Source organism: Lemur catta, chromosome 3 (assembly GCF_020740605.2).
Source record: "Lemur catta isolate mLemCat1 chromosome 3, mLemCat1.pri, whole genome shotgun sequence".
Taxonomy (NCBI): domain Eukaryota; kingdom Metazoa; phylum Chordata; class Mammalia; order Primates; family Lemuridae; genus Lemur; species Lemur catta.
Genome location: NC_059130.1, coordinates 103,192,413 through 103,408,472, shown reverse-complemented (window position 1 = coordinate 103,408,472; position 216,060 = coordinate 103,192,413). Strand labels below are relative to the sequence as shown.

The following is a 216,060-nucleotide window of genomic DNA, read 5'->3' as shown; positions in this document are numbered from 1 at the left end:
TCTATGACGTACCTTTTCATCTCTTTGCCTCAGTGCCCAACACTGGGCTGGCAGAGTTAAGTTTCAGTGACTGTGTTAAGGGACAAGTGATGAAGTCAGCCAAGGAGCACTGAGGCTCTATTGAAGGCCATGGCTGTGCAGTGGGGCCTGTGATTCCTGTGTCCTTGTCCAGGGCTCTCCGGGATCCCGTCATCTGAACCTCCCTGCTTCCGTGCCTGTGGACTTGGATGCCACACATGGGTCTAACTTCTCTGTGTCCTGGGGATGCCAGGGGCACTTAGGGCTCTCTGGTGCCAGCCCAGACTCAGGGGTGTAAACACACAGCCTCTCTGCCTGCAGGTCTGACTGTGTATCCCTGACCCTGGACCTCTCAGCCTCTCTGCCTCCTTCTCCACTGCCTGGCTGTCCTTCTGTTTCCGGCCTTCTTGGGTGGCCTTGCCTGACCCTAGCCTGGCCTGAGAGGTGGGGTGGGGGTGAGAGGAGTACGCACAGTGCAGCTCTTGTTCAGGGATCAGGGTGGGGCCGATGCCTGCTCTCTGTTCCAGCCCATGGCTTGAGTCTTGGCAGGCCAGAGGGTAAGTTGCCGCTCTGCCTGCAGCATCATCTCAACATCCTTCCGCTGACATCTCGGGCCCAGAGCCACTGTGGAAGCTGCCCAAGAGAGCCCTTAGCTGTGCTCTCCTTCCAGGCTGTTATTGATCCCTTTGCCTCTGGCTCTTCCATCTCACAGCCTGTGCCCTGGGCCATGACAAAGACAAGGATGGGGCTGGAATGGCTATGGCCAGAGACCGGGTGAACAAAACACTGGCCCAGGGCTGCAGTTCGAAATGCTTCATCTGGGAACTGGAGGTTGATATTAACAAGGCTTGATGATGGAGATAGGATATCAGTGAGGGATGGGGCTCAGTGAGGGGACAGGGCTCAGGGAAGGGGATGGGGCTCAGGGAAGGGAGATGAGGCTCAGTGAGGGGACGGAGCTCAGGGAAGGCTTGAAGTTAGAGAAATGGGTACACAAGGCTATGGGGCACATTAACTTAATGGTCCCTTCCTACCCCAGCTCGGGTCCCAGAACCTATCCCTGGTCTACTCTCAGTTTAACTGTGAGGGGCATGGCTGGGCACCTTGGCATCAGGCAACCTGTGTCTGCTGGAGAGGGACTCAGACAGGCAACACCAAACAGTCCTGAGTCGCACACTGGGAGGCCTTAGGGGATAGGGGGCCAGGGCTGGGACTGAGCAGCTAGAAGCCAGTGACAGGTAGGCCTGGCTTGGGCCCTGGAGGGCAGGAGACCCATTATTTCCCCCAGAGGTTCCTGGAGGCTTTCTGGAGGCTGGAGGTAGCTTCGAGAAAGGCATTTGGAATCCTAGGAAAAGAGGTGGCCCTATCCAGGGACACCAGGGATGCCCCTTCCCCTCCTTATCACTAAGCCCCCATTTCTTTTACCAATGACCTCCCCCTTGACTGAGCCCACTCTCAATCCTCGAGTCCCAGCTCTCTCTGAGTCTCTGTCCCCTTACTGAGCCCAGGTCCCCCTTGCAGAGCCCTCCCACCAGTACTGGGGCCATCTTTCAGTTGAATTGTTCAGCACCTCCCTGTCTCACCTGTGATGAGGGGTGTCTTAACACAGGTCCCATCCACTCTGGCTGGGCTGAGGCCCTATTGTCCAAAGAACTGTTCATTTTCATTCATTTACATATGATATTTAATATTCAAATGTCCAAGGCTGGGCTGGTGAGGAATGGCTGCATGTATGCATGCTATTTGCATACTTTCCTTTTAGTGAGAAAATACCCAATCCTTTCTCCTCCCCACTCTTCAAGGTCACCCTGTTCTGACTCTGACTTGAAGAGAGCCTTGGTTGGGCTCTGCAAAGAAGGTCCAACAATGCGGAATGCTAAATAGGAACTAGTTTGGGTACCAGATCCTGGAAGTATGCTGAGAACACAGCGGCTACACAGCATATACATACTACCACTACTCATTTCTGCCTCCACGGCCAATGTGATTAACTGATCATGGCACTCTCTCCCTTGGAGCTCAGAGCCACTTCATTTGGGGCATCAGTTGGTATATGAGATTAAATCTTTGTCTTCCCCAATTAGCTAAACCCTTTCCTTTCCAGATAGGGAAACTGAGGCCCAGAGAGAGTGCAGAAAATGAAGATTATATCCACGAGGAACACCACCTCCCCAGCCTGGAAGCACATGGGCCATTCCCTTGGAGGGTGGAGGAGGGCAGTTCCACCCTATGTAAGAAAATCATCAGAAAAAGGTACTTCTGGGTGGAATTACAGGTGATTTTTATTCCAACTGTGCTTTTCTGCATTTCCCAAATATTCTTTGAGCATAAATTCATTTTGTAATTAGAAATCCCTCAATAAATGGCTGGAAAAAATAAAAAAATAAAAATAAATGGCTGGGTGTGGTGGCTCATGCCTGTAATCCCAGCACTTTGGGAGGCTGAGGCAGGAGGATCGCTTGACCCCAGGAGTTTGAGGTTGCTGCGAGTGTGATTGTGCCACTGCACTCCAGCCTGGGTGACAGTGAGACCCTGTCTCCCATAAAAAGAAATCCTTCAATAACAATACTAGCTATCTTTTATTTTTTTTCTCTCTCTCTTTTTTTTCTTCCTACAAGCAGTAAGGTGAAAATATTAGCTATCTTTTAAAACACCACCACCACTGTGTGGTACCTGCTTTAGGCATTATCTGATCAACCCTGACAACCACTCTGGGAGGGAAGTATTATTGTTATTTCCATTTTATCTTTTTTATTTTTGTTATTTATTTTTTACTAACCTCCAGAAACAATGTTATTTCTATTTTAAAGAAGAACTCAAGACTCAGGGAATTCTAAAAAATTTGTCTCAAGGTCACAAAGCAAGTGGCACAGCTGTGATTTTAGCCACATTCTATACAATGAAATCAGTCAAAAGTTAATATCAGGAACTGGGCGTGGAAGCCAAAGTGGGAAGATAGCTTGAGGCCAGGAGTTCGAGCCCAGCTAAGGCAGCACAGTGAGACCCTGTCTCTAAAATACATAAATAAAGTTAATATCAGGGATGGTCGGGTCTGTGGAAGGATGCTGATTTGCATGCTCTTCTCTATGATATTTGTGGATGCCGGCCAGGTGCGGTGGCTCACCCCTGTAATCCTAGCACTCTGGGAGGCTGAGGCAGGAGGATCGCTTGAGGTCAGCAGTTTGAGACCAGCCTGAGCAAGAGTGAGACCCAGTCTCTACTAAAAATAGAAAGAAATGATCAGGACAGCTAAAAAACTATATATATGGAAAAAATTAGCTGGGCATGGTGGCGCATGCCTAAAGTCCCAGCTACTCAGGAGGCTGAGGCAGTAGGATTGCTTGAGCCCAGGAGTTTGAGGTTGCTGTGAGCTAGGCAGATGCCACGGCACTATGGCCGGGAAAACACAGTGAGACTCTGTCTCAAAAATAAATAAATAAATAAATAAATAAATAAAAATAAAATAAGATATTTGTGGATGCCCCATTCTGGGGGCAGTGAAGCGACTTGCCCAATGTCACCCTGCACATTGTGTGAAAAAGGCAGCCTGGGTCCCAGGGAAGGCTGCTGAGCAGCCTAGGGAGAGATCAGAAGCCCAGGCATGATCTGATCTGCGCCCCCAGGACCTGGACACCTCTCTGGGCTCAGGACAATGAGAATACTATGCTGTAGCAGAGTACAGGTGGCAGAAGGGCCTGCTAAGGCCCCAGCTATTCCTCTCAGCAGGGAGGGGTGGGGAGAGGCTGAAGGATGCTGAGGAATGGGGCGGGGGATTCAGAGCACAGCCAGCGACAGAGGGGCAGTGGGTGCTGGCGGAAGAATAGCCTCCCTCCACTGGGACTTTGGGAAGGGGCCATGCTGGCAGGAGCATGGGCCTGTCCTCCCACCACCCAGCTTTGGCAATCATTGCCCACTGGTATGCCTGAGCCCCTGGGCACCTTCATTCACTGTCTTTATACACCACTCCCTCCTGTGTGCCCAGAGCAAGGGATGGGGACACTGTGGACCAGCTCTCCAAATCTGTGTGAACTTGCATAAGCCACTTAATCTCCCTGAGTTTCCTCACCTGTGAAATGAGGTGATCAATCATATTTCCCAGGGCTGTTTGAGCATTAAAGGCAGTCACAGAAGTAAAGGACCCCAGCCGGAGTGGGTGAGGCAGCCTGGCAAAGGCTGGCTGTTAATGACAAAGGCTCTCCTCCCCTAGCCTGCCCCAACAGCTGGCAATGGCAGGACAGGCCCGGAGAGCCAGTGGGGGAGGAGCCCTCTTCCTTCCTGCCCCTTCCAGCTGGGTATCAAGATCTGAGACCAGATGTGCTGCTGAGTGACTCAGCGCTTTCCTGCCTGGAAACTCCTCCCTGCCTGCCTCGCCAGGCTGGGCCAGGCAGGGTGAGACAGCAGATCGCTGGTGGGGGCAGCGGGTCCTGAACAACCCCAGAGGAGCCATGGGAGAGTGGGAGAGGGAGGGAGGAATGAGGATAGTGTGTCTCAGCCTGCAAAGATGGGGATGGGATGGAGGAGGTGGGACATTTCCAAGGCTGTCAAGGAAGAGGTTGAGGGTGTCCTTGTTGGCCTAGTCAACCTAAAATGCCCAAATGCTCACCCATTCCTCCTCCCCCCAGCTCACATCCCATCCCCAGTATTTCCAGGCCAGCCCAAACCCGTTCTTCCCGCCCCCCTGGGCCCGCACACCTACAGGACGCCTCCTTCCTTCCCTTTTCTCTCTTCCTCTTCCCAGCCAACCACCTCCACTTCCTCACCTCCCACTCTGCAGGCCCGGTTACTAGCATGTGCAGACAGGTCTCTGGAAAGTTGCCTTCTAACTGCCAACCCCCTCACCCAACCTAGCTTCATCTCTCAGGGGCAGTGGGCACTGCTGACCTGGCCCTTCTTGGAGCTCTTTTCTTGGCCTAAAATGTCACCCTGCTGGTTTCCCTTCTATCTCTTGAACAGTTCCTCCTCTAATCTCTTCCCACTGTCTACTCTTAAAGGTGTGTGTTCTCTAAGTTTGGTCCTTTCTTGTCTACTATATGGAGGAGGGATTAAGTGCATGGACTTTGGCATCATATGGAGCTGGGTTCAAATCCTGGCTCTGCCTTTTACCAGCTGTGTAACCTTGGGTGAGTTAGTTTGCTTCTCTGAGCCTCAGCTTCCTCTTCCATCAAATGGGTTGATATTACTCACTTCCTGGGATCTAATGGGATAATGCACATAAAGTATTCAGCACTGGGTCTGGCCCATGGTAAGGATTCAGTTAATGGCACTTGCAGTTAATATCCTTTCTTCTTGGTCAGTTTCCACCCCCAACTCCTACCTGCTAGGCATGTCATGTTTAGCTGGATGTCCTAGTGGCACTTCGGATTCCAAATGGTGGAAAACAAAATGCCATCCCTTCTTTTTCATCCCCCAGACACCAGCTTCTCTTCCTGTCCCGACTTCTGTTAATGCCCCACCATCTTTCACCAGGCCCAGCCCCCAGGGATGTTGTACATTCATTCAACAAGTACCAAAGCTATGTGCACTGAAGACAGACTTGAAAAATCATTGTCTTTGCCCTTAAGAAGCTCACAGTCTGGTGAGAGAGACAGACAGACAAACAATTAAATATAGTAAGATACCAGCCTGGGCAATATAGCAAGACCCCCATCTCTGCAAAAAATAAAAAAATTGGCCAAGTGTGGTGTTGTGCACCTGTAGTCCCAGGTACTCAGGAGGGCTTGAGCCAGGAGTTTGAGGTTACAGTGAGCTATGATGGTACTGCACTCCAGCCTGGATGACACAGTGAGAGGAAATCTCTAAAAAAACAAAAATAAATAAATAAATATAATAAGATAATTGCTCTAAGATAGGTTTGTATGGGGGACATTGTGTGGTTAGGAGTGCTTAAGTCTGGCTGCATAAATCCAGGAAGCCTTCCTGGAAATGGTAGCATTTGGGTTGGCACCTGTAGGCTAAGTAGGAGCTTGAAAGGTGGAGAAGTCAGGGACAGCTGAAAAATTAACCATAGGCAAAAGGGTGGCAGAGTGAGGTATGAGAAGGCTGGGACTGGATGGTCACATCTATGTTTCAGAGAGCTCCTTTGGGGCGGCATGGAGGATGCTGGAGGAGATGGAATGGAGACAGCAGAGAGTCCCAGGAGGAAGATTTAGGATGTGAAAGTTTACTCTTGCTCTGCTGCGCATGGGCTGTGCACCCTTGGGAAAGTTACTTGAGCTCGCTGAGCCTCCATCCCTCCTCTGTCAAATGGAGATAATAATAGGCACCATGGGGAGGCTGGGGAGGGCTGAATGAGCTAATGGAAGGGAAAGTGCTGGATGAAGGCGAGCTGTTGTTATTGCAGAGAAGCCACCAGGGCCAGCGGTGTTCCAGCCACAGCCCCACCTCAAAAATGGCCTCCCTGAGCCGCCTCTGAGCTGGGCCCATGTGCTCCCCGACTGGGGGGTGGGGTGCAGGATGCAGGGAAGGATATGCACATACCTGCCTCTGGATCCTGGCTTACTGGCTATGTGACCTGGGACCAGTGTCTTCCTGTCTGAGCCTCATTTCACAGAGCTGAGAACCTAACCTTTAGGGTTTCTGTGAATTCCATGGCACGTGGTAAGTGATCATTAACTATAGACAGTTCCCTGTCCCCTACTCTCCAGAACCCTCCTCCAGGGCCTAGCACCAAGCTAAGCAGAGTGGGAAACAGTAAATATTTAATAACAGATGGGCTGAGAGCTCCTAGCTGAAGGGGGATGTGAAGGAGCCAGAGGACACCTGCTTTCCCAGCAGGGACCGCTGTGCAGACAGGCCATCCTTGGGCTCCAGGAGCAGCGACAGCCAGATCCTGAGGGAATTCTTGCTTTCAGTGACTTCCTGGGGGAGTCCCAGCTAGCAGGGCCCTCCCAGGGTACCCCAGCCCCCCAATTGTCTCCCTATCCTCTCTCACTCTACCCCTCAGAGACACAGCAAATGGATGGGGACCCACTCCACAACCATTCACTGAGCGCCTCCCCACTGTGCCAGGCCTGTGCTGGCACCGGCGGAGTCAGGGAGGAAGGAGACCAGCCCTTGCTCTTCAGGGCTTCCCGCCTAGCTGGGAGAGCGATGGAAAACATGTTTGCTTAAATGGGATTGCATGTGGCTCGGCCAAGGACTGACTGTATTTTGAGGGACTTAAAGTCTTCGGGCCTTCACTTAGCCACCTGTAAAATGGGAACAGTAGTTCTTGCCTCCTTCAGGCTGTTGTGAAGATTAAGGGAGGTGATTATGTAATGTACTTTGTGCAGGAGTCAGTTCCTCAGTGGGTATGCTGTGATGGTGACTGTAAGTCCTGTGGTGACCACTGCTGTGCAGACTCGGGCCAGGGAGGGCAGGGAGGATGCTGCATGGGGAAGCCAGTCGGGGAAGTTAGTTGCCAAGAGGGACATTTGAGGCCGGGCCCGGTGGCTCATGCCTGTAATCCTAGCACTCTGGGAGGCCGAGGTGGGAGGATTGCTCGAGGTCAGGAGTTCGACACCAGCCTGAGCAAGAACAAGACCCCGTCTCTACTAAAAATAGAAAGAAATGATCTGGACAGCTAAAATTATATATAGAGAAAAAAATTAGCCAGGCATGGTGACACATGCCTGTAGTCCCAGCTACTCGGGAGGCTGAGGCAGAAGGATTTCTTGAGCCCAGGAGTTTGAGGTTGATGTGAGCTTGATGCTATGGCACTCTAGCCAGGGCAACAGAGTGAGACTCTGTCTCAAAAAAATAAAAAAATAAAAAAAAAAAAGAGGGGCATTTGAGCTGGGTCCTAAAGGATGAGCAATGCTTTGCCAATGACAACATTGGGAGAGGCAGATGGGGAAGGACCCTGCAGGCCCAAGAGATTGGGATTTACCTAGAGACACAGAGGCGGGTTACGCAGTGGAGGGACAAGGTCCAGATTTAGCCTTAGGAAAGGTCCCTCTGGGGCAGTGTGGAGAATGGAGAGGAAGGCAGAGAGCAGGCAGGAGACTGGGGCAAGCTGGTGTGATGGTCCTGGGGCTTGGAACTGTGCATGTCATCACTTAGTCACCTGCCTGGTATCACGTACGAGTCAATGATTCAAAGGTTTCTGTCCTAGGAATACGCCTGCCCCTTAACAGGAATTTACGAGGACAGCCAACGCCTCTGACCAGAGGAGCCACACAAGGGACTGAGAATTGGGCCCCAGAGCGACCAGGCAGAGAGACTGTCCTTTCCTTTCCTTCCCAGCCCAGAGGTGCTGCCCCTCGTGTGGCCTTGGGCCTCCCCTTTGTGCCTTTGTGTCTCATTGGTTGTCTGTGGCTGAGGCAGCAGCAAGAGGATTTAGGAGTGAGCCAGGGCTAAATCCAAACCCTGGTTCTACTACTAACTAGCTGTGTGACCTTGGTCCGATTTCTTCTCCTCTCTGAGTTAGTTTTGCGGGAAATGTTCACATTGGCAGTGTTTTTATATTCTTGTATGTAAATGCACAGAAAAAGGCCGGAAGGGTATATCCTGCCCACTCGCGTTAACAGGGGTTGGGTGGGGCGAGGCAGGTGTGGGTGAAGGGGAATGTTCACATTTTACCCTGTTTACTTCTGTATCATTGGGGCCTTTTATAAGCACGTACATTTTACATTATTGCATTTGTAAAATGTGGAGATGATCCCAACAACTTCACATATTATTGGAAGGATTTTAAAAAGATCCCATAGATAAAACTCCTTTCATGCTGCCTGCTGCAGAATTGGCTCTCACCCAGTCTTAGTTCCCTTTTCTTCTTTCTCTTGTCTGGATCTGTGTTTCTACTTGTAACTGTTTGTCCCTTTGTATCTGTGTGTAACAGGCCTGTGTATATCTCTGTCTGCGGTTTATGCGCTGCTCTGTTTTCATATGGGTGAGTGTCTGTGCACGTGGGAATGTGTGCGTGTGTCTGCGCAGCAGTGTGTCTCGGTGCAAGTGGGTATGTAGGTGGCCGTGTTAGCAGTGTGTATGTGTGGGGGTGTATCTGTGTATCTGAGCTTGTGCTTCTGTGTCTGTTTATATGTGTTTAGATGTCAGTCTGCCTTAGCATACCTGAGCGTTTACTGGTATCTAGATGGATCAGTGTGTATCTACGCATCTGGATATGCTAATGTGAATTGGTGCATATATGGGTGTGTCAAGCTGTGTGTGTCTCAGTGTGTTTGTGTTTGCCCCTGTGTAGATGGGGGATGAGGGCATGGGTCTCTGACAGTCCACATCCAGTTGTTCCCCTCTCTTCGTTGGCAGGCAGCTCTGCCCACACATCTCAATCCCTCCCCCAGCTTCCAGAAGGCCCCGAGTGTGGGTGTTTCCCTCCTAGCCCTGCCCTTGGGCACGGGGCCAGGCTTGCTGCCCAGGACTGGTGGAGTGGGTGTCTGCAAACACCAAGAGAGGGGCCCCAGCCAGCAGCCCCCTGCATGAAGCCTTACCAGCCGACAGGGCGGGCTGGTCATCTTCCTATTTCAGAGAAGAACTGTGCTCCTGTCCTTGGAGAGCAGTGAGCCCTCCGAATCTCAGGGTCAGGAAATCCCTGTTCTCTCAGCCTAGGTCAGTGTCCATCTGGCTGAGCTGAGCTTTTTGTGTTTGTCAGATGCAGCCAGACAGTTGGGGAAACAAAGCATGTCTCCATGGCAACCCACCTCTGCCTTCGGACTCGGGCAGTTCAGTGGTTTTACGGGGCCCTCTTTGGGCCCAGAACTGGGATGGGGGTGGGTGGTAAGGATGAGTCAATAAGGCTTCTGCAAATGTGCACAGCATCCTCAAACCCCAACATACTGAAATATCTCCACACACACTCCTTTCTAAGTAAAGCTGGATGTTTAGGTTGGAGGAACTGGTGCCCAGAGAGGGCAAGCATCTTTCCCAAGAACACCCAGCAAGTTAGTGGCAGGACTGAGATAAGAACAAGGTTAGCTGCAGGGCTCCTTTTTACACCACATGGTTTTCTCATTCTAGGATTCAATAATCATTTATAATGTATATTTATCTATAAAACTTTTTTCTTTTTAGAGACAGGGTCTCACTCTGTTGCCCAGGCTGGAGTACAGTGGCCTGATCAGAGTTCACTGCAACCTCTAACTCCTGGGCTCAAGTGATCCTCCCACCTCAGCCTCCTGAGTAGCTAGGACTTACAGGCACTAGCCACCATGGCTGGCTGATTTTTTTTTTTTTCTTTTGAGACAGTCTCACTTTGTTGCCCGGGCTAGAGTGAGTGCCATGGCGTCAGCCTAGCTCATAGCAACCTCAAACTCCTGGGCTTAAGCGATCCCACTGCTTCAGCCTCTCGAATAGCTGGGACTACAGGCATGTGCCACCATGCCCGGCTAATTTTTCTATATATATTTTTAGTTGTCCAGATAATTTATTTCTATTTTTAGTAGAGACGGGGTCTCGCTCAGGCTGGTCTCGAACTCCTGACCTCGAGCGATCCACCCGCCTCGGCCTCCCAGAGTGCTAGGATTACAGGCGTGAGCCACCATGCCCGGCCTAATTTTTAAATTTTTTGTAAGGGGCAGTGTCTCGCAATGTTGCCTAGACTGTTCTCAAACTCCTGGCCTCAAGCGATCCTCCTGTCTCAGCTTCCCAAAGCATTGAGATTACGGGTGTGAGCTTTCTCGCCTGGCCTACAGACAATGTAAAGTAATGAAAAACACATATATAGGTACGCATGTGCATTTGGGTTGTGTGCTAACTTTCGACAGACCATTAAGCTGGGCTGGCTGGATAACTTGTTTCTGTGCAGACCTCAGAATACACCTTCCCCTGACATTTCTGCCAAGTTGTTAAAACTCTTACCATTTTGCCCCTGCTTACCTACGAAACTCAGTATTTTTTACTTACCCACTAACTAAAACAGACTGCTGCAGGAATAAACTGAATGCTGGCACTCAGATAAAACCATAACCATCCCCTGTACCTCAGGGTTTTGAATTCATAGTCCATCAAAACGTCATCATGGTTCCCACTGATTTACTTTAAGGTAAGTAAAGGTTATGTTTTCATTTATAAAATAAACTTATAAAATATTACTTTAATCTATTTTATCCATCTGAATTTGGGGTAGATTTTGTTTGAGGGAGAAAAAGGTTCTATTACTAAAAGAAAAAGTTTGAAACCATTTTTTTTCCTTGAGACAGCGTCTCACTCTGTTGCCCCCGGTAGAGTGCAGTGGCATCATCACAGCTCACAGCAACCTCAAACTCCTGGGCTCCAGCAATCCTCCTGCCTCAGCCTCCTAGAGCATTAGTATTACAGGCGTGAGCCCCTGTGCCCAGTGAAAACCACTTTTCTACACTGTGTGTACAGCTAAGAGAGTGAAAATCTGATCACTGAATATCTGTGGTCAATCTCTGGAAGCTAGAACAGAGCTGGTGCCTGGGAGGTGTTTGTTGAAAGAATGAAGGGAAACAAGGCATTGTACACTGGAGACAGGATAGTGGCCACAAGCACCTCTCTGCTCCCTCCTTTCTCCCTTCTCTCCTCCCCTGGCTCCCTCTCCTCTTCCCCCTCCTCTTTCCTTCTGTCCCACAGCCTCCCAGGAGCTGGCACCAACTCAAGAGCTGGGGGCCCATAAGACTGCGCGATCCGGCCACAGCCACGCAGCCACATACCACTAACACCTTGAGTTATTTCTCCTCTCAACCCAGTGAGGGGGAAAATGGGTCGAATTAGGCTTGGGGCCTGACTCTAAGAGAAGCTGGGAGGATCAAAGAAGACCTCAGCGGGGAGGTTGTTTGAAATGTTAACACCGCTGCCCAGAGCCCTGGATTAGGGGACACAGGAATGCTGGCTGGGACCTGCAAACTCGCCCACCAAACCTGAGGGTCTTCAACTTTGCAGGATTGCTTTGCCCTCTGCTCTAATTCTGGCCTCTCCAATTGGTCTAAGAACTGAGAGGAGCCACAGGTGCTGCCACCTCCAGAGTCTCTGTCCCTTCCTGGTCTTCCTTGTAAAAAGAAGGAGGCTCAGCCACACCTTGGCCAGGCTGCCCAGGCTGAAATGAGGCGTCTGTGCAGGAAGAAGCCAGGCCCCGCAGGGGACAAAGCTGGCTCCTGTGGAAGCAGGTCTCCCAAGTGGGAGGGGGATTGGGGATTGTGTGAGGGCGACATTCAGGTGGTCCTGGGCTTTCCAAAAACAGACTGGCAAAGCTGGAGGGCCTTTGGGCTGCTGCCTCAAGTCTGGTTATTGCTGGTTCCTCCCTGGGGACAGGTTGGCAGTTTCCTGCCTGGTCAGGTGACAGCCTGGCTCCAGGTTGGACTTTGGGCCCTGTCAATAGTGACTGCTGGGAAGTCAGCTCCCTCAGCTGCCTGCAAGGCCAGCGAAGAAATGTGGCTGAGCTGAGCAATCATTAATCCAGGGGCCGGATTCAGCTGCAGCTGGGACGCAGGGTGGCCCTTCCCCGGCTAGCCAGCCCTTCCCAGGTGTCTCAGGAGCATTAGGTCAGGGGACAAGAGGGAAGGCTGGGGCTGCCAGTCTGAGGGTGGTACAGGCTGGGGGGTGAGAATCTCTGAGTGCTGGAGTTAGGAGCAGTGAAGGGAATACAGCCCTGACTTCCTCATTCTCCTCCTGCCTCTCCCTACCCCTAAATCAGGGGATCCAATGTGCCGGTTGACTGCTGGGGAGTCTAGTTTGAGGGGAGCCTTCCCTGAGGAATTAGGAGCCACTGGCAGGGCCAACTTCTTCACAGGCATGTGCACTGTACAGCCCCACATGGCCCTGTGCTCAGAAAGGCCCTGTGCTTGATTGAATGCTTGGCTGTTGCCTCTTGAAATTCTTACTACTTTTTAAACAAAGCGCCCTGCATTTGCATTTTGCAATGGGCCCTGCAAATTATTTAGCCAGTCCTGGCCACTGGGAAAAAGGAGGTGGTACAAGGGTTGATGGGGGCTGAGATTAACCAACATCCCTCTCCTGACCACCCCTTCCAAAGGCCAAAGTATGTTTGTCTTTCTCCCTTCTCCACGCATCCAGACTTACCCAACAGGCCAAGGCCCAGGTATCGCTCTCTCTGCAAGTCTCAGCCCTGCCTGTAACACCTTTCCTTCAATACTTACCAACTAACAGAGGAAGAGGTGGGTCCTTCTCTCTAACCATCCTACAGTGTGATAGTGAGTGCCGTCTACAGTGTGTCAGGGCGGGCTGGGCTGGGAGCCCCAGACAAGTGGGCCCTACCCTCATGGAGACCAGGGCCAGAAGAAAGCTGTGTGACCAGGATCAGGTTGGGTGACAAACTATAACTGATGGGATAATCACAAGGCCCTTCTGGGGACAGAGGGTATGAAGGGAGAGGGTCCAAGGGTGCTGACCCCACAGCTGGCCCCCAGGGAAATGTCTAACCCCTGGGGCTTGAAGCTTTGGACCAGAGACAAAACCCAGATGCTCCTCTTGGCTAGTCTGCTACTGACCACCTCTGTGCTCTTGGGCAACCCCTGTCCCCTCCTGGCCTCAATTTCCCTCCTGTACTAGTGGTAAGGCTCCCTGCTCTGCCTCCATCTTAGCTTGTTGTGGGATCAGGTGATGTGGAAGGGCTTGGTCAGCTATAATAAAGAGCCAGAGGCCTGGAGGAAATGAGCACAGCATTTTCAGGATTCCTGAAGGCTTCCTTTCCCACCAGCCTCCCCACTGACACTTCTCACCTGCCCAGAGATCTGCCCTCATAAGGGTCCGGAAGCATCTCGGTGGGAAATCCTGGCCCAGGCAGGGGTGCCGTGGGGCCTCAAAGCCTAGCCTAAGGGTAAACTGAGGAAGGACTATCCCCAGCCACCAAAGGGTGAAGCGGGGACTCCAGCAGTACACGGAGGCTTGTTGGAGACTGGGGGAAGGCTTGGTAAAGAGCCAGGGGGCGACTTCCAGTCCCAGAACCGAGGGAGATGCCCCCAGTAGGTCACAGGTCCTATCTGAGGCCTCTGTTCTTCCAGTGCGCTCCCCAGTGCTGTCCGGGTCCTGGAAGGAATTCTCCGAATTCCCTTATTCCAGCAGAATTCCAGAATCCCCCATCTCTTCCCCCAGCTCTCCTGGGGTCCCACCCCAGCCTTTCTCTTTCCCTTCGCTGAGCCCCTCCCCTTGCCATCCCCACCCCCGTACCACCCTCTTCCGAACCCCACTCTCCGTGGTGCCCCCTCGGGGACCGGCCCCGCGACCCCGCCCCCTCGGGACCCGGCCGGCGCACGACCCCGCCCCGGGCTCCCGGGACCCCCGACTCCCGGGACCCGACCTCGCCCTCCCCGGGCCCGGGGAGGCGGGGAGGGCCAGCAGGCAGCGCCGCTCCCGCCCCGCGGCCGCTCCCGCCCCGGCTCCTTCCCTCCGGGCCGGCCTCCGCGCCCCGCCCGCCCGGCCCCTCCCGCGCCGCTCCCGCCGCGCTCGCTCGGCCTCCGCCGCCCAAACTTTTCTCCCCGCGCGTCTCCCCGCGGCGGCCGCCCCCGGGCATGGGCGCCGCGCCGCAGGGGGCCTGACCCCGCGCCCGGTCCGCCCGCCGCGCCATGGCGGCCCGCGCGCCCCCAGCCGCACCTGCGGCCGAGGAGCCGGGGGGCCCGGGCGGCCCCCCGCGCAGGAAGAAGTCCCGTTCCGGCCTCCGCCGCGCCTTCAGCTGGCTGCGGGGCAAGCGGCGCAAGAAGAAGGCGGCGGGGGCCGAGGGCGCCGAATCGGCCGCCCCCCGCGCCAAGAAGGCGGACGACAAGGCCAAGAGGGCCAAGGGCAAAGGCCGAGGTAAGGCGCCCGGGCACCTGGGCTGAGCGCCGGGCGGCACCGGGGGTGCGGCCGGGGTGGCTACGCCGGGGGTCCACGGCATGTTGGAGAGGGGTGACCCCCTAGGCGCCGGTGCTGCGGGAGCGAAGAGCCCTGGACTCAGCCCGAGCACCCCCATTGTGCACCGCCCCCTTGCACTCAGCCCGGGCCCACTCTGAGGGGAGGAGACCCCCGGCTAGGGCAGAGATCCCCTGGCTTAGGCAGGAAGTGCTGGCAGTCTGGCTCTGGAGCAGAGGCAGATTCCCCCTCCCCCAAGCTCACCCTGGTTCTGCCCTCTGCTGAGTCAGGGGGTGAGAGACTCGACTTTGGCCTGGGGCCAATGGGAGAGGCAGGTGGCCTTGGGTGGGGGGGGTCCCTCTGGGTCTGGAAGGTCAACTGCACTCCAAAGGAGTTTCAGCCCTTTAGGTGGCTCTGAGTTTCCAGCTCCACAAAGGACCCAGCACGGAGCATAGCATGCCTTAGGTTCTTAGCAGTGTTAGCTTTTCCCACCTGGCCCCCCTCACCGTTCACCTGGGCCAAACCACAAACATCCACCTCCTGGGGTGGTGAGCTCACCATGGTGAACCAACCACCGTCCCCATCACTCCTTTCCTCAGCCCTGGTAGAGGGGACATGTCAGTGTCAGGAGTGTGCTTACAGATGGGGGAAACTGAGGCCCAAGCTAAATGGAGAAACTGTACCTGAGCTGTGGTGGGTACTTAAAACACAACAGTTAATTCCCAGTCTGTCTGAGTTTTGAGCCCCTGGGCTTCCCCTGATAGATGGGCAGCCTGAAAGGAGGGGACGGTGACCTGGCCTATCCCTGCTGGGGTCACTTGCTTGGGTCTTCCTCATTTCCCCATTTCTGTCTTCCTTTTGGTGGAGAGGGCGTGAGTTTCTGCAAGAGGGTGGGGCTCAGAAGTCTACCTTTCCTATACTCCTGCTGCAGTGCTGGAGGTGAGGAAATGGCGGGGTGTGTGGGCCCATCCCATTCCGCCTGTGTTTATCCTCCCAGTGTCCTTTAACCACCTCCTCTGGAGGAGAATTAGAAGGAACACTTTAAGGGTCAGGAAGAGAGTGGAAAGCCTCTTGTCTGATTGCATCCGGCCTGATCTTCCTTTTGGATAAGGGCCCTGCTCCCCTGCGGCCCAGCCACAAATAGAAGTCAGGGCGCTGGGGTTGGGATGGCTGGGCCAAGCCCTGAGGGAAGGTTTGGGTGAGGGGTGTTTCCAAGGGCTTTGCAGTCCTAGCAGGACACGGAGCCTGTCGCAGGGCCGCCCCACTGGGATTCAGTCTGAAGTCATCTCCATCTCTCTCAAGTAGACATGGGTCAGAATTGCAGCAGGCTGGATTGTGGTCAGACTGTCAGGATTGGCAGGCAGAAGGCTAGTGGACTAGTGTTGTACCCCAGGGCAGATTGGTCTGGAGGCAGGGAGCTGGAAAAGCTGAGCCTGTAGGTCCCTGCTACAACAGCCTGGCTTTGGGGTCATTGGGTCATTGGCCAGGCCTCCCCTGGCCTTGTGTTTGGTATTGGGTGGCACTGGGCTTTCTGGGCAGCCGGTCGGCCTTATGTGAGCCCACGTGCGTGGGCAACACCTCCCTGCCCCTGGCTGTTGTTTCCCCAGGGCTGGAGGTGGCCCCAGGTACCACTGTAGGAAGTCCTGTTCCCTTTTGCTCCAGTCTCCTATTATTGCAATTGTTTCCTTGTCACCTGCCTGGCCCACCTTCTTTTCTGTTTATTAAGAGAAATAAATCTGATCCTTCTAATCTCCACTGGCACTGCTGGCAAGGAAGGAGAAGCCTGAAGAAGGCTTAACTCTTTCAGGGAGACTGTTCGGAATAGAGACTGGGAGGTGGGGAGGAAGACTACATGTCTACACGGGAAATTCCTGGGGGCTCAGGGTCTTTATCTCTTCTATTCCAATCTCTGAACCAAAGACATAAGAGATGCTGTCTTGACTGCTCTAATCTGACTCTCCTACTATGAGATGGGAAAACTGAGCTAGTAATAGAATTTTGAGCACCAATCTTCTGGGATTCCCTGTTGCCCTCACTGCCCTGCACAGTCTTAGAAGAAGAGAGGAAATCTGACATTTATTAATTATTCTGAATGTGTCAGGAGGCCTGTATCCATTGCCTCATTTGATCTCGTTTGCAGATGTAAAATATTGAGGCTCAGGAACAGTGAGTGATTGATTTGACCAAACTGAGATTTACACTCAAATCACCTGCCTCCAAAACTGGTACTGTTTTCATGACTCTCCCAAGGACATAGAGCAGGGGGTAAGGCTTAAAGATCTTCTCATCCAACCCACTTTACAGATGGGAAATGGCCCAGAGAGATGTGAGGGAGCTTGATAGATGGGGGAGAGTATCAGAGTCAGGCAAATGAGAGTTTACATCCTGGCTCGGCTACTAGCAAGCCCTGTGACATTGGGCAGTAACTTCTCTGGGGGCTCACTGATTCCATTATTGTCTCAAGGGGAAGAAAGGGTGTCACAGGGGTGATCCTCTGGCTGGACATTGCCTTGATGGGTCTGTGACCTTTGTGTTTCACCAAGATTGTCACAAGAGAGGATATGAAAATTTTTATTTTATTTTATTTTATTTTTTTGGGACAGAGTCTTGCTCTGTTGCCCGGGCTAGAGAGCTGTGGCGGCAGCTTAGCTCACAGCAGCCTCAAACTCCTGGGCTCAAGCGAGCCTTCTGCCTCAGCCTCCCGGGTAGCTGGGACTACAGGCATGTGCCACCATGCCTGGCTAATTTTTTCTATATATTTTTAGTTGTCCAGCTAATTTCTTTCTATTTTTAGTAGAGATGGGGTCTCGCTCTTGCTCAGGCTGGTCTCGAACTCCTGAGCTCAAACAATCCACCCGCCCTGGCCTCCCAGAGTGCTAGGATTACAGGTGTGGGCCACTGCGCCCGGCTGAAAATTTTTATTTTTAATTTTTAAATTTAAAATTTTTTGTAGTGATGGGGGTCTCACTATGTTGCCCAAGCTGGTCTTGAACTCCTGACCTCAAGTGATCCTCCTACCTTGGTTTCCCAAAGTGCTGGGATTACAGGTGTGAGCCACTATGCCTGGCCAGATATGAAAACTATATGAAAGAGAAGTTACCATAGAAATGAAAGGGGTTTCTATTATTGTGTTTATAAGTTTAGTCATCTGAGCTCTAAGGGCCCGGTCTGGAAGGAATGGGCTCTTAGGCTGATGAGAACAACTCTGCCGCCCTCTTATGTTATGTGAAGCTGGCAGGTTATTCACCCCTTTAAGGCTCAGTTTCCTTATCTATAAAATAGGGATAATAAATCCTGGCTTTACAGGGGTGGTTCAAGGATCAAATTAGATAGCAGACATGCAAGTGCTTTGTGAACTGGGAGCGTGATGCACAAGGTAGCAGGTTTCTGCTGTTGTGATGCAGAGGATTTGGGCATTGGCTAAGTTCATCGTGCTCCGTGTTTGGAAAACAACTCACTTGGTTACCCTATGATGATGATTACTGTGGGGGATTCACAGAAGGTGGAGTCTCACCTTTGTGCCACGGGAGGACTCAGATGTAAGATAAAGTTAAAAAAACAAAAACAGGGATCCATATTTTCCAGAAATATCACCTGGACTCTAGACAAGTGTGTGGGAAGGAAGTGTTTCTGGGACAGGTGCCAGGACTAGAGCCCAGCAGATAATCAGGGGAGGCTTTCTGGAGGAGGTGGGCAGACTGTGGAAGGAGGGCAGGGTCCTGGCTGATCTGCAGAAGAGAAGTAACAGGAAGGCTATCTGCCAGACCCTGGCCAAGTTTTTTTTTTTTTAATTAAAAAAATTTTTTTTGAGACAGGGTCTCACTCTGTCACCTGAGCTAGAGTGCAGTGGCATGATCATAGCTCACAGCAACCTCAAACTCCTGGGCTCAAGCGATCCTCCTGCTTCAGCCTCTTGACTACCTGGGACTACAGGTGCTCACAACCACGCCCGGCTAATTTTTCTATTTTTTGTAGAGACGGGGTCTTGGTATGTTGCTCAGGCTGGCCTCAAACTCCTGGCCTCAAGCCATCTTCCTGCCTCAGCCTCTCAAAGTGCAGAGATTACAGGCATGAGCCACTGTGCTGGCCTAGCCAAGCATTTTCATGAGAGTCTTCCCTTGTCCTCAAGACAACCTGTGAGGTGGACAGTTGTCACCATTTGTAGGTGTGAAAAAAGGCCCTTTCTGAGGGTAAAAGTAAGTCACTCAAGATCACTCAGATTCATTCATTTGGAAAAAAACATTCTTTACCGTGTAGTGTCAGGCATTGCTCAAGGTGATGAGAATGCCTGGGGACAGACAGGCAAAGTCCCCACCTGTGTGGAAGTGATATTCATAGTGCAGTAGTGACAGAGCCACTCAGTCTGCCTCCACACTCCACAAGCAATATGATGTTGGCTGTGTTTCTGGCTCTGGAGCGGGGTAAACTCCGTAGAGTCTTAGGACCAGCTCTGGAGAAAGGAGTACCTAGCTCTTCCGAGGGTTTCTCCCAGGCAGTGGGCAGCGGCTGATGGGTAGGAGCGGGGATGGCTCTGATTCTGAGGATTCTGGAGCCGCTCTGCCAGGCCCAGCAGACTTAATCCCGTCATCTCATGGCAGCCTCCCCAAGTTCCTTCTGGCCACCACTCAGGGAGGACTGTGCTTGGCGTGGAGTTGTGGAGGGACCCCTGAGTTTGAGCTCTGCTCTGCTGCATGACCTTGGGCAAGTCCTGCTCCACTTTGGGCCAGACATGCCCTGTCTTGCGGGGTTTACTGGCCTCTGAGACCTTTGCTAGTTCTGGGAGTCTGTGGGTTTGAGGATAGGCTGGAGGAGCGAGCCTGCCTTTGGACAGCTGGTTAAGACGCTGAGACCCAGTGGCCTGGACATCATAGGAAGATGGGTAAGGAGAATCCGGTATGAATAATTCCATTTCTCCCTGCTGAGGAAGAGGGCTAGGTAGCGCTAAAGCAAAGTGAGGGCCCAGAGTCTCCTGGGGTAGTGGGCACTTTGCCTCTCTGAGGTCAGGGTGGCATCTGTTTGCCTTTCAATAAATACTCCATGTATTTTCACATTCTGTGTCATCGCATGTGCTGTTTCTCCTGCCTAGAATGTGCTTCCCTTCACTTTTCTATCCAGTGAACTATTCATCCCTCATGGCCTGGCTTCATCATCTCTGTGATACTCCCAGGAGAAATTATTGCCCCCAGACTCTAGAGCAGGGTGCTTAAGAGATTTGGAGTTGGGCAGTATATGTTTTACTGGCCACCACCTTCTTGGGTAGGGGCATCTCAGTGTCCTCGGCCTGTGGCCTGGACCAGTGTAATGGGGCAGAGTTCCCTCTGCGATGGGATACATCCAAAAGGGGAGGGGATTCCACAGGGGAGGCTGGGGTTCCTCAGAAAGAGTGTAACAGGGTAGCTGCTCTGTCTAGCTCACCCAGGCCCCTATGTAAGGATGGACAATGCCTGCCTTGGGTCTAGGTGGGACAGGGAGCCTCACTCATTTATTTCACAGATATTTCCTGAGTACCTGCTATGTGCCAGGGACTGTCCTGAGGATGAACAAGAGAGACAAAGTCTGGTCCTCAGGAGCAATTTCAGTGTATGTGGAGGGGGATCAGACATTGAACAAGGAATCACGGGTCAAAAGTGTGACAAAGGAGAAAGCACCGTGATCCCTGGGGATGAACAGGATGGCTTTCCCAGGGAGGTGACACTTGAGCTAAAATTGAAGGATGAGGGGAAGCTGGGGTTGAGGGACTTGGCGCTGGAGTCAGGCAAGGCACCTGCGAGGGCCTGGGACCAGCTGGCTCTCTGGGGTTCTGTGGGGCACAGATATGGCCATACCTCGCTATTCTGAGTAATCCTGGGGGCAGGGGCTGGGTTGACTGCCACTTCCTTCTGCACTGCCTCAAATAGGGCCTGGCACTAAGTGGCTTTGGGAAAGGTGGTGATCTCATACGGGCCCCGAGACACAGGCATCTCTGGATCCTAGATGCTCAGAGTTGATGGCCTGAGATGTCACAGGGAGCCCTCATGGTGCATACAGATGGGCAGCTGAGGCCCAGAGGAGGAAATGACTTGCTCAAGGTCACAGGGCAGACCAGGAGCCCACACCTGCCAGGCAGACTGCAGCTTCCCCGCTCCTTTGTTCAGACTTTAAAAGGAAAATCCTGTCCCCAGGAGGTGCCTCTACCAGGGGTGGGAAGAACTGAGAAGGAAGTGGAGGCCAAGGGTACCTCCCCTTCCCTCCCCTACCTCTGACACCTTCAGGGGCTGGTTCCAACTGTCTCTCCCTCACCTTTCTGGAAATTCCCCTCAAGCCTGGGAGGGGCCCTCGATCAGTGTGCCCTCCCCCCACTATTGCCCCCTGCAGTTCCTGAAGCAGGGCTGCCAGCAAGGTTTGCCAGACTGGGGTGGCTGAACCCTGTGGCCCCCAAAATCTACACTGTTGTCAGCAGAGGCAGATCGAGGGCCTCCCCTCCCTGCCTGTCCCTTGGAAATCCCTCTCTCTCCAGACCCTCAAAGCTGTCTCAGCTGCTCACGGCCTGTCACATGCTGAAGAAATCTAATGAGAGGAGGCATTGTATATTGTTTGGACCACGGTGAACATGGTGGGGCTGGCAGAGCAGGGACACACACCTTCCATGTTTACACCCCAAGGCCACCTCCAGCCCCTTAGCTGACTTGGGAAGTCAGCCAAATCCCTGCAGCTTTCTTGGGCAAGCGGGGTGAAATCTCCGTCCGTCTCCCACATTATTATACCCCACTGTACTCTATGCCCTTCTGCTCCACAGTCTTTGGGGGCTGCTTCACCAAAGGACTGTCAGCCCCACTCACAGGTTGCCCGGCTGTGTGCGGGACATGGAAGGGGAGATAGAGACACTCAGCCCACAGAGGGTTTAAACCCAGAATCTTGTTGCAAAGTACATGATTCCCTCGAGGCTTCTGGTAGGAAGATTACTAATTAGGGTCTCCTGTCCGCTTAGGATACTCTCCTCCAAGTCTCTAGCCTGTTGAGGCCTTTGCCACCATTCTTCAAGAGAGTCAGGAGGCACTCAGGCCCAGTCCTGTGGTTCCTGGGGTTCTGGTCCATATGCCTCCATCACTATGCAACACCACCACTGTCACCACCAGCAGTAAACAAGTGCCATCACCGCTACTACAATAGTACATAGTACCCAAGCCCCACGATCTCCACCTCTACCAGTTTCTTTTCTTTCTTTCTTTTTTTTTTTTTTGAGACAGAGTCTTGCTTTGTCGCCTGGGCTAGAGTGCCATGGCATCAGCCTAGCTCACAGCAACCTTAAATTCCTGACTGCAAGTGATCCTCCCGCCTTAGCCTTCCAGAGTGCTAGGATTACAGGCGTGAGCCACTGCGCCCAGCCTACCACCAGTTTCTATTCCACACATATGGTCCACCTGCTGTGTGCTGAGCTTGGGGTTGCTAAGAGGAGTGAGACAGTCACTGCCCTTGAGGAAACTGTTCTGGTTGAAAAGGCAGGTACCAAAACAAACTTTTGTCTCAAGGAAAGTGCTGGGATGAGCCAGTGGGGAGGTGGATCACTCCTGTAATCCCAGCACTTTGGGAGGCCAAGGTAGGAGGATTGCTTGATGCCAAGAGTTTGAGACCAGCTGGGCAACATAGTGAGACCCTGTCTCTACAAAAAATAAGAAAAATTAGGCACAGTGGCACACAATTGCTTGAGCCCAGGAGTTGGAGGCTGCAGTGAGCTATGATTGAACCACTGTACTCCAGCTTGGGTGACAGAGTGAGACCCTGTCTCTCTCTAAAAAAAAAAAAAAAAAAAGTGCTGGAATGGTGTTACCCAGAGTGCTAGGGAGCCCTGAGGTGTGATCAGTACTATATCAGAGGGCAGCACTAATGACTGTGGGAGCACAGAGAACTGAGCCGGGGGAGGAGGGAGTGCAAGGAAGACTTCTGGAGGATGAAAAGGCATCTGCCAGCAAAAGTGGAAGAGGAGACAGCAGGTGTGGAGGCCCAAAGGTGTGCACTGGGGAGTGGCAAGCAGTTTTGTGTGGCTGGGGCTCTGAGAATGAGAAGGGTATGGTTGGAGATGAGGCTGAACTGATGTGCGGGGGCAGCTTCTACAAGGCCTCCTGTGAAGGCCAAGGCACCTGCTGCACTGCAGACATCCTTTGAAGTTCTTCGCATACCTGTCCTCACTCAATTCATGCTAAGAAATTTAGACTTTACCCTTGGGTGTTCTCTCTGCTCCCCTGTACCAGCTGTCCTTTTTATGGGCCTGCGTTTCCCTGTCTGCAAATCCAGGAAATTGGGCTAGCAGATCTCTGAGGTCTTTTTCAGCTTCCACACTAGGACCCTCTTCTCTATGCAAAGTCGGAAGACTGGTACACACAGATTGGTACACAGTATATGCTCAGTGTGTATTTTCTATGGATGAATAAAATGCCAGCCCTTCAAGGACTGCAGTGTTATCAACCTCAGACTCTGAACAAGACAATAGGCCTCAGAGAGGGTTGGGAAGAGCTTTGATGCTTCCATTTTACAGGGAGGGAAGAGGGTGTCCTGGAACCACTGGGAAGAAGAGGCAGCGTGGTGTGGTCGAGGGGCTTGCCCAGGTGGCAGAAAGGATGAGCCACATGGGTACTAGAACTGAGGGCTCTGGACTCCCAATCCAGTGCTGTCTGCTACACCCATGCTGCCCGTGTTGGAGAGATTGGGGCCAAGTGATGGTAAAGGAGAGTCACTGCCCAGGCCGCCGGGCCCTGGTCAGGTCCCTCGGTTACAAGAGCACCTGTGAGGACACAGAGGTGGGAGCCTTGGGTAGCCTTGACTTTCACAAGAGGTAAGGGTTGGCCTGGGCTTTGAAAAACAAAGACTCGTATGAGAGATGGGTAAGAGGCACACAACTTCACAGGCACACAGACATGGGTGTTTTCACATATGTTTACCTACATGTTCCATTATTTACACACAGATTGTAGATATGGGCATACACTCAACAAACACAGTTGCACAGTCATGCTGACACACAAAAAGCACAGGTAATTACACACTGTTACAGACAAACTTATTTACACATACATGCATACAGGCAAACTCTTACACACTTAAATACACAAAATCAGTGATATTCAGCCAATCTGAGATAGTCACAATTACATAGGCAAATACATAAAAGCACACACCTAGACATGAAAACAGACTCAATTTTTTTTTTTTTTTTTTTGAGATAGCATCTCACTGTGTTGCCCAGGATAGAGTACTGTGCTGTTAGCCTAGCTCACAGCAACCTCAAACTCTTGGGCTTAAGCGAACCTCCTGCTTCAGCCTCCCAAGTAGCTGGGACTGCAGGCGTGCACTACCATGCCCTACTAAGTTTTTTCTATTTTTAGTAGAGACAGGGGTCTTGCTCTTGCTCAGAGCTTAGGCTGATCGCGAACTCCTGACCTCAAGCAATCCTCCTGCCTCAGCCTCCCAGAGTGCTAGGATTACAGGCATGAGCCACCTCGCCTGGCCTAGACTCAATTATATTGATGCAGTCACACACAGTTGATTATACACAGAGGAACCCACATGTTCAAGGTCACAGATACATAGGTTTACAACTACACAGCCACATTTAAGCACACAGTTATACACAGATGTCCAATTAAATGTCTTCAAGGGCATGCAGAGACACCGATGAGCTGGAGAGGTGGGGGAATGGAGCAGTAGGTATCAGAGTCAGTCTGGGTTTGAGTCCTGGGTTTGTAGCTTAACGCTGTTTGAGTCAGTTGACTTCAAGCAACCTCAGTTTCCCTGTCTGTAAAATGGGTATGATTTCCCCAGTTGTCTTGTGGATGAAATGATATGTAATGTATGAAAGCAATTAGCATAGCGCCTGGCACATACCTGGCACATAGTAAGCACAAAATAAAAGGGTTCTACTATTATTTTGAACACCATAACTACAGAAATAGTTCAACATATTTGTACACACAGGCACGTGACACTCACGGGTGGTAGCTGGTGGGGCTTAGCAGCAGCAGGGCTCCGGACCTACCTGTGTGGAGCCCGGTCCCTAGTTCTCCCAGCTCCACTGCACTCCTCAGACAGGCAAGCCCTGGGCTGTGAGCGGGAGACCCGCTTGCCCCACCTGGACCCACCCGGCCTTTCCCTGAGCGCTCTGGGTTGGGCGGCTCAGCCTGTCTCCCAGGTCTGGGGAGGGGCGGAGCCGACGGGACGCGCGCCAGGCCCCGCCCCTGGTCCTGCCCCGCCCCCGGCCCGGCCATTGGCCGCAGAGCTCGGGGGTGTGGCTGAGCTGGGGCTGGGGGCGCCTGCGGTGTCCGCCCGCGCGTCGCGCTGCCTCCCTCCCGGGGCTGCGGGCCCGGCGGCCGCGCTGGCTGGGCCGCGCTTGGGTTCCCCGCCGGCTCCCGCGCCAGCCATGGGCAACTCACACCACAAGAGGAAGGCCCCCAGCGGTCCCCGGGCCCGCAGCTTCTGGCGGTTCGGGCGGTCGGCGAAGCGGCCGGCAGGTAGGGGCCGGGGGTGGGGGCGGGGCAGGCATGGAGGAGGGTCTCTGTGCTGCGGCCGTCGCTACCGCTGCTGCCCCCTCCCGGGGCCTGGTGGGTGTGAGAGTGGGGGTCTGGGAATCCCCGCGCAGACCCCACCCCTCGCATGCACACAGAGACACACGTACACAGTAATACCCACGGGCGGGCACGCGTACATGGTCGCAGTTTACAGTCACATAACACCCACTCAGATGTGCGGACATCGAACACACACAGATGTACGGACATGCAGACACAAAATCACAGCCGCACCACTGCAGTAGGTTCCACAGATCCGGAGACCCAGGTACATATATACCTGTGCCTGCGGTTTACACAGCCACACGAACTACACCCACGCACAGATTCAGACGCACGGGCAGACACAGTCGTTCACACACATCAATCATGTAGGTACAGTTGCCCAGCGTCTTAGGCACACACGTGTACACAGTTTCTCAACTGCACGACCAACCAGACGCACACGCAGGCTCACAGGCAGACCCTAAGGCACTAGCACACACACACTTGTTCCCCAGGTCTTAGCCCCCAACAGGCTGAAAGTTTGCGGGAGGGAGGGGAGACAAAGGTGGAGGGGAGAAGCAGGAAACCCGGGGCTGGAGGCTCGGGACCGCCTCCATCTGGCGCGATCGGGAGTCGGACTGGTTTTCTTGGCTCCGTCTCTACCCCCACCCGCGCCACCGCGGCCTCTCCCCTTCCCCCCTCCCCCCCCTCGTTGTCCCTGCGATCGCCGCCGCATGTCCCCCCTTTCAATGCAGCCACCGAGCTGGAACGCAGCCCTTCCCGGCTGCTGCGGGATCCCTCCGCGGGTCACATTCCAGCCTCCAAGGGGGAGGGGAGGGAATGGGGAAGGCCTCCAACCCCAGGGCTGGGAGATGGGATTCTTGGTTTCCCCCTACATGTGTGGCGGTTCAGGCTATCCCCGAGAACGTCCTAAGGGGTGCTGGAGGAGGGGCCATCGAAGGTGCCTAGTTTTCTCACCTGGTGAATCCAGAGATGGGGGAGGGGCAGGGTGATGGAGCCAACCCTCCCCTCCCCAAGATAGGAGGTCTCTGATGGAGGCAGGTACCCCTGGGGGGGGTCTGGGGCCCTGGTGTTGGGGGAGAATCCCCCAGTGTTTCCCAGGATGGCCCACATTCCTAGAGGTTCCGAACCGCAGCCTGATGATCTCATGCTCCGTGTAGGGGGCGATGGAAAGAGCCAGGGCTGGGGAGTAGGGGCCTGTTCTCAGTGTGGCTCTGGCACAGACTCTGGCGACCTTGAGCAGATTCCTTCCGCTTTTCTGGACCACCCTGGCTCCTACAGCGGGCATGTCTGTGAAATCAGGGGGGCTAGCTTTGGTGACTTCTTGGGACCCTTACAGTTCCTAGCCATTTCCTGGAAGAAGAGACTGAGGGAAGCGGGGGTGGGGGCTCCTGCAAGGTCATTTGCCATAGTTTGAGGAACAGTAATGATAATGAAAATAATAATAGGAAAAGGTTAATTAAGTTCCGATTGGTTCTTTGAGGACTCCTCAGAAGGTGGATGATGATGACAGACTCTAGGACCTTCCAGTACTCTCCCTGCCCCCACAACCTCAAAGTCCTGGCTGTGCCCAACTCTCTCTCCTAGAATCTGCAGGGAGCAGGCAGGGCTGGGGCCCTTCATCTCTCCTCTGATGGCCACTCTGATCTGATGGTTTCCTGAGAACCAGCTGTGGGCCCAGACTTGTGACCATTTGTGATGGAGGAGAGAGAAGATAAGGCTCTGTTTACAGTGTACTGCCCACTGGCCCTTGAGGAAGAGGCCTGGGGCTTCTAGCAGCCCTTGTGTACTTCTAGTCCCTGCTGCAACTCAAGGGACAACCAAGCTTTGCCGTGTTCCTGAAAAACTAGAAAGCAATGTAAGGGCAACACAGAAGTATGTGTAGGGGCTGGGAAATATTCTAGGCTGTATATCAAAAAGCTTCTGGGTTAGAATCAGCTTCAGAAAACTGAGGACTTGGTCTAAATTTGGTGTTTGAAGTCACTGCAGGATTGGAATTAGTCCTGAATTGTTGATCAAATGAGAGAACATGACCAGGGATTTGTTTTAGCTGTGGGGTATGGTTGTGAGCAAAGGCATGGAATGGAGACTGAGTATGGAGACTGGAGAGAAAAGTAGTTAAGGGTCGTTCCTTACCTGAGCCCAGGTGAGGATTGGAGCTTGAGTACTTATCCATTTGATTAGTCTGTGAGAGGAAGAGGGAGAGAGTGCAAGGCAGGCAGACAGGGTTGGAGTCTATGGACCATAGGGAGCCAGTGAAGGTGTTTGAGTAAGGGAGGAGCCTACAAAAGTGGTGTATTAGGCAAATGGCTCCAGGGTGGGGACAGGTGCAGGCAGGACAGGTTGGGGGATGGAGTGATGAGAGTGGAAGCTTGGAGGCTATTGCAGTAATCCAGGGGAGAGGTGATGAGGTGAGGGCTGGGGACAGGGTAGAGGCTAGGACCTGGGATTAATCAATTTTGGGGAGTGAGGGCCAGAGAGGACTGTGAAGGCTGCTGTGCTTGAGGTTGCTTGGCTGGGATGGTAGCAGAGATAAAAATAAGGCCCTATGCTGGCCCTTTACATCAATTAATTAATTTGTCCTTTGCCTGCCCTTCAACAGCCCAACAGTGAGAAGATTTTGTGCTTCCCATTTTACAGATGAAAAAGCTGGAGCTCAGAGAAATGAAGTCACTTGCCCAAGGCCACACAGAGGCTGAATCTCGATTCACACTCAAGCCTGTCAGATTATACAGCCTGTGTCCTTAATCAGTTTATGGATAAATGGGTGTCATTTTATGATTAAGGGGCCTGCGGGTCCTCTGGGCAAAGAAAATCTAAGGCCTGGGGGATTTGGACTGTGTGGAGAGCACAAGTCGGGGAAGGGCTGGGGGAAGGGAAAGGATTGAGGACTAAGCATTGAAGGCTTGCCCCCCAGCTCAGAGCAGGTAGGACATGGGGAATTGGGAAGGGAAACCAAAGACTCCAGGAAGGATTGGTCCAGCAGATCAAATGCCCCTGGAGGATAGAGATGGGTGGAGGTGGGCAAGGCAAGGCCTCCTCACTGCTGGAAAGACATGGTAACCTGCTGGGATTGTTTGGCCTTGGCACACAGGCATCCAACCTAACCCTTCCTCCCCTTCCCTCCCCAGGCAGCTGGGTACCTGGTCCTGGGCAGATTGGGTGGAGGATGTGAACTGGGAGCCAGGGAGACCCGCCCACCATACCGCCCTCCTCCTGTTCCCATGCATTGTGCTGTCAGATTTACATACAGGGCCCGCCTTCCCCGTGGATTTATTGTTCCCATCTTTCAGATAGGGAGACTGAGGGAAGGGCCCAGTGGATGACTTTTCTTTTCATCCCTCCCCTTGCCTCTAGACCTCCTAGAGGGGTCTTTGGTAGGTTCCACAGCTGGGAGAAGGCCCTTTCCCCTACCCTCCTGTGTCTTCTCCCCTTTTTGGGGGGGAGACTTGCTTGTGGAAGCCCTGTAAGGGGCTGGCCCACCTCTCTCTGATCTGAGGGATTGAGATAAGCGGAACCCCCTTGCTGCCCCAGGCTGTGACCTAAACTGGGGAGCCACTGCCCTCCTTCCTTCTAGTGGCAGAGTCACACATGCTGAGGGCTCTTTAGAGATCATCTCTCCAACCCTCCCACATCACAGATAAAGAAACTGAGGCCCAGGAAAGGGCAGTGCCTGGCTCAGGATCAGGCTGCAATGAAGGGGTAATGAGAGACTCCCAGGGCCGTGAGATACCTGGTCTGGGCCTGGAATTCCCTTCCTTCCCAAGCCGAGAAGCAGGGCTGCCAGATGGGGGCTGGTCAGGGAGGGAGATAGGGAGCTGATGTTAAGTGTTCCTTATCTGACCTTATCTTAATGGTCCTTAACTCCACTTGAGGCTTGGAGTGAGCTCCGGAAGGGGGTGGGGCTGGAGGGCCTCTGGTGGCATGGGAAGAACATGGTTTTGTGCCAGTCAGAGCTGGGCTCGCATCCTGACTCTGCCATTACTGGCAGTGTGACCTTGGGTGAGTCACTGACCTTTGAGGAGTGCCTCTGTATGATGAGGGGGATTTAGTGAGACCAGGGGTTTCCCATTCCATCGGCATTCAATAAATGCTGGTTTGGGCCGGGCTCAGTGGCTCACGTCTGTAATCCTAGTGTTGCGGGAGACTGAGGTGGGGGGAACGCTAGAGCTCAGGAGTTTGAGACCAGCCTGAGCAAGAGTGAGACCCTGTCTCTACTAAAAATAGAAAAATTAGCCTGGCATCATGGCACATGCCTGTAGTCCCAGCTACTTGGAAGGCTGAGGCAAGAGGATCCCTTGAGCCCAGGAGTTTGAGGTTGGAGTGAGCTACATGACACCACTGCACTCTACCCAGGGCCATGGAGTGAGACTCTCTCTCAAAAAAAAAAAAAAAAAAAAAGGAAATTGAGTCCCCTTCCTCACTCCCCCCTTTTAAAAAAAAAGGAGAAAAATGATAAAGAAAAAATAAATGCTAGGTGGTTATTTTTGTGTCGTAAGTTGGGAAGGCAGAGGGCCCTTTCCTTACCCTCACTCCCTCGAGAGGCAGAGGCGCCTCCATTGCAACACTTTGTGTCCACGCTTGGTTGTGTGGCTTTCTTTAACTTTTCCAGGCACTCTGTGAAGCAGGTATTAGTCCCACCTTACAGATGAGGAGACTGAGTCCCAGAGAGACTGAGTCATTTGTCCGAGGCCCAGAATCTAGACCTCCTGGTTCCCAGCCCTTTCTTCTCCCTCTTCATGGTGGCTGCCTCTCTGGCATCCATAAAATGGGGATAATCATGCCTGGAAGGAACAAAGGAAAGGGCTTTAGAAAGTCAGAATTGCGCCCTGGCCGAAAGGGATTATTATGTCATTGTTGGGAGCAAATACTGGCCCAGAAACTCATTATGACATTTATTAATATTATTGTAGCTAATTCCTCCTTGCATTATTGCCTGTTCCCCCAGGGCACCCTGTGGGATGGGATCCTCCCCTCCCTGCTCCAGGCACTACCTGGCCCCCAATATTTACCTTAGAACCGGCCAGTCTGGCCCGTCAGCTCTGTCCCCACTGGGGTGGGGCCGGACACTTAGGGAAGGAAGGGGCAGATTGCCCTTCTTCAGAGGTGGGGTGCAGAGCTCCCCCTTCTCTGGGCAGAGATTGAGGCTGTGGCCCCCCTTACACATTAACTTGCTCAGACTTAGGATCACTAAGGCTTTTGGATCCAGGTTGATATCTGGGATGTGCCACTTCCGGGTTGGGTGACCTTGAGCAAGTCCGTCACTTTCCCTTGAACCTCTTTGTGCTCATTTGTAGAAAGGAAACTTCACTCCTGCCTTCCAGGTTTCTTGTTAGGTGTGTTCTGGGAGACTGGAGAAGAGAAAGTATCTTGAGAATTGTAAAGCGCTTCTGCCTTTGCCTGAAAGTTTATGTTCATATCCCTTTGTCTTGCCTCTGTGGGAATAAAATCGACAAATGCTCTAGGCTCCTGCCTCCTGGGGGAGGCCCTGGCCCCCCTGGGCCTTCTTTTGTCCACCTGTACAGGGCCTCTGAATACCGAGACATGGGCAGTTTAGACAGGAGCAGGGGGTGGGGGGGTCCTGAGCAAGGCCACCTGGACAGCTGTGCCCTCCCCCCTCATTCTTCTCCCCTGAGTCAGGCCTGCCTGGCTTGTGGGTGCGCCACCTCCCCCGCCCCTTGCTCTGTAATGGGCAGGTTGAGGCCTCACCCCGTGGAGGATGTTGCCAAGACAGTGTGTGCGCATGCGCCTCGCCTTGGGAGGCAAGGGCTCCCTCCCGCATTCCTCCCTGTCCCCAGGCTCAGGAAAGCCCCCGAGTGGTGGGTACATGCACCTGCCTTTCCGTACACACAGTCTCTTAGCAGGCCCTGTGTGAGTCTGTGCAGTCACTTGTGCATAAGGAGGGCATAGACTGGGGTGGCCTGGGTGTGCTTTGTGGATGTGGTCCTGAGTGCCCACCTGTGGAGGTGGCCCCAGTGGGACATTCTGGAGGTGCATGCCTCCTGAGTACCTGCCCTGGTGGACTATATCTAAGCTCAGGAGCTTGTGTGTCTGCTTGCTGGTATGTCCTGCATATTGGGGGGTGGGGGTGGCCATGAGCTAGGTGTCTTCTCAAATCTAGGAAGCCTCCTCTCTCAGGCAGGTGGGAGAGGCAGAGGCTGTGTGCTACGCTTCCTTCATGGCGTCAGTCCCTGGCTGTACCTCTGGACTTCTGGGCAGAAAGCTGTGGAAGAGGGACTCTAAGTGTGGCCTTAAGCAAGGTCCTTCCACTCTCTGGACCTCAGTTTCTTTTTGAGGTGTCCTTCCCCTTCCTCACCTGACACCCAGGTTGCTCAGCCCGTCCCCAAGCAAGCCACAGGTGTGTAGACCTGGGGTGGCTTAGTGAGGCTGCCCGCTCTGGGTAGGTAGGGGGAGGGGTGTTGCTGGGGCAACCAGATGTTATCAAGTGTGAGAGCCTTGGGTCGCTGGGGAATTTGCAGCTGTGACCCTGACTGCCAGCTGTGGGCCTGGGACCTTGATGAGCTGATGTTCCCTCACCCCTAACTTGGCAGGAGCTCAACCCTTAGTTCTCCTGGTTAGGGGGAAGCTGAAAATGATTGTCCTGTATGGTTAGAGGCTCCAGTTTTAGAGCCTGCCAGAGCTTAAGAAGTCACCTAGCTCTCCGAGCCTCACAGGTCTGTGATCAGTTACTAGGTGGGTACTTCCGAGTACTTGCCTTGAAGAGCTGTTCTAAGATCCGTGAGGACAGAAACGACGTTTTGCCTTCCACTAGGCCCTGGCGTCGTGCCTGGCATGAATTAATCACCCTGCAAGTGTCGGTCTACTGCTCTTTTCTGTTTGTGTGGGACTGATAAGAGGGGTGGATGGGTCTGGCCTAAGAGGCAGAAGAGAGGGGCACTAGGTGGCCCAGCAACCTCCAATTTGTAGGGATGATGGGATCCCTGACCCTTGCTCAGAAGGGAGATCAGGTTTGTGGCTGGCACAGCAGATAGAGCATGGCTTTCAGATTCAAGCTGTTCTGAGTTGGAATTCTGCTCTGCCATCTATACAGTAGAGGCCAGAGGGGGCAGCTGTATAATGTTTGCCCTCTCTGGCCTCCATTTCCTCATCTGTAAAATGGGAATAAAAGCACCTACTTCTTAGGATTGTTGTTCAGATTTCAATGGTTTATTGGTGTATACTATCCAGCTCCACAAATGTTTGTTCCAAAGAGTGAGGGCTGTGCTTTGTGTTTGAGTGACTCTGAGAGGCCAGTGCTGGGTGGGCAGCACATGGGGAAGGAGCTGCAGAGGAGTCTCGTAGCTCAGCTCGGGAGCCACTGGGAGTTCTTAGATCTCTAGGACTCAGAAAGGTGCTAAGAGGGAGGGGTGTCCCTAGCTGGGTTTGGGGTACATCAGGGTATACAGTTCACAGACTCTCTTTCACAGTTTCTGCTATGCATTTTAGAGTTGCCAGGGGCATTTTTTTTTTTTTTAACAGTGTCACTCCCTAGCTGAAACCCTCAAAGCCTAAGGGGCCAGACCTGGTCTGTCTCCTGCTCTGCTCTGATTCCATCTCCTGCCATTCCTTCCCTTGCTCGAAACTCCAGCCACACTGGCCTCCTCTCTGTCCCTGGAAACCCACCACCCCTGCCTCGGGCCTTGACACATGCTGTTGCCTGTCTACAACGCCCTGCCCCGTATCTGCCCGGCTGGCTTCTCATCATTCAGGCCTCAGTTCCAATGTCCTTTTCTTAGAGGGGCTTTCCTTGATCACCTGTCCAAAGGCCTCCCCTTCCTGCCGCAGCCCCATAGTCTTCACTACCTAAAATTGCATTGTTAGTTTACCTCATCTGTGTGTTCATCAAATATTTATTGAACTCATAGCATGTGCCAGGCACTGATTTAGGTGTTGGGTATACACCAGTGGACAAGATAAAGTGCTCCTCCATGAACTGTAGCCCCTAGGACTAGCTTACTAAATGTTTGCTGATCAAACGAATGGATACAACAATCTTATAAAGAGGAATTATTGGCCTTGTTCTCACAGGAAGTCATGACTCGTGTGTGATGGAGCTGGAATTGAACCTGGACCTGACTTCTCTCCCAGTACCTCTCCCTTCCCCTCCCCCCGACCTCCTGACTTTTTTACTGCCCTTGCCTATGCGCTGTTTCTTGGCTAATTCTGTTCTCCCTGCCCTGGTGATTGATCCAGCACAGGATCAAGGAATCACTGAGTCACAGAGTAGGGCAAAGGGGAAGAATCTTGGGTCGGGAAAGCAGGAAGTCTGCTTTGAAGTCCTGCCTCTGCTGTGTGACCTTGGAGAGTTCACTGTGCTTCTCTGGGCTTCTGATGTCACATTGCCAAAGTGGGAAGAAAGTCCTTTGGAAAGTATGGGGCTGAACATACATATGAGTGGTTGTTGCCAGCAGACATTGTGATTCTGCTCTGGACATCTCCCTGGCTTCCCGGTACTGTGTCCTGGGCCAGTTCTGCCTCTCCAGGGGCCTCTGCCCACAGCCCGACTGCTCCATGCTCTGAGCTCTTTGCCCAGGGAATTACCCTCACTGGCCAAGAGGGCTTGGGGTGGGCACCATGCCAAGTCTAGCCTAGGAGCCCCTCCACCTACCATCTGGCGCTGGGACCCCTGCCTTAGCTCTCTGGCTCCTGAGTATTTAGATGAGGACGTCGGGGCAGGGTTAGTGATCTGCTCCTGGAATTAAGCGTCTTCGTCCCCCTAGTCATACTCTCCACTGGAGCAGAGCACACACAGACCCCAGGCCTCAGTTTCCACTTGAGGGGCGGGGTCGGCAGATGGGCGGGATCAGTGGCGAGGTTGGGAGGAGGACCTGGAGAGCAGCCCCTCCCCCTCCTCTGCCTGAAGCCAGCGCTCTGCGGCGGGGCTGGAGGGCCCTCGTCCCCTTGTGCTGAGTTACGGTGGGAGCGCTCAGAGCGCTCAGGAAAGGTTGGGGTGAGGGACGGTCCCGAGTGGGGCCTGCAGTCATGGTGGTGTTCCTGGGCCGCCACCTCCCGGTGCTCCTCGGGCTCTTTAAGAAGAAGGGTGAGTGGGTGTGGCTGGGGGGAGGGGAGGGGTCCTTGACACCTCCCTTTGCCAGACCCTTATGTAGAATGGGAGATGGGGCCGGGGAAAGAGTAATGGGGTGGGGCACGGGGGCTGGTAACGAGGCCAGAGTCGCCAGTGCTGTGCTTTTATCCATCTGCTTTGTTGCAGCTGCCTTTGTCTGGGCCCTACTTGTGCTTGGGAGGATGGATGCAGGTGTTTCCATCTCTTCAGGCTTCCGGAAAGACTGCCTCCCTGCCGGGGGTACCCAGACTTTACTGAGTACAGCCCAATACCTAAGTTCAGAGAGAGAGAGGGCAGCCTCGTCCTGGGTCATCCCAGTGTGCAGGGGGGATGGGATGTGGGGAGCAGAGGAGACAGGAAAGTAGTACTGCCAGCAGTGGGGAGCTTGGCTGGGGAAATCAGGTTTAGAGACCTGGGGGTGGAGAAGTTTTGGAGGGAGGGGCCTGTGCCCACTTCCTTCTCCTAGTCTGCCTGTGATCCAGGACTCCCCTCTGAGAACCCAGAGTTTAGTCCTGGCTCTATCAGACTCCTATTTGCTGGGTGATGTTTGTTAGGCAAGGCCTTTCCCCTTTGAACCTGTTTCCTCACTTGTAAAATCTGGGGATTGGGTGAGGTGATCCGACCAGATCTGCTGAGGGATCTTCCAGCTCTGACCTGTGGGATTCCTGTGGATTCCCTGGGGCAGGAGCTCTGGCTGTTGAAGAATGGGCTGCGGAGGGAGGAAAGGCCAGTTTCTGAACTGAAGACCCTGTTCCTGCGGCATGGCCCTTTAAAGGGCTTGTTTTGTTCCTGTCCTTTTATAAGGTGCTACCAAGGCCACATGACCCTTCCAGCGCTTTTGCTTATGTTGTGGGTTTCATTTAATGGGGGGCTGGGGCTGCAAAATGCTGACACAGGCCCCCATCCCCAGGATTAGATGACCAGCCCCTCCATGGGCGGGGCTTGTAACAGGATCCTTTGTAATGGATCCCTGACTCCTGCACCAGGGGCCAGGGCCAGGGCTTCCAGGAGAGGGGGATACCTCCGACTGTTCCCCCAGGGAGAGACTGGAGCTCCCTTGGCTAGGCTGGAGGGGCCTGGGTCCCCCTTCTCCCCTCCCCTGCCCATCATTTTATTAAGGGGCAGCCACATGGGTGAGTAGGGGACCCAAGAGGCTGTATCCCTAGTCTGCCCCTCCTCTGCCCCAGGATCTTCTGGGAATCTGGTTACTACCCCTGTCAGCTCCCTTTCCCTTCCTAGTTTCTCATGGTGTCTTCCTCCTGGATCTGGGCCAAGGGGTTGTATGAAAAGGGTGGTTTGTTTTCCTGTGAAGTGGGTTTGGGGTATGGAGACAAGAGATACGTATTTGCTGTGGACTGGGGCCCTGAGTGACGTGTGGATACACAGTTGTGTATATACTTGGGTACTGTTTGCATACGTACAGAATGGGGACCATGGGTGTTGTGTGTGTATGTGGGGGCTGGGTGTGCTCGGTGTGTGTACCTATGTGTATTTATACTTGGATGCCCTTTGTTTGTGTTGATCACTGAAGCCTGGGGGGGTTGTGTGCATATGCTCACATAGACCTGTGTGCCCTGTGTGTGGTGTGGGTACTCAGATATACGTACACCTGGGCATAGTTTGTGTATGTACATGGGGGCTGTGTGTACTCAGTGTACCCCAGAATGGTGGTTGTGTCCAGATTGGGGGAAGTGGGCGTTGCACGTGTGCCGTGTGCAGTCTGGGGACTAGGGGTACCCTTGTTGTGGTGCCTGTGCATCTCCAGGGCCCAGATGCCTTTGGGCCTCACTTCCCTTCCTCCTCCATCCCATTAGGCTCTGCCAAGGCTGAGAGTGACAAACGTCTAAGCGTAGGGCCCGGCCAGGGCCCAGGGTCTGTAGTGGATGAGCACCAGGACAATGTCTTCTTCCCCAGTGGGCGACCGCCTCACCTGGAAGAGCTGCACACACAGGCACAGGAGGGGCTCCGCTCCCTGCAGCACCAAGGTAACCTCGCCTTCCCCTTCCCACCCTCCCCGCACCTCCCATGCTACTGTCTCATCTCTCAAGGTCAGAGCCCTAACCCAATACACCCTTCTGGTGTCTTCCAGAAAAACAGAAACTGAACAAGGGTGGCTGGGACCATGGAGACACCCAGAGCATCCAGGTGAGCCCTGTCCCCGAGCTCAGTCCTGACTCTGCTCTTCCCTCCCTGCTCGAACTCTGGCAAGTGTCTTTGAAGCTTTCTGAGTCTCAGGTGCCTGAGACCCAGGGCTAGACTAAATGACCTCTGAGGGTGAGTCCAGGGTTGCTGTGGCTGATGCCTGCTCAGTGCTAGGTGATGCTGGGGGCACTCTGTGAGCCAAAAGTTCCAGTGGGGAGCCCTGAGGAGGCAGCCCCACCCAGGCCAGGGCCTGATCTCCTTCTTCCCCGATAGTTGTCCCGGACGGGGCCGGATGAAGACAGCATCTCCTTCTGCAGCCAGGCCACGTCCTACACGGCTGAGAGCTCCACGGCAGAAGACGCTCTCTCCATCCGCTCAGAGATGATCCAGCGCAAAGGTGTCTCCTCACCCGATGGTTTCATGGGGAGGGGAGAGGGGATAGTGGGTGCCATTGGGTCCCAGCACCTGTAGCCCCTTTTCCTCCTAATCCAGTGTTTCCTTAGGCTTTGTGATTCAGTGAATTCAGGAAACACCTGGAGATTCTTAATGCACATTAACTGAAGCAGGACAGTTAAGAGTTGGAAAATCTGGGTTTGAGGCCTGGTGTTGCTATTTACCAGCTGTGTGACCTTGGGGAAACCCTTAACCTCTCTGAGCTTCTGTTTGATGTTCCATAAAAATGAAGATAATGAGTAATTATCTTATTGAAATGAATGCCAAATGTTTACCATGCTAACACATAATAATATGTTCACTAAATAATAATAAGCTATCACTAAATGGAAATTATCATTGTTGACTTAGTAGCCTTCCAGAAGTGTTACAGAAAAGCAGCCTCTAGTTTGTTTAACCTAGCTTTGCCCATACCTAGTTGATTGTGGAACTCGTTTCTCGCAGAGCTATATTAATTATTCTGTAAAAGTAGTGCTCTGCAGAATGTGCCCTGAGTCCTTCTGCTGTAACAGTTTTTCTCCCCTGGTCTGGTCCCCAGGCTCCACCTTCCGACCCCATGACTCATTTCCCAAATCATCCGGAAAGTCGGGGCGGCGACGGCGGGAGCGGCGGAGCACAGTGCTGGGGCTGCCGCAGCATGTGCAGAAGGAGCTCGGTGAGCCCTGGGTTAGGGCAAGGGTGGTGGGTGGGGAGCCCTGGCCAACCCCTCTCTGCTGACCCTACCTCCTCCCTGTCCATTCCAGGCCTGCGGAGTGAGCGTGAGGCTCCAGGTACTCCTCGGCCTCCTGGTCCTCGGGATGCTGTGCGCATCCCCACAGTGGACGGCCGCCCGGCGGGCCTGGCCTCAGGGATGGGGGCCCGGGTGTCCCTGCAGGCGCTGGAAGCAGAGGCAGAGGCTGGCACCGAGACAGAGGCCATGCTGCAACGTCACATTGACCGTGTCTACCGTGACGACACCCTTCTTGGCCGGTCCACAGGGGCCCGGCCCCCACTACTGAACCGGCCCATGTCCTTGGCTGTGCCTGGAATGACCGGAGGGGCAGGGCCACCAGAGCCCCTGAGCCCAGCCATGTCTATCTCGCCCCAGGCCACCTACTTGTCGAAGCTGATCCCACATGCTGTGCTGCCACCCACAGTGGACGTGGTGGCCCTGGGCCGCTGCAGCCTGCGCACGCTGAGCCGCTGCAGCCTGCTCTCAGCTAGCCCGGCCTCCGTCCGCTCGCTGGGGCGCTTCTCCTCCGCCTCAAGCCCACGGCCCCGCAGTCGCCACCCTTCCTCCTCCAGTGACACCTGGAGCCACTCTCAGTCCTCTGAGACCATTGTGTCTGACGGTTCCACCCTCTCCTCTAAGGGTGGCTCTGAGGGCCAGCCAGAAGGCTCTGTGGCTAGCAATAGTGTGGCACCCCCTCCCCAGGGGGGGAGCGGGAGGGGTTCCCCCAGTGGGGGCAGCACTGCCGAGGCCTCTGACACAGCCAGCATTCGGAGCAGTGGGCAGCTGTCTGGCCGGAGTGTGTCCCTGCGGAAGCTGAAGCGGCCCCCACCCCCTCCCCGCCGGACCCACTCCCTCCATCAGCGGGGCTCCGCGGCACCTGACGGGCCCCTGGGGTTGCCTCCCAAGCCCGAGCGCAAGCAGCAGCCGCAGCTGCCTCGGCCGCCCACCACTGGTGGTTCGGAAGGGGCAGGGGCAGCACCCTGTCCACCCAGCTCTGCAGGCAGCTGGGGGCCTGGCTTGTCTCCAGGTGGCTCCCGGCGCCCCCCACGCTCCCCAGAACGGACACTTTCACCCTCCAGTGGATACTCGAGCCAAAGTGGCACCCCTACCCTCCCTCCCAAGGGTCTGGCAGGTGCCCCTGCTTCCCCAGGCAAGGCCCAGCCCCCTAAGCCAGAGCGCGTCACTTCCCTCCGATCTCCTGGGGCCTCTGTCTCCTCTTCCCTCACGTCTCTGTGTTCCTCCTCCTCTGACCCAGCCCCCTCGGACCGCTCTGGGCCACAGATGTCAAATCCCCTGGGTGACAGGTTTGTCATACCTCCTCATCCCAAGGTGCCTGCCCCCTTCTCCCCTCCTCCCTCCAAGCCCAAAAACCCTAACCAAGCTGTCCCTGCTCCAGCTGCCCCTGCTGTGGTTCCTGGGCCTGTCTCCACCTCTGATGCCACTTCTGAGTGCCCTCCCACTCCCCAGACATCCTTGACCCCACCACAGGAGTCTCCCGTTGTCTCCAAAGACCAGTCACCCCCACCATCCCCACCCCCATCTTATCACCCACCCCCACCACCTACTAAGAAGCCAGAGGTGGTTGTGGAGGCACCATCTGCCCCAGAGACTGCTGACGAGCCCCTCCAAGACCCCAACTGGCCCCCACCCCCGCCTCCTGCACCTGAGGAGCAGGACCTATCCATGGCTGACTTCCCCCCACCCGAGGAGGCCTTCTTTGTGGCTGGCCCTGAGCCTGCGGGCCCCCCAGACCCCCCAGAGCCTGTCAGCTCCCTGGCTGCTTCACCCTCCTTGGCTACTGCCTCTTCCCAGAGCCAGCCCCGTGACACCCCAGACCCTCCTCCAGCTCCCCCAGCCCCACCTCCTGCTAGTTCTGTTTCAGGGCTTCTGGCCAAGTCCCCTCAAAAGGAAGCCGTGGGCTGCAGCAAGAGCAGTGGGGGTCCCAGGGAGGATGCTGGCGCACCCCTGGTCACGCCCTCGCTCCTGCAGATGGTGCGGCTGCGCTCTGTGGGCTCTCCCACAGGGACTCCCACCCCAGCACTGGGGCCGTCGGCCCCCCAGAAGCCACTACGAAGGGCCCTGTCAGGGCGGGCCAGCCCAGCGTCTGCCCCCTCAGGGCTCCATGCTGCCGTCCGACTCAAGGCCTCCAGCCTGGCTGCCAGCGAAGGCCTCACAAATGCCCAGCCCAATGGACCGCCAGAAGCAGAGCCACGGTGTCCCCAGTCCCCTGCCTCTACGGCCAGCTTCATCTTCTCCAAGGGCACTAAGAAGCTACAGCTCGAGCGGCCTCTGTCCCCCGAGACCCAGGCTGACCTCCAGCGGAACCTAGTGGCTGAACTTCGGAGCATCTCAGAGCAACGGCCACCCCAGGCCTCAAAGAAGTCACCTAAGGCTCCTCCACCTGTGGCCCGCAAACCCTCTGTGGGAGTCCCCCCACCCATGTCCCCCAGTTTTCCTCGGGCTGAGCCCCTTACTGCTCCTCCCACCAATGGGCTCCCTCATACTGAAGACAGGACTAAGGGGGAGCTGGCGGAGAATGGAGGTGTCGTGCAGCTGGCGGGCCCGGAGGAGAAGATGGGCCCCCCAGGCTCAGGTACTGTAGCAGTGGTGGGTGCGGGTCCCCTCACCGGGTGCGGGTCCCCTCACCGAGGGTGGGAAATAGGTATCTGCAGTCCCACCATTAGGGATTTGCTCTCAGATCTCTGGGACTTTTCTGGTCTTTTTTTTTTTTTTTTTTTTTGAGACAGAGTCTCGCTGTGTTGCCTGGGCTAGAGTGAGTGCCGTGGCGTCAGCCTAGCTCACAGCAACCTCAAACTCCTGGGCTTAAGCGATCCCACCGCCCCAGCCTCCTAAGTAGCTGGGACCACAGGCATGCGCCACCATGCCCAGCTAATTTTCTTTCTATATATATTTTTAGTTGTCCAGATAATTTCTTTCTATTTTTAGTAGAGACGGGGTCTCGCTCTTGCTCAGGCTGGTCTCGAACTCCTGACCTCGAGTGATCCACCCGCCTTGGCCTCCCAGAGTGCTAGGATTACAGGCGTGAGCCACTGCGCCTGGCCTGACTTTGTCTTGGGATGCCGGGAAGGGTGAGCTGTCGCCCCAGCCCTGGATAAGCCGCCGTGAGGAGCATGGTGTGTGGGCTTGGGTGGCAGGCCTGCTGAGCTTGGACTCCAGCTTGCTTTGTCTAGCTTTCCTAGCCACATTGTAGAGTGTGGGGCAGTGACGCCTACATTATGGTGTCAGAATGTTTGGGAGGGGTCCAGCCCAGTGCTGTGGGTATGGTCAGTAAATTGAAGGGGCAGGAAAGGTTGGGTGAGGGTGTGTGTTGGGCTCTCAGTGCCAGAGTCAAGTGGGAGGCCCTTGGCTAAGTGTGCCTTCCTGTTGCCCACAGGCCCACAGAAAGAGCTGGTCTGACCGCCAGGCACGTGACCGGCCCTGCTGACCCATCCCAGGAATCCAATCTCTCAGGGACCTGAGCAACTCCAAGGACGAGAGGATAGGGCAGACACAACCTACACAACCTAATAGAGAGGGCGCCTGCAGCCTTAACCTCCACGGCCTTCGATATTTATGCAAGCCTGGTGTTGCTCCTGTCCTCCTGTCATCTGCTCTCACGTCTTTCCGAATGGATTCACCTCTGGCAGCTGCTGCTTCAGTCTCGGCCTTAGCCTCACCTGGAAGGAGGTAGCTGTGGGAGTGGGTGGCTGCGCCCCCTGCTGGCCCTGCGGCCACAGTGTTGGGAGCAGAGCACCTCACTTTGAGTTTTGTTTTCATTTTTTTTCATGTCCAAATCATGCACATACTGTAGTTCAGAGTCAAAGCACTTTTGAAAAGTGGCTGCATGTCCATCCTCCAGGGCTCATGAAGCCACATTCCAAGGGCCTGTTTACATGGCAGCAGTATCATTCCCCTGTAACCAGTCCATAGCTTGGAACCTATCTGTCCCCTCCTCCCCTGATCCAGTTTGCTCCTTTTCTTAGTTCTCGGAGGTGGGCAAGTCGTATTCCCACAGGCTCCCCCAAGCTGGGGGCAGGAGTGGGGCTGTGGAATTCCAAAGCACAAAGGTGCAGTGGGGGCCTGCCCTCCTGTGCCTCAACTCACCAGCCACCCTCCTGCCTTCCTGTTCTGCCAGGTGCTCCATGCAGGGGACAAGTAGGAGACTGCCAGGGCCCAAAGGGGTTGGGGAGGAAGAACCAGAGGGGAGGTCTGCAGGCTCTGTCCCCAGGAAGCAGAACAGAGTAGGGGTCATCTTGGCGGGCGATGGCAGTGCCAAGCACCTGCCTCTTGTTTCACTTGATCAGATTGGGGTGGGTGGGCATGACCCTTGACACTGGGGGGGCGGGCAGGAGACTGTGAGGAAGCACTGAGGCGGCGGGGGGTGGGGACCGCCTGGCAGGGGAGAGCTTACTTGGGCAGTGGGCCCAGACCCGGCCCTGTGGACTTCATTCTCTGACCTTTCTCTTTACTCTCTGCGGTGCATGTCCTTTCTGCAGCTGCCTTTTGGCACAGGTGGTTCCACTGGGGGGAGCTGACACTGAGTGACAAGGATGGGAAGCCAAAGGTGCATTTTACTCAACTCTTGCTGGCACACCCCGTGCTCCTAGAGTAGGCTGGGTGGTTGTCACTGCTGTCTCCTGCAGGCATTTTAACCTTTCTGTTTGCAGCCTGTGTCGCCTATCTAGGTAAGCTGGCTTCCCACAGGCCTCTGTGGCTCCAGAGGTGGCCTAGTGCCTCCCTCCACAGCAGTGTGGCTGCCACCCAGGGCCACCCCTTTTTTCTTGATCCTCTTTCCTCAGCAGTGACTTGGGCTTGAGCCTGGCAAGGAATCTCACTTTTAGTTTCTCCACCAAGGAGAGAGGTTGACATACTGTCCCTGCCCACCCAAGAGCTGGGAACATAGGGCATGTGGTGTGAGGGCCCAGGTTCCTTTGGCCTCCACCAGGGCTACTTCAGCTTGTCACTACTGTCTTCTCCCTGTAGCTATAAACCAATGTCCTTCCCTTGCCCTGTGGGTCATGGAGAGCTGCTGCTGGGTGTTCACTGCACCTGCCCAGTGCCAGCTGGGGAGAGAGGATGACCAGTAAGCACTGCTCTGCTCAGAGGTCCCAGTCCCCCTGCCTCCAGCAGCCAGGACCCAGGACCCAGTCAAAGCTCCAGGAAACCAGGCCCTGGCAGCAGCCTGGGAGCTGCTGGATGTGGGAGGGAGCCTGACTTCTGTCTCTTTCCCTCCCCTCTCCTCCAATGTTACTCGAGCTCTTGTTTCCCCACTGGGTGGGGCGAGTACAAAGGAGAAGGGAGGATCTAGGAGAGGCAACCCTTCTTTGTCCTCTGGAGTAAATGAGCTTGACCTAGAGCAAATGGAAAGACCAAAAGCCTCTGATTTTTAATTTCCATAAAAATGTTAGAGAGACATATATATATATATATTTCTTTAAATTTTTGAGTCTTTGATATGTCTATACAAACAACCCATTCCCTCTGCCCTGAAGCCTGAGTGAGACACATGATAAAGCTCTGTGTTTCATTGAAAGGTATTAAATAATTAAATGATTGAAACTTGGCTGTGGCTGCTGCTTCTTAATGGGGGAGGGACAGGGCAATGGTCTGGGCCCACATTTAGAAGGGAAGATGTTCTCTCTGTTGCAAGTGTTGGACTAAAGAGTGGGCCTCTTCTGCTTAGTACTGCCAAAGGCAAAGTCAAGGTGTCTGTCATCCATCCCTCCCCTCCCCCATTACAGGGCCCAAAGTCAAAGATACTTGCAACCCCAGGTTGGGTGAGGGGCCCAGCAAGCTGCTTCATACTTGTGTTCCCTCCTGATACGGTTCAGCTCACAGACAGGCCCCGTCCAGACACCCTTGTTCAGATACTTTATTTAAATTTATGACAGTGATGGTTAGTGATTTGACTGAGATGCCTTATGGAGAAGCACCGCACCCTCTGTGAAAAAAGAACCACTCTGTGCCATCCAATCCACCCCTGATGTTAAACACATAGCTGGTTTAGGGAGTATCCCAACCCAGCTGGATCAAGAGAAATTCCAGGAGCCGTGGGGCAGGCCCTGCAGCCGAATGCCAAGCCTCAGGGCAGGCAGGCATTGGGAAAGCTGCCAACCACTTGGTAGACCACTGGGTTCTGTTTTCCCTTCCTTTTCCTTTTCAAATCCCACAATTTCCTGTTGGGGAGAAGATGTAATTAGCCCAGTGCAGCTAGATCCCAGCTAGAGGCAACAGCTGCTGGGTAACTCCAAGAAAACCTGGGAACCAATATTTTTCCAATTATAAGGACTGTGGCATAAATGTTTTCTGTAAGTTATATTGAAACCAGATTTCTCAAGTCAGCAGCCAAGGGAAGAAGGCAGACCTGGACTGCTTGCTGCTGCCCAGCCCTCGTTACTACCCGAGGGGATCAGTCTCACTGCAGCCAGCCAGGATGATCCCAGATTCTGGGACGGGTGAGCTGCCCCTTACTGAGTTCTGCACCTAAGCAAGAACCCGAACCTGCTGCTTCAGTGTCCTGAGAGGTGGATAAATGGGTGATGGATGGAACAAATTGAAGAGACAGCAGATGACTCGGGGGGGATGGTGGGAGAAGGGAGGAAGATGCTGGGCTGGCTAGCTTATGTTCCCCCCTTTCAGCGATTTACAGGAAATGTGCCCCAGCTTGGTCATGAAGTTGGCTTGCTTCCACTGTGCGATGCACTCCTCAGAGATTTTGAAGTCAGCCTGGGCAAGATAGACAACAAAAGAGATTATAGTGATGGAGGGACTGTGAGAAAACCCTTATACCACCAGTAGTGTAACCTGCCTCAGCTCCCTGAGTAGCTGGGACTACAGGCATGTGCCACCACGCCTGGCTAATTTTTTTCTATATATTTTTAGTTGTCCAGCTAATTTCCTTCTATTTTTAGTGGAGACGGGGTCTCGCTCTTGCTCAGGCTGGTCTCGAACTCCTGAGCTCAAACGATCCACCCGCCCCGGCCTCCCAGGGTGCTAGGATTACAGGCGTGAGCCACCACGCCTGGCCCTGCCTCAGCTTTTCTAAGAGAGCAGTTTGTTAAGAGCTTCCCTGTTGATATCTTTTCACTTAGTTAAGTTCATTTTAGGCATTTAGTTTAAGAAAATAATAAGTAAGTGCAAAGGCCTATATACCAAGGCATCCATCACAGCTTTCTAATAGTGAAAACCTGAGAACAATGTTTGATAGGGTTTTAGTTACAGTATGATAATTATGATAGAATATTGTACAATATGATCCCCCTCAATATTTAAGGGGAAAATTTTCAGGCATAAAGTTAAGTTTAAGAAGCAGAATAAACATTGAGTATGAATCAAATTGTAAATATATTATCTATGCATAGCAAAAGACCAGAAGGAAATCACCACTAATGACATTTTTTAGTATCTCTAACTGGCAGATCCCATACTCCTGCCACTTGGAGATACTTCCTTCATTTCCCTGCCACCCTGATATTTTAGACATTTTCTAAAGAAAACTTATTTTATAGCCAGAAAAAGTTAAGTGATTCACAAAGTCAGCCTAGAAAATCAGGAAAGGAGGGAGTGAGCAAAGCCATCTGCCTTGTGCAGGAAGATGGAAATGCAGACACTCCTGTCAATGCCCTCCAAAGGCACTTTGTCTAACTGAGGACACAAGGTATTAGCTACGTCATTGTCTAGAAGGCAGGAGACAATGAGTGCTCTAAGCTCAATCTGGGTAGGAGGGACCCTGGCTTGATCCTGGTTCCATCATTTCTGGTGACCCTGTGTGGCCTTGTCAGGTATCCTACCAGATAAAATGGGGATAATCTATCACAGACTGAAGATCAAATGAGGAAATGTCTCAAGTCCCTCACAGAGGGCCTCAACTAGTCTGTCTGTGCTCAGTACATGCCGGGCCCTTCTAAGACCCCCACATATCTCGGGCACCTCACTTTCAGGAAGGTCTGGAATGAAGGAAGAGAGGGGTTCAGAAGCAGGAAGTCCCAACTGGGAAAGGGTCAGCTGTGGATTCAGTAACAGAGCCATCTGGGGACACATTCCAGGCAGCCCAGGTAAGAGGGGGAACAACTGCAGTCTTTTACCTGCAACTTCTCAAAGACTTTCTTCTTGGGCTTGAGCTCCTCATCTGGTTGGCCCTTCTCATAGCCCTTCACAAACACTCGCTCACCAGGAGCAGAGCCTGCAGGAGGGTCCAGAGGTTCAACCTGGCGGTTCAGCCCTTCTCTGGGAAGACACACAGGACAAGGAAGGGTGAGGCCGTGGAGGCCAAAGCAATCTGGGCCTTAACACACAGGCCCTGATGGGATTTAGGGCATTCTCAATACTAGAGCCCCCGGAGGTCCTCAGTGCTTTCCTACATCTCTGGATATCACCAGGGTTACCTTCACCAGGGCTCCACCAAAATCCCATGTCAGGAGAGATACCAAAATCTGGGTTTCTAGGGGAGGAAGTATGAAATAACATAGTAAGGACTTTAAAGCCATCAGGGAGTGAATCCTGGCTCCACCTCTTACTAGCAGTGAGACTTGGGCATGTACACATTGCTTTGACTCTTCCATTTCTATTTTAACAAAATTAACTGCAGGCTAAGTGCTTTCACAGTACTTCTATGATAATTCCTTGACACATCATCTTTTGGTATCAGTGAGGAAGAGGCACGTGTTCTCAGGGCTCCCACCTGGCATGTGGAAGGGCATGGAACGTGCCAATTCCCCATCTTCTTGGCCTCCCCAGGGCCTGTGCCCCGCCCCAAGCCCTCACTCACATAGAAGCACACAGAAGCATGCCTTGGGACTCGACTCCTCTCATCTTCTGGGGCTTCAGATTACACAGCACCACCACCAGCCTGTCCTGCAGTTCCTCCTTGGGCACAAACTGCACGAGGCCACTCACCACGGTCCGAGCTTCAGCTTCCCCTACGTCAATCTTCTCCACATACAGGCTGTCTGCATCTGGGTGCTGCCAGCAGGAGACGTCAGGTAGGAGAGTATCATAACAGAGATCAGGGATCTGGTGAACTCTCTAGACTCCAGAAAGGGGCATCCACTCCTCACAGAGCCCCCTGGAGGGACCCCCTAGAGCTAACTCTCTTTCTGGGTTCCAGATAGCAGACAGGAGAATGGGCCTTGAAGGTATATACTACTCTCAACCAAAAGGCCAAATTTGAGTAAAATGAACCTAAATGCTGGTGTAAGAGATGGCAGAATCTCTAACAGAGATTAAACGACCTGGACTGTCTAGGTGGCTGCCATCATGGTGCACGGCCTGCATGGATCGGTCCTAGGTGGGCTGGGAGATGGGGTGAGGACAACTATTGGCTTCCCCTTCTGATGTGGGAGCATCAGCAGCTATCTCGAGGTAGTTTTGATGGCTGGGTATATACAGTGAGAAGCAAATCAATGCTGAGGGGGAGAAGAGTCCAGAACAATGGTCCCAGGCTGCTGGATGCATAACCCTTCTGTCCTGGGAAAAGGGAAGTCCACTGCCCTCTACCACTTTCTGAGGGGGGCAAACAAGGTGGCTGATCCAAGATAAGGCCTGTAGCAAGTGCAGGCAAGCTGGTGGAGACCAGGTGAGTGAATCAGACCAGATTTAATAGATAAATAAGTTCCCTCTGACTAACATCCTTCCCCTACTCTGAGTTCCTGGCTGTGTTTGGTTGCATAAGCTCCAAAGGCAGCAATCACACGGGAAGCCTGATGCCTGGAATTGGATGCCTGAGTTCTGACTTGCAACATGACCTCAGGGATGTTACTTCTCCTCTCCAGGCCAGGTTTCCTCCACATGGAAAGAGACAAACCTGACCCCCGTCTGCCACTCCAGGATGTGGTGAAAAATGAGTACCTTCTCCACGCTGATGATTTTCCCTACACGTATATCCAGCCGGGATGGGATGACCTCCTCTGGTTCTGAATTCTTGGTAGGGCCTTTGGCAGTTGGCTCTGGGAATGAGAAGAACCCATGGGGTAGAACCCTCCTCCTCCTCCTCTGTGTCAGGTCAGCTGCTGACCCCACCAAATGAGGACACTGAGATTAGGTAGGACTTAGTGTAGCATCCCCAGACTCTACCCACTGAGTTATACTTTCTTTTAATACAGGGCTGGCAACCTTTCAGAAGTGACATACCAGATTTTCAAATATCTTCCGTGTTTAGGCTGGAGGAGAGGGAACAGTAGTAGCTTTGCCACCTTTAGGTGTTTCCATTCATGCACTGCATATAGAATTTACTAAGTCTTTTTGGCAGGGTCACACAAAGCTATCAACGCCAATATCTCAGCATCATGGATAAGTGGATGGCTGACTAAGAGCCAGCCATAAGCACATGGAAGGGAATTGGGAGAATCTAAAGATAAGCTTCTCTAAGAAGCTCTGCAGGCTCTGTGCAAGCAGTTGTATAATAGACTATCACCCTATATACTGACTGGGTATAATAGGTCTAACCCATCACTCTCCTTAACGGAGAGGCAGATTTAGTGCACAGACTAGAAGGATCAAAGTACATGTCTCACACCAGCATCTCTCAACAGTGTGGACACAACAGGACGTATTCACTTCCTGTTATCAACCAAACCCATATCAAAATGACTCAGGTTCTATTCCAGGAGTCAGTGGGACACGACATGCCTGTACTTCAGACCCCCTGGGTTCTTGGGCCCTCAATTTAAGACAGACGTTTTTCTGAGGCCCACTGACAGGCTCTCCCTCCTGACAATGTCACCCTCTCCCTGGCCGGCCTTACTCTGCTTCGAGGGGTCTGGGTAGGCAGCACTGGCCAGTTTCTTCAGTGCAGGGGTATTAAACTTTTCCCGGATGGGATCCAGAAGCTTATTCAAGGCAACTTCAACAGAATTCTTTAGGTCTCCAGGGTGTACAACCTGCAGAAGACAACAAGACCTGGTGAGATGAGGTCTGGAACAGGGCACAGGACACCTGAATCTAAGAATGTGCATAGGGGATGCAGGGAGTTTTTCCCAGCAGAGTCTCACGATCTTGCGAGGCAGGTAGAGCAGAGAATGGAAAATTGATTCAGAAGGCTAATGTGTCTGAATCCAGGTCTTCTGACTCTGAATATCACACTTCAGAGGGCATGTAGGGGCTGAATGTATTTTTTAATCTAATTCGAGTAGTGGCATAAACCCAGTGCTATTTACAGGCAGAGCAACATCCCCATAGGTAAGCCAAGGCCACCTGAGGGAGAGAGCTGCATGAGAGAGGGGAAAGAAGGGCTCTGGACTTCAACAAACCCGTGTTAGGTTCCCAGCTACCTATGTGACCCCAAACTAGACTCTTAACCCCTTTAAGCTTTGGCTTCTTTACGTACAAAATGATTATAACAGCAGCTATATCTCACAGAGTCAGAGTGAGGATTCAATCACCTGTGGGTGAAAACGGTGACAGTAGTGCTGGCACATGATAATAATTCAGTAATTCAATTTTTCTTCTCGAGTCCTGTGACTACCGTTTTTATATCCCAACCTTGGCCTGAAACAATCTTCTAGATATTCTGAGGGGATATCCAAATACCTGTATAATACAACGATGTCAACATTTTTGTTTCTGATGCCACTTCATCATTTCCTTCGGAATGTTATAATTTTCAATACAAGCTCTAGGCCTGCTGCTATCCAATATGGCAGCCACTAGTCTCATGTGGGTATTTAAACGTGGATTAAAATTCAGTTCTTCAGTGGCAGTAGCCACACTGCAAGTGCTCAACAGCCACCTGTGGCCAGTGGCTTCTGTATCAGGCAGTACAGATAGAACATACCCATCACCACAGAAAGTACTATTGGATAACGCGCCTGTAGACCTTTTCTCTGGGGTATTTCATCTATTTCTTTTCATTATTCCCACTGTGTATGGGGTTGAGAAGTGCAGCGTGGGTTCTGTACCGCACCTCGGACAGCAGAGAGGGTTCTGAGCAATGGCTGTAAAATGTCCAAAAATGGGCCTTAAGTGCCTTTGGAACTTAGAGGTCACTGAGTCTTTTCCTCCATTTGATGCTCCAACCTGCATATGCCATTGTCTCCAAGTGCTCCTCTAGCCTCTGCCTGAACAGCTCCAATGACAGTAATGCAAGGTTACGTGAGGCAGCCCCATCCACAGCCAAGCAATTGAGGTCATTAGAAAGGTCTTTCTAGGGTACTGTGTGCACTATTCTGGTGACGGGCACACTAAAAGCCCTGACTTCAGCATTATACAATTCACCTATGTAACAAAAACACTTGTACCCCCTTAATATTTCAAAATAAAAATTATAAAATAAATAAATACTCTGGTAAGAAACAAAAAAAAGTCTTTCTGATGCTGAACCTAAACATGCCTCCATGGGGTCCCCACCCGTAGTCCTGCTTCAGCCCTCTGGTGCCAAGAAAAGAAACCTAATCGCTTCCCCATGAAAGTCCTCGTATTTGAAGACAACTGAACACATACTTGCTCCCCAGCTAAACATTCCCAGTTCTTTCAACTGTACCTTTGTGACATGGTTTTGAGTCTATTCCTGTCATGACATCCCTCCTTTCCCAGCATGCCCTAAGTTGTTAAATAAACTTCTTAAAGTTCAAGTCTAAGGCTGAATATACAATCCCAATGCACTCAGAACAGCAGAGAACAGAGTGAACTATCACCTCCCTGATTCTGCACTCTACATGTCTGATGACTAAACCCAAGATTTCAATAATATTTCTTTTTCTTTTTTTTGAGACAGAGTCTCACTGTGTCATCCTGGCTAGAGTGCCGTGGTGCAATCATAGCTCGTTGCAGCCTCAAACTCCTGGGCTCAAGTGATCCTCCCATCTCAGCCTCCTGAGAGCTAGGACTGTAGCTAGGACTACAGGCACATGCCACCAAAACCCAGCCCATTTTTCTTATTTTTTTGTGGAGATGGGGTCTTGCGATGTTGCCCAGGCTAATCTAGAACTCATGGCCTCAAGCGACCTTCCCACCTCAGCCTCTCAAAGTACTGGGATTACAGACGTGAGCCACTATACCTGGTCAATATTTCTTTTTTTTTTTTTTTTTTTGAGACAGAGTCTCGCTCTGTTTCCCAGGCTAGAGTGCCGTGGTGTCAGCCTAGCTCACAGCAACCTCAAACTCCTGGGCTCAAGCGATCCTTCTGCCTCAGCCTCCTGAGTCGCTGGGACTACAGGCATGCGCCATCATGCCTGGCTAATTTTTCTATATTTATATTTTTAGCTGTCCATATAATTTCTTTCTATTTTTAGTAGAGACGGGGTCTCGCTCTTGCTCAGGCTGGTCTTGAACTCCTGACCTCGAGCGATCCTCCCGCCTCGGCCTCCCAGAGTGCCAGGATTACAGGCGTGTGCCACCGTGCCTGGCCCCTGGTCAGTATTTCTAAGGGCCCCATCAAGTTGCTGATTCAACTTGAATTCAGAGTCAATTAAAACCTCCCATTTCATTCCATATATATACTATCACGTCTTCCCATTGTGACCTGGCCCTGCCTGTCTTTCCTACAATGCCCCATCTTACTTTTTAGACTCTAGTCAGACCAAATGTCTTGCGAGTCCTCATATACCATGCTATTTCTTCTTACTATGTCTTTGGACAATTTATTCCCTCACAGATTTCCTCACGAATTCCTATTCTTCAAGGAATACAGTGCTCGATACTGTCCTCTCCATAAACTTTTCTAGAGAGCTAATTAATCACTTCCTCCTATTTTATTTCTATTCTCTATGTATATATTCATTGTGTAGTAACAGTCAGTGATAGGCTTGTATGTCTGCTCTCCTGCTGGACTGAGCTTTGTGAGGATTTAACCCTCTCTGTAGCACTGGTCTTTAGCATGGTGCCCGACACACAGGCACCTGGTACGTCTTTTGTTAAAGTGTTTGTTGAAATGAATAGTAGCCTCTATTCTGTCCTTTTATAGTTGTTTCTGTTTTTTGAACTCCAATTTTGCACTTGTCCCTGAAATATTTCATCTTGTTGGGTTTGGCCCTTTATTCTTACGTGTTAAGTGTTCTGGAGAGTGATTAGGTCGTCAATATATTAGCTTTGTACCATTTGCCCATCTAATCTGTAAACCACCTGAATCCTCATCTATGCTATTGACAAAATGTACAGCACTGGAGAGCATAAAGACAGAGCCTTGTGCCACATAACTACAAACCTGGCTAGGCCAAGATGGAGAGGTTTCTCAGAATTCAGCAAGGATTAGTTTTCCTCAAGTATTACCTCATCAGCAAAGTCCTTTTCCAGGTCCATGTAAGCTGTGTAGGTTTTGTTTCCTCCCCATTTCTCATCTCGAAGGATCACAAACTCTATAAGAAAAAGGATCCATGCCAACAAACTCATCGACAATGGCAGAGTCAGCATTCCTAGCCCAAATGCATGAGTTGTTTTTGCCATATATTTTGAACTTTATTATATGACATTTTATTGTCCTTAAAAATTGGATAAGTGGCAATACTGCATACCCAGCTAGCATCCCAGCTCCTTAAGGGGAAAGATCATGGCTTATGTATTTTTTTGTATTCCTCTAGTTCAACATGTCTTGCCCCTGCCCTTCATTTCTAACACCCTTGCCTATCCTGGCACCCCCACAGAACTGAGCCTGGAAACGAACATATGGACAATTAAATGATATCCCAACCTCATCCATACATTAATATATGAGAAATGAGAGCACAGAATCAGGGCAGCCAGTCCCTGGAGGAATGTCTGTGACAAATCACAAGTATGATCACAGCATGAGGTTTGCTATTCTAGCCTGGCCTCTGAGAATAAAACAGGGAGTGTCTTACCGGACTTGAGGGGAAAGAGGACATGCTTGATGAAGGACAGAACCCCATTGTTCTCCACATTTCCCGGCTCACAGAATGCCTTCTTCAATTTTTTCTTCACGTCTTCCTTCCGATCAAGGAGATCAATCTTGGATTCCTAGAAGTCACGAAAGGGAAGAGGACCTCTAGTGGTTGAAAATGTAAATATGCTCAACTAATCTGTGTATTAAAAACATTTTTTTCCCTTTCTTTTTTCTTACTAACCACTATATAAAAGAACATTAAAAAAATTTTTTTAACACAAATTTTAACATGGCTGGGCACGGTGGCTCATGCCTGTAATCCTGGCATTCTGGGAGGCTGAGGGGGGAGAATCACTTGAGGTTAGGAGTTCAAGACCAGCCTGAGCAAGAGCGAGACCCCCATCTCTACTAAAAATAGAGAAATTAGCCAGGCATGGTGGTGTGCACCTGTAATCCCAGCTACTTGGGAGGCTGAGGTAGGAGAATCACTTAAGTCCAGGAGTTTGAGGTTGTTGTGACCTAGGCTGATTCCATGGCACTCTAGCTCGGGTGACAGAGCAAGACTCTGTCTTAAGGAAAAAAAAATTTAAAAGTTAAACTACCTTAACAAAAGCAGAATTAATCAGAGTAAAGAACCACTCACGGCCAGGTGCAGTGGCTCCTGCCTGTAATCCTAGCACTCTGGGACGCCGAGATGGGCAGATCGTTTGAGCTCAGGAGTTCGAGACCAGCCTGAGCAAGAGCGAGACCCTGCCTCTACTAAAAATAGAAAGAAATTATATGGACAACTAAAAATATATACAGAAAAAATTAGCCAGGCATGGTGGCACATGCCTGTAGTCCCAGCTACCCGGGAGGCTGAGGCAGAAGAATTGCTTGAGCCCAGGAGTTTGAGGTTGCTATGAGCTAGGCTGATACCATGACACTCTAGCCTGGGCAACAGAGTGAGGCTCTGTCTCAAAACAAACAAACAAAACAAAACCACTCACAATCCTGCCACCTAACAAATTAAATTATTTTAATTTTTATGTGTTCTTCCCAGGCCTTACCTATCCTATAGCATACAGAATTGTTATAAATTTATAGTTAGAGGAAAAATATCTATCTCATCTTAAGTATTGCTGAGTGGTGACCTAGTCTTCATTTATAATTTTTATGCTACATTATAGTCCCCATTATTAGTGACAACATAATAATTTCTTTTTTTTTTTTAGTAGAGACGGGGTCTCGCTCAGGCTGGTCTTGAACTCCTGACCTCAAGCGATCCACCCGCCTCAGCCTCCCAGAGTGCTAGGATTACAGGCGTGAGCCACCTCGCCCGGCCTTAATAATTTCTAAACTATTAGATTATATCATCTCATTTTTTTTTTACAAATTACATATAATGCTAAATGAACATCTTTGCAGAGGCTTTTTTTCCTTTTTGCCATCCATCTCTAGAATTATTTCCTTAAACTACCCCAAATTGCCAGGTACAAAATTGTTTCCTGAAAGGCATAGTAATTGACATTGCCATCAGCAATGTATGAGGATACTTGTTTCACAGCAATCACCGCTTTTCCTTTTTAGGTAATAGGTTTTGTTTCTCATTTTGGAGTGACTGAGTTCATGGTCATGTGAGTTCAGTGGTTACCAAATTCTAGCCCACATATGACTATATGAATCACCTGGGATCCTTTAAAAAGATACAAATTACTGTGCTCCACCCCAACCTAAATGAGTCAAAATTTCTTGGGGTTGAGCCAGGCATTTGTATATTTAAAAAGCTCTACAAGTGATTCTGATGGAAAGTCTTGTTTGGAAACTGCTGCCAGGCCTGATTCTAGAGTTAAGTTATGTCGAATGTCACCAAATAGGATGAGTGATATGATATTAGGCAGAGGAATAATTGACACATGGAGCATTTTAATGAGAGAAAAAGAAATGAGTATATTTCTTAAAAATAATGACAATAGTATACATGCATATATTCACTAATCCCTGATCAAAGTTCAAGAAGTCAGACTTACTTAAAGAACTAGATGCATGCCCAAATGTGACTTAGGTCAGAATCACCTAGTAGGATTTGAGAGAAAATACAGATTCCTGACTTCCTCCCCAGAACTACTTTATCAGAATCTCTATCAATAAGGTCTAATCAATGCTTATTAATTAATTTTTTAAAAATAAAAATAGGTGACTCCAAAGGTCAGCCATCTTTGGCAACCCAGAACTCAATTTTTCACATCTTTGGATTCCACTAATTCCTCTACTCTGTGTCTGTAACGATCAGAACAAAAGTGTACTTTCTCTAAGCAGGACTCTTAGATGTTAAAAGATATCATATTTATAATATTAGTTACATGGGCTGGGCACAGCAGCTCACGCCTGTAATCCCAGCACTTTGGGAGGCCAAGGTAGGAGGATCACTTGAGGTCAGGAGTCTGACATTAGCCTGAGCAACACAGTGAGATGTCTCTATAAAAAAATTAAAAAATTAGCCAGGTGTGGTGTCGTATGCCTGTAGTACCAGCTACTCAGGAGGCTAAAACAGGAGCATCGCTTGAGCTCAGGAGTTGGAAGCTACAGTGAGCTATGATTGTGCCACTGCATTCCAGCCTGGGTGACACAGCGAGACCCTATTTCAAAAACAAAAACATAACATCATTCTAAGAATCAAATGCTAATTGGTGAAACAACCATGGCCTTCTGCTTGATAGTGCTGATTTTTATTGAAGTTCTATGAACAAATTACTTTTGCTTGTGTTTTATCAGTAGCAGTAAAAACTGTTAAAATTATGATTGGATCCCATCAGGACTACTTCTGGGTCCTCCAGTACTCAAGAACCACTGAATTAATTGAATGACGTAAGGCCCCTTATAACTTAGTATCTGAGAATTCTAGTTAGCCAGGTTACTGCTTTTTTTGAGTCCTTCATCTCTTCATCTCTTGCCGAAGGATTCTAAACTTAAGTCACAGTTGGCAACTTACCTCTTCTGAAGAGCTCATTTTACTGCCAGTTAATCCTGGAACCATAGGATTCATCAGATGGACCCGTTTTGAATAGCCAAGTCCAGGGAGGTACTGAGAGATTAGAAAGAAACACACAAAAACAGGTATTAGTATAAATTCCTCCTCAGTGACGGATCTCATCTAACTTGGCCAGCAATTTAACAGTTTGACATATTCCTTCCAATCTTTCTTCTGAATATATAGTTTTCAATAGTGATTATAATGTAAACAAAGTATTTTTTCTTATTGCTTTTCTATGAGCTTACATTGTGAGGCTACTGAACTTACCCTCCCATAAACAATTATAAAAGCTGGAAATACATAAAACGATTTGCAGGCATCAGATAGTAACCAGTGTAGGGCCACAAATCTTGAGAGAAGGGGAGTGAGGTGACCTCACAGTCACCCTGGCTTTCCCCCTGAGGGCATTTTTTTCAAACCAGATGCTGAGAAAAAGGGACCAAGCAGACAGCAGCAGACTAAGCAGAGGAGACAGAGATTGGAGTTCAGGGCTGCAGGAGGCTGAGGTTTGGGATGGATTCTAGAGAAGGAAGTCCCACAACCAGTGAAAAAAAAAACAAAAAACTATGTCACAATTCCCTATCGATTTCTTGGCTGACTCATAGCTGTGCACGCATGTGGTGAGACTTCAAGAAGCCCGGCAGAGAAGAGGCTCTGGGAGGCTGGAGATCTTAGCAGAGATTTCAGAGGTCACACAGTACTGGGTAGAAAGTTGAAGTTTAGGGCCAAAGTAGAAAGGGCTTTGTGAACACCCTGAGATTTCAGTTTCAGACCCCAGAGAGGTCACACCCTAGGAATAAGGACCACATTGTAGGGGTAAGGAGATGTGTTCTAACAAAACCTAAAACCAACCCCTGACAAGACGAAGGTGATATGTCAGTAATTTAGCAGCCTACAGAAAACAGCACTCTGTAAACATAATCCAGAGCCTCTACAAAATATCTATAATCTCTTTGATATGGCAAATAGGAAGCAGAAAAAAAGTGACTGATACGCCTGTAGTCCCAGCTACTCAGGAAGCTGAGGTAGGAGGATCACTTCAGCCCAGGAGTTTGAGGCTGCAGTGAGCTACGATCATGCCAATGCACTCCAGCCTGGGTGACACCCCATCATAGAAAAGAAAAGAAAAGAAAAGAAAAGAAAAGAAAAGAAAAGAAAAGAAGAAAGGAAAAGAAAAGAAAAGAAAAGAAAAAGACTGATAGTCAAGAGAAAACAGTCAATAGGGGCCAGGCATGGTGGCTCACATCCATAATCCTGGCACTCTGGGAGGCCGAGGTAGGAGGATCACTTGAGCACAGGAGTTTCAGACTACCCTGAGCAAGAGCAAGACCCAGTCTCTACAAAAAAACAGAAAAATTAGCTGGGTGTGGTCTCAGCTTCTACGGAGGCTGAGGCAGGAGGATCCCTTGAGTCCAGGAGTTTGAGGTTGCGGTGAGCTATGATCACACCACTGCACTGTAGCTGGGGCGACAGAGTAAGACTCTGTCTCAAAAACAAAAACAAACAAAACCAATTATTATAAAGTTTTTGAGATTTAAAATACATGCAAAAAATAAAATATATAGCAATAATAGCACAAAGGGCAGGAGGGAGTTAAATGGAATAAAACTATTGTAGATTCTTGTATTGTTGGGAAGTGGCAAAAATATCTAACTTAAACTGTAATAAATTACAAGGATACATGCTGTAATCTCTAGAGTAGGGGTTGGCAAAACTTTTCTGTAAAGGTCCAGATAATAAAAAATTTAGACTCTGTGGGTCATATATGGTCTCTATTGCATATTCTTCTTCACTTTTTTTTTTTTTTTTTTGAGACAAGGTCTTGCTCTGTTGCTCAGGTTAGAGTGCAGTGGCATCATCATAGCTCACTTGCAACCTCAAACTCCTGGGCTCAAGTGATCCTCCTGCCTCAGCCTCCCAAGTAGCTGAGACTACAGTATAGGCATGTGCCACCACACCCAGCTAATTTTTCTATTTATTATAGAAACAGGTTTTGCTATGTTGCTTAGGCTGGCCTTGAACTCCTGGCCTCAAGTGATTGTCCCATCTCGGCCTCCCAGAGTGGTAGGATTATAGGCGTGAGCCACTGTCCCTGGCCCACCTTTTTTACAGTCCTTAAAAAAATGTAAAAACCATTCTCAGCTTGTGAATCACACAAAAACAATGTAGGTATGGGCCAAATCCCTGATAGAATAATAAAAGAAGGTTCAACTAGAAAGTTAATGGAGTAGACAATATGGAATAAGAAATACTTAATCAAAAAATTTACACTGTAACCATTCCACATTCATAAAATATATTAAAAAACTATTATTTTAATATTATATTAGGACATTAAATATGAAATATCTGATTTCAAATCAAAAGTGTTTATTATATCTCAAAGAAGAAGCAATACAATTAATCAAAGTATGCACCTAAACTATTGACACAGTTTTGCCATCTTAACAGTAGCTTGTTTATACCAGCAATGAAGAAACCTAGAGAGCAAGTGGCGACGAAATTGTGAAAGGCATTTTCCACAGCTTGTTGAGAATGGAATATTTTTCCTTGCAAGAAGTGGTCCAAAGCTTGGAATAAGTGCTAGTCAGTTGGTGCAAAGTCTAGTGAATACGGTAGATGACAGACAGTTTCCAAGTCCAGCTTCTGTAGTTTGAGCAGCGTTGTTTGTGTGACATGTGGTTGAGTGTTGTCTTCCAGGAGGATTGGCCTGTTTCTAATGATCAATCTCAGCTGCTTAATCACAAGCATCCTCATCATTTCATCCAATTGGTTGCAGTAGACATCCACTGTAATCGACTGACCAGGTTTCATGAAGCTGTAGTGGATAATACCAGCGCTGGACCACCAAACAGACACTATTAGCTTTTTCTGATGAATATTTGGTTTTGGACTGTCTTTCGGCACTTCATCTTTATCCAACCATTGTGCCAAACGCTTGCAATTGTCCAAAAGAATCCATTTTTCATCACACATAACAATACGGTGTAGAAATGGTTCACCTATATGTTGTGACAATGAAGAAAGGCAAGTTTCGAGACGATTTCTCTTCTGACACTTGTTTAATTCGTGTGGAATCCATCTATCCAGCTTCTTTACCTTGCCCATTTGTTTCAAATAGTCTAATATTGTTGGAAGGGTAATGTCAAACCTTGCTGCTAATTCACACTTAGGCTGAGGTGGATTCACTTCCACTCTAGCTTTCAGCTCATCATTATCTACCTTGGTCTCAGGTCACCCAGGGGGCTCATCTTCAAGATTAAAATCACTAGAACAGAATTTCTCAAACCATCGACATCCTGTGTGTTCATTAGCCACATCCTTCCCAAACACTTCATTGATATTTTGAGCTGTCTGTGCTGCATTGGTTCCACGATGGAACTCATATTTGAAAATAACACAATTTCTTTACTTATCCATGGTTTCACAAACATTGCCCTAAAAAACAGTTTGAAAGATAATCACAAGCCAAAATGTGCATTTGAAAGACTGAGGATGTATCTTCACAATAAAAATAAAATAAGAAGTGTCACAGTCAGAGATATCAACTGTCAAACTTAGTACTTAAGGAAATCAGACATTTCATACTTAATAACCTAATAGAACATTCTGGCCGGGTGGGGTGGCTCACGCCTGTAATCCTAGCACTCTGGGAGACCGAGGTGGGTGGATCGTTTGAGCTCAGGAGTTCGAGACCAGCCTGAGCAAGAACAAGACCCCGTCTCTACTAAAAATAGAAAGAAATTAGCTGGACAACTAAAAATATATATAGAAAAAATTAGCCGGGCATGGTAGCGCATGCCTGTAGTCCCAGCTACTTGGGAGGCTGAGGCAGAAGCATTGCTTGAGCCCAGGAGTTTGAGGTTGCTGTGAGCTAGGCTGACACCATGGCACTCTAGCCAGGTCAATAGAGTGAGATTCTGCCTCAAAAAAAAAAAAAAAAAAAGAAGATTCCATTGTGAGGTTTATCATAATGCATTTAACCAATTCCTTGCCATTAATTATGTTTATATCCAGATTTTTGCTTTAAATTGATAATGTGATAAGTACCTTATATATAACTCTAGTTGTACTTATTATTTCTTTAGGACAAATGGCTAGAAATACAATTATTAGATCAAAGGGTAGAAATATTTTAGGGCTGCCAAATCAGCCTCCAAGAATTTGCATTTCCATAACTAGTGTTTTCTCTACATCTTTGCCAATCTGAGGTTTTTCAGAAGCTTTCAAAAATACCACACACTTCCTCTCAATCTAGAGATGGCTAAAACAAAACAGAACAAACCACATACTTCTTGGTAGCTCTTTTCAACTTACTCAAGTTCTTTCCCAGAAAAGAACTATTATGGTTTTGTGCTGATATCCTCCTAAATCCTAATAAACCTCATCTCAGAGATGAGCAGTTTACATACCATGCAGGTTAAAGTGGACCAAATGTTCTTGAAAAGAACAGTGGTTCTGACTAGTAGTGCAGCTCCCTGGAAACTGAGCTATTAGGAAGGAAGTGAATCCAACAGGTCCTGGGGCAGTTTCCTCATGGTAGCAAAAAGTATGGACTTTTTAGTGAGACAGATCTGAGTTCTAATTCCTCCTCAGTTATTAACTGTGTGATACTGGACAACATTCTTATTATTCTACCCTCATTTTTCTCATCTGCAAAAAAGGGAGAGTAATACCTACCATTCAGTATGATTATGACTGGTGGGACTGGCCCATCATAGTTCAATGAACTTTAGCTGCATACCTCTGAGGCCCAGATTAAAAAAAGACAGGCAAGAGGACACTCACCTTCTCTGCAAAAGTGAAAATTTTTCTCTGATCAACGCCTCCAAATTGGGCGTCTACTTTTAAATACTCTTCATCCAAAGCCTGTGGAAAGAAACACAGGAGCATAAACACCTACCGTGCTTCTTCTATATGGGTCTGAGAAATCAATAACTTCTGCAAATCACTAGATTTTTCAGTAAGTAGAGCCAGGGAGAAAACAAACAGCTTTTAGCCTCCCCATTGGCCTCAAGAGCTGTATAAACAGTTGCTGACTGCCTGCAGTGAACATTATTCCACATGAATAAAAAAATAAGAAGAAGAGCTGTCTCTACCCTCATAGTGCTCATAATCCAGGGGGAAGGGAGAGAGGACAAACCGTCGTCATGTCAAAGGTACCCGATTGAATAAGGCAGCCTGTGACAAACATCAAGTAGCATAAAGAATTAAGTCCTGTGAGAGCTCAGAAAAAAGGTAAGACTGAACTAGTAAACAGTGACTGTCACTTCTGACATGGCAGGCCTGGTGCCAGCTTTGGGAGTGCCAAGATAAATCAGACCTAGACTCTCCCTTCAAGAAGCCCAATTATCCAGTTGGGGTCATTTCAATACAGTGTGCTAAGGGCTAACCTAGATGTTCATATAAGGAACAGCACTAACACAAGGAAGAAATTACCTCCTCTATTTAGTAAGATGGGTGTGTGGAAGGCTTCCTAGAATCAGATTGTGGGCTGTGCTTGGTTTTAAAGAACATATAGATGTTTTTCACTGTGCAGAGAAAATAGAATGTGAGAAGGCACAGAGGTGTGAAGTGTTTAGGGAAATTATGAGTGATTCAGTCTGCAAAAGCACAAACTTCAAGGGATGTGGAAAACAGTGACAAGGTTAGAAAAGTATAATAGGTAAGGACCATGAAATGCCATGCTAGGGGGCCTAGTGATATTCTGGCCAGTGAATGGCTTTAAGGAGGGGAGAAATATGACAAGCACTGTAGAAAGATCACACTAGTAACAGGGCAGGGCATGGACTGGAGGCCTCTGGGTTGGAGACAAAGAAAAGAACTAGAAGGCTGTTGAGAGAGTCTAGGTGAGAAATAATGATGAACCAAAAGCAGTAAGGATGCAAAGCAACAATAAATTTAAGAGATTTTTAAGAATCAGAATTGATAACATTTAGTGTAGGATTGGCTCGGGGGAAGAGGAAGGACAGCTTTAGGAAGAGAAGGTTGAGGAAGTAGGAACAATCTAGAACAGCATTATCCAACAGAACTTTCTGTGGTGAAGAATATGTTCTATGTCTGTGCTGTCCAACATAGTGACCAATGGAGAACTTGAAATATAGCCAATGCAGGCTGGGTGCAATGGCTCATGCCTGTAATCCTAGCACTTTGGGAGGCCAAAGTGGGAGGATCACTTGAGCCCAGGCTCAAGTGAGCTATGATTGTGCCACTGCACTCCAGCCAGGGCGACAGAGTGAAAAGGAAAAAAAAAGAAAAAGAAAAAAAAACAAATAGCCAACGGGGGCCAGGCATGGTGGCTCACGCCTCTAATCCTAGCACTCTGGAAGGCCAAGGTGGGAGGATCGCTTGAGCTTAGGAGTTCGAGACCAGCCTGAGCAAGAGTGAGATCCCATCTCTACTAAAAACAGAAAAAATTAGCCAGGCATCGTGGCACATGCCTGTAGTCCTAGCTACTTGGGAGGCTGAGGCAGGAGGATCGCTTGAGCATAGGAGTTTGAGGTTGCAGTGAGCTATGATGACGCCACTGCAATCTAGCCTGGACAATAGAGCAAGACTCTGTCTCAAAAAAAAAAAAAAAGCTAACAATCATCTGAACCTTCAGCAAGTCCTAATCTTTTTGCTGGTGGAGGGTCTTGCCTTGATGTTGATGGCTGCTGATGGATCAGAGTGGGGGTACTGAAGGTTGGGTAGATGTGGCAGTTTCATAAAATAAGACAACAATGAAGTTGCCACACTGATTTGACTCTTCCTTTCACGAAAGATTTCTCTGTAGCATGCGATGCTGTTTGATAGTATTTTACCCACAGTAGAACTTCTTTCAAAATTAAGAGTCAACCCTCTCAAACCTTGCCACTAGTAATACTGTAAATTCTTGGTTGTCATTTCAACAATGTTCACAGTATCATCACCAGGAGTAGATTTCATCTCAAAAAACCAGTTTCTCTGCTCATCCTTAAGAAGCAACTCTTTATCTGTTCAGGTTTAAAAAAATTTTTTTGGAGATGGAGTCTCTGTCACCTAGGCTGGAGTACAATGGTGTGATCACAGCTCCTGCAGCCTCAAACTCCTGGGCTGAAGTGATCCTCCCACTTCAGCCTCCTCAGTAGCTGAGAGTAGAGGTGCTTACTACCACCCCAGGACAATTTTTTTCATTTTTTTAGAGACAGGGTCTTGCTATGTTAGGCTGGTCTCAAACTCCTGTCCCCAAGTGATCCTCCCACTTCAGACTCCCAAGTTGTTGGGATTACAGGTGTGAACCACTGTGGCTGGCTCCTGTTCAAGTTTTATCATGAGACTGCAGCAATTCAGTCACATCTTCAGGTGTCACTTCTAATTTTAGTTCTCTTGCTATTTCTACCACATCTGCAGTTACTTCCTTCACTGAAGTCTTGAACCCCTCAAAGTCACCCATGAGGGTTGGAATCAACTTCTTCCAAAGTCCTGCTAATGTGAGGGCTGGAATCAACTTCTTCCAAACTCTTGCTAATGTTGATATTTTGACCTCCTCCCAAGAATCAGGAATGTTCTTAATGTCATCTACAATGTTAAATCCTTCTAGAAGGTCTTCAATTTACTTTGCCCAGATCCATCAGAGGAATCACTATTTATGGCAGCTATAACCTTAGGAAATGTATTATTTAAGTAATAAAACTTGGGCCGGGCGCGATGGTTCATGCCTGTAATCCTAGCACTCTGGGAGGCTGAGGCGGGTGGATTGTTTCAGCTCAGGAATTCGAGACCAGCCTGAGCAAAAGAGAGACCCCTATCTCTACTAAAAACAGAAAGAAATTAGCTGGACAACTAAAAATCTATATAGAAAAAATTAGCCGAGCATGGTGGCACATGCCTGCAGTCCCAGCTACTCGGGAGGCTGAGGCAGAAGGATTGCTTGAGCCCAGGAGTTTGAGGTTGCTGTGAGCTGGGCTGATGCCACGGCACTCTAGCCCAGGCAACAGAGCAAGACTGTCTCAAAAAAAAAAAAAAAAAAGTAATAAAACTTGAAAGTTGAAATTACTCTTTGATCTATGGGCTGTAGAATAAATGTTCTGTTAGCAGACATGAAAACATTAACCTCCTTGTACATCTCCATCAGAGCTCTTGGGTGACTAGGTGCATTGTCAATAAGCAGTAATATTTTGAAAGGAATCTTTTTTTCTGAGAAGTAGGTCTCAATAGTGGGCTTAAAATATCCAGTAAATCATGTTGTAAACAGAGGTGGGGGTCATTCAGGTTTTGTTGTTTCATTTATAGAACACAGGCACAGTAGAGTTAGCATATTTCTTAAGTGCTCTAGTATTTTTAGAATGGTAAATTAGCATTAGCTTCAACTTAAAGTCAGGAGCTGCATTAGCCCCTAACAAGAAAGTCAGCCTGTCCTTTGAAGTTTTGAAGCCAGGCATTGACTTGTCCTCTGTAGCTATGAAAGTCTTAGATGACATCTTCTTCCAATAGAAGGCTACTTAGTCTATATTGAAAATCTGTTGTTTTAGGCCAGGCACAATGGCTCATGCCTATAATCCTAGCACTTTGGGAGGCTATCATGGGAGGGTCGCTTGAGGCCAAGAGTTTGAGACCAGCCTGGGTAACATAGTGAGACCTCGTCTCTATAAAAATATGAAAAAAAAAATTAGCCAGGTATGGTGGCTCACACCTATAGTCCTAGCTACTCAGGAGGCTGAGGTGGGAGGATTGCCGGAGCCTAGGAGTTCAAGGCTGCAGTGAGCTATGATTGCACACTGCACTCCAGCCTGGGCAACACAGCAAAACCTTATGTCTTAAAAAAAAAGAACATGTGTTGTTTAGTGTGGCCACCTTCATCAATGAGCTTAGCTAGATCTTCTGGATAATTTGCTGCAGCTTCTACATCAGCACTTGCTGCTTCACCTTGCACTTTTATGTTATGGAGGTGGCTTCTTTCCTTAAATCTCATGAACTAATCCCTGCTAGTTTCATACTTTTGTTCTCCAGTTTCTCTCCTCCCTTAACCTTCATAGGACTGAACAGAGTTAGGGTCTTTCTCTGGATTAGGCTTTGGCTTAGGGGAATGTTGTGGCTGGTTTGATCTTCTAACCAGACCCCTAACACTTTCTCCATACCAGCAATAAGGCTGTTTCACTTTCTTATCATTTGTGTCTTTGCTGCAGTGGCACTTTTAACTTCCTTCAAGAACTTTTCCTTTCTATATACAACTTGGCTCTTTGGTGAAAGAGGCCTGGCTTTCAGCCCATGTCAACTTTCAACATGCCTTCCTCACTAAGCTTAATCATTTCTAGATTGCTTTCACTTGAACACTTAAGAGGCCACTGTAGGATTATCAACTGGTCTAATTTCAATACTGTATTGTCTCAGAAAACAGGGAGGCCAAGGAGAGGCAGAGAGATGGGGAATGGGTGGTCAGTGGAGCAGTCAGAACACACATAACATTTATCTATTAAATTCTCCATCTTATATGGCCACAGTGCCCCAAAACTACAACAGTAACAACAAAGATGACTGATCACACATCACCATAACAGATATAATAATGAAAAAGTTTGAAATATTGCAAGAATTGCCAAAATGTGAAACAGACACAAAGTGAGCACATGCTGCTGTAAACACGGTGCTTATAGACTTGCTTGACACAGGGTTGCCAGAAACTTTCAATTTGTAAAAAGCAGGTTATCTAAGGCTGGGCGCAGTAGCTCATGCCTGTAATCCTAGCACTCTGGGAAGCCGAGGCGGATGGATCATTTGAGCTCAGGAGTTTGAGACCAGACTGAGCAAGAGTGAGACCCCCATCTCTACTAAAAATAGAAAGAAATTATATGGACAGGTAAAAACATATATAGAAAAATTAGCCGGGCATGGTGGCACATGCCTGTAGTCCCAGTTACTCGGGAGGCTGAGGCAGGAGGATCGCTTGAGCCCAGGAGTTTGAGGTTGCTGTGAGCTAGGCTGACTCCATGGCATTCTAGCCCGGGCAACAGAGCAAGACTGTCTCAAAAACAAACAAACAAACAAAAAAAATGGATTATATGAGAAGCACAATAAAACAAAGCACAATAAAATGAGGTATGCCTATAGTTAGAAACACAGAAGAAAAGGTAACTGGGGGCCACTCCATCGTTCTTGAGTACCTGTAGTCCAGGGTACAACAGACCACTCAGCAAAGGGTGCTCCACCTGCTTTACAACCTCCGCTCCAGCTTTCTTGGCATCGTGTTGTGTGACCACCGAGGAGAGTCTGTACACATCTAGTGTGTATTCTCTGAGGAGGGAAGGAAGTGGGGACAGTTATAAGCTGGGGCCTAGGCCTCAGTTTCCCAGGGCAATCCTAATGCACATTAATTGACTCCCCAATCTTAGAATATTCAAAGAGAACACCTGCCTGGCAGATGCTAAAATGTGAGAGAGATCTATCTTCCTATCCAAAATATTACTTTATTTTTATGTTTTTCCTTTTAAAAGATGGCTTTAATTAATCTTTTTCTCCATTTCTGGAAAATGTTCTGCTATTATCTCTTGAAATACTGCTTCTCTGCCGTTCCCCTCCCATGCCTTAATCTAGAACAGCTATTCAACAAAAATCAGAATTTGTCAATCTATTTCCCATGCCTTTTTCCCTAAAAACTTAAATACATGCAATACATAATGAACAATATATAGTGTACCCATTATACAGTTTAAGAAAAAGGACCTAACAATTATAATATTTCTGAAGCTCCTAAGCACTCCTTCATAATTCTGCCCTATTTCCTCTTCCTTCAGAGTAACCACTATCCTGAACTTTCATGTTTCTTTCCAGTTTTTTATTATGCTTGTATCTCTCAACAATATGTTGTAAATATTCTCATGTATCTTGGTATACATGTGCAAGTTTCTTTATATATGCCAGGAGTAGAATTTCTGGATCATAGGGGATTTGCATCTTGAACTTAAGTGGATAATGCCTAAGTACTTTCCAAAGTGGCTTTTATCAATTTTATTACTTGATTTTGTCACTATTTTTATTTTCTGTCAATTTGGTGAGCATGGAATGGTTTCTCACATGGTTTTAATCTATATTTCTTTGAATAATAACCAAGGAAGTTAAGTATCTTTCCATATGCTTATTGGTCATTCAGTTTTCTCCTGTGAAATACCTAGGTAAGTCTTTTTCTACTGGATTTATTTATTTTTTTTAACAATTGATTCTATAGTTTTTGAAATACTGTACATTAATCCTTTGCCATTTACATGTGTTATAAATATCTTCTCCCAACTTGTGGTTTGTCTTTTTACTTTATTTTACCTTTTTTTTTTTGAGACAGGGTCTCACTGTCGTTCAGGCTGGATTGCACTGGAGCAATCACAGCTCACTGCAACCCCAAACTCCTGGGCTCAAGGGATCATCCCAAGTAGCTAGGACTACAGGTGCGTATCACCGTGCCTGACTAATTTTTAAACTTTTTTTAGGGACAGGGTCTTGCTATGTTGCCCAGGCTGGTCTCCTACTTCTGGCCTCCAGTGATCCTCCTACCTTAGCCTCCCAAAGCACTGGGATTACAGGAGTGAGCCACCACATCCAGTCTATTTTATTTTTGATGTACTGAAGGTCTTAATTTTAATGTAGCTGAATTCATCAATCTTTTCCTATGATTTGTGCTTTTGGTGTGTTTTGTTTAGCTTTTCCTACTCTGAGATCTTAAGATAGTCTCATATTCTGTCTTTTAAGTGTTTTATAGTTTGGCCCTTACAATTAAATCTTTCTGCCATTTGGAATGGAAAGATCATTTTTTTTTCCCATAGGGATAATCAATAGTCTCTGTACCATTTTTTTCCTTAAAAAGTTTATTCTAGGCAGATGTAGTGGCTTGTGCCTGTAGGCCCTCTCAACTACTGGGGAGGCTAAAGTGGGAGGGTTGCTTGATGCCAGGAGTTTGAAACTAGCCTGAACAAGAGGGAGACCCTGTCCCTGCTAAAAATAGACAGTCTAGCCAGGGCGACAGAGCTACACTCTGTCTCCAAAAAAAAAAAAACCAAAAAACCCCAAAACAAAAAACTTTATTCTTTCTCTGCTGATCTTCAATGCCAGCTCTGTCATAAGCCAAGTTTCCATATTTGTAAGGATCTATTTCTCAACTCTCTATCCTGTTTCATTGGTTAATTACCTATCCCCAGGCTAACTCCATATATATAAATGACAAAGAATTTGGTATCTAGAAGACATAAATAAGGAACTCCTAAAAAAGATAGAAAAATGGGCAAAAACGCTTGCATAGATACTTCACAGAAGAGAAAACCCAAATGGTTGATAAAAAATGAAAATAAATTTTTTCAGAGGAATAATTTCAGGTATTTTACCCTGGTACTTGTGTGGTAATTTGGCTGGGTATAGATTTTTAGGTTGGAAATTTGTTTCCTTCAGAATTTTAAAGGCATTGCTTCATTGCCTTTTGGATTTTAATGTTCCTTTTAAGAAATGCAAAGCCATTCTGACTCCTGACAATTTTTATGTGACTTCTTTTGTCCCTTTGGATGTTTGTAGAATACTTTTTGCCCCTAGTATTTTAAAATATCAAGAGAATACACTTTAACGTTTGCTTATTTTCATCCATCATGCTAGGCACTTGATATGCCCTTTCAACCTGGAAATTCATGTCCTTTAATTGTCCTTATTTTTGTAAATTATTTCATTGATAATTTCCTTCCCTCTGATTCTCTGTTCTCTTTTTTGAAACACTTATTATTCAAATATTGGACCTCTTGTCCTAGTACTCTAATTTTCTTATGTTTTTCCCATTTTTTTTGCCATTGTGCTATGTGAGTCTATGAAAACCAAAGTTCGAGAACATACGATTCAATGAGCTCCCTTAAGGTGCAAGTAGTCTTCCATGTTCCACTTACAATATTTTATAGATTCTATGATGCATATTTTTTAACATTTAACATCTCTGAAATCTAGATGAGTCTTATAAACAATGGCATATTATAGATTAACAGTGTTGTTAAAGGTATCTTAGATTGAATGAAATATAGTATCTCTTTGTATTCTGCCACTCTGACCACCGAGTATTCTTGATTAACTTGTCAATACATCCATACATTTAGTTTAGAAAAATATTTTATCCAGCATATTTAGTTGTTTTCAGCAGGAAAGCAGGTAAGAATACCTAGTCTGCCAGATTGCTGGAAACAAAAGTTCTTATCCATATCTCAACCACTCTTACATTTTTTTGCCCATCTTTCTAGGATGCATTCTGGGTGAATTTCTTAGTACAGCCTTTTAAACCTCTAATTTTCTCTTCAACTGTGTTCAGTCTAGAGTTGATCAGATCTATCCAAGGTTGGGCTTTTTTTCCCCTTTAATAATGGACATTTACATTTCCAAGATTTCTAAAAGATTCTTTTTATTTCTATATATTCATGTTTCTTTTCTGCCTCTCTGTCCTTTGGTTTTTATTTTTATATTTTTTATCTATTATTGCTGTGTTTAGAACAGATGAAGTGCATCGCAGTGTGCACTACAAAACCATCTTCCGTTAAAGTCACTTTTGTATGTAGAAAAAGATCAAGAGACTTTGAAGAAAGATAGCTTAATTTATCCCACTTTCCTATATCCCAAATTCTGTTAAGTTGTAAGAGAATAAAACCCTTGCCTGTGTTATTCACACTTATAACCCCAATGACTAGAACAGTGCCTGGTATGCAGCAAGAACTCAATACATGTTTACATGACTCACTCCCTCATCTCCTTCAGGTTTTTGCCTAATGTCACCTTGTAAGAGAGGGCTTCCCTGACCATCCTATTTAAATAGAAACCCCCACACCCCGAGAACTTTCTCTACCCTGGCCTATCTGCTTTGTGGCATCAACCACCACCTGACACTCTCTCACATACTCTCTCTCTCCACATACATACACATACACACACAAACATTTGTTTATTTGCTTACTGTCTGTTTTTCTTTGGTAGAATGTAAGCCCCATTAGGACAGCAAGTTTTATTTTGGTTTACTTTTGTATACCCAGCACCTAGAACAGTGCTTATTTTATAATAGGGGGTCCATAAGTATCTGTAGATTAAATGTTAAAATAAATAAAATCTCAGGCACTCAACAGAGGCTGTAGGTTCAAAGATCTGTTTATATAAAGATGTTTATATGCTTTATTTAAAGCTCTAAATGGGCTGGGTGTGGTGGCTCACGCTTATAATCCTAGCACTCTGAGAGGCCCATGTGGGAGGATCACTTGAGCTCAGGAGTTTGAGACCAGCCTGAGCAAGAGCAAGACCTCATCTCTACTAAAAACTGAAAAATTAGCCAGGGGTCGTGGCACGCGCCTGTAGTCCCAGCTACTTGGGAGGCTGAGGCAAGAGGACCACTTGAGCCCAGGAATTTGAGGTTGCAGTGAGCTATGATGATGCCACTGCACTCTACCCAGGGTGACAGAGCAAGACTGTGTCTCCAAAAATATATAAATAAATAAATAAGCTCTAAATGTCCAACAGTGGGGAATGATAAAGAGATAAAGAAAATTATATTAGACGAAGTAAAAAGACAAATTTACTAGAAAGTAAGAGATCTAGGTTTACATCCTGACTGTTCTTAGGGTTTAAATGTAAAAGTGACTAGTAGAGTGATGTATGGTATGTAGTTATAAAAACTTATTTGAGAGGCTTTAAAAATTTTAAATGCAGAGACTATGAGGCAGCATGGGGAATTAATAGTAAGTTAAAAAATTAGAATACAAAATTAGATCTGTACTAATTTTACAAATATAAATAAAACTGACAAAGATAAGAAGCAATAAAAATTGTTGAGGAGGTAAGAAACAAGTGAAATATTTTTCTTTCATCATTATTTGTTTAAGTTGGAAGAGAAAGGGAGGCCGAATCGTTCACCATCACTCTCCCATATGCTGTGTGCTCTGCAAGGCCAAGGACTTTGTTAGGATTACAGTTATATCTCCAGCAAATAGGACGGTACCTAGGCATTTACTAATCAATACATTTTTGATGGATAAATTAAAAGGACGTAAATTTTTCAGTGGTTCTTAACAGGTAGTTCCAAACAGCTTCCTTTTTTTTTTTTTTTCCAAACAGCTTCTAATTCAAATTTAAACAGTGCCTGGACTCCACAGGCCTGTAATTACTAGAAGTACCAGAGCCACAAGGACAGTGGATGATCAAGCACTTACTTGCTGAGCTGGTAATCAGTGCCTTTGATGAACTTGAGCTTCTCCAAGGGCACACCAATGCTCTCCAGCATTGCTTTGATCACATTCTCATAGTAACTGGCTCGGAGTTCTAGAAGTTCCCATGGGGCTTTCATGTTATCCAGGTATGCGTGAAGATCCGCAAACAGAATTGTTACCTGGACATAGGGTAAGGGACCACCAAAATGTGAATTTGTCCAAGTACCTCCAATCTACCTCTCCCAGCTCCCACCCACCCTTACGTCATCTCATTAGTTCTTACCTCACATCCTGCCTTCAAGAAGTCTGCAATCTTCGACATGGGCACGAAATAAGCCACATGTGGCTTGCCTGTGGTTGCTGTTCCCCAGTAAATTTTAAGTTCCCGTTCCTTCAGTATCTCCTTCAGCTTCTCTTCCCCCAGAACCTCCTGTTGTGGAAGCAGAAGAGTTGGTTTAATGCCAGTGTCCTACCTTGCTCATCCTTTACCCTGCGACAAGGAAAACAAAGGCATGTGTTACTGAGGGTCCAGGCTCAGAGCCAGCAGGGAGGTCCAGCCACGCTCTCAAGTGCTGAGAGCCAACCTAAGTTGGTGTGGCTGCTAGTATCACTCCTGTGAAATGACACGGATGTTAGGGGAGTAGGGGCATGTCCCTACCTGCATCTTCCCCTCCAGCTACCTCTAACTCACTCTCCTTCTTTTCACAGCCAACTTCTTGAAATAATTGCCTTTTCTTCTGGTCTCCTCCTTCTCTCCCATTCCAATTTCAAGTCTATACTACATTACACTATTGAATTCCATACGGCGTCACACATATTCTTGCTAAGATTACAGAAGAACTCCAAGTTGCTAAATTCAATGAATATTTTTTAGTCCTCACTTTCTCCCTGAAACACTCTCCTCTTTTGGTCTCCCTTATTTTACTCTCTTAGTTTTCCTCTTTCCTCTTGGCCGGCTTACATTTCTTTGCAGCTGCTCCTCTTCCTCCTAATTCTTCAATATTAGCAATCCTTGGGACTCTAGTCTTTTCTTTTCTTACTCTACATTCCCCCTAACTGATCCTCTTCAGTTGCTTCAATTACTACTTATGAGCTAGTAACTCCCAAATCTCCTGGTCATACCCGCAACTGTGTACTTGTTATCAACCCAATAATTCAAACTCAACATGTTCAAAATTAAACTCATGCTCTTGTCTTCTTACCTCACTCCCCAACCATCTTTTTCACTTGTAGTTTTATCCCTAGTTCAGTAAATGGCACTATCATTCACTGAGTTGCCAAGGTACTCCAAAACAACTCTTAAATCCTATTTCTCTCTGCCTCTACATCACCACCCTAATCCAGGCCCCATCAGATCACACCAGGATTACTGTAAGTCTCCTAACAGGTATCCCAAATCTATTCTTACTCCCTCCAATCCATGTTCCAAAAGGTAACCAGAGATCTTAAAAACTCATTTACCTATTAAAAACCTTGAATGATTTCCTTTTGTTCTATGAAAATATTGGAAAAACTCTCAAGGCTGATATACCTCTGATTAAAGTTTTTAGTATTTTCTTATGTTATTGTTTTGGGAGGCTCTTAGAAACCACGATAAATTGTCTTGCTGGCTTGAATACATTTATTAGCAGAACTTATTAAAATCTTCTACTCCAAGTCTGTTGGCAGCTAGCTGATTCTGCATCCTCCAGAGTTCCTACTTGAACACTTGGAGGGAAATTTCCACCCAAGGAAAGGTCACTTTACTTAGCCTTTAAAACAAGCGAGTCAATTCCATTAGCTTTGTGTATCCTTTGTCCCTAACCAGCACTATTTTATGAAGAGAGGCTAGGAAACAAAGAATCTGGCTAAGGGGAAGCATGCAGAAATCTCCAGTTAAGATCAACCTGAGTGGAACAACCCAAATGTCCATCAACTGATGAATGGATAAATAAAATGTGGTATATCCATACAATGGAATATGATTCAACCATAAAAATGAAGTTCTGATAGGCCCAACTGTTAGGATTGTTCCCGGAGGGAACCCGAAGAGTATGTGTAGGACAGAATGTGGTTAATGCAAAACTTAGGCTTGTAAAACAATAGTTGCAGGAGTCTGAAGAGTCCTCGGACTTTGTAGATCTAACAGACAGCTGCAGCCAGCATCCTTTCCCCCTCCCTCCCTGAGAGAGACGAAGGCTACCCTTCCCTAGCTCTCCTGATAAGGACGATGCCAGAGCAGAAGGATGGATGTGACTGGGGCAAAGGCGAGGTAGGAGTTGCTTGTTTGAAGAAGAATTTACTACAAACAGCTCTTTTGCCCACTGTCCTCTGCCATACACAAACTGCACATAGCAGGAGGCAATTCTTCACCTGCCAGTGTGGCCCAGAAACAAAGAACTGAACAGTGCAGGTGGGAGGGGGTCGGCTATCCCCATTTATAAAAACCCTCACAAAACCCCCTTCTGTGCTGACTCTCTTTTCTGACTCAGCCCACTCGCACCCGGGTGAATAAACCAGCCTTGTTGCTCCCATATAGCGTGTGTGTGAAATTTGTCCTTTGGGTTATTCACCCTTTCATCAACAACATGGATGAAGCTTGAAAACGTTACACTCTTGAAAATGTTACACTAAGTGCAAAAAGTCAGATGCAAAAGGGGACATACTGTATGATTCCAGTTATATGAAATGTCCAGAACAGGCAAATACCTGGACACATAAAGTAGACTAGTGTTTCTGTAGGGCGGGGGATACTGGGTAGTGACTACTTATAGGTACAAGTTTTTGTCGGGGGGAAGAAAATGTTCTAGAATTTAAAAAAATTATCCGGGAGTTGTGGGACTCTCTTGCAATACCAGTTACCTGAGAGGCTGAGGCAGGAGGACCCCTTAAGCCCAGGAGTTTGAGGTTGCAGTGAGCTATAATGACACCCCTGCACTCTAGGCCACTGCACTCTAGCCTGGGCAACAAAGCGAGATCTTGTGTGTGTGTGTGTGTGTGTGTGAAAAATTCTGGAATTAGACAGCGGTGATAGTTGCATAACTTTGTGAATATACCAAAACCCACTGAATCATATACTTTAAAAGGATGAATTTTATAGTATGTAAGTTATATCTCAAAAAAATAAAAGGAAAAAGCTGTGGCCCAACTGATTGCTTGTAGAATAAAGTCTTCAAGGCCCTCATGACTTGGTCCCAGCCTATCTCTCCTAAACAAATAAACAAGTAAAATGTATAGTATATCAGGATAAGTGCTATGGAGAAACAACAACAACAAAAGTTGAGCAAGGGATGAGACAGTTCTGATGGCAGAGGGTTTGTTATTTAAATAAAGTGGTCGGAAAAGGCCTCCTCCTTGATAAGGTGACAATAGTCAGAAGACCGAAGAAGGCAAAGAAGTCGAACTTTTTCCACTCTACTGCAGCCAAATTAGCCTTCTTTCTCTCTGAACCATGATGTTTTCTGTTTCCTCTATTTGAAATGCTCTCCGCCATCATTCTTCCATTCTTCCTCTGGCTAACTCTTCCTCCTGCAGTTTCTGGCAACAGTAGGAACACACATGGAATGAAAGGGTGATCTGCTACCCTCAGGGCGCAGTTTAGGAGTCACTTCCTCAGGGAAGCCCTTTCTTTCTCATTTCCTTTTAAAGCTCCACGTATAGTACCTTCCAGTACTTGCTTCACCTGTAATGGTTTGGCTTATGGGTCATTTTTAACCTTTGATCCCCTCCAGACAAGCTCTGGGAAGGCAGAGTCCCCACGTTATCTCCAGAGCCTAGCACTGCGCATGGCACATAATAGGGTGGGTGGGGTGGGAGTCCTGGATTCAAAGCCTGGCTCCAACACAAGGTAACTGCACGGAAGAGGTTAGCCCACTGTGATTTCTCTGCAACCCAGAAGTCTGCCTCACTGACTGACTGACCGACCAGCAGTGAGGTCTGCACACTCTCTCAGAGCTGCGCCGGCGCGGAGTCCCCAGCCCAAAACATTAAGGACGCCCTAGTGGGGCTGAAAATCACTGAACCTAGGGCTCCTGTCCCCAGCGGCGCATTTCCAACCTCGAGACCTGACCTGTAGGTTTCGGGTGATAAGGTGCAGCTTCTCTTCAGGGCTGGGAGTGTCTCCCATGGCTCCGCTACCCCTGCTTCACACGCTCAGCCTGGGAGTCGCGCCCCTTCCTCAGTCTCCGCCGCCACCGCTGCCGCCGTCGCGTGCCGGAACTGTCACGCGAGTCCAGCCAGGTTGCATCAGCTGAGCTCGTCGCTCGACTTGCTCGGCCTGGACTCCTCTCCGCCCGGCAGTTCCCGGGAAAGAGTCAAGAGCAGCGGACAGTCGAGCGGGTCGATGAGACGGGAAGGGGTGGAGCCAATAGGGAGGGAGGGCGGTGCGGGGGGCGGGGTTGCGGCGCCTGCGTGGGGCTCAACCCACCTAGAGGCGCGGAGGTTTCCTGCCAATCACTGTTTGTTGCCCGCCCCTTGGTGTTGGCCTGGCTGACTCGGGCTGGGGGAGGTCGGGGAGGGGGCGATAAAATGGCGGAGGGGGCACAGTGAGGCGCAGTCCTTCGCCCAGGCTTTGGCCCGGCTTCCAGAGGTGAAGAGCGGGAGGGACGAGAAGGGGTCGGCGGTCCTCGGGAGGGGGATGGGGGCGCCTGTTGCTTCTTCCAAGGGGCCGCGCAAGCCGTCAGCCCTGTTTGAGGGGTTGGAGGCCCACACCCTGCCGGGAGAAGGGTTTGTTCTCGCTCCTGAGGTGATGACGGGGGAATGTCCCTGCCCCCTACCTCCACGTCGGCGGGCTAAAGATGCCCCTCACGCTGCTGAGGAAAAGGGAGGCTGTCTGGTCATCTGAGAGGCGGGAGCGGCGTCTGCCGTCCCTGCCCAGTGGGGGTGGGGGGCCATGGATGTGTAGGTGGGCGGGGGAGGCCTCTGTCCCCAGCCGCCCGGCCGGGAGGGTGTCGCTAGGGGCAAGATCGCGGGCTTTCTGCCGCGTTTTGCGGGTGGGAGAGGGAGAGGATGACCCACCCTCCGAGAGAACTGGGGTAGTGGTCCCGCTGAGGTGTGGCTGTGGGCGGCCATCCTCAGGGAGAGGGGTGTACCGCCCGGGCCTGCTGAGGGGCCGACTTTGCCCCTGCTGGGGGGGGGCGGGAAGAAAACCCGCGCTTCTCCCACTTTCCGCGGGGAGGCGGGAATTCACGGTTTCCCTGCTGGAGGGAGGAGCGAGGAGGGAGGTGCAAAGGCCCTGCCTGGAGCGAGATGCCCCCGGCGGTTGCCTTTCTGAGGGAGAGCGGGGGGAGGCAGGCAGTCTCCTCCGAAGGGTCGACCTGGGCCACCCTTCCTCCTGCTCCTCAAGTGCTGGGGGCGGCGTCACTTGCCCACGTCAGTTACTTCCTGGGCAAGAGGGAAGGTAGTAGGCTCTGCACGGTGGGCTCTGGAGAGGGCCTAGAAGTGATTGAACTGCTCACAGAACGCCCTAACGGGATCTCCAGTGTTTTGTGGTTCTGTTAGGGGATTCAAGCTTTAGCAGACCCGTCTAAATTTTTTAAAACACATTTTCTTTTTAAAAAGAAACTTGTTGCTGCAGCTTAGTAAGTCTGGTCTCTGTGCCCATGTGGGAGGAGAGTCCTAGCACCCTGATCTAGTGAAATGTTACCTAAAGCAGAGATTTCCAGCCCTAGCTTGTTTTTCCATCGTACAGTGTTTCCAATTACCTCAAAGCATGTCGCATATAATTTCAGTTTGATTTTTTAAAAATGTGCCCATTTTATGGAGTGGTAGCAACTCTGTGCCTTTGGTGCTGTGTGCTTCACATATCTTGTATGTGAAGGTTGGAAATCAAAGGCCAATGGGAAGTCCTGTACCTTGGAAACAATCTTTGCCCTTGGCTGTATCTGTCAGACCCTGCTTGGTAACGGTCTTGATTTTAGAGCCTTGAAAGAGGATGTAGGGTTGTGTATGGTGTTGCAGTTTTAGTGGCCTGAAAAAATAAGGCTTTATGCTCTAAGGCAATAGGTTTTCTGAGGTAAGATAAAAATAGAAGGGGAACCAGTTTCTGAGGTTGCAACTAGGAGGTTAGAGAACAGAGAGAGGGGGTGGTAAAGTGAAGTGTGAAGAAGGGGGTGGACAGGTGAGAGAGATGTGGAAGGACAGAATGGGGTCACAGGGTGGGGAGCAGAGGAATTCACAGAGAGAATTGGGAGATGGGAAAAATATTCTTACCTTAAAAATAAAGGGGTCTCCACATTTTAAGTGGAGGTTGCCAGGCAAGTGCCAAGAAAAGCAGGTAATGGTAGAATGGTGGAGAAGTAACTAAGACTGTCTTGTGGAACTTCACTTAAGAGTTTCAATTTTATCTGAGGATTTCCCCCCCTGCAAATTCATTAAATATCAACTTTCATTGGTATAGAGCTTTTAGGTCATGTACATTATCTCATTTGATCCTCATGATAATTTGCCTTTGAAGTTAACTGAATATCCCCCTTTTTTCAGATGAGTGTTCTCATCTATATTGAGATTCAGAGACTTCCAAGTAAATTGCTGTGGTCCAGTGCCCTCTAAACAAGATATTTCAGTGAGCATTATTTTGTAGAATTTGTCTGTTATTTCAAATGTCCATCCAATCTGCTGTTTAATTAATTTAGTGACAATATGATTGAATGCTGTTTTAAACTAGAAGAGAATAGAGCATACTGGATAATTCCAAGCAAGATCTAGGGGAAGTTCCCTACCAGTTTAGCAATCTTTTCCCTACTATTCTTATGCTTTTCTTAAGACTCTTTAAGTCAGGAAGATTTTTTTTTTTTTTTAATTTTTATTTTTGTAGTGATGGGGTCTTGCTCTTGCTCAGGCTGGTCTCAAACTTCTGACCTCAAGTGTTCCTTGTGCCTCGGCCTCCCAAAGTGCTAGGATTACTGGCGTGAGCCACTGTGCCTGGCCACTTATGTACATATTTTAAATTTTCTATAACAAAGTATTTTTGAAAATGAGGAAGTAAAATTGTGAAGGGAATGATTTGTACAAGTTAAAAATTATCTCTCTCTCTACATATGTAAGCATTGTTTTGCATGCTTTTGCTCCCAGACCTATTGAACATTCTATGAGAGAAGCTCAGAAGAGCCAATTTTGTGCATCTGGATGTCATGTCACATAGTAATTGATAATTGCAATGGTTGTGAAGTATATTGGTCCTATGTTTGCAAGTAGTGTTTTTCTTCCGGTGATGTCTGGCCACATTCAGGGGTATTTCTCATGTTCTTTCATTCCACCTGGGAGGCTAAGGGAAGGCTTCCATGCATAATAAGGTAGCTTAAATTATTTTTTTGTAAGAGCCCAAAAGCCCTCTTTGGTATCTATATCTTTCACACTTTATTAGAGATTGTGCTGAGTTTGGATTCTAGCTCTGCCATTTCCTGACCAACCCTGGACAAGTCTGTCACAAAGGTGGTAGGAAAAACATTGCCTTTGGAATTAGACCTGGGTTTGGATCTTTGTTGTAGCATTATTAGCTATGTGTACTTAGTTAAGTTACTTAATGCCTCTAAACTTAGTTTCCCAAGAGTGAAAATCTATTGAACTCTCTATTTGGCTAAACAAGTTCTTGGACTAAACCTTTTGGAAGGAGTTGGGATGACGGGCCAGTGGCCCAGAAAGGGCTTCTAAGAAATGTAGCTGCTTTGCCCCAGTGCCTGTGATACTTGTGCCTGACAACTACAAACTTTCTTAAGTCAAAGAAAAAAATTTTCTAAAAGTCAACCTTTTTTGGGGCCGGGTGTGGTTGCTCACGCCTGTAATCCTAGCACTTGGGAGGCCGAGGCAGGCGGATCGTTTGAGCTCAGGAGTTCAAGACCAGCCTGAGCAAGAGCGAGACCCCCGTCTCTACTAAAAATAGAAAGAAATTATATGGACAACTAAAAATATATATGGAAAAAATTAGCCGGGCATGGTGGTGCATGCCTGTAGTCCCAGCTACTCGGGAGGCTGAGGCAAGAGGATCACTTGAGCCTAGGAGTTTGAGGCTGCTGTGAGCTAGGCTGACGCCATGGCACTCTAGCCCAGGCAACAGAGTGAGACTCTGTCTCAAAAAAAAAAAAGTCAACCTTTTTCTTACTGCTGCCTAAAGAAATAACTTCACTCTATAAAATTCACTAGGTAGAGACATTACTTTTCTTAAAGGTACCTGCTTCAATGCCTGGAACTGTCTCATAACAATTGCTGGAATACAGTATTGGTAAAATAAAAGGTATTAGTGGCTCTAAGTTTGAATATAAAAGAAAACCTGGTTTTTTTGAATTCTTTCAGTTCTACAAAGTTGCATTTAAGGGGTTAGAGTTGTAAAATGAGTCTTACAGTGCCTAGTTTATAATGGATACTTAACATTTCTTTTTGTCCCATTTCATTTCTAAGATAAGTAAGTTTAACTAGGTTCCTTCTAATTCTAAAATTCTATAATCCCTCCCCTTTCCTTCTAACTCTTTCTCTAGTGCTTTATTGTCCATACCATTTCATATTATCTCATATTGGTGCTTAATTTTCAATGTTGTGTCCCTATCAGTATTATACATTTCCTTGAGGGTGGAAACCATATCTTTATTTCTTAGAAGTCATATAGAGACTTATCACGTAGCTCAGTGCCATGTGATGATTATAGCTCAGAAAATGTTTTCTAAAAGAATGCATGAACTGAAGCTAAAACTCAAGGTGTGGTATGGAACTATCCTGGAGGCGTAGAGTGGTGGAAATTTTTACAATTAAAAGGCTACAAGGAATTTTCCAAATTATTTTCATTGTTTAAGCATTTCTTATAGCTTCTAAGATATGATATATGAAATAATCAGTTTTTCTCACCTTTCCCATCTGGAAATATAATTATCGATTAGGTCTGTCATTAGCTACTAAAAAACTAGTTTTTACTTATACAGGTAAAGGCTGGGCATGGTGTCTCAGGCCTGTAATCCTAGCACTCTGGGAGGCTGAAGCCGGGGAATTACTTGAAGTCAGGAGTTCGAAACCAGCCTGAGCAAGAGTGAGACCCCGTCTCTACTAAAAATAGAAAAAATGAGCTGGGTGAACGCCTGTAGTCCCAGCTACTCAGGAGGCTGAGGCAGGAGGATCACTTGAGCCCAGGAGTTTGAGGTTGCTGTGAGCTCTGTCTCCCCACAGATTATAATAGTCATCAATTTTGTGTTTCTCTCTTTATAGACCTTTTCTTTGCATTTATATTTGTATTAAAAATGAGATTTGTGTGTGTGTGTGGTCATGGTTAATTTTTAGATTTTTGTGGAATTTTAGATATCGCCTAAGTCCCTTTATCCCTTTCCTATTTTACAAATGAGGAAACAAATCTAAATGGTTGAGTGGCTTGCCCAAGTTACTAGAGCTGGTTAGTGATGCAACCAGGACTACAGCCCAGGACTTTGGGCTCCCCAAGCAAGTATTCATCCTACCAAAGTAAATGATAGTCTTAAGAAAGTGCAAATTGTTGGGAGGAACAAAACTAGTTCCTTTAGTTGCATAATTTTTTCCTGTAAAGATTTTTCTTTGGTATTCTTGACTCAAAAAATCCAACTTTGTGGTATTTAAAAAAAAATCAAGATCAAAATTAATAGATGGAGCACCTTAAAGCATAATACAGTTGACTTTGTAATTAGCAGAGTTGAAAGTGATGAGAAGATCCTTTAATTTTCTTTGTACCTGCAGGAAGGTGGGAGTCAATCATTTTGACAAGTCTCCTGAAAGAACAGCTAGCAGGAGCTGAAATCTTTTTCCACTTGGTCTCGTGGCAAAGGCAGAGATTGCTCCAGCAGCTTCACAAGTATGAAAGATAATTATTTATCTTCTTTTATTCTTGAATTTTTTTTTATTTCAAAAGTAATACATGTTTGTTTTTTTAATGTAAAGTGTGAGTGTCCAAACATTTTACATAGTATATTTGTTTTGTTTGTATGTTGTAGATATCATTCCATGATAGTATATACAGATCTTCATTGTGTTTTTAAGTAGTTGAAAAATACTCCAGAGTACGAATGTGCCATGATTTTAATGAACAGTTTTCTTGGTGGGAGAACATTTAGGTTGCCTCCAATGTTTGGCTACTTTGAATAACACTGCTTTGAACATCCTTATATAAGTATCCCTGTGTGCATTTGTAACAGGTACTTTTGAAGGATAAATTTTCAGAAGTGAAATTGCTGGGTCAAATGATATTGCCAAATTATTCTTCACAAAATATTGTGCTGACTTTTACCAATAGTATGTGAGAGTGCTTGTTTCTCCACATCCTTACCAACCCAGATTATCGTGTCATCTTTTTTATTTTTATTTTTATTTTTATTTTTTGGAGACAAGGTCTCACTCTGTCACCTGGGTAGAGTGCAGTGGCATCATCATAGCTCACTGCAACCTGAAACTCCTGGGCTCAAGTGATCCTCCCGTCTCAGCCTCCTGAGTAGCTGGAACTACGGGCATGCGCTGCCACATCCAGCTAATTTTTCTATTTTTAGTAGAGACGGGGTCTCGCTGTTGCTCAGGCTGGTCTCAAACTCCTGAGCTCAAGCAATCCTCCTGCCTCAGCCTCCTGAAGCACTAGGACTACAGGCGGGAGCCACCATACCTGGTACCTGTCATCTTAATTATTACCATTTTGGGCCGGGTGCAGTGGCTCGCGCCTGCAATCCTAGCACTTCAGGAGGCTGAGGCGGAAGGATTGCTTGAGGCCACGAGTTCGAGACCAGCAAGAGCAAGACCCTGTCTCTACAAAACGTAGAAAAATTAGCCGGGTGTGGTGGCGGTCACCTATAGTCCCAGCTACTCAGGAAGCTGAGGCAGGAGGATCACTTGATCCCAGGAGTTTGAGGTTGCAGTCAGGTATGATGATGCTACTGCACTCTCTAGCCTGGGCAACAGAGCTAGACCTTGTCTCAAAAAACAAACAAAAAAAATTATTACCATTTTGATAGGGAAGAAGCATCTCATTGTTCTAATATGTATTTCCATGGTTTGAGTAAGGTTAAATATCTTAAAATTATTTCTCATGTTACAAGTCACAGTGCAAAGATTTTGAAATATTAGGATACCATCCCTATATACAGCAGATTGGAATTGATATAAGGGTATTTCTTGTTCCTCAGTGAAACTGCCTCTTATTTCTCTAGATATGATGTGCTCTCTAGTGCCCTCTGGACAGTCTTCTGGTACCTCTCTCATATCTAAAGACAATGCCCCATTTTCCTGGGGTTCCTTAGATGAGGATGAGTTGGATGACTCCTTGCTGGAGCTGTCTGATGGAGAAGAAGATGATGGCCATTACAGTTACACAGAGGAAGAGATTGAGGAGCTCTTGAAGATTGATGAGCCATCAGATGACCATCCTTCTTGGGAAGAAGGGTTACGTAAAGATGACAGCGGGCATATTGAAAAGGGAGAAAGAGGGAGTCAAATTCTACTTGATACTCCCCAAGAGAAAAATTCATTATACAGCTTGGGACCAGTAGCTGAGACCCCTGGCTTCTTTAAACTACCTCAGCTAAGTACGTCAGTTGGTCATGGACCAACTCCCACTAAACCATTAAACAGACGCTCTACACTAGAAAAGAATCTTATAAAAGTAACTGTTGCACCATTTAATCCAACAGTCTGTGATGCTGTGCTTGATAAGGACAAAACTGATTCATCCAAAGATACTGAAAAATCATCCTTCCTTGGGGAAGAGTTGAGAGAAGATGGTCATAGCCTGAATGAGAGCAAACTTTGCACTGAGTCTGAAGGTATCAACCCCAATAACTCTGCTTGGGATAGGCTCCCACTCTCCTCTCCTTCAAACAATAACTTTCAGCAAACCATCTCTGATAAAGATATGCCTGACAGCCAGAAATCTACACCTGCATTTTCTCAGATCTCAGACCATTCAGAAACTCCTTCTAATATGGGGTCATCCTGGAGAAATGGTGGATCACATAAATCAAGTTGTGAAATGAAGTTTCCCATTGTTTCTAGTTCATCAAACAAAGTAAGTATGTTTTTTTCAAGGTGAAGTGAAAAATGAAATTATTTTTGCTCAGAAACTATATAGCAGAGTTTCCATATGCTCCCTGTCCCCGCACAGGCACAGCCTCCCCAGCTATGGACATCCTGTACCGCAGTGGTATGTTTATTACAATGTAGAAGAGCTTTGTATTCAAATTGGGATTTGAATCCTGATAGCACTGTGATCCTGAATCAATTATTTAGCCTCTATGTTCCCCCACAGTTCTTATCTAAATTGGAGTAAATAACACTTTATAGTATGGTAAGGATTAATGAAATAATGTATTTACAGTACCTGGTATATAATATTAAGTTACTGTCGATTGAATAATTACTATGATGATGATTTTATTATTATTTCTCCTTTCTTTGAGTTTTAGCTTAAGTCCCAAAGTTATGCTAACCCACCACCATTGGACCAGCCAGGTTTTTTTTTAAAGATTATAGTTGCTGTCTCATTTAAAGCACCTCCAGAAGTATCTGATACACAGTAGTGTTCAAGGATATGCCTTTGTAGACCCTAATTTTAAAATATTTCCATAAATAAAAAAAATTTTCCATAAATAATATTTTCAATCGTTTTCGTACAACTAAGAACCGTTTTTCCTTTTGCATTCCTTCCACTCTGAAAAAAACCAGGATGTTCTTGATAAGGATGCTGGGAAGATGAAAGGCCGTGAGAGAAGACTAGGCAAAGTCACTCCTGTTCTACAGACCAAAACCAGGTAATATAACAGTATAATTAAATATTCTGGTTTCTATTAGTTTTCTTCAATCTCTTTCTTCCTCTCCCCAGTTCCTCCTTAGTGTGGAAAACCTGCTCCAGGAGTCAGCAAACTTGAAGTTCTGGCACTACCAACTGTGCGACCCTGGGGAAGTTAAATAATCTCTCACCTGTGGTCTTTTTGTTTTTGTTTTGTTTTGTGTTTTTGAGACAGGGTCTTGCTCTGTCACAGGGGCATTAGCATTAGCATCATCATAGCTCATTGCACCCTCAAACTCCTGGGCTCAAGTGATTCTTCTCTGCCTCAGCCTCTCTAGTTGCTGGGAGTACAGGCATGTGCCACCACACCTGGCTAATTTTTCTATTTTTTGTACAGACAGGGTCTTGCTGTTGCTCAGGATGGTCTTGAACTCCTGGCCTCGAACTCCTGGCCTCAAGCAATCCTTCCGCCTGGGCCTCCCAGAGTTGCAAGGATTATAGGCGTGAGCCACTGAGCCTGGCTCACGTCAGTTTTTATGCCATAAAATAAGGCTAGTGATGTCTTCTCTGGTGCCTCACAAGGTTATTTTGAAAATAAAACAGACATATTAGTAAAAGTACTGAAAGTACTGTATAAATGTAAAATTTCTCCTGTGTATGGGGAAGCCTGGCCACATATGTGACAGAAGGTTAGAATAAGTTTAACAAAAACGTTAAAATATAACTATGTAGAAAATAATTTAGTCATGTCTCTCAACTTGCATACAACTATCCTTGGGGAAAAATTCTAGTAGGGATTGCAGATTTGGGGCATCTTTTCAATATATTCTCTTATTGCCAGGAGATGGCAGTGTCTCTACATGGGCCTTTTCAATTGCATATACTAGAAAAGCTGTTTTTTAGGTTGAATCAGATTGGCTTACTTACAGTGAGATTTAAAAAAAAAATTTTTTTTTTTTTTTTTTAAATTAGAGACAGAGTCTTACTCTGGCACCCAGGCTGGAGCTCAGTGGTGTGATCATAGTTCACTGTAACTTCTAACTCATAGACACAAGAAATCTTCCCACTTCTGCCTCCCAGGTAACTAGTACTACAGTGCTACTGATTACAGCCCACTACTTTTTTCTGTATAGAGACAGGAGTCTCACTATGTTGCCCAGGCTGGTTTTGAACTCCTGACTTTATGCAATCCTCCTGATTCAGCTTCCCAAAGCATTGGAATTATAGGCATGAGCCATATCACCCAGCTCTAGATTAAAAAAATTTTTTTTGATTACACACTAATTACATGTTATACTTATTTTACTTAAAAGTTTTAATTATTACAAATAAGGCCACCTCTAATCCCAATTTTCTGGTTTTTTGTTTTATTTGCATAATTGAGGGAAAACTTGTGAATTGCTTATATTTAAGGAAATTATATCAAAAGAACACAAGTCAGCGAACTTTGAACAGTAATAAATTTAAAATCTCAGTATTCTCATCCACTGACTCTTTAGTACAGTCAATCTGTATGAACAAGGGCCAGAAATTGCTCTTGCCAAGGTTACCATTGCCCCAGTTGCCAGATCTAGCTGGTTCTATTCAGTCTTTATCTCATTCAACTTTTCAGCTTGGCTCTACGAAGTTAGCTATTTCCTGACTAATCCTGAATTACTCTACAATGCTTACTTTCTCTAGACACCAGGTAATCTAATCCTTTTTCACCTTCTTATTCCTTGTTAGCAGGAGGTTGTATCTATTTCTTCTCTTCTTCTTTCTCTACATATTTGATTTCAGCTTCATATTATGTGACTAAGACTATATTCTGTTGCTGGATCTTAAAGAAAATTTTGCCTCTGAAACTTAGTTGTTCTAATCAATCAGCAGTGTATGACTTGTAAAGCACTATACTCATGGTTTTAATGGACTGTTTTTCCTCCTTTCTGGTTTTCTTTGTTTAAGGACTAATGTTGCGACATTTTCACAATCAAATCTAGAACAGCAGAAGCAAATTTATCTCAGGAGTGTCATTGCTCATATAGAAGACCCAGTGGACTCTAACCAAGGTAACATGGTAACCAAAGAATGGCGTATAAAACACGTGATGGGACTTTTTCTTTCCAGTGTAATGTAGCTGAAACTGGGAGATTTGAATTTTCTTAAATTGGTGAGAAAGATAACTTCCTTACCTATCGATCTTCACTTCAAGGGATTGCCTAACTAGATAATCTTTAGTTTGGCTAACCAGTATTATAGAGGGATCTAAGCACGCTCATACCAGTACATGAAAAGTGCCTTCCCTATGGTTGAAGGCTATAACCCAGATCTGTACGTTGTTGCTGGGGATTTTTTTGTTTGAAAAATAATAGAAGTGGATGACCAGGTGCTGCTTATTAATCATTTTTTTTTAATATGAAATTATTTATTTTTCCTGTTGCCATCAACATTTAAATGTAAAAAGCAGGCATTACAACACCATCCTGCATTTTGGCTTTTGAATAAAAGCTCTTGAAACGTTTGACTACCTTCCAGATCCTTCAAGCTGCATTCTCCCTACTTCATTATAAACTATTGCAAACCAAAGTGGCAAGATTCTTTCTCCAGCCCTCAGGAGACTACAGTCCATGTTATCATTCAGCCTGAATTATTGGCTGATGGGAAAATTCCTAAAGGGAAACTTGTGGGCAGAACTGAGGGTGCAGAGGTTAGAAAGGTTTTATAATGACAAAAGAATTCCTTCTTAGAAAGATCACTCCATTTTCTGTCATCTTTAGCTTTCCCTATTCATTCAGCAAACTTCCTCGAGTACTTTCAGTTGTGCTAGGATTGAAGCTTAGGAATTGGAAACATAAAGAGGAATGAGATAGGGCTTTGGCCCTCTGGGAATTCATAGTCTAGAGAAGGAGAGGATGATTACACCACAATATTGATTAGTGCTCTAATAGAATTACATGTACGTGCAGTAGGAGCAGAGAAGGAGCCCTAATTATGTTTGGGAAGAGTGCAAAATGGAGAAGGAGGATGGATGCCTTAGGTAGGTTCCACAGAGAAGATGATTAGTTTAATTACTCTAAGATCTATAAATCACTAGGGTGGCTTTTAGAATTTTTGGTCCTTCTACGGAGGAGACTCCTCTTTCTTTTGACAAGTTCTGAATTATTTAGTATTTTCTTGTTTGTTTCATAAGACTATGAGTGAAAGGTTTAGAACCCTGAGATATCAGTTGGAAGAATTTTTTATTCCAGATCCTTTTATTTTTTACTCAGGATTTCATTAAGCAGTCAGATATTACTCTGAGTGATTTCTCAGCCCTCTGCTTGTGAGATCCCTTTGTTTGAACTATTTTAGATCTGGTAGAAGTAGAGACATCCTTCCCTGTGTGTACCGCCCCCCCCCCCAGGTTTTTATTAAAGGGGCAGATTTAAAAGAAATTTATCTGTGTTCAAGCTCTGTGGAAGAGGCCTACTCATTGATTTTTCCCTCCGCGAGGTGAATTTCCCTTTTTTATATCCTAGGGAGTTGATACTGATGATATCAAGTTAACTGTTTGCTTTCTTATTGGGGGCATTTAAAGAAAATTTCTCAAGAAAAGAAAAGAGTGGCGGTTCACATTATAGCATCTTTTCTAACCTCTTTCCCATTTGGCAGTTCTTCTCCCAATATTACCACAACAATCCCTTAAGGAACAACTAGAATAACTACTGTAATGAAAAGGCAGCATACTTTAGTGATTGGGAGAGGAAAGCCTAGTCTAGACTTAAATTTTGGGTTCATATCTTGGCACTACTGCTTACTGGCTGGGTAAACCATTTATAAAATGGGGATAATAACGAGGGTTAGCTTATGTGAAAGTTATATATGTAAGTACAAGTATATTACATAGAACAGTACCTAGCTTTAGCAACTAACATTTATTGAATACTTACTATTATTAGCAAGAAAATATATCTTTTCATACTGAAGTTAGTTTTTATAAGTAAAATAGTGTGATATCTGGTGTTTGTTTTTAAATTGCAAAAAAAAAACCCTGGAAAATTAGATGAAACACTTTTGACAAAATGTTGATAAATGAAGCTGAGTGATGAGTACATGAGGGTTCATTATACTGTCCTCTACTTTTGCATATATTTGAAAATTTCTATAATAAAAGGTTGTTTTTTAAAAAGTGCATCTTTAGGGCATTCCTTTCTTTGACAGCTAAGGATTTTTTTTTTTTTGAGACAGAGTCTCACTCTGTTGCCCAGACTAGAGAGCTGTGGCGTCAGCCTAGCTCTCAGCAACCTCAAACTCCTGGGGTCAAGTGATCCTCTTGCCTCAGCCTCCCAAGTAGCTGGGACTACAGGTGTGTACCACCACACCCGGCTAATTTTTACTATTTTTAGTAGAGATGGGGTCTCACTCTTGCTCAGGCTGGTCTCAAACTCCTGAGAGCTCAAGTGATCCTCCCACCTCGGCCTCCCAGAGTGCTAGGATTACAGGCATGAGCCATCACACTCGGCTGACAGGATTTTCAACATCATTAGTTATTCTAAAAATTGTATAGGCCTCTGCCTTTTCTTCTGCCTTCCAGGAATTCAGTGTAATGTTAAGTTTTTGCATTACTTCTCATTGCCTGGTATTGATATATCCAAAACGTTAAGATTTTTGTATACCATATTATAAAGGAGAGAGTTGTGTATTCTTCGTCTTTCCTTTATATGTGAATTGTGCAGCCAGAAGCAAAAAGGGGACCATAGTGCCTTTTATACTCTTTTTTTTTTTTGAGATGTTTAGTGTTAATTCACCTTGGAAAAGTGTAATTCTTCAGGTTCTTATTAGAGAAAGTAGGGTTTAAATTTAAATGTAGTTCTTGCCAGTTCAGTTTGAATTCTCTCCATGGGTTAGTCATCTCCTTTCACTTTATCAAAAATGTATATGTCATTGATATAGAACATAACAAAATAAATCATCCTTCAACTCCATTATTCTAATATAGGTATAATCTCTTTGGTTTAGTGTCACTTGGGTTTTTAATAATATTTGCAAAGAAATACTAACCACTTCCTTTCTGGTATCCCAGCAATGGAAAACTCTGTGGAATTATAAGTTCTTAGAGTAGAAAGGGACCATTAAGCTCTTCTCTTTAATCTCCTAGCACATAAATCTGTCTGTATATCTTTGCCAAGTGACCATTTAGCCTTTGCTTAGAGTTCTAATAATGCAAAACTCATTACCTCATGAGGCAGGTCATTCATTGCTTATAAAATTCTGGTTGTTTAGAAAGTCATGCCTTACATTGAGCCAATCTTGGCTTCCCTGTAATTCTTAGTTCTGTCCTCTAGGATCACAAAAAAACAATTTTACTTTCTCTTTCATTTTTAATTATTTCAGATGTTAGAAATAATGATCCTCTTTCCTACAAAGAAAAAAATTGAAATCACCTGTAAATCCACCCTGCCACCTAAAAATAACAGAATTAACATTTTGATGATTATCTTTCCTACAAGGTAGAATATGTGCAGGGAAATGACATACTAGTAGTTTGTAATCTGCTTTCTTTTTACTTAATGTATTTTAAGGACCTTTCCATGTTAAATATTTCAAATTAAGATTTTAATGATTACGAAGTATTCTCTTATATAATTTATTCCATCTTGGTTAATTAGGTTGTGTCCCTTTTCATTAGTAATGCTGCAGTGAACATTCTGGTCAATAAATGTTTATGTACAACTCTTATTTCTATAGGGTGAATCTCTAGAAATGGAATTACTGGGTAAAGTATATAAACATTTTAAAAAACTTTTGTTACATGTTACCAGAATTGTCCTGCCTAAAGAAATTGTATTAATTTTTATTGTCACCAATTTGATAGGTAAATGTTAACATATGTTGTTTTAATAATTAGTGAGGTTAAACATTTTTATGTTTATTGGCAGTTTATATTTAATCATAATTTTAGAAAATCATCTAATACCTAGTCAGTGTTCCAGTTTCTGCAGTTATCCCAAAAATGTATTTGCAACTTTGTTCAAATAGCATCTAATCAAGATTCACATGTTTATTGTCTCCTTAATCTCTTTTAACTTATTTTTGTAGATTGTCTCATATTCTGAATTTTGTCTGATTGTTTCCTGTGGTGTCATCTAATTTGTTCCTCTATTCCCTGTATTTCCTATAAACTGGAAGTTGGGTCTAGCAGCAGGATTAGATTCATCTTAAGTATTTTTGGCAGAAATAATTCATAGGTGCTATTGTGTATTCATCCTGTATCAGATTAGGAGTCATATATGACACCTAATGATATGTTGTTCCACTAATAGTGATACTAAGTTTGTTAAGGTGTTAACTGCCATATTTTTCCATTGTAAGGTACATTTTCCCCTTTTTAATTGGTAAATCATCTGTGGGGTGATCCTTTGGTACCATGTGAATATCCTGTTCCGCAACAACTAGCTCTTTATTTTTTATTTTATTTTTTATTTTTTTATAGAGATGGAGGTCTCACTATATTGCCCAGGCTGGTCTTGAACTCCTGGGCTCAAGCAATCCTCATGCCTTGGCCTCCCAAAGTGCTGAGATTATAGGCATGAGCCACTACCCCTGGCTGGATTTTTAAAAATCAATGTGTTATAATCAATTATAGTTAGTTACTATTCTTTCTGATGCTCAGTTTGTCTCAGATTTGACCAATGGGAGCTCCTTCAAGCTGGCTTGTTCCTTTAGACATGACCGCATTAATCTTTTTTTTTTAATTGTGGTTAAAACATAAAATTTACCATCTTAATAATTTTTAAGTACACAGTTCAGTAGTGTTATGTATATACACGTTGTTGTGAAGCATAGCTCCAGAAATTTTTCATCTTACAAGTCTGAAACTCTATACCCATTAAACAACAACTCCCCTTTTCTTCTTTGCCCAGTCCCTCGTAACCACCATTCTACTTCTGTTTTTATGAATTTGACTACTTTAGATACCTCATAGAAGTGGAATCATAGAGGAATTGTCTTTTTGTGACTGGCTTATTTCACTTAGCTTAATGTCTTCAAGGTTCATCCATATTGTAGCATGTGACAGGATTTCCTTCCTTTTTAAGGCTTGTAAACCACACTTTGTTTATCCATTCATCTGTCAATGGATATTTGGGTTGCTTCCACCTCTTGGCTATTGTGAATAGTGTGCCGCTATGAACGTGGATCTACAAATACCTCTTTGAGACCCTATTTTCAATTCTTTTGGATATATATCCAGAAGTAGGATTGCTGGACCATATGGTGAGTCTATTTTTAATTTTTTGAGGAACCTCCATGCTGTCTTCCACAGCAGTTAAACCATTTTACAGTCCCACCAGTAGCGCACAGGAGTTCCAATTTCTCCCCATCCTTGCAACACTTGTTACTTCTGACTTTTTTATTTATTAGTAGCTGTCTTAATGGTTGCTAAATCAGTATTCATTGTTTGTGTTACAACTAAGTAAATATTGTTCACCACAAAGCCAAGTAGTATATTGTGGTTTCATTTTCTTTATGAATTATTTATTTTTCTGGAGTTGTTACTTGCTTTTTTTTTTAAACTACAAGCAAATTTATCCTTCTTTTTTTTCTTTTTGTTTTTATAAATGCAGCTACATTCTAATTAGTGTTCCCCTTCAACCCCTATAAATGCTTAAATGTACCTAATTATATATCAAATTCCTTTTAAATTTTTTTCTGGAGACCTTTTTTCTAGAGCTCGCTAATCTGCTCTAGTCTGCACTGCCTGTTCTTTAACCCTGCTACAGAGCTGTCATCCTTGGATTTCCCCTTGATACCCTCCTGGGTTGAATCTGGTCTTTTGGATCCCATTTCTTCCTCTTTCTTCATTTGGTTTTAGTAGAGGACATCCTCTAAGAATTTCTAAGAAAGGAGACATAGGAGATAAATTTTGGGAGGTCTCTGCATAGCTGAAAATGTCTTTATTCCATTCTCATACTTGACTGATAGTTTGGTATAGAATTCTAAATTGAAAATCACTTTTCCTTAGAATTTTGAAGCCATGCATTCAGAGTTAAGAGTTGTTAAGAAGTCTGTTATTAATTTAATTTTTATTTCTTTGTATGTGACCTGTCTTTTTCTCTCTGGAAGTTCTTAGGGTTTTCTCTTTATTCATTGTATTATAAGATTTTGTACTGATTATTGAGATATCTTGGTTTGGTTCTTTTTTCCTTCCATTTCTTATACTAGGTACTCAGTAGGCCTTTTAATCTGGGCCATATATCTTTCATACATCTTTGAGAATTTTTTGCATTCTTTTTCAAAATCGTTTCCCCTTTGTTTTCTCTTTCAGGAACTCTTAATAGTTAGATATTGAACCTTCAAGAATTGATCTTGGCCGGGCGCGGTGGCTCACGCCTGTAATCCTAGCTCTCTGGGAAGCCAAGGCGGGTGGATCGCTCAAGGTCAGCAGTTCGAGACCAGCCTGAGTGAGACCCCGTCTCTAGTAAAAATAGAAATAAATTATCTGGACAACCAAAAAGTATATATAGAAAAAATTAGCCAGGCATAGTGGCGCATGCCTGTAGTCCCAGCTACTCGGGAGGCTGAGGCAGTAGGATCGCTTAAGCCTGGGAGTTTGAGGTTGCTGTGAGCTAGGCTGATGCCACGGCACTCATTCTAGCCCAGGCAACAGAGTGAGACTCTGTCTCAAAAAAAGAAAAGAATTGATCTTTTTTTTTTTTTTTTTCTTCTTCTTTTTTTTTTTTTTTTAGAGAGACAGGGTCTTGCCATATTCCCCGGGCTGGCCTCAAGCTTCTGGGCTCAAGCAATTCTCCCACCTCAGCCTCTCTAGTAGTTAGGGTTACAGGTGCACACCACCATGCCCATCTTCTAACTCCCTTATTTTTTCTTTCCTTGTTCTGCCTCTGTCTCTCTTTCTATTTTCTGGGATATTTCCTCAATCTTTTCTTTCTATCCTTATCAACTTCTTTATTTTTACATTTACATTTATGATTTCTAAGAGTTCCTTCCTGTTTTATTTTTCATATGTTATTTTATGAATTAATTTCTCAGAAGATTTTTTTTTATTATACTTGATATACAACATGCTGCAAGTATTTTAAGTATACAGTTTGTGGAATTTTGAGATATATATGCATCCATGAAATTATCACCATGATTAAGAAAATAAACATATCGAACACAAAGGTTTCTTTGTAATTCCTCCCTCTTGCCTTTCTCTGCCCCGTCCAATCCCCATTAGATTAGTTTGTATTTTCTAGAGTTTATGTAAATCGAATCATACAGTACTTTTTTTTGAGTCTGTATTCTTTTCTCTCAGCATGATTATTTTGAAATTAATCTGTGTTGTTGTATATGTACAAATAGTTTGTTTCTTTTTATTGCTGAGTGGTATCGTATTACTATATAGATATATCACATTCATTGTTTATCCATTCACTTATTGATGGGAATTTGGGTTATGTCCATCATTTGGCTACTACAGATAAATCTGTTAGGAATATTCATTTGAAAATCTTTGTATGGCAGCATGCACCTATTGTCCCAGCTACTTGGGAGGCTCGGGTGGGAGGATTGCTTGAGCCTAGGAGTTTAAGGTTACAGTGAGCTATGATCATACCACTGCACCCCAGCCTGGGCAACAGAGCAAGACTGTCTCTAAAAAGAAAAATCTTTGTGCGGATATGCTTTTATTTCTCTTGAGTAAGTATCTAGGAGTAAAAGTGACTGGGTTATATGGTAGGTGTGTGTTTAACTTTTTAAGAAACTGCCAAAGTGATTATACCATTTTTTTATGTGTGTGTGTGTGTGTATATATATATATTTTGTTGTTGTTTTTGTTTTTGTTGTTGTTGTTGAGACAGGGTCTTGCTCTGTTGCCCAGGCGCCGTGCAGTGGCATGATCAAAGCTCACTGAAGCCTCGAGCTCCTGGGCTCAGGCGATCTTCCTGTCTCAGCCTCCTGAGTAGGTGGGACTACAGCATGTACCACCATGCCTGACTAATTTTTCTTATATTTTTTAGAGATGGGGGTCTCGCTGTATTTCCCAGGCTGGTCTCAAACTCCTGGCCTCAAGCAGTCCTCCCACCTCAACCTCCCAAAGTGCCGGGGTTATAGGTGTGAGTCACCACGCTCAGCCCCATTTTATATTCCTTCTATAGCTGTGTATGAATTGCAGTTACTTTCATCCCTACCAATACTTGATATGGTCAGTATTTTAAATTTCTCTCCCAATTTTTTTTATTTTGGTAAAATACACATATATATTACCATCTTTTTTTAACCTCCCCCTTTTCTTAACCATTTGAAAGTATACAGTTCAGTGGTAGAAAGTACATTCATATTGTTGTGTAGCCACATTGCCACCATCCATCTGGAGAACTTTTTGGTCTTCCAGATCTGAAGCTCTGTACCCATTAAACAATAACTCTCCATTCCCCTCTGCCCCAAGCCCCTGGCAACCACTATTCTACTTTCTGTCTTTATAAATTCATCTACTCTAGGTATCTCACATAAATGAAATCATACAATATTTGTCTTTTTGTGACTAGCTTATTTGATTTAGCATAATGTCCTCAGGATTCATGCATGTCATAGCATGTGTCAGAATTTCCTTCCTTTTTAAGGTTGGATAATATTCCAATGTATGTATATACCACATTTTGCTTATCCAGTCATCCATCAGTGGTCACTTGGGTGCTTCCACCTTTTAGCTATTGTGAATAATGCTTCTATGTATATACCTCTACAAATATCTTAGAGACCCTGCTTACAATTCTTATATACCCAGAAGAGGAAGTGCCAGGTCATATGGTAATTCTAAATTTTTTTAAATTTATTTATTTTTTCCTAGAGACAGGGTCTCACGCTGTCACCCAGGTTGAAATGCAGTGGCAGGATTATAGCTCATTGTAACCTCGAACTCCTGGGTGCTAGCAATCCTTCTTCTATAGCCTTCTGAGTAGCTGTAGCTGGGACTATAGGCATGCACCACCTCGCCCAACTAATTTTTCTTATTTTTTGTAGAGATAGGGGTCTCACTATGTTGTCCAGGCTGGTCTTGAACTCCTGGCTTCAAGTGATCCTCCTGCTTCTACCTCCCAAAGGGTAGGATTAGAGGTGTGAGTCATGACACCTGGCCTTTCTGATTTTTTGGTAGGAGCTATCCTAATGGGTGTAAGGTCAGTCTTTTTTTTTTTCTTTCTTTTTTTTTTAAAGAGATGTGGTCTTACTATGTTACCCAGGCTGGATTTGAATTCCTGTGCTCAAGGGAACCTCTCGCCTCAGCCTCTTGAGTAGCTGGGACTGCAGGCATGTGCCACTGCACCCGGGTTGGTCAGTCTTTTTTATTGTACATATTCTAATACATATATAGTGATACCTCATTGTGGTTTTAATTTGCATTTATTCAATGAAAAGTAATGTTGAACATCTCTTCATGTGCTTTATTTGCCACCTGTATATCTTCTTTGGTGAAGCATTTTTGCCCATTTTTTAAATTGGGTTGTTTGTTTTGTTATTACTGAGTTTTGAGAGTTTTTAAAAATATATTGTGAATGCAGGTCCTTTGCCGATAAGTAATTTGCAAATATTTTCTCCCAGTCTATGGCTTTATCTTTTTATTCTCTTAACAGTGTCTTTTTTTTTTTTTTTTTTGAGACAGAGTCTCACTTTGTTGCCCGGGCTAGAGTGAGTGCCGTGGCGTCAGCCTAGCTCACAGCAACCTCAAACTCCTGGGCTTAAGCGATCCTCCTGCCTCAGCCTCCCGAGTAGCTGGGACTACAGGCATGTACCACCCTGCCCGGCTAATTTTTTCTGTATATACTTTTTAGTTGTCCAGATAATTTTTATTTCTATTTTTAGTAGAGACGGGGTCTTGCTCAGGCTGGTCTCGAACTCCTGACCTCGAGCGATCCACCCGCCTCGGCCTCCCAGAGGGCTAGGATTACAGGCTTGAGCCACCGCACCCAGCCAACAGTGTCTTTTAAACAAGAGAGGTTCTTAGTTTTGATGTAAGTTTAATCAAGTTTTTAATTTTATGGATTATGCTTTCATGTGATATCTAAGAAATCTTTTCCTAACCCAGAGTCACAAAAATTTTCTTCTGTGTTTTATTCTAGAAGTTTTATAGCTTTAGGTGTTACATTTAGATCTATGATCCATTTTGAATTTATTTTGTATGTGGCACAAGCTTTGAATTAAGTTCTTTTTATTTTTGCATGTGGATATTCAATTGTTTCTTTAACGTTTGTTGGAAAGACTGTCTATTCGACATTGAATTGCCTTTGTACCTTTGTCAAAATCAATTATTTCTAGAAAAATCAGGTCTCCAAAAGAAAAAAAAAAAGACTAAAAACTAATGTGTTACATTGATTATTATTTTTCATTTGTTTTGTCTATTATAATTCTTTTTTTTTTTTTTGAGACAGAGTCTCACTTTGTTGCCCGGGCTAGAGTGAGTGCCGTGGCATCAGCCTAGCTCACAGCAACCTCAAACTCCTGGGCTTAAGTGATCCTACTGCCTCAGCCTCCCGAGTAGCTGGGACTACAGGCATGCGCTACCATGCCTGGCTAATTTTTTCTGTATATATTTTTTAGTTGGCCAGATAATTTCTTTCTATTTTTAGTAGAGACGGGGTCTCGCTCTTGCTGAGGCTGGTCTCGAACTCCAGACCTCGAGCAATCCACCCACCTCGGCCTCCCAGAGTGCTAGGATTACAGGCGTGAGCCACCGATGTTTTGTCTATTATAATTCTTTGCATTTCCATATGAATTTTAGAATCAGGTTATGAATTTCTTTTCTTTTCTTTTTTTTTTTTTTTTTGAGACAGAGTCTCTCTCTGTTATCCGGGCTAGAGTGCCATGGCATCAGCCTAGCTCACAGCAACCTCAAACTCCTGGGCTCAAGCAATCCTGCCTCAGCCTTCTGAGTAGCTGGGACTACAAGCATGTGCCACCATGCCCGGCTAATTTTTTTCTACATATATTTTTAGCTGTCCAGATAATTTCTTTCTATTTTTAGTAGAGACGAGGTCTTGCTCTTGCTCAGGCTGGTCTCGAACTCCTGACCTCGAGCAATCCTCCTACCTTGGCCTCCCAGAGTGCTAGGATTATAGGTGTCAGCCACCGCACCCGGCCAGCTTATGAATTTCTTTAAAAAAAAAAAAAAAGGTCTGCTGGGATTTTGTTAGGATTTGCATTACATCTAGATAAACAAGATAAATAAGGTAAAGTTGAGGGACAATTAATATCTTAATATTGAGTGTTTTGATCCATGGACCTGGTACATATTTCAGTTTATTGAGTTCTTCTTTAGTTTCCTTCAGCAATGTTTTGTAGGTTTCCTACTGTCTAACACATCTTTTGTCAGATTTATCCCTGAGTATTTCATACTGTTATGCTTTTGTAAAAGATTTTTTATTTCAGCATGCATTGCTATGGTATATTTTGGTAACTTTTTTATAGATTACATCAAGTTTTCTACATAGATGATCATGTTGTTAACAAATAAAGACATTTTTACTTGTTCTTTCTGACTTGGATGCCTTTTATTTGTTTTTCTTGCCTTATTGCATTGGCTAGAACCTCCAGTACCATGTTAAATACAAGTAATGAGATTTCTACCTTGCTATTGATCTTAGGAGAAAAACATTTAGTTTTTCACCAACTTTTAAAAAATATATATGGAGGCAATGTGTCTGTCACCCAGGCTAGAGTGTAGTGGAACAATCATAGTTCACTGCAATCTTGATCGTGTGTTCAAGTGATCCTCCTTTGTCAGCCTCCCATGTAGCTAGAACTATAGGCATGCCACGAAGCCAGCTAATTTTTAAATTTTTTGTAGAGAAGGGGTCTCGATATGTTTCCCATGCTGGTCACGATCTTGTGGCCTCAAACAATCCTCCTGCCTCAGCCTCTCAGAGTGCTGGAATTATAGGCGTGAGCCACTGTACCTGGCCTCTATCACCATTAACTATTATGTTAGTTGTAGGTTTCTCTTGGATATCCTTTATCAGCTTGGGAATGTTCCCTCCCTGCCTAGCTATAGTTTGATGAGGGTTTTTATTGGGAATGGATATTGTATTTTGTCAAATACTTATTCTGCATCTATTGAGGTGATCATATAGTTTTTTTGAAAGTCTGTTAATATAGAGAATTATATTATTTGATTTTCCAATATTAAATCAATCTTGCATTCCTGGTCTTATTTATTTCCTACTTCGTCTTTGATGTATTATCCTTGTTATAATGTTGTTAAATTTGATTTGCTAAAATTGTGCTAAGAATTTTTACACCTGTGTTCATGAAGGATATTGGTCTGTACTTCTCTTGTAATCTTTGTGTGGTCTTAGTATCAGAGTGATCCTGAATTGGTATCTCTTTTTGGGTAAGCTTTGGTAGTTTGTGTCTTTCAAGGAATTTGTCCATTTGATCTGAATTGTCAAATTTATTGGCATAAAGTTGACAGTATTCCCTTATACACCTTTTATAATCTTAATGATGTCATCTTTCCCATTCTTGATATTGGTCATTTGTACTTTACTCATCTAATCAGTCTGGCTAAAATTTATCAGCATTATTAATTTTCTTTAAAAAAAACTCAGCTTTTGTTTCATTGATTTTTCTCTAATTTTTTGTTTTCTATTTCATTGATTGCTATTCTGATATTTATTAATTTCTTCTGTTTACTTTGGGTTTCATTTGCTCTTTTTCTAGCTTCTTTAGATGGTTGCTACAGTCATTGATTTGAAACTTTTCTAATTTATTGAGGGCTATTAGGAGCAAGAAGAGATAAACTCATGAAGTCAAACTGCTATGTTTATCTGGAAGTATGCCTTGACTTTTTTTTTTTTTTTTGAGACAGAGTCTCACTCTGTTGCCCAGGCTATAGTGCTGTGGCATCAGCCTAGCTCACAGCAACCTCAAACTCTTGGAGCTTAAGCAATCCTTCTGCCTCAGCCTCCTGAGTAGCTGGGAATGAGCCACCGTGCCTCGTTAATTTTTTTCTACATATTTTTAGTTGTCTAGCTAATTTCTACTTTTTTAGTAGAGACAGGGTCTCGCTCTTGCTTAGGCTGGTCTCAAACTCCTGAGCTCAAACAATCCTCCTGCCTCGGCCTCCCAGAGTGCTAGGATTACAGGCGTGAGCCACCGTACCGGCCTTGACTTTTTTTTTAATCAACTTTACTGAGGTATACTTTACATGAAATAAAATGCACTCATTTTAATTTAATTTTCCTTATTGATATGCTAAAGTTTAGTCACTTGATGGACATTTGTGTTTCTAGTTTTTTGCTATTATTAATAAAACATCTATGAACATTCATATACAGTTTTTTGTGCATATGTGTATTTTTATTTATCTAGAGTAAATAATTAGGAGTAGCTCTGGCTCAGGCTGGTCTCAAATTCCTGGCCTCAAGCAATCCTCCCACCTCCCAAAGTGCTAGGATTACAGGTATGAGCCACCGCACCCAGCCAGTTTTCTTGTAATGTTTTCTTCTTGTTTAAGTGTCATGGTAGTGCTGGCTTTATAAAAAGAGTTGGAAAAGTGTTTTCTTTTCTGTTTTCACAGTTTACATAAGATTGGTATTATTTCTTTCTTAAATGTTTGATAGAATTTACCAATGAAGCCATCTCGGCCAGTTTTCTTTTTGGCAAGTTTTAAAATTACAGATGTAATAGATGTAGGGCTTTTCAGAATTTCTTTATCATTTTGGGTCCATTTTGATAATTTGTGTCTTTTAGGGAATTTGTCCGTTTTATCTAAGTTGATGAATTTATTAGCATAAAATTGTTCATACATTCCCTTATTATCTTTTAATTACTGTAGGATATGTAGTGATATTCACTGTTTCATTCCTAGTATTCATAATTTGTGTCTCTTTTTTTTCCCCTTGAATAGTATAGCTAGGAGTTATCAATTTTATTGATTCCTAAACCCCCCCACCTGTAAGTTTTTAGTTTCACATTATGTTTACTGTTTCATTGAGGTTTTTTTTTTTTCACTTATTATTTCCTTTGGGTTTGATTTCCTCTTGTTTTCTAGCTTTTTAATGTTAGAGCTTAGATCACTGATTTGAGAATTTCCTATTTTCTATAAGCATTTAAAGCCACAGGTTTCCCTTTCAAGCACTGCTTAGCTGCATCTCACAAATTTTGATATGTTTTCATTTTCATTTAGTTAAAAGCAATTTCTAATTTACCTTGTGATTTCTTCTTTGGCCTATTAGTTATTTAGAAGTGTGTTATTTAATTTTGAAATATTTGGGAATTTTCAGATTCCCAAAGAATATTTCTTGTTACTAATTTCTAGTTTCATTCAGTTGTGGTCAGAGCATATTGTCTCTATGATTTCAGTCCTTTTAAATAGACTGAGACTTAACTTTATAGCCCAGCATATGGTCTGTCTTAGTTAATGTTACATGTGCTCTTGAAAAGAAGAGGGCCGGGCGTGGTAGCTCACGCCTATAATCCTAGCACTTTGGGAGGTGGAGGCAGGAGGATTGCTTGAGTCCAGGAGTTCAAGAACAAGACCCATTCTCTGTAAAAAAATAGAAAAATTAACCAGGTATGGTGGCCTGTGCATGTAGTCCCAGCTACTTGAGAGGTTGAGGCAGGAGGATCGCTTGAGCCCAGGAGTGTGAGGTTGCAGTGAGCTGTGAGGAAGCCACTGCACTCTAGCCATGGTGATAGAGCCAGTCCGTGTCTCAAAAAAAAAAAAAAGAATGTACATTCTGATGTTGAGTGGAGTGTTCTGTAAATATCATTAAGGTTTTGGCTGGGCACGGTGGCTCACGCCTGTAATCCTAGCACTCTGGGAGGCTGAGGTGGGAGGATCGTTTGAGCTCAGGAGTTTGAGACCAGCCTGAGTAAGAGTGAGACCCTGTCTCTAAAATCTTAAAAAATTAAAAAAAAAAAAAAAATATATATATGTGTGTGTGTGTATATATATATATCATTAAGATTTTGTTGGTTGATGGTGTTCAATTCTAAATCCTTACAGATTTTTCTTACTAAAAGAGTATTCTTATCTCCAGTTCTAATTGTGTCTTTGTCCTTTCAGTTCTGTCAATTTTTGCCTCTTGTATTTTTAAACTCTGCTACTGGATACATACACATTTAGGAATATTGCATCCTTTTGATAAATGGACCCCTTTTATCATTATGAACTGTCTCATTTTACCCTTAGTCATATTGCTTGTTTTGGAGTCTACTTTGATGTAATATAGCCATTCCAGCTTTCTTTTGACCAGTGTTTGCATGATATATTTTTGACTCCTTTTAGTTTTAACCTATTTATGTCTTTATGTTTAAAGTAGATATCTTATAGACAACATATAGTTGGTAGTTGTGTCTTGCTTTTTTTCCCAGTCTCACAATCTCAGTCTTTTAATTAAAGTGTTAATCCATTTATATTTAATGCACATCCTATATGGTTGGATTTAAATCTACCATCCTGTTACTTGTTTTCTATTTGTTCTTTGTTTCTTCTGCCATCATTTCTTGGGTATTTATTTGTGAGTATTTTTTAGTATTCCATTTTATCTCCATGCTTGAAATAAATATATTACCTATACCCCTTTATCGTATTTTCACTGGTTGTTGTAGGGTAGTAGTTCTCAAAGTTTTTGGTCTTAGGACCCATTTAAACTTTTAAAAGTTATTTATGGATTTATGGCTGGATACGGTGGTTTACAGCTGTAATCTTAGTTCTCTGGGAGGCTGAGGCGGGAGATAGCTTGAACTCGGGAGTTCTAGACCAGCCTGAGCAAGAGTGAGACCCAGTCTACTAAAAATAGAAAAAATTAGCCAGGCATGGTGGTGTGTGCCTGTAGTTCCAGCTCCTCAGGAGGCTGAGGCAGGATGATCGTTTGAGCCCAGGAGTTTGAGGTTGCTGTGAGCTAGGCTAACGCCATGGCACTCACCTGGGCAACAGAGTTGAGACTTTGTCTCAAAAAAAAAAAAAAAGTTATTTATACTTTTAAAAATTATTGACGAACCCAAAGTGCTTTGGCTTGTGTGGGATGTATCTATACTCAACCATATTGAGAGTTAGCACTGATAAATTATTATTAAAGTATTTATTAATACATTTTTAAATCATAATAAATCCACTGCATGTAACATAAATAACACATTTTTATTAAAAATAACTATTTTCCAAAACACAAACAAATGTAAGGAGAAGAATGATCACTGTTTTACATTTGTATAAATCTCTTTAATGTCTAGCTTAATGGGACACTGCTGGATTCTCCTATCAATATCATATCACATAGCCTCTGGAAAATTCCACCATACACTTGTGAGAAAATACAAATGACAAAAACAAATAACATCTGAGTGTTGTTATGAAAAGTATCTTGACCTTGCAAAGCCTTGGCAGAGTCTTGGGACTTTCAGGGATCCATAGACACACTTGAGAACTGTTGCTGTATTAGCATACAGTATACATCTTTAATTTATCACAGTATACCTTCAAATAATATGTCACTTAACATATAAGGCCCTTAAAAGACACTTCCAAATATCCCTTCTGTTGTCTTGTGCTATTGTTTTCATACATTTTATATATGTACAGTTAGCCTTCCATATCCACGAGTTTTGCATCCACAGATCAAGCATGGATAGAAAATAGGAAAAAAACAAAAAATAACAATACAACAATAAAAAATAATTCAAATTTTAAAAAATATAAGAACTATTGATATAACATTTACATTGTATTAGATATTTTAAGGAATCTAGAGATGATTTAAAGTATATGAAAGGATGTGCATAGTTATATGCAAATATTACAGATATTGTTTTATATAAGGGACTTGAGCATAATGGATTTTGATATCTGTGGGAGGTCCTGGAACCAATTCCCCATAGATACTGAGGGACAACTGTATTATAAACCCTTCAATACATTATTATTTTAACTTAAACTGTCACCTACCTTTAAAAGAAGTTTTTTAAATGAGAAAAATATTTATATTTACTCACATATTTACCATTTCCATTGCTTTTGATTCCTTCCTATAGATCCAAGTTTCCATCTTGGTATTATTTTCCTTTTTCCTGATGAACTTTTAATGTTTCTTGTAGTGGAAGTCTACTGGTGATAAAGTCTCTCTGCTTTGGTTTATTTAGAAATTGTTTATTTTGCCTTCATTTAAAAAACTTTTTATTTTGAAAAATTATGGACTCATAAGTTTCAAGGCTCACCTTAACTGTTTCCTCCCTTCCCTCAGGGATCACAATTTTGAGTAGTCTGAAAGTAGTTGTTTTATATATTTTGCCCAGTTTCTATTAGTAGTTGCTTACAATGGGAGGTTAAGTCCCCCATTCATCTTGGCTAGAAGTGGAAGTCTCTGTTTTGACTCTTATTGATGATCATAAACAGCAATGGTTATGTAAATTCTGATTCTGCATTTGCCGAGACTGTTGAGGACATTCATGTATCACTTAGTATCCCTGTTATCACTTCAGAAATGAGTTATATAATAATTCCTGTTTCTTTTACTTTTTGCCTTGCCTGCAAGGAAAATCAGTCAAGATTTCTACTAGAGCATCGCAGTTTTGTTGACCTAGAGGTGATACATTTGCATTCTTGCTTTCTACTTATTTTTTTCTTTTTATTCCTATTTTGTTAATCTATATAAAAGGCCATGCCCCGTGTAACACATATTTTCTTTCCTTCCCTCTTCATTCCCTCCCCTGTATTAAGTATTTTATATTGCATGGAATAGAGACATTATGGTTTAAGTAACTGAGTTTAAGGATTTACAGGAAAAGATGAAGATTAGACTAGACTCTCAACAACGTAGTGAAAAGAATCAGCTGTAGAGCCAAGTTCCATGCCTCCTCATAAATGAGTGCTTTTGTTCCTATTCAGGTTTTTCATAATCTTATCTGTCTCTGTGACCAGTGCTTTTGCTGCTCTCTATTAGCTATCTAAAGTAACTATTCTCTCCTAGAGCCCTGCCTGTGTGCTGTTCTTTCTCATTCTCATTATTGAAGCTCATATTCACATTCCAAAGGAGAGTATCTGATTGATTTACTTAATGACCTCTTGGTGCCTGGCCACCATCTAGGTCATTAGGTAGTTAGCCAGCTGCAAGATTCTCTGTTCTTTGGTCATGTGCCCCACTTGATTGAGTGGGGTCATGTGGTGACCAATAAAACCTGTGAAAATTGGCATAGCAGGCACTCAACATTATCCATTCTCCTCCATTAGGATATCACAATTGATTTACTTTAAATTTATTAATGACAGTTATTAAACTGGATGTTCCCAAAACCAGTCAGCTTAATACTTATAGGTTAAGATTTAGAGGAATTATTTATCTCATTCCTGAAATATTGGGATTTTTTTCCCTCCTAATTTCATTCTTTTTTTTTTTTTTTTTGAAACAGAGTCTCGCTTTGTTGCCCGGGCTAGAGTGAGTGCCGTGGCGTCAGCCTAGCTCACAGCAACCTCAAACTCCTAGGCTTCAGCGATCCTACTGCCTCAGCCTCCCGGGTAGCTGGGACTACAGGCATGCGCCACCATGCCCGACTAATTTTTGCTATATATATATTTTAGTTAGCCAGATAATTTCTTTCTATTTTTTTAGTAGAGACGAGGTCTCGCTCTTGCTCAGGCTGGTCTCGAACTCCTGATCTTGAGCGATCCACCTGCCTCGGCCTCCCAGAGTGCTAGGATTACAGGCGTGAACCACCACACCCAGCCCTAACTTCATTCTTAGATGAATTTCATCTTAGTCACAAACCAAAGGACAGTCTTCACCACCTTTTAGCCACAATTTAAAATAAACCCATGGTACTGATTGTTAGTCCAAGAGAGCCCATCTGTTAGAGACTATGAAGAGAGGAAAAAATTCAAATGTTTCCATTCTTGTTAGCATCTCTAAATTTGGAGGAAGAAGAGGTTGAAGCTATGAGCTAAAATGAAATTTTTGGATTATTAGCCTCACCTGGGTTTGAATCCTCGCTTTCCCATTTACTAGATGAAGATGAGTACTTTTTCTAAGCATCAGTTTACTTATGAATAAAATTGAGATTGTGGTATTTGCCACCTGTGATTCTTAGAATTAAATGATAGCATACATGTAAAGCAGTTAGCAAAGTGGCACATAAGAAATGCTTGATAAATGTTAACTTCCATTATCTTTAGATCATTAAATCTTATTAATAATAAGGGTTACCCTAGTCCAACAGTAAGCTCTTAGTGCTAATGAAAACTAACATTTTTTGGTACATGAGCTGAGACCTAATTATTGAGCCCTTGTTTACTCATGCTAGTACTAACTGGGTATACAAGAGACAGTAGTGCTACATGATTCTTACTTTCTAATCTCAACTATAAAATGTCAGTCTCAGAAAAATTTTTAAGTAAACTCAGCCCTATAATAGTTTTATATTTTTGGAATTCTGACTCTGTCACTAGCTTTGTGACCTTGGGCAAATATAACTTTTCTGTGCCTCAGTTTCTTTACTGTTTTTTATAGTTTTGTCTGTAAACTTATAGGAAATACCTTATAGGATTGTCATAAAGAATAAATGTGTTGTTATATGTAAAGCACATAAGATAGTGCCTGATACGTGGTTAAGTGCTACGTAAATTGCTGCTGCTGGATTTTGATTGACTCCTAGCAGTTGAGTATTTGAATATTAGGCTCGTTGGGCCTAATTGTCTACTCTTTCTTCTCTTCTTTTAAAATGAATAGAAAACTTTGTGGGAGGTTTATAGTATATCTTTAGTCTCCATTGCCAGGGCAATTTTATAGAATCCAGGTGATGAGATGAGTGAGCTGAAGAACAGATAATCTCGTAGTTCTATTTTGATGGACACAAGATTTCCATATGTTGCCAGCTCTCCTTTGGTGATGCTTTGGCAGGAAAAGTGTATCTTGAAATTTTTACAAAGCTGATTCTCCTCACTCCACCCCTACTGAGATGTCCTTTTTTGGGGGGCTAAAGGGAGTGGAATGCTAGCGATATGAAAGTAGGGTATTAGAAAAGTAATTCTATGGCTGGGTGTGGTGGCTCACACCTTATAATCCTAGCACTCAGGAAGGCCAAGGCAGGAGGATCACTTGAGGTCAGGAGTTTGAGACCAGCCTGAGCAAGAGTGAGACCCTGTCTCTACTAAAAATAGAAAGAAATTAGCCAGACAACTAAAAATAGAAAAAATTAGCCTGGCATGGTGGCGCACGTCTGTAGTCCCAGCTACCAGCTACTTGGGAGGCTGGGGTGGGAGGATTGCTTCAGTCCAGGAGTTTGAGGTTCCTGTGAGCTAGGCTGATGCCATGGCACTCTAGCCTGGGCAACAGAGTAAGACTCTGTCTCAAAAAAAAAAAAAAAGAAAGAAAAGGAAAGGAAAGCAATTTTAAAGGTGGTTTTTTTTTTTTTTAATATGTTCCTCCGGTCCCAAGAATGGCTAGAAGGATATCAAGATCACCAAGAATAATTTGGAGGTTGCCAAGGACTTATATAAAAGTGTTTTCAAGTCCAATTGAGGACTCTGACATTTAGAGAAGGAAAAAAAAAATAGAAAAGCAATTTAATTGAGACCTTTGATTTTAGCTTAACAAATTCAGCAGACAAGGAACTTTCTAATCAACAGTTAGTTCCCTTAAAGGGGAAATTCATTTCTGATTTATATTTCATTCTCAAGTAGTAAAAGTAATATTTTTTTTCCACATGAGTGAGACTAAGCATTCTTTTCACATGTTTATTGATCATTTGTATTACTTTTGTGAATTGCCCATTCATGTCCTTGACACCCCCCCCCCCCCTTTTTTTTTTTTTGAGACAGAGTCCCACTTTGTTGCCCAGGCTAGAGTGAGTGCAGTGGCGTCAGCCTAGCTCACAGCAACCTCAAACTCCTGGGCTTAAGCGATCCTACTGCCTCAGCCTCCCGAGTAGCTGGGACTACAGGCATGCGCTACCATGCCCGGCTAATTTTTTCTATATATATTTTTTTAGTTGTCCATATAATTTCTTTCTATTTTTAGCAGAGACGGGGTCTCGCTCAGGCTGGTCTCGAACTCCTGACCTTGAGCGATCCACCCGCCTCGGCCTCCCAGAGGGCTAGGATTACAGGCATGAGCCACCGTGCCCGGCCTCCCCCCCTTTTTTTAATGAAGAGACTTTAAGAGGACATTAAACTTTTGCCAAATGTGTTTCAAATATACTTTTCATTGTGTCAATTGTCTTTTACCCTTGGTTGTGCTTTTTTATTTTAAGCACATATAAACTTTTAATGTAACGAATCTATAAATTTTTCCTGAAAAGTATTATCGTGGTTAGAAAAAAATTTCTGAGTGCCATAAAACATGTCATGGTTTATGTATAGATGAATCCATTTAATAAACATTTTTCCTTAAAAATAGAAGGTGATTGTCACAGGATTTGCAGTCTTTGTGAGCTAACATAGGCCTGAGGCTATAACACCATAATGATAGCTACCATTCATTGCACACATGCTGTGTGCCAAGCAATATGCTAGGTCTTTTATATACAATATTCCTAATACTCAACTTCAAGCTAAATAGTATTATTGTCCAATTTTCATAGATGAGTAGTGAGGCTTGAAGTGTAATAATTTGCTCAAGGTCACAGAGCTAGACTGGAATTTTAATTCAAGTCTGCCTAACTCCAAAGTATATGGTATATTTTTTCTACAAAGCTCTGCTTCTTGAGGCTTCAGATAAAATAAATTGGTCCTAAAAGTTATGTTACATTTACTAGAACTTGAAAAGATGGTCTATAGCCTTGTTAGACTGCTCTTGGTTCCTGAAAGCATAGTAGATAAGGTAAGGAGAAACTTGTAAATTAGCATAACAAAAGGTCTCCACTGTCCAGGGCAGTGGTTGTTGAAGGGAGGTTTTCAGAAGTGAGATTTTCAGACCAACGGCATCAGCATCACTTGGGAATTTGTTAGAAATGCACATTCTCAGGCTTCACCCAGACTGACGTAATCAGAAACACTGGGATCTGGGTCCAGCAATCTGTTTTATAATACTTCCAGCTGATTACGATACCTATTAAAATTTGAGAACCACTAGTCTAGGGAAATTATTTCCTAACTAGTGTTTTATTTCTGTTTCTACTGGGTTTCAGCCTAAGTCTCAGCCCTTAAGTGCAAAGTTAGCATTATTGCATAGCAGCAAGAGCATGGCATCACACAAGAGCTAGTTGAAACCTGGGTTACTAAGCATTTAAGGCAAGTTCATCTCCCTGAGCCACAGTTTCCCATCTCTGAAATGATATTAATAACATCTATCTCCATATAAGATGTTTTTTAGAATTAAGTAAGATAACATGTAAAGTACCTAGTACATTGCCAGGCTCCCAGGTGTTTGAGAAATTGCCTATAGCAATTTTTCTTGTTAGCAAAGAGCATCCATCTCTACTGTTCTAAACTCCTTTTGTTTCTTGAATGTATTTGCTGTCTTCCTTTGTATTAATTATTTTTCTTGGACATCCAACCTCCTGCCCCACTTTACCTCACTAACTTTTATACACCCTTTAGATCTCTTTACTCCTCCTGGAGGGTGCTTTTCCTAACAGCCTGTATTTCTCTATCACTGAGTTCATCACACTGTTTTGGAAATATCTGTCGCCTTTATAAACTTCATTGAGATACAACGTCTTGTTCACTGCCATATTCCTAGGGACCAGTAAAGTTCCTCACATTTTGTAAAAGCTAGTAAATGTTGAATGAATGAATGGTGGCTGCCGTTATTGCTCACCATCATCACTGAAGGGCAAGCTCCCCACTCTGTTTTGTAGTTTTTATGCTGACTGCTTGTGTGCAAATCCTAAGTAGATATTATTGAGACCAGTGCCTGTTTTCTCTTTCCCTGAAAGCATACACTTTGACCTTGGCTGACATAGTAGTTCACTTAGCTGCTTCCTAACCACTAATCCCTCTGTATAACAGGTCCCTGGAAGGAGCTGTATGCCCTGATGGAAGTTCATCATATGCAGAACTCAAAATGGCAGCATCCTTCGGACCTCACCATGAGGTGAGTGGATGATTAAAAGGAGGAGAAAAAAGGGTAGAATTTGGCTGCAGGAGCAATGTAGTGGGGAGGTGGGGTTGGAATTGTTAATTTGAGAGGTGGAAAAAAAGCAATGCATTATAATGGAATAAGAACTGGACTGAAATTCAGGAAACCTGGGTTCTAATACTAGCTTTGCAATTTTTAACCAGCTACAATTTTGATCAAGTCGCTTCACTTTTCTGTGGTCCTCACATCAGTACAATGAAGATGTTGGACTACTGGGTGTCAAAGAACCTTTCTAGTTCTGAAACATGGATTTTTTGATGCAGTGTGGCTTTACAGATTTATTCAGTTACTTTGATTTAGTTACTCAGAAACCTTGGAATCATCTTTGATTCCTTTCTCTCTCACCCCATATTCAGTCCCTCAGCAAATCCTATAGGCTGTTCATATACAGTTGCCCCTGGTATCCCTGGATGATTGGGTCCAGCACCACTTAGGATACCAAAATCCTCGGATGCTCAAGTCCCTTATATAAAATGATACAGTATTTGCATATAACCTACACACATCCTCCTGTATGCCTTAAGTCATCTCTAGATTACTTATAATACCCAATATAATATAAATGCTGTATAAATAGTTATTATACTGTATTTAGAGAATAATGACAAGGAAAAAAGTTTGTACCTGTTCAGTACAGATGTAACCATCTATTTTTTTTTCCTGAATATTTTCAATCCACAGTTGGTTGAATCTCTGGATGTGGAACCCATGGATATGGAGGGCCAACCATATATCCAAAGCCTGACCATTTCTCATATTTCACCTAGATTATTGCAGGTCTTCTAAATGTTCTCCCTGCTTCTGCCCTTGGCCTGTCTACTGTTCCCAACTCAGCAGCCAAAGAGATTCTTGTAAAGCATAAGTCATATTTGCTCAATATTTTCCAGTGGCTTCTCAGCTCACATCTTTCCATTGTCACAATCTCCTACAAAAGCCTGTATGCTTTGGCCTGGGCTCACCAACTTCATCTCCTACTAGTCTTCCTCTTGTTCGCTCTACTCTAGTCATACTGGCTTCCTTGCTGTTTTTTAAACATGTGAGACATGTTCCCCTCTTCAGGGCCTTTACACTCACACTTCCTCTATAGTTGCCAAGTCATAGCAGTTCTCAGAAGGAAAGGCAATGTATTGTAATTTTTACTAGATAAATTCTGGAGTCAGATGTGAATTCAAATCCAGACTCTTCTACTTACTCTACTATATGACCTTGGGCAGGTTATTTAACCTGAGGCTCAGTTTCCTTATACCTGTACAAGGAGTTAGTGATACTACTTTTCTAGTAGGATTGTCATTTTCATTAAGAAAGACAAGGTATTTAAAGAATTCAGCAAGTATATAGGGATAGATAAATGTCAGATACTGTTATAATTATTCTCAACCCTGGCTATTCCTCATAACTACCTGTGCAGATAACCCAAAAATACAGATGTCCAGGCCCTGATTCCAGGGATTCTAAGTCATTAAGTCTGGGAGGAGGGAAGGGGCAAGAATCCATATCTTTAAAAGGCTTCCCAGGTTGATATCAGGAGCAGTTCTGGAGCTGAGAATAGGATCAAATTATCTCAGAGGGTCTTGCTCAGAACTCCAACCCAGCACATGACTAAAGGATACTTAAGAAAATTTACTTTGGCTGGGCGTGGTGGCTCACGCCTGTAATCCTAGCACTCCGGGAGGCCGAGGGGGGTGGATCGCTCGAGGTCAGGAGTTCGAGACCAGCCTGAGCGAGACCCCGTCTCTACTAAAAATAGAAATAAAAATTATCTGGACAACTAAAAATATATATAGAAAAAATTAGCCGGGCATGGTGGCGCATGCCTGTAATCCCAGCTACTCGGGAGGCTGAGGCAGTAGGATCGCTTAAGCCCAAGAGTTTGAGGTTGCTATGAGCTAGGCTGACGCCACGGCACTCACTCTACCCTGGGCAACAAAGTGAGACTGTCTCAAAAAAAAAAAAAAAAAAAAAAAAATTTACTTTGAGTCTGTGCTATTAATTTTTCAGTCTCTAAACCTGAAATGTGATACTCATATGATGACTTACCTTCTCTGGGAATTTTATTCTAATTTTAACTGCTGTGTCCCAAGCAACCTTGAGCTGTGTCAGACAGGTACAGGTCTGATGCAAATAATGAAATATAGATCCTGCTCTAAATTCTTCTGGAGGGATAAAATTTTTTCTTACCTAAACATTATTCTACATTAGTTTTCCGTAGAACATTGAGTATGTGGCACATACCACCTTAATACTAACTATATGGGAATTAGGTAGCTTTGGGAATTGGAAGGAAATAGCACCTATGATGTGGCTTTCATATAAATGGTATAAAATGTCTAAAATTTTGAGAATCAAAATATAAATAAATATCTGATTTCCAAAAGTAAAGAGATGCTTAAAATATTTGTGCTGGCCTCTTTTTGTGTACAAATAGCCATTCCGGCTGAAACATCTGTCCTGTTTTTACTCTCTCTCTCTCTCTCTCTCTCTCTCTTTCTCTCTATAGAAACTACGCCCGCCGACAGAAAACTCTGCAAAGATACAGTCTGACTCAGTGGGTTGACAGGAACATGAGAAGCCACCATCGATTCCAGCGTCTCCCAGATTTATCGTACAATCCATTTGTCTCATCCCATCAGCAATGAAGGTCCCTATCCAGGGTCCTGTTCAGAGCAGCATCTCATTTTCCTTTGCTGTTTTGTGCTTCGTAGAGTTTGAATTTCATTTTTTACAAGATTTTTATTTAAAGAAATTGTCACCTTTTAGAAATGTCCATTGCTGACTTGAATTTTTTTGTATGAGCTCTCTCCTGATTTTATGTGTGTCTGTCTGTGTTTAAGCAGTTTTAAGTTGATATAATTTTTTTGTTTTTATTTAAATTGAAGGTGGCTACTTCCTGAAAGCCAGCATTAAGCCAAAACACCCAGGCTCAAGCATAACACCCACCTCTGCATAGGTGAAGTCTACTTGTGGTGCCCAAAAGAAGTCATCTTTTAATCTCCTGTAAAGAGGAGATTCTTTACCAGGCTATAAGCCAGTGTTAATTATTACTGATGACTTGTGAATGGATATAAGTCACTTTTAACAACCCCTCTTTTATTTGAATCTCTGAATATCCTTCAGTATTTTAAAGCTGGCAATCCAGGAAATTTGGAGTAGGAGAAAAATCCTGTTGAAAGGACAAATTAAAAATGTAAGTCCTCTCCTCTCCTTTCTGTATCTACTAGCTGCCGTTATTTATTTTTTATTTTTGGCTTTTTTTCATTCCTCATTAAACTTATTTTGCACAGTAGTGTTTACAAATCTTATACATTTTAACTCTGACAGAATACTTATGACTAACCCCTGACCCCTGTTTAATACCTTGTGGTTCTGTGACTGGTTGTCTCCTCTGCCCTTCTTCAAGGATTTTCTCCCCCCCACCTAGTGATCACTCTGCTCCTTAGAGTTCTACTGGCAGTATTCCTTTCCTGTATCCTGTCAGACATCGATATGCCTCTTCAGAATGGCCCCCTTGCTGTCTCTATTGAAGAGCTGCCCAGAGTCTTGACTCTAGGACAGGCCAGTACCATTATGTGGTCAGTTGGTCTTCAGTTTCATCTGCTGAATCCCAACTTTAAGCATGGGTTGATGTGTCAAATATGGGTGTTAGTTAGGGAGCCTCCAGCCTGTGAGAAAAACTTTGGAGAGGCACTCTTGTCTCCATTATTAGTTAACAAGAGGTGCCTTTAGACCCTGGCTGTTACCATCTCATTTGGTCAAGTCCCTGATGCATAATTTCACATAACTGCTGAAGTGGGTCTAATACAATTGTGACAAAGCCTATGCACAAAAGCATTACCTAATCTTACAGTTTGGTATTCTAACCAAAGTTGACAGACTTTGTGCATCTGTCTTAATGGATATCTTAGGAGTTTGTTATTCTCTCTTTGCAGATAGCTCTAGACATCATTTTAGGAAGTTTTACAGTCTGGTATTTTTGCTATTGTTCATTCTCTGAAGTTGCTCATAATTGCTGTAGCCCCTATCTTGTTTTATAGTTTCATCGACCCCATCTTTGTATGTGAGTAACGCATCTTAAACATCCAATCCCACTTTAGAAACTGACTTGGGAATACCTTGGTCATTCAGATCACCAGTAAATTCAGATGGATGTCCCTAAGTATTTACTGTTTATCCAGTTAAGGATTCTCTTTTTCCTTAGACATTTGGTTTAGCTTCTAGGACCAAAATGCAAAGGAGAGGTTCTGTTCAAAGGTAGTATTCGAAAGTCTATTATTTCAGTTGACACAATTGGCATTTACTATGTTGGTCAATTCTCCAGGCTACCCTAAATTAGCTTGGAGTGAGACATGCCAAACATCTACCTTTGGGACCATAGCATAGTTAAAATTAAATGCAGCTGGAATAGCTAGCATTGCAGCTGTCAAGTTCCCACAGATAACTCAAGGAGTAAAGGGATAGCATTTTGCTTAGGCCAAATTCTAAGACTCACGTTCCTGCCCTCCTGGTACAGAGGGGTTTAAGACTGAATGTGTAAGGAGGGCATTGCCTTTGCCAAATCAAATGAGTGACAGGTTAACTAGAAAATGTGACAATCACATTTCCTCTTAGCTCAAATAATTGTTTTTCCAAAGCTTTAACAGCTTAATTAAATCTGTTGGACTGGGGGAGGAGAGAGCTGTTCTGTAGTGGTTAACATGGTATTCTTTAAGAAGAAAACACAAAGCCAAAGAAAACTCATTATCTGGCATGTTCGCCTTAAAGATGGTAGTGGGTAGAATCTGGAGTTTTAACAACTTTTCAACGCTGCGTATCTCTTGTATTTGATGTGGCCTCTAAGTCTATTATTTCAGGTAGAATTCTTGCTGTATTTTTTATTTGAGTAAGGGTTATGTGCATTTATTTAACTGCCTACCTAGCTTTCTTCATGACTACATTCCTTCACCACAGGGGTCTTGACAAAGCAAAATGTGCTGTTTACATAGTTTACTTGTAAGTAAGGAGCCTGAAATAACCTGTAGTTTTGCATCTAATACAGGCCCTGATTTACTTGTGGTGTTGTCAGGATCAATTATGAAACTGAAGTTTGGTGCCTCCTCTTTATCATGTTTTTTCCCTTGTAGCAGTTGTGTTCAATGTCATTAAAAAGAAATAAAAGTTCTGTCAGTGGCATATATACTGTGGCTGTCTGTTGTGGGCTTTGAAGGAAGGTTATTTGCCTTCTTCCTTGCGTGGGTAGGCAAACCTTAGTGGGGTATGGGAGGGGGCGGCAGTTAGTAGAATGTGGTACTGGGAAGACGAGGGTGCTTGCTCCCTGTTCTTGTGAGGGTAAATTACAGTGTTGAGAAAGGCGTTCCAGCAGTTAAGAAATGTTGAAATTGATTGGGATTTGCAGCTACATATGGTGCATGTCAGGAGCCTGACACAGGGAGAGCCTGAAATATCATTGTGCCACTGTTTTTGCAGAGGGGAAAGATGTCTCTGCATTGTCAGGCAGGCATTCCCTTGCATTCCTCCCTGTGGCTATGTCGTTAGCTTCTGTGTCTCTCCTTCTCCAGAGCTGGCACCAATTAAGGAGGAAGCCATGCTATCCCAGGGCTTCTCCCTTTGAAGGGGATGTGAGAAACTAGAATCAATGGTACAAAATTGATAGTTGTTCTTAACCCAACTTCTCCAGAAACTGCTGCTCCTAAAAACTGGGTAAAGGTTGGATAAGTGTGGGTAGATGTGGGAGACACAGCGTTCCTTAGATCCCTTTTGTGAACCTAAGCTTCTTAGACTTACCCCCAGGAGCAAGGATAAAAGGGAAGGCAATAATAGCTTATCACCTATACTAGCCAATGCTTTTAAAATCTCAACTCATGCTGAGAAAATAAGTAGCAACATGTTTGGATAGGCTCTCTCCTTTAGTTTTGTCTAATATATATATTCTAGATGAAATACATATTCTATGTACAGGCAAAAGGCTCAATATAAGTTTGCTAAGTACTCAGCAATATTCTATCTTTTTATTTTTAAGTTTTTTTTCTTTTTATTTTAGAAAGCCTTCAGATCATGAAGCAATTTTATATTCTTGTCCCAATCTGAGGTACCCTTCCTGACCTATACAGATCATTTTGTTCCTGTCAGGTATAGATATCTGATCCTTTGTTTATGTTAGGGAAAAGTGAGCAGGAAAAGGAGAAATGGTCCTTCTTTAAGATGAATGGGCTCATTCTCTAACCAGCCCATTTTGAACTTTTATAGGAAGAAAAAAACCCAATTACCTAAAACTAGAAAGCAGAGTTCTCTGCCTCTCTTAGTGTTGTCCTGCTTTTCTAAGGGAAAACAGCATTATTCCTAAGCTGATTCTAGGGTGTGCTTGCTTTGTAAGCCAGAGCACCTGTCAGGAAAAAAATTTCGACTTGTCACAGGAAGTGTCAGCTGGTCAGTGATGGAATAACTTAGTGAACAAGCTCCTGCCTTGTCATTCCTTCCCACCTGTCCTTCCCCTAGGACAAATGGAACATGCCATAGACAGAAAATCTGGCCCTCCCCAGCACCCATGGAGAAGGGGGTGGAATGTAATCTTTTAGGTAATCTTTAAAGCAGTCTAAGTGATAGCCCTGAAATGTATCACTAAAGAACTATTTGTACACAAAGATCTCCCTCAACTGAGCTTCAAGCTGCATTTGAGGGTTTGGGACTATTTTGTACTGATGGAGCTTGGTGGGGCTGTAGCTGGTGGGGGAGTGGGGTGGGCAGGGTGTCCCAATTATAGAAGCTGTTTGTTCTTGGAAGCTACTTCTTAAAAGCAAAATCCAAGAAATGTCAAATAGGTTTAGCGAGGGTAAGAAATAAAGTAGACATCTAAAACATGTGAATGGATTGGGGAGATTTTACTTATTTCTATAAAGGGCTGAGTTAGAGATCTTAAAAATGGATTCTAGAGGAGGTCTATCCTGAAAAGCTAGGGGTTGAAGGGACAGGAGTAGGAAGAGAAAAGGACTCCTCTCACAGAGATACCAGTCTATCTTCCTTCTCTCAGACCCTGGGGTTTCCCTCTTATTCCCAAGAGCTCTAGGAATCTTCTCTTCTAACCCCTCTGTATTTGGCAGCTCAGGAAACCAAGGCCTACTCTCAGAAGTAACTTGCCTGTTAGGTGATTCCAAGGCAAGGTCTCCTGCCTCTGAGTCCAACATTCCTGCCACAGGCCTGCTGTGGTCTGCAAGTAAGTTCTCAGTCTCAGAGACCTGACTGTGCCCTTCCACCATTATGAAGAATTTCTGTGGATCCACATGAGTGGTGATGAAAGGACCACACATCTAGCTGTAGGGTTCAACTTTGCAACTGCAGTTGATTCAGGAAAAGCTCGATCATTGTAGAACTTGGAGGTTTAGGGAGGCAACTAAAGGGAATGGAGTTTTATCTAAGCCAGGAGCATTATTTCCTTGTCTTCCCTCATACTCTTTATGATGTACTACAGGCACAGATTAATTTGAAGACAGGAAACCCCCATTAGCAGAGTTCCCCAAGCCCCAATGACAGCTAATGCTGACTTTGGAGCTTCATCATTTAGCACTAGGTGGACACAGAGGCCCTAGGAAATATCTCTCTGAGGTTTGGCTTAGAGTTCTGTGTGCTAATTGGTTTCCCATTTTCCCAACCAGCGTCTAAGCCCTGTTTTCCCTCTGCTTTCAGAATCTTCTAGAACAGCCAACTCAAAGCCCTGCTCACCTGACATTTTCTCTCCAAGCTCTTCCTAGCTCTGGACAGGAATGTTTGAGGTACCCCATTTACTGGTTTGCTCAACTCTACCTTTCAGCCTACTGTTGGGATCATAATGGTGTTCCTTTAACAGCCCAGAACAGCACACTGTGCATACTGAGCTGCAGAGAGCAGCTTTTGCAGTTCCTCTTTATGTCCTTCCTTGTCCCGAGGAGAGGCAAGAGTGTCTTCCTTTGGCCAGGAAAGCACCCAGTCCCGTCCTGAGGGGGAAACCCTTTGTTTTAAAAACTGAGCACCAGCCTGCATACCTATCCAGTGAGGCAGCCCAAGCTTGGTTCGGGGAGCCTCAGTAATAGGATGATGGAGCAGCTATTTTCTTCTCCTACACGTGCACCCCCATCTGTTCGAGATTTCCCTTCCAACTCCAGCTTGGCTGGCAGGCATGTCCCTAAGAAGCTGCAGGCCAAAATGGAGAGGGAGAACTCACTCCCTCCTCCACACATCCTGACTTGCTGCCAATTGCCAGAAAAAGAGGGCAACATTTGGGCATTTACCAGAAGACAAGGATGTGCCTTTTCATTTGTCTTTTTATTTTACATTTAAAAAGTGGTTATTGCTCTAACTGGATCAGAGGTAAGGACCTCTCCCCTAAGGAGCCTTGGCCTTGCAGCCCCATTCAGCAGGGATGGAAGTCACAAGACAATGAGTGGAGCCTCATGCCCTCCCATGAGGAAGCCCTTAGTATTGCTGACATCTGCCCTTTATCCTGTCTCTTCTCCCCTGTGCTGCCACACTTGGGCAAAGCAGAGTGGTGGTGAGCCCAGCCTTGAGAGCTCTTGTAGACCGGAAGGAAAGAGCGGTCATTGGGTGATGGCTTTTGGCTCTCTGGCTTGGGGGCCAATGCTCTTATCATTCAGTTCAACAGATATGTACCAAGTGCCTACTGTGTGCCAGGCTTGTGCTAGGTGTGGTACTCCCACATTCCCATCCTTGGCCACCAATAGAAGTCTCAGAGGTCCACCGCTTCCCATGCAGGCATTTGGCAGCCATAACTCGTCAGTCCTAGGGAAGAGTCTACTTTCCCTCTTCAAGCACCATTTTTTTTTTAAACCAGAAGGGGCAGTGGAGAGAGACCTGTCATATACCACTCAGGCTCTAGGGAAGGACATGAGGACCCTGGGTACCTTTCACAGAACCCTGGATGAGATGGCAAGATATGAAGACCCCAGAGGCCAGTGGTGATAGCCAGGGCTGCTCTGCCTGTCCATGGAGAATGGCTCATGCCTGCCTTCCAACAGCTTCCACACCCGAGTGGGTGGTTTATCAGCCCCCAGAATGCTGAGTGTGCCTTTTCAGTTGTCCAAACCCACGTTGCTGAAACTCCAAAAGATACTTCCTAAAGAAATGGGACCAATGCCTTCCAGGTCTTCTTAAGACCCCAGACTGAAGATAGAGGGTACAGGCAACCAGCTCAGTCCTTGAGAGAATCCCTTTGCCCTCAGGAGTGGAGCCCTCCAATTTTGTTTTCCAAAAGAAACAAAACAGATAACATCTCATACACTTGCAAAGGTGTGCATCACACCACAAACAAGTCCTTGATGGCTAGATCCAGAAAAGGCTTGATGACAGCCATGAATGACCCTGCATGGCAGGCAGCTCCACGGCTTCCCTGATGTTCCTTGGTCTGAAAGACACAGCTTGAGTCAGTCTTAGTGCTTGTCATCTCCCAGAGCTTTGTGCACTTTCTCAAAGAGGAAGCCGGTCCAGAAGAGGCGAGGAGGCAGAAGGCTGTGTCTCATGCAGCTTTGCCTTTCCAGAATGGAGCCAGGCCTTTTAGTTTTGTGGCTTTTTTTTTTTTTTTGCAGAATTTGGGTTTGTAGTTCAGCCTCCTTCATCAGACTAGGGCAGGGGGAAGAGGGAGAACTGTGCAGCTAGCTGTGCCTCTTCCCCACTGCCGCAGTCATCCCTCTCCCTGTGCCCATGGACCTGGGAATCAGCAGAGAAGAAAAATGGAATCCTCTTCTCTGCAGACAGGCAGTCACGCTTCAATGATGTTCACTGAGGGCTTGTTTGGAAACTGGGAGGAGAAAAATGAGAGAAGCGGCCAGGGCTAATTGAATAGACTTTTTGCAAGGCTGGAAACAGAGAGAGGATAGAAGGAAGGGAGCAGCACGGCTACAGCCTAAAAGCCAGGCTCTTGTCCCTTGTGGAAAGAAAACAGCCCTGCCTGGATGTCTTGTCTCTGCCTTTTCAAACCCAGCCTTTGGCCTCATTCAGCTGAATGGCCAAGACTGGGTCCTGGGCCTTGGGCCCATGGCCCCTGGTACCCAGTCTTCCCCCAGCAGTCACCCCTCTGAGCGCAGCCTCAGCCACTGACATTGTTGAGGTGCTTCTGGAGATGGGGGTTAATAAGAGGCTTCAGGAAAATGCGCCAGAAAGAGAGAAGCCAAGAGAGAGGACAGTAAGCCAGAGGATACAAGGAAATGGAGGGAGGAGGGGATGTAGAGAGGGCCAGATGTTTGTTGGAGAACCATCGTCAGAACCATGGGATCCTCTCACATTCTCTACTGTCTTCTGAGCTGCTCAGGGCAAGCACTGAAAAGGTTTTCATATCTGTTTTACAGAAGAGGAAATGAAGGTACAGAGGTGAAGCACCTGCCCAAGGTCACACGGCACAGCAGGAGCAGGAATGAGCCCAGAACCCGCCCCTCTCTTGCAGTCCCATACTAACCAAGAATTCTGCCCTCCCCACTGGCCAGCTTTTTATTTTTTTCCCCAGTGTGGGCCCCTGGCACCCTCCAAAAGGAGAGGATCCAAAATCAATTTGCAGCGTTCCCTGTGTCACGCAGGCAGCAGCCAAGTCTGGCTCTGCCCAGTTGCAGCCATGCCAGGCCCTGAGCTGACCCCTTCTGCAATCCAGGGACTACCAGCGCACACGGGGCTGTCTACCCAGGCCCAGTTCTTGCCCTCACCTTGCTGCGGAGAAGACCCCCACCCTGGTGCTCTGGTGTGCTGGTTTCTGATGCACTCTTGGTTTTTTCCTTGTTGTTATTGGGTTCGTTGTCCTTGATAATGTCATACTGGCGGCAGAAGAGGGCAATGACACCTGGGCACGGGACAAATGGGAGCAATCAGGGGCCATGGCCTGAGTTCTTGCCTCACCCGCTTCGTTCCCACTTGCACAAAGTCTAGTGGGAACGATGGTTTCTCCAGATGGTCTCTCACCTGCACGACTGCAGCAGCCTCCCTCTGGTTGTCCCCACCTGACCCCTCACCAGCCATCTCTTTCACTGCTGCTAGGCTGACCTTCCCACAACATGCATCTGACCAAGTCTCCTCCCCTCCTTTCCTTTAAACCTCTGACAGCTCCCATTTTCCTTGAGGGAAAAATAGAAACAACAATAGCATTTGTCCAGCGTGTGGCAGGCCCTGTGCTGTGCAGTGACATGTTCTATCTCACTTAATCCTCACAACTCTACGAGGGTACTATTATTATCATTCCCAGGTTACAAGTGAGGACACTGACGCAGAGAGTTTAACTAACTTAGCTCAAGGTCACACAGTGGTGGAGCTGGGATATGAACTCCAGGGCCTGCAGTCTGTTAAATGTTTAGTTTTATCAAACTAAATAATACATGAACATAGTCTGTTTTGAAAATAAAGTATTAAGGTAGCCAACTCCAATTCTTTTAGGTGTTTTCCCCGTTTTACCTCTGTATTTATAGTGTTACTTCTTGATCTATTTTAGATATCTGTTGACTTCCCACCATGGTAGATAAAGCCTAACAACTTCCCCTACTTCACTCCCCATCATCCTAACAGAATTACATTGCAATTTTGGGTTAATTCACTATGCTTATATTGTTATGATTATGTAAATATTGTCTGCGTCAAGTCTAATAATACACCATAAGCAAACCTCTTCTTTGGTACAATCCTTTTTCCCCCCTGCCTGTTTTTCTATGTTCCTAAGGAACACTTTTTTCCAAATGCTTCTACAATAGAGCCTGCCTTCTCAACCACCATGCTAATAAAGCTTTAGCATGGTATTCAAATCCCTCAAAAGACTCCAGTCTGTAGCCTCACCATCCTTTACTCCCCCACTTTCTGCCTTCTTTCTTGGATTGCAGCTGCACTGAACCAGACTGAGCTTGATTTGTATCTTGAACACACCATGCCCCAAATACCTGTCCTCTTTTGGCTGCCTGGTGAACTCCTATTCAACCTTCAAAGCTTGATTCCCATGTTATCTCATGTGTTTTTCCTGATTTCTTCCCCTAGCCCCAGAATTAATTCCTTCTCTGCTCCCATACATGGTACAATTACAGCACTCATCACATTGAATTATACTTCAGTTCAGGCCTGGCTTCTCCCAGACTGAGTTCCTTGCAAGCACAGGCTCTCCTTAGTCATGACTGTAGCACTACGGTTTGGAATGGAGTGGTTCAGTAAATGCTGGTTGAGTACAAAGATGAATGGAACTTGGTCTTTATCCTCAGGGAGCTCACAGACTGAGGGGAAGAGAGACATGAGCCCAACTAACTTACAGAAGGAGGGCTAAAGAGAGGGGTAAATGGTGGGAGCACAGAGGCAGGAGGGCCATTCTAATGGGCAGATTGGAGGAGTTTTCATGGTGACCATCTCAGAGCTAGGTCTAAAAGGATGAGTAGGTTAGGAGATTGTCTCCAGCCTAAGGCCAGGCAGTGACTTTCCCTAACTACCCAGGCTTGAAGCCTCTAGAGGCACAGCAACCCAGAATAGGAAGGAGAGGCTACAGCCATGGCCAGAAGGCAAAGGAACCGTGGACGTGTCCACCCTCAGGAGGCTGAACCACTTCTGAGGGACAGGAAAGGCAAGTACTCATATAATCCTATAAGGCAGCTGTCAAGCTACTATTATCTTGGTGATGAGCAGGTTAGAGAAGGGCTCAGATCTGGTCCCCAGCGCTGTCCCCGGTAGGAATTGGAGACTTTTCACCTCTTAGGTATCTCCAGCCCCTTATCCTCTGTTTCTGTTAGAGAGGGGGCCTGGTCAGGGTCCTCCATCTCCCAGAGGATCAGTGAAGAAGGGCTTGGAGGCCAGACTCACCTGCCCACATGAACAGGACCACGACAATGATCAGCACCTCGCCCGTCCGCAGCTGTTGGTTCCTCCCCATCTCCTTCATGGTTACCTCATCTGTGGGGAGAGGGACACTAGGCCTGGGGCTCCTTTCCTCCCCTAGCAATTCCTCTAGGCCCAAGCCCAAGACAATAGTGCTTATTTCTATGGGTGCCCACACATCTAACAGAAAGAGATTCTAGAACATATTCATGGCTACTTAGGGTGGCAGCGATAGGACTCAATCCAAAGGCAGGAGTTTATATACCCAATGTCTTAAGGGATTAGTGGGAACCTTTTCTCTCTCAGGTACTGCTTTACTTGGTGGTAGGGGGAAGGGGAAGCAATGGGGGAGGAGTGTTCCTCAAGCCACCTACTACTGCTCTGGTCCTGACCACCCCTCACCCACTCCTGTTTCTCCTAACAGTGACCCCGGCCTGCCTTTGTTCTTGGAGGCCATCTTCTCCGCCTCACGTGGAGTCTTGAAGAGCACAGGCTCGCTAGCCGGGCTCTGGCCCTGAATGGAGATGGCCTGCACATGCACGATGTACTCCGTGTCCTCCTCCAGGTCCCAGAGGGCGCACGAGCGCGTGGTGGTGTTCACCTCCTGGATGAAGCGCAGCATCCGCACATCCTTCTTCTGAAAAGGCAAGCGCCAGCCCGTTGTCAGCACGCAGTCATCAGCCCTGCTTCTGCACACTTCCCAGTAGTGACACATCCTTTACATATACAATCTTAATCACCCCATCACCTCTGGTCTTTATCTCCATTTTACAGGCAAGGAAACAGGTTCAGAGAGGTTAGGGAAGTTGCCCATGGCCACACATGTAGTGGGCACTGGAGCCAGGTCCTAAACGCAGATGTGTCTGAGATCAAAGCCATGCTCTCAATTCCTGTGTTCCAGCTGAAAGTTCCTGAACCCTTCCTCACTGACTGATTCTCTTCTGGGGCCCCAATTTTAAGCCATGTGTGCAACGTGCTGCTTCTCTCTCTTGCCCCAGGTTCCTTTTTGCTTTTGAGTTCTCCACCACCACTACCACCGCACCTCCACCTGCATCTGCCACTACTATCTTGATGTGTCCTTCCCTCCCAAGGACCATCGAGGGTTACCTGCTGAGAGATGGCAAATCCGATGACAACTTCATCCTCCAAGACGTCCCAGCTCACCACTGCAGAGTTGGCCTTGAGGTGCCTGACAGTGACATTCACTGGGGCGGAGGGACTGTCTGGGGGTGGGTGGGGAGACACCTGAGCCTGAGTATCCCCTGCTATGAGGCCCAGATCCACTGTCTTACAAGTGAGAAGGGGAAACCTGGGGACGGCCATGCAGCAGGGGAAGGAAGAAACCAAGGCCTCAAATGGGGTCAGTGACATGGCTCTCAGTTCCTCGATGGGTTGAAGAGCAGGCCCAAGAGGTTCCAGGCTCCTGTGAGGATGGAAGCCCCTGCTGGCCACGGCCTGGCCCCACTAGGGGTCTAAGGCTATAATTGATAGGCCAGGGCCAGATCTAAGGAATGAGTGGTTAGAGCTACGGGGACAGGTATGTAGGGGACTAGGTGATCAGGGTTGCGTTGCAGAAGCTGACGATTAGCTAATGAAAAGCATTCCCAGTCCAGAGCTCTTTCTACAGTACTGTCAAGTGACCTTGAGAGAAGGAGAAAGACCCAGAGGTTGAGAAGAGCCAGGCGAGCGTGAGCCCTAGGATGGGAGTGAGAAGCAACAGAGGTACCCCTAGAATTGTGGTAACCCAGGCAGAACAAAGCTTGGAGAAGGATCTGTGTGAGCCTCTTTTCCACATTCCACCAGCCCCTAGAGGCAGGTGGGAAGGTGGCAGGGGAAGATGGGGTCGCTCAGAGTGGGGCTGCTCAGTGGAGAGTGGAGAGGACAGGGTAGGGCCTTCAGGGGAAAGAGGATGAATGAGGAATCGATCAGTTGAGAAGAGACGAGGGCAGTACGAGGGAGAGTGATTGGGGGGGGGAAGGTGATCAGAGAAGAAAGAACCTTCCAGGAGAGGGACAGTGGAGTCACACAAGCCTCTCTATCTCCCAAGGGACAGGTGCTGCAAGCGGAAGACCTGAGCCTGAGCAGTATCCCCTCACCCCTCAGATGAGTGAACTCAAGGCCCAAGGGGATGGGCTTGGGGACTGGGGGGGGAGACAGAGCCAGACATGGAGATGGAGACAGACAGGTGGCGTGGCGGCAGATATGGAGCCAAGGAACAGACAAGTGGGGCATCGGAGACAGACACAGAGACGGAAACAGAGAGAGCGAGAGAGAGGGAGCACGCACGCGTGCAAGAGGGCTGAGCCACATTAGATAGATGGGTAGAGTGAGAGATGAGTGAGGCAGTGGCAGCCAGAAGGGACAGAGACAGGGCATCAGGAGAGGCTGGGTGAGGATGAGGCCAGGCCCCACGGGGCAGGCCAGGCACTGCACCAGCTTGGGGTGTCAGGGGTCCACCCCCACCCACCCTGCACCCTCAGGTGCCAGTCCCCGTCCCCTTCACACATGCTGTGCACAAGAGGATCCCATCTGTTCCTCCTGCAGAGTTGGCCTGCAAGGTTTCGAGAGGTCTTTGGGGACACGGAGGGAGGCCCAAGGTGGGGGACTGATGTCCTCAGCTGCTCCCTGGGCCAAAGAGGGGAACTAGGGACCCTGAGGCAAACAGCTGGGGTTAGGGAAAGGGGTTAGAGGACTGGGGGTCACGAGATCTTAGAAAACTCATGGCTGAGGCAATGGGAAGCAGTTTGGAAGCTGAAGGACAGGTCTGGGGGTCAAGGAGGTAGGGAAGAGGTTGGGGCAGGGAAGCAGTGAGCGGGGAGAGACAGGGGGTCCCCAGGGAGCAGGTAAGGGAACCCAGGACTCCCTGGTGGCCGGGGCGGGACAGCAGCCCGCCCGGCGCCAGCCCGCCGGCCCCCCCCGCCCCGGGCCCCCTTACCCGCCTGCACCAGTGCGAAGCAGACGCAGCCCAGCCACAGGCGGAGCGCGGCGCGGGCGCGGGGCGGCCAGGCGCTCGGCGGCTCGGGGTGCATGGCTGCTCCTCTGGCCGGCCGGCCCGGGGCGGCGCAGGGGGACGCGGCTCCGGTGCTCGGCGGCCGCTCGCGTTTGCGCTCCGGCCCGCGGCCCGGCCGCCCCGCGCCGCCCCGCGCCGCCTGCATGTCGGCTCCGCGGACAGCGACTCCCGCGCGGCGGCGGCGGCGGCGGCGGCCGCGTCCACGTCGGGCGCCCTGGGGGCGGGGCGCCCCCGCTGCGGGGAGAGGCGCGGGGGCGGGGTGAGGGGCGGAGGGCGCCCCTACTCCCGCCCCGCTCCCTACTCGGTCGGCGGCCGGGCGAAGGGGCTTCGCGGACTGGCGGCTGCCACCCTCCGGTCTCTGCGGGAGCCCCAGCAGGGTTCCCTGCGCCCAGGGCGGTCAGCCCCAACCTCGCAGCCTCACAGCCCTGACCCGCCCTGGTCTCTGCCCTTTCCCGAGGGAGAGGGAGGACAAGTGCCGCTGAGGTGCTCATCTGTGCCCCGACCCCAAAGTGGACCTCCCCTCCCTGGGCCTGGGGGTTCCCACCCCTCACTCCACCCAGCCTTGAGGCATTGCTGCGGAGGGGCTGGGGTTGCCTATAGAGTTCTAAGTAGGTGCTCAGTGTTTACAGTGGGGCTGAGAGGTGGTACTCTGTCTCACTGGAGGATCTAGTTCTGCGACCCCCAGCTAGTCCTTTTCCTTCTGTGGACCTTCATTTTCACCTCCATAATGACGGCAAAAATGAGCATCTACTAGCTGCCAGATAACGTGCTGAGCTTTATTTGCACTGTATGGTCTAACTCTCACAGCAACCCTGTAAGGACTGCCTTGTGCACACTTCACATGGGACGAGACTGCAGCTTGGAGGGGCCACTTGACCAGTCCAAGGATGCACAACAGAGCCAGGATTTGAACACAGGCCGATCTGACTCCCAAAGCTGTGTTTGACCCAACTGTCTCCCCACCCAGAGTGACTTTGCCCCGGGATTCCTGAGTTCTAGAATTGGCCTGTGCCGGTTCCTCCCCAGCTAGAGAACAATCTGGAATGATCCCTCTCTAAGAGCAGTGTGAGAGAGGAGCAGCTCTAGCACCCTAGGCCCCCACCCCCCTGGCTTCTGGCTAATAGCTCTAAAGTGCAGGGGGCTTTGGTAGGCAGTCACAGTAAATAAAAGGGTTTGAGTGGCTCCTCCCTCATTTCCTTGGGGACATCCATATGCCTACCACTGTCCCCACATTCCCTCCTACCTGATTCACACCTTTTCTGATCTTGGAGTGGCAGAGAGGGGCCCTCACCCTGCACTCACCACCCTGTCCTTAATGAGAGGGCCTCTAGAATACCAGGTGGCTAGAGACCCCAACCCCATGACATTCTTGACACCATGACGTTCTCACCCCACGTTGCAGCCAGAGAAACAAGGGTGAGAAGAGGCACATGGACCAGGGTCCCAGGGCCCCTGACATGTCTCCAAATGAGCCTCTTCCCCCTACTGTCTAAAATTCCACCATGGGGGGTGGCATTCCCTTAGGGCTTAAAGGTTTTCCAGAGGCCCTGGAAGGGCTAATTTTCTTTGGAAAGAAAACGCTTTACAAAGTTATCCCACAGAACGTCTTCAAGAACTTCCTCCCCATCCTCTCCAATTTTAGATTAAGAAATTGAGATCCAGCGATGGGAAGAGCTTGTTGCAAATTCACACATCGAAGCAAGAGCCGCAGTAGAACAACCCTCATCTCCTAATGCCCACCCGAGGACTCCTTCCACTGCCCCCCACATTTCTGCTTGGTCACCTTGAAAGGGGTGGGCTGGGGGAGAGCTCAGGGGCTCTCTTTGAGCAGCAGAACCTTACTGCCCAGCCCCTCCTCCCTCAGGCCTGCCTCAGTTGGCAGGTGGACGCTGCCCAGCCCCTTATTTCCTCAGCCACATACCTTGTCTTGGGGAAGCCTCAGCTGCGACCTTGACCTGTTTGGGAGAGGAGCCCGGGAGCCAGAGCACCTCTCGTTCTCTCTCCCTTTTCTCTTTTCTCTCTTTCTCTTTCTGTCTCCTTGTTATCGTCTCCCTTTCTCTCTCCCGGCAGCTGCTGCCTGCCCCACCCCGCCCCGCCCCGCCCCACCAGCTGCAGCTTAGCCCCTGGGGACCCCCCTTCCCCCAACCCATCAGGCAGGAACAGACAACCCGAGGGCCTGCAGGAGCAACTGGAGCCTCCTCAGGCCTCCATCGCAGGAATCAGCAGGAAGGAGAGGGTTCAGTGAGAGGACACAGAATCCACTTCTGTCCCTGCTATGGAGAAAAGGAGGGAGGGAGAGGGTCCTGGTGGGGTCTGGCCTCTAGGCCAGCGCTGGGCAAAGGGGAGCTTCAGCGCCACCTGCTGGCCCCTCCAGGTAAAATCCCAGGTAGATTTAGGGCACTGGGAGGAGGGGAGATGGCAGTGCCCGAGGTTTGAGAGGGATGAGGAAAGGTGGCTGGAGGAGGGGACATGGAGGACTGGGAGGGTTTGAAGAGTTGTGGCTGTGGGGGTGCAACCTTCCTAGGCCTCATGATGCATGGGGTGCTTGGGCACTACCTCAATTCTGGGAAAAGTCCTGGTGTCTGCACCCTGGCAGCCAGTGGGAGCTGGGTTGGTGGTGGGAATTGCTGGGAGCATTTCGAGGTGCCCTGGGTGAGCCTGGGGGACACTGTCAGGGCCAGTCACTTTATGTACACCATTTGTACAACCTCTCTTAGCACAGGTCCTAAGACACAGTAGGTGCTCATTAAATGTTAACTGTATGGAATAATTTTGTTCTGCCAACATATATGTATTGAGCACCCATTATGTACCAGGCTCTGTGCAGCATTCAGAAATACAGCAGTGGTAGGATGAATGAACAGATAAAGGAGGATCTGGGTGGGGGCTAAAGGGTAGACCTCTGTCCTCCCAAACTGCACTCGCTGGTCCTTATCTGGAGGACTCCACAGACATCTCCTAGGTAGCTGCTGGCTGGTCGCTTACACATTGGCACCTGGTGGGGTCATCAGCACTGGGGCCCTTCTGGGTGTCCACAGCTGCCCAGAGTCTCAGCATCTAACTCAGGCTGCAGGTGCCCAAGCCAGATCCCAGGCAACCATTTAGAATAGGAAGGTTCCTCTTCATGGCCTAGAATGGTCATGGCCCCAGTCTAACAGGAAGATTCAGGAGACAGTCAGGAATTGCTTTGGGGATATAATAATTGAACAACTACCAAGAACTTGGTTCTTTACCCGTGTTACTTTGAGTCTTAGGTTGGTAAGTGTTATTAGCTCCCATTACAGATAAGGAAACTGAGGATCAGAGAGGTGAAGGGACTTGCTCTGGGTCACACAGCCAGTAAACCATGGAGCTATGTCTCAAATTCAGTATGTGGCTCCAAGTTTAGGGTTTGATCCAGTCTGCCTACCACTTCTCCTCACCTCCTCACCTCCTCACATCTAGGACCTCTCAGGATAAGAGTCCAGGGCCCAGGGCTTACCAGAGGACATCAGTTTCCTTCCCTGGAGGGCTTGAAGGGGCTTGTTGCTCACAGAGGAAGTTATTGAGCCCACGGCCAAGACCACACCAGGGAAGGAATCCACCACTCACTGAACACTTTCCATGTGCTGGCACATTACATATAGAACTCTGAGAAGTCAGGATTATTACACCCATTTTACAGATAAGGAAACTAGGCTCAAAGAGAGAAAGTGGCTTGCCATGGATCCTACAGATGGAAGACAGTGGTCTGGCCTCTCTCATCTCCAAAATCCCCATCTCAGTAGTGATATGAGGCCAGCCCACTTGAATGTGTCCTGAGTGCCTATTACTGGACTAGCCTGGGGGCAGGTGTTGAGGACACATTGATGAACCAGACTGCTCATAGTCCTTGAGCAGCACCTATGGTCAGGGGAGAGGAGAGAGAGATACTCTTAAAATACAGAGAGGGGACTTCCTTCTGGAATAGGAGGGACCTGGGACCTACAGGAGCAGAAGAGAGGATTAACCTCAGAGGACAGCAAGGAGGGTTTCTGAGAGGAGGTGATGCCTGAACTTAATAAGAACTGACAATCAGATGGAGATCAGTCAAGTGAGGGGAAAAGGACAGAAGGAAAAAAGAATCATTGACCCCGAGGCCTGGAGAGCAGAATGTTTCTGTGGGGTGGCAGGGAGGGGTGGGGAGGTGGCTGTAGGCTCTGGACTGTGATATTGGGATCAGGAAATATAGGACTGGATATGAAATATTGTTCCGAGCTTGCAAGAGAAGTTGGGGCTAGGGACGGGCTTTATTTATTCAACAAATACTTATTAAGCACCTACTAAGTGCCAGAGGCTATGTTAGGTCCTGGCAACACAGCTGTGAACAAGATGACAAGTTCCTCTCCAAGGTTCCTAGAGAGACAAGCAATAAACAAGTGAGCTAATGACTAAATAAATGATCTCCAGAGACTGACAGGGGCCATGAAAAAAATGGAGTAACATACATGGTGGAGAGTGGCTGAGGGAGGTAATGTTAGGTAGTGTGGTCTAAGGGGGTGTCTGTCGTCTGAATCAAGACTTGAAGAAGGAACAGGAGGCAGGCGTAACACAGCACAGGAGCAGCAAGTGCAAGGGTCCTGGGGCAGGAGCAAGGTTGGCATGTTCAGGAAACTGAAAGAAGCCATGAGACTGGAGCTTTATGAGCAATAAGGGGGAAATGAGGCCAGCTGGGATTGTATAGCACAGGGCCTCTGGGGTGGGGAAGACAGTTTAGATTAATTCCACTCACAATGGGAAGCTTCAAGGAGGGATGTGATATGATCTGGTTTACATTTTAAAAGGCTCACATTGCCTGCTCCACCCAGTGTGCAGGCTGGACTGCAGAAAACGGGAGTGGGGGCCGGGTGACCTGGGAGGAGGCAAGGAGGCTGCTGCAGTCTTGTGGCCAGAAATGATGGTGTATTGGCCTGGCTGGTGGGAGGGGGCAGGGAGCAAAGCTGATGGAGGATTCGGGACATTTTCTGTGGAAGGAGCTGAAGGGTGAGATGCAGAGGGGGAGTGAGGAGAGAGGAGGAAAAGAGGAAGCAGGGTGGGGGCAGCTCTTCAAAGTCCGGATTCTGAAGTCAGAAACTCCTGGCTGGGCCCGTAATTCCACCTCTCTGAGCCTCACCCACCTCCTCTTGAAAAGGAAGATCACAACAGTATCCATGCCAGAGTGATGGAGGGGGTGGGGGTGGAGAAGATGGGGAAGAGAGAAAGGAAGGGAGAGGGGAGGGATGAGGAGAGCCTTCTAACTGGGTAAAGGAGCCCTGCTGGAATCTCTGCAGTTCTTCAGAGTCCACAAAGGAAGGCTCCCATCCGACAGTGCTCAGAGAGGTTGAGAATCTTGTCCAGAGTCACAAAGCCAGTCGGTAGCAGCTCCATGCCTCAAACTCTGGCCCCCAGCTTTGCCTTTGGAGACAGATTCTCAGCCACAGGCCACAGTCGCCCAGACCCCACGAGAGCAGTGCGGCCAAAGGCCCTATTTTGGTGGCAGGAACTAGGGAGAGCTGGGGTGAGACCTCTTCCCTAGCAGGGGCCGGTAGCAAAGGGGGGCGGTCCGAAGTGAAGGTCTGAGGCTCGCGGTCCGCCCCAGCTCCTGCATCCCGGGTCCCCGGAGGGCCTCCCTCAGCGCGAGGGAGCATGGCCCTGCAGAGCCCGGGCGCGGCCAGCAGGGGGCGCCCGCGTCGGCCAGGGTTGCCCAGAGCAGGAAGAGGCCAGGAAGGAGAGCGGGCCTGGGAGAGGCTGCCCCGCCTGGGGCTTTGCTCCCTGCAGGCCCGGCCCCAGGAGGCCAGCTCCCAGGTGGGCAGGCCACAGACTGGGCAGACAGGCACCATTGCTGCCATTGTGCTGTGCACAAGTCACTGCACCTCTCTGGGCCTCAGTTTCCTCATCTACAAATGGGCCTAACAGTAGTGCCTGCCTCACAGGGTTCTGTGAGGAGTCACTGAAGATCAACCATACCAGGGCTGAAGGCACAGGAGCTGCCATTTTTATTAGCAGCAGTGGCGGTTGTATCATATCTTAACGGTGTCTGACACAAAGGACGTCCAATCAGTGGTAGTTACAAGATGACAAGGATGCCACTGCTGCTGCTGCAGGGACTCAATCATCATTTGTCTTGAATTTCCTCACCAGGGAGCACTCAGTGCCTACCAACTTGGGATGCTCCAGTGATGGGGAGGTCACTACCTACCGGCCATTTTCACTGCCAGATCATCCTCTTACTGAAAGCTGCCTCCTGGAAGATGTCCCCTGCCCACACAACTCCCTGCTCAGGGTGACCAGCCTGGCCCAGCCTCTGGCCTCAGGTCCCCTCCTTTCCCCAAAGTCTGCACGAGAGGTCTGGGAGGAGGCCTTTGTTGGAAGGGAAGGGAGCTGACAAGTGAACTCAGGCGGCCTCCCCTGCAGGAGATTCTCAGTGGGTCTTGTTCTTGCTGTTCAAAGTTCCTTCCACAGGGAAGGAATAAGTACAAGGAAAGTCCCTGGCGTCTTCCGGACCTTCCCTTACTCCTTTGTCCTGAGAATGACTGGAGGCTGGAGAGGGAATCTGATGGCTCAGAGTGACAAGTCCAGGAACCATGGTTTTCTATTTGAGAAGCCGCAGCTCTGATCCCACTTGCTGCCAGACATACCCATCTGTGCTCGTGGGTCCTTGGGTCCCAGGGTGAATGCTCAAGGGTCTGGCATTGAGGGGTCTGCTGAGGAAACAAAGAGCTCAAAGCTTGGAGCCAAACAGTTCTGGGCTCAAACCTTGGCTCCGTCCATCCCTACTGTGTGACCCCAGGCAAATCACCCTTCCTCTCTGAGCCTGTTTCCTCATCTGGCATCTCTATCCCAGAGAGGTATTGTGGGGGGAGTACAGGAGATGTTAACATGTGCAAAGAAAAATGCACCTGGCACATGGTAAGTATCTATAAATGTTGCAGTGGGTATTATAAAGTGGTATTATAAAGCTATTATAAAGTGGAAGTCCCTTGCTTCCCCAAGACCCACTCTGCATCTGAGTGGGCCAGAGTGGCTGTGGGAGTGGCTCATGTCAAGTACTACTGGGTCAGGAGTGGGCCAGGGGTTGGAGCACTGTGCATGTGCCTGCATTTACAAGGGGTGTGTGTGTTTTTGAGGGGGCAAGGGTGTGCATGTGTGTGCAAGGGTGTGCACATGTGTGCATGTACCAAAGGCTGCCCCATCCCAGGAATTCCTGGGGCAAATGTGTATTTGCAGGTACCGGTGCAGTATCCCTGCGCTGATTGGGGAGGCCCCTCTGTGCACTGTTACTATGGCAACAATGAGGCAATCCCCAGCCTTGGGAAGAGCCTAAGGTGCCAGGAATGAGAGCAGGCCCGTTCTTCCCAGGGAGAGAGACAGATTGGGAGCGTGAGTCCCCTGGGCCGTCAGCCTCTGCGGGTGGAGTTCTGGAACTCTGGGTACCCCTGGGCCTTCTGAGAAGCCCTCACTCTTCCAAGGGAGCCTGGCTCACTGGAAAGAGCTCAGAGACAGAATTGGGTCCATCTTGGATCTAGCTCTAACTCCATGCACAGTCTTGGGCAGGGAACTTGATGTCTTTGTGCCTCAGTTAGTTACCTCTTCTATAAAATGGGGAAAATAGCAGCTGCTAGCAGAAGTCTAGAGCTGGAGTGTGACCTTTCCTCTCCCTGGGGCACCTGCCCCCAAGGGTATACAAGTGTATGTCCCTGAGCCCTGAAGGGTCACAGAGCAGCCTCCACCACGTGCACTCCCCTACAGTGTCTTAAGGGCTCCTCACAGCAGCTCTGGAAAGGAGGCATTTCACAAAAAGTCCGAGGCTCTGGGAGGGCATGGCTGGCCGGTGGTGGGGCTGGGTCTGCTGCCCCCCACCTCCCCAGGCCCAGCCACATGCACAGTCCCTCAGCCCATGAGCCTCATCACAGAGGTGGCTGGAAATTCCAACCACTTTTCTGGGTTGTGAGGAGCAGGACACAGGTACCGGGTGCAGCATTCAGCCTGGGAAACCCAGGGCAGAGCTTGGCTGCTGGAGGCTTCTGGGAGGCAGAACCCAGTTTAGGAGGAACTTTCTTTTTAATATCTTGACTCTTTAGATTTTGACCCAGGTCTTGAATGTCCCATATGTTTAGATTATAATATATTCCGACGGAAGTGTGTGTAAAGTCACAAGTGAACACTCAGCTCCTGCCCTCCATTCCACTTCCAAGAAGTGACCCCAAGAACAGTGACCCCTTGCCGTGACCCCAGAAATGATGTTCAAAGGGTCCAGTCCAAGGTAGACCAAGAGGAGTGGTGGCATCGCGCTCTCCAGAGACAGAATTGTGTAAGAAAGATAGGAATGGTTATCAGGGAGGCTGTGAAGCCTCACTTCCGATTGGGGGAGGGGCAAAAGCCTGGTCCTGCCTGGGTGACCTCAGGCAAGTCACTATCCCTCTCTGGCCAACCTCTGAAGCCCATCCAGCTGACGAGCTGCTTTCACCAGCAGAGAGAAGAGCAATTACTGTGCTGGGCAAGTGTTGTCTGGGATGTGACCCCAGCTGCTGGCATTACTTCACCCACCCCCACCTGGCTCAGATCCCATGTGGAGAGATTAGGGGTGGGAGGGAGACCCTGGTCTTCTGGTCAAGGGGGCTGCGCTGGTGGGGAGTTATAGGAGGAAGAGCCAAGCACGTCATGCCTCAAACGCCCACCTACCCTGGCAGGCAGTGGGGAGCCATGGAAGGGTATTAAGCAGGAGGAAGATAATCAGATTTTGAGAAACTGATCATAGTGGGGCAGCTGTGAGAAGGCCTGAGCCGTAATACAGGGCAGATCTGACCAGGAAGTGCGGGGTGGCAGGGGGAAGAGAGGGCAGGCCCTAAAGCCCCCCTCTGCTGCGATGGGCTGGACTTGGGAAGGGAGCAGGTGGAGGGGTGAGGAGGAGGGAGGGGTCCCAGATGGGGTGGAGCCTTGGGCTTGTTTGGACAGAGGCGGACCCAGGGGCAGGACAGGGTGGAGGTGGGAGTCAGATATTGGCTGGCTTGGGTCCGGGTGTCTGTGGGCTTCTGGCAGCAAGTCCAGGAAGCAGCTGGAAATGCAATACGGGTTTTACAGAGACTGAACCAGAAGGTCAGAGGGGTTGTTTTTGCCAACTTTCCCTCAAAACGGAAAAGGCCATGTCAGGATTTGAACTCGTGTCTGTCACCCTCCAAAGGAAGTCTGTATTCTCATATTAAAGAAACATCAGTCCCTGACTCTGGGCTTGGCATAGAGCTCAACTGCCCTTACCCAGGAGTCGGGGCTCTTCTTGGGGGGTGTTGCAGCCATCCCCCTGCTGCAGAGCTCAGCAGCCTCAGGGGCTCTGCCAGCAGGGTCTTCACACCCTAACTTCTGCTCTGCAGAAGGGCCATCCCCACCCAGCCCCAGCCTTCCTGGTCTCCCAGTGCCAGGGCTTCCCTTCTAGCCACCTGGAGCCACAAGACTGTGGCAGCCAACGCTAACTGGGTGCTGACTGGGTGCAGGCCCAGCGCCAGGCAGTCACAGGCTTCCTCTCTCAATCCTCACAACAGCCCCTCCAGGGAGGTGCTATTATTATTATTTCCATTTACAGATGAGGGAACCAAAGAAGCTTCAGGAGGTGAAGGGCCCTGTCCCCCCTCCACCGTGTGGTGGGTGGTGGGTCGGCTGGGCAAGGCTGCTATGTGACCTGGGCAGGCATGGCAGCTCTCTGATCCCCCGTGTAAAGTGAGGCTTCTCTTGAGGTACCCCAGCCCCCCAGCCCCCCTTGGCCCCACCCCTGACTTCAGCTCTGCAGTTCCAGCTCCCAGGACTCTCCTCCCCAATTCTGTTCCTGGTGGCCCAGCTCCCTTGGGAACAGCCAGGCCCACCCCCTCCCCTTCCCAGGCTGTGCTCCTGGCAGCTCTGCCGCCCTGGGCTCTGGTCCGGGGGTGGTCCCTGGCAGAGAGGAGGGTGGGCAGAAGCTGGGATGCTTGGGCTGAGATGCTGTGCATCCGGAGACCCCCAGGCCCCCACCTCGGGGCCCATTGTGCGCCAGGCTGGGGTGGGTAGGGCCTTTTGGAAAGGGGTGGCTTGAGGTTTTAATCACTTTTTCAATGTTTGTTTGTGTAATTCAGCCCTGAGATGCGTTTCCCTCCATCTGTCCCCACCATCTGCTCCTATCAGGATTTTCCAAACCGTTTGGGACCAAAGAGGCAACGTGGTGGTGGTGGGGGGTTGGGGAAGCTGGGCCTCTAGGGGGGGAGGAGCCCCCTTCACCCACTTCACTGAGAGGCTTCCACGGAGGGGCCGGGGCTCCCAAGGCACACAGAACTGGGTTCCGATGCTGACACTGTCGCTTTCTTGCTGTATTACCTCGGGCAGGTGACTTCACCCCTCTGAGCCTCGGTCTCCATAGCTGTAAGTGACAGTAGCATTGTTGATTCCTCAGGATCATTGAGGATCAAGTGAGGTGCTCGGCAGATACTCCGTCTCTTTCTGGCGTCTCGGGAGCTGTTCTGTCTCTCTTTTGTGGTAGATCAAGGCAGCCACCCGAGTTCTGTACCCAGCACTCTCTCTGCAGACGCTGGGCAATCCCCCCAAACTTGCCTGCTCTTCCGTGGACCCAGCCTTGCAGTCACCCCTCCACCCGTACCCCAGGCCACGCCTCCTCTCCCTCCTGGATGCCTCAGTGTGAGAAAGGAGGGGACTGAGTCTCACTGGAGACGACCCCCCAAACAGGATTCTAGGGTCACTGGCACCTCACCCGTTCATGCTCACATCACCCATTTGACCTCTGTGCTCAGAAAGGGGAAGAGACATGCCCCGGGTTGTCCAGAGTGAGGACCCGGGCCTCCTGACCCGCTGCCCCCCTTTCCCGGGCTATATCTCAGGGCACTGAGTCTCGGGCCAAGGGCCTGGTGTGCAGTGTGGGGAACCCCAAGCCTTCACGTTTGAGGCTCCCAGTGCTGATTAGGCCCCCTGGAGGATGGAGGTGGCTGATGGGAAGTAGCCAGCAGAGCCTACCGGGACCCAAACTCTGCCTCCGGATCAGCCCTACTCATTTCAGGAGCAGGAAAAGGGACCTGTGGTCCCAAGGGAGAAGAAGACCTAGTCCTGCCTTCTGAAGCTGCCATCTATGGGGGAGACAGAATGCAGACTGGGGGTCCCCAGGGCAGGGAACCAGCCACCCTCCTAGAGCAGAAGGCAAGATGGGGAGGGAAGTCCCCTCAGGACGAAGGGGAGGTAGGGAGGAAGCAGAGAGGGGGCTGAGCAGCTCAAGATGAGGGCAAACTGAGACCCCCCTCCCACCCCAAGCATGGAGAGGAGGACTCAGACCAGGCAGGAGAGAGAGGAAGGGGTGATGGGGGGAGGGGCTGAGAGAGTGACTGTAGGGCAGACCCCTCTCCCTGACCCTGACCTGAGCACAACTGGCCCTCCAGGCCTGGTAGGGAGAGGGTAGAGAGCTTGTCACTGGATGGGCCTGAGGTGGGGGCTGAGCAGCAAGTCCCTCCCAGCCCCCAGGTCCTCACGCAGGAGGCAGCTGGGAACCACCCACGCTTGTCTGGCGTCTCTCACGCCTCTACTAGGGGTCCCAACATCAGAGCCAAGGCACACAGTGGAGCCCGTGTTCCGGAGGGCCCAGCTGTCCCCACCCCATCCCAGCCTCCCTCCTTAGCTCCTCCAGTCGAGACTTCCCCACTTGCCCCCAAGCAGGAGGGACAAAGGCTTAACTCTGAGGACCTGAGAGGCTTGGTCTGGGAACCTGGAAGGGGAGATTTAGTCTGAGCCCCGGGGAGCCAGGAGGGTCTGAGCTGCTGGCTCTGAAGAAACACTTGACTAGAAGGGGCTGTCCGGGCTTCACCTTCAAAGTGGGTCCAGAAGCCAGATCCACCCCTTGATCATCTCTCACCCTGAAATGCCCCCTGCTCCCACTTTACCCCCAGTTCTCAAAGTCTGCTTTTTGCTTTTCTTTTAGAGACAAGCTCTCACTCTGTCGCCCAGGCTGGAGCTCACTGGCAAGATCATAGCTCAGTGCAGCATCCAACTCTTGGGCTGCAGCCTCCCAGAGCACTAGGATTGCCACGCCCTCCCTCAAAGCCTGTTCTTGACATAATGGCCCCAGTGAACTGTTAACATGGAAGTCAGACCCTCTCATGCTGCTTAAAGCCCAAGGACTTCCCATCTCACCTGGAGTAAAAATCTGAAGTCCTTGGCATGGTCCCCAAGTCTCCTGATGTGCCACCACCCCAACCTCCACACCCCAATCCCAACTTTTTCAAAAGCATTTATCTAGTACAGGATAGAATTGACTTTTATATTATGTCCAGTGTTTATTGTCCACTCTTGTAACCCCACTTGCTAGATAGAACAGCGCTGGCTGCAGAACTAATGTTTTATAAATACTTGTGGAATGAATGAATGAGGGCACATGGATTCAAGTCCAAGCCCTCCCCTCATTAGCCTTGAGACCTTGGAAAAATCATTTAACCCCTCTGAGCCTCAGTTTCCTCATCTGTAAAGTAGGGCAGTAAGAACCACCTCCTAGGGATGGAGAAAGGACAAAATCTAAGCCCAGGATGTGAGGACTGTTGCTGAGGCTGCCGGGGAGGAGAATGCAACCCCGTATGGGCAGGAGGAGCTGTGAGTTCGGTTCCTAACTCTGGAGGGGAGCTGTCCCGTCTGCAGGGGCCCAGGCACCGCAGAACCTCCAGGCTGGAGATCTCCTGCTCTCATGTCACCATCCTGCACAGGCAGAGGCTGGGGAGGGAGGGAGGGGGTTCCTTGATTGGAGGGGGGAGTGGGAGGAGCAGTTGACATCGATGTTGGGAGGTGGGATTAACCCTGAGAGGGGCTGGGGGATGAGACGGCAGTGATGGGCAGGAGATGGGGGCGGGCTCTCCAAGGTGGAGGTGGGGCAGGGGGCGTGTCTGGCCCCCTACCACGAAGACCTCACGGACTCGAAGGATGGACGCTCCCCCCTCCCCAAAGAGCCCCCAGCTCAGTTAGTTCCGGAGTTGAGGCGCGGGGGCAGGGAGGGCGCCTGTCGAACCGCCCAGGATCCTGATTCCGCCCTCGGAGCGACGTGCGGCCCAGAGCCCAGGTGGGGATGGGGAAGAGGGAGCGGGGCGGCCAGGGATTGTCCCCGGCTTAGGAAAGAGGTCTGTTGGCACTGACCCGCCCCTCCATTCAGGCTACCTGAGTCCAGATGCTGAGGAGATGCGGGCCTCGGTCCTCCCCCGCTGGGGTGCTCCTTGGAGAGGGGGGCCCGGGAAGTGAGGGCCTCCCCTTCCCTCCCCGGCGCGGGGGCGGGGGCGGAGCCTAGCGCACCGCTCCCCCCACCCCAAGCTGGAGGGACCCCCCCAGGGGAGGGCCTCCGGGTGAACGCTGCGGGGCGTCTCCCTCCCAGTCCCGCCCGCCCCTCCGGCCGCCCCTGCCGCCGCGCGCCGCAGCAGCGCCGCCTTCCCTGCGCAGTCGGTGTCTCCGCGTCGCTGGGTGAGTGGGGGCCGCTCCGGCAGGGGCTGGGGTGTGCGGGCAGGGGGGGTCCGGAGCCAGGGGGCCACGTCCAGGGCTCCCCAACCCCGCTGCTCCCGCGCCTTCCGGGAATCCTCCCCCGGGGGGGGCAGGGGTCGGGGACTCCCCCGGGAACACGCGGTGCTCTCCAGGGTCCTGACCGCCGGGTGGCCGGCCCCGAGGAGCCGCGTTTCGGCCGCCCGGGAGCGCCCCCTCCAGGAGGGGCCCCGCGCCGGGCGCTCAGCGAGTGCTGGAGGGATCGAGGCGGAGGCTCAGGGCCAGAGCTGGGGAAGGTTTGGGGAGGCTCTGCGGGGCGGGTTTCTCAGGTTCTTCCCATTTGGGGGACTGGAGGTCTTTGCGGGGACAGCATTATCTTCTTCCAATTGGGAGGGGCAACTCCGAGGGTGGCAGGGAGGAGGGGGCACTGGAGGAGCTCTCCTGCTCAGCGCATCTGTCTGTCCCCACCCCGGTGACCCAGTTCTCGGACCTTGAAGAGGGAAGTAAGGGGCACACTCCCTCACCCCAGCCCTATGCATTTCCTTAGTCCCTTCCCACACTCTTGTTCGGTGGGTTCTCAGCCTGGGGCAGCAGAGGCTGATGTAGAAAGGAGGGGCACCAACTTACCCAGAAACATGCATGTGACACACTGCTGAGGACACACACAGGTCCCCCAACTGGCCACACAGGCACATTCCCTCACACTGTGATGGGTGCATACCTGGTCACACGGACATATAATGCACATGCACAGACATGGATGGAAACATGGGAGACAAATGCAATGCGAAAACCAGGGGCACGCGTCATGCATAAGCACATGCACCCTCACACACACGCCCACACACGTGCACAAAGCTTCATGTACATGCACACACAAGGAAGCCCCTCGCCCCGTCTCACTTGCAGCCCCAAGCTGGGAGGGGTCAACTGCACACAGCCCTACATCCCTGCCCAGAAGTGCCTGGCTGTCTCCTCTCCATTGCCTTCCCCTCAGCCTCCACGCTCTAACCTCCTGCACTGAGGGGACCTTTCAAGACTAGATTAAAAGTAAGTGTTGGGGAGGGTTGGATGGGCTAGGTGTCTCTCTGGAAAAGGGGCCCCCAGCAGGTCTCGAAGGGCTGCAGCTCCCTCTCCTGGGACCTGGCAGCACCCCTGGGGGAAAAAACAGAAAAATGGCAAGGGTGCCTGAAGGTCCCACGTGCCACTGGCCATGTGAGAGGTGGCAACATGCGAGTTGGCGTGTGATGGCATGTGTGAGACATGTGGGGTTGTGGGCTGGTGTGTCTTGGTGCACAGGGTATGGGAGTTGTGCGTGGTCCCGTGTATCAGTACATGTGAGTTGTGGAGCAGAGGGAATGTTGTCATGTGTGGAGGCATGGTGACCCCATGGGTGGGTGTGGGCTGGTATGTGAGTGGCATGAGACCCAGTGTGTGGATGTGGTGAGCTGTGTAGCACAATAGGGATCAGTATACATTCATTTACATAGTGTTGTGCATGAGTTTTGTGGCACTCGGGTAGATGTAAGTCATTTTTATTTATCTAACACTTACGTAGCGCTTATGTACACAGGCATGGTTCTAAGTGCTTCACATGTATTAACTAATTTAATCCCTACAACAGTCCTAGCGGGTAAGCACTATTATCACCCCACTTTACAGATGAGACAGAGAGTTTAAGGAACATGCCCCAGGTCACTTAGCTGGTGAGAGGAAGAACTGGGATTCAAACCCAGGGGATCTGGCTCTGGAGCCCAGACCAACGTCTACACTATGCTGCCTCTTGTTTGCACACACCTGTGGGGCAGAGAACAGGGCAGTGTCCGGGCTGCAGGTGCATTTTGTGGTAAGCAGGCACACGTGCGGCAATGAGGGGGCAGCACGTAGGAAGGAGACCCAGGTCTTTCTGCACCTCCAGGGCAATGTGGGAGTCGGCCCTGTCATGCCATGGCTGTGTGACCTGATGCACGTCATCTCTCTTCTCTGAGACTGCCTTCTCATCTGTAGAGTGGGGCTAATCCCACACTTCGCCTTGGGAGGGCTTAATAGTATGCACTGGGGAAGGCTAATTGGCTGGCATCGAGAAGGGCCTCAGTAAATGTGAGCCCCCTTCCTTTCCTCCCTTTCCAGGTTTGTTTCCCAGGGAAGTCTAAGGTCTGGGGAGACAGGGTGGAGCATGTCACAAAGACAGGAGGCCTGGGTGCAGGCCGTGTGACCCTGGGCCAGTTCCTCTCTCTGTGTCAAATGAGAGGCTGGGATGGCTGGTGTCAGGGGCCCCTTCTGGAGTGGTTTCAAGTGACCAGGAAGGCCTAACCACTTCTCTCTGTCCCTCGACCCCCTTGGGGACCCAGGTGGGACTTGGCTCGGTGGCCATGGGCAAGCAGAACAGCAAGCTGCGGCCTGAGATGTTGCAGGACCTGCGGGAGAACACAGAGTTCTCAGAGCTGGAGCTGCAGGAGTGGTACAAGGGCTTCCTCAAGGACTGCCCCACAGGCATCCTCAACGTGGACGAGTTCAAGAAGATCTACGCCAACTTCTTCCCCTATGGTGACGCCTCCAAGTTCGCTGAGCATGTCTTCCGCACCTTTGACACCAACAGTGATGGCACCATCGACTTCCGGGAGTTCATTATTGCACTGAGCGTGACCTCGCGAGGCCGCCTGGAGCAGAAGCTCATGTGGGCCTTCAGCATGTATGACCTGGACGGCAACGGCTACATCAGCCGGGAGGAGATGCTGGAGATTGTGCAGGTGGGCTCCTGGGCCCCTGCACATGCCCGGCGCGGGGCCCAGCAGCTGGTGCCCCCTCCCCTTTTGATCCTCCCAGCAGACCTTGTAGGCAAGTAGTGGCAGGGGCTATGCTTACAATCCCATTTAAAAATTTTATTAGGAAATATTTCCTATTTATAGAAAAGTCAAGAAAATTCCCATACACCCTTTACCCAGATTGACCAATTAATATTTTGCTGCAGTTGCTTTATCGTTTTGTGTGTGTGTGTGTGTGTGTGTGTGTGTGAGCATGCACACATGTATATAATGTTTTCTTGTTGTTCTGAACATTGTCCCTTTACCCTTGGATACATCAGGATATATTTCCTAAAAATAAGGACATTCTCTTACATAACCCATAATATGATTATCAAAGTCAGGACATTGAACATAGAAACAATGCTATTATCTAATCTACCGATCATATTCCAATTGTGCCAACTGTCTCCATTTCTTTATAGCATTTTTGACCCTCGTCTAGGATCACACATTGAATTTTGTTGTTATGTCTCTTTAGTCTCCTCTAATCTGGAATAGTTCCTCAGTCGTTTGTCTTTCGTGACTTGACATTTCTGCAGAGTACAGGCTAGTTACGTTTCATTGATCCTCATGTACTCAGGAGAAAGTGCACTTGCTCAAGGCCACACAGCCTGTGAGTGGGCCACCTGGCTCCACCATCTATATTCCACCAGGAAACAGAGCCACCTCTCAACTAATTGAGAGCCCACTAAGAGACCAATATTGAATGAGGCATTTATATCCATGAGCCCAGTGCATCCATACGACAACCCCATGAGGCTCAGAGAGGTGGAGTAACTTGCCCAAAGTCACACAGCACATAAATGGAGTCAAACTGCGGCTGGCCACCACTCAGAGCTGCCTTTTGAGGGGGCTCTGGACTCCCAGCCAGGACATCTAGCTTCCAGTTCTGCAGTTGGCCTTACCTCTTAGGTTGCTCATTTGTAAAGTGGGGGCAGTGATACTTACCTCATGAAAAAATTTAAAGAGCTGATATGAATGCCCTTTCTTAGTACAAATTTAATTGTGCTACATGTTAGCTTTATTTCAAAACCTCCCAGAGCACCCAGAGCTCAGCCCAGCATTGAAGACAGTGAGGGCTCGGGTTCCATTTTACCTGTGCTGCTCCTGAGCCTTTACAGGTTTCTTCACCTATAATGCAGGAGTGCTAAGCCCCTACTTCACAGTTATTGTAGGGCTAGAGCGAGATAGGGACTCCGGCAGAGGGCCTGGCATGTGATTGGTACTTGGGAAATGTTAGCGATCGTGTGTTATCATTTTCTCCTCCTCACAGCCTCTGCTCTAACCAGAATGGCCTTTTCTGCATCCCTGAAATGTGCCGTGTGAGATCCTGCTGCATAGCTTTGCACGAGCTCTTGCCCCCTTTCCTTCTGCAGCTCCCAATCCTTTCCCTCTGGTCCCTCTGCTCTGCCGACTGCTCTGCCTTCCAACCATCCAGCATCTGCTGGACTCTTGACTTTGGCTTCTCTTCTCCCTAAGGGTCTGGGTCTGCTCTCTCCAGCTTGACTAGAATGGGCTGCCTTAGAATGTTATGGGTTCCCTATGCCTATGGCTGGGGGAAAAGCCTTAATGTTTGTCACTGAGTCCTGTGGGGCTGGCATTAACTCTGTAGTTTCTGGACGGTGGGGAGTTCTGGGGGTCCTGATGGAAAGGTCGGGGTAGCCAGGGTGGTGGAGGATTACTCAGGGACTGGGCAGCAGATGGATAGCATCCAATCCAGAGGGATGTTCATGGCTTACCACTGAGTGCGGTTGCACTGGTATGTGCTGGCAAACCTCAGTCCTGCTGGAGCCACCATGCCCAGGGCATCAGTCAAGCCAGCCCCATTCCTGGGCATCCCCAGGATCCTTTCTGGCTGGCCTCTGCTGTCCAGGCCCTGGCTTCCTTTATGGAGGCCTGGTGGCCCTAGAGAGTGGTGCAGACAGAGCTCTGCAAACTCCAGTGCCTGATTAATGACAAGTCGGCTGCAGTGAAACCATGAGCAAGCAGCAATTCCAGACAATTAATCTGGAGGTGCAGGAGAATGGCTGTCACAAGGGAAGTGGTCACTTTCTAAGTCACTTAGTCCTCCTCAGGACCCAGCCCCGTGCCAGGTGGTAGACACAGTGGAAGGGAAAAGACTGTGCCTCTTGGGGCTCCTACTGTGGTGGGAGAGACAAATGTGCAGGCCACACTGATCAGCTCAGTGACAGCGGGTAAAGGTGACATCTGGGAGCACTGAGGGACAGGGAAGACCTGAGGATGTGGTGGATGAATAACGACTATAACATGAGCTGCCATTTACTGACCACCCACTCTAGCCAGCCACTGTTCCAACTCTCTACACACCTAACCCCATTTACTCCTCTAGGCAATCCCAGTGAGGGAGATAGGATTACTCTTATTTAACAGATGAGGAAACTGAGGCTCACAGAGGTTAAATACTTGTCTGAGGCTACACAGCAAGTGAGTAGTGGCACCAGGATGCCACTCCAGGCCCATCAGACTTCAAAGGCCTTGCTGGTCATCACCATCCCACTCTGCCCAAGCCTCCATCCAGCCGTTAAGAGAGCGCAGGTTCAGATCCAATCTCTGCCATCAATTCTCTTTCTGAGCCTTGGTTTCATATCTGGAAAATGGGGATCTTGATACCTGCCTTTCAGGGCTGCTGTGAGTTCAGAAACAGTGCATGTAAAGTACCTGGGACACAGTGGGTGCCTGATAAATGGTGGCTCATGTTATCATTCCAGGCAGAGACCGTAAATGCTGGGGAATCTGAAAAGCCCAGGGGTGTGTGTTTGTTGGCAGAATCACGCGGTCAGGGAAGGCCTGACGGTGGAGAGGTCAGCATCATGCAGACTGTGAAGTGTCTTGAGTGCCAAGGGCAGAATGACTTGGACTTGGTACAGAGGGCAGTGGGAGGTGCAAATAGCTGTTAAGCAGGGGAGTCCCTGCCAGGTGCCAAGCACTTTATTAGGTTCTGGGGATTTGGGCACTAGCCAGACATCCACGGTCCTTACCTGTATGATGGGGACTAGGGACAATCCTGCAAAGACATAATTACTTCTAGAGAGGTGTCTTCGAAGGAAAAGTCCAGGAGGCTCTGGGCCTGCGTATGCCCCCTGACCCAGCCTGGGTCAGAGAAGGCCTCGCTAAGAAAGCATCATGTAAACTGAGCCCCAAGGAGGAGTGGGAGGCAGCAGAAGGAGCGTGGGGCAGCATCCAGAAGGAGCTGGGTGCACGGCGGGCCTGCGGGGAGGCCTGTGTGCGAGGGGAGCGAGGGGGCGGTGCGCTGGGCTGTGGACGTGGCAGTGGAGAATCTGTGTTTGGAAAGAGCTTTCAGAGGCAGCGTGGGGGACAGACCCACGGGAGAGAGGCTGGAAGAGACCAGTGCGGAGGCTGAAGCTGGCTCTGAGGCAGGACAGGTTTATGGGATGGGAGAAGGGAGGCTTCTTGGAGGAGGTGTTGGTCAGGAAAAGCTGGAAGGTTGAGGCGACCAGTCCGGTCCTTGAGCTCCGGGGCCCCGGGACCCGGGCATCCCACAGGCCGAGCCCTGCGTGCCCTGTTCTTGAGCGCAGAAGCCCTCCTGCGCGTTGCCTCGCGAGCTCCGGCACGTGGCGGCTGCCGCCCTCGGCCCGGCAGAGCCCGGGCCGTCCCCGCCCGCGGCGGAGGCTCATTTGCGTACGTTTGCATAATGTTCCCCGCCCCCTCCGGGCCCCGCGCCCCCTGCCGGCCGCCCCGGGCCCGCGTTCCTGAGAAGCGGCGCGAACCGGCGCTCACCGCCAACCCGCGCTCCAGGCACAAGTTCCCGAGCCCGACCTTCCAGACCTTTCGCTATCTGGGTCCATCGCCCCCCACCCCCTGAACCCCTAAGTTCCCGGCGCCCACTCGGAGCGTTGGCGCTGCGGCGCCTTTGTTCCTTTCCCACCTAGCCCTCCACGGGAACTCGGTCAGGGCCCGCCCCAGTAGCCCCCTCCTCTGGGAAGCTCCTTCCCGAACCCCCGGCTCCCCACGCCTCCGTGACCCAAGTCCACCTCGCCCCGGCAGGGCGGCAAACGTCAGCGTGCCGGGGGCGTCTTGCACCTTGGGGTCGCGGCTCAGCGGGCCCTCTCACTCCTGCCTTCCCCTCCCGCCCCCCAGGCCATTTACAAGATGGTTTCGTCCGTGATGAAGATGCCGGAGGACGAGTCGACCCCAGAAAAGAGGACCGAGAAAATCTTCCGCCAAATGGACACAAACAACGACGGTGAGCGGGCAGGGGCGGGACGGGGCGGGCGCCACTCCCTCCCTCCCTCCCCCCACTCCTCTGCCCCTCGCTCCGCTGCCACCTTCTCCGCGGTCACAGCTCCCTTCGCCCCGCAGGCAAGCTGTCCCTGGAGGAGTTCATACGCGGGGCCAAAAGCGACCCGTCCATCGTGCGCCTGCTGCAGTGCGACCCCAGCAGCGCCTCCCAGTTCTGAGCGAGAGGATCCAGGTCCCCCCTCCTCCCTGCCTTCACCGGCCCCCTCCCGGCTCTCCGCTTCCTCTCCCTTGCCTCCTATCCAGGCTGGGGCCCAGACTGGGAGACCCCCCACCCCGGGTCTGCACTTTGGGGGGCCTCTAAAGAGAACCCTGCAGTCCCCCCAGGCTCAAGCAAGCAAGCTATTAGTACACCCCAATCCAAGAGGCAATGATAGACGCGAGCTGGCTTGTTCTGCCGGGCAGAGTCAGCCCACCCCTACCCGGAGGATCTCAATGAGGGCAGACCCCTCCCCCGACCCCCAGGCATGCCCCGCTCTTGCAGGTCTCAGCCCGGGTGGAGGGGGTAGTCATGCCCAGGTGAGGAGCCTGTATTTTTATTTGGAGGGGAGAGAAGGGTTTCAGGGGTGTCGGGGTTTGAGGAAAAAGCTTCTTTGAGCCACTCTTCCCTGCGGGAGAACCTCCAGCCATCCTGCCCCAGCCGTTGCTGGTCTGGAGGCCATGATGCAAAGGAAAACCTCCCAGGATTCCACCTGCCCTTTAGCACTTGGATGAACACAGCCAGCCACACACAGACCCACCAACCCCTCTTTGGCCTCTCACACACACAGACCCACAGACAGACGGACAGATGCACCTAGAACCCCGTCCACAGTGTCCTGGGTAGGAAAGAAGCACGGCCCCCCTGACTGAGCCCCTGTCCCTCCCCCATGCTCCCTCTCACCCCCTGCATGCAGCCAAGTGGAGCAACTCTGTTCTTTTTAATAACTTCAGAATAAAGTCTCGTTTCAGTGCAGTGGGCTGGGTGGCCGGGGAGGGAGTTGAAAGCCCCATTGGGTCCCCAAGGGTCCACTAGGCCCTCTTGGGCCAGCTCCAGGAATCTTGGCCTGGCCATGCTGCAGACTTGGTTGCAGGGTCCAGTGGCCATGGGTGAGACATCAGCTCTCAGAGGGTCAGCAGCTCAGAGCTGGTGCAGCGCAGCAGGTCCCCATCCTCCACGGGCTCCGGGCTCTCCCGCATCTGCAGAGACACAGGAGGCTGCCAGACCCACTGTACCTGGGCCTGGATCTCTTTCTCTGGGACACCCAGGGAATGGGAGGAGTGGAGGGGAATATCTCTGGGGGTAAAATGGCATCATTACCCACCCCCATGCAAGAGCCAGGCCAGACCCTTGGAGTACCCCACCCAGCTCAAGCCCAGATGCCACCCCCCCCCAAAAAAAACTCATCCTGGGCCCTGGGAGAGCCAGGTGTCAGCTGTGTGACTCAGCTGGGAGATCCGGCCTCTCTGCACCTCCAAGCCTCTCCCTTCGCTCCTGGGGAGAAAACTTTTGCCCCACCCCAGTTCTCAAGGTGGGGGCCCTGACCAGAGGGGTGGGGCAGACAGGCCTGAGCTCCCCAGCAGGGCCTCCCAGGAAGTGTGGGAAGTCAGGGCTGTGGAGGGGACATACCTCATGGTGGCTGCTTTTCCCCCACCAGGGCCTCAGTTCCAGCAGCTGGTGGGCAAGCTGGGCACAGCGCAGAGCAAACACGCTCTCCACCATGCAGAGCACTAGCGCGATGGCCCAGAGGCACAGGCTGGAGCTCTGTGGGGCACAGGGGGCAGAGATGGCTGTCTGGGCTTGGGGGTGGAGGGCGGACTCCGAGAACCCTTCCCAGCCCTGTTGAGCACCTGGGTTCCCTCCCACCCCAGGTCTAGGAACTCACGTAAATGCGCGTGGGGTCGAAGGGACAGTCAGGCGTGAGGGCCAGTAGCTCAGGGCTCCCAAAAGTGCAGGCGGCCAGCAGTGCCCGGCCCTGGGTGGCAAAGGTCACAGCGATCGAGGCCAAGAGGCCGAGGGCACAGGTCAGAGAGAGGAGCGCACAGGCCACGCTCGAGCTAAACACTGTCCAGCGCTGGGTAGGGGAGGCCACTGGTCAGTGGACATCAGGCTGGTCCCCATGGGCAGCTCTGGCCTACTGAGGGTCAGCCTCACCCCCTCCGAGCAGGCCAGGCCCTGACCCTACCCCCACAGTCCCATCCCTGAAGGTGTCACATACCAGAGCGGTGCTGGGGAGGTAGCGTGACAAGATGATGGCTGCAATGCCAGAGGTGATGACCTATGGGGAGGCTCAAGTCAGCTCTGACCCCGTGCTGCAGGGGAGTGGGCAGGGGGTCAGGGCCACCCTTGGATAAAGACTCCACCAATGCCAACCCTGGCCCTCCAGCCCCCCACCCCAACCCCTGCTTAGCCTTGGCCTCATTACCGCCATCGACACGGAGCCACTGCCTCCTCGTGGTCCAGCCTTGGAGTGATGTTTCTAAAGCAGTCACTCCCTGCCTACAACCTTCCATGACTCCCCACTGCCTACAGCTGTGTATCCCAGGGCTGCAGGGGCATGCCAGGGGGTATGCTAAGCCACAGAATATATGTGACATATCGTCCAGGAATGGGAAAGATTTTGGAAGAAACTAAGTAACCCAACCAGCAAGGAACTAAAACCAAAATTGTTATATTAAAACAAACCAGGACACTTTATGGAGTAGAATTCCAATCCCTGGGAGCATTTTAAATTATTTCAGGTTCTCAGTGACCAGCCCCCAGCCCTGTCAGCTTCACCACCCCATCCCAGGCCACTCTGCCCACTCACTGGCCTGGATGTGGACACCCACATATGGCCTGCTCCGGATGCTGCCACACACACCCTCTTGCCAGGAACACCCTTCTCGCTCCTCTGCCTGTGCAGATCCTCCAAGCCACGCTTGGGTTCCTCCTCGTGCAGGTTTCCCCAACCACCCTCTGTCCCAAGGGCTGGGATTACCCCACTGCTTAGCCCAGCAGCTTCCCTCTGGATCTTTGGGCTGCATGCAGCCTGTCTTCCTCCTTTGTTCCCTCCCTGGACCGGGCATGGCTGGACCCAAGGGAGGCAGGTGGTAAGATGAGGGTCCTGGGTTCCAGGCCCCACATGTCTTTAATTTACTGTGCAGCCACAACTAAGTGCCTCAACCTCTCTGAGCTAAGCCCCTCTCCGTAGGATGAGCTCACAGAAAGACCGGTGGCTTTGGTGTCAGACACAAATAGGTTCAAACCCAGTTTGGCTTCTTTCTATCAGCGGGATGTTGGGTGAATCCCTGAGTCTTGGTTTCCTCTTACGTAAAAGGAGGCTAATAATGGCCCATGTTACTGGGAGCTGTGTGGATTGACTGGGTAAACTAGGGCAAAGCTGCAAGGGTCCGACCCAGACCCTGTCCCTGGTGAACCTCCTAACCCTGAGCTTGCCGCCTTCTCTGCCTTCCTCATAGGCTGGTAAGAGGAACAAACAATGTCAGTAAGAGTAAGTCCAAGCACACCCGACACATCTGTCCCGCCCAGCCCCGTCCCATTGACACAGGCTCCCCTACTCGCTAGGGCTGAGGCCTATGATCTCCGTCCCCCCAGGCCCTGAGTCCGGCAGGCTGTCTGAGCTCCATTTTGCAGGGGGTGGGGAAGAGGATTAAAAAGAATAAGTCCCCCACCAGGAGGTGGCAGGGATGGAATCCAGACACTGATGTGTATGGGGATGTTCCCCTTAGGGCTGCAGCTGCCTCTGCTGACAGGCAGGAAAGAGCTTTATAAACCTGAGAACATTCATTCTCGTGTTAATCACACAGGCACTGACATGCACTCACAATCATGGCTACTATTTACTGAGCAGGTACTACAGGCCATGCCCAATGCTAAGCTCCTGCTGTTCAATTCTCCAGAACAGAGCTTAGCCATTCCCACGTCCATACTTTGCACCTCCCATTCTCTGCACTTGGAATGCCATCTCGTTTCCTTTCCTGCCTGCTAGTCCCAGCAAGCCACACATCTAGTTTGTGCTCATGGCAGCCCATCTGGGAACTCCTACTCATCCATCAATACCCATCCCAGAGAAACCCTCCTGGACTCTGCCAAGCTGACTTGATGCTCCTTCCTTCTGTCCAGTGGCACTTTGGGTATTTATTGTAATAATAACCTCAGTTCACGGTGGTGAGCAATAACCATTTTATATGGACGATGTCAGTCAGTACTCACTAGGGCCCTCAGAGGTAAGCACCGTTACCATCACATTGTACAGATGGGGAAGCTGAGGCGAAGCAGTTGAGGGACTCGGGCAGTTGGTAAGTGGTAGACCAAGGGTTAGTGCCCGGGCTCTCTGCTTACCCACTAAAGGCTCTGAGTAGGAACTTGTTGAAGACCTTTCAAGCCCCCTCCAGCCCCCTCCCGCCAACCACCCTCCCAGCCCGGCAGTACCACAATAGCGGAAGTGACAGAGAGGATGTTGACCGCACAGTACTGCAGAGCCACAGCGTCGTCGGGGGCAGCCACATAGCGCAGCACAGTGCCGTGGAGCAGGGCGGCTGTGATGAAGCTCACGTGGCCCAGCACCACCAGCACCAGACCTGTCTTCATCAGCACCTTCCGGAAGTCACACACACTCAGGCCACCTGGAGGGGACAGCTGTGTCAGGGCTGTGGGTGGGGCTTATCCTGCTGGGCAGAGCAGGAAATCGAGGCCCTGGCAGGAGTGAACAGTGAGTCCTAAATCTATTTCTGGATGACTTGGAGCCAGTAACTTGTCTCCTCTGAGCCTCAGTTTCCTCATCTGTAAAAGGGGTTCACGATACCTTTGTGAGAGGTGAAAGTCCTTGGGAAAGCACACAGTTGGTACTTAATAAAGGGTAGTACTGCTTATTAGCACTCAAGGTCATGAGTGGCGGGGCTCTAGCTCTAGACCCCACTGTCCTTCCACTAAGCTCCCCATTCACTGATTCATTCATTCAAGTGTTCATCACACAAACGTTCACTGAGGGCCTGCTCTGTGCCAGGCCCTGGGGCACCACAGTGAGTTCGACGGTCACTGTCCAGGTCCCCAAGGAGCCACAGTTCACTGGGCAGGGACTGGGCCCTGCTTGGTGGATAGAGCCTGGCACACAGCAGCTGCTCAACACACCACTGCTGAACAGGACTGCCTAGAGCCAGGTGACTTGGGGACAGGTAGCTCCGGCCTCTGAGTCTCCCTGTTCCCATCTGTAAAATGGGAAGAAGGACCCTTGTCTCCCAGTGGGGAGGGAGGGTCTATGAGGAGATGGATGAAAGTGGGGCACACCCTGAGGGTGCTGGGAAAAGCAAGCTCCCAGTGCAGGGGGCACTGGGTAGGGACAGGGCAAGGATAGGGGGCTGGGGGCAAAGAACACTGGGACTCATGCAGATTCTGAGTGGCCAAGTGGCTGCTCAGCCCCCATCTGCACATCCCCAGGAGTGGGGAGCCTCCTCCCTGGGCAGCTCAGGCTGTTCCTGATCTGCCGTCTGGAATTTCCCCCACGGGTCCTGGCTCTGCCCTGAAGGACACACACCACCCTGGCCCTGCTGGCCCCTCATTCTCGCCAGTTCTGAGACTGGAAGACTGGTCAGGCCCCAGAACAACACAGCCCCTTCCTCCTTTAGCTGCTCCTCCTGGGATCTAACTTTGAGTCCCTTTCTAGACCTCAGTGTCCCCATCTGTGGCAGAGAGCATTGATCATAGTTCATATATGGGAGCTCTGCAGGTAAAGAAAAAAAAAAAAGAATTTCTAGACTGACTGTTCTCCGGGACCCTGTGGCAAGAGGCAATCCCCAGGGAGCAGGGAGGGAAGGGGGACATTCAGTCACAGACTCGCTGTGTGACCTGGCACCAGCCCCTCCCCTCTCTGGGCCCCAGATGCCCCATCTATAAAACAGGGAGGGGTCAGTCCAGCAGGTCTCTGAGACCCCTGGGGCCTGCAGGACCCTCTGGAGCTGGATCAGGGTAGGAAAAGCAGAGGGCAGGCGATGGCCTGGAACAGCCTCCTGAAGATGAACTGTTGGCCAAACAGGAAGGGGCATGGCAACTTCATCCCAGGGCCCCACCTACCTCACCCCATCCACCCGCCTACCTGGCAGCCGGGACACCACCCGGCTCAGGGCTGGGCTCAGTAACAAAAGCAAGACTTCAAGGACCAAGACTTTGGTCAAACAGGAGGGACAGTGCCAGCTTGGGGCTATGCCTGGAGCCCTGGACGGAGTCTCAGGACAGTCCTGGCTTCTTTAATTCTAAGTTAACATTCTGGGAGCACTTAGCAGCGTGGTTGGCGCAGTGCCAAGCATTTCACTCTTAGGAGCTAACTCCATCCTCACCATAGGCCTAGGAGGTGGGTGCTACTGTCTCCATTTTACAGATAAGGAAACTGAGGCTCACAAGTTCTCTCTGCTAGAGAGTGGGGACTTCCCAGGACTCTCTGATGACCCAGAGCGGCATCACTGTCCCCGGGAGGGGAGGGAGGGGGCACTGCCCTGCCGGCCCCGTGGGAGGAGTGGAGAGGGTGGAAGTGGGAGCCCTTAGCAAGGCGGAGGAAGCTGAGGCCCGGGCCCTGGTCCCTGTCCCTCTGCGCTCCCTTCTGGGTGAAGTGGGGGCTGATGTAGCCAGCATCTCTGTGCCGCCCAGGACCCCGGAGGGCAGGCGCATCCCTCCGCAAGAAAACAAAGTGGGGACGAGGGGCGGAGGGCCACGTGAAGTACGGGCCGCAGCACTCCTCCCTCCAGCTCCCTGTGGAGAAACTGAGGCCCAGAGAGGAAAGTGACCTTGCCCAGGGCGCCGAGGAAGCTAGAGGCCTGGACCCGGGGGTTGGGACTCGCATTGCAGTGCTCGCCCCTGCGCGAGGCTGGGGGGCGGCTGTGCCTCCCGCGGTCTCCCCGCCGCTCACCGAGGCGCAGACACATGTCGGCTCCTGCGCGGGTCGCCGCGGCCGCCTTCAGTGGGGCTCCGGAGGCTGCGGGCCGCCCGGGCGCCCGGCTCCCATCCTCGTCGCCCGCCGCCCGCGCGCCCCGCGCCGCCGCCGCCGCCGCCGCCGCCGCCCGGAGCGCCGGGCTCAGTGGCGCCGGCCCGGCCTCCCTTCCCGTCACCCCCCGGGCGGCCGCGCCCCGCTCGGCCCGGGCGGCTCGTTTGCATCGCGGCCGGCCCGACCGGCCCGGCCGCCCCCGCCGCCGGCTGAGTCAGCGCAGCCCCGCCCGCCGCCCGCCCCGCTCGGCCCATTGCACGGATGGAACGGAGCTCGGGGCCCGGACGGAGAGGGGGCTGCACGCGGGTCAGCTGCCGCTCTCGGGACCTGCGGCACCGGGGCGGGAAGCCCCCAGGGTGAAGTCTGGGCGGGGGCGGGGTAGCAGCGGTGGTGAATGAGCGGGTCTGCCCCTGAGCCCCCGTGCGACCCCGGCAAGTCACCTTGCCTCCCTGGGCGTGCTTACACTGAGCAAAGAACACGCCCCGGCCTGTGGGTCTTGTCTTCCATGCTGAGCAAGGTGCTTGACCTCTCCATTTTGGGGGGATCTCACTGCCCTCTTTGGAAAATCAGGGAAAATAATTACTGTCCCCTAAGGTTATGGTGAGACAAAATGAGATACAAAAATGAGGTAAGAAAACACTTAGGAAGCTCTCCAGAGTGTCCTATGGACAAAGTGTAGACCTAGCAGGAGCACATAGTAGGAGCTTTACTATTCCTGGCTATAGTGATGGGCCCCTTTCATGCGCCAGGATGAGAGAGAGAGAGAGAGATGAGGAGAGAGAGAGAGAGAGAGAGAGAGAGAGAGAGAGAGAGAGAGACACAGACACACGGAGCATGCGCACACACAGTGCCTTGTTTCAGTCCCGCATCCCTGCTGGGGAGGTACGCCATGATGCCGTGATACCGTGATGCCACGACACCATGATGCCATGCCTGGCCCTTTGGTTCAGAGGGTTGACCATTTACCAAGAGTACCCAGCCGGAAGTGACATAAACAGGAGCCTGGATGTCCCCTCAGCTCTCCGTGCCTGAGTTCTCCAGAGTGACCATGTTGTGGCTGCCTCCCTGGGCCCTCTAGGTCCTTGGAGCAGGGCTCTGGGAGGCATTTACAGTGGTATCTGGGCAACATCTGTTCACCCCCTGCACCCCTCACCCGGATGGGCAGTGGTCTGGAGGGCAGGGGCTGGCTCGATGCCCCTGGGTGGGTAGTTGGAGCCTGGCACATGGGCTGTCCCCCAAATGAGTGCTTTCCGCACACCTGTGCTGACACCTACTGTGTGTGTGTTGAGCCTCTGCAGTTTGGAGAGCACATTACCAAGGGAGGGAGCAGAGCCAGTTCTCCTAGGAAGCCCCCTGGGCCGGTCTGGTAACCCCTCAGCAGATGTGCTTCCCCGTCATCTGCTGTCTGCAGCAGACAATATGCAGGGAGTGCTGGGTGGAGAGACAGACTTGTCAGGTGGAAGGGAAGGCGGGTGCAGTTCCTCAAGGCATCAGGCTGGCATTCGAATGTTGATGTCCATGGGGACAGCCTGTTGGCAAGGCAATTGGGCAGTACTTATCCACATTGTAAATGGTCAGACACTTGTAATTATGGCCCAGCAATTCCATTTCTGAGTCTTTATCCTGCACACTGAAGAGTGCAGAGATACGCATGCACTTAATGATGTTCACGGACAAGCTGTCCTAATAGCAAGCAATGGTGATAACCAAGAGTGATGTGGCCTGGAGCAGAGGGGAAGCACTTTGCTTTTTGTGTTACGCATGGTTGTATGGTTGGAGTCTCATAATGAACATTTATTCATGTCTTGCTTTTATTAAAAAGAAAGGAAGAGCCTCCTCCCCACCACGGCCCTGCCCCCACTCCATCAACAGCTTTGTGATGCCAAAGCCCAGCAGCCACCCTGGGGAGCGCATGTGGTCACTGCAAAGCCACTATCAAATCTCACTTGTGTGTGTGCATGTGGCTTCTCTGTCAGTCAATGTCAGGCAGTGCCCTTGACACTGAGCCCCGCTGGAGACTTCTGGAAGTAGGCTGGTCACCAGACCTTTTAAATGGCTTTCCTTTCTGGATGCATAGATGATGGTTCTCTTTTTTTATCCTTGGAACAACTCTGAGAGTTAAAGACAATCCCCATTTTACGCATGGGAAAATCAAGGCCCAGAAAGGTAGAGGATTTTTCAAAGATCCCACAGCGTATATGGATGGTAGAGCTGAGACTTGGGTCCAGGCCTGTCTGACCGTGAAGGCCACCCCTGACTTCTGAGTGTGTGTGTGGGGGACGGGGGCGGGGGGAATGGGGAGAGCCTCAGCCCTAGCCCTGCACCTGTTCTCTGGGGCCCCTGAGGTGGAAGAACCTGCTTCTCTCTAGACCATAATTTCCCAGCCATGGGCCAACCTCAGCGACCTGAAGTTATTGCCACTTCTTTTCCTTATTGCCATGAGGCCAAAGTCCACCAGTTCCAGGCACCCTGGTCCCTTGCCTCTGCCCCACCTCTCCATACATGGCCTAAGGTTCTGATAAGAACTTGTCCTCTACCAAGTCACTATGCCATCCTGGCAGCTTACTGCCGTTCCCTGGGCGTCAGTTTTCCTATCTGTCAAAAGACGATAATGATTTTCCTTCTAGGCTTTCCAGATTTCTGAGGCATAAGTGACTTGAGAGATATGGAAGTGGGTTGAAACCCAGCCAGAGAAATGCAAGTAGTAATTCTCTTCCTGGAACACTTAACGACTAGGTGTGGCCCAGTGCACTCAGCCAGAGGCTGGGTCTGCCCAGGGCGTGGCCTCCCCACTGGCTGCTCAGCCGGGGCAGGGTTCAGGCTACCAGTCCCTGGACAGCCCCTCCTCACTTTAAGGAAGCTTCGCCTCCTCCACCCCCATTTTAAGAACCATTCCTCCATGTAAGAAAAGCGATCAGACACAACTGTGCCAGATTCTATTTTATGTATGTATATACATATATATAAAACTAAAGACCAACTGCCTATGCTGTCGGAGAGAGGAGGAGGCAGTTAAAGGGAATTTTGCAGCCGGCTGCAGTTGCTCATGCCTGTAATCCCAGCACTTTGGGAGGCCAAGGTAGAAGGATCACTTGAGGTCAGGAGTTTGAGACCAGCCTGAGCAAGAGCGAGACCCCGTCTCTACAAAAAATAGGAAAATTAGCTGGGCGTGGTTTCAGCTACTAGGAAGGCTGAGGCAGGGGGAATCCTTTGAGCCCAGGAGTTTGACGTTGCAGTGAGCTGTGGTGACGCCACTGCACTCTAGCCTGGGCAACAGAGTGAGACCTTGTCTCAAAAAATAATAATAATGATTTTAAAAAAGGCTAAAGTTTTTTTTTAGAAGCAAATATGACATGTTTACAATTACAAATTCTGGATATGTGAATGGGGTGTTTGTTACATTATTGTTTGTATTTTTTTCTATCCTTTATATTTTGGGGAAAAACTTCATTGTAGAAAATTTTTGGGAAAAATCGGGAAAGTACAAAGAAGAAACTAGAACTACTCATAATCCTCCCCACCCCCGTGAATAACCACCATTCACATTTTGAAGTTTTTTTGTGGTTTTCTTTTTTCTGTGTGTACATATCATTTTCTCCTCCTCTGAGACTTCTGCCAGCTGGCTCTTGTCCTCTACCCCTCCTCACCACCTCCATGTCACCCTCCTGTCAGTGCTCTTCATCCTTCCTGGACCTGGGTTTCTGTCCTGTTGTCCTGCCCATTCGTGTGGATGACCTCTCCAGCCCCTTCGTTGGCTGCCCCAGTGGCCTTCCTCATGACCCCGTTGCTTCCCCCAGGGCCACACCTTGCACAAAAGCCTCTGGGCAGCGTGTCACGTGCTGAGCCCCCTGGTCCCATCCTTTGACTTCCCGGAGGCCATGGCCCTTTCTGGTCTCTTCCATTCGGTTGCCCCCTGCTGGCCTCTTCTCCACCAGGCCCAAAGCACAGGGCTGGGCATCTGAGGGCCCCGGTGAGATGAGACCCGCGGGGGAACTTGGATGTGGAGGAGGATGGTGGCTGTGGAGACGGAAGGAAGGGGGAGATTTGGGATTAGCGCCTGCAAAGCCTGTTCTACATCCCCTCACCTCCTGACTCCTCTGCCTGCTCCTCCAGCTCCACAAGGACCCCACCCCATCCTCATGTTGGTCCTTTCACCCGATTCCTTCTGTCACCTACAGACGTACCCAAGTCTCTTTATCCTAAAAAGCACAGCTCCCCCGGCCCTCTTTCCATTTCTAATTCCTGCTTTTCACCCTCATTGCCTTCCCCTCCGTGCTTCTGGAATGAGCTCTCCTCACCTGCTGTCTCCACTTTGGCAGCGTCCACTTCCTCCTCGATCCACAGCAGCTGGAAGAGCCCCACTGTGGTCACCCGTGACTTCTAACTTGGCTGGATCCAGGGGAAGCCTTTCAGTCCCTAATCTGTTATCATTGCCACCCCCCTGCACTTGTATATCATGCCTCTCTCCCAAGCTTCCTCCTGCCTCTCTCCTTGTCCCTTCTGTCTTCTTTGTGGACTTTTTGTCCTCAGCTCAACCTTTGAATACTGGTATTCCTTTGTGTCCTTTCTGGTCCCTTTACTGTTCCCATTGGTTGGTCCATACACTCTCGTGGCTCCTATAGGATGAGTCTCAAATCACTTATCCCAGACTAGGAAGCTCCCTTCAGCATCACACCAAAGTATCCTTGTACCTCACCCTGCCACCTGGGTGTCCCAGGGTCACCTTGAACTCCACGGGTGCCAACTGATTCCTTCACCTTTTCCCCTAAACTGTATTTTCTATCTCAATTGGTAGCATCATGATATACCCAAGCCAAAAACCTGGGACTCATCCTTTACTCTTCTCTTTCTTTCTTTCTTTCTTTCTTTATTTATTTATTTTGAGACAGAGTGTCACTCTGTTGCCCTGGCTAGAGTGCCATGGCGTCAGCCTAGCTCACAGCAACCTCAAACTCCTGGGCTCAGGCAATCCTCCTGCCTCAGCCTCCTGAGTGGCTGGGACTACAGGCATGTGCCACCATGCCCAGCTAATTTTTCTATATATTTTTTATCTGTCCATATAATTTCTTTCTATTTTTAGTAGAGACGGGATCTTGCTCTTGCTCAGGCTGGTCTCGAACTCCTGAGCTCAAATGATCCTCCCGCCTCAGCCTGCCAGAGTGCTAGGATTACAGGCTTGAGCCACCGCGCCCGGCCTTCTCTTTCTTTCTACATGAAGTTAATCACCAAGTCCTGCTGATTTGCATCATACATATTTCTGTAGTGACTTCCTCTTTGTCTTGCTACTATTGCCCTTGTTCACGTAGCATTTCTTGGCCCCCAACCATGTTCCACATGAACTGAGCAATCTTCCTAAAGTGTAAATCAGATCATGACAGTCTTCTGCTTCAAGCCAGTAACATAAAATAAATTAAAGAAGATCTAAGTAAAAAGAAAGACATCCTGAGTTTATGGATTGGAAGACCTAATACTGTTAGGATGGCAATTCTCCCCAAACTGATCTACAGATTCCATATAATCCCTATCAAAATCCAAGCTGCCTTTCTTGCAGAAATTGATAAGCTGATCCTAAAATTTATATGGAAATGCAAAAGATCTAGAAGGTGCCGAAACAATCTTGACAAAGAAAAACAAAGTTGAAGGACTCACACTTTCCAGTTTCAATGTATTACAAAGTTGAAGTAATCAAGGCAATGTGGTACTGCCATAAGGATAGACACATAAATAGATATGAGTAGAATTGAGAGTCCAGAAATAAATAAGAAATAAAAATACACATATGGTCAATTGATTTTTAACAAGGGTGCCAAGATAATTCAAGGGAGAAAGAATAGTCTTTCAACAAATGGAGCTGGGGCCGGGTGTGGTGGCTCACACCTGTAATCTCAGCACTATGTGATGCTGAGGTGGGAGGATTGTTTGAGGCCAGGAGTTTGAGACCAGTCTGGGCAACATAGTGAGACCCTGTCTCTACAAAAAATTTAAAAAATTTAACCAGGCATGCTGGCACATGCCTGAAGTCCCAGCTACTCTGGAGGCTGAGGTAGAAGGGTCCCTTGAGCCCAGGAATTCAAATTCAAGGTTGCAGTGAGCTGTGATAGTGCCACTGCACTCCAGCTCTCCAGTCTGGGTGACAGAGTGAGACCCTGTTTCTTAAAAAAAAAAAAAAACAACAACAAACCAAATGGAGCTGGAACAATTGAGTATCCACATAAAAAGGAATGAGGCTGGACCTCTACCTCACACCATATACAAAAATTAATTCGAACTGGGTCAAAGACCTACATGTAAGAGCTAAAGCTCTTAGAAGAAAACACTGTGACCTGAATTAGACAATGATTTCTTAGTTGTGGCACCAAAAGGACAAGCAATCAAAGAAAAAAATAGATAATTGTAATTTCATCAAAATCAAAAAGTTTTGTGCTTCAAAGGGCATTATCAAGAAAGAAAAAAGACAACCCACTGAATGGGAGAAAATATTTGCAAATCATACATCTGACAAGGGCCTAGTATCCAGAATACATAAAGAAGTCTTACAACTCAACAACAAAAGGACAAATAACCCAACAAAAAATAGGCAAAGAATGTGAATAGACATTTCTCCAAAGAAGATACACAGATGGCTAATAAGCACATGGAAAGATGCTCAACATCATTAGTCAATAGGGGAAAGCAAATAAAAACTACAATAGTATACAACTTCGTGTCCACTAGGATGGCCGTAACCAGAAAGACAGACAATAATAAGCCTTGGTGAAGCTGTGGAGAAACCGGAACCCTCATGCACTACTGTTGGGAAGATAAAATGGTGAAGCCAGTTAGGAAAACAGTTTGGTAGTTCCTCAAAAAGTTAAACATAGAGTTACCATGTGACCCAGCAATTCCATTCCTAAGTATGTACCTAAGAGAATTGAAGACATATTCACACCAAAACTTGTATATGAATGTTCAGCGCAGCATTACTCATAATTGTATCACCACATCCAGAACAGGAACCCACACTCTGCCTTCTTCCCTGTCACCATAAGTGAAGTCCTCTTGTTCCTTTCTAAGACTAAACTGTCTCCTTATCAAGGGCTTTGTTTCTGCAATGACATCCTTTTTCTCCTGCACCATCAAGTGTCCTCTCTCCAATAGATCATTCCAATCAACAAACATGCTATATATTTCCTTCTTAAAACAACACAAAACAAAACAACAAAACCTCCCTTGACTCTGCCTTCCCTCCAGCTATTACTCATTTTTCCCCTTCACTACTACTTCGTCAAATCTCATCACTCTTCAACCCACTCTCTTTGGGCTTCCAACCTCACGACTCCACTGAAACTGCTCTTGTCAAGAACACCAACATCTGTCATGTTGCCAAATCCAGTGTCACACTACTGTGTTGTCATCTTAACCTCTCAGCAATAGTCAATCAAGATGACTGCTCCCTCTTGCTGCAGACATGCCTCTCTGATTCTATGACCCCACATCCTTCACGTTTTCCTCTGACCTCTGTATCTGTTCATTCTTGGTCTCTTTAGCTTGATTTCTCCCTCCTGGACTTGGACCTCTAAGTCTGGTCCTCACCAACCCATTTTAAGGTCAAACCCTTGACCTTGTCTTCATAAATAACTATGCTACTTCTAAGGTCTTACCTTTCAGCACCCTACGCCCCAACACCCATCTCCTATCTTTCCAGCTCACTGACTGTGATATCTTCTCAACAATTCTTCAGCTTCTTGAGATCTCCACTCTCTTGACTCTTCATGAGGACATGCCTGGGAATTTGGCCAAAGCCCTCTTCTTTTCTCTGTCTGCACCCTCTTCCTCAGTGATCTTATCTAGTCCCTTGGCTGTTACAGTATCAATGTGTCAATGACTCCTATAAACAGTCATCCTTCAGCATCTGTGGGGGATCCCCCTCCAATACCAAAATTCCTAGTTGCTCAAGTCTCTTATAAAAACTGCCATAATATTTGCATATAACCTATGCACATCCTTCTGTATACTTTCTTTTTTTTTTTAAGACTAGTCAAGTTCAGTAGTGAGCAGGGGGGAAAGTAGTAGAACAAGGAGTTCAATCTGTAACTGACTGTGAACAATCAAGTGAAATAACTCACTACCTTCGGACCAGCCCTTCTGTATACTTTCAATCATCTCTAGATTACTTATAATACCTAATATAATGTAAATGCTATGTAAATAGTTGCTATATTTTAAATTTGTATCTTTATTGTTGTATTGTTATTTGTTTTCCAAATATTTTTGATCTGAAATTGGTTGAATCCATGGATCCAGAGGACAAACTATATATATATATATATCTCCAGCTCTGACTTCTCACTAAGTTCCCAGCTTGTGTCCCCAACTGCCTACTTGACATCTCCGCTTGAATGCATAACGGCCATCTGAGCTTAATGTGCCCAAGAAGCGTTCTTAGTTCCACTCCCCTCAATTTGCTCTTTCCTCAGGCTTCCTTCTCTGAGTAAATGGTGCTTCCTCCACCTAGTGGCATCAGGGCCATTCCTGATTCCTCCCTTTTTCTCCTTCTCTACATTCTATCTATCTGCAAGTCCTGCTGCTCTGTTTCCAGAATTTATCTTAAATCTGTGGTCCCCAACCCCTGGGCCGTGCACTGGTACTAGTCCATGGCCTGTTAGGGACCTGGCTTCAAAGCTCTGCTGCACCCCCTATAACCCCCTTTTCCGTGGAAAAATTGTCTTCCATGAAACTTGGGGGTGGGGAGCACACAGGAGGAGGTGAGCGGCGGGCAAGAGAAGCTTCATCTGTATTTACAGCCACTCCCCATCTCTCGCATCACTGCCTGACCTCCAAGTGGTTTCCATCTTAGTATCTCTGCTCTTGTGGGTCCCTCTGCCTCCAACACCCTGTCTCCAATCTTTAACGAGCTTTGCTCTATCACACAGACTAAATCAGTGATGTCCAACAGAACATCCTGTAACGAAGAAAACGTTCTGTGTCTCCACTGTCCAGTATGGGAGCCACTAGCCACATATGGTTATTGAGCACTTGAAATGTGGCTCGTGTGACTCACAAGCTAAATTATTCAATTTAATTAATTAGAATTTAAATTTAAATAGGCATGGGGGAGAGTGGCTACCGTATTGAACAAATAAAGGGAGATTGCTCCCAAGTCACTCTCTCTTAAATTATCCTGTTTTATTTTCTTCAAGGCAAGTTTCTTTAGATGAGATAATCTTGTTCATTTATTTATTCATTTTTTGCTTCTGTCTACAAGAATTTTGGTTCTATGAGAGCAGAAGCCTTAAGGAACTTGTAGGTAGCTCACCTCTTCATATTCAGGGCTTAGCGTCAGGGACATGGGAAGCTCTTGGCAAATATTAACTGATGAAGAAAGCACCACGCCTGGCCAGATTTAGCATAATTCTTAAGGGCCCTAGGATTTTTGGAATGGTAAATGAGCATTGACTTCAACTTCAATTCAGCAGCTGCTCTGGCCTCTAACAAGAGAGTCAGACTGTCCTTTGAAGCTTTGAAGCCAGGCATTGACTTCTCCTCTCTAGCTATTGAAGTCCCAGACGGCATCTTCTTCCAATAGAAGGCTGTTTCATCTATACTGAAAATCTGTTGTTTAGTGTGGCCACCTCCACCAATGAGCTTAGCTAGATCTTCTGGATAACTTGCTGCAGCTTCTACGTCAGCACTTGCTGCTTCACCTTGCACTTTTACATTATGGAGATGGCCTCTTTCCTTAAACATCGTGAATCAACCTTTGCTAGCTTCACACTTCCATCTGCTGCTTCCTCCCCTCTCTCCCCTTCATAGAATTGAAGAGAGTTAGGGCCTTGCTCTGGATTAGGCTTTGGCTTAAGGGAGTGTTGTGGCTGGTTTGATCTTCTACCCAGACCCCTGACACTTTCTCCATATCAGCAATAAGGCTGTTTCACTTTCTATCATTCGTGTGTTCACTGGAGTGGCACGTTTAACTTCCTTCAAGAACTTTTCTTTGCATTTACAACGTGGTTTACTGTTTGGGCAAGAGGCCTAGCTTTTGGTCTATCTCAGCTTTTGACACGTCTTCCTCACCAAGCTTAATTATTTCTAGCGTTTGATTTAAAGTGAGAGACCTGCAACTCTTCCTTTCACCTGAACACTTAGAGCTCACCATAGGGTTATTAACTGGCCTAATTTTAACATTGTGCTGTGTCTCAGGGAACAGGGAGGCTGGAGGAGAGGGAGGGCACCAGGGGGACGGACGGTCAGTGGAGCAGTCAGAATATATACATTTATGGATTAAGTCTGTCATCTTATGTGGGTGTGGTTTGTGGCACCCCAAAACAATTACAGTCACACGCCTCATAATGACAGCTTGATCAACAATGGATTGCATGTACAACAGTGGTTCCACAGGATTATTTTGTATATTTTCTGTACCTTTTTTATGTTTAGATACACAAATACTTACCCTTGTGTTACAATTGCCTACATTATTCAGTACAGTAACATGCTGCCCAGGTTCGTAGCCTAGGAGCCATCGGCTGTCCCATATAGAGTAGGTGTGCAGCAGGCTGTGCCACCTAGGTTTGTGTAAGTACATGCTATGATGTTTGCACAATGATGAAATTGCCTAATGACACATTTCTCGGAATGCATCTGTTGTGAGTTGCTCAAGGTCAGACACAACCAGGTCTAGGTACGTTTGTTTCTTTCCACAAGATCAGACCTTTATTGATGTATATTCAGCCACAGAAAGCCACGAGCTATGTGGCATTCCCAAGGAGGTAATCCTCCATGGTACTATCTGGTCACCTGGTCGTCTGAGCAGCGGGCACACAGGTTCAAGCCGATCCGTAAGTCGTCACTATTGTGAACCATACATAGTAGTATACTGAATATATAACTGTTATAGACTCAAATTTTCATATCAAGCAGAGTAACATTTAACTTTAAGAGAAAAGGGGCTAGGAAAAGGGATTAACAAACCAGTCCAAGGAGAGTGTCATGGACAGGGAGAGTGTCCTGGGCTGATCCAGACAGTTGTCAATGTCTTGCAAGGAGGAGTCCTTGATTTGAGCAGAGTCTTTGGCAGCAGATGCTGGGTGCTGATCACGACTGACAGCAAGACGGTGTCTATTGAGATAGCTGTGTCAAACTGGCGGAATCCTGCTCTTTTTATAGTCCCTGAGTCCTCTGGTGAGGGCTAATAGACAAGAATACCGTCGTCTGGTTGGGTGTAGTCTGTACTCATTAGGAGGACATCTGGTCCCTGTTAGCATGATGCTTTTTGAAATAGAAGATTTGGAGTCTTTTCCTAAGTTAGAGTTACTTATGTCAAGGGTGCCGTACCCAGTATCCCCATTGTTAAGTGACACTGACTATACAATAGTGACATCAAAGATCACTGATCACAGATCACCACAACAGACGAAAAATAATGAAAAAAGTTTGAAATATTGTGAGAATGACCAAAATGTGACACAGAGGCACAAAGTGGGCACATGCTCTTGGAAAAATGGCACCAACAGACTTGCTTGATGTAGGCTTGCCGCAAACCTTCAATTTGTAAAAATGCAGTATCGGTGAATAAACAAATAAATAAAGCAAAGCACAGTGCAACAAGGTGTCACTGTACCCTTTTCCAGTTACATATCTGTGTGAGACTGAATTTTCTTTATATACTTCAACCAAAACACCTTTTCTCAACAGACTGAATAAAGAAGCAGATATGGGAATATAGTGTCTTTCAGGAAGCCAGAATTAAAGAGATTTGCAAAAATGTAAAACAATGCTATTCTTCTCAATCATGTTTTTGATTTGGAAATGGAGTTATTTTTCATTTAAAAATGTGTTCTTTATGTTAACATTAATGGGTTTATTATTTTTGTTTTTAAATAAATATTTTTTTAATTCTTAATTTTAATTTACAATATGGCAAATATCAACAGTATAAACCATGCAAACAAAAGCCCTTTCAGGTCTTCAAAAGTTTTTAAGAGTGTAAAGGGTTCCTGAGATCAAAAAGTTTGGGAAACACTGCTATAGACAAATACTAAAGTTAATCAGCCCCAAATACCTTAGTGCTCTGGTGGAGGGAAAACAAGATATTTATAAATAAGCAATCTCATTTGGAAAACCACAGAAGGGGAACATGGTGTGTAGTCTCTTAAGAACAGCAAGGACTCCATGCCTGGGCAGTCTGCCATGTTGGAGGTCTCTGCTATTCACACCTGAGAAGGATTTGAGGATTTCCTCTTGGTACTGTCTGGGGCTGGGACCGTCTTAGGGGTAGATCAGTCACAGGCTTCCATTTGCCAGGATTGGGGTGTCTCTGGCAAAAGCACTCTCTTGAAAGATATGTGTAAGTTTTCTGATTTATTCGCCTTTGGACGACACCACAGGCAAACAACAAAGTCAGAAGAATTATAGTTCCTGAATTTAGACTTTGATCTTGATTAGCTAGGGAAAGGGAGGGCATCCGTCTTAGCAAGAGGAGCCTCCCAGTGCTCAGGTCAAGGCCTCCCTCTTCACGTCTGGCTTGGAGCAACGTGAACACCAGGCATGGGGGCAGCAGCACAGCCCGCCTGCATAGACCTCACGGCTGCGTCCCCAGTGGAAGGCTGTTCACATAAGGATGATCGTCCTCTACGTGGGGAAAGGTCGGAAGGGCTTGGCAGGGGCTGTGTTGCTCCCACTCATTTTGGCTTTGACGTAAAGAGATGAGCTTTTGCAATCCTACAGAGCAGGTCACCACCGGACCTTGAATCAGCTTGGATTGTTGGCTACAGGCCGTGTCTGCGAGCAAAGCTGTGGGAGCATAGGCTCTGGGGCCCTGCTGCTTGGATCCCAGTCATAGCTCTCCCGTGGTCTAGCTTCATGACCTTGGGCAATGATTCTGCACCTCGGTTCCTCGAATGCAAAATGAGGAATTCTTTATGTTATTGTGAAGATTAAATAAATTAATATGTGTAAATCACTTAACATAGTGCCTGGCACAGAATGAGGGTCTCATAAATGTTAGCTTTTGTTAGTTTTGTTAATCTCTCTGCAACATTTGTCTCTTTCTGGACTCCGAACTGAAGATTTGGGAAAATAACCTGGCACATTGTCACCTCCTGATGTATTTCTCCGAAGTTCCCTAAAGCTATGTATGGTACATGATCTGAGCTTCAGGACACCCTGGCTGGGCAGTTGCATCTCGGGGAGGGGACAGCAACTGCCCAGCCGGGGATCAGAGAATCCCCACCATTCTGCAACTCAGCCAATTCCAAGTGTGACAGGCCATCTCTAGCAATATGCCACTTCCTGTATCAGTTGGAACATCTTCAGTCACAGGTGACAGAATCCTAACTGAAATGGGCTTTGGGTAAGGGGAGGAAATCTGTTGGATTATGTCACTGAAAAGTTCAGGGGCTTCAAGCATGGTTAGATTCTGGCATTAAAATGATGTCATCTGATGTAGTCAGATGATGTCCTGTCTCTGTCCCTCTCTCAATGTCTCAGTTCTGCTTTCCTGTGTCAGTTTCAACACCAGCAGTCTCTGTCCACACAGGGGCCTCTGGGAGATCCACTCTTACATCTTCTCAGCTCAGGAACCCCAGGAGAAACCAGTCTCTACTCTTCTGGGATTCTAGAAAAGTTTGGGTTTGCTTTTAATTTCTCCAGCTCTATTTGTGTTCCTTAGTCTTGTCACATCCCAGAGTGACGTCACATGTGTCCTCGGAGGACTGAAACTGCACAGCAAGGAAGGGGAGGAAAAAACTGATATTTATCAGCCATCTGTTCATAATAGCCATTTTATATCTTCTGGTTGTGCAGAGTATCCCCTTTCGAGAGGGAAACTCAGTCTCAGGGTCATCTCCATCTCCCCTTCAAGCTGACAGGGGAGGGTCCATTTCTCATGTTCATGGCCAACCTTTCTGCCTATGCCCTTGATCTCACCCCTCTTTCTTCCTCTATCTTTTTTTTTTTTTGTAAACAAGGTCTCACTCTGTCACTCAGGCTGGCGTGCAGTGGTGTCATCATAGCTCACGGCAACCTCGAACTCCTGGGCTCAAGCAATCCTCCTGTCTCAGCCTTCTGAGTGGCTGGGACTACAGGTGTGGGCCACCATGACTAGCTAGTTTTTACAATACTTTGTAGAGATAGGATCTTGCTGTGTTGCCCAGTTTGGTCTCACACTGCTGGCCTCAAGCGATCCTCCCACCTCAGGCTCCCAACGTGCTGGGATTACAGGCGTGAGCCACCGCACCCAACCCCCTACCTTCTTAGGGACAAAGCACCATTAACTATCTTCCTCTATCTTCACTCTCTCCCTTGCCACTGTTTTCTCCTGAGCCTCCAAACATATTTAAGTTTCTCCCAGTAAAAAGTTATCTCCCCTTCTTAGTGGAGAGCTGTCTACCATCTCTACCTCATCATCTGCTCACTCCTCAACAAGATGAAATCAATTTTCTATGGCTGTCATCTTCTGGAATCACTCTCTCTAAAGTGACAAGTTACTTCCAACGTGACAAATGCAACCCTCGGCCAGCTTGGCCTGTGTCGCGTGTCAGCTAGCCATGCTTTCCCTGCGGAGACCCTCGCCCAGCCCCGTTCATTCCTAGCTCTTCTCTCCTGGTTGCTCCTCTCCCCGCACTCATGGATTAAAGGTTTACGAGAAAAGAAAGTCAATTCCCCTCTCATTCACACCTCTGGTTTCCAGCTTTCCAGCGCTGTTTTTTGTTTGTTTGGTTTTTTTTAATTCAGGCTATTATGGTCCACAGCCTGCGTTGCTGTCACGTGGGTGTCGATAACTGTGCCCAGCACAGGCCCTGATACAGCGAGTAGTGGATGAATTTCCTCCCACACAGATGCCTGATGAGGGGCCTTGTGGGGAACCACACCCGGATCTAGACTTGTATCCAGAACTGCTCACAAAGGCAGACCCCCCCCCCCCCCGCCCCCGCAAATGAAGTTAAGCAGCATCTGCAGTGCAGGTTCTGGGGAAGGGCAGCTCCCCTGTCCTTGCTGGGTCCTTCTGATGACAGCTCGGGCCTCAGAAGGCAACCACGCTGTGTCAGCAGTCTGCTTGCATTGTCACTGTCCCCTCAGAAGCCCTCTCTCTCAGGCCGGGAGATGGCCAGGCCAGGGCGCAGAGTGTGACGTCTAGCACGTCAGGGCTGGGTTTGTGGCCTGCTTCTTTTGAGATGTGGCTGTGTCATCTCCAGAAAGTCGGTGGCCGTGTTTGGGTATGTTCATGAGCTCCCTCAGGGGCGCGAGGAAGAGCCAGGCTCAGAGGACATTCGGTAATGGGGGCTGTGGTAAGGACACAGAGGAGGCGAGGTCATCAGGGGACACTCTCAGCAGCCCCGAGCGTGCCCCTGGAGAGCAGGCAAGTGCGGGCTTGTGCTCTGGCGCCATGCCCTCAGGGCGTGCTCCCAGCATCGCAGTCCCGCATCCCAGACGGCCTCACACGGGCTGCTGGCCTCCGTCTTGTCCAGCTTGTTCACAGCAGCATTTGGCTTGGGCCCAAATTCTACGTCCAATCAGCTACAGCGAGGCTGGCAGGGCCTGTCTCATTGGATGTACGTGACCTAGATCACAGTGATTTCATGAAGCAAGATCAGCTCAGGTCCGGAGGAGGCTGAGGGAGTTGCAGGCACTCAGCTTCATGGGTTTTGTGTCTTCCTCATTGTGCCTTCATGTTCCTTTCTCTTGAATGAAGGGGTTGGATCGGTGGATCTCAAAGGTGCTTTCAATTCTGCCTTTCTAGGCATTTGTCATTATTACACCTTTGAGAGTCCTCTAGAACATGTGTTTTACCAAGGCATTTAGACACTTGCTACTACTTAAGTCCAAAAACACATACAGCAATGTTCTGGAAGATGTGAGATGATTAAAGTGCCTGCAGATTAGACCTCGGCAGAGCTGCAGAGCTGATATGCTCAGAAGGAGGACAGTGAGATGGACGATTGACCCTGGCAGGTGAAAATAATCTGCTATTATGTTTTTTTTTTCTCTTTGGGCTAGAGAAAAAAGCATATCCCAGGTCAGGTGCCAGGAGCAGGTGTTGATTTGCTTCATTAAAGAGATTATATCTGAAATAACAGCTACAAATGAAGTCCTGCATAGGCCAAGCAAGTAAGTTAAATGTGGATAAAATAGGAAACATCACTGCTGAGTTTCTCAGTCTCTGACGGTGGCATTTATATCCTTGCTTCCCTCAGGGATGCACTCTTGCTTTTGGTTTATGATTTTGGTGGGAGAGGGCAATGCCAGGGGTTCTCTTTGCTCTTCTCACCACAAAGGCTTTCACTCCATGGGCCAGTCACTGTGAAGATCCTACCATTGCCAAGCGTGTCTATTACTGTGTCTACAGGAACTGGAGAATGACCACAGAATGGGTATGTGAGATAGACCCACGCTCGAACTTCTTATCACTCAACCCCCATGTATTAATTTGCTAGGCCTGTCATAACAAAGTTCCACAAACTGGGTGGCGTAAACAACAGAAATGTATTGCCACACAGTTCTGGAGGCTGGAAGTCCCAGATCAAAGTGTTGGCAGGGCTGGTCCCTTCTGGGGGCTCTGACGGAGACTGTTCCATGCCTGTCCCAGCTCCTGGCGGTTTGCTGGCCATCTTTGGTCTGCCTTGGCTTCTGCTGCATCTCCCTAATCTGAGGGATTGGGGGCTAGGACTTCAACATATGATTTTGGAGGGGACACAGTTCAACCCACAATACCCCCAAGCCCCCCTATTCTAACTAGTGAACCATAAATACCTTTTAGGTCCCTTGGGATTTGTGCTGGATTAGGGCCAGTCTCCAAGGAATCCCTAAAGGCTTATGTGTTTCCATTTCCGTAATCACAGGTGCAAAAGTAAATGGCTTAAGACCCCTTTGGGGAAAACTAGATTTACGATAGTTATGGTGGTATTGCTGGGTGCTTCCTCCTGGGTACCCTGCACTCCTTTATTCCACGACTTCGGCTCTGATAATTGAGTATCCATAACTCTCCATTTTGGCAGCTCAAAACAGGCCTCTGATTTGCCTGACTCATGTTTCGTGTTATATAAACCAAGTGGGACCTTAGCAGGTTACCATATATTTCATCACTCCAGCTCTGTTGCCATGGTACTACCCCTTGGCCCCGTCACTGCAGGATGCCACTGTCCCTACTGATACCAGGGATCCCATCTCAGTGGCAGAATCTCTTAGCTTCAGTCCCAGCACTATGCACTACAGCACTTTGCAAGATGAGGTGTCTTCATTATTTATATACTTTCCAATTCTTCGATGAAAGGAATAACCTCTGGGCAATTTTGGAGGGCAAAACCTAGGAGGTAAGTAGGCCACACATATGATAAATCTACAATCAACACTTCTATCACCATGATTTTGGTTCTTCTTCTAATGCTATACTAAGGAATTTTTGGCATCTCAATTTCATTGAGTGTAGGCCACTTTTAAGTCTAAGGTTCATCCAACCAACCAGCTAAGAGCCATTCTTACCTGATAAAGCCAATATACTGAATCCAGAATCTCTAGCATGCCTATATTGATAAATCCAACCCAGACGAAAATAAATGTGATCCTTTGTTCGGGGTCTAGCAGCTTTAGAATCCAGTCCACACACATTCCCCAGGTTTCTACTGTTACAAATTAGCAAAATCTTACAATTCTGTAAATCTTCTTTCGGATCAGACATTGTGTTTGCCTTTCAGACGCATACCGGGATCTGAGTCTAGTTAGCTCTGGTAGTAAGGAGGGGCAGTGGGTGGGGCATGAGAAGTGTTGGCATCCCTTTCAAGGTAGCTACCCCAGGGTCTCCAAGCAATAGAACCAGCCCGTCTGTGAAGGGAAGAAGGGCTGCTTCTGCTGGTTAAGAGAAGCGAGGTGGAGACTGTGGGCTCACAGCACTAGGTCCCACTCTTTCCCAGACAACGCCCTAACTTTCATGTAAGAGGCCTAGTAAAGCTGTGAATTAAGCTTATGTTGTAATCCAATGACCCACCATCTCCATTTGATTTTCATGTACACCAGCCTTGCAGCTACAAGAGAGAAAATTCTTTTCGGGTTCTCCTGTGCATGCCTTGAACTGAAAATTTAGAACTTTCGAGCTTTTCACTTTCTTCCTTTAACCCCTCCAGCACAGTCACCACCATCTAAGTCCTCCTTTCTTACATTACAGTCTATCACAGCAGTCCCTTGATCTGCCAGTCTTTCCTCTAAAAGACATTTCAGGTAACCACAGACATAAGTAAACTTTGCCTACCAGTTTACCATTTTCATTCCCTTTAAATGTAACTTAATCATAACTAATCTAAGAGTCTCATCTTTGAGGGCCTGTTGCCTGTAACTACATTTGGAACCAAATACTGTGTTAGTCAGTAGTTGTAGGAAACAATACTCCTCTACCAATTTTAAGTAGAAGAGGATTCAATACAGGTAAATTAGGTGAAAAGCCTGGGCAAGAGTGTTGTAGGCTAGTCCCCCAGGAGATTCCTAGACCTAGAACTGGCCTACGTGGGAACTGCTACTTCTGCCACCACTGGGGAAATGAGGAATCAGGCCACCACAGGCGGACTACAACAACACACACCACAAACTGTCATTTATGGATCAGGACACCCTTCAACACCACAGAGCTATTGATGGACATTGGAATGCTGTTGACAAGAAACCTAAGGTCTCTATATCTTGCGGGAGCAATAGCCAAAGTAGCTAAAGAAAACCCGACTCACTTCTTCCTTTCACATCTTCTTTATGCATCTAATTGGTGGAACAACTTAACCACCTTAAGTTACATCAGAACCTTAGCTTCAAGGAAGTCTAAGACATAAAGTTTTTAGCTTGCCAGCCCCTGCAGTACAAGAAGGCACTTTAGGTCAGAATAAATGAGAACCACCCATTTACTATAGCCACAAGCTTCTTTTGTATCAGCCTATCCTAGTAGGACTTGTGACAAGACACGCTCCTCTCCCAGTTTCAGACCCCTTGAAAAATTTGCTGCAAGCACCCATCTGTCTTGCTTTGAAGATGATCTCTCTTCCTGGTCTCAGAGAAACCTAAAATTTCCTTGTCTTCGAGGGGTTTTTTTTTTTTTTTTGCTAATCTACACAATCTTGCCCCCAGCTACCTCTTCAATCCAATCTACCACTCTCCCTGCCTTGGCCTGCTTGGTCCAGCTGTATAGGCCTCTTAGTGTGTTTTTTTGGAAACAGTTCAAAGATGCTCCTGCAAAGGGCCTTTGTACTTTATTCCTCATGTCTGGTGTGCCCTTCTTCTAGATATTCACGTGGTTCTCTTCCTTGCCCTGTTCAGGTCTCTAATAAAATATACCCTTATCAAATAGGACTAAACTGGCCATTTAAAGTAGCACCATTTACCACGCTCTTCCCCGTCTTCTCTTTAGTGTACCTATCCTCATCCAGATTGTATACCTGATTGTTTCCCCCACTGGGGTGTAAGTTCTATGGGGACAGGAATTTTGCGTTTTACTGCTTGCTGCATCCCATACCTAAAATGTAGTATTTCAGAATGAATGACGGCTGTGTGAAGAGGAAATGAAATTCTATTTTCCAAGCTGAGAACTTTTGCAATGCATTACTCATATTCTCCTCTAGGTGGTGCCAACAAGCCTTTTCATCTGCTTGTCTGGGCGATACAACAGTAGTGCCGCAAAGGATTATTAATAGAATGAACCTAAGTTATTCATAGCCTCTAGCCTAGAGTTCCAGGCTTCCTTTCTTATGATACCTACAATCTCTAATTTATTTCTTCTTATTCCTGCAGGAGTAAAAAACATGAGACTTTACCAAAGGCATTTTCAGTATGCCATCTCACTTAATCTTTACAACCTCATAATTAGGATTATTATTCCCATTTTGTCTAAATGAAAACAGACTCAGCTCATTCTGATGTGGAGTCTGGAGATGACACACAGAAATGGCACCTCGAAAAGGGAAGGAAACTAAGGAAGAACAGGTCATAAGCCTTGGATGTCAGGTGGCCAAAGGAGAGAATGTATTTGGTGTTTGTCACATCTTTGTGTCCTTCAGTGACATCTTAGTTCATGTCACTGATCTTTCTGGCAAGGAGACCCTCTGCCGAGTGACTGGTGGGACGAAGGCGAAGGCTGACCGAAACGAACCCTCACCGTGTGCTGCCATGTTGGCTGCCCAGGAGGTGGCCCAGAGGAGCAAGGAGTTGGACCCACTGCCCTGCACATGGAACTCCAGGCAGCAGGAAGAAACAGGACCAAGACCCCTGGATCTGGGGCTCAGTCAGCCCTCAGAGGCTCGGCCCACTCAGGTATGAAGACTGGGTGGATTGAGGACGTCACCCCTGTCTCCTTTGACAGCACCCGCAGGGAGAGGGGCTGCTGTGGTCACTGTCTGTGAACTGGGCTCCTCACAATATTTTGTTAACAAATTGCCTTTGTGTAAACTAAAAAAACAAACAAACAAAAAAAAAACCAGACTCAGATAGTAAGCTGCCCAAGCAATAAGGATTGGAATCCAGGTAAGAAATACAGGTTTTGCTGGAAACTACTGCCCCTCCATCAGACTGCTTTGATTTTACTCAAGTTAATTTTTCTCTTGGCGATGCTTCAAGAGAATTGCAAGTTTTGAGGTGATAATTTGCATTTCAGAGATTTCCAGACTGTCTGCCTCTTTTTCGAATGAGTTCCCTTTTTCACACAAGGACACCCTCTAGGACACTTTCTTCCAGAGACCCAAAGAAGCATTTCCCGTCTCAGGTGCAGGGAAATGTGCTAAATCTGGCTGCAGTGCCCAGGAAATAAGAATCTTCCAAGTTGGCTGCTGTCCAGGCTGGTCATCCTCCTTGTAGTAAAACACAGGCCAGAAAGACAAAGAGCAGGTACATCTGTGAAGGAAAACAGAAAGCCATCTGGTCCCCAGGGAAAGGATGTTTTCAGTTTTTCCTCTGGGCCCAGGGCTAAGGTGACAGAGGAGTATGGCACTGGATGCTTCTTAAATGTGGTCTGAGAATTGGAGAAAGCAGAGGCATGAGAGAGTAACTGACCCACACAGTCACAAAGTAAGTTACTGCCAGATTTGGAATCTTACGTCAGGTCTCATGAGCCTTTTAATTTTCTTGCTATACTGTGTATGAGCTTTCATTTCTAAGGACATTATTCTAGACAGAACCAAAACTCCAAGTAGTATTAATTTAGCTCAATTCTGACGAATTTGTAAGGTCAGATAAGTATGTTCACAGATTTTGATCACATGTCTCCCTCTCCTTTCATAATCTCAGATTCCTTAGTCTTTCTTATTTAAACCAGATTAGCAAAACTGAGAAAGCTTTTTGGAACAGGGAGCAGTGTACCTGCAAGCACAGCAAACACCCATGTTATTGCTTGTTCATTACGCAGTATATCAGTATATTTCTTCCTCCAGTAACAGAATATTCTGTTCCCCAACTTGTGACATTCACTGGGGTCTCTCTTAAGAGCTACTTGGGACTGCCACTCCCTTCCTCCTCTGAAGCATAGGACTAACAGTGACTATCATGCAGAAAAGGGTAAATAAAGCTTTAACAGTAAACTGCACAGTTGCCTCTAGAGGGCAAACAAGGTTCGTTTTAATCTACTGCTTCCCTACTTAGCTGACTCAGCTAATAATGCTTCAGTCTGACTACACAGGCCAAAACAAGCCTAGTTTTGCTTCCTGTCATGCTAGGAGTCACTGGTTTAGAGATGACTCCTTCGCAGCTGTACCTGAATACAATCCTTCTTCCCTGGGATTAGAAAACTCAGGTAGAGACTGTCAAAGACTAGTGCTCTGTTTCCAACACTTGGCTCTGTAGGGCTACCCAAGCCAAGGAAAATGAGATAAATTGAATTACGACAGAAATCTTTATTAAAATGTGTCCTTCCGTAATATGTTTAGCATACAATATACACACATACATATGTACATTCTTTGACACACCTCACAGATCGCCACCATCAGTTTAACCAATAAATTAAAACTAAAAAAGGGTGGGGGAAGGGCAGAGGGACAAAGGGCAAACTTCTCATGTTTTATCTGGTAAGAAATTGCAAATTTCTCAGAATTTCCCTGGGGAAAACCTAGGACCAGAGAATCTTTGAAATAAAATACATAAATCCCCACCCCACCCCCTCAAAAAAAGATTCTAAAAGATGCAGTTACAACAAGTGTGCTTCTCAGAACAGGAGCATTCATTCCACTTCATACTCTGACTTCTGCGCCTTCTGGCTTCAAGACAATCTGTCCCTCGGCTGGAGCAGAAAGGTTCATGTGGGCACTTGGGCTCGCTGCACCTTGGGCTCTGGGGGTTGAGGGGCAGGCTGCAGTATGGGAGCGGGGGGAGCCACACTCATCTGAGGTGATGTCTGGCACATCGTCTGACTGCGTGTCGGAGCTCTCCAGGTCGCTGCGGATGCTCTCAGGCTGGGCCAGGCTGATGTCCCAAGGTTTGCTGGCCAGGCAGTCTTTCTGTTCACAGCTTTGGTGTTTGCAGGGGGGATCCTCTTCACTGCCTCCGCCACCACTACCTTCTTCATTCTCCGCCATCTGAGCATGAACATGGAGCGAGTCCTCTGTGCTGCTTCCACTCACCAGCTGATAGTGGCTTGGTTTGGCTTCAATGTCCACTTGGATTTCCATATTGTTGCATTCTCTGTGGAGACAAAATCCACTTTGCTGAGTCATGTACGGGTCATGCTATACCTGTTGGTAAAAGCAGTTTGTGGGTTCAGGATTAGGAAGTTAAAAAAATAGGTAAACAATGGACTATATCTCACTTTTAGTAAAAATAAAATTTTAACCTAACACTCAAATAACATAGAAAAGAGCAATTATATCCTTTGTGCTGATTTAATACACACACATGCATGTACACACACATATACACACCTCAGCCAATCTCTTTAAACATCTAAAAAGAGCTTCCAAAATTCAGCTAAGCTCAGAGTCTCACACTAGCTTACTCAAAATATAAAAGTGAAAGAAGATTCGTAGTTTTTTACTATTGTGCCACAGTAGAAGAAGCCAGAATCCCTACAGCAGGAGTACCACGATAACACCAGATGCACTAGCTCCTCAAAATGAAAGAGAATAGTCTATGGGAACCCTATCAAGCAGAGGCGACCAGAAACCCTAGACTCACAGACATCAATGAACACCAATCTAGCCCTTTAAAGTTCCCTGCAACTATACATTGCTGTAATAGCCAAGAAAACACACACACACACAAAAAAAAAAAAAAAAGAAAGAAAAAGAAAGAAAAAAAGAAATGAAAAGAAAAACCTCTAAAAGAAAAGGAAGGAAGAAAGAAAAGAAATCTCTAAAAATCTCAAGTACTAACAAGAAGAATCAAGAGATGCTAAACACTCCAGCACCAAGAACTTGCTCAGTGAATTCACAGGGTATACCCCACTAGCTGGTACACAGAGCCCTGACATGAGGCATTGAGCTTCTGAAGACCTAGTACCCAATCAAAAAAGGCAACCTCTCCTGGGCATCTGACTGTTCACATACCTGTCCTGTGGGTTGTAGGAACTGATTATGGAACCGGCCATAGCACGAGTGCTTGCGTTGTCACTAATTGCACCAAGACTGGCTGTGTCTTTGGGGAAAATTTCCTTTTGGACATCGGCTTGGACTTCTAACCTGTGTAAAGAGGGGACGTTCAAGTTAATATGAGACCTGGGTATTCCAAGACAGTCTGCTTCCTGGCACACATCTCTTCCATTTTTCTTCTGTAAATTGTGGTGATCTGTCTGATCTCTAATTGTCAAACAGCTCAATTAGATGCCCACACATTTTCTCTCTTAAATACCTATTGAAATCGTCCCCTCCTTTCTATCCCCACTGCTACTGCTTAATTTCATGTCCTCAATGTGTCTTGCCCAGATGATTACAATTAGGTTCCCTCTCCAGTAGTCTGAGTCCAAGTCAAACAACCTCCAGACCAGTGCCGGTTAGACAAAGACCTAGTCAGACCTAGTCGCTCTAACAATTCTCTCATTCCTGGTTCCCTACTGCCAACAGGCATTTAAGGTTTTCCTGATCTGCCAGGGAGCACTCTGTCCAGTTCCATTACTCACTATCAATCCGAAATCAGAGTCACTATGAATTTTTTCTTTCTTTAGCTACCTACACACATTTTATACCTCCATGACTTTGCACATGCTATTCCCTCTCTCTGGAAGTTTCTTTTCTCTACCAAACTTACATTCAGTCCTTAACAACAAAGGAAATACCATTTCCCCTCATTCTCTCAGCAAACCACTCAATTCCAACTAAGTACTCCCACAGCACCTACCTATTTATCAACTTATGCATCTTTCTCCCATTCCTCTGTGAACACCACAGGAGACCACAACTCATTCACACTTTACCCTCCCTGCCTGGCACATAATAGGAACTCAAACGGGTTAGCAATCAAATTACCCCCAGGCTATGAGATTGAAGGACGTGTAGGAGTCAACCTCCTCCCTCCTCTTAGAGCAGCAAACTTTCCCAATGTGTCTCAGAGCTAGGAACCCATAACTAATTCCCTTCTTGGCTCCAACACCATTTTGTTGCACACTTAAGTATTCCTCATAATGGGTTTCACAGTCAAACCCATCTGACTCATTCACTTCCTATAAAAGAAAGGCTTTCACAGAACTGGAACAGCTGGACTGGCTAAGCTGCAGTTTCAGCAAGTCAGTCTCCAATTACGTCTGTCTGCTTATTTACAGGGGTGTTGGTTTTAAGAAAGCATGGCAATGAATACTCCAGCATGTGGGGGCGGGATCCCCTAACAAGAGACAACCAAGTCATGAGACAGAGCCAGGTCAGTAGCAGCCAGCAGCTGCGCATTCAAGCAGCCTCCATCCTGCTGCCTTGTGCTTTTGCTCTGCTGCTCCAGCCCCACAGGCCCTTCAAACACGTGCCAAGGCCCCAGAAAAATGAGGGAGTGCAATGGAAAGTACACGGAGTCAGAGGACTAGGTTCTAGTTTCAGCTCTGCCACAGAATCGCTCTGAGTTGGAAGAGCCCTTCACAAAGGTCACCTACTCAGGTAGTTCCCAGATGCTGGTTCCTGCAATGGCTACGCTAGAATCACCGGGGGAGCTTTATCAAAACACAGACCATCCTCTAGGCCCTACTCCATGAGATTCTAAGTTATTAATTCTTGAATAGAGCCCTGAAATATATTTTTAAGAGGCTCCTAGGTGACTGACAGGCACTCAGTGTGGGATCTAGTCTACCTGCTATCTGTTGCTTACATTCTTCTAATAACCAAATGGCCATCTGGTCCACTTTAAACACTACCAGGGATAGGCAGCTCAGTATCTGGCTAAGGTAGTCCTTTCCTTCTTTGGGCTTTTAAATAGCTTTTCCCTATATTCTCTATACCGAACCAAAATTAGTTTCCATCTAGCTTCTGCCAAGTCATCTTAATTTACCTCTTGGCATGAGTCACAGAAGTCTAATCCTTTTCCTAGTTAACGGCCCTTCAGATACTTGAAGGCAACCATCTCCCCTCCCCTCCTATCCTGCTTTGCTCCACCTTTACCCCTCCCCAGGCCTCTCTTCTCCAGTGCATTCAACTACTTCTCATGTAACATCTGTCATGCTCCTCTGAATATATTCTGTTTTGTTTAAGTACTGAAATGACCAAGCAAGTCACAATCTTTTTAGTCATAAAGCTTCACATATTCTCTACACAAGTTCATGGAATTGATTTTCCTTATCTATCGAAAGAGAATAGAAAGGTAATCAGGATCACAGTACCAATAAGCCAAGGTACAGCATAAATGCTATTCAGCTGAAAGCCAGTGACAAGCCTAATGGAGAGCACAGCCTTAGGAATTCTATAAAAATGCCCGCTATCCCTTCCTGAAACAGGCAGCCTAATGTAGTTGAGGGAGGATCTGAAGTCAGGATTATTCTTTATATAGAAGCAGCTATGGTGCAGTGGAAAGAACACTGAAGTGCATAAGTCACTTAACCTTTCTAAACCTGTTTCCCATTTGTAAAAGTTAAAAAAAAAGATAACGCTGACAATTACATCAAAATAAGATGATGTATAGGACATGCCTGGCACAGAGAAATGGCTCAATATGTTACTTCTTATAATTCTAACCATTTTTGTCAGAAATTATCTATTGTTTACCTGCTGTATTTTCCCTTGCCACTGGAGAGAATGCCGCCACTCAGCGTGCCCCCTGACAGAGCTGCAAAGCTGGCTGTTTCACTGTAGGGGCCTTGCACGACGCTGAGCCCGTCGGTAGGGCTTCCACTAGTGCTCAACACGCTAGTCAGGCCTTCGATGCTGCTTTCCCCAATGCTGGGATTCTTGAGGGCTCGCCAGGCATCTGCCACTGGGGATAGAACCAAACATCTCAATTCACTATAGCACAGCATCAAAACAATCTGGTAGGCATATTCCTGCAATGACTCTTCAGAATGGAGGATTTTCATGTAGAAAAGTACTAAGGTATTCACTTAATGAACAGCTATTTTGTGCAGCTACCACTTACCAGGTGTTTTAGTATATGTTTGTTTTTAATCCTTCTAATAACTAGGCATTGATAGCCTCAATTTTAGTTGAGGAAGCTAGAATTTAAAACTCAATGACTTGTCTAAGGTCATGGTTAGTCACACAAAATGACAATTTTGATTCCAAATCCATTATTCACTTTCTACTACATTGTAGTTGCCATTTAATCGAGCAGGAAGATTTCAAAGTATGTTTAGATCATGTGCTGATTCTAGTGGGAGCTTCTACTAGGAAGCTTGAAAAACCTTTGGGGACCTTTGTGCCCCAGGTTAGTTACTATGGTAAAGTAGAAATGACATTAAAGTAGAAGTCAGAAGACTTGCTCTAGTCCCAGCCCTTGCAAAAGCTCTTAATAAATATGAGACAAAAGCTCAAAGAAGTTCCCATTTAAGTGGGGATAATGATAGCCCCGTCCTTCCTCTTCAGAGAGCTGTTGTAAAAAGCAAGTGAGATAATAACTGTGTAAAGTCCTCTGAAAATTATAAAGTACTGTGCAGATATAAGACTTTATTATAATCACCACTACTACCAGCATATTTGGAGTTACTTGGAATCCTACTAGTTTGTACCTGCCACACAGAGGCAAGTACCAGAGGAATTAACCTAATAACTCCGGAACAAAGAAATGAAAAGCTAAAAATACTTTACCCCCTACAAAGCTCATTATCTAAAGTAATCCAATGACAGTCTCCCTGTAAAATATGCTAAATTTTACTGATTTTTATCTTGTGTGCCATAAATTCAAATAGAAATAAAATTCCTTTTCTACCTGTGATTGGACCATCATCTTCATCAAACTCAATTTTCACTCCTTTTCCGTTTGCTGTGCTAACTCCACAGCCACCTCCACGACAGAGAGAAATGGGCACAACCCCATAGACGTAGGCCAGCATAATGGGGACACCAATACCTGGGGGAAGAGGAGGAAACATGTCAGCAGGCCATCAGGTTCCAACTGCCCTGAATTCTTTTTCCCAGGCTGGGCATGGACAAACCACTTTATAAAAGGCCAAAGAAAGACAGAAGATGGCTACTCAGAAGAGGTTGCCTGGTGTAATAGCTCATTTACCGGCTATATGACCTTGGATTTATTTATCTTCCCAGAGTTGTCAATGATCAAATGAGAATGCATGTATAGTGTCTAACACAGTAAATATGTTTTCATTTCCTCCTCTTCTATTCACTGCTAAAGTGCTAACCTAAGAACCAATCAAGAATCAAACATTAAATAAGTGACTACTGACTGAGTTTAGGATTCTTGAGGATGTTAATTCCAAAATTTTACTGCTGTGTGAGATAGAATGGCTTAGTTGTTGAGAGCATAGGAGCTGGCTGGGAGAGCAAGGCGGCTCACACCTGCTTGAGTTCAGGAGTTCGAGACCAGCCTGAGCAAGAGCGAGATCCTGTCTCTACTAAACATAGAAAAATTAACTGGGCGTTGTGGTATGCACCTGTAGTCCCAGCTACTTGGGAGTCTCAGGCAGGATGACTGCTTGAGCCCAAGAGTTTGAGATTGCAGTGGGAGCTACGATGACACCACTGTACTCTACCTGAAGTGACAGAGCAAGACTCTCTCAAAAAAAAAAAAAGCACAGGATCTAAAGGCAGACTGCTTTGATTCATAACCCAGCTAAGTGACCCTGGGAAAACTACTGCACTTTTCTGTTATAATTATGCTGCTTTTTGTGAGGATTGTAAAGATTAAATAAATTAATATGTGAAAAACACTTGGAACCACTCCTGGCACACGGAGAACTTCATTAAATGTTAGTTATATTATGATTATTCTAAAACAAACACTCATGCCTCCCAAAATACTGGGAAGCTATTCCAGAGAGGTTGCCTAGTTTAACAAAATGATGACCAGACTTGCCATCGGAAAGACCAGGATTAGAATCTTGGCTCCAATGTAGTAGCTGTACGACCTCAGACCTACCTTCCCAGGGCTGTCAATGATCAAATGAGAATGTATGTACAGTGTATACATTTAACAAATCAAAATAAAAGTACCATGGCAAGTGGAGGAGGAGGAATATGAAAGGTGAACTAGGGATTAAAGTAATTTTCTTTTTCTTTCTTTTTTTTTTTCAGACAGAGTCTCGCTCTGTTGCCTGGGCTAGAGTGCCGTGGCGTCAGGCTAGCTCACAGCAACCTCAAACTCCTGGGCTTAAGCAATCCTTCTGCCTCAGCCTCCTGAGTAGCTGGGACCACAGGCATGTGCCACCATGCCCAGCTAATTTTTTTTTTCTATATGTATTTTTAGCTGTCCAGATCATTTCTTTCTATTTTTTAGTAGAGATGGGGTCTCGCTCTTACTCAGGCTGGTTTTGAACTCCTGACCTCGAGCGATCCTCCCGCCTCGGCCTCCCAGAGTGCTAGGATTATAGGCGTGAGCCACTGCACCCAGCCAGTAATTTTCTTTAATTCAATCTTTTTCTATGTGCCAGATGGCGTTCTAGACACTAACTTAAGAACAAAAGATCCCCAACTCTGATAATTGGTGTGGCTAAAAAAATAAAAAAAAATCATAATAATGGTGCCTAATGGACGTAACTACCAAGAAGGGTTTGGCATAAAATGTGGTCATCTCTGGGAAATACCTGGCCAGCTGGCTAAACTGCCACAGTCAGAAAGCTGATAGAGAGAGAGGAGTCATTATCGTAACTAGCTTACCAACACTAACTGCAGCAATAACTGGGGACGCAATGACCGACAAGGTCACTCCTCCTGTGATAGCCAAATTCCTCTTGTGTTTGGAGGTTTTCCTTCCCTCATACCTGCTGTGAATCTAAGAATAAAAAAAAAAAAAAATCCAGGTCAGCAGGTTAGGACATTGGTCTTTTGCCAGAGGAAAAAAAGGGACAAATGAATATTCACTTATAAGTTACCTATATTAAAACATATCCTCCACCCTAAAGAGGAATCTTTCTCAAATTTTAACCTAACTCAGACCTGAAAGATATAAACTAATGCAGACAAAGATGCTCCAAGAAGAGATAAAATATAACTCAGGGGAATGAAGTAAGCATTTTACCTTTAAGTCACTGAGATAAACCAGGCCCAGGATGTTAATAAGAACTTTCAGATCTCATGGGGGTTTATGAAAATCCATTTAAGAAATTGAGGTTATTTTTATCTAAGAACCAGTTGGTTTTCAGGCAGCTTTGAAATGTAAGCTCCTTTTCATTTCCCTCAAACCTTTACCAACAAACCTAAAGCTGGAACATGCACACAACCCAGGATGTCTTACCTTCCTTCCGACATAAACAGGAATGCCAATGACCATGGCAGGAATGGCAATGCCAGCAATGAGAGAAATCCCCACGGGAGCACCAATCAATGTACCCAGCTGCCAAAGAATTTTCTTCTTACGGCTCCATGGCTTCTTGCCCCAGAATGTACAGCCAGAGGGGCTGCAGAGCAAACATGCTGAAGTTAGTTACAAATGCAGCTACTGTCATCAGAGGGATTCATAAGAGCAACAGACTTCTTTTCAATAGAAGTGATTAAAAGTTACAAGAGGTTACAGGAAATGAATATATTACACAAGACAGAGCAAAGGACAAGGCCAGACTATTAGAGCTCCGGGCTCTAACTTTTTTTTTTTCTTTTGTAAAGGCAAGCCTCCAGACTTGAAACTCTTTTTCCATTCTTCTCTGCTGAACTCGGTCTTCCCTAACCCACCAACACAGATCTAGATCCCTTGACTGACAATACTTGGGATCCTGGATAGCCTGTGCACTTGCTAACAAGGATGATATCTCATGCAGACAACATTGTGTCTTGCAGCTAATGAACACCCTGATTTGTGTAGTTTTCTTGGCATATGTTCTACCACAACTAATAGATACTGCAGACTATGCTCCTGGGAAAGGATATAAAAAGAACTTGTTGCACCTTTTATGTTGATCTGGTACTCTTTCTTTTTCTTTTCCATAGGAGATGGGCTGTCACTAAGTTGCCCAGCCTGGTCTTGAACTCCTGGCCTCAAAGGATCCTCCAGCCTCAGCCTCCGAAGGAGGCTACATGGGGTAAGCAATTTTGAAAGTAGGGATCATGTCTTATTCACCCCTGTGTCCCCAGTGACTGGTACATAGTAAGTACTTAAATGTTCAATAATTTGGAAATGAAGGGGTTTCATTTACACAATGAATGCTAAATTTGTCTGTAAATATAAACTACTTCAGAACAATATTTTAACATTATATCAATGAATTCTTTGGAAACTCACTACATGTAAGAAACTGTAAAATAGTCATAACTCCAGCCTCAATATACTTATAGTTTATTAAGATTAGACATGTACTTAAAGTACCACTTAGACATGTATCATCATCATGGTGATGATATTTATAACGAAAGAGATAAAAGAATGTCAATAAAGAAGAATGAAGCAGACAAAGTTGTATGGATGAAATGGCATTTATGTGGCTCTTAAAGGATGGATAAGAACTGAACAAGTTGAGATAAAAGGGAGATACTGCAAGGTGATCAGAAAGCATTCCAGGCAAAGGAAAGAACATGAACAAGTATGGAAGCAAGAGAGCAAAAAGAGACACAGGGAACAACAAGCCCAGATTATCTGAAATATAGCATGTATAAAAGCAAAATGGGATAAGCTAGAAAAGTAGATTAGGGCCAGACTGTGGAAAGCTTTAAAAGCCATGCTAGGAGTGAATAAGATATGACCTGGGAGGTGACGGAAGAAACAGTCCCTAGAGGTTGTGGAGCTAGAGAAAAACCACGATCAAAGGGGCACATCATAGGAACATTTTACAGCTTCCTTATTCTGTAATGAGAGGACGACTATATCTCTTTGATATCATTTTCCCCAGATCAGTGAGAGAACAAGATTACAAAGGCAATGGACACATTTCCCATCTTACCTGAGGTAATGCAAGTCTGAGATCTCTTTCATACAAAGCCAGCAGAATTCACAGCCACATACTGCACACGTCATGTGATTACAGCTTCCATCATTCATCTTGATAATGTAAGCACTGCATCGTGGGCATGGCTTGATGTCATCTGCTAAGGGAGGAAGAAAACAATGGGTAGAAAAATACCCCAGTTAAACCAGTTTGACTTAATTATTCCTAAGAACACATACAAGAAATGAAGTGGCAGTTAAGAACTCTTGACTGAGCATTCCAAATTGTGCAATCCACTTTACTGAAAGGTTGGCTATGCCTAGACCTCAGAAATTTTCATAAAACAGATCCTATCTTATATTGAGCTGTCTATTCCAATAACTGGCATCTTACATAGCACTTGAGCCACACTCTGAGCAAGGAGACTTCCCTAGAGAAAAAGATGTTTCCAAGAAAAATGGAATTTCTACCAGTCAGTAGGCTGGCAGATTTAAAAGCAGAATCCTACAGGAAGAATAGTCTGTAGCCTAGAATTGGCTTTAAGTTTTGAAATACCCATTAGTTCAGGAAACTAATTTTTCAAGTTCAACAAGTATCATTGTGATTTGCTGTTAACACAACCCACAATCCCTTCCCATTACACTTTCAAATTCAAAACCTAAAAAAAAAAATTGAGTATGCTATGTAGCATACACCTGGTAATTTTCACAGCAAGTTAAGAAACACCCTATCAAAATGACAATGTAGGAGATTATGTTGTGCCAGGAAAAAGTGAATGGCAGAATGTTTCTGACTAGCCTCTCCCAAATGACATCAGTGAAATAAAGTACAAGGCAAATAGGTTTACTCTGACTTGTCAAGGTTGGAACTGAATGTGTGACATTCCTCCTTTTAAGGTTAATCATTAATCCATACTACTGTTACTTCCTTTTCTTAAATCTGTACCCCATTTCCGAAAGTGGTGATGCATTTACAGCTTGAAGGCAAACAGTACAGGTTTAACGCTAATTAAATGTCTTTCTGCTCACAATGAAAGTTTTGGGTGAAAAAGCCCCTAGCAAAAGGACCTAATTGTCCTCCAATCTGAGACATATTACTAAGAAGGCAGAAACCAGACAATTCAATTTTGCTGTATTCCAATTTTATGTGGGTTGGATAACCTCTATAATGGTCAGAGAGGGAAGCTATTTATCAAATATAATATTGAAAGTATTACTAAATTATATTTTCTTTTCTCTGATCCCTGGGAATACTTGGGTTATACAGTAAAATAATCTCTTCCAGCTTTGAGCCCACATAATGAAATACCAAATAAAGAGGCAATGAGATAATGCCAACTTATACCTGGTCCAGATTCTTGCCCATAACTGAGACCTGACGTGTGTTTGGTCCGAACTCGCAAAGTCTGTGCCCTCTGTTGACGGGCCATATCGCATGTCTGATTTGGATGCCATATCTGCTTGCAGTGGTAGCAGAACTCAGTCTGGCAGCCTTCTCTCTCACAAGTTAGCTTTGGGCAGCTGGCACAGCCATAGGCAATAACAGCGTAACTGGGTAAGGAAACAGGAAGAGATATCAGTAAAGTAAGAATGATCTAACCAAGACAGACATTATTCATCAGGATTTAACACTGTGTGGCACCACCCCACCACCATATATGATGCAGAGAAAAGACCACACACGCGCACACGCACACACACAAAGTACAACTGACCAGCTATAAAACATATCCCATGTGAGAAAGTAAATTTCTTCTAGGGATTCCAAACTCAAGTCACATCTATTTCCTTAAAAAATGGGGGGAAATATTACATTAGTCTGAATTTCTATCATTTATTCAGTCATACTTCAAGCTGCTTTAGGAGCAATTTGCCACAGCAAGTTTCATAAATAACAGGGTACAAAACTATTTCCTTTTGATAGTTTGCTATATTTAAAGAGATTAGAATTTGTTTACATGAAAAATAGAACAGTTGTAAAGAGCTACAGCAAGAACTAAAAGCAAGTATACTTATTCATTTTTGTTCCACTCTGAAGCTGATCTGACCATAGCCAGAGAGGCAATAACCTTAAATGGACTTATGATCAACATCTCCTACTGAAAGCTCATCTTATCTTTTCATACGATGTTTTTTTCTTTTTCTTTTCAACTCAGATCTATACCTTGAAATGTCTCCTTTATTGGCAGGCTCCAGATCCAAGAATACCATCCATCTCTCTTATTGATTAATATAGCATTAAGGCCATATATCTCCCTTTGTCTCTTCTGACACATATTCTTATAGTATAAAGATAAGCAATTCAGAATTTATCAGCTCAGCATAAACCATTTCTTCTCATTCATGTTCATTTACCAAGAATTAGTCTCCCACAAACAATCCAATATATTTATAAATCTTAGCCTTTCTGATTAATTCTAAACATGTCAACTCAATGTTCAGATTTCTCTAACAAGTGAACACTTTAAATAAAATTTTTAAAAAAGTAATTTAAAGAAACAAATGGAAAACTGAAAATTCATCACGATTTTTAAACAGAGATTGTCAATGATTGCAGGATAACATGTTGTCATCTGCACTTTGTTGTCCCCTATTCCACCTCCAATATCCAAAGACCTCAAACAATTCATGCAAAAGGCTAATAACATTTTTTTGGATTTGTTCTACAGTGTGCTTATTTGTTTGTTTGTTTCCATTGAAATTATTGACCAAGTATGGCTTATTTATTTGAATGTACATTAAATGTTCATAATAGCAACTCAAGTTCTCAGGTTTATCATAGATTTTGCAAATTGATTTGAGAATGATTTTGAAATATAAGTGATAATGTATCCCCTATGTTATATAATACATGCTGTATTAAAACTCTTCTCGGAAAGAACAAAGTGAGAATAGGTCACTGTGTGAATGCAAATGATTCATATCCTGTAGGAGTTCTGAGCAAATTTACCCCACCTCGCTGCAAAATAACTAGTAAAGATAAACAATGTGTCTCCTGAAGAAAGTGATTTGCTTGCTATTTTGTATTAAATGGAAAAGTTACTGGATGACCTCAGAAAAGTATTAAGTCAACTTCTGAAGACACAAATTAAATAGACAGCCTGTCAGGAAGCCTTGAACACTTCATGATCCATTCCTACCTCACATGATAGAAGTAAATATTTAATAACAGAGCCCCCACACCTTGCTTTTTTAAAGAAGAGCATTTGATAGAATTGACAATGTCAATTTTGAGAGTGTTATTTGGTTCCAAGGAAGTGAAATAACCCAAAATACTCATGAATCTACAGCAATTTATTACTATGACAAAGAATTACTCAAGGCACGAGACTTGGCATTTCTGTTTTTGGGCGCCTGGCCTGAGCTCTTGCCTGTGACTCATACTGCATGACACTGAGCTAGTTAAAATCTCCAAACCTTAGCTTCTGTCCTCCCAAATGGAGGTATAGGTGCTTGTCACCTCCAAGGGTAGCTAAACATGTTCTAAAACTGAACTTGAGATCTTGCCCAAAAGGACGGTATAAAAACATAGCCCACTTTGTCCTACTTCCCAGCCTTTACAAACTGTATTTCTTCTGCCTAGAAATGTCTTTTCCTTACTTCTTGCCCTGGCAAATATCCAAGTAAGAACCAGCTCACATGTCATCTCTATAAAATCTACTTAACCTCTCCAGGCAGCTGCCTCATGCCTGTGCACAATTACTTTATAACACTTATCACGTTATATTGTAATTATCTGTTTATATGCTTGCCTCCCCAACCACACTGGACTTAAGGAGAGGTATCACCCATTGTTTCATCTCCAGGGTCTGGCACACTGGTTCAGGCTCAAAATACCTGTGTTGAATGAATGATAGAGACCCTCTCTTGTTTCTTTTGTTTGACTTTCCCTAGGGCATTCTAGCTCTTCTCCTGGGTCACCATTCTGCTCTATAGCAGTCTTTTCAACTTCTCCATGTATTTATTGGTTTACTATATGCCAAGTACTGTAAATCCTAAAATTTCATATAAACTCATGTCAGGGGAAAATCCCTAAGTTCTGAATAGGGCAATTTTCTTCCCCAATAGTTGAAAAAAAATATCCTTGAGACCAAATCTACCCTAATAATCTTGTTCCTTCGCTTCCATATTTTACACTGGAGCTTCTCTCCTATTATGCTCTTTTATGTTAATCAAACATCCAAGCTTGCTAATTAGAAGCTAAAAGGAAGGTGTAGGAAATTACATGCTGCTAAGAATACAGACACATCCCCCCCAAATTCATAAAACTTTTACTCATTTTATTAATTTCCTAAATCTTTAGAAACATCATAATGTGACAAGCAAGATCAAGATCATAGCACTACATAACTTCAGCCCTGGAGGGAAAATTTTCCATTCGTATATATTTGCTTATGCTCCAACAGACCCTGGTAGTTTAAGAAATGTGTTCCTATATCATGTCTGGACTTCCCATCCCCAAGTCATGTAATTTAACTCAGTTCCCTATTTACAAATAGAACCTGATGCTATTGGATGTGAGAGTGGTAGACATGGGCCAAGTTGTCACAATGAGCTGTACCCTTACTATCTCTCTTTCTCCTGCCCTATTTCAGACCCACCTATAGGCCAGACAACTGCAAGAGACTCCTTCTTATCTGGTCTATTCTATACTACAACTCAAATTCTATTCCAGAAGGTCATCTATCACGAGGTTATTCTTCTGCTTAAAATATTTCCAAGTCCTTCAACCCTAAACTTATTTGCATAATTTAGGACTATCAATCTGAATCAGTTTACCTTTCCAGATTGATCTCTAGTCACTTCCCAGATCATGCTCCCTATAATATGCATCCAGAGGCTAACCAAACCAGACTCCAGACTTAGTACTGTCTTCTATTTTTAGACTTTCATGCACTTTCTCATAACACTATGGTTTAAAATGCTTTTTTCTCTATTCTCATCTTTGTCTGCCTGGTATAAACTCCTACTCATATTCTTGCAGGCCCAGATCAAATATCATTTCCTCTCTAAAGTCTTTCTTGAAACCATCATGAAAAACCTATTGTTCTTTCATCTGTCTAAGAGCACTTGTATTTTCTTTAGTATTTACCACATTACATTTATATAATTTCCTATCAACAAATCATTTGCCTTCTATACCAGGTCAGACTCCCCATCAAGAGGACTATGTCTAAGTCCTTTAAGTAATACCCAGTACTCATGCAGATTCAACACTATATCATTCTCAGACATGTCTGCTGAATGATCACCTGTCTATCCTACTCTTGCCCACCCTTCTCATCTCTGTTCTTCCTCTAAGAACTGTGCTGCTTGTATTCCTCATCTTTCTCATCAAATATCACCTATGCATGCCATTCTTCTGGGACCTAATTGAAAGATTTTGTACATAGAGTTGTAGAAATAGTCAGAATATAGATATCCTAGTCTAGAGGAGTGAGCTCTCAATCTACTCAGAGCAAAAGATGCATTGTTAAATCAAGATACTTAACCGAAGGCAGGACAGAGTGACAACTGTTAAAGGAGTTTAGAAAATGGCAAAGAGTCAGGGAAAGTTTAAGTTAAGCTTTAAAGATGCCACAGAAAAAAACAAAAACATATTCCCAAGTGATCTAAGTTGAGGAAATTATATATTGAAGATTGCATATTAGCATTAACAAGATTTACAGTGCATATTAGTGTGTTTAAAGACTCTAAGAAATTCATAAGTAAACATGTTTTATTTTGTTTAACTGAATATTTTCCAAACTTATTTGATCACAAAACATTTTTCTTTCAAGTAATGCCTATAACATACCTTGGAAAATATTCATGTAGATGAAAAACAGAAATTAAAATCAAAAGATGGTTGGAGACTATAAAGGAGCTTAAATGATAAGGATAGATAAAATAAATATGTTCTTAAAGACATAATGAGAAGTCATCTTCTAGGTCAGGTAGTCAAAGAATGAACAGTTTTAAGCAGAAGAGTGATATAGATGTTCCACTTTAGAATGAGTACTTTGGCAAACATGAGAAAGACGTATTGGTCTGGAGGACAGTACATATGGGGGCAGAGTGGGGGGATGCAGGGAAAAGTTGTAGAACAGGAGGTTGGAGCCAGGAAGGTTTCAGAAAGGAAAAATCCTCCTTCACTGACTGTGAAATTTATCTTGCTCAGGGAGCTTGCTCTTCCTTCATAAAATGTACTAGGGATGATCAGAAGCTTCCTATTTATGGGATGGTCTAGTCCAGTTGTCTGGGAAGGCCAATATCTGACATTATCTCCTGGGATCAGGTAGGAGGAGGGAATCTGCAGGGGACAGAGGCAGCAATGACAGGCAGGAATGGTGGACCTGCACAAAGAATTTAGGTCAAGACAGCCTTATCTCCTATTCTTCTATATAGGAGATCTGCCCCTGTTATGTCAGGAAATTTTCTGTTGCTTACTTTGCTCACTCCTCTGTCTCTTAGCAATTCAAAAGGCTTTAAAGATTGGCAACAGGGTACTTGAGAGGTAACCATTACAGGTACATGATTTGGAGGTTTCTGAAAAGACAGGCTTGAGCAGAGACTCAAAAGGGTAACAGACTGCGCCATTTATTAGCTATGAGACTTTGGGCCCCATACTTAAACTTCTCTGAACTGGTTTCTCCTTTATAAAATGCATTTACCACAACCTAACGGTATGAGACTAAAATGAAATTATGTCTGAATAAGACTATAGTCTGAAGACTTTAAAGAACTATAAAAAATGTCAGTTATTTGTATTTTGAGCTAATTTTATCACATTTGAAAGTATGTTTTAAAAATTATACTTCATAATATTGTTCTTAGTTTATTAAATAATAATGTGAATGTTTCCCCACTGAAATTCGTTCTCTTATTTATATATAAAATAAAATCTTATTCAAGTATGAGAAAAGAAAAATTCAAAACTTTTTGCTCTGTTCTGCAAATATTTTGTAAACAAATAATGGATCTCTTAATATATGGTGCTCTCATTATCATGATTAATCACAGTAAAACTACTGATCAGAACTCTGTAAGATCACTCACATCCCCCCCTCACCTTACCAAATATACACACACAATCACGAAGCAGAGGAAGGTCTTGATAAATTTGGTTGGCAAGAACTTTATCTGTATAGGCAGTAAAGATGGTCAGATATGGGAATAGGAGATAACTGGGGCTTAGGCTTCTCTGCTAGTACTCACTCATGATTTTTACCAGGCCAAGAATAGAACAGTTTGATTAAAAAACAAAACAAGGGAACCATAACATTCAGTAAGAACACAGAAGATATTTTTCTCCTGACATTAAAAAAGAAGCAACAAAATCACTGGCCACATTTCCAGGGAACTCAGACACCTGTTTGGAAAGTGACAGAATTTTAATATTACTCCCTGTTTATCTAACCACCTTCAACTGAAGATCTTAAAACACTTTGCAAATATTAGTCAAGCCCCTCCAGTCAGGAAAGGATTAGGCTTATTTCAGATAAGAAAAATAAAGTAGGTAAGAGGCTGCTAACAATAGGAATAAGAAAAGAAACTAGATTCTAGCATCCTTGGCTACACTGAACGAAATGCACCCAAACAATAGCATCCTCAATAATGACAATGAGCCAGTGCTTTTTATAACAGAGACTGAGGCTGGGCGCAGTGGCTCTCGCCTGTAATCCCAGCACTTTGGGAGGCCGAGGCAGGAAGACTGCTTGAGGCCAGGAGTTCGAGACCAGTCTGGGCAACATAGTGAGACTCTCCCTCTTAAAAAAAAAAGTTAGCCAGGTGCAGCGGCATGTGCCTATAAGTCCCAGCTACTTAGGAGGCTGAGGCAGGAGGATCACTTGAGCCAGGAGGTCAAGGCCATGATGAGTTGTACCACTGCACTCCAGCCTGGGCTATAGAGCAAGACTCCATCTCCAAAAAAAAAAAAAAAAAAATAGCAAAACACTGAGAGACTAAGTGGATGAGTAGAAAGAATATTAGCCTTGGTTGGAGGTAAAATTAGTGTTCCAAGCCTGGTTCCACCACCTACTAGTTATATGACCCTGAACAAGTGACTCAATTTCTTTAAAATTCAGTTTCCTCAACTACAAAATTATTATCAAATCTATCTCACAATGTTGTGAGGATCAAATTAAATTATGTATGCCTGGCACACAGGTACTCAGATGCCAGCTTGCTTTCTTTCCCCAAATTTCACCTGAAGCCTATAGACAATACACGGAAAAAAATTTTTTTATATATGATTGTTATAATTCTCTTAACTAATTTAAAAAAAAATTAACTCTCAATGATACTAACCTAATACTTGGCCAAAATAAGAAATAGCCTACTTCTTTAATAACTTCCAAATCAGTAATGGTTTAGAGTTGTCTCCAGGCTTGCATATAAGTTTCTGTTAATTTTTATTCATGTGAGCAAAGACAGAGATTGACTTCAGAGAAATAAAAACAAAGGGGGAGCTTTTCCAGAGAGATGATCAGTGATGCCACATTTCTTAGTTAAAATTCAAAGAAACTCAAATCTCAAAAAGGAGTTAATGTACTATTCCAAAATTAACCATGCAGTGTTCTCTTAAGTTAATATTCCTTTGGTTCAGAAAATAGATCAACAGTATCTGCAAAATTTTAATGTCATAAAAATTAACCTTGTAGGGCCAGTAAGACCACCAGACATAAGCAGACCCTTCCAAGAACCTACAAGGTCCTTCCTGATACTAACTGAAAATGAAAGTGAGCTACCATAAACAAGGTACCTTTGACCACAGTTCAAAGTAATTTAGAAACACCATCTCCGTGTGGTTAAATAACACACCCATTTCTAAACAAGTTTTGGCAGAATAAAAAAACAGAAGTTAACTCTTCTTACTCTCCTAGATACTCTAAGACAGCTCCTTTTGAAAGCAGACAAACAACAGCATCATGGAAATCTCAAAACAGCTTTTTTGATATATAGGCTACAATTAAAAGTCCTTAACTCCTTTGAAGCAAAGATCACACAGCTTTTTACTAGCATTATATTTACACACTGCAAGAAGTACCTATCATCTTTTTGTCCCCAAAACATGACACACAAGAATAAAATTCTGTCCAAGGTCACAGAGCAGGTAATGGTAGTTTGATTTCCAACCACTTAGATGAGACCCTTCAATGCATGCAACTATTCATGGGATCTCCTGACAGCAACAACCAGACTTTTAAAAGGTGGAATGGCACAGCGAGTCTCCACTGAATGCTTCAGATAGCAAAATCTTGTGGTATTATGTCCAGATATTGCAGATACTGCATATTTTAACTCACTGACCTTTAGAACCTCTCTGTTTTTTGCCTTTTTTTTTTGTTTTGAAGATGGAGTCTTGCTCTATAGCCCAGGCTGGAGTGCAGTGGTACAACTCATCATGGCCTTGACCTCCTGGGCTCAAGTGATCCTCCTGCCTCAGCCTCCTAAGTAGCTGGGACTTACAGGCACATGCCACTGCTAACTTTTTTTTTTTTAAGAGGGAGAGTCTCACTATGTTGCCCAAACATACATGGTGCAGTAAAAAGACTGTCATCAAGAACTCAAGATCAAAGGGGTCAGGAAACACATTTGCTCCCACCATACCAACCCCTGGGCACTCTTATCCTCAGTGCCCCATTGATTCTCTATACAAAGAAAGGGTCTGTCCACCCCTCACGCTGCCCAAGGCAGCAGGGTAAGAACCAGAGTGTCTCCCAACAGCTTGGCACAGAACAGATAGTGCCCAGGGTGCTCCCAGAGCTCTGCCAGTGAGCTGTCCTTTTTTCCAAGTCAGCTCAATCCCAACTTTCAGCAGTGGTTGTCAGGAAGAACACGCCTTCCCCTACAATGATGCTAAGTCTGCCCCTAGCCAGATGGACACACCCCTCCGAAGCGCTGCCCCCTCAGAATATTTTCATTCCCTCTTATGCCAAATATCCCCTCCCCACTCTCCTTAAGAGATACACTCCCACCTCTGGGCAGACGGCCATTCACCTGACAAAAAACTGCCTCTCCCTGTCTCCTGACTCGATGGACAGCTCCCTGCCCCTCACCGACTGCTCAGCCCTCACCTCAAGCCCTAGGGCAGGGCTGGGGTGTTGGTGCCTTCACCCCACTAGTCTGGGCTTGCCTGATGGTTACTGGTTACCACCCCGCCGCCGTCGCCGCCTTCCTCTCCTCCTCACAGGCATCCCTCACCTCCTCTCCTCTTGGGACACAGACACACACACACACACACACACAGAGCGCCGAGGGCTGCCTCTCGCACCTGGCCCCACGCGGGGTCCCCGCAGCCCCCCGCCACGCCCCTCCGCCGCAGCCCACCGGCCCCGGCGGCCACGCCCCCGCGCTCACCCGCAGTCCGGGGCCGGGCACCAGCGGCAGTCGGGGTCCGAGGCCAGGTAGCGGCGCAGCATGAACTCCTCATACTTGTGCATGAGCGGCGGGTCGGCGAGCAGCAGGCGGATGTCGTGCGGGTTGAGTCGCTCGCTGCACTCCGGGCAGCTGATGGGCACCCGACTCTCGCTGATCTCCAGGCGCAGGTAGTGGCGGAGGCAGTCCCGGCACGAACGGTGCGGACAGCTAAGGAGGCGCGGGGCCCGCTCGGGCGGCAGCCGCATCAGGCACAGCGGGCATTCCACCTCCTCCGCGCCCGGGCCACCGCCCTCCGCAGCCTCCTCGTCGTCGAGCCCGGGCGCCGACGCCGCCGCGGCCTCCGCCTCGGCCTCGGCGGCCGGCTCGGTGGGCAGCGCCTCGGGCGGCGGGGCCTGGGCCGCGGCTGGGGCCGGGGCGGGAGGCGGCGGCGCGGCCGGGGGCGGCGGCTCGGCCTGCGGCTTGGCCCGGGCGCGGCGGCCGCGGGCCGAGGCGGAGAAGACGCTGTGGAAGGTGAGGCGCCGGCGCCGGCCGCCGCTGCGGCACTTGGGGTCGGGCGCGGCCGCGTGTAGGGATGTTGAGCGCGGCGACTCGGAGTCCTTCTCGGAACCCATGGCCCGCAGAGGCCGAGGGGCTAGGGGCGTCCGGCGCCGCCACAGCTCCCGCCCCAGCGCCCCCCCAGCCGGCGCCCGGGCCGCCGCCGCCGCCGCCGCCGCCGCCGCCTCAGCCGCCCTCCCGGAGATAGAAACCCAACGGCCGCGACGAAGTGGTTATAAAGCCTCCGCCCCGCGCGCCGCTGCCCACTGCGCAGGCGCTCACCTCAGACACCTCACAACCCGTGCCGCCCCGGCCGAGGGGGGCGCTGGGCGGGGCCAAACGGGGCGGGGCCGGCGAGCTGGGAAGAGCTCCGCCTCCTGCCGGTCAGCTGGTTTCAGGGCAGCCATGTTGCAGTGACTCAGACCCACTCAACTGCTCTCCTTGGGGCCCGCCCCCAATTCCATCACCCCTACCCCCATCATTCCCAAAGTGGACTTTTCGGTTTGCAGTTCCTCACAGGCTGAGGCCACTTACAGTAGAGGATGCTTCAGTTACTTTATCTGTAAAAAGCAGATAGAGGTTGATCAGATGGTGGAATCCCAACTGGTCCGCCTTCCAATATTTCTGTTGTTTATTCAGCAAACAGCATTAACTAATAAATAATATATTCATTCGTTGGGCATCTACAAAGTGCGAGACATTATTGGATAAGACAGACAGGGTCCCATATCTGCAAGGAATGGACAGAATAAAGTACAAATTTCTTAATACAGCACTCAGTGCTCTCTATGAGCTAAAAGACTGTAGTCCTAGACTCACGTCTCATTCTATCCTCCTGGTAGCTTGGTCACTCACCAAGCTTGTGGAAGAAGGCCCAGCATTTTCTTGCCTGAAAGTGCCTTTCTTCTGTCAGTTCCCCACTCCCCTGACTGAGGGAGGACCTGGACCCTTAGGCTTCCTAATGGGAGGCAAGCAAACAGCTTCAACAGCAGTGGGAATGTCAGTTAGGATTAGATTCAGTTGCAAATAACAAAAGGAAAAAAATGGCTTACAATAGAAATTTATCTCTTTCCATGAATTTAAGTCCAGAGGTAGGCAGTTCAGGGCTGCTAAGCCATCCTCAGTATTTGGTTTCCAATCTTAAGGTCACCTTATTATAGTTCACATTCCAAACAGTGGGAAGGAAAAAGGAAAGAAAGGTGCAGGTGCACCCTTTTCTTTCTAAGAAGACATCCTTGGAAGTCCCGCACATTTTTGCTTAAATCTCATTGGCCAAAACATAGTCACATGGCCATACTTAGTTGCAAGGAAGCCTGGGAAATGTAGTCTCTTAACTGGGTACAATTAAAAATAGAGGCTCTGTTATTAGTAAAGAATGGTAGAATGAATATTGGAAGGTAACCAGCTACCTTTCTCATGGGTGGTATTAAAAACCAGATCTCTAGAACTTCAATTTTTTGAGATAAAACAGTGGAAGAAGAGCCAACAAAGAAAACTGAGAAATAGGGGCCAGTGACATAGGAGAAAAACCAAGCAGGCATGATGTCACAGACACTAAGATAAAATGTTTCCAGGAGGGAGTGGTCAATTGTGACAAATGCTGCTGAGAAATCAAAAGATAAGAATAGAGAAGTGAACATTGGATTTGGCAATACCAAAGAGTCCTATGAAAAGGGGGAGGGTTTATTCTCAAGGAGGAAGGTTTGACACTGGATGGATAAACAACAAATAATGTCTATATGTCAGTCAGAATAGGCTAGGCTCCGCTGTGGTAACAAACAATCCAAGTATCTCCATGGCTTATCACAATAATGGCATATTTTTTCCTACTCATGCAAAACTAGCTGGGTTTCAAGGCACTGTCCAGGGTAGCTCTCCTCCACTCTGCTGGGTAACTCAGAGATCCAGGCCACTTCCCTCCCGGGCTCTGCTCTCTTAACACAAGGCTTTCAGGATTGCCTCAATAGGAGAAAGGGAGAGAGCTGGATTGTTGTGCACCAGCAATTAAATACTTCAGGCTAGCAATGACAGGTTACTTACGCTCACAGACCATCAGCCAGAACTTGTCACATGAGCCCAATCTAACTGCGAGGGAGGCTGGAAAATGTAGGGGGAAACCATAGGCTATTTCATAAGTGGTATTTTCTCTGCCTGTTCCTTACAGTCATCTTTGACTCTGTTCTCAGTGCCCAATGACCTGACCAATTGCAGAACCCCGGTAGAGGAGGTGTATGCCTATGGTGGGAACGGAGGGTGGGAGAAGGGGCTGCCTTGTTCCCTGGGTCAGATTGTGCTCAAGGAGATGGGGACCCCTGATTCCAGGCAGACCCAGATAGATGCCTTTTAGATGCTTCTTCTTGTGCAGCTGACAGAAACAGCTGTCAGAATCCTATGCTGCTGAAAAGCTCAACGCCACCAAATGTTTGCTTGTCTTGGCACTGGCTCCCAAACAAACTCTGCCTCAGCTCAAAGCTGTCACCAGTGTTTTGGCGGGAAGGTGACCTCTCATAAATGCCACAGGACTTTTCAATGGCCCCATTTCTACTGGGTTTTCTTCTCCTCTGAATCCATTACCCTTGAATAGAGGGACAAAAGCAATTCCTCCCACATTTCCTTTGGGGTCTTTCCTTGATAGAAACTGAGTAGTGACTCAGAGCAATGGCATGAGGGAGAAAAGGATTCCCACTCATCTATTCACTCATTCAGTAAACACGTATTATACTTACTTTGTGCTAGGGCCTTTGCTGGGCACTGGGGTTATGGAGATGAAAAACAGCCTAATGGAGGTTACAGGTGAGATGGCAGGTCATCGGATGCTAAATGGTGAGGGCACTTATGAAAAGCCAGGATAGGCCAGCAAAGGGCATGGAAAGCTCTGCTCAGGATGGCCAGGGATGGCTTTCCTGAGGAGGAGCCCTTTGAGCTGGGTCTTAAAGGGTGAATAAGAGGTGACAAGCTTGTAAGAAGGGAAAAGGACATTCCATTCTGAGGGAGCCAAGAAGACAGGCATGGGGGTACAAATGTGGGATCAGTCTGAGGAAGTGTGAGCAGCAGGGTATGATGGGAGTAGAGAATATCTGGAACGACATGAGAGAGAAGTGAGAATGGAAATGTTCTGAATGATGGCTCCATTGGATGCAAGGAACAGAAGCCCACCATGAATAAGCCCGGGCCAAAGGAGTGAATTTTGGTTCCTATAACCCTTTGAACCCTTTGTACTACAGCTGCTGGGCCCAAGGACCCACTGCATCCAGAGGAACACCCAGCTCCTGCACTCCAGCTTTCATCTTTGCTTTTCTGCATGTCGGCTTCTTCTTCCTCTTCTTTTTATTGTGATAAAATATCTGTAACATAACAGATATTTTAACATTCTAACCAATTTTAAGTGTACAGTTCAGTGACATTAAGTACATTCACATTGTCATGCAACCATTACCACCATCCATCTTCAGAACTTTTTCATCTTCCCAAACCAGAACTCCATACCCATAAAACACTAACTCCCTCTTCACCCCACTTCATTTTTTCAGACCACTTTCTTCTCCAAGTTGGAACTGTGCCCAACAGCAATCTCTAGTTTGTGCCTCTTAGTTTCCTCATCAGAGAGAGGAGTCATTCTCTTCCCTTTGTTCCAAATTCCCGAAATCCTGCAGAAGCACTCCGACTGACTAGACTTGGTTACCTGTTCCCTCACACCATGGTCATGGGAGACGGGGTGCCATGATTGATAATCCCCACCTGAACCATATGGCTGGACCTGGGGGTGGAAGAATTCTCCGAAAGGAAGGGGCTATGCTTTCACAAGAGGAAAGGGAGGGGCCAAACAAGAGCAGATGAAATATGAAATGTTCACCAGAGATAGGTTGGGGCCAGGCAACAGGAAGCCCTGGATGCCAGACTTTATTCTGGTAGGTAGCAGGGCATCGTGGGAACGTTTTGATCAAGGAGGCCCATACAGTGAAGCTGCCCTGCAAATCCTGCTCCCCAAGGCTCTACTTTTGAGCTTTCTCTTGCCTTTCAAGATTGCTCTGAAAGGTACTTTTAATCAGCTGTCATCTGAATACTGACTGGCCCCGGCTCCCTACTCTGGTCTCAGGAGTAACTGCTACCTGTTGTGATCCCCACTTCTTCCTTCTGAATCAGGAATGATAAGTGCCTCTGTCAGCCTGATCTGGGCCACCTACTGTCTCCCAGGTCTCCTGTCCCTTCCTCTCCTCACTTGCCTCATGAATGGCCTCCTGGAAGTCCTCCTGCCTCTGATCTGTCCTCCAACCCCACATCCAAGTCCTAGTCATTTTACCTCCAAAGTGCTTATGGAGCCTCACCCCTCTTCCCTGGGCTGACAGGCACTGTCCTGTTCAGGCCTCATCATCTCTCCTGCCTGGACTTTGGCCCCAGCTCCTCAATTGGTCTCTTTTGCAAAGCTATTGGCTCCTGTCTACCCCTGATCAACAACTTTCCACAGTTCCCACTGCAGAAAGCATCATCTCCTCCCATGCCTCCTGGACTCAAGCCATCTGGCCTTCTTGATGTTATCTAAACATGCTTAGAATTGTCAAGCCTTGCTTCTTTGCAAATGCCAGTCCCCCTGCCTGCTATGCCCTTCCCATCTCTCTCTACTTGGCATAATCCTGGGCATATTTCCAGGCTTGTTTCCATGGTTACTACCCCCCTTTCTGTAGTCAGACCCACCTCCTTCCCGCCTTTGTGTCCCCAGGGCACAATGTAGATAACTCTAGTGTCACATCTATTACTAGGGTGGCTACATAATTTGCTATCCAAGTTAGGACATTTCTGAGAATGAAAGGAAATGGTATTAACTGCTCTGGTTTAACAGGTATCAATTGGTCTGTTCCAGGCAAACTGGAGGGTGTGGTCACTCACCTACACACCATTGCTGTAAAACCTGGCAGTTGGTGCTTTCATTCATCTCACTGATAGCTCCTAACTGGTATTGCTATCCCTATTTTTAAGATGAGAAGATGGAGCCTCAGAGAGAGGAGACTTGTGGTCACAAATCAGAAGGCGGCAAAGCCAGACTGTGAAGCCAGATCATCAGATTCTAATCCCCAGACTCTTCTGACTCCACACCCGGCCCCTCCATTACCAAAGAGTCTTTTTGTCTAGGTCTGTGACCTGTGATCCCCTGAGACAGAGTGGGGAGGGAGAAATGGAGTCTTACTCGTCTTGTGCACTGGTCTCCCGCCAGGGCCTGGTGTTTGTTGGATAGATGACTTCTTGAGAATAGAAACTGTGTTTTATCTTAAAATCTGTGCCCCTCCTCCCTCCATCCAGCACACAGCTTTCTTTCTTTTTTTTTTTTGAGACAGAGTCTCACTTTGTTGCCCAGGCTAGAGTGCCATGGCATCAGCGTAGCTCACGGCAACCTCAAACTCCTGGGCTCAAGCAATCCTCTTGCCTCAGCCTCCCGAGTAGCTGGGACTACAGGCATGCGCCACCATGCTCCGCTAATTTTTTCCATGTATGTTCTTAGTTGTCCAGCTAATTTCTTTCTAAATTTTTAGTAGAGACGGGGTCTCGCTCTTGCTCAGGCTGGTCTCGAACTCCTGAGCTCAAAAGATCCGCCCGCCTCTGCCTCCCAGAGTGCTAGGACAACTTTGTATTCATTCATTCATTCAGTTAACATTTATTAAGTACCTACTATGTACCTGGTACTGCGTTGGTGATACAGTGATGAGCAAAACAGAGGCAGTCCCGGATCACGTGGTGGAGCTTACAGCACAGTGGGAAACCCGTACAAACACAATCACACAGACATATAGATACAAATCAGGACAAATGCTAAGAAGGAAAACTGGGTGTGAGGTGTAAGAAATGTTTGGGAAGGCCGGGTGCGGTGGCTCACGCCTGTAATCCTAGCACTCTGGGAGGCTGAGGCGGGTGGATTGCTCGAGGTCAGGAGTTCGAGACCAGCCTCAGCAAGACCAAGACCCCGTCTCTACTAAAAAAAATAGAAAGAAATTATCTGGCCAACTAAAAAATATATATAGAAAAAATTAGCCGGGCATGGTGGCGCATGCCTGTAGTCCCAGCTACTGGGGAGGCTGAGGCAGTAGGATCGCTTAAGCCCAGGAGTTTGAGGTTGCTGTGAGCTAGGCTGACGCCATGGCACTCACTCTAGCCCGGGCAACACAGCGAGACTCTGTCTCAAAAAAAAAAAAAAATGTTTGGGAAGTAAATTTAATAGGTTTTTGTCAGAGATTTGATGGGGAGACAGAGATGGAGATGGCTCTCGGGTTTCTGCTTGAAGCAGAGAAGAGGAATTTGCAGAGAGATAATGAGGTCGGTTCCGGTGTGCGGGGCTCGAGGCGTCTGCGGGATTGCCCCTTTAATCTTTGCCATCTCCAGCAAGGTCGATTTGCCCAAAGCCGAACAATTATGGCAAGCAATGGAAACCTGCCTCGGTCAGCCTCCAGGTAGGTAAGGCAGGAAGAGAGGCAGGTGGGGGAAGGCGGGAGAGACGCAGAGAAGGGAAGGGGGAAGGGGACAGGGAGGCGCTCATGGAGACCTCCCAAGCTGCAGGAGGACTGCGGGGAGCCGCCAGCACCGCCCGCGCGCTACACGCTGCGGAGGGGGCACGACTCGCGCCCTCCCGGCCCGGGCAGGGCCAGCGCACCCCTCGGGCGCCCGAACGAGGGGAGGGGGCCGCTTAGTACCTGGAAACCCCAGAGCCGCGGCTCGTTCGGCTGCGGGACCCGCCAATCGGGCTGTGCCTGGTGGCAGTGCCATGTGACCAGCCTCCCCTCCCCGGCCTTGCAGGGAAGACGGGCATCCCCGCCATCCTGCCACCCGCGCCGTCCCGCCCCCGCCCCTCTCGTGCCGCAGCGGCGCGGGGGGCGGCTCGGGCGAGGGCTCGGGATTCCGCCGCAGTCCGCTGCGGCGCGGGGAGGGGCGGGCGGCGAGCGGGTTGCAGACGCAGCTCGCGCGGTGTTTTCCGTCAAGGTCAAGCGTACCCACTCGCTGGCAAGGCTGCCTCCGAAATCCCTCCCTCGCGGTCCTCCCAGCCATTCCCACCGTCTTTGCCACTCGTCGGGCCGCAGCATCCCTCGCCCTCCTGGACTACTGCCCCAGCCTATCGCCTGACTTCTGCGGGGACAGCAAGGGATGGGGGACGGGGGCGGGGGTGTGTGTGTCGGGCTGGGGGCGGGGGTTCTATCTATCCTACCCCACCGGTTTCCCAACCACCTTTGTCATATCCACTGCTCACAGTGTACCACCCCGCCTTGAACTCCACGCTGGCCCCCACCGCCCTATGAAAGAGCATTTAGGCCCTTCATAACCCAGCCCCACCTCAACCCTCGCCGCCCCACCGCCTTGCAGCGGAGCCCCCATCCCTCTGGATCCCTTGCCCTTCCAGGAACAGACATCGCTTTGTGTACCTACCCGATTGCTCTTGCTGTACCTCTGCCTGGGTTGCCCTCTCCCGCTTTGTGAGCCGAGCAAATTCCTAGACCCCACTTAATTATAATAATGCGGCGGAGGGTAGAAACTGCCACTAAGATGCCTCGTAGCAAAGGTCACAAAGTTGAAAGCCTACAAGGCTCAGGAGAGAAAAATGAAGCTGGTGGGCCAGGGGCATAAGAAAAACTCGTCCAAAGGGCAGGGACCCTGCTCTCCACTCCAGCCAACATGCTCCTTGGGGGCAATGTGGGTCTTATGGTGCCCGATTTTTTTTTTTTTTTCAGACAGAATTTTGCTCTGTCGCCCTGGGTAAGAGTGCAGTGGTTCCAGCTCACTGCAACCTCAAACTCCAGGGCTCAAGCCATCCTCCTGCCTCAGCCTCCTGAGAAGCTGGAACTACAGGTGGGCACCACCACATCCAACTAATTTTTCTATTTTTTGTGGAGATGGGGTCTTGCTGTTTCTCAGGTTGGTCTCAAAGTCCAGGCCTCACATGATCCTCCCGCCTTGGCCTCCCAGAGTGCTAGAATACAGGCGTGAGCCACTGTGCCTGGCCAGATTTTCTGAGTTTACAAGAAAAGCCACAGATCTGGATTTTTATGTGTAATCTCTTAATTTTTAAATGGTTTGATATTTTTAAAACACCCCTGTGATCAGATGCAGCTCATAAACCCTCAGTGCATGACGTCTACTCTCAGAGAAGAGGATGGCTTTCATTAGGAAAATGCTATGAAAAACTGCTCAGGGTGAAGGTGTGGTCTTGAAGGTTTGAGAGGCAGCAACAAAGACGAGGACCTGACTCTGGATGTCTTAAGCAAGAGGTGTCATATAGTGAGAAGCTGTGGAGGGCCCAGAGTTTCTAGCAGAGTCTGAAGGACTGGATTTGGGGAGTGGGCAGGAACGAGGGTGCTGAGCAGGGGGAGGCAGCAGGAAGCCAGCCAGGGCCAGCATCTCAGCTGCCATGAATGATGGCAAATGTCTCTTGCCATCCTGTAGGGGCTACATGAAGGCCAGAGAGGGGCCCTGTAGTGCTTTTCACTTGGTGGTGGTGCTGTGGGAGAGAAACACCTGGAAGAGAAATACCTGAGAGAGAAATGCCTGAGAGAAACGCCTGGAGAGGTCCCTGGGAAGAGACAGTGGCAATGAATAGCCAAACAAAAGCAGATGTCCTTTACCAGAAGACAGGAGCTGGCCCACGGCAGAGGAATTGGGAACCAGGGCTTTTCAGTTTACACTGAGGTTTTTTGTAGCTGTGATGTGATGTCCTCCTCTGCCTCCCATCCCTGGAAATCCTCAAGAAAGTCTCTTCCACTCATGGAGGCTGCCCTGACTGGGGTGTTTGTGGAAACAGCCAAAGGGGCCAAGTCTTAACATCTGGTTTGGTGTAGTGCTGACCGAAGATGGCAGCAGGAACTGGACCAGGAGAAATAAAACCTCCCAGGAATTTGCAGTAATCTTGGAGAGGGCTTGGGATGAGTGCTTAGGCTTATCCCACAAAGGTGTCCACGTCAGGAGGCCCTGGCTGGCATCTGGATTACAATAAGGACAGACCAGCTACCATTTACTAAGCATAGGTGGTCCCCAACTTACAGTGATTCAGCTTATAATTTTTGACTTTATGATGGTGCAAAAGTGATACAAATTCAGTAGAAAACGTACTGTGACTTACCCATACAACCACTCTGTTTTTCATTTTCAGTGCTATATTCAATATAGTACATGAGATATTCAACACTTTATTAGAAAATAAGCTTAGTGTTAAATGATTTTGCCCAACTGTAGACTAATGTAAGTGTTCTGAGCATATTTAAGTTAGGCTAGGCTAAGCTATAATGTTTAATAGGTTTGATGTAGTAAATGCATTTTCAACTTAGAATATTTTCAATGTGCAATGGGTTTATTGGGATGTAACCTCATTGTCAGTTGAAGAGCATCTGTACTTCCTTGTGCAAGACACTGTGCTAAATGTTTTATGCATATTTTATGTGTTATCTCCACAGTGACGATATGAAGGAAGTACTATTATCATAACGCCCATTTTACTGATGAAGAAATTAAGGCCCAGAGAGGTGAAGTGATTTGCCCAAGAACACAGAGATAGCAAACAGTGGATTGGGCCTGCTCTCCAGCCAATTGCCTCCAGCAGAAGAAATTGTCATCTTCTCTGGCGTTTCTGCCCACTCAAAGACAGCACTCACCATGCAGAGTTACAGGTACTGTTGTGCTTTGCAAGTCTGTCCTCCCCACTACTCTGTATGGGGGCAGGAGCTGCTGATTGCAAGTGCCCAGCTCACCAGTGGTGCTGAGTACATGTTTAATTAATTTCTTTGGGAAAGCTAAAAGAAGCGCCTTGAAGTCTCAGGTCTTTTTGCCCTTGGACAAGTCATTCTGGGTCTCAGTTCCCTTATGTGAAGTAGGGATTATATTCATAACATAGACTCATAGGGTTATTGTGAGACTTAAATGAGACCCAGTTATGGAATTTCTATAAATTGCTACACAAATGGCAGCTGTTGTTGCTACTATAAAGATGATGATGGGCCGGGTGCTGTGGCTCACGCCTGTAATCCTAGTATTCTGTGAGGATGAGGTGGGAGGATCACTTGAGGTCAGGAGTTCAAGACCAGCCTGAGCAAAAGCGAGACCCTGTCTCCACTAAAAATAGAAAGAAATTAGCCAGGGAACTAAAAATAGAAACAAAAAATTAGCTGGGTGTGGTGCCACACATCTGTAGTCTCAACTACTAGTGAGGCTAAGGCACGAGGATAGTTTGAGCCCAGGAGTTTGAGGTTGCTGTGAGCTGGGCTGATGCCACGGCACTCACTCTAGCCCACGCAACAAAGTGAGACTCTGTCTCCAAAAAAAAAAAAAGATGATGATGGGCACTGAAGAAGGAGTGGGGAAGGAAACCAGATCTGGAAATCCCAGAATTATATCGGCTCAGACAGGAAATTCTCAGGAGACCCAGCCAGTTTGCAGTGTTTCCAAGACTACCATGTTTTCATTCCTTCTTCACCTACTATGTACCAGTGCTTGATCTCATTTCATTCAAAACTCTGCAAAGCAGGTACTCAAATTATCCTCATTTTACAGGTGAGATGACATGACTTCCCAAGTGGAACACAGCTAGAAAGTGTCAGAGGCAAGATTTGAACTCAGATCTGTGTGGTTCTTTCTGGTTTCTACTCCACAGCTTCTTCATGTAAGGCTGGTGGGGGGCACCCTTCCCCTCCCTAATGGAAAAAGAAGAAGCCCCTCCTATTCCTCCATACCTGCCCTAAAGCTGAAACAAAGAAATTCCTCACTCTTCCCGCCGAAACCTTCCCTCCAGAGAAACTCCCATCCCCCACCCCTAAAAAGGTATATAAGCCCACCCAGACTTCTGGGCGGAGTGGCTTCTCTTGTTCTACTCGTGGGACCATGAGGCTCGCCCGGGCCCCTCTCTTGGGACCCGTTACCCCCACCCGGGAGCACCCCAATAAAGCCTCTTTACTTATCCCTTTCAACTCTGCTCGTCTTTCTTTCTCTGGCGCTGGCCACTCTAGTCTTAAAACCTTACACTTCAGTCTGCCCTTCATTCACCAGATTGGTTTTCAAGCATTAACTAAGTGGCAGGCCTTTTGCAGCAGTCAGGGAATACTGTTACAGCAAGTGTTATAGTGAGTGGTCCCAAGGACAAACTGGCAGGCTCAGAGGGGTCTCACCACCAAATTCTGAGCCCTGCCTACCTGATTTTTCCCACTTTTATTAAGTTGGGGTGGTCTGAAGAGTGGGGTCTCGGGTGGCTAATAAGCCAGGTAATAGGTTATTTGATGTGCCAGGTAATAGGTTAGTATTATGCTGATACGGGTCTTCCTTGAGGGGTGGGGGTCTCAAGTGGCTGATGTGCCAAGTAATAGATGGGGTTTTCCTTATCAATGCAAGATCCGGACTCTGGTTTCTGGTTTGGTTAGGGAGACAGATAACTCAATGGTGTTTACATTTCAGCATGACAAGCTCTCTCTTCTGGCTGAAGTGCAGGTGATAGAGGAGTGAGCCTTTGCTTTGGACTTGCCTTTCTTCTGGGCCCACAGACCCCTGAGGCACATCTCAGACTCTCCAAGGGCTTCCTTTCAAATCCTCTTCCGCTAAAGTGAGAAGGAAACAAACCCTCACCCCTGCTGTCTGGGAGTGGAGAGGGGTATTGTTGTGGGGACCACACAGGAACCAACAATTCTCTCCAAAAGAAATCCCTCTCAACTGGCATCTCCTCTCTCTCTCTCTCCCCCCATGGGTGATGGGGTAATGCTGGTCGAACTGGTTTCTCCATCCTTCAGCATGCCTGGGTGGTCTAGCACCTTGATTTAGAGTGTAGTGGTCCTTGGCACATGCTGCCTCTGCCCCAAAGCCAAAATAACAGGAGGCTTGCATTTAACACACTGTTACATATGCATTAAAATGAAACTCAGGAGAGTCAACCCAACCGTCAATAGTGATTATCTCCCGAAGTTATATTGATAAGGAAAACCCCGATCTATTACTTGGCACAGCAGCCACCTGAGACCTCCATCCCTCACGGAAGACCCACATCAGCATAATACTAACCTATCACCTGGCCCATCAACTAATCTGTTACCTGGCACATCAGCATAACACTAAACCTATTACTTGGTCCATCAACTAATCTATTACCTGGTTCATCAGTATAACACTAAACCTATTACCTGGTGCATCAACTACCTGTGCATCAACATAATACTAACCTATTACCTGACACATCAACTAACCTATTACCTGGCGGGCATTAGTCACCTGAGACCCCCACCCCTCGGACCACCCCAACTTAATAAAAGTGGGAAAAATTGGGTAGAAGGGGCTCAGAATTTGGCGGCAAGACCCCTCTGAGCCCGCCGGTGAATAAACCTTGATTCTCCAACTCTCCGTGTGCCGCTGGGTTTGTCCTCAGGACCCCTTGCTGTAATACTTGCTGTAACAATATGTAATCTCTATTTTCTTCTTTTTACTTATTTGCTTAAATTTTTTTCTACCACGGACTTAATACTTTTACAATCATAAAAATAAAAACATTATTCTCCATTTTAACAATGATTTGTGGTCCCACAGATGACTATTAGAAGATGTCTGTTAGACACAGAAGTCTACTAGACACACTCTCAGAGGAGCTTTGTCCTGAGCATGGCCAGGACTGGACGAGGCAGCACACCGAGGGGAGGCGAGGAAGTGAGAGGTTGTCCAGGATTAAAAACAAGAGTCACCTTTCCCAAGAGATTGCTCTGAGTCCAGCTCCTTCATAGCCCTTAATGTATGTATCTCAGTTAATCCTCAAAATCAGTTTAGGAGATAAACTATTATTTCACAGCTGAGGAAACCAAAGGTCCACTCCATAGACAAAGAAACCGAGACTCAGAGAGGTTCCATCCTTTGCCCAGGGATGCACAGCTAGAAAGTGATGCAGGCAGGATTTGAAGCCAGATCTGGGTGAATTCACAGTCTGTATGTTTTTAACCTCTGGACTTTGCCCTTCCAGTAGCATGATGCTTACATAGTCCTGTCCTCCTGGCTCTTCTCACACAGGCATTCATCAATATTAGTACTATCTAGAGCAGCCAGTGAAGTGAAGATCATTGTCCCATTTTCCAGATGAGAAAAATTAAGACCAGTGTAGTCAGCTGGTAGTCATGCCAGTAGTGGCATTCCTTCTAGAATTTACGTCTCCTTTCTCTCCTCGGTCAGCCTTCCTCCTTCCGCTACCTTCTGCCAACTGCTGAGGCTTCCTTCTCGAAACGAATGACTCAAGGTAAATCACTGGCTGGACTTCCCCTTTCTCAAGACACAGGAAGTCTGTGTTGTTTGCATTCCCTGTGGGTGAGCAGTTTCAGCTCAGTTATGAAGTAGGCGGGGCCACATAGAGGACTGGGTCCCGCAGGAGGCAGGGCCCAGGCTACCTGGGCTGGCACACCTGCATTTTCCCTTCCTGAGGGTCATGTCAGGGTGTCTGCCAAGTCAGGCTTGAAGACTCACCCCAAAGAGCTGTCTGTACTACTATGGAATTTAGAAAAATCAGCCCAGGAAGTAAGGGGGGGGCCCTAGCAATAATAATAATAATAATATTAATAATAACTATTATTTAATGTTTATGGTACATTATCCTTTCTACCAGGCACTGTGCTAAGTGGCTGACACATGAATCCATTTGAGCCCCATAGTATCCCTAGGAAGAAGGTCCTATAGCTCTGGAGCCAAATAACACTAGATTTAAGTCACAGCCATGCCACTTTCCAGGTGTGTGACCTCAGGGAAGTTATTTACCTTCACTGAACAAATATTTTTGAGCACCTACTATGCGCCACACACCGTTGCGTGAACAGAACAAAGATCCCTTATATTCTACGAGGTGAAGCAGACAAGTTGCAGCCATAATAAATATTATAAATAATAAGTAGATATACAAACATTATGTTAGCGAGTGCTAAGGGGGTGAGGGGAGCAGCAGCAGAGCGGGTGAGGAGATAAGCAGTGCTGGTGCAGGGAGGGCGGGAAGGAGGGTGAGAGGGTGAATGGCAGTGTCAGGGAAGGTCTCACTGAGAACGTGATATGCATATAAAACCTTAAGGAGGTGAGAGTTAGCCACATAAGTATCCAACTGGAGGAAACTCTTACTAAGTAGGAGGAACGGCCAGTGCAAAAGCCAAAAGCAGAGCAGCATGGAGGCCAGCATGGCTGAACAGAATGGGCCAGCGACAGAGTCCTCCCTACCTGCACCGTTGTCCCAGTTGTTCTTTTTCATGCCATACTTTGTGCTTCCTTTATCACTCTTATCATAATTTGTAAGTATGTAATTTATTTGGGCATTTGCTTATTTCTTGTTTGTATCCTGCACCAGCCCTAAGCTCCTTAAAGTCAGAGGCCACGTTAGTCTTGTTTGCTGGGGATCACAGAGCCTGGGCCATAGAAAGCACTTGAATGAATGAATTAAACCCATTCATCCATCCATCTGGTCATGCTTATGAAAGAATTTTCCCATGAGGTAGAACACTATTTCTCAGAGTAACTCATTCTGAGCTCTAGTTGAGGACACGAGGAACAGAGGTGGTGGAGCAAGACTGCATGGGTTCCACTCAGGCAAATTAGGGAAACCTCTCTGTGCCTAAGTTTTGAAATCTATAAAATGGCATAATAATAATGTCCTTTTCCAAGCACTGTAAGCACTCTAAACAGTGCCAGGGGTATAGCGCTCATATATGTGTTTTCCCCATGCAACCCACCCATGGGAGCCAGGACTTACTTCTTTCCTCCTGTACTGATCCCAAAAGGGAAGAGAAAAGGGCGAGGGGTGTCATGGTGGAAGTGAGCCTCCAGGGCATCCCTGGTGCATGCTGCCACGTCTGTGCTGTGTGCTGTGGCTGAGGGTGGCTCTAGGGTCTCCAGTGGAGTGGCATTCTGGGGATGTTCCTGCTGTGCAAACTCCCAGACTGATCCTTTGGCCTTTTCTGCTAGACAGCTTAGAGTGGAGCCTGATTATAAATGAGAAAGCTGACTGATACAGATATTAATACTGAGTACCTACTTCTATACCTGGTACCTTGCATTCATTATTTCATTAAGTCTTTACACAGATCTGAGAGGCAGATATTAACTCCATTTTACAGATGAAGGAACCAGCTCAGAGAGGTGGGGTAACTTGACCATGGTCACACAGCCAGTGAGTCGCAGAGCCAGGATTCAGGCCCGGGTTGCTCCAAATTGCCCTCCCAGTGTGACTAAAGGCCCTGGCAGGATTTTCTTCTTCAGCACTTGCTGCTGCCTGTGATGACAGACTACAGCTCAGCTCTGCCTGGAGAGAGGGAATCGTGTGTGAATCTGGTCCCTAAGCCAGAAAGACAGATGGGCCAGGGCTGCCTGGGAGAGCTCCAGGACCCGAAGGAGAACTGACCATGCCTGGCCTGGGTCAGTGCTTCAGCAGGACGAGCCTTTCTCCCAACTGCCCGTTAGCCCAGAGACATTCTCTCTCTGAGCTCTGAGCCCAAGTATTGCTGGGTGGCCTGATTCCCATGGAAATGTGGAGATAGAAAACATCTGGGGTGGCTGAGGTTGCCAGGCAACAACCAGCCACTCACTCCCTTGACGGGATCAAGGAGGCTCTCTGATGCTGACGGAGATACTTGGATCTGGGGCCTGGAGAACTACGTTCTGGTTCTGACTTGCTATCTGGTCTTGGGCAAGTCCCTGCCACTCTCTGGGCCTCAGTTTCCCATCTTTTGTATAAAAAGCAGTCAGACTATATAGGTGGCAAGATGAGTAGACACCAGATGGTCAGAGTTAGAGTGATAGTGGGGTACAGGTCACGGGTGAGGGAAGACTCAGTTCTCCCGCCCACCCTGCCCCTGGCTGTCCTGGCCCTGGTTACCAGCTAAGGGCAAGGGACATTTCCTTTCCCACCCTGAGCTAATGCAGGCCACCCAGACTCCACCCCAGGCCCACTCTTGCAGCTCAGAGTCTGGGAATTGTCTTTGTACCCACAAGTTAGCACAGCCACCGCCCACCCGGCAGACTTTTCCCCACGGGGAGTTTCCCCAGTTCCTGCTGAAGCGAAGCCTCCCGGCCCTGGGTGTTTCCCTGGACACCCATCAGAGGACCTTCTGACGGGGACTGCACTGCTGGTAAACCCTGAGGGTGGTGGTGTGTTTCGCGCAGAGTTAACACGTTCCTTTTCACATCCAGTACAAAATCTAATGACAGCAGCTGCCATTTGCTGGGCCTGGCACAGCCCCAAATGCTTTATGTCCATGATCTCACTGAATCCTCACACAGTCCAAAGGGATGGGGACGAAGGCCCTACAGTACAGACGAGGAGATGTCACCTTAGACAGGAGAAAGAATCTGCCCAAGATCCCAGGAGATGGTGGAGGCAGGACTCTCACTCAGGGCCACAGCCGGGGGTTTACCCACTGTAGAGCGCTGCTTCCCTAAAGTCCCATCGGAGAAATTCAGAATTGGAAGGGCTCAACCTGCCCACAACCCCCACTTTATAGATGGACAAGTCAAGGCCCGGAGAGAAGTGACTGGCCCAAGGTCACACAGCAAGTCAATGCCAGAGCAGATTCTAGGACTGTTCTCCCCAAAGCCTTATCACACATCCCAGAAAACAAAAAGTGCCCCAAGCAGAAGCAGCGGATAAACAGGAAATCTCAAGTCTTAAGCAATCCCTATCATTTCTTAGGAAGTAGAACAGTGGGTAAGGTTTACAGGCAAGGAGCTCTCAGAGGTTTTCGGGGTTAGGGTGGAGTCCCAGCATTCCTCTGGGCAGCAAGGGGGCTGTGGGTGTCACTATTTGGGGCCTACAACTGAGGCTGCAATTCCAGCTACTTGCTTAGCGGAGTGTATGCCCCGAATTTTCTCAATTGCCTTGCCTGGCTAGTGCCCACCTGTCTCTGGGTGTTAGTTCAATGTCACCTCCTCTGGGAAGGCCTCTGTGAGCTCCCAGCTTCCCCTCACAGCCCCAGCTCTTTCCCACACAGCACTGGCCTCAGTTGGCTCTGCGGACTTGCATCGGGACACATTTAACTAACACCAACTTTAGAACATCCTCCAACCACTGACCTCCAAAGATGCCACCCTGGAATTTGGTATTATCCTCACACAACCAAATTAATCTTTTAAACATGAACTGCGATGATAGATGCTTAATATAAAAACAGATTGGAGCCACCTCTGCCTGGAGCACTCCAGAACTCTTTGTCCAACCCCAAGTCATCCCTAGAGGTGGGATCACTTTCTTAAAGGCAGAGTGACTTCAGTGTCCAGATATCTCAAGTTACTTCTTCCAGCCCAGATCACCAGTTCTCAGACCTGAGCATGCAAAAGAATTATTGTGCAGCGTAAGTAATTTAAAGACTTTAAATGTAATTTTGAATGATATGCTTTTTCCATCTGACTGCTGACTTTAAAACTGAACCCCTCTCAGAGACAGCTGCATTATAATTACAAATGTGAAAGAGTACTGAATTTCTGCACCACCCGCCCCACCCCCAGACCAAGAGCCCCATGAGAATTTGTTTGGCTCATCTCTGTGTCCCCACACCCAGCACCGTGCCGGGCACAGGGCAAGTACTCAGTCTGTGTTTACTGAAGGAGTGAATCACACATGCTTATTTGTGGAGATAACACCAGATGTGGTTTGTGTGGGTCTAGGTGGCTACAGGTGCTCTCACTCTTCAAGACCAGAAGCCGCGTGTGCAGCTCTGTGCACCTGCTCCTGTGCAGGCACGAGGCCAGAAGCAGTGTGAGCGTGCATGTGGGTGTGTGTGTCTATTCACTCACTGTGTGAAAGCCAGAGGCTCTTTTCTATTTTTGGTAATTAAATCTGTATCAGTTTCACAAATTACCACAAACTTAGTGGCTTAAAACAAGACGATTTTATTCTCTTACAGTTCTGGAAGTCAGAAGTTCCAGATGGGTCTCACGGAGGCTAAAATCAAGATGAGGGCAAGGCCACGTTCCTCTGGAGGCTCTAGGGGAGGTTGGTTTTCTAGACTTTTCCAGCTTCTGCAGCTGTATTCCTTGGCCTGTGGTCCCCTCCTGCATCTGCAAAGCCAGCGACACGGCATCCTTAAATCTTTCTCTGCTCTGTCTTCACACTTCATCTTCACTCTTACAAGGACCCTGTGATTCCATCAGGTCCACTCGGCTAATAATCCAGGATGATGTCTGCATTTTCAGATCCTTAATGTAATCCTATCTGTGAAATCCCTTTTGTCATCTGAAGTAAACGTCACAGGCTCCAGGGATTAGGACCTGGTATCTTCAAATGGCCATTATTCCGCCTACTATAGCATATCATACCCTCTTCTATTGAGCAAGATGCTCAATACATGTTTGGTGAATTGCATCACAACAAAGGGAAAAACTACTGCTCCAGCAGATGGCCACAACCTGAGGACCCTGGAGCTGTAAGAGCTGGGAAATCATGGGCATAGTGTAACCCAAACCCCCTCCCAACATAGTGAGGGAGGGGCTGTATCATTACCCCCCCATCCCCCAGCGCATTGCTGTTTCTCTGGCCCTGGGATACATAGAGAGGTAACTCCTGCTCTAACCTCTTCCAGGGCTCAAAATTTTTGTTCTTATTTTATAGCTCGAAGAACTGGGTTAAGCATGAACTTCAGAGTCAGAAAGACCTGGATTTGAACCTTGGCTCTGCCACTTAGCTTTAAACAGTAATTTTACCTCTGTGAGGAGCCCCAGATGATGTTTTTCCTTTGTTTTTTGTAAAATGGGGATGATAACAGAACCTCCATCATGAGATGGTTGTGAGTGACAAATAAGTAAGATCATGTATATTGTGGTTCTCAAAGTGTGGTCTCCAGACCAGCTGCTTTAACACTACCTGTGGATTAGCCCCACCCTTGACATACTAAATCAGACTCTGGGCATGGGGCCCAGTAACCTGTGTTAGAATATGCCCTCCAGGGAATCCTGGTGTAGCTCAAGTTTAAAAACTACTGATATATATGTAATGTGCTAGGCATAAAGAGCCTGGTATACAATAAACACTCAACAAATGATTCTCATTGTTATCACTATTGTTTACTATTATAGTTCTAGCACATTCCCTCTAAGATGGTGAATTGGGTATGTATCTCCCTTCTCATATCCTACAAATGCTGTACATATTAGGATGGTCCGCTAATGTGATCTATCACCCACACACCTGTCCTTTCATGAAGTAGTTTTCCAGCTTCCTTGCACACTTCCAGTAACAGCCCCCTGGTCAAGCCCTGACCATACCTGCATGTCAACTGTGTGTGTACGTGACGACCTTTCCCTAAAGGCCTCTTCTCCAAGGTTCCTCAGCTGTGCTCAGTTCTCTCCCCAGCTTCAGGGCAGCTCTCCTGTGTGCCTGAGCCTCAAATGAGGTCTGACCAGCCTGGAGGCGCAGGGGAGGTTTCCTTCTCAAATCTGGGACTGTGTTTCTACTTGTTTGCCTGGTGGTTTAGCAGCCGCTTCACCCTGCTGACTCACTCTGGTCTGAGGTCAACCAAAACCCCCAGGCCTTCTCAGGAACTGTCGTAGCTCTGGTTGGTCAGGTCACCCCAGTCCTTGAAGTGTGCAATTCATTTTTTAAAAATAACATTACTTTTGGCTGGGCAAGGTGGCTCATGCCTGTAATCCTAGCACTCTGGGAGGCTGAGGCGGGCGGATCGCTTGAGCTCAGGAGTTTGAGACCAGCCTGAGCAAGAGCGAGACCCCGTAGAAAAATTAGCCAGGTGTTATGGTGTGCGCCTGTAGTCCCAGCTACCTGGGAGGCTGAGGCAGAAGGATCTCTTGAGCCCAGAGTTTAAATTTGCTGTGAGCTCTGATGACACTACTCTACCCGGGGCAAATGAGTGAGATGCTTGTCTCAAAACAAACAAACAAACAAACAAAAAAACCAAAAAAAACTCATACCAAAAAATTACTTTTGAATTATAGAAGTAATGCATGTTTGTTAGGAAAACACAAACGGGAAAAAGAACCTCACTGGCAATGGTCATTTTAATATTGACCAATTTCCAAAAAGTGATCCTGTATTTGTGTACTTGAGAAGAAAAAAAAAATCCCATGCTTAAGCAATTTCCATTTCTGGAGGAAGAAAAAGAATTGGAGAAAACAAAACTAATGTACCATCAGAATAATTATTAATTCTAACATATATCTCCTGTCTTATAATTCAAGTGTATGTCAATGTGTAACAGTGTAAACTCATCCCCCAGAGGTTACCATTGCTGATGTTTTGGGTATAGCCTCCCAGCCTTTACAGTTAACACCCTGAATTTTTAAACTTAAATCTAGGTCCAAATCTAGCACTAGATTTCGAGATAGACAGACCTGGTTCAAATTCTAGAGTCTACACTTATTGGTTGTATCACTTTGGACAATTCATTTAACCTCTTGAGCCTCAGTTTCCTCATCTGTAAAATGGGGGTGATTGTATCTACTTCCCAGGATCATGGTAAAGATGAAAATTAATGGAAATAAAGCTTCTGGCACACAGTAAATGCCTGCAAAGAGCGTATATTGGGGTTGTTACTATTAACTTGTCACCTGGCCAACTGCGGCTACCCCCACCCCCATCCAGGTCAGATGTTACCCCCTGCGCACTCCCTGTCTTGCTGGTATCTGGAGACCATCTTTGAGTTACAGCATCAGATGCACGCTGCTGTGCCTACACTCCTCCAGGGCAGGGACCATATCCATGTCCACCTTGTTCATTTCTGGGTCCCCAGAGGGTCCAGCAGAAAGTGCAACCCAATGTGGCTGTTAAGTTAGAAGGGGCTGGATAAGAATTTGTTGAAGGAATGAATGAACTTTGGGGAGACCGAATGAGAGAATGGATGCATGCACGAATGAGTCAGTAAGGGCAGGTGTCACCCACCAGCCCAATCCTCTTTCTCCTAGGGGGAGAGAACCCTCCACCTCCCAGGGTGGGGAGCCGGGGCTCCTGCCTGGAGACTGGGATGAGAGACCCCTGTCCCTCACGGCAAGCGCGTCCCTGGGGGCGGAGCCTCCCAAGGCCTGGGGTGAGGGGCGTGTAGGGGGCGGGGCGGGCTGGAGCTGTCCAAGACTTGCAGCCGGGCACCTGAAGCCTAACTAGGCGCGGCCAGAATCCGTGCACCTACACAACCACCTGGGTTTCCCACTGCGGCTGCGCAAACATCCCACAGTCTGTGAGGCCCCATTGAGATCGAGGGGATGATCCCTGGGAGGTCCCCGGCCTAGATAGCCAAGAAACAGGCACTAGGGATGGGGGCGGTAGCCCGGCTGGCCGATGAGTCGAGGTCCCAGCCTGGCAGGCGTTTATCGCCGTCCAGTCTGACCCCTAGCCAGTGAGTTCACCTGCGGTGTGACTTTAGCCAAGACTTGTCTCCTCCCCCCATCTGCCTCAGTTTCCCCATCGCGGGGGACTCTTCCTGCTTTGGCACGATTAGGAGTCTTAACTCTCTTCCAGGAAACCTCCAAAAAATCTTCCCCGAAAGAAAAACAAGAACCAAAACCTGATATTCAATACCTTTGTTGAGTCCACTGAGCAGCCCTTTAGGGGAGCATGGGGCTCAGAGCCACACCAAAGAGCTGTGTGACCCTGAGCTCCTTCCTGGCCTGCTCCTCAGTTTCCTCACCTGTAAAGTTGTGGCTGCTATAACTGTGTCCGCCCCCACAGGATGGCTGAGAGGACTAAGAGAGCTGCTGTCCGAGAACCGAGAACCGCTCTGCAGGGGTTGGGAGCACGTTACCGTCACCCTCAGAGAGGAGGGAGCTTCAGGCCCAGCCCTTCCTGAGGCGGCCCCTCCCCCAACCCCTTCCCCGCCTGTGACAGTGACAGAGACGGGAGGGCCTCCTGGGACATTCCTGAGCCTGGTGTGGCCACACCTAAAGAAGCTAGTCTGGGTATACTCTATATGCTGAGAGCCTGACTGGTCTCAGGGCCTGTGGGGAAGGGAGTTTTTAGAGAAGGAAATGGTTGTGGTGAGGCAGAATGATGGAGCAACTTCTCAGGGATCTGGGTGGAAAGCCCCTCCGTCCTGGCGTGTTCTCATGGTGGGATGTGGGGCAGACATGGCAGCCCTGCCCCATCCTCCATCACCAGCAGAAAGTACCTAGTGTGTACCCAGTGCTGGGAAAGAGCAGCAGCAGGTCTTAACTTGTGAGGCCTCAGACAGCCACTTGCCATCTCCGGGCCTCAGAAC

At 47.4% G+C, this 216,060-nt stretch overlaps 6 protein-coding genes across 18 annotated transcripts; 3 read left to right on the top strand and 3 right to left on the bottom strand.

Annotated features, from left to right (window-relative positions):
* The first annotated feature begins 14,422 nt into the window (after positions 1–14,422).
* KIAA1522 (KIAA1522 ortholog) lies at positions 14,423–43,232 on the top strand. 2 transcript variants are annotated; one of them, XM_045548370.1, is made up of 7 exons: positions 14,423–14,718; positions 36,177–36,347; positions 36,452–36,507; positions 36,778–36,901; positions 37,496–37,612; positions 37,701–40,262; positions 41,064–43,232. In XM_045548370.1, exons 1-7 carry the CDS (start codon positions 14,493–14,495, stop codon positions 41,084–41,086), a joined length of 3,279 nt encoding a protein of 1,092 aa, XP_045404326.1. In that variant the 5' UTR covers positions 14,423–14,492; the 3' UTR covers positions 41,087–43,232. The 2 variants fall into 2 exon arrangements, with proteins under 2 accessions (XP_045404326.1, XP_045404327.1); XM_045548371.1 differs by lacking the exon at positions 14,423–14,718 and adding an exon at positions 25,058–25,235.
* A 291-nt stretch (positions 43,233–43,523) lies between these two features.
* Positions 43,524–74,936, bottom strand: YARS1 (tyrosyl-tRNA synthetase 1). The gene is made up of 13 exons (XM_045548372.1): positions 74,662–74,936; positions 70,897–71,043; positions 70,617–70,792; positions 65,577–65,706; positions 60,244–60,324; positions 55,414–55,506; positions 52,441–52,576; positions 51,872–51,957; positions 48,411–48,546; positions 47,516–47,613; positions 46,437–46,630; positions 45,754–45,895; positions 43,524–44,395 (listed from the first exon to the last, which is right to left on the bottom strand). Exons 1-13 carry the CDS (start codon positions 74,716–74,718, stop codon positions 44,285–44,287), a joined length of 1,587 nt encoding a protein of 528 aa, XP_045404328.1. The 5' UTR covers positions 74,719–74,936; the 3' UTR covers positions 43,524–44,284.
* Positions 74,937–75,010: 74 nt separating this feature from the next.
* LOC123635817 (neuron-specific calcium-binding protein hippocalcin-like) lies at positions 75,011–145,611 on the top strand. 9 transcript variants are annotated; one of them, XM_045548362.1, is made up of 11 exons: positions 75,077–75,180; positions 80,280–80,394; positions 81,734–82,108; positions 82,214–82,587; positions 83,241–83,329; positions 85,252–85,355; positions 108,203–108,287; positions 122,135–122,321; positions 139,968–140,366; positions 144,543–144,648; positions 144,765–145,611. In XM_045548362.1, the coding sequence occupies exons 3-11, from the start codon at positions 81,736–81,738 to the stop codon at positions 144,860–144,862; spliced, it is 1,815 nt and encodes a 604-aa protein (XP_045404318.1). In that variant the 5' UTR covers positions 75,077–75,180; positions 80,280–80,394; positions 81,734–81,735; the 3' UTR covers positions 144,863–145,611. The 9 variants fall into 9 exon arrangements, with proteins under 9 accessions (XP_045404315.1, XP_045404318.1, XP_045404317.1 ...); XM_045548359.1 differs by having other exon boundaries at positions 75,011–75,180; positions 81,734–82,587; XM_045548361.1 differs by having other exon boundaries at positions 81,734–82,587; positions 83,244–83,329.
* TMEM54 (transmembrane protein 54) lies at positions 145,603–151,749 on the bottom strand. 2 transcript variants are annotated; one of them, XM_045548368.1, is made up of 6 exons: positions 151,583–151,749; positions 149,116–149,309; positions 146,900–146,959; positions 146,567–146,755; positions 146,311–146,445; positions 145,603–145,880 (listed from the first exon to the last, which is right to left on the bottom strand). In XM_045548368.1, the coding sequence occupies exons 1-6, from the start codon at positions 151,596–151,598 to the stop codon at positions 145,806–145,808; spliced, it is 669 nt and encodes a 222-aa protein (XP_045404324.1). In that variant the 5' UTR covers positions 151,599–151,749; the 3' UTR covers positions 145,603–145,805. The 2 variants fall into 2 exon arrangements, with proteins under 2 accessions (XP_045404324.1, XP_045404325.1); XM_045548369.1 differs by lacking the exon at positions 145,603–145,880 and adding an exon at positions 145,894–146,187 and having other exon boundaries at positions 151,583–151,695.
* A 19,801-nt stretch (positions 151,750–171,550) lies between these two features.
* On the top strand, positions 171,551–172,005 carry LOC123634873 (40S ribosomal protein S14-like). The gene is given in 2 exon segments (XM_045546555.1): positions 171,551–171,809; positions 171,812–172,005. Coding segments are annotated over 2 exon segments (453 nt in total).
* Positions 172,006–173,467: 1,462 nt separating this feature from the next.
* RNF19B (ring finger protein 19B) lies at positions 173,468–194,121 on the bottom strand. Of its 3 annotated transcripts, none has more exons than XM_045548355.1 (9): positions 193,361–194,121; positions 184,365–184,570; positions 183,036–183,180; positions 181,400–181,562; positions 180,823–180,937; positions 178,919–179,059; positions 177,763–177,970; positions 175,135–175,266; positions 173,468–174,274 (listed from the first exon to the last, which is right to left on the bottom strand). In XM_045548355.1, the coding sequence occupies exons 1-9, from the start codon at positions 193,990–193,992 to the stop codon at positions 173,824–173,826; spliced, it is 2,193 nt and encodes a 730-aa protein (XP_045404311.1). In that variant the 5' UTR covers positions 193,993–194,121; the 3' UTR covers positions 173,468–173,823. The 3 variants fall into 3 exon arrangements, with proteins under 3 accessions (XP_045404311.1, XP_045404313.1, XP_045404312.1); XM_045548357.1 differs by having other exon boundaries at positions 173,468–174,324; positions 183,036–183,177; XM_045548356.1 differs by having other exon boundaries at positions 183,036–183,177.
* Between the last annotated feature and the right edge of the window lie 21,939 nt (positions 194,122–216,060).

Bases quoted from the DNA above. Each gene is read 5' to 3' on its own strand.
- YARS1 (XM_045548372.1), bottom strand. From the start codon at position 74,718: ATGGGAGACACTCCCAGCCCTGAAGAGAAGCTGCACCTTATCACCCGA. The intron at 52,577-55,413 runs GTAAGTTGCCAA...CGTGACTTCTAG, and splicing joins AAATGAGCTCTTCAGAAGAG to GAATCCAAGATTGATCTCCT. The intron at 44,396-45,753 runs GTAAAAGACTGC...TATCTTGCCCAG, and splicing joins AAGTCTTTGAGAAGTTGCAG to GCTGACTTCAAAATCTCTGA.
- LOC123635817 (XM_045548359.1), top strand. From the start codon at position 81,736: ATGATGTGCTCTCTAGTGCCCTCTGGACAGTCTTCTGGTACCTCTCTC. The intron at 83,330-85,251 runs GTAATATAACAG...TCTTTGTTTAAG, and splicing joins GTTCTACAGACCAAAACCAG to GACTAATGTTGCGACATTTT. The intron at 144,649-144,764 runs GTGAGCGGGCAG...TTCGCCCCGCAG, and splicing joins AATGGACACAAACAACGACG to GCAAGCTGTCCCTGGAGGAG.
- TMEM54 (XM_045548368.1), bottom strand. The intron at 146,960-149,115 runs GTACTGCCGGGC...GCCTCCCCATAG, and splicing joins CTGTCACTTCCGCTATTGTG to GTCATCACCTCTGGCATTGC. The intron at 145,881-146,310 runs GTATGTCCCCTC...GTGTCTCTGCAG, and splicing joins GGAAAAGCAGCCACCATGAG to ATGCGGGAGAGCCCGGAGCC.
- RNF19B (XM_045548355.1), bottom strand. From the start codon at position 193,992: ATGGGTTCCGAGAAGGACTCCGAGTCGCCGCGCTCAACATCCCTACAC. The intron at 183,181-184,364 runs GTATAAGTTGGC...TTCCTCCCTTAG, and splicing joins TGGGCAAGAATCTGGACCAG to CAGATGACATCAAGCCATGC. The intron at 180,938-181,399 runs GTAAGACATCCT...TTTTATTCTTAG, and splicing joins CTGTTTATGTCGGAAGGAAG to ATTCACAGCAGGTATGAGGG.
- KIAA1522 (XM_045548370.1), top strand. From the start codon at position 14,493: ATGGCGGCCCGCGCGCCCCCAGCCGCACCTGCGGCCGAGGAGCCGGGG. The intron at 14,719-36,176 runs GTAAGGCGCCCG...CCATCCCATTAG, and splicing joins GGCCAAGGGCAAAGGCCGAG to GCTCTGCCAAGGCTGAGAGT. The intron at 36,902-37,495 runs GTGTCTCCTCAC...TCTGGTCCCCAG, and splicing joins AGAGATGATCCAGCGCAAAG to GCTCCACCTTCCGACCCCAT.